We start from the raw sequence: 261,943 nt of genomic DNA on the forward strand, positions 1-261,943 counted from the left end.
ATGGGCATTCAATGTTACCTTTATAAGCATAATTCCTTATGCTTATTCCTTTATACCTTAGCATAATTCCTTTATTCAATGTTACCTTAAGCATAATTCCCACAACCTTTATAAGGCCGTGGGAAGTATGCTTTCCACCAAATTTATCAATCTTTGTATGAAATTATGTAGGTTGGCATAAGTTCTGACACATTTTTTTAGAAAGACAGAAACTTAGATGCTTTAGTTCTTTATCTCACACAAAATAATGTGTCTTGGATTGTCATTCAATTATTAATTAATCAAATTAATTAATCAATCAAATTAATTAATTAATCAAATTACTTAATTAATCAAATTAATCAATCAAATTACTTAATTAATCAAATTAATTAAGCAGATTACTTACTTAATCAAATTAATTAATTAATCAAATTAAATTGATCTAATAAGCTAAATGAATCCCTTTTCTTATTCTAATTTCAAGCTTAAAAATATTTTAACATAATATGACTAGAAAAAAATGGCCCTTTAAAGGGTTAACACAAAAAATTGCGTAAAACGTCAATAATTCGGTAGTGTATATAATAATGAGTATGTCATCTATATGTTTAAACCAATTAGAAAAATTCTGTCTCAACTACTGTACCGATTTCGCCAATTTTTACGTAACATGAAAGATTAGGATTCCAAGATATATCACCAGTTATCAACTGTTCACATCATTCTATATTTTTGAATAAATGTTTAAAAATAACAACAACCCTCCACTCTATATTCCCTATGGGGGGGGGGGAAACTAACAGAATTCCCCAGCTAAAGCCACTGCAGGTTTTCTCGGATTTTCGTTTCATTTTAAAGCTTACGACATTTAGATACGTCAATGGATGTCTGCTTCCTCCACCCACCATTTAAAAAAAACATTTATTTTATTGTACATTTATTATTAAAAAATGTATAGATAATTTTCTTCCCATTTCTAATTTAATTGTGTTTCCCAACCTTAATTGCTGTACGGATTTCGTCAATTTTCATTTCATTTGAAAGCTCATGATATCTAGATACGTCATTAATGGGTATTTGACCCATTGATAATCCTTTCGTCCTCCATTTTTAAGAGATATTGTAAAATAAAACCTTTAACACAGGTTTAACAATTGGACTGATTTTACCAATTAATTTCAGCACTTTGCATACAGAATTAACCAAAAAGAATATTCTATATTTAATGTTCGATTGTAATTTAAATTACCTCTTTTATTTAGTAGGATAAAATATAACAACGAAATATTACTAAATACTAATAATATGGTATGTTATTACTAAATATAATACTAAATACTAATATGATATTACTCAATACTAATAATATGGGGAACGAACAGCTCGTTGCCAAAGGTTACTAATAATAAATTTATAGTTAAAATTAAATGCATATTGAAGTTTAGTAGTTATTATGAGAAACTGATTTTTTTTTGTCAGTTGTTGTTGTGTTGTGACTTATGGCACTTTATGATTTCTCACAGTTATCTGTCAGCGATTTAAGCCGAATGACCGTCTCTTGTTTTCTTCAGTAGCGCCAACTAGGGCCAAGAGTGCGACTTAACTACTTCATTCGTCACATTCGCTTGCACAACCCCTTTTTACAGAGGGGCACATTCACACACCTCACAGATAGAACAACCATGCCTGAACCGAGACTCAAACCCGAGACGCCCAGGTCACGGGGAAGATGCGCTAGCCGGTAAATATTTGAATAAATACATCGAAGGCTAATATTTTTATAATTTCGCATTAATTTGATTTCATATCCAAACCATTAATTTTTTCTGAGACATTGCCTATTCATTATGTGCTTTCATCCATTTCTGTTTTGAAAAAAAAAAAGTAATTCTAAATTCGTATTATTGTTGCTAATCTTGTGAATACTCGGAAACATAAACAAACTTGGAATATTGTTTTCCTATTTATGTTAACAGAACATTAATTGTCAAAATATTGTTGGAGTATTTTTTCTTGACACTCCTTGCAATTATTGACATAAATCTGTTCTTCCTATACCTCGAAAATTATTTTGCCAAAGACCTTTTTTTAAAACAGATATTTTTGAATTAATTCTTTTTAAGACTTTTTTTTTTGAAATTTGTATATTTTTCTATTAATAATGAAGACAAATGTGTATGTGTATGTTGACGCTCTAAAGCCGAGATAGTTTGACCAACAACTATCAAGTTTGGCACAAACATACTTTAGAGGTCGGAAATGTGCATCTTGGAATGAATTTTTTTTGAAATTATATTTAGAATTTTAATTAATTCGAAGTTAAGCTTGAGAATTTTTCAGCAATAATTTCCGAAAATCTTATGACTCAAAAATAAATTTTTACACCATTTCAAAATTTTAATTTTTTTTTTTTATGAATCAAATTTTATAGCCGTTCAGGAAAACCCAATTGGATAGACTTTAAAGTAATTTCTTTCAATTTTTTTTTTTGAAATTCTACAAATTTGGAGTCGAAATTATACACCAAATTTCCCCTTGTAACTCAAAGCGTTTCTGCGTTGTGTATACACAATAGGCAATATGTTTTCCGGGCTCCGTAAGGTATCAAACGTGGGCATGTGTGAAACTCTCGAATTCGAAGATTTTAACAATTAAAATATTAAATTTTGAATCTGTTTATTTCGCGTACAAGAAAGTAAAAATTTAATTTGTTATTCAAGGGATTCATCTTTATTCAATCCATTTGCTATCATAATGGTACTACCATTTATTCATGCAATTTATATATTTATCTCGAAATATCTTTTTAAATGCATCACAAACTTATAAATGAATGATATTTTAATAGTTCCAATGGTCAATGAATTTTATCTTCAGAAAGATTCGAAATGTTTATGTTAGAAAGATTTGAGATTAAAATTAATAATTTGATTTCATTTAGATTGCCATCAAACAGTTTAGCTGGTAAGTTTATCGGTTTAGTTTTAATATGAAGTTTATGATAATATAAAATAATCATGTCATAAAGATTATTAAAAATAGAATAGTCTACACTTAGATTTTATTCAATAACTAGCCGCCTTTATCGACCAGCCGGTTCACCAGTATTATCACTCGCTACAATTTTCAATTAAATATTTTAAGTAACTGGTCTCTTAATAGATTCTCAAACAAAACATTTTTTATCTTCAAATTTTGATAGTCATACCAAACTTATACTGTTGTTTAGATCGTTTCGTTCAATTTACTATATATATTTTGCTAATTTGTTGTCATTTCTGGTAAAACTTCAACTTTAATTTAAAGTGGAAATGATGAAATTGCAATTAATATAAAGATATTTTTTAATAAAACCAAGCGTTTTATTTTATTTATCATCTTTATTGTTATTTATTTATTATTATTATTATTGAATATGAGTATTGCAAACAGAATCGCTCGGTATTTAAGTCTTATGTGAACTACAAAATATTTTTCATAATTTATGTAATATCTCAAACAATAATTCAACAAAAATTTCTCAGATTCAGCATAAAATTCAGTTTTTAGTTTTGCTTTCAAAAGGATTGAAATGAAATCAATAATAATATTTTGTTCCTGGCTATAAATATATTTCAAAAATTATGAAGTCTAAATTTTATGCAGTAAGGTATCATATTCTGAGAAATATTCTGGACACACCAAATTTTAAATAAATGAATGAATGTTTCTATTTTCCACGATCAACTAAGACTTATTTATGAAGTTTTGAATGTTAAAAATTTAGAAAAACTCAACATTTTCATAATCTTAGGCCAATTAATCTTGAGAAACCTGTGCGTTGATTGGTGTATTTTCTTTGAAACGATCGATGGAAAATCTAAAATTATCCTTTTTTTTATTGAATAGTGATATTCACATTTTCATAAATCAGCCAGTTGAAGTGATTGATTTAGTTGATTGGAAATTAACTCTTTTTATTTAAAATATTAGTGTTTCAAGAACATTTTGTTATTCGTGATTTCTACAGCAGAAGCTTTATGCAAAATCAAAAATTCGTTATTTATTAGAGCATTTATTGAATCGAGTTACATAAAATATAATCATTTTCCATTTAGACCATTTTAGCAGATCTGTGTCTTACTAAATATCTGTGTTTACAAATTAGCTGTGTGGCCCTGATTTGAATGGATATCCTGTTCATATTAAACAAAACTTGCCTTAAAATAAAACTGATTTATTGGATTAATAATATAGAGTGTAAAAGATAATAAAATAATTTTTCTTGAATTTATTTTTTAGAAAAAATAAGAAATAATTTCATATTTGTTTCATTTCCTACAGACACGTGCCGAAAATTATATTTTTGCAGATTTCATTTCCAAAAAGATTTAATTTATTTTTAATTGGAGCTTTAATCAACGTGATGGCAACACTTTGAAAAAAGCTAATTTTTTCCCAGGAATGCGAAACGTGCTCGTGCAGCTTAAATTTTATTTTTATTTTATACGAAAAAAATTGTTGAAAAATATAGTTAAAATATTTATTTAAAAATTCATTAAAAATAGAAATTTATTTTTAAGGTTAAAACATTGGTATCATTTAAAAGATACATTTTTTATCTTTAACTTTATGTAAAAATCTTTTTTGTGCGGTAATATTTTCGGAAGTTATAGCAGAAACACGCCAAAATTTCGCTTATTTTTTTAAATAAATAAAATTCTACTCAAAAATTCAAAAAAATAACCCCTAGGTGCACATCCCCGGCCTCCAAGGTATACACGTGCCAAATTTGGTAGCTGTAGGTTGAATGGTCTGGCCTGTAGAGCGCCAACACACACACACACACACACACACACACACACACACACACACACACACACACACACACATTGAGCTTTATTATAAGTATAGATGTTAGTAGAAAACATTACGTGAGATCTATAAAATAACTGAATTACATTATAATACTAATACTTTGCATATGTATATTGCATACTAGTAGAGACACAACACCTATGTTCAAAATCGCTAAAAATAGATTTTTACTTCACTTGCGAAGAAATTCTTTAAATAATTTAAATAGTTCTATTTTATGTTGTTTGACTCGATAATTGCATTGGTGAAAAATTACGCTTAAATTTGTATACAAAAAAACTATAAGGAAAACTCCACCGAAGATTCAAATTCCGAAAAGAAATAAAGAAAATCTTTAAAAAAAATCCCACAAATCAAAAATAGTTTTGAAACAAATGGTGAATACAGGAAAGACGTTAAATCATATTATATCTGCTTAACTAATAGGCGAATTCCCACAATCATCAACTAATTAATACCTTCCCAATACTACTTACTGCACTTCCTTTTATATACTTTAAAGTCAATTTTACCCAATCTATCTGTTTCTATAATTGCTTAAAACTCATTAAACCAATTTTTTTAAGACTTTGAAGGAATAGAGGTTATATGCTTTTCTTACAAATATAACAACCAGTGGAGAAATTTTATGCAGTCCTCTTCCTATTACCATATTAAGAAAAATATTCTTGACACGTAACATTTTAAACAAACAAAAAAATCCTATGTTTTATGATCCAAACTAATTGAATTATAAAGATTTGGATTTCATTTTAGGCTTATCAACTACTTATTAGAATGCATATTCTGCGTTGACTGGCAGATTTTCCTCAAGACGGCCATTGAAATGTTCTAAATTGTCTAAATGGATTATAATCATAATAAATCATTAATTGCAATCTGTTAAACGAACAAAAATGCATAATCAATTAATTTCAAATATTTTTCAAAGAAATTAAGCAAAGGAAAATTATTTTGGATGACTGTACTCTAGTAGCTTTCTAAAAACAATCGCACTTCTAAGAAAAATAAACAAAGATATGATTTTATTTACTTCTAATTAAATAAAAAAATGTGAGTCATAAACAAAATAAGCTATTTTTTTCACAAATCAATAAAAAATATATTTTAACAAAATAAAAATATAAAAACACAAACAAATATGATCAGTTACGATTTCCTGGCGTAGCTACAAATGGAAAAATCTTTCGTATCATTGGGACGAATACCATCATGAGTTTCAAAATAGTCAGTTTTCATCGTTTTGGTTTCCATGTTCGACAGTTGGACTCGCCAACCCACCATTTTCTTATATCGTAATAAGAAGATGGTTTCAAGTCAGTTCTGTGCAATAATGCACATAAATCACATTCTTTTTGACTGCTAAGTACCACAGAATAGTTCTTTTTCCATCGGAAATAACTGCTGTAGAGCTTAAAATCTTTGCCAACACCAGACAAGAAGAATGCCAAATGTTTAGGAGATTTAAAGCTTAAGGCATCTATGTACGAAGCCGGTGGCGCGAACTTGTCGTACTTGGCGCCGCCAAACAGAACAGGTATGATGTTGTATTTCAAAGTTCTAAAGAATTTTTCTGTTATGTAATCTTTGCAGATGGTGTTCTCAAAAGCCAAGAAGAACTTGTACTTGTCGGAGAACTCTTGCAAGCATTTCCCTGTGGATTCGGGTGGACAAATCAAAGTACCACATGTTCCGTAAACATCCACGTCAATGTACTTGCGCAGTTCTTTTACATAAGAATCGCGGCCACCATCTGTAGGACAGTGGCTACTCATCCACACGACAGATTTAGATTTGTTTCTGAATGACCACAGTAAGGTCTGCATGTCGATTTTCCTTGGGTGAGTCTGAAAAAAAAAGAAGAGCTTTAAACCATAATTAGAATAAAACATGGCCATAGTCAAAATACATTAATCCTTAAATGTCTGATTATTTGAAAGAATAATGTAAAATTCCTTTTTTTTTCAATAAATCATGCTAAAAAATGCTTTAAAAATAACATTTCATTATAAATATGATTTACAACTAAGAAAAGTTTTATTTTTTTATTATTTTTTTTTATTACAGCCAGTCACACCGTTACCGATAGAACTAAACCGTATAAACATGATTATTGTGACTGGCTATTACGCTCATTAACTCCAACTTTTTGCATACAAAAACAGTCGCCAACAAAATTTCAAAGAATCTTCAAACTGTTGGTTAAAGGCTAGAAATCTTTTCCATCATTACTTTTAATACTTTTAAACTTGCAGGGTATTGTAATATTGTGTTAAAATTACTATCCATAATGAGTCTGCCTCGAATTTCTTTGCGTTAGACTCATTCTGTTATGCAGTGCTAGACCACATATACATGTACTATCTTGCATCCTTCCCAATCTATAGAAGTATCCACGAAATCTTCCATTTCCTGATATAATTTACACTATCATCGAATGAAATATTCTTTTTATAATTTTAATTTGGTCCACCAATATGACAAATATCTGTATTTTCTCAGTGATTGTATCGAAAAGTAAGCATGATTTTATGTAACTTTTGTCATAAATCCATTTTGTCTTTTTTAATGACAATTAAGTTTGAAACAAATGGCTTTTGTATTAGAAAAGGATAGTTTAAAATTAATGATGACATGAATTCTCCGAAAACGCTATTTAAATATAGAATCCATTTAAATGAACTAGAATTCTATTCAATCTAAAATTAGTATATCAAGGGAAAATAAAAGAAAAAATATTAATTTCTGTGATAAAACGTGACAGCGAAATTTATTTGGATAACAAAAAAATCTATAGTTTCGAGTCCATACACCAAAAAAATGTGCTAGTAACTCGAAAATAATTTCATAAATATAGCTGCACTGAAACTTGAATTCGGAATTTGTCGAATTCGGATGATTTATCAATGATGGATAAGTTTAAACTTATCCTTCTGTTAAAGAAAGCTTGAAGTAAAATTTTTAATAAAAAGGGGGGGGGGATAAATAAAAAAATATTAAAAAAATCATTAAATACATTCCAAAAAATTCTATTTCTAAGTTGAATTTAAACAAAAAAATAATTAACGGTAAATATGAGATATTACAGGCACATGGAAAATTGAAAGATAATTTAGCTATTGACTTACTTTCACAACCATTCCATACTGTACAACAATATCAGAATCTGATCTGTATGTCATAGTCCAATTGAACATATTTCTCATATGTAGCAGTCCAGGAAAATCTGAATAAGGAGGAGATTCTAAACAATAGTATATCCAGCGCTGATGAGGATATCTAACTGGTGGCAAATCAGAAAGCGACATGTCTCTGGCATGGAATATCACTGCATCGCTTTCTTCGAGTTTGGACCTGTCAGTAGTAACCTGACAATTTCGGCAACGGCTGCACTGTTGAAAGCCCTCTTGAGGAAAGTAACCCCAAAAGCCAAAGAAAGGTGTCCAGAGGAGGATAAGTTTAACATCTGTCATACTAGAAGACTGACAGGTGTCAGGGATTGGCGTTGGGGTGGGTCTTTTTTTAACGACACCATATGTGAGCCTTGCTGGACGGTAAGTAGAAGTGGTTGAAGCAGAATTCACATAAATATATTTAGTTTTATCATGGAATGCTGTGTAATGGCGAGAAGCAAGTGGAACTGAACTATTTTTGCTCGTAAGAGAATCAGAATTCTTCGTTCCATTTGTTGATGGAATGATATAACTCGATGTCCAGGACCAGCCTGGAGGCACAATTTTTGCATCTTGTTTTGAGGATGAAAATCGGGGGTTTCTCGATGATTCAGAGGCCACTTTTTCAGTCGTCAAGACATTTGGGACGGTTGAAGTGATTGTAGTCTCACTTTCTAAGTAAAGAGTGAACAATGCGCCAGCTCCAAGAATTGCACACGTAAAGTGCAGGCACACAACCATGCGCCTAGGAAGACGCCTCAAGATCGGAACTTTGTCCATTTTTCTGGAGATGCAGGTAACCCCTGGCCAATGAGGATTTTAATCATCTTTATATTTATTTTTCTTCTGAAAAAGAAAAATAACCAAAATTAAAAATTTTTTTTATTGATCACTGGAAACAATCCAGAAACATTAGAAGTTAAATTAATAATTACTTTTAGAAAATGTTTAACTTCCATATAAAAAAAACAGTTTTATTTATTTCTAGAACAATAAATTTGTCAAAGTATCAACCGAAACTCCTTAAATAATTTTTAAATATTCGGATTGATATGCATCTACGTTCAACTTTCCTAACTCCTGAAATAGAGTCAAGAGTTCGTGGTGACATTTACTTCCGTCTTCCAATTCAGATTCCACTACTATTGGTAATAACATCTCTAGTCACACCTCTCCTAGCGACAAACCTGTACACACAACTAAGTTACTTGTACTCCCTATTCACATACATCTATCTATCTGTACATACAATTCAGCTATTAACAACCTTCAGTCTTTTTTTATTATTAGAGGAAGTAGGAGCTAATTGTAACAATTTTCGGAATAACGTTTATGTTTTAAAAAGTATTCGATATTCCATGATAATAAACATTTATTTTTTAGAGCTTAGTTATTTATTAATTATATGCAACAAAAACATTCAATAATTTGACTAATTTTATCTAAAGAAATATTTTTTCAAAATTAATCGGCTGTTACAACTTGCCCGGTTATGGGGCAAGTTGTAACAACTTACAAGCAAATGATATCAAGTGGTTTACAGTAAAATAAAGAAGAAAAATTTAATCAAACTACATAAACCAAATATTTAAGTTATTAATTAAAAGCTATTTGTGAGTAAAAATGTAATTTATGCTACATTTTTTTTGTATTTTAAAATATAAAAATTGTTTATTTTATGATTTTTTATTCAAAAAAATATATCATTACTCTCAAAATGTGCTAATCATAAAACTGGAATACAATTTGGCTCCATGTTTCTATTGAAGAATGCAATACTAACATTTCCATCCCCGATATAAGAAGAAAATTTTACCGAGTTGATTCAAAAATATTGATCAATTAATTTACAAAATGAATGCTAACAAAGGAAAAGGAAAAAAACATCCACTTGATCCTTGGAATTATAAAAACTGTTCGCAAGAAAAGTCTTTTTTTTTTTAATTTAAAGCACATGGCAGGTAAATAGATCTTTGCAAAATTGAATGAAATATTACTATGACAGAAATACTTCTGCTATATATCATATGATGATTAAGCATATAAAGCAGCTAAACATTATAAACGATATACTAAATACACACACACACACACACACACACACACACACACACACACACACACACACACACACACACACACACACACACACACACACACACACACACACACACACACACACATACACACACAACACACACACATATATATATATATACAATCACATATAATTATTTAGAATATTATTTTTACGAGAAATAAAAGAAAATACTAAAATTGTTATTAGCTAATTTAAAAATAATAAATTTTTTCAGATTCTCAACTTAAAGACATCAATTATATATCACAATTAAACAGACGCTACAAATTTTTAACTTCTAAAATAAAACGACAACCGGAATAAATTAATGCTCGTATGATTAATGTCAAATAAATAGTGAAAACTCAACTGTGGGGTTCTCAAAAGTAAGCTAACGAGAATGTTTTATGATCGATTTTAATAATGAAGAGAATTAAGTATGCGTGTAAGAACTATATCTCTTCCTGAAACTTGTTTGGCCCAAAATTTGGCACCGATCAATAGTTTTGACGTAGGGATCACATACTACATTTCAAACCTCATTAGTAGAATTATTGAGCTATCGCGCTCATAGACGAATAGACAGAGACACACAGACAGATAATAAACCTATGATTGATTTATCAAACATTTGGTACAAATCTCCAGTCTAGGCGATAAAACCCTATGCCATATTTCATCAATATGTTTCATGAGATCATGTTCACATGCATATGGAGGATAGAGATATTTTATTAGGGAAGATTTCATTGAATATTTGACACTGTTTTGGTATAAAGACAACATGTTCAAATGCCCTCTTCGTTTTCATTAAATTTTTGAGTTCGTTTTTCGTTATATCTCATGACAGACAAAATTCGAAAAATGAGTTTATAGGACTGCAAAATGAAAACTAATAAAAATCAAGAAGTAGAAAAATTCATAATTATAATATTTTATATTTTGTTCGAGAGGAAATAACAATAAACAGAGGAATATTTTACGCACCATTTTAAAGCAGAATACAATAAAGCATTTATCATTTGAATTTGATGCTACATGAATCGATACTATCAAATCTAGATGTCACAAAGATCGCCAAATGACATCTTTGTTTTCGTTCCATTTTTGAACTACTATGTCTACAGACAGACAAAAATTCAAAAAATGATTTGTTGGATAGTAGAAGAAAACTAATTAATATCAAGTTGAAAACTAATAATTACAATATTTTATATTTTTTTACGAGAAAATAACATATGGACGATGAGTTGCAGATAATTTAAAGACAGAATACAATAATGCATTTATCATTTCAATTTGACGCTGCATGAATAAATACTGTCACATCTAAATGCCCTATAAATGTGCAAAAGTTATACAAAATTCAAAAATATTAATCAATAAAATTTGATCTCTTACCACCATGCAGCAAAAGCTTGTGCATCATTAAAAGAATACTACAGTAAAAAAACTCTGAAAAGGGCGTAACTCGAGCATCCATACACATGTAAAAGCATCTGTTAATAGCGTGCTGAATAAAATTAATGCAATGAGTCATGTCGTTCTTAGCTGCCACCTGTCATTCATTGTTGATTCAACAATCAAATCAAAAGTATAAACAACTAAAATACATGCCTCGTCATCGTTACAAAATAGCTCTGATATCATCAAAGTGTTTTGTAAATTGATGACAATGGGATATCTTATTGGGAAACTGACACTAAGAAATATCTACAATACAACTAACTCAAATTTTAAACACAGTGAAACAGGTATCAAAACATCAGAGCTCTTATGTAAAGAACGATGCGAAATAAAAAGATTTTCCTATTCATATATTCCTTCTCAAGTGCTAGATAAAAGGAAATGTTTTAATAAACTCTTTTCACAGCAATATGCAAAAAGAGAGGGACAGCTGATTACATGATAATTGATAATCAAAAAATGAAGCTTATTATCAAATTTTGAAATCATTCGAAAGTTATTCATTATGTTGAATGCTAGCACAATGAATTGCAATCTAATTTCTTTCTTACTCCTTGATTTATATTTATATTTTTGAGCACTCATTACTATCGTATCATAATCATCACTAGCATTGATATTCCTAAGAAATTAATAATGTTATAAGTTTAGGTAGATTAAACGTCAAATGATAAGAATTAATTTAATAATACTTTCAGGGGTTGTTTTTGATTAAGCATTTTATTCCATTTTTAATTTCTCGAATACGAAGTATAGAGAAAGTATTATAATCTTAAAAATATTTGAATTCAAAATTTTGAAGAATCTGCACATTTTATACCTCTCTGAGTTCGAAAAACTAGTTTTTTTGGCATTATGCTAGTCCCTCTATTTGTGAATAGTACCTTTTCGAACTAAACAGATGAAATTTGATGCACGGACTTAAGAACTAATTTATAGATTTCTAGCAAACTTTGAAGGAAATCCTATCATAGAAAGTCTATCTGAATGTTTGAATATATGTGAACTCGATAACAGATCAAATTCTGATTGTCGATTCTGATCAAATTTTGAACGAAATGCATCAAAGAGTTGATAGTCTGCCGGTCTATACTTTCGAATGTATTGTAAACACAGTAAATGAAAAACGCAATGGCTTAAAGAAATTCGATATGTCATTGTGTGACTGCAACTGTACTTCCGTGTCAAATTTTGGTTCCAATTGGTCGGTATTCCAAAATACATACTGATGCGGAAGAATCAATAAAAACTCTAGATTTACGCCACATCTGTATTTCTTAAGCATCGTTTGTCAATGATACGCAAGGTTTTCGTGGCCCTCACCCAAACTACAGAATTTTATGCGAGGTTAATTCTATAAATTATTGTAGGATTTGCGATAAAGATTTGGGGATATAACTCCTGCTAGTTATAATATTAGTACAAGGGGTGTTCAAATGAAAACTTTATTCAGAGTATAACCATAGACCTGAGCACAACGATCCCATTGATTAACGAGATGAAGGATTCCTAGTTCCCAGAAATACTGTGGCCGTGACGAGACCCAGTCCTTCACAGCGCCTTTGAGTTCGCCGTCCAAGGTCCGCTACTTGTTGAATTCTTCGAACACAGAAGAACCATTAACTTCGATGTGTACTGTGAGACACTCCGAAGACTACGCAGGTCCATCAAGAACAAAAGACCGTGGCTACTCACGGAGAGTGTGGTTCTGCTTCATGATAGCCCGCGTTCGCACGTCTCCAGGGTCACACATGTGGAACTGGCCAAGTTCAAGTGTGAGCAGCTCGACCATTCGCCCTACAGCCCGGACATGTCGCACTGCGATTTTCATATGTTTGGTCCCCTGAAAAAAAACATCTGAAAGGGAAGTGCTTCAACTCGGAGGGCGAACTCAAGGACGCTGTGAAGGACTGGGCCTCGTCCCGGCCACAGGAATTCTGGGAACAAAGAATTCTTCGGTTCGTTAATCAATGGGATCGTTGTGCTCAGGTCTATGGTGTATAATTTGAATAAAATCTTCATTTATCCCCACAGTGTCGTTTCGTACCTTTTCATTTGAACACCCCTTGTATATTAATTATTTATATATGTATATTCTTTTTAGTAAGTTATGGGTTCATGAAAAATATTAAATATTTTATTGCTTTAACGTTAAATTCTTGGGACATATCTTTCATTGCTAATTAGTAGGCACAGTTTTCACTTTCCACAAGCAGAAACTCGGTGCTATAATTTTTTTGTTTCATTTTGAATTCCGATCTTTTGAGTTTTCTGCCATTATCAAACCCTACTTTCGCACACCCTTGATTGACCAGCGGCATATTATTAGGAATGCGATTACCAAAGGAACCAAATGCGTGTCCTTGGCAAATGGCGAACACCACACGATAACCATTTCATATACATATCTTCATTAGAAGCTGGCTGGGTTGACTAATAATTTGGCGTTGAAAATTATCTAATGTAAACCAATGCCAGTTTGAAAATACCAGTTTACATGAGAGTGGTTAAGAATATGTTAATTACTGAACTATTGGATTGCTCTACGTTGGTTTAATTTTAAATTTATGAGCATGAAAATATTCAGGAGTAGTAAAAGACGCTTTAATTACTGCACTAATGGTATGGACTACGTTGGTTTGATTTAAATAAATGAACATGACAATACTAGAGAGTGGTCAGCAATGAGTTAATTACTGTACAATTGGTATGTATAACATTGGTTTGATTTTAAATTTATAAACATGACAATACTCGGGAGTGGTCAAAATGCGTCAGTTACTGTACTATTGGTATGGAGTACGTTGGTTTGATTTTAAATTTCTGAACACGACAATACGTTCTTCAGAAAAATATTTATCTCTCACCATCTGTTAAGATATTTTGTTAAAAAAATGGAGTTTTAAATCAACAAATTTCGTTGGGTTTCATTAGTACTTCTATAAATGAAGAACATGATTAAAATAAATAAAAAAATATTAATTTATTACATCACTTATTTATTATTTTTTTAATATTTCAAACAACTCTTTTTATGGATAAAAATGCTACGATGAATATGATATGATATCACTTAGCAAACGATATAATCATCTGAATTTTGTAAATTTTAGAAAAGGAAGCAACATCTATATTTTTCGCTGCTAATAATGGATAATTCTCTTTTCTTTGGCCTTTTGAATTAACATGGTTTAACTATTTATATCAGATAGAAAGACTAAAATTTTTCGCACTCAGTTGGAAAAACCCTGCTTTTTCTTCATTGTCCAAAATTTGGAAAATTGAAATCAGCTTATTAAGTGATGATAATTGCATTAAATTATAAGTTAAAAACATTAAAATTAATGTAACTAGAATTCATTAAAAAGAAAGATTATGTTATAAATAAAATAGGTTTCAATTCCTCAATATTTTAATTTAAATAAAAAAATAAATAAAAATAAAATGTATTTTATGAAATGTTTTGATGAATTTCTTTTCATACTTTATCAAGGATTGTCATAATCTTGCAGTGGTTGTACAAAAATAATCAATTAATGAAATCTTACTAATTAACTACTAATATTACAAATTGAAGTCTATTATAATTTCTGGAGAACAAAAAAAAAACGGATAAAAAAGTTTAAATTTAAAATCACAGTTAACTATTCTAAATAAAAAATATTGATTTTCCACAAACGATATCGATATTATTTTTAAAATATAAAAAAACTTATAATTTTTTAAATATGAATAATATTTATTTGGAATGTCTTGTCCATTCAGACTGCTGAACGACGACATTCTCCTAAAATAACTTCACGCTCCCTTAATTTAGCTCCATTAATGCCCTGTTTGGAAGCAACATTATTTTAGCTATTTGGGCTATTTATGGGAACACTATTAGGATTATTTTGGGACGTATTTCGTCATTTATTTCAAAAACCACTTTCCGTTTCCTTTTTACATCCCGAGTTTTTTTTACGTCATGAAAATTCCGGTTGTTAGTATAAAAATAGATACAAAAAAAATTTGTTAATCAATTCTTAAAATAGTAATTTGTGTAAAGTTTTAAGAAGAAAGAAATAAAACAAATTTAAATGGAAGGAAATAAGTAATTATCGCTTCTTGGAAGTTTGAAGGAAGAAAAAAAAATCTCCTACAGGTAAATTTTTAACCTTAAATGATGTGCAATACCTCTTATTGTGCAAGAGAAATGACACACACACACACAAAAAAAGCTATTCGCTTTTTTCTTGAACCATTCACGAGTTGCAAGCACAGAAATTACATTCAATTAAAGATTCACATTTTGTCAATGGTTTTAAATTCTTTTCTTGGCTTTATTTTATTTTTTCACCATTTTTTTTTTAATATTAATTTAAAATAAATACTTCCAGTTTCTTCCATAATGTTAAAATTCTTTAATTTTTCTTTTATCGTGAATCAGTTATTATTATATGATATTATTCTAGGAAAATAAATTTATTTCCAGATTTTTGCTTATGATAGCATTTTTTTTTAACTTAAGAAGACAAAAAGGAAGTTATGCATGAGGAATTCTGATTTTTTTCGCTGAAATCTGTAATTGCATAGAAAAACAATTAAGTTTACTCGCATTACAATGGATTAAATAAAAATCTTTTGCTTAGATACGTGTACGTAATGACATTTTTAAATCTAATTGAAATCTTAATTAATTTCCTAATTTTAATTCAAAATGTTCTTATTTCCGGATCCATTTCCCATTTTTTTTAAAATTTAATTATTTCTAACACACGATTAACAAATAAGTGAGAGTAAATAACACTTACGCATACCTTTCAATGATACCTAAAATTCCCTTGCCTAAATCAATACGCGGGCAAGAAACCCCTATCGAAATCTTATAGTAAAATCACTGAAGGAAAAAATTTCGGTCACTTTCACTCTTATAACGCGATGTAAATTGACACATCTCTTATTGTCTTTTCTCTGTATATAGTATCACTCCCATGGTGAAATAAATCAAAGTTAAAATTTCAAAAGTTTCTCCTTTTCGGTCATGAATCTGGAAAATTATGTTTACATGTATTTCAAGCTTTGAAGAAATTTTTGTAGAATTACTTCTTTTTCAGAAAATGATATATTTCTACAACTAATAAAAGCGATTTGTGAGCATGCGTGTGTGTTTCTGATTTTTGCCGTTCTACAATGCAGACTATTGAATCTGGTGTAACCAAATTTGTTAAAAATTTTAGAGAACAGGAATGAAAACATCGGAATGATTCATTTTATAATTTCAATTATAATTTATATTAATTAAAACCAAAGAGAAATTTCTGCATCTTTTTCTGCAATAATTTATGGAAATTTTATAGTCAAAAATTACTTTTATATAAAATTAAAGAAAATATCTTTCTAATAATTTTTTTAATTTAATTCTTTCTTTAATTTTAAAAAGTTTTTAAAACACTTTAAACAAAATACATTTAATTGTTAAATGAAAATAGAAAAAGTTTCAGCGTTTTATCATATCTTTATAATGTATGATTTTTCTTTCAAAATAATAATACAAAATTTTCTTCGGATTGTATAAGTATTATTTTTTTTGTTATAATAATAATATAAATATTATTTCAATTGTATAAATATTATTTTTTGATAAGATATAAGATATTTTGTCTATAATTTGCCAAAAAAAGTAAAAAATTAGTTTTTGAATTTAATTTCTTTAAATGAAATAAAATGCGTTTCATTTTCATTACTTTAACATTTTTTTAATTCAATTATTTCTTTTCTCCAAGACTTATGATGAGAAAGTATGAAATTTTTGTTAAATAGATTTTTGATTTGTTTTTAAAAGATCTGTTTTGCAATTAGTTTTGGTGATTAACTTTTCAACTGAGATCATAAAAACGCCTTTCAATCTTCTGAAAGGTTTCTTTAGAAATTAAGTTCCTCATTTTTTATTTTATAATTAACTCAAGCATTTTGTAATTAGCTAAAAATGTGTAATTCTATTAACCTAAATGGAAATTATCCATATAATATGTATAAAAAAACAGGCTTCATTAAATCTCAGTGTTTTGGGTAGCCATTCCGTCTAACGATCTTTACTAATATAATGAAAGAATTTTAATCATAAGTTTCATTAAATATAAAAAGAACCTTCAGTACAATTTTTTTATTCGAAAATATCTATTTCAAATATTAATAAATATCCGAGGCTTTTTTTAAAAATATTTCCTCATTTGTAATTAATGTTTAAAGTTTACCAAAAATTAAATTGCAAATATTAAAGTTAATTGATATAACTAAATTAAAACTACTCTAATGATGGGAAAGTTCTTCATCGAAGATGGGTAATATAAAATAAAACAATTAAATGTCAATGTCTTCTGCGTAAAATTTAATTTTACTATCCACAATTCGATTTTCAGTAGGATTTATACAAAAACGAAATTTTTGAAAAACCGATTTTCGAATTCAATATTTCCAAAAAACCAGTTTTAGCCGGTTTTCGAATTTTTGTCAAAAAAAATAGAATAGGAAAAAAAACTTTATTTAATTTATATAAAATAACAAACATAAAAAATATCAATATCAAATTCAATATATATATATATATATATATAAACAAGGATAACATATACATATTACTTACGCAAAATAACGAAAACTCAAACAAAATTTTAAATAATATTTTTATTATTTTCACTAATTTTAATTTCTTCTAAGAAAATAGGATTTTAAAAAACTTTAAATATTCACTGAAAGGTGGTTAAATCTTGTTCATATTTTGGACACTATATTGCCTGAAATTGAAAAGACTCGTTCAATAACTACTGAGCTTGGTTTCATGGCATCAAATAACAAATCTAAGCTTTTTTTTCTTTTATTCGTTGCCTCAAATAATGAAAATTCAGCTTTCAATGTCTTTGGATTTGTCTTTTCCTTCAGGTCTTCAAGAAACTTATGAATTGATTTTTCCATGGCTTCTTATATAAAAAAAAAAAAGCATTATTCTGATGAGTAGTTTCTTCGGTTTGCTCTTCATCAGAATCGGTTTCCACATAAGAATTTGGAAATATTCTAGACACTATCTTTCCAGATAACTTAATAATTTCGGTTTTTGAAGCTAAAGAAAGTACACTAGATTTCTTCGCAGAACAAGAAATGTTTTGTGGATTTTGCAAACATAGCAAAAGAATTGCTACTTCTACTTGCCTTCTTTCTTGAATTCGTTCTTCTAAAGCATATAACAATTTCAAACTTATTTCAGTGTTTAAATTATTTAGTTCATTTAACAGAAATTCAAATATACCTTCATTTGTTAATAAATTGGCATCTCGTTGCCCTAAGCCTTCAGCTGCAACACAAACAGGTCTCATCCGATAAAATTCAATATTTTTTTCGAAGAAGAAGATGAATATCTAGGCTTTCAGGAAAACCGGTTTTCTTAATTTAAAAACCGGTTTTCAAATGGGACAAATTTTCTTTAAAAAACCGGTTTTTTAAAATCAAGTTTGAAAAACCGTCAAACCCTCATTTTTAGCAAGACAAATTGTTTAAGAACGAAAGTTGCAACCAATATAATAAAAAATTTCCAAACTTCTTTTAGTGATATGGCAATCTCTTATGTTGGTAAGTAGAGGTCAAAAAGTGAACAAAGAAATGGAAATTTGTTTTCTACCTTCACAAAAGCCAAAGAAATCTTTCTATTTCCTACACGCGATTGTCGAATGAAAACACTTAAATCCTTTTCGTCCGATTACAGACCACTGTACGAAGGGTTAAAGAAACTGTAAATGTAGAAGTTAGAGCTTTATAAAGAATAATCTAACCTCATAAAAATAGTAAGCATATTTCAATAATGTTAAAAACATTAAATTTTATTAATTAAAATTGTTTTATCTCTTGAAAACTTGATAAAACAAGTTAAACAAACTCTTGAGTTTTATGCTAAATCTTTCGTTTAATACTGCGTTGAATAAATGCATTTTAAAATTAAAGAATTTTTACAATAAGATCAGTTTAAAAAAATTCTATAATAACGAAACGCAAACTTCCTCAGATGTCTGTTTTTATAAAGCAATTTATTTATATATTAGTTCATCATTTGATAACGCTGGAGCAGTTGAATAACACAAAACCCTTTCAGAGCTATAAATACTTTACGTCAACTTCCGCTTCCGAAAACAGTACTTGAAAAAACAAATGATGATTTAATGCTTACACTTTTTCTGTTATAAAATGCATAGCCAGTTTTTAACTTAGGAATGTGAATTGCAAAATATTAAACAATTTAGATTTATTTTGATAAGCTTTTCATTATTATTCATATTTTATTATGTACTGTTAAGAATTTAACAATTTAATTTATGCCTGTATTTCCGCCTAAAATTTCTCATAAATCACATTTTCAAATTTCCGATCTTAATTCTTAAGAATGGGTTTAAAATTTTGAATTTATGAAATTTGATTGATCTTGATTGACTAATTGATTATATTTTGTATTCTTAAAATATTATCTATAAAATTAACTTATAATTCTCATTTATATAATTTTTATCGACTTTCATAGTAAGATTCTTGAGAAAGGATTTCAACTTGGTATATTTCTAATTGAATTTCATTAATTTTAGTCGACTAAATCGATTAAATATTGTATTGAATATTTAATTCACATAGTTCAGTCAGCGTTTTTCTCTCACATAGTTTTTTTTCGAGTTTCATAAAACGTCTCTTGAGAATTTATTTCTAATTTTATGTCGATCTTGTTGCAATTTTAAAAGCTTTACATTTTATATATGTTTCATTTAACATTTTATCCATAACATAGACTTGTTTATTTTTTATTTTAATACACGGATTTAAAATTAATTAAATTATTAATATTTAAATAAGAAAATACATTTTATCCCGAACACACTTTTATTTATATTTTATGCTTAAGACATGGATTTAGAATTATTAATAATTAAATTAGTAAGTACATTTTATGTCTAACATATTTTCGTTTCTTTTTAATACATAGATTTGGATTTAACTTAAAAACTAAGATTTTAAAAGAAAAGAAATGATAATATTTAAAAAATGAATCATGGCACAATGAAGATTTAAAATGCTTGTAAATAAAAAGAATATACTATGTCTTATGTTCACATATTTAATTTTTACTGCCTGAGCAAAAAGAATTAAGATTTCGCAAATCTACGTTAACGAATGTTTTAAACAGTATAAAAATATTTATCTGTATAAATAAAAATAAAACAGTCATTAACATAGAGTTCTGTATAAAAATTAAAATTTGAGAATATATTTCCCTTTAATTTTACTCGCAAACACTATAAAGCATAAAGACTGTTTCCTGATAATTAACTAATTGGATAATTCTTTATTAATCAAAACCTACATTTCTACATATATAAAAGATAATTTTAATTTTAATCCTTTGTAATGAATGGAAATTTTATAGACATTTTAAATAATTTTATTTATTTAAATTCGAATTGCGGGACTCAGTAATTCAATAAATTTCATAGTATTCTTTGCAAATTAGAAATATCATACGGAAAATTTAGCTTTCGGAGATTTAAAAAATTTTTAATATTGTCTGTAATTTTTTGAGAAGTTGTATTATCAAAATTTATTTTTTAATCATATTATCATCTTTAAAAAATTGCAGACAATATGAGAATATTATGCTTTGTAATATATTATTTAAGTATTTTTTCATCATTATATTACATACATTTAAAAAACTGAGAATTATATATGTAAGGTACTATTTTGTTAAGTATTTTTTTTACTCTCTCGCAGATGATGTTTGCAATATTTAATCATCAACTAATTTGATAAAAATATAACTATAACTTTTATTAGGTTTAAAAAATTTCAACTTTTCAATTCAAATTATGAAATATTTAGAAGATTTTAGAGAGAGCGTATAATGATAGTTTAAATAGTTAAATAGTTAGGGCTTTTTTATGAAAGAGATTAGGATGAGAAAGGAAAACATCGAATATATCAGCTAGTCACGACGAGAACTAAACTATTCATCTAAAATATGAGTTTCATGAAAACGATTCTGAAACATAATGTCTATTTATTTTTCTAAAATTTGTTTATCAACAGCTTGAAAAAAAAAAAATTCTTTTTTGAAAAAATAAATATGAAATAATCATTGGAATTAATCTTTGAACGCATCATTGGTATTTATATTCCACAGATATCAAATACTAAAATGCATTTACCAAAAGTTAATACTTTAATTTAGCTAATTTTAATCATTACTTTTGGTTTTCAGGTATGGCAGCAATTTTTAGAAACATTATCTTCAGATAATATTTATAAAGTTTAATTGCCGTTAGCATCAAAAGCGACTAAAAGAATTTTTAAATTAATGGAATTGTTAAAAATTGGACCTTATAGTAAGAATAGAATACTAATCGAACCTCCTCCACCCATTTTCTTGTAAAGTATTCACAAAATCATCATCAAATAAATTTAATAAAAATATTCTTTTAAAACACACTTTTATTAGTGTACTAAAATTCAAAAATTATTTACTCTTACTCATTTTTAACACTTAAGTTTTTTAATGTATATTCATCATTACAAGTTTTATGCAAAGCTAAACTCAAAATTTATATTTATTCAAAAGCATAGGATGCCATTTGTATGGAATCAAATTTTTTTACATTAATCACTTCACTAATAAGTAAGTTCTGAAAATATTAAAATAGTCATATTGTCATCGTTAACATACAAATGAAGAAAATTTCAAAATTCTAGCATATCAGAAAATGATTGCAAAATTTACCACAAAATTACGTGTTTACAAACACAAAACTAGTTAAATAAATTTAAATATAATAATAATAAGTCCAGATTTATCATAAGTGTGATGCTAATAAATAAGATTTTTTAAAAATGCATGTATAATATTGCAGAAATAATTTTCAACGCAACACTAATATTTTTTAAAAATTAAAGTACATATTCAAAAACATCTAATTATAAAAATATGCTTTCAAAAATAATTATATTACTTTGCATTTTATCATAAAATAATATTAAAATTAATTATAATAATAAGGTTTCAAAATCAATATATAAATTTCTTATGTACTAAAAACTTATTGCTGATTTATAGTTATAAAGCGTCAGTATTTTAAAATTATTTTAGGATGAATAAAAACTGAAGATATATCTTTTAGAAAATATTTTCTTTACTTTTAAAAATAAAAAATCTTCTTACCCATTTAAATTTTCCGAACGAAAACTTTTCGTTCTTTTCAAAACTGGCATGCAAGGCATCCGATTTTAGAATGAATATCTTTATTTCATTTAACACAGCTATTCTGAAGATGATTGTAGATTGTTTTTGAATTTGTTCCTGGTCATAAAACTACATTCGGTATTCTAAAGCGATTCTATAAATAACTTAATTTTCAGCATTTAATATCCTTAGTAAAAAAATATCGTTAAAAAGTCTTACAGTATGAATAATATATGACGTAATTATCGTTTTAATTATCCATAAAGATAGATATAATTTATTCGAACTGATTTCGATAAAAATTGTTTGTGGAGAAGATGAATTTTGAAATGTTACGAAGACTTTGAATCCAAAAGTGTAAGAAAACAAACCGTCTTTTTAAAACACAAACTTATTGAAAACGATTTCAGAAAAGTAAGTCGTTGTTTATCAAAACTTCAGAAAAATAATTCACCTTTTTTTAAAAAATAAATTAATTAACCAGTTTAAAATCTTCCTGCGATATCATAATGCATATGTTCTTCTAATCGTGAAAATCGCATGTCGCATAGCAACGCGGAAACAGAAGAAATGTGTTCATATACGAATCTAGGTTGAATTAAAGCGACAAGTCATTCAAAATAACGATTTGATAGTTGCTTAATTGTCACAGAATAATAAATTTTGAATCTTGTCTTCGAAATTAGCCATACTATATTTATAAAAAAATTCTAATTTTGAATTTCCGTGAATATGATAAATATTATGTGTCTCGATACAAATTGTTTGAAATAACAATGTTAAATATTAAAATGTTATTAAACATTCAAAACTGAAGGAATCTAATCTAATAAAATTTTCATTTGATATTATAATACAAATGTTCTTTCTATCGTGAAATTCGTACATGAATACGGAAATAGGAAAATAACAATTTGAATATGATGTTCGTTGCAATCACTACTACTAATAAAAATGAATGTGTATGTGTAAATTAGTTATGTCTGGTCTGGATAAGATACTTACCTAGAGCTATTAAATTTGGCTAATCGAGAATGTGACATTCTTAAAATTTCAATTAGCATTTTAGTAAGATTTCTTGAGAATAAATTTCGTTCAAAATTTACATTATAGAACCTGCAACAACAGGAGAAACCCTAATTCTCTCTTTCTCAAATTTTTATTGCTTCGTGGCCAATTCTGCCAACTACTTTTTTTAACTATAATTTTCTGCCAACTACTAAAGTTTGACTGATTGTCTGAATGCAGTGAAGCCAGATACTTACTGTCCTCATTTGGGAAGGTTGATAACAGCTTATTTCATTTTTCAAACGATTCTTTCACACACAAAGCTAGTACGGCACCAAAAATAAGAACGTGTGCAGTTATAGTTACATTCATTGGTGTGATAATTATTTGAGAAAAGAAAAAGTTGAAACATTCACGAGGTATAAAAGGTACAGAGAAATTTAAAAGTTCAAAGAAATTAAAAATATATTGGCAAATGAACTCAAAGTAAAGATATGCTTCTTACACAGAAAGAATATAAATGGAGCAATAATTTATTTCTCACGAAACTATAAATTATTTATAGCATAATGTATAGTTGAAATCATCAACTGCTTCGGTTGGAATGATAGATTGCATACGAAAAGATAATGGCTTGGAAAATAGATCTAAAATTGACACTGTGCATACACGATTTAAGAGACCATTTGTCTTATGAGAGATTATAGTTTCTCTTAAATTAACCATAGAGATTTTTAGACAGATAAATATAGAGAACCAGATCTATTTACTATTTCTTTATTAACCTTTTGGCAACTAAACATAGGATGAGAAATAAAATTTAATTAAGAAATCATAGTGACATCTGTATACTACAGTCATTAATTTCAACTCGTCTATCGGTTAGTATGTTTTCATCTGTGCTGTGATGACATAACCAACAAACATTAGAAATCGGAATGTTTAATTTTCTAGAATATCCTATAAAATATGCAACGGATTCTGAATGTGAATCGGTAAAGCTCTTTTAGTACACGCAGAGCCGGATTAAGTCTTGCGGGATCCCTAAATGAATGCAATTTTTACCATTTCCAATTTCCAAAACCAGGCACTTACATTCATTTCTATATATAATTCTTCTAAAAACGAAAACAATATCAAACAGAAATAACCCAGGTGACCTACAAAAGAGTACAGTGCCTCGTTTACAAAAATAAGTAAATTTGAAAAGTGCTTTTAAATTAAAGTGATACATAAATTGCAAAGTTCTTTGAACGTAATATAAATTCTCTAACACAAAATTTGTCAGGGCTGTTGCCATCTGAACAAGTAAACAAACTGAAAAATAAAACAGAATAAATTTGGACCATACTGATTTGCAAGAGAATATGAAAGTAGAAAACACTTTTACAGACCTTAAGAATAATGTTCTGAAATTTAAGAGACATTCAGTTCTTTATTTGGATACGATCGAATGTATAGCCCTTGTAAATCAAATGAAAGTGCGACTTTAAATTATCTGTAAATGTCACAAATCACCTCGAGTCTTCATGTGTTCTCAAAAAAGTTATGAAGCCAATAAGTAGTTCCCTATTTTGCTAATTTGATTGTATGGCCCCAAATATAAAAAAAAGTAGAAATTGATTTCATTGTTTAAAGTTGCTTTTGTGTCTGTGTAATTTTTTAAGATCTATAATGACTTTTTTCTGTATTAATATATTTCTGATTTTCTATGAATACATTTAAAATAAAATAAAGAATAAATCAAATTAAAAATCAGCTTATTGAACTAGTTTATCACAATGACTTCATCACACAACCCAAAGAAAATTGCAGAAATTTAATTGCATTTAACCTAATGAGGCGTAAAACTTCCGATTGGTCATATAGGACAAAATTATCATATTGCGTATTTGCTTTTTCATTTTTGCTATAGCAACTCAAAACACAACAAAGGAAACAGAATATAGGAATCGCTTGCGTTTAAAGCATTCAACAATAATTGATCATTATTCGATATTTGTTTTGTTTTCATACGAGTTTATGTTTATGAGCCAACATTGAAGTTAGTTGTGTCACGAAAGGAAGGAAATATTAAGTTAATCGAATAAACAACGATTTATAAAAAACGGAATGGCACAGAATTTTTTTTATTTTTAAGTAGAAATTTTTGTAAGATATAAAGCCATATGGATTACCGATATTGTAATAAGTTAGGAAGACACATATAGTTGCAAAGGGACAATTTCATCAAAACACATTTTAATTTATTATGAAAAAAACTTTAGATTCGATCGTTATCGAAAAAAAATGTATTGTTGAATTATTCAAATATATACGCCACCACCAAACGATCACCAGAATGACTTTCATTTTGAAAACGATAATGTTCAAAGCAAACTAAAAAAAGTCGTTTTCCGATTATAATTTGGACATTAGTCTGAAAGTCGAAGAATATTTTTGTTTTATTTTGCCAGTTTTATTTTTCAAACGATTATTTTCGTTTATATTGCCAGTTTTATTTTTCAAAAATATTCCAATTTATTCGAATTATGTGCATTTCTGAATGAAAAATACAGAATTCAAATTAGTTCTTTCATGATACCGATAAGTTAAAAAGAAGTCTATTTTCGCAATCAAAGCCATAAAGAATGATATTTTGATGAACGGAATAAAAAAAGAATGAAATGATGCTTTTTAAATTCTGGTTTTAATATTTTTATCGAACTCATCAGAAAATGATTATTACACTTCAACGAAGCAACTGTAATAGAAAAAACGTTTTCTAGAAGTTTCAATAACCCATATTATCAGGTGGCAATAAGAAATAGAAAATATGCGAATGTACAGTGGCTCAAAAAATTGAGAGTACACGTTACTTTTACTTGATAAATCCGACTTTCAATATAAATAACACATTACCGGGAAGTGCAAACATGTTTTTATTTGTACACATAACAAATGGTTTAATTTAGAGTAAAAATAAAGAAAAATCGACGAAAAATTTCTGAACTGAAAAATTTCAGAAGCATTTTAAATAAACAAATGCAGAATTTTGTTTCAAAAAATTGAGAATACACCAATGAAATTTTTGTAGTATCTCGCATATAAAGACCGTGTCAGTATTTAGTTGCAAATCTTTTGGCTTTTATAATGGCCTCTAAACGTCGTAGTACCGATTCGACCCATTTTTGGTGGTATCTGAAGACATTTTATCCCATTCTTCTGGCAACACTTCTTTTAATTGGGTTTTGTTTCTAATTTTGGGTTTTTGAATCACTTTTTCAAGTATGGCCCACGAATATTCAATGGCATTGATGTCAAGGTACTATGGTGGTGTGTGTAACTGCTGTTTAAAATGAAAAATGCACCATATTTTGACTTTACGTGCATTCTGTTTGAGGTCGTTGTCCAACTGGAAAATGAAATTTCCATCTAAACCCAAATATTTAGCACTTTCCTTTAGATTGCTGCTAAGTATATCCAAGTAAACCCTATCGTTTATAATGCCAAATATAAAAATTAAATTTCCTACCCCGGATGAAGCCATACAAACTCAAATCATGACGGAGTCACCATCATGTTTAACTGTAGTATGTAATTTTTTTTGGATCCAAAGCAGTATTAGGCTTTCTCCATACAGAACGATGACTGTCAATGCCAAAAATGTTGAGTTTTCTTCCATTACTAAATATAGCTTTCTTCCCAAGGGTTATTGGTCTTCAGTTGATGAGTTTTTGCAAACTTCAAATGCTTTTTCTGAATTTGCAAGCTGATGAACGGTTTCTCTCTAACAATGCGACTTTTATATCCAGCTTGTCTAATGGCATTTCGCACAATTTCAGCACTTACACTTCTATTTATGATTTGAAAAGTTTCTCCAACAAGTTGGATTAACCATATGGTCGCAGCAATCTAAAGGAAAGTGTGAAATGTGGGTTTAGATGCAAATTCCATTTTACAGTAGGACAACGACCTCAAACAGAATGCAAGTAACGTCAAAATATGGTGCATTTTTCATTTTAAACAGCAGTTACACACACCACCATAGTACCTTGACATCAATGCCATTGAATATTCGTGGGCCATAATCGAAAAAGTGATTCAAAAACCCAAAATTAGAAACAAAACCCAATTAAAACAAGTGTTGCCAGAAGAATGGGGTAAAATGTCTTCAGATACCACAAAAAATTGGCCGAATCGGTACCATGATGTTTAGAGGCCATTATAAGAGCCAAAAGACATGCAACTTAATAATGACATTTTGTTTCTATGCGTGATATTGCAAAAATTTCATTGGTGTATTCTCAATTTATTGAGGCAAAATTCTGCGCATGTTTATTTAGAATGCTTCTAAAACTTTTCAATTTAGAAGTTTTTTTGTTGATTTTTCCTTATTTTTGCTCTAAATTAAACCATTTGTTATGTGTAAAAATAAAAACATGTTTGCACTTCCCGGTAATGTGTTATTTATAATGAAAGTCGGATTTATCAAGTAAATATAAGGTATACTCTCAGTTTTTTTGAGCCACTGTAAGTGGGTAACAAATAAAAAATTGTAACTATATATAAAGATTTTTTTAAAAAAAAACCCTTTAACAAAATATGCAAAAAAAAGAAGGGTGGGGGCAAAATTAACAAAATGAATTTATTACCAAAAATATATAACCGTATTTATTTTTCGACATGATCACTACGAACATTTAAGCATTTGTCTTAGCAGTGGATAAGTTTTAAAATTCTCTATTCGAAGAATGTTGATGACAGTGAAGTGAGATGTGCTTTAGTATTCCTTTGAAGTTGTTTACTAGGCTGGAAGTTCTTTGAGTTTTCTTTTAAGAAAAGAATATACAGCAAGAATGTCTAAACATTCACTTCGAAAGTCACAATTTTCACATATTATTTGGTCAGCTCGTTGCCTGGAATTTCAGTACCTTCTGTTTCTTCTGAGCAACTTACATACTCTACAGCATTGGTTACCCAAGCATCAGTAGCGCTTTTTACTGATAACGTAATATCAACAAATAATTGAAGGATAGATGTTTCGTAAGAATATTATCTAGTTAAAACAAATAATTTTAAAGATTATACAAAATTATTTAAGACATTTATTATTGACAAAATATATAACTAAAATAATTGTTTTAAAAAAATCACACACCACGATTTTTTTGATCAAATAAATTAACATTGATTGTTATACAGTGTCTCACAAAAGCGATGGGACACTTGTGCTTTACAAAAGGAAACTGTAATAATATAAATTAAAAAAACATGTACAAATTTTTTGTGAGTGTGTTTCATACTTAAATTTAGTAACAATTATTACATAACATACATTTTGTCAAAATATTAAAATATTAATTTAATAAAAATACAATTGTTTAGAACGGATAAAAAAATAGCTCACATAAGTGATGGGACACCATTAGATATGCAAAAAAATTCGTCTGAAATAAGCAATAAAAATATTTTTGGTGGTTTTATTTTTACTCAAAAGCAATTGGCAATAATTTATAAAATCGTCTGCAGTATTTCTCTCCAGTTTGTTTTGGAATTTTTGTGTTTTTTAGCTCTGTTCAGCCATGAATGCTAAACGAAAAGAAACTTCGCCTGAAATTCGAAAATTAGTTATTAATTTGCATATTGAACGTTTTAAATCTATCAGAAAAACTGCTGAAACAGTTAACTTGAGTCATTCAACAGTTTTCAATATCATTAAACGATATAAAAAGAATCGTATTATTCAGGATAAAAGAAGACCTGGCCGACCATCAAAGCTATCCAATGGAATAAAGTGAATTATCGTTCGAAATATTAAAAAAAATCCAAGGAAGAGTGCTCCTAAAGTTGCTGCTGATTTACCGGCATTATATGGAATAATTGTTAATCCTGAGACTATTAGAAGGGTAATTCGATATGCTGGATATCACGGTAGAGTAGCCAGGAAAAAATTCTTCGTAAGAGAAAAGAATAGAAAACTCAGACTAGTTTCTTAAAATCCAACATAAATAAGAATTCTGATTACTGGAATAAAGTTATATTTGCTGATGAGAGTAAATTTAATATATTTGGTTCTGACGGTAGATTCTTGGTGTGGAGAAAACCCAGGGAAGAATTTCGCAAACAGAACTTGGTGAAAACAGTAAAACATGGTGGAGGAGGAGTTATGGTATGGGGGTATATGTTGTCCGCTGGAGTTGGTAATCTTGTTTTTATTGACAGTATAATGGATGAGTACAAGTATATTGACATTTTAAAGCAAAATTTGAAATCTTCAGCACGAAAATTGAACCTTCATAACGATTTTAAATTCTACCAGGGCAATGACCCCAAGCACACTGCTTTGAACATTAGACTCTGGCTGCTGTATAACTGTCCTGAAATAATAAAAAGCACCACCACAATCTCCAGACTTAAATACCATAGAGAATATTTGGCAAAAATTGGAATCAAGAATTCGCAAACGCACCATTTCTTCAAAACAACAATTAAAATCGGTGCTTCAAGAAGAATGGGGTAAAATCACTCCAGAAATCACAAAAAAATGAGTCGAATCCATCCCAAGAAGATTAAATCATGTTTTAAAAGTGAAAGAAAATCCAACAAAATATTAAAACCTTTTAAAAAGTAAAATTTTTTGGATAAATATTTGATGGAAAAGTAAGTGTCCCATCACTTATGTGAGCCATTTTTTGCTCCGTTCTAAACAATTGTATTTTTATAAAATTAATATTTTAATATTTTGACAAAATGTATGTTATGTAATAATTGTTACTAACTTTAAATATGAAAGACACCCAAAAAATTTTTGTACATGTTTTTTTAACTTATTTTATTACAGTTTCCTTTTGTAAAGCACAAGTGTCCCATCACTTTTGTGAGACACTGTATGTTAATGTTCGTATTTTATACGTTATACATTTTATTTTTGTTTCATTAAATAGTAAGGACTTTTGTTTAAACTACAATTGCTCAGTTTAACATCATAACAAACTCCCATATTCATTTATGTGATGAGGAGCCGCTCCAGAGTTTTTGTATTCATGCTGCAACACTAGATTCTATGGGGTTTTTTTGTTTTGTCTTTTCTCCTAACCACACTAAAAATACTTTCTCTATCCGCATTGCTGTGAGCAAAAATTCGGGAAAAGGGATTTTCAGCACATTTTGTAATTCTTTATATATATATATATATATATATATATATATATATATATATATATATATATATATATATATATATATATATATATATATATATATATATATATATATATATATATATATATATATATATATGTAATGGTATCTCTTAATCTACTTTGAATTCTAATTAATTTTCAAATTTTTTATCTTAATTTAATCAATATTAACTTAAAAGGAATTATGTGACCATATAATATTAATTTAAATAAATATAATAGCATTATGTAAAAATTCAAAGTACTTTTAATTAAACACAATGGCAACGTGCAAAGTTAAAAAATACTAAATGGGATCTATCCAATTCATTTTATTATTGTTAAATAAAAGAAAATCAAAAGAAGAAAAAAAATGCGAACATTTTATTGAATTAAGCATTCACACTAAGTATATTAAGTATATACAATATTACAGTAATAAAATTTTTTTGGAATTTTCCTGATCTTAAATTATAATGCTAAATTCGCAGTGACATTTTACAGTAAATATAAACATTCTCATGAATTTTAAATCGAATTTAAAGTATGTGATTACGTTCAGATGGATTTTTTGAAAAACATTTGAAACTAGTTATATTTTAGAATATTTGCATATTTGTATGATGTATTGATGTATGATGTATTGATGATGTACTGATGTATTTTGAAATCAAAATACATCAGTTTAGTGGCAAATGTTTTTAAAAATTTGAGAAAAAAGACCTGTTTTTGGCTCCAAAGAGGTGTAAAGCAAAAATCTTCTAGTTTAGAGATTTATCAACTGATTTGCTTAAAATGTTGCAGATAGCTTAACAAATATATTATCTAGTTTCTGAACTAAAAAAAAAGGAATGCTGTATTCTAATCCATTCTTTAAATATTTAGGTTCAAAGGATAAATAAAACGAAATGTTCATTTTTTTTTCACGTTGTGAAACACTAAAACAACTAAAAATATTCCTAAATCAATAGATCATTTATTTTCTAATTCAGGAACTGCAGAACCTATTAACAAATTACTATATCAAATTTGCACAAAAATAATATGCATTAGAATTTAATTTATGAGGTTTTTCGTTAGAAAATTTATATCAAAGATTAGAATGTGAGAAAATAGCATCTAAAAATGCAAGATAACATTAAAATGTATGTAAACTCAAATAAAAAAAAAATCAGTGTAACTTCGCCAAAAATTGCACTTGGAAACAAATTCTAACGATTTTATAAAGAAATCGGTTCAAACATTAAAAATATTAAATATTTTTTTTCTCCTAATTTCATAAAAAAAATCGACTTTTTAATATAATAATCTACCTTAAAACCAAATCAAACATGAAAAGTAGAAAAAAAGTCCATATTTTTGATTCAGAAAATTTCTTATACATACGTAGACTGTGATGTCAACATGAGACACAAATGAGGATAGCTGACCCTCTCGGAAATGAAGGCATGCACTTCATCATTTGGTGATAGATAACTTGATACATTTCTAATATACATATCTTTTTAATATACATATCATTTCTAAGTACATATCTTCCATCTTATAAGCAAATAGCATTTCCATTTCACAAGCAGTATTTGTGTTTATATTGTTATCATTACAAAAAAAGCATTTAGCTTTTACTGCTATTGTGTAATTGGAATTATATTTGACAGGCATGAGCGTTACTGATAAGGATTTTTAGATTTCTTTTAGATGTTTAAGCGTGTGAAAATTCATTGATATCCCTAGTTCTTTTACGTTTAGAACAGATTTCAGAATCCACAGTGTATCAATCCCGCCATTTTGAATGAGATTATCTTAATTTACATTTCCACATCTTTATATTTTTTCGAATGTCAAGGAAAGAAATCATTACAGTGGTCAAATTCCGCTTGAAGATTTTAATCTATTCCCCATCCCTTTTGACTTTTTTGCTACTATTTGAAATTTTTAAGTGAAGTATTGTAATGACCAAAATTCTGACTTCAAGATTTCCAAATATCCAAATGAATTGTTAAATTCGTGAAAAATTAAATTTCGGAAGATATTGATCTATTCTGCATATTTTTTTTTTTACTTTCTCGCATCTATCTATCTCTACCAATAATGAAGGTGCGCCTGTCTGTCTACAAGTCTGACCGTTTGATTTACAACTATCAAATTTGGTAAAAGTTACCTTGGAGGGTGGGAATGTACACATCGTGGAGATATTTTTTCAAATTTTAATCAATTAAAAATTAAGGCTGAATTTCGGCGTTTCTCCACAATAATTTTCAAAACTTGAATAAATTTAACACCGCTTCATAATTTAAAGATTTTTTTTTCTTTTTCTTAAATGATTCAGTTTACTAGTAATGTGAAATTTAAAAAAAAAAAAAATTTGGCAATTTTTAAAAAAATATATTTTGCTTAATTTCTATCAAAAGCATGTATTGTTACTTTGAAATTCGAAATGTTTTCATTATTTTATCAAATATTTAATTGCGTGATATTCCTGTATCCTTTAAAGTTAAAAAAAGATTCTATTTAATATTTGTGCAATTTACAAAACAAATAAAAAAATGAAATTACAAAATTGGGGTATTTAGAAAATATATGAACCAGACATTTATGTTTTTAATTGTGCTATAATGTCATGTGAACTGGTTTGCGGTAAAAAGATTCATATACATAATGAATAGACCTTAAGGCAATCAAAATATCACCGCTTTAATGTTAGTCATATTGGCAAAATTATGAACATGAAATGGAATCTGAAATTAAATATAAACAGTATTCTTGATGAATCAACTGGTGGCTTGACGTCACTAGTACTAATACTAATAAAGTCGAATGTGTGTGTGCCTGTCTAAGTTTTGATGTTCTACAAATCAAATTGTTTGACATATAGCTACCAAGTTTGACACATATACACATTGGAGGGTGGGAAAGTACATCTCAGGACGAATACTTTATAATTTTAATTATTTAAAAATAAACCTAATTTTGACGTTTTACCGCGATAAATTTCGAAAATACTATTGCAAAAAAATACATTTACACCGTTCAAAGTTTTTACAAATGTCTTTTATAATGAGGCCAATTTAAAAATCGTATAAACTTTCCCAAAATTTTGCATTTTTTTTTGTTTAATTTTCAAGATATAGTTTATATTACTGCACTGATGTTGAAACTATTTTCATTTTTCATAAATTATCTGATTGCGTTAATTTCGTTAATTTTTTAATGAAATTAATGCAAACAAACAATTTATTAACAAAGTTTTTTTTTAATATCTGAGTAATTTTCGAGAAAGTTACAATTCCATGAAATACATTTTTAATAGGGCATTGATATAATTAAACTTCTCTCTATTAGATTGGTTCATATGTACAATCAACAAAACATATGCAAGGCTATAAAAATGGCACGACTTTAAAATCACCGGCCGACCAGCTGTTTGCGAAAGCGACTAGCCTGATATGTACAGAGGAAGCATTATAATAATCAAAAATTCCACTTCATTATTTTGATCTATTTTCCATTTCTTTTTCTTTTCTTGAATCTATTTGAGATATACAGAAGAAATATTGGAAATATGAAAAATTCTAATTAAACATTTTGATATATATTCCGTTTATTTTCATTTTCTTGTATTGAAGTATATGAAAAAAGTATGTATTTTAATTTTCGAAAATATGACTTTAATATTTGATGAATATCCAAGATTTAATTGACATCACTTTCCAAAAATATTGATAAAATGACACATCAAGACGATGAGTCATTCTAAAATGGAATGTTGTAATCGAATTTTTATTGTCTTCCTGATTAATTAGAGTTCTAAATTTTATGCAAATTCACTACCTGATGCAATAGAATTCTATTCTTTTCCATTAGTGAAATTGCGTTTTAAAAATATCTTTTAATTGAATTTTTGCCATGTATTTTTTCTAGAAGTAAGCTATTTTTAATAAAAGATTTCTTTTTTACAATTAACCGAAATGCGTAGCACTACCTTAGATAACAGAATTAAATTCTAGTAATGAACAAAGGGAAAATGATGTAATAAGTAATAATTCGCGGCACAATATTTAACGCAATTTTAAAGATTTATATATTTATGTAATTTTGTCTTCCGATTGTAATAAAAATAAAATTTGATTTTTTTATAGAATTAAGTCAAACGATAATTTTATAAATTATTAAATATAAAATCTAAAGAAGATGAAAAACAGCAATAAAAAGTTAAAATAGTGAAGAATTAAAAAAAAAAAATTACATTTCTTGTCAGAAACCTTATAGAATGAAAATATCTTAGCTCTAATTCATTTGCAATAACCCTATTTTTTTTAAAACTTACTTTTAATTATAGCAGAAATGAGCGGAAGTGTTTTTCCCGAAATTTTCCTGTGTACTCTCTCTTATAAAAGTGTGACCCTACCTTCTACCTATCCGTAAAAAATTGTGAACATTGAATAATGCCACAGACATTCTGAGACATTTGAATCTCCACGAATTCTGAGATTGTATTTTCAGGTTTTTTGGTTTTGGTTATATTAACGTCCCGTTTGAAGCAACACTAGGGCTATTTTGGGACGGACCTCGTAATTTTGAACTGCGGTCAGATGACGAGGACGGCACCTCAGCTGGCACCCCCCCCCCTCTCCACAACACGCCACACCAGCGGGAGGACGTTTGGTCATGACGGATTTAACGTGCAACAGACCCCCTTACACGACGGTTCCTCGGCGGAATCGGGTCACGAACCCGAAACCCTCCGGTTCCGAAGCCGAGACCTTACCACCAGGCCACTGCGGCCCCGATTGTATTTTCAGAGTCTCGCACATAAGCATCTTTCATAGCATAAAGAAGAGAACGGATATTTGTTATTAAATGTATGTCAATGTTGAACAATAGTTGCAGAAAAGCCTAATAGTTAATGATTTTTGGCGATTAATCGTTGGCATGCAGTTAATATACAAGTAACAGAAAATCGAATATGGATTTTGGGTGTTTTTCCTTTTGCCGATCATCGTGTCTACAAGCATGCACAGTCTGATAAACGGTTAATCTTTAGACAGATATAGTTCGAAAATTGAAAAGGATTTACACATTCTATAGTAAATTTGTTAACCAAATTTTATTTCCTAAAGAAATTATCAGTGGCTAAATTATAAAATTATTTAGCTTAAATGCAAATGCTATATGTCTGTATATGTTTTTTCATAGACAGGATTATAGTCAAGATCTTGAGAAATTTGGTTCTAAACGATACGAATTAACATTATAGATGTTAAACTCGTGTAACAAATTTAAAGGGACGGGATAACCTGGTTGGTAGGACGTTAAGCTCGCATCCATTAGGTTGTGAGTTCGAACCCTGCCAACCAGAGACTCTACGCTCACACGTCTTAAATCGCTAGTAGATAACTGTCAGCGGGCTTGTAAAGTCACAACCAAACTTGATCTGTAGCTTTCTTCATTTTACAGTTATCACGGTCAGTTACAGTTACAGTTCGACAAATGGACAGATGAACTTTCTTAGAATGGATTTCGCTCAAAATTTGATAAAAATCTAAAATTTGGTATTAAGAAAAGCAACAGATTTTATCGCTAAAGCATTTTTATTTCGTTCTCAGACAGATAGAAAGCGTAACACATGGACATAAATAAGTAAAGGTCTAAAACATGAAAATTCGTCAAAATCTCTCTAATTCAAAAATTTTGAACGATTATAATACTTTCTCTTCGTATATTTCACTTATGAGAAAGCAAAAATATATCTAATTTTGTCGCAATGCACGCTTGTATAGATGCAATAATAAAGAGAATAAAGAATACTATTATAAATATTTCAAAAAATTATAAATCCAAAAAAAGAATTGCAGTAAATAAAGTTGGTATTTTTGAAAAATTAATTTTTAAAATTTTAAACTGGCTTCAAAATTTTCGAGGGAAAAGTTCAACTGATTTTTTTTGAAAAGATTATAATGAAATTTTGGAAAACCTTTTCTTAGTGAGCATTTATTCTCTTAATTATCTATTAATTTGGTAGATCTAAATCCTACAGATTGGTCTGTATATAGTTAGGAACTATTTTTGCTTCTTGCATTTCGCTTGATGCAGTTTATTCAAAACCACCAGCCTATAAAAACTAACATGTCAAAGTCCCGCATCATAAATATCAAAAATGTTAAATATAGAATATTCACAAACTTTTTGATAAATAATTTAAAAATATTCCTACCTTGAGTTTTATCTAGTAGTTCATTTAACTATGCTTCAATTAAAGAAACTTGTTGAATCTGAATACATTTCACCCAAACGATATCGAATATAAACGAACTTAGATGCGACAAATGATAGCCTTTAACACGCAAAATCAGCTTTCCGCAATTTTTCAACAAGCTATTCGATAACAAGATGTCGTCATTCTGAAAACCTAAAAATAAGAATTTAGGGTGATATCATAGAAATTTTATTTGAAGAAACGAAATGGAATGATTAGAAATGCTAAAACAGGCGATCTCAATTTTTGTTATAAGACTAAGGTTTCCAGACTAATATGTTTTCTGCAAAAAGGGTGAAAATTACGCAAAAATTGTTCAAAACATTCTTAAGGAAAAACAGTTAGAAGTGGAAGGACCAATTTTGGCGTTTAATTAATTCTTCGTAATAAGAGTTCACTAAGGAGGACTTCCCAAAATTTTAATTAATTAAAAATTATCTGAAATTTCAACTTTTACCCTGAGTAATTTTAGAGCAACTTATCGAACAAAATTCATTTTCCCACCATTTTAAAATTTAAAAAGATATTAATTCTTTTCAATGATGCCAGTTCTTTTTCCGTAAAATTTGTTCTTGAATTTTAAAAAATGTTTCGAAATTAATTTTAAACACCATTCGTAACACTTCTTTTTATTGCTGCAATAAACTTTTTCAAATCAAAATTATTGTTTCATTAGATTTTTCACTTGCGTGTTTCTGCAGATGTTGATAGTATAAAAAAAGAAGTTTGTTTTCCAACATTAATTTCAAAGTAAAATTCCCACCTCAGCTTTAATTATTATGATGTGATAAAACATAAAAATTAAAGGATCAATCGAATTTTTTGGCAATTTTAATATTTTCTCTTCATACAAGAAAAAATGATAATGAAAAATCTTGCATCGACTCCTCGACTTTCCTTTTATTTTCATGAAGGGCGTCGTTTGTAATTTGTGATCAAAATATTGTGCTTGTATTTTACATAAAAAAAAACCCTCGACTAGATTTATTAAAATTGTTTAAATATGTTCATAATAAATTTTCTACTGAAATATTTTCTTCTTTTTATTTCTTAAATTTGAATTTTTTTCTGAAATAGTTCCGGAATATATTACCCAGAGGAAATCATTTTAACACTATTTTAAGATTTAAAAATTTATATTTCTAATGATACTAGTATAACTGACGACTTTATCATAGAGAACTCTAATTTAAAAAACTCATTTTAAACGATGGTTACAATAACTAGAAATAAGTTGAGTGTGTTTAATATTTTCATGTGCTTATATGTTTGAAGAATAGTAATAATGAAAAATTCACATTAGAAATTTAATCATAGTGACTAACTACGTGCATATTTTATAAAAAAAATTATCTAAATATGCCGCCTTTTTTATGAGTTTACAGCACGCTGATGAAACAGGAGAAAGTATTTTGTAAATGCATACCTTGTCCCTTAACGAATTTCAATATTTATCCCATTGCATTTTTGAATTATCGCTATCAAAATACAAAAGGACATACGGATAATTCTAAAAATATCTATTTTGGATGGAGGGAGTTCAGTAACGTTGGAACTTATTAAAATTTTCCAAGTCGAATGTTTTGACTATTAAAATGTTTTCTTTTCGTTTAAGGTAAAGTAAGAACTCATTTGAATGATCATTTTGTGCAAATCAGAATTGAAGTACTGTTCAAATAAAGAAATATCTCATGATTATGTAAACCAATTCAGAATCTTTTTTATTTAAATTTTGCTGCATTAATTTTTACTTTGAAATAAAAATAAGATCATCCATCTATAATAATAATAAATTTGAATGTGTGTGTGTTTTTGCGCTCGACAGCTTACAACTACCAAATTTGGCACATATACATTGAAAGGTTGGATTGTGCCCGTCGGGACGATTTTTTGAAATTTTAATTAATTAAAAATTAAGCTGAATGTAGAATTTTTTTCCACGATAACTTTTCGAAAATCTAACTGCACACGAATAAATTTTACACCGTTTAAAAATTTTTAAAATCGTTTTTTAATGATATCAGTTTAATAATAAACGTGCAAAATTTTGCTGAATTTCGGCAATTTTTACAATATTTTTTCTTGCTGAATTTTCCAACAGTTGATTGCATTGTTGTTCCTGAAGTTAAAACCGTTTTTATTGTTTCATCAACTATATGACAGTGGGATTTTCTACCATTGTTGAAAGTCAAGAAAGAAAGCTTCTGTTTAATATCTATGTAGTTTATGAGGCGTCTAAAAATGAAGTCATAATACTCAAAACTTAGAAGATACGTGAAGTGGATATTTGCGTTCTTAACCGGCCTATGATGTGATGGAATTGTCTGCATTAGAAAGGGTCATGTACACGATACTTAGAATAAGTAAGACAATTAAAATAACTCGGTTCAAATGTCAAATAATTTGACGGAATTATGGGCATTTAGTTATATCGAAACGATTTATCTGAAAATAACCATTTTTGTTGAATCAGCTAGTCGTCTAAGGCGACTAGGTTCTGGAAAATACACAATACTGGATGGGCGAGATAAAGACCTGTGGGAATTGTCTAAGCATTATTAAGTGATAAATGGCACATTTAATAATGCTTAGCATATTAAGTGGTACAATCATGGTAAGTGATAAATAATAGGTTATTAAATGGGTCATTAAACTATGTTATAAACGATGACATAGCTTATTTCATTAGCTTTACGTTTTGAAGCAGCATTAAGGTTAATATGACGACGATACACTAACCAGGTTTCCAAGCGTCGCTACGAAGACATTTGATTCCAGCATGTTCAAATGGCAACTCTTCAGTTGAAACGGGTTTCGAACTTTGAGACTTCCGTTCCGGAAGCGAAGACCTTGACACTAGCCCACCGCGGTCATGGAGATAAGATAAGAAAGCCACATTTTATATTTAAATAATCTTGTTGATCATTTGAACTGCTTCAACAGCAGAGTACGATTTGGTTTCCGTTTTACTGCCGAGACATAAATAATCGATAAACTTGTCTACATGTTATTCTTATCTTATGACGCACATGGATCCTCATTTGTTTACTATTCAATTGCTTATGCAGTAAACATATATGAGTGTTTCATATGGCAGACAGGCAAATGATAAGCAGAGGTTACAACATACTCTCATTATTCGTTGTGATGGATTGTTAACACGGTACAAGTCAAATCTATTTTGGTGTCTTCTCCGTTTAGCACACGATATCCGAATTCTTTGAAATGCCGCAAATCAAAGAGTTATTTGAAGTTGAGATATGACTACAGACATTTAAGTAAATGATTCTGTAATCTGTAGATTAAAATTTATTAAGGGAACATAATTTTATAAAGGTATATTGTGAGTCAACAATGACTAATGCAGCCTGAACGAAAATTATTCAGTCAGTCAGTAATGAACTGATGAGATCTGAATGAAAGTACTTTTTAATTAAAGGTAAAACACCCAAAACTCGCCAAAAGTAGTATCAAAAACAAATTCGTATTGCAATCTTATGAGCGCTCTTAGGAAATTAGGGAAATGATGTCGTGATCTTTAGATTAAAATGTATTAAGGAAACATCAATGAATAACGCTGTCTAAACGAAAATTATTCAGTCAGTCAGTAATGAACTGATGAGATCTGAAAGAAAGTACTTATTAATTAAAGGTAAAACACCCAGAACTCGCCAAAAGTAGTATCAAAAACAAATTCGTATTGCAATCTTATGAGCGCTCTTAGGAAATTAGGGAAATGATGTCGTGATCTTTAGATTAAAATGTATTAAGGAAACATCAATGAATAACGCTGCCTAAACGAAAATTATTCAGCCAGTCAGTAATGAACTGATGAGATCTGAAAGAAAGTACTTTTTAATTAATGGTAAAAGACCCGAAACTCGCCAAATGTAGCACCTAAACCAAATTCGCTTTGAAATTCTACGAACTCGCTTCTATCTAAAGAGAAGAAAACCAGCATCTCTTTACGCTCTTTATGCAAAGTTTACAGGAATAAAATCGTACTTTAGGCAATGAATCGTCAATCCTTCACCGTTAATTAAGTACTTGAATGAAAAGTACAAAATCAATTGTCGTGATAGGCGCAGTTCGACCAGAACAGTGGAGAACTGTGACGAGGACACTGTTAATTACTGAGTTTTGTTAATGAGTTAATTTTAAAATCAGGTCCCCTCTAAATGAAAGTTTATATAGAAGCCAGAAATAAGCTGGCATCTCGTACTGACTATCCACATTTTGTATAAATATCTCAGTCGATTTAATTTCTAAACTCCAGATCATGAGTTCGCTTTTAGATGTTTTCAAGTATGATGTACCGATTTATAAGAATTTAAATTTCCTTGTTTAAAATATTGAAAAAATGATTGATTTTCAGAAAATCAAATTTTGGTGGCATACATTTCAAAATGCAGTAGAAAGAAATCACAGAAGGAAAAGAAGAAAAACTAAAAAGAAACAATCAAAATTATCATTTACGAAAAATATCTTAAATGAATTATTTTATAAGGCATTTGGGTGGTTAACGATATTTTATACTCTTATTCCACTTATACATTAACAATTATTTCATGTTTCCAGTCTGGGATTTAAATAACTAAAAGTATTTGATTCATTTTGAAAGACTAGTTTCTAAAAGCAGTATTAAATACCTAAAAAAAAAAGGGCAATTAAAATGATTAAATTTCCTTTAAATCTTACATAATGAATTATCTTTTACAATTAAAGATACAAAATCACAGAAAAAAAAGTAATTATTAAAAGCATTTACTCTTATTTTCCATTCAGTCTTATAAAAATGAAAAAAAATTATTATTTCGTTCAAAAATAATAATAAAAGTACAGATGAAAATTCAAAATGTTCTATCAATTATTCTGTAGCAGAAGATTATTTCATCACACAAAAACAAACAACTAAACCATAAAATAAATATTAACTTTTTTCTCTATAAATAACATCCCTTTCCCTTTGTGGAAAGTAAGGTTTTATTGACACTGTTACATCTGCGAAACGTAGAATTGTAGGGATTCCCAAATCCAAAAATCGATAAATTGGACGAAACAGAAACAGAACAATCTGATGAATCGCCATTAAAAAAAAGAACAAAGGACCAGGAACTTAAATCTTTTACTGAGGATCATAAGCTGATTTTTTTTACAACCATTATTTTTTTTCCCGCTTGTAAGGACCAGGTGCTGGCATGAACAGCACAAAAGAGATACGGCGATTTCCGAAGCGTATCGTTTCCAATACAGTTCATTATGTTGGTTACGGCAGAATGGAGTTTATTAGTATTTGACAGGTTTCTTTGTGGTAAATAAATATCAAGGAGAAATGTACTACATGTACTTGATTGTTTTACAGTTAACATTTGAGATGGCATATATATGTAGTTACTATTCAAGATTTAAATACAGCTCAGAATTCAATAAATGCTTAAATAATGACCATAATCTGTTCAGTGAGCTGTTTCGAGTTGCTTGTCAATCGAATTGCTCATTATTTGAATTTTTCGTCACTGTTCATTTATTTATAACAGAACTGAAACGTACGTATTCTATTTGTTTTAACAGCTTGGTTATTGTAGACATTAATTCTTCTATTCAAGCATTGCACAATAGAGGATCTTCTTTTAACAAACTGCTCAATTTAATCAACGCATTTTCAATTTCAGGGGAGGGGGGGCATCTCGAAATGAGGATCAGAAGCTTTCGGCACGATAGTTGGTTCTCGCCATCCTGGAGCGTACACGAAAAGGTGGGGATCTGGTCGATGGCGAGACGTGCTTCCTTAGGGAAGGGTTGTACCGTGGCCGGTGATCGTCCTTAGGATTCAACCACAGTTCCCGCCCGTGTTGCTGTTGCGGCGGTCCGGTCATTCAGTTATTTTATCCGTGTGCCTTCGGGCGGATCGGAGAGTCAGTGATATGACTAATTCAAAATATTAGCAATATATTTTGTATTGATTTTATTTTAGTTATTTGGTAAAAAAAAATCTATATGCTTTGTGATGTTCCCTGACAGTAGTTGAGTTCAAAAAACTTTCTCCTACTATCTAAATCTCCATATTTGCCTGACGCATCATTGAATTGATCCAGAATTTTATCCTTTTTTACAAAACGATGTTTGAATTTTCATACTTTTGTCTTTGTTTTTTGACCGTATGCATGACGCAGTATGGCCTTTTCTGGCTCTTGTGCCAATAAAATCAACAATCCAATCGAATCTAACCCCCTCCCCAGTGTTAGACTTTTTGGGGATGAACAAGGGTAGAGGAATGTGGAGAGTGGATGAAAGGAAACGGGGTATAGGAGGACGGGAGATTCTTGGACGCTACCAAGGAAGAAAGCTGTCGAGAATTTTAATGACAATTTATTTAATATATTTGCTGTATAAAAGTAAGTGTTATACAGAGAATATTATTTAAATCAAGATATTGTAAATCAACGACGTGCATAATTCTCGTTCAGTCATTGACTGGGGTTGCTTTAAGCGTCTATATCTCCAAGATGTTACATCTTTTTATTTATTTACTAGTCGCCTTTGGTATCTAGTTGGTTCGCCGGTGATATTGGTTATCTTTGATTTCAGTTATAATGGTTTAAATACAACTTCATGTTAAAGATACATGAAATCTCCAAGCATCCAAGATGTATTTCTCTAGTTGTCTTACATATGCTCCTCTCATTGTATACATGAAAGTTTTTAATGGAGGCAAGTCCAATGACATCATAACGCTATTGAAAATTAATGTGTGGCTCATCAATCTTATGAATCCCATGTTAATGTATCTTCACTTTTTTTTATCCGTCTCGTAAACTACACAGATACTAAGCAAAATCCGGAATTTGTAACTTTCAACAATGGTAGAAAAGGGCGCGACCAAATAGTTAATGGAACTATGAAAACGATTTGATCTTCAAGGCAACAATGTAATCTATTGATGAAAATTTGGCAAAAAATGTCCTTAAACAGCTGCCAAAATCCAGCAAAAATTTGCGCAAGTATTAAATGATATCATTGAATTTATTCTCACCTGCCACTCTAACATGTGAAAACGATTCACTCGTTGGCCGATTTACGTCTTTGTGATACATATGCCATCAGACAACGCAAATGAATTTTGGGATTTGGATATTAAGGGATGAGCAAGAACTAGACACGTAGCTTATTTTCAAACAAGGAGTAATAGTATGTAAGAAGATAAACTATTATAATTTATAATTTTCGTGTGACTGTAATGTCTCGTAAATTAAATCAATCTTCAAAAAAAAAAAAAAAAAAAAAAAGGGGAAAGAAATTACAGCCAGAAAGACGAAACATATATAAGGAAATTACGGAAAAGGATGAAAAATCTTCAACGAAGATATGATCCCCGTCATCTGACCATGGCGAAATTTCATCTCCTATCCAAACTAGCCTTCGTGTTACAAACCCAACTCGACTTTAATCCTTTCAGGAACACAAATAATTTATTATGAAGCTTGGAAATCATATTAGTATGTACCCAAATTCATAAAAACATCAGTATTGGTGCAGTCACTTATTGCGTTTATTAAACCAAAATGCCTTTTTTTCTAATAGATCATCAAAAAACTACCACATGGCAAAGATAAAAGCTCTAAGAAGGTTGTTTTATACAGTTTTGAAAGAATTTTAAATAAATTTAACCAAAAAAAAATTGTAATTAGTATGACCTAAGCCTATATCTTTAATTTATTTCAATTCTTATTACTTATTAAAATCTTAACGTTCGCTAGAATACGAGACATTCACTATATAAAAGTTATAATGAAAAATTTATGTAATTCAGCCGCATTAATATTTTAAAAATAAAGATGCTGTTTAAATCTACAATATTAGCTCTTAATCACGAACACAGGTCATTTTTATACTGCCCATTTTATAGGTTCACTCAAAGCAAGCTCGCGCATTTTACAACCGTAGATGATACTATCGGTAAACTTCATTTTCTTTGTGTACAGCTAACACTGGCATTTTCAACTACTAATCGATTTCAGCACAAGGGAGAAAGTTTAGATAGCGGAAAAGTATCTGATTTCAGTCTTTTAAAAGCGTTTTATATATTTTTTTCTCCCCTATATAAAAAAATGTTCACTGTTTAACTTTTATTTCATATATTGACTTAAATTTAGTGATAGCAAAGAAAATACAAACCAGTAAATCTTGCGGCTTTATTGATTAAATGCAATTTTTGCACTTGGTTAAGGCTTTATTTTTTAAAACTTTAGAGCATTTTCTGGATACATTTATTTTTCCTCTGAGTTTTTATATCCAATAAAAAAAATTGAAAGTGAATATAATTGATCCCAATTCGCCAAGCAGTCAAAAACAAAGAAATTATTTTGCTAATAATTGATCATGTTGATGTGAAAAAGTGTAGATTTAACGAGCAAACATAAATATTTGTTCTAAAGATTAATCAATTAATTATTTCATAAAGTACATCCTATATAATCTGACTAATTTTATAAAATAATATTTTATCAATTTCAAATGAAAATTTGAAGGGTTTCTAAATCGGTTAGTATTCAAAAAGTTTTTGGATATAAATATTTCTATTAAAATATATTGTTACGAAATTTCCAGGTTCGTTTGGATAGTGGATGTGATATGGTGTGGAGAACGCTCAATCAGCAGGCGTCAGAAGAAAAAAAAAACAACGGCGTTTATTTACACGAAGACAGGACAGCACAAAGACGACAACTATGTACAGCAGAGACGAACACAGTAGACGACAGTACCACACTTCAGTAGACAGCAGCACACGAAGCGGATAGACAGAATCCAACAGGAGAGGAGTTCCTGGGAGTTTCGCTCTACCGTCTCTCCAACGGCTGACCTTCTCGCTTTAGCTACCGACTCGCTACTTCACACGACTTCACGTACACCACTTCTTCTTCCTCGCAGCTTCAGAGTGCCCGTCTTTTATAGTTCCGGGAGGCGGGGCTAGAATCTTCCAGTCCAATCAGGACGTCTCTGGGTGTATCTCGGTTCCTACTGGATGGATCGTGAAACTTCTAAAACTTTCCAGTATGATCCTTTTTGTCACCAAAGTCACCAAATTCATCCGCAAGTCGCCAAATGGTCGCCAAGCTCTGAATTCATTGACGCTCAGCACGCACAGGACAAATCGTACATTCTGTCTTTCTTACGATGACACTAGTCGTACTGGGAAGCAAAATTACAGGTTTGTAACAATATATTAATAGCCCTATTGTAAAGCTAAAGTGTGCTGTAAGCAAATTGTTTCACAAATGGAGGTGGGGGGAATGCAATAGAAGAATTCGGTTTCTTTGACTCTGAAAGAAAGGTGGGGAGGGGTGCGTGGGCATTGAGTATGGGAATATAGACGGTTTCCTAATTCTGCATACTAGTTCTTGCCACTCCCTGAACAAGCAAAAATAGTGTGTTAAGTTTCATAAACGCCATCAGCGTTCATAAATATTGCGGATGGCGGGTCACAACTTTTCAAGAATGGAAGGTTTATAATGGTGTCTCCATTGTTCAAATTACGATCGAAGTATTATTATGTACAGCGTATTGCCATTAAGATACATAGGATGGCTCAAAACCGAAACGGGATTATTTCATTATGAATTATCCTTTCGATTTTCTTGTATATTTGCACAATTTTGCTAGTTTTCTATTTTGTTTTCCGTATAGTGAAGAACATGTCCTTTAGTTTTTATCTTTCATCAACTTGCTCTAAAATATTTAAACAAATTTACAAACACTACATTAAAAATTTTATTTTATCTGGCTTGGAAAGTTTTAGATTCATCATGAAGAGATAAAAACAGATAGGCAAACAGAAAACCTATCTATCGTTGGCAAATTTCATCTAAAATATAGTATATCTCTACAATTCTAGAGATAAATCCATATGTCAAATAGCATCTATCTTACTGATAGCTTTTCGAAGTTAACATGCTCATATAAATACAGAACAAAGTGATGAATCCATAATTCAGCACTTTGGCAATTCGACTTCCCCCATTGTACCGGCATATTCAGAAAGTTGAGTAAGAAGTATGAAAATATAAACGTATAACTGTTTGTCGATGTTAGTGGCCTTGGTGCAATTATAAATAACAGGCTGTTGCTCAGATTGTAATTATAAAATTGTGCATGTATCATTTATGTATATACTGTATACTCCCGAGTATCCGACCTAATGTGGCGGAAAGGCAGGCCGGGTAACAAAAAAGCCGGAATGGTCAGAGTTCTATGAATTCATTTCTTTCCCCACCAATACCAGAAGATAAAGTTTTTATATAAAAACACACTGTAATAATACGTATTTTCTCACTTCTTATTGAGTGCTAAGCCTTCCATTTACTACAATGTGAACCCAGCCGTGGCCCGATTAATCATCGAAGCAGTTGTCGATAAAGTGTTGAGTTAAAATAGAAGACTTTGTACTGGTAGTTTATATATATTTACATACTGCACTGCACATTTCAGGAATATATTAGAGAAAAAGTAAGTTAAAGGATATAAACTGTTCATATTTTAACATAAATTCTGTAGTACCCAACTTAAATGCAGGAAACATAAACAAAAACATTAACCAAATTGTAGGGTAATTTTAAAGAAAATTGACTCAAACTGATTTTATTTTTCATTGCTAAATGATTACACAGATATTGAAAGGTAACCCTAATATAAGAATCAAAACTTACAGTTTTTAGGTTTTCGAAAAAATCCAAAATAGATGACTTAATAGACACCGTGCTTTCCTAATTTAATTACGATAAAATAAACGTATAGTACGGAAGCTGGATAGTCGCGAACTGGATACTCAGGAGTTCACTGTATATGAAAATCAATATTTATTTTTATGTCTTTATTATAAATCTACAAGATGAATTATGAGTCTATAAATTATTATGAATCTACAAGAAAGTTAAAACAAAAACCAAGACTATTTTTTATATTTAAAAATCCCAAAACATGGCATTAATTTTGCAATACAGCCTCTAAAATGTTTTTTTTAAGTATGCAATAATCTGAATCATAGTACAATAATAATAACAAAACAAAAATGTCGCAACGAATTGTGGCGTGACATTGAAATACAGGTGGTATCAGCAACGATAAAAATATGTTTTGCAAACGATTTTTTTAAAATATTTTCTTCCCTTCATTTCCTCTGAATATGAATTCAACATGCGTATTGTATACGATTCACGCTTTTCATAATGCGTGTCGAAAACAGCCATTTCCTTTATTGTAATATCTTGACAGCTCCGATGAATCAGAAATAAATGTAGACAGTTGCAACTGTCTATTGTATTTTGAAAATAACATATGTTTGCATTATTTCTAATATTTACCTATTTTCTGTGTTACAAGCTGAAAATTAAAAAAAAGAAGAAGAAATGCAATTGTTTTGGTTATTAGAACAGTATAAAGCGCAAAAACATAAAAATGAGAATTAAAAATCTTTAGGAATAAATGAAAAAAATTTAGATTTGAACAAAGGCAAGTTGTTGAAAACAAGTCTTAAAAATTCTCGGATTCAATTCCAATCGTGTATAAAATGCTTTTAAATTGCATAAAGTAATATTTAGATGTGGGTGTGCTAGGATTCGTGTAATACAAGATTTAATTTTGAGTATAAATTCATGCAAATATTAATAAGTTGAAGGCAAATATTATTAAAAAAGTCGTTTGAAGTATATAATAAAACAAGGAGAGTGATTTTATTTATACAATTTAACATATTCCTTTTATTTTCTCGTATACGGAATTTACAAAGAAAAAGTATTATAAATAACACCAAAAAAATTTAAAACAATTTTTTTTTTTGATGAAATTCCATCTTTTAGACTCCATGAGTTCAAAAAATATATTTTTGACATTACATTTGTTTGACTCTCTGACTATGAACGCTATGGCTCAAAAATGTTTTGTTCTAGATGTATGAAATCTGGAATAGGGTCTTTACACCAAGTTCGTAGATTTCCATTAAATTTTGAATGATATTCATTCAGAAAATGTTTATTTGTTCGGCTGTCCGAGTATAAGCGAACATGATAATTACTAAACGTAAAGGGATATATGAATAATAAGTCGGTATCGTTGCAGATTTAATATCTAAAATGTAGATACTTAACAAATTTTGAATTAAATTCACGAAAGGATTGAGCGACTATCTGTCAGTGCATCTTCATACATGCAAACACGTTAACTCGAACATATAAAGGCTTAAATAAATGAAATTTAGTATATATTTTTGCTACTAAAATTGCTGTTCTGTGTCAAGTTTTGGTTTTAATCGTTGAAAAAAAATGACTTCTAAAATACATTCTTAGTTCTTTTTATACTGCGCTTATGTGTGGACTATAGAAATAAAAATCTGAGTTCTCTGGTTGTTCACACCATTACTCAAGATCCAAATTTTTATGCAGATAAAAAAAATAATACTTTTATTAGGGAATATGTGAGAAAGTTTCGGTCCTTCGGTTCGGTTCCCTCTGGCTAGATCTCTTTATAAGAGGCTGCATCCCTTGAATGCATTCATAGAAACTGGAAAAGGACGCAGAAAACCCTCAAAGATCATATCCAAGTCCGCAAATAGAATCTTCCCCTAAAGCTTTTTCATATAGTGATATAATGTACCGCATTTTGCGTTCGTAGCCTAATGAATAATGCTGAGCAGAACTGTTGCATTAGAAATTTTTATTTTTTCATCTGATAGCTGAGCTCATAAATGAAGGACGGCACATTGAATACTTATAAAACGCAACAATCAATTTTTTTTTTGTTGTGTGTAATCTATCGATCTGCCAGCTGTAGAATCATGATATGGTTTAGGTGATTCTGATTTTCTGGTATTAAGGCTATGGTTAATAAAAACACTTGTACGCGCTTCTCTTAATAATTATTAATAGTCCATTAAATATTTTCTCATAACGCTTTCTATACAGAATCTTGATTCTCTTTTTTCACTAATTTAAAATAATGATTGTATTTCACATTACCAAATGACGTTTTACAAGGAACTGTCTGTCGCTCATAGGAAAATTATTATTGTTATTATTTAAGATGTAATTTACATTTTTCGTTAAAATTTCGTATAATAATGTTTTCTCGCATTCTGTCCGGTGTCATGTTGCGTCACTGATTATATCATGATAATCACATGATGGTTTCGCTCCTAAACTAGGAGACGAGACGGTAAGACGTTCCTATCACATTCATTTACCTTTTTTATGCATTTTTATGTTAGTTAAGTAATATTTTGTCCCTTCATTAACTTATATATCGCTTCTTAATAAATATATGTCAAGTATTAATGCTGGTCGTTGTCTTTCCCCACAATAATGTTCTGTTTAATATTGTTTTCAATGCTTGGATTACTGAATAAACAATCTGCTTTTTAAAATAGATTTTGCTATTGTTTCAATATTTCAGGACGGCAGTCTCAAGCTGCAATGAATCGTGATTGGAAGCGTAGTCGGAGTCGTAGACAAGTAACGAGTCTCCAAGAGGATAGCGAAGCAACGACGGAGTTCTAGCGTTGTGTGGAGCCCAAGCCATTGCCGAACTGAGCTGTGTGCCGAGTCCTATTGTGGAAGCAGCATCGTGTCTTGTGCGTAGCCAGTCGTGTAGTATTGAATCGGCAGTTAGTTACAGCTAAAGCGAGGAGACTGTGAAGAAGTTCAGCCATTTGGAGAGAGCGTATAGCGAAGCTTCGAGGATCCCCTCTCCTGCTGGATTCTGTCTGGCCGCTTTGTGTGCTGTGATCGATTACTACTTGTGGGCTACTGTTTGCTGTATTGCGCTGCTGTGTGCTGTCCTGTGTTCGTCTAGGCTTTAAATATTTGTCGTCTTTGTATTAGTGTCTTCATGTTAAATTAAAGTCGCCGTTGTTTTCTACTAAAGAACTGGTTATTTCTGCATTGACCATCAAATCGTAAAGAATCCTTACGGACGAGGAAGTAAAATCCATAACATTATTTATTGTGAAGTATGTTTTTGAGAGAAGATAACTATTTCTATTTATTGTGAAGTATGTTTTTCAGAGAAGATAATTATTTCTATTTATTGTGAAGTATGTTTATGAGAGAAGATAATTATTTCTATTTATTGTTAAGTATGTTTTTGAGAGAAGATAATTATTTCTATTTATTGTGAAGTATGTTTTTGAGAGAAGATAATTATTTCTATTTATTGTTAAGTATGTTTTTGAGAGAAGATAATTATTTCTATTTATTGTGAAGTATGTTTTTGAGAGAAGATAATTATTTCTATTTATTGTTAAGTATGTTTTTGAGAGAAGATAATTATTTCTATTTATTGTGAAGTATGTTTTTGAGAGAAGATAATTATTTCTATTTATTGTGAAGTATACTTTTGAGAGAAGACAATTATTTCTATTTATTACTGTGAAGTATGATTCTGAGAGAATACAGTTATTTCTATTTATTGCTGAATTTGGGAGAAGCATTGTTTTTAAGAGAAGACAATCATTTCTATTTACTGTGAAGCAGGTTTTTGAGGAAAGAGAATTATTTCTATTAATTGTTAAGTACGTTTTTTAATCAAGAAATCTCATGTAGAAAATTTACTGTAGATTTCAAATTTAAATTAGCGTGGCGGTTCTATTTGTAAAGTGAATGTGATTTAACTCCCATTTCGATGTCATCCGAAAGTAAAATCTTTTAAACAAATCAATAAGCCAGCTGTAATATGGAATTACAGTGACATTACCTTTAAGACTCAGCAACGATATGATTCATCGCTTGAGAATGGAACTTAAGCGTTCTCGATCAATTCTTCCGACTTCAGTGACGAAGACTGATTGCTCAATTGCCACATCCGGTTAAATAAATTCAAGTGACGAGAATCAGCTGCCCGGCAGGTTGTTGTTCATACTGTGACACACTGGCGAGAACAATCGAGTGTTGAGTCGTATGACAAGGCCATTCTCGCGTAAGAAGTCGGAATTGAAAATGATACTTGGTGTTATTGTCGGTAGAAATGCTTAGTCTTCGAAAATTGTGAAATCTTCTATTCTAGAGATTAACCGCCATCGTGTAAACAGAAAATGCGGAGGTCAAAGATGAATACAGATACATTTGTATGAAAAGTTTATTATGATTATGCATAAAAAAAACGAGCAAATAAGATTTTTTAAATGTTTGTTTTCTCATATATTAATGTTTCCCTGACAGGCGTATTATTAAATATTTTTAATTCATTTTTAGAGTTTATGTATCAAGTTAATTATATCTTAAAAACAAAGCTTTTGCACATCTAATAGTTTAACTTTCTAGGATTTTTGATGAAATTTCGCATTACTTTTTAAAACTGATAATTTTTTGTTGATTTTGTGTAATTCTTACAATTGTAATTTGAAGCAGTGACAGTAAACATTTGCAATATAAGAATTTTTTACAGAAAAAAAATTGATATAAAAGTATTTATGGCACAACTAAAATATTTCGATTACTTGTTTTATAAAAGATATTTCATGAAATAGAAGTAAATTCCAACTAAAAACTTTCGTTTCCCGCAAATGCCTTTCAGAAAGGAATCAAACTATTTTAATTGTAGAATTTACAAATTATATGACAAAAATGAAAAGCAACCATACACATTTTTCAATTAATATTTCCTCTAGCAGGTGAATTATTAAATTATTAATTATTTATTCATTTTTGTGGCATATTAATTAATTAAATCTTAGAAAGTATTAGCACTTCTAACATTTGAACTATTTCTGATGAAATTTCACATTACTTTTTTAAAACTGATAATATTTTAGTCGATTTTGCGAACTTTTTATAATTGCAATTTGAAATAATGAAAATAAACATTTTCAGTACCAATTTATCACTGAAAAACGTTGATATTAAAGTAGTTACAGATCAGCTAAAATATTTCAATTACTTGTTTTATTAAAGATATTTCATGTTATAAAAATAAACTCCATATTTGGAATTTTTGCCAAATAGATTTTGAAAGTTTGATTTTCGTCAAATGGATTTCGGAAAAACATAAAACTAGTTTAATTGTAGAATTTATAAATTAGATGGCAAAAATTAAACTTAACCAACACCATGTATTATCAATTAATATCTCATAATATTTTGGTTATTATTAAATCCTGAAATGAAAGGGAAAATAGAAATCCTTGTTTACATATGAACTGTAAATCAAAACAATTGTTAAAATTGTTTCAATTCAGATTATAAAACATTTGTAATTATATCCATCAGAGAAATTTACTAGAGTTGTAATAAGTTATTTTGCTTTAATTAATTTTCAGTTTTTTTTAGATTCTAGCTTATAATTCGTTTTTAAAAATATAATTAAATTTTGAAGTGAATTTTTCTCAAATTTAGTACTTGTGGTACTTCTAGTATAGAAATGAAACTTTATTAAAATTAATCGAATAATTTATAAATTCTGAAAATATTAAAACGGAATATTGTCATGGAGAATACACAAAATTCTAGGGCATCAGAAAGCTTGCCAGAATTTGTTTATATTAAAATGGAATTCATCATTACAAAATTGAAAATGATATGTAACCAAAAACATATCAAGCAAATTCTTATTATAATGTTTGTTAGCACAGTAATCATATCTCCAATTGAAACAGATTTTAAATACTAAGACATAAGTTTGCAGCATTTTTTAAATCTCATTTTCAAATAAATAAAAGCGTATTTTTGATATTTTTTAATTATACATGTCTGTAATAATGATATGGTTACTAAAACGCCATTAAATTAATTAATTAACGTTCTATATGTGCCCAAGGAAAAATTGTCTAGCTTCAAAATAAATAGCTAAAATCTTCAGTAATTTTTTTTTCTAAATTATTTACAGTATAGCCCATATTATGATATGTTATATGACGTCATCAGAAGAAATAATGCCTTAGATCTGCAGGCTAAAAATGCCGTGTCCTATAGTTGCTGAAATTAGGATAGTTTTTCTTTTTATAGCCCTCGCGTTTACAAGGCGATTTTCAAATGACACAAAGATCGTCAATCTACATTAAACATAAGATGCCAAGATTTCGTCATGATTATATTCCCGGGTTTACTTGGCGATTTTTAAATTACGACAAAATCACTAACGCTGAGTTGCCAATCGCGAACCATCAAGTTGGCGAAGATTTTCATTTTTTGGCGATTTATCACGGTTGCCGTAAAAATAAAGTAACAAGATTAATTATTGAAGAAATAATTAAAACTAAGACTTTTACTTAAATTCTTTGTTCAAGCCAAATATTTAAATCAAGTGAAAATAAAACCAACAGCAGATCTTTCCATAAATGCTTTTTGTTTAGTAGAAAATTCAGCATGATTTCCATCACTAATTTTTTTTAAATATTAGCAAGAGATCAGACATAATTTTTAATCTGAAAGTTGTCTCCAGACTTTTCAAATGCTACTTTTCCGATTTATTTGTAAGCCAACGGTACTCTTAACAATATTTTTTAAAAATGGGTAGTATGCACTTAAGAATTCGGCCAAATTTTAGGCAATATTTATTATTTGCCACTATAACCCTTTTAACAATAACCATTACAACTTTGTTATGAGTGGCAGTTTCAAAATGCGAAACTAGAAGACAAAACAGTAAACAAATGATATTTTAGATAAATACTAAATATCATTTGTATATCAAACAGCGCACAAAGCGAGTTCGCAAATTGTACTGACTAAGTCTATGGCAAAGGATACCGACGTGCTCTGATTGGTTTAAGCCTTGGCATATTTTTGGCAATGTTTGGCACTCATAATAGTGTAGTTTTCGCTGATTTGGCTCAAACCTTGCATCTTTCATTAGTTTTATGGAAGATACGAATGAATATCAACACGATCTAATTTTTATTAATATAATTGTTTTCTCTTAATATTACTAGTAATACTACTAATACTAATTAATAATAATTATAATAAATATTATTAATAATACTAGTAATACAAGTAACTAATGTTGTTTATGCACAGAAGTATAAAAACAATATGAAAGCAATTATTCAACATATGATGCAGCAATTAAATAATTCTTAGTTTTCTATGATTTTCGTGCCTTTATTAGATAATTTATGCAGTCATTGAAACTTGTTGCTGAACGTTTGTTACTTCCCCATCAACTACATATGGGGAGATGATTACTTAATCCCCATAAACGTATAAATATGTAAGCTTTAACGGAATATGTGATTTCGTAGCTAATATTTTTAGTTATATCAAAATAATATTAAAAAGAAACACACACAAAAAATATTTTTAATAAATTGTAATTTTTATATTTCCTGAATTTAGGTTTCAGGATTTGATCTTTTCCGCTGTATATCTGTTCCAGATTAATATTCCATGTAAACCGTAAAAAATAGGGGGAGGGGGGGTAAATTCATAAATTTTATTTATTTTTATAAAAATATATTTCGGCATGGCATCTTTTTGGCAAAACATTGCCAAAAAGATGCCAAGGCTTGAACCAATCAGAGCACGTCTGTATCCTTTGTCATAGACTTAGTCTGTACAATTTGTGAACTCGCCAAATTTTAGGCAATATTTATTATTCGCCACTATAACCCCTTTAATTATAACGGTTATTATTTTGTTATGAGTGGCAGTTTCAAAATTGGAAGACTAGAAGACAAAACAGCAAACCGTACAAAATGATAATAAATAAAATAACAAGATATTTTATATCTCAAAAAATGTACAGAATATTATTACCTTCATCACTGCCAAAAATTCCCAGTATATCACTATTTCAAAATATTCGTCTTTCGAGACTGGATGTAAACTCAAAGTTTCCATAAGAAAAGGTATTTTCTTTGTTACTGTACTCATAATCCAGCTACGCCCTTGGCTCTGAATGGGAAAGGGACGTTCCCGTTTTTGGCCATATTTCAAAACACGGACCGTCTTCACGCAATACTCTCATTTGTATGAGAGGAAACGGCCTGGCGTTGGAGAACCTGATCCTTTCTTATCCTTTTTCTCGGATTCAGAAAGTACGTTGAACATGAACGGAAACTCTAATTGGTAGAACTTTTATGACAGTTTTCTCGTAATTTATTAAAATACTCGGCAATAAATAAGGAAAAGATTATAATTATTTGGGAAATGTGCTACTTTCTGTAACTGATTTTCAAATATGGAGTGTAGAATTTATGACATTTTTCATAAAAATATGTCGTCTAAATGTATAAAATGAAGGTCAAGGCTTCCTCTTTTTTTTTTTTAATTTTTATATATTCGAAGTATAGATTGTAGACGTCAAAAGTTCAATCATAAATATATTATTCTCAAAATTCAACAGAGAAAGAGCAGAAGGGCTCTATTAATAATATATCATAATATATGATAATATATCTATTATATATAATAATATATATATATATATATATATATATATATATATATATATATATATATATATATATATATATATATATATATATATATATATATATATATATATATATATATATATGTAATAAATTTTGTTGTGAAGCATGATGCAGTTTGAAGACAATGAAGATACTTTTAATTTCGTGACGTCGTTTTATTCATTTTGAAGAAGCAAGCATATGTACAAGCGACGAGCACACAGGACGACACAGAAAGGAATGAGGGAAGAGCTCTTGGACATTTTATCCCTGGTTATATAACCTATGATTTTGATAGGGAAAATATTTCTTTACAGTGCTAATGTATTATGAGATTTCGATAGGGATTTTCATTACAGGCGCCGAGAAGGTAGGGGAAACACAGGGAGATTTTAAAAAAGAATTTGCATGATCAGCGGTATTTTATCTCTTCACGCGCGGTGTGGAAAGTTAGATTTTAGCTGATTCAACCATTTAACAAAGCTTCTCTTGAATTAATTAAGTAGAGACTGTGGAATTGTTTCACGAAATAAGAGAATATTTTTAGAATGAAGTTACTATGGGCTAAATTAAGATAAAATCTTGAAAATTAATTAAATTGAAATTAGAGTTAAAATATCATTACATATATATATATATAAAAGTAAATGAAATAAAAACTGACAAAAATATACAGAGCTATAGATTTGAAGACACTTTTACAGGTTTTGCCAATTATTTAATTAATTTTTTAATAAATATATTTAAACGTTAGTTCGTGGAGCTTTTACAGAAAACTTATAACTTATAACCGCGGTTGAGAAATATATTTTCAAAATGATAATATCGATAATTTTGTGGGATCGCATCAAGATATGAATTCAATATCCGGCCAACGCCATTGCTCATAAACTTTTACAAATACAGAATAAGACAGACTGAATAGTCTTCATTAATAATTCATTGAAGAAAATAAAAATTGAATGAAGAATAATTCATTGAAGAAAATAAAAATTGAATGAAGAATAATTCATTGAAGAAAATAAAAATTGAATGAAGAATAATTCATTGAAGAAAATAAAAATTGAATGAAGAATAATTCCTTGAAGAAAATAAAAATTGAATGAAGAATAATTCATTGAAGAAAATAAAAATTGAATGAAGAATAATTCATTGAAGAAAAATTTGACAGTACGAAATGAACTGATATTTTTATTGCAAGCAAAAACTGAATACTTCTAAGAGTTAAAGTTTAGATAATTCTAATCACATTTGTTAATTCTAGTTTTTGTGAATCTGGAGTCATCGCCACATAGGATAATTGAGACCAGTTTCATTCCGAAAAGACGTGGAGTGATCAACAAGTTCTCAGTCAATGATGTTTTTTTCGGTTCGAAAACAAGGAGTGATGCAAAGAATATTTCACAAGAGAAGACAATTAAAATAATTCTTGAAATCAGCAGGAATCCCTAAAGCTTTCTCGCATACTCTCTAATAAAGACGTTAAACTAGAAACTGCCTTGCATGGTATTGGCGTACAAGAGTTACGAAATATTAACTTTTGGCGCGAACTTAGCAATTTTACTGAATCTATTGTATGATATTTGGCGATTAATCCCTGCCATGAGATTAATAATAATCGAAAACTGAATTTGTGCTTCAAACACTTTTTTCAAACTGATAGAAACAGAAATTTACCTCAGAACTGCACTTGTAGCGACAAAATTCCACACCAAATTTGATATAGTATTTAAATCATTGTGTTTTTGAGTTATCACGTTTATACGTTTCTGAAAGAACAGACCGACAGATAGTCAAGCCTTCGTTGGATTTTTCTTAAAATTTGATTCTTATCTACACTATAGATATAGATTATCTACACTATCTATATAACTCTCTTCATTTTGTAGTTATAGAGTTAACTTATATCTGAACAGCCGGACAGACAAAGATCCTATAAATGGATATTGACAGAAGTCTACAAATTTGGACCATATACTATGCCATATCTTTGCCACAGACAGATAGACAGACAGGCGGACATTTTCCAAGAATATGTTTTTCGAGCTCAGAAAGGTCTAAAATGCGTAAATTCGTGAAACTCTCGGGTTCGAATTTTTTGACGATTATTATACTTTCTCTGTACTACATATATGAGAAAGTAAAAAGGGAATTATCTCGGAAAATTCAAAACCTTTAATTATATTTTCGAAAATTATCACCGGAAACTATTTTCCGATGAATGACTTCTAATAAAAGAAGACGAATGTATACAAATACACACAAATTTCTCCCGGACACAGCGTAAAAGCAAAAGCAAAAACAAAATCAAATAATAGCTTAAGAGAAAAGCGAAGAAAAACGAATCAAGAGAGCAAAGGCGATCAGCTGCAGCACCCTTGAAGTTATTAAAAAAAAAAAATGTTTCTCCATTTTTAAATCTGTTTGGTTTTTTTCCCTACATCAATAGTCCCATAAAAACGAAAAATGAAAAAAAAAAAAAAAAAAAAAAAAAATGAAAGTAAAGAAAGAAGACAGAAAGTGAATCAATCGGCAGATGTTAAGTGAGGTGGGGCTGCATAAGACCCAAACCTAAAAAGCACAAAACTCGTTTACCATGGAATAACTGAGCAATAATAGAAGACGAAAGGGGCCAGTTCTTCCCACTGAATTCAACGGTGACTAGGCTGGAATGTTCCGAGTACAAACAAGCTTTGTGCACTCCAACTGCATGATATTTTTTTTTTTTTTTTTTTTTTTTGTCTCTTAGGACTTTCAACTATTTTGCAAAAAGAGCGCTGGAATTTTATATATATAACATCATAATTTTTTTTCACCTAATGCATCAGGAATCGAAAAAAGGTTTAGGAACCATAGATAAAGGCGGTTGATGGCTGAAGTAGAGGCCGATGTCCAGGAATTTGTCCCAATTTAAGTAAGACCCGGGAATTGGGAGAGGAATTCTCCTTCAACAGAACTGGGTTCATTGTATTTATGATAACTAATGTCCACAGATGGTATAAGCTTAAGATATAATAATTTGAGAAATTAAAAGAAAGAACGATTAATTAAGATTTTTGATTATGTTGTTACGAAACTACAATTTCACTTCCTCTAGCAGTAAGTCTCCTGATAAAGAAGATATTTTTACAGATACAATAATAGCAGCTGGATCAATATTTTTCTCCCTTGGCGACAAACTTAGTGACCATTTAGCGACGAAATAAGAGACAAAAATGAAGGAAACAGTATACTTGTTAAGATTCGAGATCCACCGTTAGTTCTAGAACATTTGATGCCCTCTATGTCCAGGTCAGATGAGAAGAGACAGTATAACATGTAATATCAAAAAGAAAGGGACATATATATATATATATATATATATATATATATATATATATATATACACACACACATATATATATATATATACATATGTGTGTGTGTGTGTTCTAGATAAACTTTAATAACTTTCTCTAAATATTTCTTTCTTTCCTATTATTTCATATTACTTTTCCTTTTTTTATAAAGAAAAACTTTAATTCTATCTTCTCCTGCAGAATAATGTATGTGAAAAAAAATTGTAAACATAGATATAAACCTGGTACAAAAACCGTCATGATTTTATAGAATTTTTATGAGCCTGTTTTTTCGTAAGTAAAAACAAACGCCATGCGAACTACAGAACTTTAGTCACGTGGTATCTTAAAAATACGCAAACATATCATAAAAACATCAACAGTATTTCTTAACGGAATGATAAAACAAAAATGACATATAAAAATATGTTTACTTTCTTTACAAATATTTAAAGCCAAGTTAAGTACTGTCTTTTACAAAATCAACCTCTCCAAATAACTCAAAGCCGATAATCGAAATTTTCCATTAATAGAGAATAAAATCATCTTTTCAATGACTAAAGTGCCCGGTGACAGACATTCTACGGACGAAAATAAAACTCTCCATTAATTCCCGTTTAACGTTTGTAAAGAACAAGGACAGGTGTCAGTTATGTGGCCTTGGAAACCCGGTGCAATTACAGCAGTCTGGCGTACCTTGAGGTTCTTCTTCAGACAAAGCAGCTGCAGAAACTGCACGCAAATGACTTAACGGGAGCTGTCGAAAGTGCCATTCGCTGTAATTAAAACTTCAGACGTGAAATTGAATGCTCTGTTCTGTGTGACACGTGCTGCTAGGCTTGGCGAGTAGTAGAAGTATCGCTTGCGAAGATGCGTTTTGGGATTGAATAGGTTTCTCTTCCGGTTCCAGAGATGAAAAAAGGCCGCATACGGAAGTTGCACGCTGACACGCACATAAAAGGGAAGACATAAAAAAAAGGAGAGAATGCATGGGTGGGATTTATTGTATTTGGTGCATTAAATGGAATAAAAAAAGGTACATGTTGCGGAATATGATGCAAGGTTTGGAATTAATGCAATTGCACGACATATTTGTACCATAAAAGAAACTCAGAATATCTCATTTTTTTTAAATTTTTTTTTTTGTTTTAATTAAGTTTGCTCAGATTTCATTAAAATCACACAATACTTTTAATTTTTTATTTACAAACTAGTCGAATGACAAGATGTCCATGTAATATGAATAGAATAATTTTTTAATTACAAATATTAATTATAATAACTATACATTTAAATATTTTATAAAATTTAAGCGAATTATAAGCGAATTTTTTCTTTTGATATAATAATTTTTTAATCTTTTTTTTGTTGTTTTTTTTCATTCAAAATTTTTGAAAAAAATTTACTAATAAAAGACTGTTTTAACCCTTATGTTCATTTTGTATAGTATACCATACATACAACTTTATAAAAATATACTACCACTATAAAATAATTTTTAACTAAGTTTTATTAAACACATGACATTTCTAAACGTTTATTTATACTTCAAAAATATTTATTTTTATTTATTTATTTATTTCTAGACGTTTATTTATACTTCAAAAATAAAAATAGTAGTTTATCTGTCATAATTTTAAATCAGTTGTGAAAAATAACCGTCAAGATGCGCCATTTTTTTGATTTTGCAAGATGCACCATTTATTTATTTATTTTTTGATGTTTTTTATAGCGTAAAGAAGCTACCTATATGCATTTTTTTTTTGTTTTTCGTCAAAAAAGCAATCTTGCCACGATAAGGGTTAACAATTTTTGAATTTTATTATTATGTGCTTTATTATTATATTGCACAGCTCATTGTAATAATTACTATAAAATACTATAGCTAATCCTTCTTAAATTCACGTACTAAATTAAAATTAAATAAACGCATTCGATTTATCAATAGTAAATAAAAAAGTATTTATATTCTCTATTGCCACTGGGAGCACACAACTGTAATAAGTTTCAGAAATTTAGCATGCTAGAAAATAAAAATCGATTACAAAATTATTGATAAAATAAACCAACCAATTATATATTGAATTATTAACGAACCATTGAATTATTAACTATTCACGCCCAAGAAACTAATAATGTTTTGATAAAATAATTAGCCAATAAACTTGCCCACGAATATTGTGCAACAGATATTTTTGCAAACAACTAGGCTACCATGTTTTGCAGGCAGAATTTAGGTTCCAACATTTGTGGTCGTTGATGATTGTGGTCATTATGGATTTGATGGTCGCAGGTTTCACTCATCAGTCCAATCCAGATATCTGTAATATACACCAATTAATATAGTCATCATCAAATACCCTTTTCTGTTTATGGTGTAAAGATCTGGAGAAGAAATAACGGATTAGAAGTTCTTTTTTATTTAACTGTGTCTCACCTAAATATGCTTCAAGAATATTTGGTCTGTCTTTGATCAATAGATACTAGTGCAAATTTCAGCTAGGTTGTTAAATAATTAATCATATAACCAGCATGCTTTATTCATCTATTTGGATTTGGGTTTGAGGAATAAAGCCGCCATAATTACAATATATGTGGAAGACCGAATTGATGTCGTTTGTATCTGCCCTATACAAAGCAGATATTAGAGCCTTATATATTCTCGTTCAATTGAAACGCTTTATATTTGTTACCGCAAAGTATTGCCACGTAGATACTTTAGTGTGGACCACATTGGCACACACAAGAAGTAGAGCTAAACCAATTTATTAACTGAACTCTGAACTCAGAGACTGACAAATTCTCTGCTTTTATACTAGCAGGGAAAGTTCCAGAATGCTTTTCTGGAGACAGTAAGAAAAATCCAGAAAACTTGTCTGGTAAACTAAAGAAATGTTCAGAATCTTCTGGAACATGAAATAAAGGAAAACATAAAAAGCAAAGAATTAAATATTTAGACAATCTGTACATCTCATTGTCGCTAGCGAGATTCGAACCTACGATCTCTTGAGCATAAGTCCAGTGCTATGACCATTCGGCCATGGAGAGCCGTCTTCGGACTTTTCAATGCGGCAATATGAAAAGCCAGCATTCTGTAGAATGTCTAGGCATTGTCTAAAATGCCGGATGTTTTTAGTCAAAGTATGAAATATGATAATTATTACATACTTTCCCTATGCATTGTATAAAATACTTATGTATTCTATATAATAAATGCTATTTAGAAAATTATGGTAAAAGGTTCTGATAAGAGTATTATATAAATGAAGAAATTCCTCAAAAATACAAATATTATTTTTAAAAAATAATAAGAGTGCCATTAAAAAATTATTCAAAATACGTAAAGAAAAATAAAAGTGGAACAAAACAAAATTTGTGTCTTTATTATTAAGGGAAACAAAATTTTCATATAAAAATAAGAAAATAAAATTAATCTATTCGTTGCAACATGGTAATTTTGAATAACATTTTGATTTACATTTAATTTCTGGCATTTACACATTTACGTGCCTTATCAAGTGTCATTTGAAATGAATCGGAGGTGTACTTTATACTTTGTCAGAATCTCAGTTGGCATTCTATAGAATGTCTTTGAAATGTATGAAATATGAATCGTTTCATACATTTCCAGCTATTTTTAAACCGGCTATATACAATATCGGGACATTTTATAGAATGCCAGATTTCTTGCTTTGCCTGTAACATATTTACAGCCTAATCCATTCTATTTTCCAAATACCAATTTTAAAGACAATAGCACAATCGGTTTTATTCCTTCTTACGAAACAGGCAATAATTAAAAAAGCGATAAACAAAAATCCTAAATAATTTAGGAATGCAAAATTGCTTACAGAAATAAGGTGGTATGAAATAAATACATCTACGGCTTAACAACTGCCAGAAAAGAGTTTCATTTATTCAGGTTTGCAATTCTCCGCGATAATCTGACGATCAATATTCTTTCTCGGCCGTGTGTGCGTAACTTGACGTATATCATTTTCCGTGTGTGGAACAGGTGTTTTCTCTCGAATTTATCATGAGTATAAATGATCCGTCGAAGCAGTTTATTGTAACGCCTGCTTTCCTAGTCGATTCTGTTCGAAGTGCAGGTGCTACATTTTAATATCAATCTAGCTGTCTAGCTTTGAAAAGCGTAACATGAGGATTATCATTTTTATTTTACATTTCTGATAGAGAGTTCTTTGCAACGTGTCGATTTAGACAAGGAAATTTTAGGTCTCTTTGAAAAGTATATGCGTAAATACTAGGGATTTTTATCCATTTCTTCCTGGTATGGGAACCACGGAATCAGCAGGTTTATTAAGCGCGTGTTAAAAGTAGTCAAATAAAAAGTAGGAATTGGATCAGGAAATATGAGAACATTTTAAAATGAAGTTAACATGAGCTAATTTAAAATAAAAATCAGGAAATTAATCGGAATTTAAATCAGATTTTAAAATATCATTATATATACACACAACGACCATTTTATACACACACAATGGCTCTATTTTATCTTTAATTTTTCAGTGAAATTATCAATGGATTCTGATATATAAATATATATGCAATGACATTTTAAAATCTAATTTAAACTTAGTTAATTTCCAAAGTTTTATCTTAATTCAGTCGATATTAACTTCATTTTAAAATGTTCTCTTATTTCTTGATCCACATTCACCACATTTTATTTAATTATTTATCACACGCATTCTAGAAAACTGACGACTTCAGCATTTTTTCAAGCTCCAAATGAAGGGATAAAAATGCCTAATGCTTACACCATTATTTTAAAGATACTTAAGATTCCCTTTTCTACGTTTACACGTGGCAAAGAAACCCTATCAAAAAATCTCATAGTAAAATCACTATAGGAAAAAATTTCGATCTCTTGTTCTTGTGTCAAGATGTAGGCTGACGCATCTTTTATGATCATTTATTTCTTGCACAAGTTATGGATAGTAATATATTCAAGTTTTGGAAGCAATCATTACAAATATTCAGCATGCAGCCCTTTTATTATACAGAATACATCAAATGAACAATGCAATTCTTGCTAACTTTTATATCATGTCTTCATGTTCGTGCAGGCAATAGCAGCTGTGATGCGAGCTTTCAAATCAATGACACCACAGGATATTGAGGAAGTACATTTGAAACACTGACTAACCGAACAACTAACCCCGGTATTGGATTAGTTGTTCAAGACACAAGGATAAAAGTATTGTTTGTTATTTTGCCCACCACGATATACACGGCGGGTATTTGTAGAGATTGCCATCATGTGTAACGACAGTCTTTGATTTTAAAACCCGTATCACAGCTGCTACTGCAAGGTTCAGCAGATGTCCTTTACAAACTTGATGTATGCCATGTAACTAATGGACTTCATATTGAAAATATGTAATACCGGCATTATAAACTTGAATATCAAACTTTTTAAACTATATGAGATAGCTAATTAAATTGTGACTTTTAAAGCTGATTTCTAAATTGTTACTTCCTTCGGTTCGAAATTATGAGGTTAGTTCTAAAATCTCTCTCATGTTCTTCCAAAGCGAGACGCAAATAAAACTAAAACGCTATAAATACCCTCTAGATCCTATTGTAAAAATGTTCTAAATGATGTAAATAATTATATTTTTTTATTATTTGAATCAATAAATATATCTCTGAAAAAATACACTGATTTTCTCCCAATTATATCTGTTATATTTAGCAAAACCTTTTCGAAATATTAACATGAAAAAAAGCAGAAAGTTTCATTTTTTACGACTGTGATTGAATATGTTGCAAAGCCTTGAATGTTACTATTTAAGGCTATTTTGGATCATTTCAATGAATACCTCGTAGAAGACCCAGCAATGAATAGGCAATCCGCATTAAAGATGACTGCTGTTAAGGTTAAAGAATTAAAGAACGAGTATCCGCTTTGCGACTATCCGGCTTTCGAACTATCCGACCTAGTTTTCTTTCATCGTAATTAAATGAGGAAGGTAAGGCGTCTGTTAAGTCATCTATTAAGAATTTTTTTAAAACCTAAAAATTACAGGTTTTGATTCTTATCTTAGGGTTACCTTTTTACAGTAGTATAATCATATATCAATGAAAAATAAATTTCCCTTAAGAAAAAGGCCTACAATTTACGTTAATGTTTTGGTTATTTTTCTGCATTTAAGTTGGGAATTACAGAATTTATGTTAAAATGAGAACAGTTTATATCCTTTAACTTACTTTTTCTCTGATAAACTCTTGAAATGTGCAGTGCAGTATATAAACATATATAAACTACCAGTAAAGAGCCTTCTGTTTTAACTCGACACGTTACCGGCAACTGCTTCTATGATTCAGCGGGCCGCGGCTGCGTTCGCATTGAGATAAATGGAGGGCTTAGTACTCAATAAGAAATGAGAAAATACGTAATATAACAGTGAGTTTTGATATAAAAACTTTGTCTTCTGGTTGTTGTAGGCAAAGAAATGCATTTATAGAATGCCGGCCTATCCGACTTTTTTGTTACCGGCCTGCCCTTCCGCCGGCTTAGGCCGGATACTCCGGAGTGTATTGTACTATAATACAGTTTTACAATAGTTTAAATAGTAGAATACATTTTCCCCAACCAAACAGCATGGAAGTTCACCATCAAAACTTCTACATTCAATAACCATCTTCTTTCTAAAGTAACAGAAAAAAAAAAGAATCGATCACTTTCAGCTTCTATCTTATCTTAAAATTCTAGTTTAGAAAGCATTTTATTGCCCAATGTTTTTATGTAATTTCTTTCTGTTTTTTATTCCATTACAAATGCATATCGCATACATTCAGGTTCCCTAACTTCACACATCAACTAACGGTGCAATATTTCTTGTTAGTTAATGCATATTTCATGCACTTTTCACAGAAATGTATCGATTTTTTCCCCACTCCTAATGACAGGAATGAATATTTCACAAAAACACCTGGCAGGACGATAAAAAAGGTGAAAAAAATGACAAACTAACGTTAATGAAAAGTATCATCAATAAACTGCACGCAAAAAACAATACTTATATACATGGTGAGAGTACATCGTCTAGCATAGTTTTTTTTTCCTTAATTACTGTAATAAGAGATAAGATTCGAGCTATACTTGCTTGTAAAAAGGAATTATTGCTAGTTTGAGAGAATTCTAGAGATAAAATGTTTTAACTGTAGGAAAAGAATATTTCAATGAGTTCATTTTGCTGACAATAGATGCATGAACGTAATATAATCACTTCAAGGTCACTTGATACGCATTAAATTTGCCAGACGTAGTGCTAGCGAAAGTATTCTCTTCTAGCTTTTTTCTGTATATTTCCACTATATGGCATGCTTCGTGTTTAGATTTAATTAATCAAACAGTGCAGAGAATAAGATACACATTATATACTATAGGGAATGAGGAATCATTTACGCATTATTGTTACAATAGAAAATCAGATACACAATGCTATTAAATAATATAGAGAATCAGGTACGCATTCGCATTATATAATATAAAAAATCAGGTTCCCATTAGTGTTATGTAAGAAAGGGAATAAGATACATTCGCATTATATAATATAGAAAATCAAATTCCTGTTAGTGTCATACATCAAAGAGAATCACGGACGTATTAGCATTATATAGTACAGACAGTCAGGAACGTATTAGAATTACATAGTATAAACAAAATCAAGTCCGCATTAGGGTCATATATTCCAAAAAATCATTAGCATATTAGTGTTTTATAGCAGAGAGAACCAGGCTATATAATATACAAAATAAGATTCCCATTATCATTGTGTAAGAGAGTAAAGTACACATTAGTTGATGTAGTATAGAAAATCAGATTTCCATTATTTTTATACATTAAAAAGAATCAACGACGTATTAGTATTATTATAGTAGAGAGAATAAGATACGCCTTAGAGTTATATGGTATAAAAAAATCAGTTCCGCATTAGCGTCATATGTTTCAGAAAATTATTAATGTATTAGAGTTTTATAGTAGAGATAATCAGGTACGCATTAGTGTTATATAATATAGAAAATCAGGTTTCCATTAGTGTTATGTAAGACAGAGAATAAGCTACGTATTAGTTTGTATAGTATAAAAAAAAACAGATTTTCATTATTGCCATACATCAAAAAGAATCAGGGACGCATTAGAGTTATATAGAATGAAAAAATCAGTTCCGCATTAGTGTCACATATTCCAGGAAATCTTAAATGTATTAGTGTTTTATAGTACAGAGAATAAGGTATTAGTGCTTTATAGTACAGAAAATGGATTTGCATTAATGTTATATGTATATTCCAAAGAATCAGGTGCGCAGTTAGTGTTTTATAGTGCAAAGAATCAGGTCGGATTATAGAGTCATATAGTTCAGAGAATCAGATGCGCAATATGTGGCCTCTTCTTTTTCACCAGCCAAATCTAAAATACCACACAAATTTATACTACGTGTGCCAAAATCACGCACCAAACTTAATTAAATAAGTTGTTGCGCTTTTGAGTTCCCGTTCTCGCATACGAATGGACAAAGAAGGCAAATTTGGTTCAATATTTGGCATTTATCTAGAATTTTAGTGTTAAAAATATAAGCCAAATTTAACCCACTTAACTCGTTTTCTCTGTTACAGACTTAAGCAGCGGTGGCCTGGTGGTAAGATCTCGGCTTCGGAACCGGAGGGTTTCAGGTTCGAGACCCGATTTCGCCGAAGAACCGTCGTGTAAGGGGGTCTGTTGCACGTTAAATCCGTCCTGACCAAACGTCCTCCCGCTGGTGTGGCGTGGAGAGCGGGGTGCTAGCTCAGGTGTCGTTCTCGTCATCTGACCGTGGTTCAAAATGACGAGGTCCGTCCCAAAATAGCCCTAGTGTTGCTTCAAACGGGACGTTAATATAACTGAAACTGTTATCGACTTCACATATAAGCGAGCAAACAGCTAATTAAAATATCAATTAACGGATTTTAAAAAAATTATAAAATTTAATAGTTTTGTGCAAAGACCTCATACCAAATTTTCCTGTTCTACTTTATTTCGTTTTAGATTTATCTTGTTTATAAACAGGTATATTTTCAAGATAATGTATTTTGGAGTTAGTAAAGTCTCGATTTAAAAGTTAGGAGATTCGTCAAAGTCTAGAGGTCGACTATTTCAACTATTTCAATACTTTCTCTTTGAATTCTTCACAAAGAAAAAGAGAGAGAAAAAAAGCAACTTATGTGTATTATGCATGACTGCATAAACTTCATATTTTTAAGAAAAATTCCTTGATATGTGCCCTGGAGTGTGAAATATACTATACTCATTGGTGAAAAAAAATCTGAAATCTGATACCAAAATGAACTGGATATTTAATTTATTATCATTAAACAAATACTTTGAACCAACGAAAAATTTAGAATTTTTTCAACGAATAATTTTTTGATGTACACCAAAATCTAGGTGACATTTTAGTTAATTAAAATAAAATCGCTCTGAGGTCTAAAGTATATTTGTGCCAAATTTGGTGATTCTAAATCAAAGGTCTATACTTTACAGTGTCTTATTAATTACACATACTTTACAAATAATCCACTAATTACTATAATTAACTATAATTTGCTATATTTTGTGCAATAAAACTATAACTATAATTTTCAATATTTTGTGCAATAAATAAAGTTTTTGAAATTACAATACGTTTTTTTCAATAAATATCCACTAATTCCTCTCCTTTTATCTAAATGTGCTGATTTAATGGCAATATATTTTAATTCAAAAAGTATACAATTACATTCCCTCTACAGTATGTTGATTCTGGAAGTAATGTACATAACACGCCTTAAGAGCAGAAGCATAGCGACCTTGTTACTGTTGTTTGTTGAGCGCTAACAGCTCGTGAAGTTCCAGATATACCAGCTCCATCTTTCATCTTTTGATTGTCAGCTTTCAAAGGAGGGAGAAAGATCGCATAACGATCTGTCGAGAAAGTAATAAATAAATCACGGGTCTTGCGCGACCACACCCCGATGCGTGATCACGTGACATCGCAAATGCCATGCCATTTTTTTTTTTTTAATACACCCAAACGGTGAGATCTAAACTTCTATTACTTTACTATGAGGTGAAAATTTCTGTTACTTTTAACTTCATCATAGACGGATTATACAAAAAGAAAACACCTATAGTAATCATTAAAAGAAAATAATCAAACTCCAGATTTATAAGAATCTCCACTGTCTCTCTTTGTCTGTCTATAAAAGCGATAGCTAAGAAACGCTTTTAGGTAAATGGATGAAATTTGGTATGTATTTATACCATATACTTCAGTCTTTATACTAAATTTATGGATTTATATCGAATTTCGAATGAAATACATTCACAGGAAGTTAAGTCTGTTTGGCAACCCGAATACAACAAAACGCGATAACCGTGAAACTTGAACAAATTGATGAATAAAATTCGATACACAAATTTGACATCTGAACTTTAAATCTGTATTACATTTTATGGCAAACTCATCAAGGCATAGACAGTCAATTTTGTTATCACTTACAAACTGTTTGTCTGTTTATATAGAAAGGATAAGTATTTCAGTTTCTCTTGGATAGTTTGTTTAAAAAGCCACTGCCATTTCTCATTTGAATTTCAAAATTTCAACCAGCTTATTGCTCTCGACTTTCTTTTATCCAATATTAAAATCCCTTTACCAAATTTTAATCAATACGTGTCAGACGTCGAACAACAGTCACAGCGATGGATAGAACAGGAGCGTTATTTCGATGTATCTTCCACTTCATGCTCATTAAACTGTTTGAATAACCAGCAGGTTATAGTTGCAGAGGCATGAAGCGGTGCTATGTTTGTCTATACCTTTGCACAGCGGCAATGGGATAGCTAAAAAACGCATCAGATTTAATAAATGAAAATCGGTATACAATTTTAGCACTTAATATTCTGGTTTTCATCAAATTTTTCAACCAAATCTGTGAAAGGATTCATCGTCTGTCGGTTCATATTTTCGCAACTACGTAAGCATCAGAACTTAAAAATATAACGACATCGATAAATGAAATTTGATATGTGATTCTACCATTAAAATTGTAGTCTAGTTTCATCACAATTCGGATTCAATCAGCAGATCAAAAAAAAAAAAAAAAAATTGCAAAACACAAAGCCCTTATGTGCGGAATTTTGAAAATAAAAATCTGAGCACTTGAAGAGTTCACAGTCTTGCTCAATACCTTAATTTTTATGCAGACGGAAGCGAGATAACGACTTTACTAGAGATTACACAAGGTATACATCCGCTGGTACCTTTTACATTTATTAGTAATGAACTTTGAAATATTTGGATAAAATTTACTTACAAGAAGCATGTCTGTATGTACCGACAAATCGGTTTTCATAAAATGACTTCTAATAAATAAAAATGAATGTATATAAAAGCCGATGAGTTTCCGTCAGAGCAACCAGAACCATAAAATAGCTAAAGATAAAAAGCTCAGAAAAATGAATCAAGAAAGAGAAGGTGAACCTTACATTAGAAAAAAAGGCAAAAAACAAACAAACAAACAAAAAAACATTGCGTTGTAGGTTGCAGTATGCCAAGCGTGGTCTGTATCCAGAGCAGCTCAGCCAACAGTGAAAGAGAGGAAATAATATTTAGTTTTCACCTTCAGAGGTTAGTGCAATCACAGATCGCGTATTTTCTACTTCTTGTTTCTTTTTTCTGTTTTTCCAATTTTGTTTTATTACAATTTTTCTCAATTTTCGTCGTTCAACGAACTTTAATGTAGGAACAAATAAAAAATAAATAAAACTTGCTTTAATAGACAAGCTGCACTAGAATTACCCATAATTGTTTGAAATCAAATGAAATTTACTAATTGGAATCACTATTAATTCAGCAAATCTTTATTATAAATCACGATGTATCTTGTGTTTTTGTTTTGTTGCTGTACGGATGAGATGGCTACACCAAGAGCTACAAAATTTGGAAAATATATAATTTGGAAGGTGGGAATGTGCACTTGTTTTAAACGAGTTTTTAAAATTTTAATTTAATAAAAATTAAATAAAATTATGTCGTTCCCTGCGATAACATCAAAAACTAATACACACCAAAATAACTGTCATACCATCTTAAAACTCAAACGATTATTTTTTAATGATTCCATTTTAAATACAATGCTAATTTTGGAAGTTTTTTAAAGGTATATCTTTTTTGGCTTAATTTTTAACTAGATTACATTGTTGTAGTGAAATTTGAATCGTTTTAATTGTTCCATAAAATATTTAATCGCGTGATTTTCTTCCAATTTTGACAGCTAAGAAAGAAGGGTCTATTTAATATTTGTATACAATACATGAAGAATAAGAAAGTGAGTTACAGTAAAAGTAAAATGGTAAATGAACAATAACGGGTTTGATAGAGCTATGGATCATAGGACTCGACTCGATGTTTCATGTACACTGAACAGAACAGGAGAAAGGCTATTAACCTAATATAGCTTTGATTTCTGACATAATTTGTATTTAAAAATATTTTCGTAACTGTATAAGGAATATTGTGCATAAGAAATTTAATTGAAAGTAAACACATCCAGTTTATTATGAGAGAACCAGCTGGTTACCAAAGGCGACTAATTATTAACAAAATTTCTTTCACTAACCTATAAAAATTTTGTTTACAAATTTCTAAATTCATATCGCAAGGTATGAGACTATATTTTAAGTCGTAGACTGCACATAACTGATAACGTTAAATCTGCTATATTTACTTGCAGTTCAGAAGTTGCTGCTGTCATCCATTTGAGATTAAATTAAGTTCAGCAGACCTGATTCAGCAGCAAACACTAGCCCTAATCTAATGTAAGAAATCAAATATAGGAGCGCATTTAAGTTAAAAATTAGCGTTGTAGAATACAATCTGTCAGATAATGAATAAATCGACATCATTTACGGTCAATGCATGTATATAGTTCAATTTTATTAAAGTGATCCTACCTGTCGGAGTAGTTAGAATTGCACATGGTTCAAGGATTTCGCTGATTTGTGCCGGTTTTGATGTAAATGCGTCAGCTATATTACCTTTACTTTCTCGACAACTGTAAAAAAAATTATAACTCGAAATTTTGATGAATCTTCTCATTTCAGACTGAGCCTGAAAACTTATTGTTGGATTTATATCTGTTTATCTCGTTTATAAATAGATAACTCAAAACGCTTTAAAGTAGAAGGAAAAAATTTAGTATCCTGTATTTACGTTAAAGTAACGTTTCTACAACATTTTTAACGAAATTCATTTATAGGAAATTTTCCTGTCTTTTTCCTTGAGTGCAAGTGAGTATGATATCTAGAAAAAGAGAAAAGCCAGATGAATTAACCCATTGCCACTCGGGCTAGAGTGGTCTATTGGTAAGGTCTTGGACTGGGGTTTGAGAGCCACAGGTTTCAGATCTGATTTCATTGAAGATCCGGCTTGAAAGCGGATCAAGGGCTCTTTAAATCTAACATCACGGGCCAAACATTTACCCTCTAGTACGGTACAGAAGTTTAGAGGATAGGCCCTGATCAGATACCATCCTCGTCTTCTAATCCTAATGACGAGATTCCAAATTACGAGACACAATCCGAAATTGCCTTACTTTTTCTTTCAAACGGAACATCAATATTAATAAAATAACTCGTTTGTAATTCTTTAAAAGTAGACACATTTGTTTTCGCTAAAAATTTATCGCATTAAAAAATAATCGAATTTAATTTCTAAAATTTAACCTCTGACTAAATCCGTCTAATTTCTAAGTTCTATAGATTCAGTTATTCCATTTTAACAGTTTTGTCCCGAAATTTAGATTGATTAGAATTATGTTTGAGTATTCATCTTTTAACATAACGCAGTAAAATGGTTGATGAACGATGGAAGTTCACTATCGCAGCTGTTTTGAATCCTATTAACAGGCGTTACGTGCAGGCAATATTGTAATTAATGTTTAGGCTGCAGTGATCAGATGACATCAACAATTAAATAATATCGGTCGGGGAATCATTGTCTCAGTTTGATTCTCTACCCTCATCAACTAAATTCTAGAGTATCTCAGATTAAAGTTAGCAAATTTGTACACAGCAAATTTGTATAAATTTGTAACGCACATTTGTACATAGCAAATTTGTACAAATTTGTAACGCACATTTGTACATAGCAAATTTGTACAAATTTGTAACGCACATTTGTACATAGCAAATTTGTACAAATTTGTAACGCACATTTGTACATAGCAAATTTGTACAAATTTGTAACGCACATTTGTACATAGCAAATTTGTACAAATTTGTAACGCACATTTGTACATAGCAAATTTGTAACGCACATTTGTGCATAGAAAATTTGTAAAGTATTTGTAATTTTATATACATAGGTGAGGTTCATGATTACACATAGAAATGCAGTAACAGAATCGCTGCAGATCGGCGTGTAAAATTTTATATTTAAGAGGAAAAGGAATGGAATAAAATATGAAAAATGAGTTGAATGGACAATGTTTTCAAGGTGAGAAATGTTAAGGGTCGTAAACGGCACAGTTTAATCAGAGAAAAAAAACCCTCTTCATTTGAAATCATATTGATCATAAATAAAACTTTTACAATTTCAAATCAAGTCTTTTACCATTGCTCCAATATTACTTTCTTTTAACTTTAAAGAATATTTTCTTTGGAATTTTCATAAAAATAAATATGAACATTCTTCAATAAAAATAAGATTTTGAATAATCTCTACGTTTCAGACTTCCGTGAGTTAGAAAAAGACCTTTTTGGAAAACGTCTTTCTGTCTGTCTGTGACAAAGATAAATCAGAAACGCTTTGAGCTAGACGGATGAAATTCGGTATATGATCTTTAAACTAAATTTGTAGATTTCAATCACATTTTGACCAAAATCAGAAAAAAGGAAGTCTGTCTGTCCAGCTGTTCGAATATAAGTTAACCCTGATTGCTCCTGAGAGCTAAATGGATAAAATTCGTGTTAAGGATTTAACATCTATAGTATAGACACCTAAAAAAGTGTGTGCCATATATAATAAAGGGTTGACCGTCTGTCAGTTTGTACTTTTAGAAACATGTAAACACGGTAACTCAAAAACGAAATTACTTAAATATATCAAATATGGTATGAATACAAGTGTAGTTTTGGACTAAATATTTGTTTCAATCGATTAGGAAAAATGCATCTCAAACACAAATTTCATTTTTAGATACTATTAACTGCATGCCAGGGAGTATTCGCCTAAAGTCTAATTAGTTTGACACGATAGAGTCATTAAAAATTCTAAATTCAAGCCAAGGTTTTAAACTTAGTAATTATTGACCCCCTTATTAGATAGTATGAGAGAAAGTGTTCGTGAGACCACACACGTTAGTTTAAACTTAGTATATTCAAGCTGATTTTCGCATGTCGACTCTTAGAATAATACATTCTCTATTTGCATGAAGATGTAAACAAAGCAATAAAATAAATGATTTCAGAGGAAATCCGCAACAGCACACACAAATCATATTACAAAGAAAAAAAAATGTCCCTGATTTGTAATGCAACAGGAAAAGACTGACTTGTCCACATACAAACACGTGTTTCATTGCGCATCGGACGAAAGCTTTTAAATTTTGATGAACGCAGAGTTGAAAAAACATGCTGCATTGTTTCGCCAGATGAGATTATTTATCTCAAAGAATGTTTTATTTAAAAATGTTAAGAAGAGAGTGACCAGATTTACTGCATTTTAACACGATTCGCTCTAAATTATCAAAGCTGAACAGAAAAGTGAAAAGCATAGCTGTCCCGGTTATTTTTGTTGCTTTGGAGTTTAAATACCCCCCCCCCCCTCACCAATCCTAAACTCGAAATTAAGCAATATTCAAAACAATTTCGATGTGGAATTAAGATTATTTACCAAAATAGGCTGATAATATAAAATCTTCTATAAAATCTTGAGAAGAAGAATTCAGTAGAAGTTAATTTCTAAAAATTAAATTAAATATCAGTTTCATAAAATTTTTAGTACAAAATTCTTAATTTAGAACAAGAAAATGTTATAATTCAGGATATTTTATTCAAAATTAATAGGAAAAAATCCCACAAAAAGAATAAAAATATATACTGTCTATGGTATATCAGAATAATTTTGTAACAATACCAAAAACACACACACACAATTTTTGGATTATTTTTAAAGCTGTTGTATTTTTCTACAATTTAATAAACAATTTATTTAGTGTAAATAAAGAGATCAAATGTTCTAGACTTGAACCCAGGACGTTTAAGATATCGAAAAGGGAGGGAGAGGGTAAGGAAGAATAGAGTCGGGGAAACAGGTAAAACCAGGACAGCCCAGACTTACTCGGAAACATCTGATGCTTATTTCACAACATACTTCATCAAAGAAAAATAAGCTCTTTTGGAATAAACGATTTAAAAACTAGGGTGCGATTAACTTAATATTTCTATTGTGCCTTTCATTTTAAATCAATGTATTAATAAATCTAAATTTTTCTCAGAATAAGAAATAAATTTTTAAAAATTATAATAAATATAATCAGAGGAGAAGACACTTTTAACAGTTAAATTTGGGAAGACATTTGGATGAAGAATCTTTAAAAAATATTTTTAAAAACAAAATTCAATTTGAAATTTTTTTCTTACATTTATTATTTAAACATAAAATGAAAGACAACTCGAGATGTTTATTTGAAATTTAGAAAACTGATAGATATTTTCTTATTCAAAACCAATAAATACAAATAAAAATACAATATTTTTAAATAATTTTAAATAAATACATATATTTTTTAATAATTTTAAAGCAAAAATAAAATCATAAAAAAATCATCTGAATCATAAAGAACGTGTTAAAATCCTCTACAAAAAAAAATTATTTTCATAACAAAAAACTTATTATTATAATTAATTAATTTCATTAAAAAGTTAAAGCAATAAATAAATAAACTATGAAAAAAACTGACTTACCATTGTTGAAAATGAAGAAATCGCTGAATGTTTATGTTTTGAAAGTCATTGTCAACCACTACCGTCGCTCCACGTGCAAGGGGTGATTCAGTTCCGACTGAAAAGTACAACGGAAAAGCCAGGTAAATTGCTCGAAAAAGCAGTCGCCGAACTCGAACTTTCAATCTGCGTACCCCAAGCGAAACGGTGGCCTTGGACTTCACGGTATGGAAAAAAAGAAGTTATGGCGGTTCTTTTTTTTATTTACATTTCTAGTTTCACCTCCCTGATCTGTATAAATTTAGCGTGGTAGGAACCATAAGTTCGGAAAATCGAAAGTTTCACTTTAAGTTCTCGCCTTTCCAAATGCCCATCCACATTTATAGGAGAATTGCAACCGCATACCGTAAGATGTATATATTTTTTTTTCTGTTTTGAACGCTTCGACAAAAGCGTGGAGCGAAATGTTTAAGCGTTGTTATGGCAACCACAACTAGGGAAGGAACCTGGTGGTCAAGTCGGCAACTTGAGACGGGAAGAAGTGCGCCAATGGAGTGGTTTTTGGCGCGAAATCGGCTGAGTGACAGGGCATTGCGTGAAAACTGATGGGTGAAAACAAATTATTCGGGGTACAATCAGTTATTGAATAATTCGTTATTCAATAATTTCGTTATCGAGTAATTGAATGATAAGGGTAGAATGCAATTATTAAATAATTTAAAGAATATTATATTACCTATATTTGGCGCAAATTTTGAATTTTTCTTACACTCCTTGATTAAAGCACATAGCAATTTATTCAAGTTTTCTATTTTTTATATATATATATATATATAGAGACAACTTTTTTTCCTGATAGATATATAAAGATTCAGTAATTTATTAACTTTAACCTAATTAAAGTTTTACTTTTCAATTTCTTATAAAAACATTTACAGTTAAAATGGTCTTTATTTTTTCACTTATTTGCGCCCCCCCCTCCTAACACTTCCAAAACCTGGACAAAAATTGCTAATTACCTTAATTTTTTTCCAATTAATTGGAGAGGGGTCATTTCTTGCAATAAATTCAAAATCTGAACCGTAGATTTAAAAACAAATTCTAAAATTTCCATTTTTTCTTAGTAATTACTTCTCTATATATTCATCTTACTTATTTAATTATTTTGAAAAATGATTTAATAACTTGAAAATTCTTCTTAAGTTTCACAAGGTTCTTTTCCATTTATACTGCATTGCATTTTTAGAGTGCTAAATCATAATTAATGAAACTAAAATGCAAACTCACTGAAAACAAAAGTTAAGATCTGTAAAACATCTGATCAAGAAATGCATATCTTTATGATATTTAATTTTTGAATGTTTCCAGTGTTTCAAATACTTCAAAATATTTAGATATACTTTGGTCTTGTTTGAATTTCGTATTGAAAGGAATTTGAAATTACTTTTACAGCTTTCATCGTGCTTAAAGAATAGTTTTTGAAAATGTTTGATAAAGTTTCGGTAAATTAGAAGTTTATCAAAAATTAATAAAACTATTTTCACCAATATGAGAAGTCATTTTGATGACACAGTTCTCCTTTTGCTTGAAATGATATGTTTTTCATCAATTATGTTAATTCTTCTAATGAAAATAATGAGTTTTCTTTGAACAATGTTTCTCAAAGTACATTAAACTGCCATTAACGGTACAATGAATTGTTTTTAATGGTAATCAAAATTTTTATATTAAAATTTTTAATGAATGTAAAATGATGGAAAGCACATAATTTTACACATACCTTGCTTAAAATATTTTTGGTGTATATATTTAATTGGCATATGTTTTTAATTCTTATATAGTACAAAATTTAAAAAAAGATGCCAAACTCTTCTTAGTGAGTTTCAAAAAATGTCCATGTTGAAAAACTAAGGACGAATGACGTAAATATTGTTAAAAGTTTGTTTAATGAGTTTCTAATAGACATTACTTATTAACTTTTCCTCCAATTCCTGATATTATCTGTAGATTTTAATATCTTTAAGAATGAATATCATGTTATTCGTTCAGCATCTTATCTGATTCAGAGAAAGGTTTACTTTCTCAAAAAGAATAAACATGGAGTAAAATGTGCCTCTATTTCTCGAAAAAAAAAAAGTAAATGCTGGATAATCGACTAGTTTGTTTATCTTATTTGAATTTTGAATTGAGTAATTTGCTTTGAGTTGAGATTCATTGATTAAAATTTTTGTATGCTTTGCTTTTTCGAAAATAATTAAATATCTGTCGTGCTTGAAACAGAACTGTGATTCAATTTCCTAAAAAATAAAGTAAATTTCTAATTGACCTATTGATTTTTAATCTTTTTATGAAATGCAATTGCGATTAACTTCATGAAAAAAAAAAGAGTAAATACTAAAAAGAAATTCATTGATCTTATTTGAAGCCGAACTCACTTTTTTAAAAAAGAATAATAAATTTTAATGGTTTAATTAATTATTAGTTTTTCTTGAAACTTATTCACTCCTTTAAAAGGATAAGTACAAAAAAATTATTGATTAGTTTCTATATTTGAAACAGAACAGATATTCATAATTTTAAAAAACAGTATGATTACATCTGAAACTCAGTTGTTGAAACGGAAGAATTCATTATTCCATTTCTCATCTAATAAATAGCGAAAAGGTTTTCTGTCTCAAAATTATTCAAAATATTCAAAAGAAAAAGTTGAAGGCAGAAAAAAATCAAATACACAATGTATTTAAACATTTTAAAACGCTTTCGATAAAGAATTTGTTTTTTAAAGCAAACATTTTGGACGAAAAATTTCTGGCAACAGTTTGTTATTTGAAATGAAAAATATCGTCTGCTACTTTTAAACTTATTCTTCTATTAAAATAACGCGTGTAAAGATGCTGTGGATTGAAAGATGTGTTTTTTCATTCTTCAAAGAAAAATATTCCTATTCAATAATTAAAAAATATGGTATTAAAAAATTATAAAGTACTAACTAAGCAATATTGTGAATCGGTAACAGAAAAACCGTCAATCGTTATGCATGGAAAGAAGACTCCAAGTGAGTACTCGAAAAAAAGGTACGTAGTGTTTCAAATGTTTCTAAAGTGAAATTGTTGGTAACAAAATAAAATCTGTCGAAGCAAAAACCAATTGCAAAGTCTGTAAATATATTTGTAACAACAATAAATGAAATAATAAAATGGGATTTACAACTTAAAAAAGCTAAAAACGCAATATTCAACAAATTTGTCGATGCTTGTGGATTAACGCAGAGCAGTTCGTAGAAATTTGTGTGAAAACGATTTAAATTAGATAAATGAAAATACATTGTAATAATTGATGAAGCATAAATTTATCTAAATTATTGCAATAAAAATAGATATATTTACTATCGAAAATGTAGGAGGAAATGTGTACAAACTAGGTTCCATCAAAGAAAGCTGCAGTAGAAGCTGCAGTACTATAAGAAGAGTTTAGGAAAATATTAAAATCTACTCAACTTCCTAACAAGAGAAAGTTTTACGTCCGCTATTTACAGAAGAAATTCTATTTCTTTATCCCAATGACTTTCAAAAAGTGAAACTTTATCCAGACAAAGCTAAAGTCATACTTCGAAAAATACTATTGCATTCCTTAAAAGAATGAGCATTGATTAAGGTATGAAATATTACCCTTAACAAAATATTTTGCAAAGTTCCTTGATTTTTCACCCATAGATTATTGTGCCTTTAGTTGTTGAAGAACTGGTAAAGTGGTAGAATAGTAATGGAAATCAAGAATCCAAGATATTTTACAGAAATCCTATGTACCATGGAAATCATGATTCAGACTTTAAGTCAGAAAAAGGATATCAGGTCAAACAATTAAAAATATTGTATTTTAAATGGTGATTAAACTACCCCAAAATTATTCTAAAAATATGTAAATGCCCTTTGTATTATTATGAGATAAACTTTCAATCAAAATCAATTTTATCTGTGGATTTTAAAAGACAATTTCACCATTAGGGACAATAATAACCATACTTGGGATTTTTGAAATATGCAAGTTTTTCATGGGCCATATTTCTGAAAATCGGGCTGGTCCGAAAAAAATCATGTTTTCTCCTTTCCAGACAAAAGAATAAATAAAATTACATTCAAATCCTTTATGTTCATTCTCTAGTAAAAATGATTCATGAGTAAAAATTTAAAAATAATAAATGTAGTTTTAGATTTATGCATTAACTTCAATGAAAAATATAATATTCTAATCCTGTAAGTTTGATATCAATTCCTTTAAAGCAATCTTATGTCATCAAATCTTGACAACAAAGGCTTTTAGTTTCCTCCAGTCCAATCCAAATCAGAAATGTTACAAGCGTTTTCTAAACTAATTTTCTTTCTAACCGACATATGAAACAGTTCATAATGACTAAGAGGATATATCTTATATCGTCACTTTGATACTAATATCAAAGGCCACACACAGCAAATCATACGAAATTTTCACGTAATAGCTGAAACCATTGCGATATATCGCAAATTATGACAATATAAAACGATCCCATATTACAAGCGTCGATATGAAAGTAGACGCAACTCACATATTCTCTCCTAGTAGCTCCTATATAATCTAAAAAAAAAAGCATTTGTATCAATAAAATGCTCCGCAAATTTGATATACGACATTTTGATATAGCAGTGAAGAAAACACTATAGAGATTTAAAGAATTTAAATAACGTTTAGTGCAAAGATATGATAGCTCCCTAGTTTTACAAGCCATCTTATCTGTAAAATGCGGAAGTTATACCTTCATAAATCCTGTATTTATTTTACAATTTTGAAACAATTCCCATGACAATTATGATTCTACGAAACGTGACTTGCTGTCTCACGGCTATACATTTGTTATTGAATATATATTGACCATTGTTTTTATGATGCTAGTTCCTAGCTTTTAAGAAACAGGCTATATTGTTTCCAAAGATATTATGAAACATAAAAGAAGGAATTTAAAATGATGAAAGGAAAAAAATAAGAGAATTGTTCTTTTCTTTTCTTCCCATGGTTGGATTGACATATCAACTATAAAGGATTCTTTTCAAAAATGAACGTTTAGATCTTGAGTTTCAGAAATTTAGAAAGTCATTCCTTTTATCACCCAATACACCTACACATACGACACCTACCGACAGTTTCAATTCCTTTTCTTATTTCCCTGTCGAAACACTCATTTCGTATAAAGATTGGGCGCTATTGAGAATGTAAATATTTTCCTTGTCTCTGAAAATGGTAAATATTTTCTTATTGGTTTTGGAATAACAGTCATTCCAAAAGTATTCTAAAACAGAAAGGTTCCACATATTTCAGTAAACTTACTTCATGCTAATAAAGATGAGATATCTTGAAATATCAGAATTTGCAATTTTTTTGTAACCTGTTCTTAATGATATTATAAAATTTTAATAGTTATTAGGATTTTATTACTATTAATTAATTAGTTTCAACTAAATTTTGATTCCATACGACTGGCGTCATCTATTAAAAAAATTTGTGAAAAAATTGGGTCGAAGATTTCATATATTTATTATAATGAATTATTAAAGTGTAATAAAACCAAATAGTAAAAATTTTTAAAAATAAAAAGTTTTTAAAAATACTTATTATTTGTAATTAAAATGTAGAAATTATTTTATAACCTAATTTCTTCTGTTTGCAGCCTTGAAATTTGACATACAGATATCTGTAATGTTAATTCAGTGTAAAACACTATTTAAAAAAATTATATAGAAATCCTTTTATTTAATATTTTGTATTTTATGTATTGATCATAATATTTTCTGATAATCTTAGAAAGGAAAAACAAACAGATGCACCATCGAAAAGAACAAACAATTGAATTTTTAAAATGAAATTCGTTTTTAATGTCTAACGCAATTTAGTATATCTTGAGAGATACTTTAAATATAATCAGTTACTTCGAAGAATTTAAAAAGCATGCATTTGTCATTCTAATTTAGTTATAGTTTTCAAATTTTTTTGAGGTAATAATTTGATTATTTCTTCTTAATTTAAAATAGAAATGTTTGAAATATATTTCTTCTTTAAATCAAATGTTTTTCCGAATAATTGGTATATCCTTTTCGTAAATCTACAATGTCTTTTGTGAGAATTAAGGTTCCATGTAAATTATTTTTACACATTTAAAACTATAATAACAAACTTCCTAATGTCTTTGTCTCTCTCTTTTTTAAAATACATGTTTATTTTTAATTGATTATTTTGATTTCTATCGTTTGCAATTTAGGATGTGATATCTTTGTCGTTAACAAAAATAAAAGTGCAAAATAAATATATTATTTTGATTTTGCTTTAATATATAATTTTTAAAAGTTTATGTTACTATATATATATATATTTTTTTAATTCGCTGACATTCATTACTTCACTTGTTAATTTTGATATAAATGTTATGTTTATTTTTGTAACAATCGTTCAACAGTGTTGCAACAGGAAATATTTGTTTTTTTAATACAAAGTAATTTCATTGAATATGAGGAGAACTGGAAACGAACAATGCGATACAACGTAAGTAATTCGATTTTCAAGATGCAGCTGTTTTTGCAGCTCCATGATTTTAGCATATTTATTAGCAGTTTAAAAGCTTTTTTTCCCTAAAATCCCATCGATTTTCTCTATTTGCAATGACGTTTTGTAATTCTTTTCTTATTCAGAGAAATTTAATACTAATAGTTTTAATAAATAATTAATAAAAATTTAATTCAGAGTTTTAGACGAATTGGATCTACATGGAAATACCACATTTTAAATTTTACCCATGTACTATTATCATGTTCATGCATTTGACCACACATCATAGGAAAGACAACAGAAATAATTCTAGAAACGTTGTCTCTTTTTTTCTTGAATGATATAAGCTTAAACGTTGATATCATAAAAGTTCTTGGTTTATTCTAAACAAACACATATGTGAACTTTGAACTTTGTATATACTCTGCACGAATGTAAGGCATATCATTTTGTTAATTATGTAGCACTGAATAAAAAAAATATAAAATCTGCAAATAATTAAATAGTAGATATGAGAAGTAATTCATGTATTTCTGTGCATAAAATGTGAGAAAAACTGCATCATGAAATCTAAAAAATACTAGAAATTAGAAAAAAAAAATAACTTTTTCTCCATTTTGTCTAGATCACCTACAGTTGTGTATTAAATGTTTTGAATATATCTGTAAAGCATAAGAAATTGTAAAGGTAGAAACAACTATTTTATCACTCTGTCAGTAGCTAATAATCGAGTGGTGCTAAGAGCGGGTTATAGTTATCTCAAGTCCAGTCCTAGCGGACGCCATGGAGACAAATCATTAGTAGGCTTATAACATTTTTTAAAACTATGTACAATGAGAATAAAAAACTCTATGCTCCAATCACCATATGCAATACCTAAATCACTAATGATGATTGAGGTCTCATTTACTCAATATATGCCACTGTCTATTGTTATAAGCAATCATAGCTGTACATAGTCTATTTTATGTCGATGTAAAATTCACACAAAATTATGAAAGGAAACATTTTTTTTCTACAGATTGTTTCTTCCAATTAGAATTGGGTATGGGAAATTTTTAAATTATACATTGAAATTATTCTTCAAGTAAAGTAAAAAAAAGGAGAAGTCTTTGCATTTTTATCTTATTTTTAAAGTTATTATTTCTTTTTTTTATTTTAAATAATTTATCAGTTCTATTTTTTGTGCGTGTATATCATATACGAGAGACTAAGTGTAGCAATATCTGAAATTATCTGGACTTGTCACGTTCATTTTCTTCATTAATATAGATTTCGATGAATCAATCAATTATTAATGGTTGATTCTCCCAGAATTTGTGCTACAGCTGAGTGATCAAAGATCATTTTCCATTACTTTGTATTTTGTCTGGGAAGGCACTCCGCAAGTAATCATTCGGGCTAAAGATTTTTGACCTCTCTTCAATTACTTTTACTGTATATTATGATTATATTTCATATAGGGGGGGGATGTCAGAAATTACAAGCTTCAATGTGCTTTTTCATTTGAATGATTTCGGTCGCTATGTTTAGTATATTGGAAATGATATTGTTTTCCGTATGGCCTGGAACACACACATGAATGGATTCATGTTTACAAGATTTCATCTTACTCAAAGTACTTTTTCTTGTTTGCAAAAATGGAATTTTAAATTGGTTTTTCGATTACATTCTATACGATATAGTTTTGAAATGCTGTACTTTTGCATATTCGTAAATTCATTTTATGTTATCTTTATCTTTAATGTAAATAATTTAGTTTTTTATATCTTAATGATATAAAACCAACCTTTGGATCTATTATATTATTAAACAAATTGCTGATTCGTGTATCTAAGTTAAATAAATTCCCTAAACCTAAACAAAACTTATAAAATTCAACTGGCCTTGATAATTCAGAACCACAGCGATGAGTTCTGTACTGCTAACAAAGGCTGCATATCCCATAGAGATGATATATAAATAGAGGGAGCTAGTCGCATGTTTCTTATCGAAACAAATATGCCCAGCATGAGTCACATGACTTAGGGAGAATCTGAGAGTAAGAATACCTTTTTTTGGCGACATCTCGCCAATCTTGACATATTCAAAATCTGTCGCGAATCTTTTGTTTCCCGGCATTGGGTCTGGTCGATTTTCATTTCGTGAAAAATTTATTTATTTATTTTCTGGTTTTGAGATTATCTTCCACTAAGCAAACTGGTTTCGAATTTTTTTTTTCTTTTTCATAATATCAATAGCTGAATTTTTTTTTATTTAAATCATGTTTAGTTTTTTACTTTGTTTTTTTTGCATTAATTAAAAGTGATTATTTTTCTTCTTTAAGTAAACATTTTATTTCTTTTATTTGTCTAAAAAATCTTTTAATTTTACATTACATATTCAAATACTTCTATAATTATCTCAAACAGATAAAAAAAAACTTTTATAAAAAAGATTATAAAAATGATCAAAACCTTTTCTCTTTCTTTTTTTTTATTTTTTAATATTTAAAAAATGCATTCATATTTATAATTATTTTTCTTTCTAAAATTTAAATTTTAATCCAAGAATTAGGAGAATATATATTTATTTTTTCATAAAAAATGAAAAGATATTAATTGAAACTGTTAAATTATTTAAAAATATTTTAGAAAGAAAAAAAATACTAGCCCAGGATCGCATGAACTTTAATATTTTCACGAGCAAACCTTCTAAATGTATAATACTATTATACAAAATCTCATCCCGAACTCAGTTTTAAACCTCGTGCCTTCCCTTTGTTAATATCAGTTTTAAATAATTCGCTTCTGATTTATAATTTTGCCGCCAGTAACATTGCTTCTAACTGCCACAGAAACAAAATTAAATCATTTTTGAAATATTAAATGCAATGCAAAATAATAAAGAAATTCGAAATTTTTACGAAAACGAGGATTTTAGGGTATGTATATACCACAAGTTATTAATAAATATTGACATTCAGATAAAATTTTTATCTGTAAAGACAGCATATCTTTCTTTAATAGTTTCTTATCTTTAGAATATCCACTAGTTTCTTGTTAGATCTTAAATAAAATTTATAAAAACATGGAATTATTACTACTACATTTATAAAATTTTACTATATAAAACTTTCAATACGTTTTAGTTTCACTGTTTCATTCACAATGATGAATTAATATCATTCACGGTATGATACGATTCGAATATTTATGGTAAAAAAGAAACAACATATTAGAAATAATAAGGAAATTTATTTGCATTAAAATAATACACATTTATTAATCGGTCAATAATGTTTATATATACACTTGTATTGGCGATAAAAAAAATCATGCCAAGCTTGCAGCCAAGCGCGTGCAACACGTTCGAGATTAAAATAAAGCGAGTAGCAAAATATAATGCAATTATATAAGTTTAAATGAAACTTAATAATGAGTTAACTAAATTAAATATAATAACTAAACCAAACTATGAAATATTATTCAATTATAACATCAAAATCACTGAGTGATCCAAGTTACAAAATTTTAAACTGCTTTAAAATGGATATAAATAGAATATGCTTATTGCGCATAGCTGTGAAATGATACAGGACTATCCTTAGAAGCTTTTTCTATGCATCCAATTGCACAGCATGAGTTAATCGTGGCTTAAATAAGCTGTAAAATTTAACAGTTAAAAGCGAGAAATAATCTGCCATTGAAATGTAATGGAGAATGGAAAATGCGGTTACAGTGAATGAAAATTCTCTCTCGATGTCACGTGATTTTATCTTGTCCTACACCAAAATAGGGTTGAAGCCCCTCTATAACTATTTCAACTCTATGGTATATCCCGAATATCATCAAAGGTAATGATTATGTACATAATTTCAACCTCCATTCTTATTTATTAACTATTTTTTCTTAACGCTTTTGGTTGTGATTTTTTATTGATTTCGATTTGATTCATTGATTTTTTTAATGTGCAACTGTGTTTGATAGCATTTCTTTGTATTTCTCACACTCTTTCATTTTACGTTTTTTCTTTTGTAATTGCTCTGCTGCCTCCTCTCATTTGCATATTCGTATGCCGATTCCCATGTCGTATACTATTATTTGCTTGTTTTTTATGCACAGCGTCAGAGTGAATGTTTTTACAATTTAGTTACATTATACAAGATTAGCTCTATGTTAACTTTTTAAGTGATTCAGCTAGTTGGATATTACTTTTAAAAAAATAGCTGCATAACACACGAAACCTTCTACTTTCCCTATAAAGGGAAACCATCATTGTGCTCAGGCCTATGGGGTATACTTTGAATAAAATCTTCATTTATACCCTCAGTGTCGTTTCGTACCTTTTCATTTGAACACCCCTTGTATGATTTAATACATTTAATAAAAAATGAAATTACGATGCCGTTATAATCTAAGTGCCGTATCGAATTCGGAAACACTCTCCATGGAACAAATACTGCAATTTAACAAGTCCTTGCAAGCTGGCGTCTGGTATTTAAACTTCTTACTTGCCGTGTAGAAGTTGTGACATGCAAAATACGAGAAAAAGGAGAAGTAATAAATCTGTTAAAGATTTTTTATCTCAAGGACGAAAATTGTCTGTTTTGTGTGGAGAATTAAGTCATCGTTTATGTTAATGGTTGTTTATTTTGTAAGTGTCTGCATTCATCTATACTTATAATAAAGCTCAATGTGTGTGTGTGTGTGTGTGTGTGTGTGTGTGTGTGTGTGTGTGTGTGTGTGTTGGCGCTCTACAGGCCAGACCGTTTGACCTACAGCTATCAAATTTGGTACATGTATACCTTGGAGATCGGGAATGTGCACCTGGGGTTCCTTTTTTCGAATTTTTTATTAGAATTTTAATTATTAATTAAAAACTAACTTTTCCGCCAAAAAAATCTTCCATTTTCTCCACCGCCAAATGACTAAGGCTTCCGTTTTATTTTCTCCCAACAGTAATGAGGCTAGGGTTAATATTTTTCGGTTAAATTATTTCAAACGATTCTGTTTATTTTCTTAATGTTTGATGCATTTAAAATTAAACATTTTTAATTAATCCATGTTTCAGATTCATTCTGAAGTACTTTTGAATTAAAATAACACAGAATAAAGGAAATTAAAAATGTATAATCTGCATAGCGTTACCCCAACTGGCGTAGAAAAAATCACGCATTTGCGTTAACGTAACTGGCGAAGAAAATTCACGCATGCGCACTGTGTTCTGATTGTTGCCATGACAACCGTTATGAACGGACGATTTAAATTATTTTTAGGTTAGTTGCATGCTTTTGTAAGTAAATTGTATTTATGTTAGTTATATATTTTTTGTATATGCTTATAGTTTTAAGTACATCGTTTTTTAAGTAGTTTTTTTAAACCTGTTTTCAATGATTTAAATTATTTTTAGGTTAGTTGCATGCTTTTTTTAATTAAATTGTATTTATGTTAGTTATATATATTTTTTGTATATGCTTATAGTTTTAAGTACATCGTTTTTAAGTAGTTTTTTTAAATCTGTTTTAGACCGATTATTTTAAACGATTCATTTTATTTTCTTAGTGTTTGATGCATTTAAAACGAAACATTGTTAATGAATCGATCTGTTCATGATGAATCTGAGAAAATTTTGTTGACAAATTCTTGAGATATTACATAAATTAAGAAAGATATTCTTTAGTGCCCATAAAGTTTAAACGCTCAATGATCTATTATCAGTAATCATATTATTAAAAAAATGCTTTGTTTCAGTAAAAAATATTATTATATTAATTGAAGATTATTTCTTTCCACTTTAATTTAAAACATAAATTCTACGGGTGCTAACAGAAAATTAGAGAGATACATATTACGTTATGACTGAAGGCCTTTATAATATTATGAGTGAATTATATGACTATCAAAATTTGAAGTTTTAAAATATTTTGCTGAAGAATCTATTAAAGTTGGAATTGCATAAAATATTTAATTATTAAAATTTTAACGAACATTAAGATTGGCGAACCGGCTGGTCGCCAAAGGCGGCTAGTATTTTATAAAGGGCACAATTTTATGTTTCCCACAATTAGCTTAAGAGAGTACCAAACAGTGAACTCCGTGCCGATTTTTGGTGGATGGCCTCAGATCTTGAACATATATCTCCACAATTTGCAAAACTATGATGTGGGGTTAAATTCTACATCAAACCAAATGGTAGCAAATTGACAAATAAATTAATAATAATAGAAGCACAATATGCGAATAAGTAACCTCATGTCGGTGGAAAAAACGTAGAAGTAAAACAACTGTCTTTTCGAGAGGATAACATATAAAAAGAACCAGTTTTTTTTTTTTTTCAAATGAACATATGTCGTGTCACCTGTTGTTCCACCCCGTGGCGTCGCTTGAAGTTATGTTGTCATGCAGTACGTCAGATCCCGCCCATTTAATTAAAAATTAGATGGAAGGGGAAATTGAATTCAATTTGCATAAGCAATAATTTCGAAGTAATTAGTTATCTTTTATGTATTCGGTTTGTTATCATTTGTATAAATACTTATTAAATTTCAAATTATATGCTTCTTTTTTCTTCACGAAAGTTCATCTTTTGGGAAGAACGTATCTTGTTGGTCTCTTTTCGGTGAAATGTGTCCCTATAGAATGGGTTTCTGAAAAAAAGATTGCAATACTTAAAAGTTTGGGAGTTTTGGACTTGGAAATTATAAAATTTATCCTAAAATGTAAATACAATAACTTTATTTATGACTTTCTTTTTAAGTAATAATTTTTTTGAAAGGTCAGTACATATTAAGTGTACAGTTTAAAGTATTGCACTGTAATAAAAAAAGATGTTGGAAAAGTGAATTGTGGTGTAAAAAATGGTATTTTAGATGAATATTCATACTATTTTAAACAATCTGGTCCAACCTTTTACCATATTAGGAGATATTTAATCGGGCAAGGAACAAATTAACATTTTGATATGCATTTCATGTGTTTTTTTACCAAGGTAGCAAAAATTCTTATTTGCCAGTTAAAATCTCCTTAAGGGACAATGCTTTAGATAAAATCATCATTTAAAATAATATAGATTTTTGACGGAAAAGGAAGTATATAGAGGAAGGAAGCTTTAAGGATACTCGCACTTTTCTGACAGTTAGGGTTAGATATGTGAATAAAAGCTTAAGTTGTTTGTTATCTTACCACCCTGTGAGACAAAAGTTTTATAAGGATTGCATTTATTATTGGTGTCTGAAAGTTACACAAACATTGCAACGTAATTCAAATAATCTGTCCTGATTACAAATGACTCACTTCCTTGTCAGTTAGTCAAGTCAGTTTAGCAGAAAGTTTCGAATGCATTTATAATAACTGTTTTATGTGACTTACCTTGGTCACGCTTAAAACATCAGTATATAGTTTATTTTGCTACCATATGAAAAAAAGATGTTCATTGTTACACATAAAAGGGGCTCCAAACCAGATTCTATGACACACCCTTATGAAATCAAAAGAAAAAAGTGGTTTCAGACGATTTTGATAGTAACGTGCAATCCCTGCAGGCGAATCGAAAGCGCATCTATGGCTTCGAACATTTTTCACAGACTATATTGAACAAAAGATTATTGTACTAACGTTTTTCATGGGACCAAGGATGGTCACACAAAGCAATTGTTACATATACAAACAAAAGTTTAAACTTCTTTCTGTGGTGCATTCAAAGGTTTTTTTCCTATTGTTGCTTACTAGGAAATTCTATTAATATGTAATCTCATATGTCATTAAACATGTTAAAGTAAACAAAGTATTTTTATAATACTGTGTTATCATAAGCATGAAAGTAGTTATGGCTTAAAATATAAATGTCTGTAATTCAATAGCTTTCATCCGATTGAAGAAAAACAAATACTGAAAATTTCTTTCTTCACTGCTTTTTTTTTATATATAATTTTTATTCTTTTAGGAGCAATGATTTCTTTCACTTTTGTTTAATTAGGATTTCATTTTGTAAAGATGGTACTTTGTAATCTATTTTTTTTAAGACAATACTTATTGCTTGGTAGTTTCCTGTTGTGCTAGAGGGTTGGAATTTAGTTTATTTGCATCTTCAAAATGACTGTATAATATTTCAAGGTTTTCAAACTATAATTATCGGTTAATCATTTATTTTAGTTGAATTTTGATTCCATAAAAGTGGCATCACCTATTAATGAATTCGAAAGCAAACTCAATTTTAATATTTCATAATACTGCTAAGACTGACCTGTAAATTGAAGAATAAAACGAAGAAATTAATTAAAATAAAATGTTTTTTATGAAAAATATTTTTATTAATTCTTAATTTTATTTTTCTATTTATTTGTATAATTATCATACTTCGTCTCTGAAATGGATAAGCATATTTTCTTCTTACTTATTTTGTTGAACTCTCTTTTAAAACAAAGGTGATTTAAATTGTTCTTTGAGGAAATTAATTTAACTTTTTCTGCTTAACTTCTCAAAAGAATATGTAAGAGAAAGCACGAAGAAAAAAGGTAAATATGAGGTCTGTTAAGAATTTTATCTGGTGATATATATGTAACGATATCTCTTAATCTAATTTAAATTCTAATTAATTTCCTAATTTTTATCTTAATTTAAGTCACATTAACTTCATTCTAAAATGTTCTCTTATTTCCTGATCCAATTCCCACTTTTTTAATTTAATTAATTCTACACGCGGTCTATAAATCAGCTGGTCTTAGCCTTTTCTCACACTTCGAATGAAAAAATAAAAACCCTTAATGCTCACAACATTATTTTAAAGATATCTAAGATTCCCTATCCTAAATCTACATGTGTCCAGGAAATTCCTATCAAAATTTCACAAATCTCATAGTAAAATCACTGAAAGGAAAAATGTCTGTCTCTTCAGCTCTTTTGTCGCCTTGTAGACTGACACATCTTTTTTCTTCATCTTTTATACATAAAATTCAACCTGTTATGGAATAAAGCGACGTTAAAATTTTCAAAAGTTTCTTCTATTCGGCCATGAAACTACAAAAATATGTTTATATATGCATAACAGTAGTAAATAGTAACAAATTTATCTATAATTGTTTATGTATCTACAAAGTACCTTTTGGAAGCAGGTATTCCATTTCTTCTCCGCATCAGACAATAACATAATATTTTATTTTAATTCAATGCTTATAATTTGGGGAAACTTTTCCAATAATTTTCTTTTGTTTGTATATTTCGGACACAAGCGTATGTGTTAATGCAATTCTAAGAAAACAAACAAACAAAAATCTAAATAATAGACATGTGGCTTATTGTAATTTTGTTATAGTTATTAAGAAATATTATCTTAAATATTAAAGCATTTTACATATACAATTTTAATTCGTCATATATTTTTTTAAACAATCCACAATCTATGTATGATTATAAAGCATATAGAAAAACAACAATTAATGATTTGATGAATTATTTTTCATACCAGCATTATTATTTAATATCTTACTTATGAGTGCTACAATTTCCGATGTTTTAAATCCTTTTCTTCCCAAAAAATCAATTCTGTATGTAATTCGAAGATCGATTTCTTTGATCATATGTCAAAAATTAAAATATTCTTTTCTTCACAATTCTTATGAATATTTTTATATTTTTACTGCTTTTTCAATTCTTAAATAATGGATTGAACTTTAAGGATTGAGGATTAGAGCTTTAAATCATGGATTAACCAAGAAATAGGGCAAATTACAGTAAGAGCATGCTCATAAGAAAAAAATGTTTGAAAATATAAGATATGAGTTTAACATTATATTTGACCAAATGCATATTATAGTGCGATGAAGTGGATATAGATGGCGCTATGATGGCAGATAAAACTAAATTTCAGCCGAAAAAATTATAGTGTAAAATAAGTTTAGATACGAATGAAAAAAAGAAGTGAAAGAGGGGAAAAAATGTATTTTTGTATTCAGCTTTTGTTGTTGAAGTTTTTGGAATAAAAAATTCTATTGTCTTTAGATGAATTTTGAAGTATTTTCAGAATACTATACTCTTAATATTCAAATATTGCCTACAAAAATTAATGTTTTTGTTTTGCTGCTTTAAAATATATTGAATATCGGGCAGTTATTTTTATGATATGCAAAAACCATACTTGTGTTATATAAAAAAAATATGTATTGTGAATATAATGAAACTTCACAATATGAATTTCCATTTATTTAAGAATTATTTATTATACATTTAATTCTAACAGTGAGTGATATCTTCTGGAGTTTTACTTCTGGGAAGCATCCGAACGTTCATCTTTTTTTTATTAAGAAGAGCAAGGATAAAATATCATCACATAGTTAACCTTCGTTATCATCTACATTGACATTATTTCACATAGCAGGTCATGTCTATATTGGCGACCACACACACAGCGGAGTGATACGAAAACACCAAAATCAAATAACACATACTGTACAGTTTTAAACACATTAAATACATCATTAGCGACTTTGCATCGTATTGGTGGGAAATCATGATTGATTAACAGAAGTGCTTTCAGCGCAATGATGGATAAGTAAAACTTAGAAGAATATTCAATCTTAGAAGAGTACTCAAGTTTCAAAAGTTTTATTGGAGAAATCAGCCTCGCTTTGTTTGTCTGACAAGAACTGTGCATAATGTGCATCAAATCGATATATTCCATTATAAGCCTAGAATAATTCATTAATATATTTTGAATTGTGGATTTAGATAATAAATTTGACAATAAAAGATAAAAATATGACTGTTTTATATTTTATTAGCGGGAGAAGTTATTTTGTTCGAAATATAAATATTGAACTTTTATCTAAAGTAAGTAGTCTTATTATGAGGTTAAAAAAATTAAGTAACAATATGTTGTGAAAAGTACATGAAAGCAATATGAAATGAAAATAATAATTCTAAACGTGATAGAAAATAAATGTTCTTTGAAAAACAAATCAAAGGCATCTTGTCACTTTTGAAGGACTAAAAGATATTTTTTAATATTCTTTTTATATTAAAATTTCGTACAAAAAGAACAAACTTAAACATACTTGCTAATAAACAAAACATTTTTAAATATATTGCCAAGTTAAAAACTTATTTTAATGATTTTAAAATTATTATTGTTTTTATAAAAACCATATATTTATCATATTACTTAACATAAATCAGTTCAGAATTTTTAAAATCTGTTCTATTTAATATAAATTTAAAGAAAGCGTATACCATCAATTTAATGCGAATATAAATATATAATATAATTATAATTGAAAAACAATTGTTTGAATATATTTAATCAAAGAATTTGATTTTAATTTATTGCTTGACGTTTTTAAGACGAAAAATTATGCATTCTAAGTTTTATGTATTTTCATCATTGCGCTCACATACAATACAGTTAGACAAAATGAACAGGTAGACTGACATACCATATTTACGTACTATATTTTACATTGCACAATATCTATACATGTAACTTAACTTAAAACTGACAAAAAGTGGTCATATGTTTCGACGAATAAAGAAACTAGTTGCAGGTATTTTAATTTAATCTAAAAGGTGCAGCTGGTATCTTTTATGAAATCTGAAGCTTGATTTACTTTTGCATCAAGAAAACAGCTGCGATTCAGAAACAGCTGCATGTGTTTACTCTAACTCGGAGGAATGGAGATTTGTTTTATCAGCCTTGCGCTTAAATTTTTTTAATTTAAATATTTATCGAGAATCTTATATTTCATGAAAGTATCCGTTCCAAATTGTATTTGACAACACATACAAAAATTTTACAGTTTGATTTTTGTATAATATTAAGAATATCTACAATAAGAATTAAGAAAAACTTTAATCGGGATTGAATTTTGACTTTACAATGCTGTGGAATTTAAACAAACAGTGACTATTTTTATTTTGTATATACTATTCTAAAATTTATTTCAATACAATTAGAAGGGGAGTAACGAAATAATAAAGGACATAAAATTATTTCTCGATTTACAGTTATTCAAAAGAAAACGAATGTAAATGTTCCAAAATTTTTTAATATTATGTATTGTTATGCTGATTTTTAAAATAAATAATGAAACACAAATAATAAAAATTTCAGAAATTATTAAATCTTATTGGATAAAATATTAACTATTTTGAGCTATTAGAAAAAAAATCATATAGTGTATAGTTCCACAGCATTTTTTTAACAAAAAAATACATTTTTAATATTCTACTTTTTGCATTTTATTAGTGAGGTTTCGATATTCAGAACATAACATTAAAAAAAATTACTTATTAAGATACATAATTTAAGCATTCTAATTGAGCAACATTTCCAAATTTTTTCAATGAAATAATTTTAGAGAGCATTACAAAATAATTTTAAAGTAACATGAATTAATATTTTGCGATACTTTTCTATAAAAGTTTAAAAACAAAAATACCGACATAGAAAATTTAAAGTAGTAGATAAACATTCGTTTTAATTGTAAATCAGCACGATTAAAACTTTTTACATGAGAAGTTTTTTAACTAAAAATCGTTAAAAAAAAATCGTAAATAAATTATTATGGGAGACGTAGATGAGCAAATACATTACCCGAATTTTTTCAGATTCGGAATCTATCAGGACCATTATACCGAAAAACATATATTAAAATTTAAGTAAAACTCATAGGCAAAACAGACTGGAAGACTTATAAAAGGCTTATCGACAGAGATATGTAAAAGACAAAATATAACACAGAGACACACATCAGTTAAAATTTTGTGAAAAAAACATATAGGGTTTTTAATGCTAGGTATTTTTTTTGGCAAACTCTTTGCTACTGTACAAGTTTGAATTTATTTTTCAAAATTCACATTTTGATCTAGTTAGTAAGGCAAAAATAAATTTTTTTACATACAATTACATAACATATCTAAAGCAAAAATGATTGTTTATTGCCACTATATTCTTTACGTCTATAACCTCTCGTCGTTATGTGCCTACTCTTTTTAACCCGCGCAGAAAGCACCAATTATAATTGTTCTGTAGGTGTAACTACAAGATAAAGAAGGCTTTTAAACAGTAGGAGGGTATCACAATATGTCTATGTCAATAAGGCGTGTAGAATTATTTAACTTTTACTACTAAGAGCTCGATATTTGCGAAAAAGGGCAAGTGGATTGAAATGAATCTGAAGAATTTATAAATAAATTAATAAAGATTTCTTAACATTTTCGCTGCCAGGACTCACATCATGCATTCGAACTTTGCATTTAAGTTATATAGCACCTTCTGTACTATCTGTTATCTATAGCCAGGAAGAGGTAATCTAATTAATTAAGTGAAACACAATAAGAATTTAACGATGACCGTTGCAGCCATTGTGTTAATAATATTAGAAGATATCATGTTTTTTTGTGGTAAATTTAATTATTTTTTGTGATATTCAAAATATGAATCGATTGAATCAAAATTTTAAAAAATTTCAGAGTTTGAACAGCACAAAATGGTGAAGAATTTATATAATATTTTAAAATAAAGCAATGTGGTGTAATTCTAATGTGCAGTACAGTGTAAAATCATTCAATGTCGCGCAGTATTACAAAATATTGCACAAAAATATCAACAATATTATAGTATTTTGAAAATAAGGTTAATTGCACCGTGAAGTATAATATTTTCCATTATTGGGAGTATTTATTATAGCGTATAATATCTGTGATAATGTAAAAGTTTACAAGTCAAAAGAAGGTAAATAAAAGCACACAGTCATAAATTTATGCTCGGTTTGTGTTTTATCAGAGTGTTGTATTTTATTCTAATAACTGAGAAGAACACAATAAAGACCTTTGCAAATTTAGTAAATTCACACCTTATATTTCAATTCATTAATAGCCAAAATTAATATAATAGTTGATTTAAATAATAAGTTTAATTTAATTTGCTGTCATCAGCATCGATGAAAAAAGCTGGAAATGAGAAAAAATAGTAGATGCTGGTTGTAGGGCAATTTTCTGTTTAAAAATTTAAAAAAAATATTGTCATATAGTTGTTATCAAGCATAAATACGAATATGAAATTTAAAAGAATGTTAAATCAAAACTTCATGAATTTTTAAACAAAGCTTCAAAATTTCTGTTACTGAGTTTTTTAAATAAAACTTTAAGAAAATTTTTTTGAAATACAAACCACCAAAAAATTTTAAAGAAATTTTTTTTGAATTTCATATTTAAAGAGTTTCTACAAGGGGTAACCAAATATTAATTATGTGTATGCAAGAAAAATCTTTGATGCAAAATTAATTTAAAGAATAATAAAGTGAAAATGAAAAATGTGCGCCCTTTCAGCAAAAATCGAGCTCCGATTTGTCACATTCATACTGTTCTAATGTATTGGTTTATATAATAGTAGCAAAAAAGGAAAAATTCATATATTAGTTTGGGATATCTTATATAATTATATTTCTGGCTTCATTCGGTATTTTATAAATAGGATAAGTGTACCAATAATCTATACCAAAAATTTCGAAACCAATAAAAAAATTTGAAATTCAATGAAATATTTGATCTAAGTCTACTTAATAAGCTAGAACACTAGTTATTTAAACGGCGCCTGTATCAAATATTTTGTTGAATTCAAAATTTCCATTTTATTGATAATCAAAATTGTTAGTATCAGTTGCTGAATTATTGGTACAGTTAAGCTATTTATTGAAGCATTGCTTTATAAATTCGAAAAAAATCAAAATTAATAGATATAAGTTTTGGAAAAGATTTTTAATTAAAATAACAATTATATTTGATTTGTTTTTATCTATAATGTATGTTTGATAATTGAAGTTGAATGAAATTGAAATTGGTATTAGGAAATCCAAGTTCAAGAAAAGTTAGTTGGCGTTTTATAAAGAAAAGTATTCTTTACTTCATAACAACTGGGGAAAGGTTTTTTTGTTCATCTGGTAATGGTACCACTAATAATAATATTTGGAATTTTTATTTTAATTTAGAATTAAATATTTATCATTTTCTAATTCTTCCTTTTCGTTGACGTAGTAATTGTATCTGGGAAATTGAGCAATTTATTCTTTTTTTAAAAGGCATTATGCATACCTAATAAGAACAGAATTATCAAATGTAGTTTGCACATTAATTTGATATTAAGAATTGGATATTTTGTTTTGATATCATGATACCAAAAATAAAAGTTCCAAATTGAAATTTTTTAGGTTACTGAGATTAAATTTAGATTTAAGTAAGAGGAATGAAACATTTTATATTATAATTTATAATTAGTTTTGAGCATTTGAATTCATGTGTGTGATTGTCAAACCAAATTGTGATATATAAATTACAATAACAGAAACTTTACAAATTTCTAAGCATGTATGTAATCTACTTTTTTAAATTCATTGAAATAAAGCACAATATAATCATAATCAGTCTAGCTATCACCACTGTCGTGGCCTGCTATAAAATTCACATTTAAATCAGATTCAAAATCAGAACAATAATATGCATTAATAATGATAAAAATAGAGATAGACGTACAGACATTTTTTTACTCATAAGGAGTTCATTAATTACTACATACATATGGTCCCAAAATATTTTCGGTAAAATAGCACAAATGCGTTCTAACTTTCATTAATTTATTAAGTTTTCAAGTAGATATATTGCTTTACTTTGAGAACACGTGAATATCTTTTATTCAGTTTTCTGAAATTATAATAATAATATCAAAAATAGTTGCATATTAACAGACCAAATAGTACAAGATATTGCACACTATTTCAAGTAATATCCAATATTGCATAAAATCATACAACATCATACGATATTTTGAATATTTATATTATCTTTCAATGCTACACAATACCACACAAATTATAAGATATCTTAACTAATGATAAATTCGGAAATTACAGTAGAACATTTCATGATAGTATGCTATAATTTGAGTATTATCTAATGTCGTACAATGTTGTAGAATAACATATAATTTAGAATTTCACCGTGAATAATGCTTAATTTTGTAAACTGTATTTGTTCTATTGGAGAACCGCAGAATAATTTCGTAAAGTATAAATCATTTTGATTTCACATTATGTTAATGAAGAAAAGAATACTTTCTATACCAAAGTGACTCTTTCTCTACTTTTTATTAATATAATTTTTTATTTGATGGTCTTTTCTTGTGGCTTCTTTTCTTGCACAGTTTTTTTTGCAGTAGATTACATGCCTTATGAAATATTAGATTGTAATTTTTATTTAAATATGGAAACCAGAAGGTATAAATTTAATGAGAAATATATCTTCTATGATATTCTAAAATTAAGCTTATCAGTAAGTAACTAGACAAATTTAATACAAAATATTCACAGTATTTTTAAAATTAAATAACTAGAAGATGTAAAAAATTCCGGAAAATCACAATTTGGAAAGGGCTACTTAAATATCATTCAATAACAGAAAATAACGGAAAATTTATACAACAAATTTGTTACTTAAAAATCTGTTTTGCGATTTCACTTATGAATATGATATTTTAACCGTAGTTTTTAAACGATTTTAATTGGTGTTCTTTCGGATTGTGTTCTTTTTGTGTTTTATGGAAAACATATAAATTTCTAATTCAGAGAAAACTATCTGTTTCGGTTATATTTAATTGAAATTCTTGTTCGTAAGTTATAGGCTTAAAAGAAAAAAAATACCATTTTATCTTAAAGAAATTTCTGAGATTAAAAAAAAAGATGTTAAAGCAAACGATTTCTCTTTTTTCAGACATTCAATTTTGTTAGATAATTTCGTTTAAGAAGGATATATATTTTGAAAATTTTAAAGAGAAACTTATTGTAAAAATTTATTTTTTGAAAAATCTGCGTATTTTGGGCTTTTTAAAAATTTATATAAATTTTAGCTTTGTCACCAAAAAACCATTTTCAACTTCGAATCGGTGTGTTTATTATTAATGGCCGTGTATTTTGAAAAGATAATTTTTATTCGAGAAGCACTGAATATTTGAAATAGATTTCGGATATGCCAGGGAGACCTTTACTATATTTTTGAAATATTTCAAAATGCTCAGATTTCTTTTGCACGAAAGGCTTTCTTTTTTGTCATCCGTAAAATTGTATTTACAAGTCGTAATTATTAAATATCATAAGGTAACGAAGTTGCGAAGAATCTTGGCGTCTGTATTTTCATTTGAAGTGGAAAATGTAACTGGAAATGGAATCTCGGGTATAAATTGTTCGTTGCACACTGCTTTCAACAATCAAGTGAAAGGAAAAATTGGAATAACAATTTTAAACATTATTAAAAAAAGAAAACTTTTTTTTGTAAAAATAAAATTATTTAAATATTTCTTCCATTTAATAGAAGCTTTTGTTCTATGATAATATTATAATGCTACCTAAAATGCCAAGAATGGTATATTTATATATATGAATGTATTTTAAACAATTCTACCACGAATGTTTTCCTAAATAGTTCTGTTACAATAAATGTGCTCTTGTTTTTTACAATGGTTGTAACGTAATATTCTTCGCCTTCCTGAGGTGGAAAGTTGAAAAAAATCATTCTTTCTTCTTTAGGAAGTGAAACTATCTCAAAAGTAATCATTTACTTTCCTCTTTTTTGAAACAGAGTTCTACTATAGCTAATGCTTCGAAAAAAGTAACCAAGCAAGCTAAATCGTTTGCAAATATAAGTTGCCATTCTTCGAAATTTCCTGTGGTGCAAAAACTGTGCTAGCAGCCAGAGAAAATAAACTTCGCACTTGAAAAAAAAGGGATGCTGCTTCTAAATAATAATCAACGTCCACTGCCACTTTTTTTCTAACATAATACATCTCAGAATCTTGATAATTCGCATTCTATATGATAAAGAATCACATTCATTTTTTATTCCACTCGAACTGCTGCTTTGAAAATATAATTCGTTCTATTTATTTCTAATAGATGGCAGCATGTGGCGCTAAATAACATAACTCGGCTGAAAAACATCGCTATTCTTCTACAGAAGCTGATTGATTCTTTGTTCGCGGTAAATCAGTTCAAAACACAACTGCAACGTAAACTTAAAGGTTTGGGATACATGTTATATACCCTAACACATAAAGCTTTTCATGCAGAATTCTGCGGTACAACGAACTGTAACCATCTTCTACTTGGTTTAATTCTCTTTCTAAGCATTATCCTCGTGTATAATCCATTTATTTTTAGAGGAAATCTCTTTTTTAGATGAGCACGTTATTGTAACATGCATCCAGCAACTAGGCCTTTGTTTGCAATTTTTTGACACCTTCCAAATTACATGGGGGATGTAGGTACTGTTGCTGATGTTTTCTGCATCAGTAACCTAGGAGAAATGAAAGGAGATATTAACAAAGAGAAATTAAATTGGTGGGTATAAACTTGAGATTTTCGGGTATCAAAATGAAAGTTACCTATAATCTGTATACACATCTTATTATTTCCAAAATTCTCTCATTACATAGAACAAAAATACCCCCTACCTTAATAACACTACAATATTATGTAATATTTGCAAAATATTGTTCAATACTGTGACTACCGAAAAATACCAGATATCATATAAACAATAATATACAATATGTAATAATATTCAAAAGGCACTGAAATTTTTTAAAGCAATGATACTCTAAGATTTTGAAAGAAAAATATTTGTCATAGCTTAATAATTCATATAATTTTAGATTTTATTCCAAAAATTTAAGTGGGAACAATTTTTTATTAAAAGTCGAATATTATATAATACTGGGAAAATAATATGGCAAATTCTACATTAAACAACGGTAAATAATATTGTGAAAACATTATTGTAAATTCTACATTTAACAACATTGTTCTATATTTAACCAAAACGTTCTTTTGAATGCCGAGAAATATGAGTAGAAGATCAGATAATTCTTCATTTCAAGCGAAAGAGCTGTCAAAACTCCAGAGGCCACTTCTCCTTTTGATCCTTTTCTATTCTACTATGACCTACCCAAATATTTTAACAGATAAAACAATTTTGTTTAAAAACTTACTAGAAATGTAATTGTATTGATTGATCTAAACAATTCACCTCAGCATCCGGAAGCATTTTCGTTATTTCAAATAATATAATTTATATTATTACATTTAAATAAATATTTTAAACCTCACTTCATTATTTTATCAGAAGTCGTCAAATTGTCTAGTTTTAAGATCCTTTTATATTATGGCAATATTTCTGCCTTTTAAAATTCACAGACATCTCCCACAAAATATGTATCGAATATTGCGTGTGCGTCTACATGCAACATTCCGCAATAATTCGTGGTAATATTGGCCATGTTTGTTTTGTGAGTTTATAAAGATTTAACAATCCTGAGTTTAAAAAAATTTCAGCAGTGAAAATTCAAAAGAAGATTTCATTACAATGTGAACTTTTAAGCCTATGATTTTCCCTACACTTTGATTGACATATTTATAAAGTAATTTATTAAAAGTATAAAATAGTAATAATAAAGTATAAATAGTAATAAACGAAAATGGGCGTTCAGCTAAATATATTAGGAATCAAATGATTCACTGCAAAAAAGATTTGACAAATTGTAATTTGGTTTATAATTTCGAATGATATTAATAAAACTAACAAAACGAGCAATGAAAGCTGAAATTAAATTGGTGTATTATGCTTTACTTATATAATTTAGTTGGCGTTATTGCATTATTCACTGCTGTAAGAAAAGTTTTTGAATAGAAAATTTTATATTTCTGTCTAATAACAGAACTATTTATTTAGACATATAATAAATTTAAAAAAAGTGTTTTTAATTGCAAACATATAGAAGTAGTTATTATTTACACATTGTATATAACATATTGCACTATATGTAATTTTAAAAAGGAAAATAGTGCCATTTTTTTATAATAAAGCGAAAAAATAACCTATGTAACTTATAAACATTTCTAACATTTTCTAAATTAAATAATTTTTTTAATTATATAATATCCCAATCATAAAAAAATTAATAAAATTTTAATTGTATTAAAATACAAACATATTCATTTTTATTAATTCCGATTTTGATATACTATTAAATGTAAGATTATATGTAAGTACTTTCATTTCAATTATATTGGAAAAGAAAAAGGGGAAAATATAACAGTAATTGACATAATATATATAAATTAGAATAAACATAATAAATAAGAATAAAATATGATCAAACAAATTACACAAGACTCAATGTCTGGTTTAAAAAAATGCAGATAATTTTGAGACAAGATTTTTGATCATTGTTTATATATCTGCTTCAGAAAGAAAGGTTTGAATAAATTGCAAAAAAGTATAAATAATATATCTACCTAAGTATATTATTTTTGCATTTCTTATTGGAACTATTTTATTGCATAATTTATGTAGATAATTCTTAAAAATGTAAATTTGGAAATCTGAAATGCAAATCTGGAATGTAAATTTTGGAAACTAATCGTTAAGTATTTTTTATTTCAAATCTTGTATCTCTTTCTCTAATCATCCTCCATTCATCATATCTTCAGTAAATCTAAAGATAATAGAGATATTTGAAACCATTCAACTTACGAATCTCCTTCCTATCTTGAAAGATGTTTTTATTTGAATCCTGTTTAGTTTTAAATTTGTTAGAGTGAACATGTTTTTTAAACGGATATCTTAATGATTCAGATCGTGAAATGAAAATAGACATGGTGAAAAGCATGAAATCTCCCTAAATATAATAATAATATTTAATTGAAAAAATCTTGATTTAATTGTTAAATTCTATGAAAATTTTGGAAAACAAATATTTAAATATATAAAGTTTAAGAAGATAGAAGAAATTGTATTGAAATTGAAAAAAAATAGTGGAGGCAAAGATACGAATGTGACTGGGCATTTTGTCGTATGCATTTCTCAGTACAGAAATTTCTATACAATAATTTTTTTCCAGTGAATTTCATGTTCGATGCACAGAGTTTTGAATAAATATACGGATGATTAGAATTAAAATAGTCCATTCTGAGATACTTATAAAAATATAATATGTCGTTAAAATGCATATTTTAGATGACCTTTATTTCAAGACAAAGTAAATCAGAAAAGCTATAATGTTTTGGAAAATAATAATGATAATAAAAAAACCCGAATAAACAGATTGAAATATAAATTCAATCAAATATAATTATAATAATTCGAAGTCGTGATGCATATTGAATAGAATTTTTATTAATAGGAATGCAATAGGAACTAATAATATTTAATTTAACTCATATTTTTAAAAAATGTGGTTATTTTTATCAGACATTTCTTTTTCGAAAAGCATCCTCTTTTTTTGTGCATCATTGATGTTTTCCCCTTTTCTAAAGGGCACGGAATGCAAATTTGTCGATTTTAAAACAACTAAGTTTTTTCCTTTCCTTACCTGAACAGTAAAGCTTTAATTCTGATGTTCTAAATATTTATTAATTATTTATGTAGTCTAAAGTTCAACTTGATCAAACATCAAGAATTAAATCTGAGAATTTTCAACTGGGCTGCTTGTATTAAAGAAATCAGTATAAACATGTGATTCATTTCATATTGTGTAAGAAAGCCGATGTTACAAATCAGAGAACATAGATAAGTAAATATGTGAGGAAAGCAATTTCTTACAAAATATAAAAATTTCATATGAAGATTTTTAATAAAAATTACCCCATATGTTTGCTATAAAAGGCTCTACCACTCTCTTCATTCGAAGTATTAATTCTATAAGAAAGTATTATCTGTGCTCTAACTTAAACTTGATTATATTTCCTAAGGTCGTAAATGAGATAATCAGTCTTCTTTATTTATTAAATAATTGATCCTTTTTCAAATATAACTTTCAGAAGTGAAACTATTTCAATTTATTTTTTGACCTATTCAATGATTTCAAAATTTTTCATTATTATCATGTCAGAACATGATGTTGTTTTGGTTTGAGGTTTTTGAATCCTCAAAATGAGTAAGCAATAAATTGGCGATTTATCGCTTTTGTGTCATCAATTTTTCGCTTTTAAGGTTATTAGAAAATAATGCAGAAGGTTGTCACATTTGACGATTTATCGCCAACTAAAGTTTCAACTTGATTTCCAAATTATTCATTCGCTGAATTCTTATGTATTGTCTTAATCAATTTAAGTTCATTAACCAGTTTAAACCGGTTTGAAACAATCACAAGACTATCAGATTACGCATGCGTCGATCTTTAGAAAAACGATGCGGTTTTTTTCATCTCAAAATCGGTCGAGCTCCAAAACTTTGTTTGCCAGCTAGAAAAATTGAAAGTCTCGTGATTGTTTCAAATAATGATTTAAAATAATAATGTTCTCACATGATAACTTGAAATTCGCAATCGTAGATTTCGCTTTCTTTGAACTTTCTTCTCTTATTTTTGTAACGTGCTTTCTTTCTGCCTATTTTCAAATAGGTTTGTGAGTCTCTTCAAAATCGCGATTCAAATTTTTATTAATTTCATTCCAAATAAAATGTGTTCTCAAATGTAATGTATTCAACGTTTTGAAGCTGTAAAAATATTCATTATAATTTTTAATTTTTATCTTTTAAAAAATTTTCTTTTACAGGACATACTAATAGTTTGAAAATCCCCAAAAGGATTGGAATCTACTATATTTTAAGCTAAAATGCAGAATTTTTTCTATTTTAAATATCATCCCCTACTTATATTAAAGAGTTTTAGTTTCTCTTCAAAAAATGTCACCCCCCAAAAACATTATATGTAAACATTAAATTAGTGAATGGAAAAATGAATGAAAATAATTAAAGTTATATCCAGATTGAAGTAAGAAATATCCAACAAATATAATCTAACATTCGTGAAGAGTTACATGAAAATCGTGACACAAAGTAAAACAATTTTTAGATATAAGATAGCATAACTTAGAAAGAAAGTATGTAACTTTGGAATAAAATATTTAGCAATATAAATTTGGAATTATAAAGAGATGAAATACAGATTATCATTATCAAGGTAAAATTTAATGACGAATATATTTTAGTATTATGAATATATGCATCTGATAATCCATCATCTGATGCCTGAAATGAATATATTTCAATAAATTCAGCAGAAAGAGTTAACAAAAACACCCCGAAAGGATTCATTTTTTAATATGCAATCAATCAATTTTAATTTTATTACTACTTCTATCTTTTTTGAATTGTGCTTTAAAATACCAAAGTAAAATTATTATAAATAAAAGCGTCTTAAAATTTTGATGGTAGTTAATTTAGATAGTTTGTACACATTTATCTAATAGTTTATCATCTAATCAGACAACTAAGCCGAATATAGCTTTTCATATTTGGTAGATGGAGTTTCCAAAAAATAAGAAAAATCATGTTATATATTTTGGTATGTTATCGCGTATTAATTTTATTTCTCTCACTATTTCTTTTTCTTTTTCATATATTGTACCTTAAAATACCACATTAAACGGATTATAAATTATAAATTGATTATAAAATCTGTATATTTCAGTATGTCTCTTATTTTCTATACAAATTTACTTGGAAGGCGTTTGAAGTGAGCGAAGTAGTGATAAAACAGCCAAATTCAATCACCAGTCTCCAGCTGTATGGTAGAAGATACAGGTAAATAGTACATTCCAAAATGGAGCATATAAATTTAAAAGAGTGTGTCATTTTGTTTTCTACAGAATAATATGAACAAAATAAAATTGGTGATATTTAAATAAAATGTTAAAATCGATTGTATTTGAGAATGAAATGAGACGAGGATTGTCTTTCGTCAAATTTCAGGTATTTAGAGACGAAGCAAGAAAAAAATGTCATTGTTTGTGTTTAAAAACAGGATATCCAGACAGTATACGGATGACGGTAAAATAAAGAAGGTATCTCGTGTAATTGAGACAACGTTCAACAAACAAAATGCATTTATGGATTAAACTAGTGTTACCAATGTGAAGTAGTCATATTAAACCATTGCTTCGGAAGAACAGGCCAAAATGTAATTGAATAAAATGTAATTTGTTGGAGGTCAGAAAATCCCATGTTTCTTGCAGTTATTTATGAATATAATTGTAAAGATATTTCTTCATGATAGAAAAGAATTGATCGTTGAAGATAAACAGCTGCTGACTTTGCAGCAATAACAACAAATTCGAGGCAATTAATACCAAAGAAATTTGTAGATATTAAAGTTTCTATTTGTAGTTTTTGTACTTTTCAAACGCTACCTACGCATTTTCTCAAACGCCATAAATCCTTTGTACTAAAAATTTTTTGAAAATAAACAAATAAATATTACTAGTGTGACCAATGTGAAGTCATCACTTCAAACCATTGCATCGTAAGAACAGATTACAATGTTTAATTAAGTGAAATAAAATGTAAATTTTTGGAGATTTGTAGATGCCATATTTCTTGCCATAATTTATGAATGTAATTATAAACATATTTTTTCATGACAGATGGAAACTGATTGTTGCTGAGAAATAATTGCTGACGTTACAACAATAGCAGCGAATTCATTGCAATCAATATCAAGAAAGACATCTGGAAGTGTTAAGGTTTCTACTTGTTGCATTTTTACTTTTTAAAAATAACTCATACATTTTTGTAACCGCCATCAATTCTTTGTACCGAAATATTGTGGTGAATAGCATATAAGCCAGTTAACAACTACGCTATACGAGCATATGCTTTTGTATCCTGGTTATGTTACTGGACTACTAACCACAAGGTCCCAGGTTCTATCCTCGTGCATCCTAATTGGGTAAAATGTCATGAAAATAAATAAGGAAATATTATTTAGGATAAATAATAATAATAAGCATATTCACACTAAAGCATAATATTGTACAAATAGAAGTGTTTATAGAAATGGAATATTCGTTATAAGAATAAAGCAATGTATTACAAGTGTGTAAAGGTAACTTTAAGGAAGAAAAGGATCAAGTTTCTGAAAACTATATGAAAACAAGTACTGAAATTAGGAAAAGTAATAGTTATTGAATGCAGGAAATAAAACTTGTTTTGAGAGAAGCATAGTTAAAGCACGCAGAAGCGTATACCTTTTTTGGTTCGATGCTTTCAATACGCAGCGTAGTTGGGTGAGACTGGTTTCTCCCCTTGAGCGGGCACGCCATCTCTCCAAGATTTGTACTTGGTGTAGCAATCCGCTGCGTACAGAATGGCGCCCACGAACCCGAAGAACTGCAAAAAGAGAAAGGCGCCAATCAGGATTGCAAACAATAAGAGAAACATAATATCGTTCCTCAAAAACTGTACACTTTTAGGTTGAGTTGTCATAATAACTTTAAGATTTTGGATGATTGGAATGAAAGGTAGAAATAAAATGCAAAAGAAAGAAACGGATAAATTAATTCGTCCTCAGGAGATGAGATTAACATGGACCACAAAAGGAATTATAGCATTCTCTGCAAATAGTGTCGAAAACAATTAATACTTCTCAAGTACAAGAAAACGCTATGATTCCTTTTTACGATTTATATTAATTTGTATGATTGATTAAAATGGACATGAGTAATTAATGCGTCAATCTAATTCTTTCATATTTTGTTTCTATCTTTACTACTGATTTACGATTTATAGCCTCAGAGTTCATTGAATTATAGTATTTTTTGCATGTATTTTAAATTTATTCTTGCCTTTTTTCAGATGTTCTTGGTACTTCTCATTTTCACTTTCTTTAATTTCCGATTTTGTTGTTCAAAATATTTTTACTTGTATTTTTTTTTGTATATTATTTTGCATATATTATTTTTTAGTTTTTAATTAAAAAAAGTGTCTTTAAAGATGTTTTTTTTTAATAAAAATTCCTTAACTCGAGAAATTTTCATTTTAAAGAAGGAAAAAAAAATGTAATAATTAACTACATAATTATTACATTTATCAGTCATATATTTATCGACAAGGTCAAGTCAAGTCATATATTTATCGACAGGATTTCAATAAGAAATATGAGATTATCATATGTCACTAACTTTTTTTAATCTTATAAGCTGGCATTTATGAAGAAGCTAATTAAAAAGGAAATTGAAATTAGTTACACAAAGTGATGAAAAAAAAAATGAAATTCTTTCTAAAATACTGAGAATGCAATGTTTTGTAGAAACTTATTAAATATTTCATTCACAACTCCGCATCTTCGGAATTTCATAAATGTATTTCTATAAAATCAAATCAAAGGAGATTCGATTCTTTAATCAGTAACACGTTAGACTTGATCATTTATCTCGATTGTAATTTTTAACTTTATATTAGCGCTAACATGCACAAAAATGCATTTAATCACATCATGCTTCAGCATAAATTATTGATTGTAAACTTTAATCTTTTGATTAATCAAATTAAAATTCTTAAAAAACTCTTTCTAATTAAGGTACCGACAAAATACGAGCCGACTTTTGTTATAGGTTCTACTGTCTGCCCAAGAGAACCCTTTGAAAGATTTTTCATCATACACGTCGTACCACGAATGTCACAGTTTGTTGATAATATGGTATCTCTCAAATATTATTTCGTTAAAATTAGAAATTTGAATAAAATATGGGAATTTATCAAAATCTTGTATTTGGACATTTTGGTGTCATTTTCTATATCTTCTTCTTTATACGAGAAGAAAAAAATGAATCTTGATCTTAAGCGATGTGCATTTTACCTGAAAATCTAATAATACTCAATTGATGTAATTTTCTTACCCCTGCTGCAGCCCAAGCATCATCTCTGCCACCTTTAACTGCAACCACCAGCGCAGCAATCATATAGAATAACGTCCAAGTGGCACAGTAAAGCAGCTCCTGTAAATGTTAACAAAGAAAATTAATTGGAATATGGAATAATTGAAAATGTTAAATAGCTAAATGTTTTAGAGAACAGGCGTATCAATATCTGTCAAAGTATTTTGAAATAAAACTTGGAATTTGTCTGCAGTAGAAAAATGAAATTTTTCAAATTGAAACATTTGAGATTGGTTTCTTTGGAAATGATTGTATCACTTTTTGTCAGATATTATGATCTTGTTGTTGTCTCGAAACTATTTCAGACATCTTTTTTTCGTCCAAACAAGAATTATATGGACTCTAAAGCCGAAATATATGGCAATGATAGAACTTATTTCCATCCTTATTGACCAACTTTCTGAACTGTTACATGTACAGCATAAGTAGAATCAAATTATTTGAATGATCAATATAGATCTTGATGTCCGTAACATGAAACTCTAGTCTTTTGTTAATAAGTAAACTGCAGCATGTTCATTAGTAATGGACATCTCAAGTTTGATACATTTCTTAAACATTTCCTATCTCCCCAGGACTCCCTCCCTCAAAATCATCATCAATTCGTTGCGCGACTTGGTTAAGTTATAGCTTCACAGAACGTAGATATCTGAAATGTCTCCAATCAAGATCTGATTAGAGGAATTTGGTCTAGCAAGTTGGCATTGGGATGGCTTTCTGATCATCGACGGTTGGCTCACCAGCAACAGCATAGAAGTGAAAATTATGTTGGTTGAGTAGGTTGAAGATCAATGCCTCTACTTACAAAATTTCATTTCACTAATACTTACTGTCATATAATTACAGTAATTTGTGCGCTACTTTTTGACTGATCTCTGTAAAACAAAAACAAAGTAGAATAGACTGAATTGATGGCTGTTAAAAGTTAGTGACTGATGATGTCAAATTTATAAGCAATATAAGTGACAAGAACAATTATTCACGTCATTTTTCAAGCTAAAATGTTAAGAGCAAGCAACGTTTTATGATTCAGTAAATGCGAAAAGTATCTAGTAGTCTTGTAATTAATTCAAAGGAGTACCTAAAAAGGTTACTAGTATAAATATTCTTATAGTAAATATGAAGTGTTTTGTATATTTTTCCCAACATTTTTTGCTTTTTGCAATTATTATTTTTAGTTCTAAATTCTTGTTTAAGTGATGATACTCGTCAAACGGACCACGGCAATTTCATTTTGAAATCATCTATGCAATTTTAATATGTTAACGCATCAGTATGGCGCAGTTAAATTCTATCAATATGTTGGATATGGTATCTAGTATAATGTAAGCCATAGGATTGTGTCATCATATGAACTAATTTCAATATTTAGGATTACCCTAAATAATGAAAATAATTTGAATATTTCATTTTAATGAGACTTCTTTAGGAAAAAATGAAAAAAAAAATAATAAAAATTGAAGAATTTTATAAATTTTCTTTGATCAATGTATTAAATAGCAGAAATTCTGGATGCCAAAATAAAATTATAAATGGGCGAATTAGAATTTCAACCACAATTCAAATATATTTTAATACATTTTTAGTAATTTTTTTTACGATATTCATAGTGGTTTAGCTTCCTTATCATATAGCGTTTCAGCGCCTCATACATTTAGGAAATTATTCCTTTAAAAAATATTATTTTTATTACTTTACCATATATATTTTTTAGTTCTCTAATAAAAGAGCATTTTAAAGTCTGCCTTAGTTTATCTTCTTAAAATTTATATTCTCATAGCTTTATTAAAATACAAAGTTTTAAATGGTATATCTTATAGAATATAGAAAACTATTCATTTTTGTATACTGCATAAATTTTATTTATTTCGCTCTGTATATCAATGATGCATAACTCCAGTAATTTCTTTCTATATTTTCATACTATATAACTTTAGTAATGACATTAGAGGACTACAAACGTTTCATATGTATGAATTATAAATAAATGGCCAACACGATACTTTTCCATTTTTACGACACCAGAGCTGAAGTGACATCAATACACCAATGCTTTGACACCAATACTTAGCTACTGTTAAGGTATATGATTATGTTCGGTTCGAAAGTAGTTTTATTTTTGAATACTTGCATAAAAAGATTGAAAAAATATCTATGAAACTAAAATGTATTCGTTAAGTGACAAAAGAGTTTTAAAAATTGGAAAAAGGGCCGTTTTTTGGCTAGAACGAGATATAAACAAAACTATTTAGTTTGAAAGTTTGTCAAATGATTTGCTTAAAATTTTGCAGGTAGCTTAAGAAATAGATTATCTAGTTTCTGAATTAAAAACTAAGCTGTATTTTTACCCTTTCTTTAAATATTGGGGCTCAACTTATAAATAACATGACATTTTTATTTTTTTTTCACTTTGTGAAGCACGGAAACAACTATAAAATATTTCTAAATGCATAGATTACTTATTCTCTAGCTCAGGAACTGCAGAACGTATTGAGAAATTATTATTATAATAAATTTGAACTCAAAATATGCATTAGATTTAATTTATGGGTTTTTTTTCGTAAGGAAATTTTGTCAAAGATTAGAATTTGAGAAAATATCATCTAAAGACGTAAAGCAGTATTAAAACAGATGTAAATGCAAATATAAAAATCAGAGTAACTTACCAAAAAGTAAAAACAAAATACTAACGGTTTTATAAAAAAAAATCTACTCAAATATTAAGAATAATTGAAAAAATATTGATAATTTCTAAAAAAAATTAAACTTTCTGCACAGTCACCTGCCTTTACTATGTTGCTACAATGTTATAAATAGTTGGTGACAACTGGCACCAATATTTCAGCTTGGAAACGATTTGTAGTGCTAATGGAAATGTAATATAATTTCAGGAAAAGTGTTAATGCGTAACGTTTTGGCGCCATATTTGACTAATGCCTTGATTACTATTTATGCTATGTTGTCACCAATATTTGCTTGGCGGAAATTGGTGCCAATATTTTAGTTTGGCGACGATTTGCGTAGCGCCAATGAAAAAGTACCATTGCCCTTTTTCAATTCCCAATCTTCGTGTATAGAATTACATTTTTTAAGAAATATTTTCTGAAAAATAAAGGCACACCAAGTCATATACTTTATTCCCTGATATCTCTTTGGTTTCTTGATACTTACGACGGCTAGCCAAGGAAAGAACTTTAGCTTCTCAACAATGTGGGTCAGATATAAAACCAGCAAGAGTCCGGTCACGGTGAGACCCGTTGACGCTACAAAGTTGAACCAGTTGCTGTTAGAGCAGTAGCTGCATTTGGAGACCATGATGCAAATCATACCGATGATATTGTTCAGCTAGAGGAAAAAAAATCAGAATGAATACTTTTTATCTGAATGGAAAAAAAATCACAAATGATGTCATTAAATGCTGAGAAAGAAGAATTAATCACTGGCTCTTGATTGCATTATTATGTTCATTGATTACTCCGGATTTAAAAAGAATGAAATTAATCTCCTGATTGCATTAATTTGTTCATCGATTACTCTTGATGTAAAAAGAATGAATACGAAGTTGATTTTTAATATATAGTTTTATTAGTTTATTAAAACGGTATTTTTTATAAAACATTTTTAAAATAAAAATAATTTTAATGAAAAAAAAGAACACAGAAAGAAAACACTTCCTTCATTTTTAAATTTTTTATTTAAAAAGAATATATTTGAAGTTAGTCTCCTGATTGCAGTATTATGTTCATTGATTACTCTTGATATAAAAAGAATGCATTTACGGTTAATTTTAAATATATATTTTTATTAGTTTATTAAAACGAAATTTTTCATAAAAATATTTAAAAAATAATGAAAAAAGAGCACAAAAAGAAAATCCTATGTCCAATTATTTTTCTTGATTTAGAAAGCATATATTTGAAGTTAGTTTCCTGATCGCATTACTACGTACATTGATTACTCTTGGTTTAAAAAGATTGCATTTCAAGTTAATCTTAAATATATATTTTTATTAGTTTATTAAAAAGAATTTTTTTTATAAAACATTTTTAAATGAAAAATAAATTTTATGAAAAAAAAAGAACACAGAAAGAACAAACTACGTCCAATTATTATTCTTGATTTAAGTCTCTTAATTGCATTATTACATTCATTGATTACTCTTAATTTATAAAGAATGCATTGGAAGTTAATTTTAAATATATTTTTTATTAGTTTATTAAAACGGATTTTTTTTTCATAAAATAGTTTTAAAATTTTAAATTAACTAAAATTAATTAAAATATATAAAAGATTTTTTTTAAAATACATTGAAATCACATGATGAATTATTAAATTGATCATGTAATTTATTCTCTTCTCTCCAAAAATATTCTATTAGCTCGAATTTGAAGATATTTGTATATTTTAAAAGCTTTCATTTAATTAGACATTTTTTAATGTTTGTTGAGATAAAATTTTGTAACAAATTTTTTATTAATTTTCTCATACGTCAAAATTTTAAAAATTGATATACTTGCGAATTTTCGACGATTTTCGGAAATTAACTATTAATTCATCTATTAACTTAAAGATTGACATGATTATCAGTTAATCGATTAATAAACTTAAAGTTAATTCCATGGGAGTGCCGCCAACTTGTAATGAATAACATAAAATTGATTTCAAAGATTTATAATGGTTATAACAATAAATTATGCATAGTAAATAAAAAATGGGAAATAAAAAAAAATTTAAAAAATTTTGTGTAATAATAGCAAAGTAATTTTAATTTGCATAGTAAGATTTAAACCAGAGGAAGTGGTCTCCCAAAAATTTTCTCGCATGTTCTCTAATAAACCTCGTCATGCCAGATTATGCCTTAAATGGTATTGCACCCCCCCTCCCCCCATGGGGACCTCGAAATGAAGATGAGATGCTTCCGGCATGGTGATTGGGTCTCGCCACACTAGAAAAGGTGGGGGTCTGGCTCCTTCCATCGATGGAATGTACTTCCTTAGGAAGGGTTGTACCGTGGCCAGTGATGGTCCTTACCACTCAAAACAACAATGTAGTCACAAAATACCATATCAAATTTGATGCATTTAAGTCATAGCGATTGCATGTTTCTGAAAGCACAGACTGACAGATGGTCACCCCCTTGTCATATATGGCCCTATCTTTGACAAGTATCTATACTATAGACGTTATATCTGTGTAACGAATTTCATCTAACTAGCTCTCTTTGTTTTGTTGTTATCGCGTTAAATTACATCCGAACAAACGAACAGACAGTCTTCCTTAGAACTAATTTTGCTCAAAATCTAACATATCTACAAATGTGGCAATAATACTATATACCAAATTTCATACGTCCAGCTCAAAGCGTTTCTGAGTTATCTTTGTCGCAAAGATACGGACATTTTCCAAAAATGTGTTTTTCGAACTCGGGGGGTCAGAAACATGGATACATACTACGCGTACGATAAAGTAAAAAATGTAGCAAATTAAAATATATAAAAATATATTCAAATCAAAAAATTCATCTAATTTTAACGAATTCAAAATACCTCTGATTGTATAATAGCTATTATTATAAAATAGGATGATATTATTATTACTATATTTTAAAGATCCTACATATAAAATTCAATTCTGACACCGAATAAAATCAAAAGTATGGACATATCGATCGTGACGAAGAAAATCGATATACAGATCACAAATCGATTATGATGGACACGGGCTTCAGTCTTTCCGAGATAGCAATATTTGGAGAATATTAGCTGACCCTCATATGCTTATCGGTCATTAGTAACTGTCATTAATACGAGTCTCGGAATTTCTGCCAACTGATCGTATCGTATCTAACGAGCAATATCGATTCGCATTTATCGATGATAGCAGGTGGTTAATCGGAATGCGAAAATGGGCCAAGGCAACGAAATGTCAAAAGTATCGGTTTAAATGTTATGTTCGGAGAAGAATTTAAATACATATTAAATGTTGTACTTAAAACTGGAACGGAAATTTCTTGTCCATTCAATTCTAGTAAACATTTTTTTTTTTTTGTTATTGTTTCTGAGAAGCAAAAATGATCTATTTATTATAAATAAACATCCGATATAAAAATAAATTTATTTAATGAAATAATTACTTGTAATTATTCCAAATGTTTTATAAATTGTATTAGCGAATCTGTTCAACTTTAAGATGATTCATTTTATGAATATGCTTTAAGAAGTTTTTCTTCCTTTTTTTTTTTTTGAAGTAAGTATTTTGATTGGTTAAAAAAAATACTGAAAATTTTATATATTTTTTTTACATGGACACTCAATTATTTTAAATGTTTTACCACAAAAATAAAAATAAAAAATGACTGTATATGATACATTACATTTAAAGTTAGTGCGTCCTAGATGGAATATTTTTAAGCACACAATTAATATTTTAAATTTATATTAATCAATTATATATCTAAAAGAAGGTTTAATTCCTCATAAAACTGGCGATATACCCTACATTGCTCGAGATTAAGGTATCCAACAAGGTTCGAAGACAAATTAAAAAAAAATGATACATAAAATTTTTTTATTGCACCGAATAACTAAAACAGAATTGAAAAGTCACTATTAGAAGAAAAAATACATTTATTTCCTTTAGTTTTTTTAAAAAACTGCTTATTTAATAAAAATTTAGCAAAATTTTCAATGTAAAAAAACATAGTTAAAAATAATGGAAATATTTAGTTTTTTTAATTTCACCTATAGATAGCTCAAATTATATGAAATGTAACAAACCACAATATAAAAATTATTTTAATTAATAAAAATTTTATGAGCATTTGAAGTTGCTATTAATGATTTTTTTCCAAAATTTGCCTATGTTTTGAACTTAAAGAGTCTATAAAACATATCTAAATGATGCTACCTTAAAATTCGCGGTCTACCACATTTTCAAAAGTTTTGGATACATGCTTACCAAATTTCATGAAATTTTATTGAAATGAATTTGAGATATAATGTTTTCTGTGAATCAATCACATTGAAATATTTCCTCTTTAGAAAATGCATTCAGATATTGTACTTATAAATTAGTTCATCCAAATGAACTGGAAATAAATGTAGTTTTCACGTTTTTTTTAACAAAAAAGTCAAAATTGAACAAACTATGGCTGAGTAGGTAGAGAGTTAATATAAACATATCAAATATTGCTTTGGAGAATTTTGCGGTAAAAATAAAATGAATCCCTCATTTTCGGTTAAAAATATCAGTGTTTCCGTTATCATTTTTTTTTTTTGTGAATTATTGAAACTACTGTATCTATAATTCTTTCTCACATATTTTAAAAACATAGTCTGTTTTGGAATCTACAAAATTTGGAATTTATTTTCAGATAAAAAAATAAAATTCAAAATTTTCTGGAAAAATCATCTTTAGAACCTAGTCGATACTTTAAAATATTTTCGTGTTTAAAACTTTTAATGTAAATATTACTTTTATGCAAAATATTGTAACACATAAATTCCTTTTATCGCCTGAAATGTTCTTTAATTAAAACGAGAGTAAATTTCAGCTAATGAATTTTAAAAACAGCAGAGAACTAATTTTCTCGAAATTTCTCATTACTAGAAGACTATATTCTCCTCAATTGCATTATTATTTATTCATTATTTCACAGAAGTCTCGGTAAAGTTAGTAGAAGATTTTACTGGAAGTAATTTTTTGATATAATTAAACAAACTTTAGAACTTTTTTAAAACCAATAAAATACGTTGCCAAAAATATTTAAAAATGAATGTTAAAAAATAAAAGTAGAGTGGTAAAAGTAAAGGCAAGTATCACCGTTGCTTAGCAACGGAATATCAATAATTTTCTTATTTCAAAATCGTCTGCATCTATTCAATTATTTATTAAAGTTTGAAAAAAGTAATAAAGATTGAAGGAAAAATTGCACGAAAATGAAACTGTTATCAATGAGAATGTAAAACTGCGAATTTTGAAATAGTATAAAAATATTTCTTTTATAATAATTTGCTTCAAAGTTACTTCTACTTTTGTTGATATATGATTAATTGAATATTTAATCAACTTTTACTCTTTGAAGAATTTAAAATACTCTTTTTATTGCCATACATATACATATTCGCACCCAAAAAACCCAAATACATAGTCATACTGACTTCTATGTATTTATATTAAGCTTGAAATATGAACATACTATATACTGTTGTAAATAGTTGTTAATAGTGTATAATAGCATAGATTATTATTGATGAGGTTGAATACGACTAATGAGCTGTTAATTGCAGTCAATAACATTACTCTAGATTTTATTTTCATTAAATTCAAGCATAAGTTAGGTTCAAGTGCTATTGTTATTATAAATTCAAGCATACGTTAGGTTCAAGTGTTATCGTTGTTATAAATTCAAGCATAAGTTAAGTTCAAGTGCTATCATGTCTTTAATTTCATTTTCATTAAATTCAAGTTCAAATAAGTTAGATTCAAGTACTATCGTTTTCTTTAATTTCCTTTTCTTTAATATCATGATACACACTCCGGTTTCTAAAAAGTATGAAAATGTTGAAAAACATCAATTTTCATGAATTTTTTGAAATGCCATTATCTGCAAAGTTCAAAATCTTGGAAAAATTTGCTATTTGTATCACTTTTAACTTTAGAGTGGTAACTAGTATGGTAACTAGCCATGTGTGGTTCCGTCAGAAGTGCCAATTAAAGAAGTCAAACACTGAAAATTTTATTTGAATAATAAATACTGAAATAAAATATTAAAACTCGAGGCATTTCATATTCATATGAAGCATTTAATTAGTTTTTTGTATAAATATTGCACTACTTAAAACAATTTAATGTATCATACTTTTATTAGTCCTGATTTATTCATAAGTTGAAAAGGGTTCTCTTTAGAGGCTTTAGATCTCAAAGCAATGTCAACAGCTTATATAGACTAACAAACAAAGAAAGTTCCTTGTAAAAATAAAAGGGCAAAATATCTAACATTACTTTTAAAAACACTGGGTATTTTTTCTGTGTGAAGAAAGGTAATCTAAATGGATGTTTTAAATCTCGAACAAATGGAAATAACCCTTTTAAACAAAAGACAAAAGAAAGTTTTTTGTCAGAAGTAAGATAAATGAAAGCCTCAGATCTCAAACTAATGGAGTATACACAAAAGAATAAAGAAAGCTTCTTGTCAAAATAAAAAGCAAAATATTACTTTTAAAAACCTTAATTTATTTTGTATTACCATCTTTGTTGACAAACTCTTTCGCCAGCAATTTTGATTTTGTTTAATTTCGAATAAATTTTGTATGCATAATTTTATACCTCTAATTCCTCTTAGAAAATATTTTTAGGCATCAAATTCCGACAGAAATTAAAGCCGTGTTCGTTGAAAAGACTAACACTTATTTTGCTCATTATGGATATGAACCAGCATAATAGAGTCAAGCCTCCTGGCAGTAAAATTCATAAAAACGTAATCGTGCGTTTTATCTATCCTGTGACTTTCCGCTACTGTAATATCACTTTCTAGTTCGTTTTATAAAGTACGAACAGATCTCATTTGCAGATATTAAATATAACTTTTTCAATAGCATTGAATAATGGAAGAAAATTGAACTATTAAATATTCAGTGAAACAAAGCAAATTTTTTAAATAAATTACTAAAATTCAATACAACCTCGTACAATTATTAAATAAGTATCAATATAAGGATAATTTTAATTGTAAATTGATGTGAAAATATTTTTGCAACATAATAATTTCATAAATTACACCGGAAAAACACCAATATTTTCTTTAATTTTTAATTAATTAAAATTCTGATTAAAGAATCGCATTAAATTATACATTCTCATTCTTAGCAGAAATATAGAAATAACATCGCAAGGGAAGCTTTAGATCTCGTACTAATAAAAATAATTCATAAATATAAGCAAAGAAATTTCATTATTAAAGTAAAAAGTAAAATATTCAATATTACTTTTAAAAGCTCAAGTTTACTTTGTATATAAAAAAGTGATTTGAATGTGGAAGTTATAGAATTCGAACGAACAGAAATGGCTCATAAATAAACAATAAAATTTCATATTCAAAATAAAAGTATAATATCTATTATTATTTTTAAAAACTCTGGCTTCATTTTAAGTGTCGAAAAAGGATCTCAGTATGAAAGCTTTAGATTTTGGACTAATAAAAAGAGCTTACATCGATAAAACAGCAATCAAAATTCTTTGTGAAGATGAAAAGTAAAATATCTAATATCACTTTTAAAAATATTTCTTTACTTCATATGTGGAAAAGTAATCTCAATGGAAGCTTTAGATCTCTGAATAATAAGGGTACTACTCTCATAGACAAGCAAAAAAAGTTCCTTGTCAAAATGAGAATTAAAATATACAATATTGCTTTTAAAAGCATAGTTCATTCTATGTATAGAAAAATTATCTCAACGTGTGAAGCTTTAGATCTTGTAGTAATAGAAATAATTTATGTAGATAAAAAAATCTCGCATTAAAAATAAAAAAAAGTAAAATATTTTTTTTAAAGCCGTAGTTTATTCGATGTGTAGAAAATATATCTCAATCAAAGCTTTAGATTTCGAGCTAACAAAAATAACACATATGGGCGCATAGGCAAAAAAAGTTTGTAATCAAAATAAATTGTATTATATGTAATATTTAAGCAATGTCGTCAAATGGAGGATCGATTTTTCACAGCATTAAACACCATTTCTGTAGTTACGTGAGAGCATGAACAACAGAAATTATGTTGAATGTATAATGATTGTTTATAAATTATCTTCTAATCTGACAACCGAATTTTTGAATAGAGATACATACATTGGTTATTTATTAAGGGCACTTTTGAGTAATTCCTCATAATTCATAATGCATTTCTTCCATATGATGGTTTAAATTGTAAATTATACCATCAATAAATTCTGGTTTAGTGACAAAAAAAAAAAAAAAAACCAGAGAAAATGGTTTCCCCGAAACTTTCTTGCATACTCTCTAATAATGGTGTTATACCACAGAACATCTGGCATGTTATTAGCGTACAATAGGTGCGAAATACTAAACTTTAGAGTGAATTTACCATTTTTATTGAATTTATCGTGCCAACTTTGGCGAGTTATTTGGCGAATAATCCCTGGTATAACATCAAAAATCAAATTTTTGATTTAGAGGCGTTTTTCCTAACCGATTGAAACACAGATTTTACACAAACTATGCTCACAAAATGCCATATCAAATTCGATATATTTAACTCATTTCGTTTTTTTAGTTATTGGGTTTATATGTTTCTGAAAGTACAGAACGTCAGATGGCCAATCCCTCATTAGATTTGGTTTAAAATTTGTAAACATCTGTAAACTCTACAGATGTTAAATCTGTGTATCGAATTTTATATATATCTCTTTATTCGTTTTGTATTTTGAGTGCTTAATTATATTCTAACAGCCGGACAGACAGACTTCCTTGGAACTTATTTAGCTCATAATTTGACAAAAATCTATAAATTTGGTGTAAAGATCGCATACCAAATTTCATCCTTCCAGTTCAAAACATTTTTGAGTTTCACTAATCTTTCTTCATTCACTTGCTAATCATCGAATTTTAAAAATTGATTACGAATTTTTGAATATACACACAGAATCAGATAAAAAAAATCCTAAAAACCAGGAGCCCTTTATTCTTTTACTCATCTAATTTCTTGGAATTAACCGTATTAAAAAAATCCAATTTCTATTCGTCACAGAGTTAATGATTATGTATTCCACCTTTAATTAATTGCTGAATGAAGTGCTTAATGAGGTTCATTGCTCATTACTGTCACAACATCTTCTTAAGTGTACTCCTGGGTGAACATACTTCATGGATTAAGAATCTCGGGCACACACACAAAAAAGAATCGATAAAAGCTGTTCTTTCACGGTTTAATAAAAGCAATTAATTAAAGTAATACCACCTTTGTTATGGTTGTTGTCGTTAACAAAGTGCTCAAGCGTGGAATGTTTCATTTAAGGAGAGGTTATAGTAATATTTAAGAACAATTCAGATGAAACAAAGAAAAGACGAATAAGGAGACGGGAAGTCAAATAAGTGCATTTATGGATAACTTTGAGGATTTGCAAACTGAAACAATGTATTATTTTGATAAACAAAACGATTAATTGTAGTTAGATAATTTTTGGAATGAATCTCATGGTCGGAATTTACCATTAATAAGGTGTTAAAAGGTATAATAAGAGGACACAATGTATACGTGTTATAGTACGACTATATATGTTATATAAGAGGATATATGTGTTATATAAGGACTGTATGTGTTATAATAAAAGGACATAAGAAGGTTTATAAATGTTATTAATGGTAATAATAAGACACTATAAAGTTGACTAGTAATGAAAATTTAATATAATGAATAATAATAAAAATTTACAAGAAGTCTAATAGGCAAAGGGCGCTTATGAATAACTATCTCAACTTTGCAGAACTATTAAAAGGAAAAAGAACAAATGCAACTTTGTAATTCATTGTATAACAAAATAATCGCTGAAAATTTATATTCAACACAGATTTAATTTTTCAACTATAGTGAGAAAAAAAATCAAATATCGCCATACATGCATATTTGAAGCCTTTCAAAGTTTCATACAGATATGTTGAAAAATTGTGGGATGATTTATTTCACCGCCTCAATATCCTTCTTGTTGCGACATTGAGCAGTTATAACTATGTTGAACTTAAACTCTAAACTGTGCAAACTGTTGATTTTCAATGAACAGCCTAGTTGTACTTTATTTAGTTTTCTTATTATAGCTCAGCAAAATTAGAAAATCCTTTTTAGTATTCGTTCCCTCAACAAAGAATTTTCAAATACCAAATTGACAGATGTCAAAGCCATTTAATAGCTTTACACTTTTCATTTTTGTGCACATGTGCCTTTCTAATAGAGTTGTATCTCATAATATTATAATGCCATTAAAACTTAATGTCTGTGTAATCTTGTATAGTTTTAAATTGTATTTTGCAATAATGTAATTTCATATTTCGATTCCTTTTGTAAACTGTGCAGAGTTTTAGCAGCTTCTTACAATCCTTCCATTTTCTAGTCTTCAACAATGGAAAGAAATAACGCAGTTTAGCATTTGGGGGAACATTGATAATAGTTTCAATTTCCTTGCAATAATTAAATGTATTGTTGAAAATTATTCAAACATTTAAAAAAATTGTTAAGAAATCAAGAAAACGGTGCTCTGCAATTAAATTGGTATAATTAAAAACCAATTTTTTAAATTTTAAATTGGCGTAAGAAAATACTTTTGAGAAATAATATTTTCGAGAGTTATTGTATTAAAACTTAAAATTTCATTTGATGTTTTACCTTTAGTACCATTGGCACCACTACTGGAAAAGTGGTTTGAATGCATACTATAGACTTAAATGTATTACACATGTAATACACTTTTTTATTCAAACAATATCAGCAGCTCTTTATTTACTGAAATTGCAGCTGACATTTTGGTGCTTGATCAAAGTAGTTGCATTCTTTTTTAAGAAACTCAAAAGACGAAAGTGACCAGCAAAGCATTAGAAGCATGTAATAAGTTTTTAATGAGCAATAGATCGTTAATGGTTAATTAATAAAATTTTAAATAATTTCTTCGAGATGTGCATTTCTTGATTTCCAAAATTTGGTAATTCTAGACCAAACGATTTGGCTTGTAAATTGCCACCACATACACGCACGCATACATACTCTTCTTTCTTATTAACATAGATAAGGAGTATAAGAAGGGATTATAAAGCTTATTAAGAAGGGTTCAATGCTGTAAGAATTTTAATTAAGATATAAGATTTTCAATAATATGAATTAACGTTTATAAATAGAATACACTTCATTAGATTTCTCTTGGTGAAATATACAATTATTGCAAGAATTTTTTAAAAAAGAAATGTATATTATGGTTTATTTTTGAAAATGATTGCAAAGGGTTTAAGTAACACAACAAAAATGCTCACATTCGTTTTTCTCCTTCTGAGAATCTCATTAGAACGTGGCTCAAAATTATGTCCCTAAAATAACCCTCTGTATTTACAAATAGGAACTGATTAAATGTAACCTCTTCTATTAAGTGCATCCAAACTTTTGCCTTAATATCATATGAAATTTCTGTTTCTTTTTTTTTAACATTTCATATGAGATTCTCTCTCTTATTTATTCCACATCTCGTATTGTATTCACTTTTTATTTCCATGCTGAAGATTAAGAGATCCAGGTCTGATAATCCGCACCAAATGGATAATATTTAATTTTAAAACTTTGTCTTTATTATTTAATTTTTTAAAGAATTAGCCATCTTTGGCGACCAGCTCATTCATCGGGACGATAAGTTGTCTTCCATTTTCATTATATCTCTGATTAATAGTTTCATGTGGATCAAATAGCTACTGAAATACAAGAGACCGAAAAATTTCGACTTAAAATCGTTAACTTAGTCAGCGGGCTTGTCTACGACAAGTTCCATCAGAAATAACAATACATCTACTCTTTTAATATCTCTTTGATGTCGTGGGACAGATTTCCATTAAAAAAAGTTCATTTACACAATGAGCAAAACAAATGGGAGGTAAACTAGTTTAGTTTAGTTATATTAAAGTCCCGTTTGAAGCAACACTAGGGCTATTTCGGGACGGATCTCGTCATTTTGAACCGTGGTCAGATGAAGAGGACGACACCTGAGCTGGCACCCCCCCTCTCCACACCACGCCACACCAGCGGGAGGACGTTTGGTCAGGACGGATTTAACGTGCAACTGACCCCCTTACACGACGGTTCTTCGGTGGACTCGGGTCTCGAACCTGAAACCCTTCGGTTCCGAAGCCGAGACCTTACCACCAGGCCACCGTGGCCAAATGGGAGGTAAAATCACACCTATTTAATGTCTGAAAATTTTATTGAATGACATACATCAAGTTATATCTAAATGATTAATTGAAATTAAATATAATCAATAATTCCAGCGAACCTGCTGATCACCAAAGGCGACTAGTAATCATATAAAATTAGTAAACATATATCATTAATAAAGTGGAATTTTATTTCCTTAGGTCTGCTAAATAAGATGTACATTGTTTAAATTGTTCAATTTAAAATTACTAAAATTGCAGTATTGAGTTAAGATTTGTCTGTCCTGAGTATATGTATATATTGAGTATAGATAAAATCGTTCTAAATCGAGTACACTTTATTGGTGCTTAGTTCGCTCTTTAATGGATTGTATATGAATTATATCATAGCTTCACAGTAGCCTAAAGGTTTCATAGTAGCCTAAGTTTGAAACATGTCAATTATCAATTTTCCATTGAAATCCTTTTGTTAAAAACTTTTAACGGATGTTTCCTACTGTGGAGCTGAAATAGATAAAAACTGAACGATGTAATCTATATAAAGAGGATTACTATGGGATTACCAATGTTTCCTAAAGATTTCGCATCTAAAATCCATTTATATTTATATCAAAACTGAACGAAGGAAAATCAGCCTCGAAAGAGATACTAAAGTCAGAAATAAAAATTTCGTGCATTTTTTTACTCTATTCTTTTTGAAAAGTATTATTCAGTGTGAAGCCTTTATTTATAGGAAATCTTACTAGCAGAAAAGATGAGTAAATATTGGCAAAAAACATTTAATCAATTTAATTGATCCTGTGCAGATTTTTTTGAATAGCAGCCGCGCATTTGATCACTTTCATTTTTTAATATTTTTCATGTATTATCAATTTCTAGTATTTTATTTCTTACATTTTTTTCACAAATAAATAACTGACTTTATATACTTTTTTCAAAAGTTTTTAATCTAATAAAATTTCACACTAAACTAAACTAAATAAAATTTTAGAAATGCTGCCAGTTTAAAATAATGAACTTATAATAGCTATTTAAATTAATTTGATTTCAAAGTACATTTAACAAATATTTTAACAATTTCATCTCAAATAAAAATTATTCTAAAACTGATATTGAAATTTTTATTTGTTCTATTAATTTTTGGCTGCTTTGAGTTTGAATTTTTGAATTTGAAAGTATAATAAAAGACTATTGTGCTAAATATAATATTTTGAAGAAAGATCGGTATTATATTTTATGCTATTATTTTCCATTTTTTCAAATATGTTTTCTAATAAAGCAAATTATTATTCATATTGTATTTGTATCTTCAATATCATTAATTGAAATAAGAATCCGAATCTGTTCAGATACCCAAAGAGACAAAAGGGGGAACAATTTATATCGATTTATTTTTCTTCCGCAAGAATAATATTTATCGTTGGTAATTGTTACTTAATATCAGGGATGGGTCGTTTCTGATCGAAATCAAACATTGCACCGGAAATCCCGTGACCTGGATGCGATGACGATGAAGCCCTACCCTCTGATCGATATAAGCAAAAGCTCAACAGGAGCATACTAATACTACACCCACGCAGGTATAAAGGCCATTTAATGGGTCAGCAACTTCTGCGCCAGCAGAACTGTGTTCCATCCAATCAATATCAGTAATAGAAGACCAGATTTGATGGATTTCGATGATATAAGCACACCTCGAAATTACCGGAGTGCCACTTTGGAAGCATAATTTTGGTTCTTTGGAGCATTTATCTTCGTTTTGCTAAAGTTAATATGTTAAAAAAACCTTAAATGATTACTTTCGCTGAATTTATTCGGCAAATCACATGGGTGAAGGGAATTACAAACTTTAGTAAAAGTGAATACATTTTGCTGTAGATAAAGAATTTCTGAATGGAAGTTTGAAGCGATGAAAAAAATTCTGATGTAATTGTTTTTGAAAATTTTAAAACCTATTTCTCGCTTTTATTCTGATTTTTATTCAATATATTTCGATTAACAATTAAAATCTGTTTTTTTAAAGTGTGTTATAATTTCTCCCTAAATCTACTAATCTACTAGGAGATGTGCTCTTTTAGAAGGGCTGTTAACCTATTATCACAGATTACGCATATTAATATATTATACACCATTAACTAATTGTTAGTTAGATTTCTTAATTGACAAATAAAATCATAGCATTATTGTCATATATTGAACGGAAATTATAAACTTCAAATAAATATGATAGTAAAAATTATTATATTATAACATTTATCAAGGGGAAAACAACATTAATAATTTAATTAATAATTAATATTCCAATATGCTTTAAATAGGCAATTACTTGTGCTTTACTTAACATTTCAATAAAAACGAAAATTTCTTAAATTCTTATAGTTCACAGATTTTTTTTTTGTTGCTGATTTATACATTTGTCAACATAGCAAATGACATTTTCCAAACAAACTTGTCTGAGACTACTCCTCGGCCGAGCGGTTTTAGATTATACTCTAGCTTACCTACTTCTAAATATGCCCCTGAATTAGAGTAATGGAGAGAATAAGCTATGTGTTTTGAAAAACACGCCTTAGAATTCGTAAAAATTTAACACTGATTTACATCTTGGAAGCAAAAGGAACCGTGGTGGCCTGGTGGTAAGGTCTCGGCTGGTGAACCGCAGGGTTTTAGGTTCGAGACTCCAATCCAAAAAAAGAACCGCCGTGTAAGGATGTCTGCTGCACGATAAATCCGTCAGGGCTAAATGCCCTCCCGTTGGTGTGGTGTTGGAGAGGGGGTGCCAGCTCAGGTGTCCTCGTCATCTGACGGTTCAAAATTACGAGGTCCGTCCCAAAATAGCCCTAGTGTTTCTTTCAACGGGAGGTTGATATAAGTAAACTAAACTAAAACTTGGAAATAAAACGACGTCTTAAAATACATCCAAGCTATACCGTTTTCAGTTTTTCCATTATCATATTCACATTCACAAAATAGGACATTCCGACGAACAACCAATCTTGTAAATTATTTAGTCCAAAATTTGGTGTACAACTCTGAATTCTGAAGGGGAAAAAAAGTGAGAAATCCTCTCTATTGAATTCTTTATATTTTTATTTATAGTATGAAGATGCATCTTTGCTTTAGCTCAAGGAATTCGTCCAAACTTTGGTCAGTATTTACAGTTTTAGTGCAAAGACAGCATATTAAACTTTATCACACAATTATAGTGATAAAACTGATGCAATATTAATCATGAGATCACATACCGAATTTCCTTTATTTAAGTTGTTGCATCATCGCTTATGTATGCATGAGAATGTATAGACCACCAATGTGCCAACCTTTGATAGAAATGGCACAAAATCTGACATTTTTCTGTATTGCAGATAGTGAAAACTGTGCGCTAAATTTTATCTCTTCAACTCGTTGCCTTTTTTAGGAACTGTGTTCACTTTCACTAGAACAGACAATAGATTTTCTGGGATTTTGTCTAAAATTTGATAGAAATCTACAAATTTGGAAAAATTTACCACGAATCCAATTTCATCCGCCTGGCTCAAAACGTTAATCGTTGAACAGACATAATTTCACCCAGCTAGAGTGTTTTTTCAAAACTTTCTCATATATTCTCCAATATAGGTGTTATCTCTCTGCATAAAATTATTGATCTTGAGTAAGGCCACGGATTTTTTGCATGGAATAGGCGAATAATAATTACGAAATATTGAATAGGAATTTCTGCATTGAATAGGCATTTCTCTCCGTTCCGGTTCCACTATACCCCTGGAAATCTTGCACTATATTTTTTAGAACATTACAGTGTATAATAATGCAATTTTGATAAAGATCCTTAGCTCAGAACCATTAATAAAAGATTATAATAAAAAATCACTTGACTTAATTTCGTTGACGTCGTAATGCGAGGTAGCAAATGTTGAGGATAATCTTTTTTTAAAATCTAATATATATAATGCTTAAATATAATCACATTAAGTTTGAATTTAATGGCTAAAAAGATGTTCTGTTGACTTAAGTGCTCCTAAAATGGGATTCAGTGGTATTAAGTTATGAAGATTATATTATAAATATACGGTAAACATTATATAAAATAGAACATTATTTGAATAAAGGACTAAAGGATATTAGAATATTAAAAATGTGAAAATATAAAAAAGACATTTGAAAAAGAGCATAAATACTTTATTTATGCTCAATAATTTATGAGCTTTGAGAGATGAGAATAAGTTATTTTATTTTTCTTACAAAGAAATAAATAAAAAATCTTGATTTAAAATTGAAATTTTAAATTGAATTTTTTGAAAATATTTCATCTTCTTCTAGCCATAAAACTATGTGATTTACAATATGTTTAATCAGCATTAAATAATCTGACATTATGTTTTTATAGAAAATCTGAAGCATTATCGATTAAAATAATCTTAAATCGAAAAATCCATTCTGTAGCTTTAAACATAAATAGGTGATCGATTGTTAAGTGGTAGTTCGTTTCGTAATTTGAAGCTCATCATTGTTAAACGAATCCGTGAAGTCCGAACACAAACACAATGAAAGTTCCTAGAGTCTTAAAATCAATTATTACTTTCTCGTTTACGAAGTATGTAAAAGGAAAATACTATATAAAAGAAAATACTATAGATCTTCTCTTTTCAGACCTCTATGAGTTCAAAAAGCACATTTTTGAAATTTAATCAGGCTGTTTATAAATACGACAGCTCAAAAATGCTTTGAGATAGAGGAGTAAAATTTGGTATGTGGTCTTTACACCGATTTTTGTATAAAGGAACAAATTACTAAAAATCACTACATGAATAAAATTTAGTATACAAGTTTAGCGTCTAAAGTGCTGATAGTTACCAAATTTTGATCCAAATATATCAAGAGTTGACTGTGTATCTATCTGATCTCTTTGCATGTTCTTCAAACTGCACATTTTGACCCCAAAAAAGCAACAACTTGAATAAGTGAAATTTGGTATAGAATTTTAGCATCTATTGCTTAGATTCTTTAAAAAGGTTAATCATATCTTTTAAAGGGTTGGTCTGTTGCCTGTCTATACTTTCACATGCAAGTGCGCGCAATAATTCAATCTTATTTAGTTAAAACAATTTAAATAAATTGAATTTTGTATGTGATGCTATTATTAAGGTTTTAGTTCTGTGCCAAAAGGCGTCCAAAATGCATATTCTGTTTTCTCTTCTATATCATGAACCACAAAATTCTGGTGTCCTGGACTCTGAAAAAAAAAAAGAATAGTCATGGCTTTTATGGCCATGCCCAAATCCTCAATTCATGCGAGAAGAGAGAAAGAAGAAAATACTTATGCCAGATGAGAAAGATACTTTAAAAGAAGAATAATCGAAAAAGATTTAATGAAACAATTCCCGTTGGTTTCCACTTGTGAGCCAGTAGATGCAAGACAATCGCATGCTGGCAGTAAGAAGAACAGGAAACTTGAGTATATACAATGGATTGCCCGATTTGGAGCTGACAGTCTTATCATTCAGTTTCTTTGTAAAACTTTAGAATGTGTATTTTGTTATTATTTTTTGTGGCTACATCAAAAGCAATGTGTGTGTGTGTGTGTGTGTATGTAATCATTAGCTAAATTAAACGATCTCCAGAATGATATTACCAGTACTTTAAACATAATGGCAGTGTAATTTCTGTTTGAGGAATAGGCTAACGCGGAACTGCATACCGTATTATGAAAGGAGAAGTATAGAACTTTTGAAATTATCCGAAAGAAAAATTGAAATGCTTTTATCTAGTACGAGTATTTTTTTGTTGTTGTTGTTTCTTATGGCACTTGCCACGGACAAGCCCGCTGTTACAAAGACAGCGATTAAAGCCGGAAGGGAAGCGTCTCTTGTTTGTATAGTAGCGCCAACTAGGCCAAGAGTACGACTTTGCTACTCACGCATCACTCACTCGCTTGCACAACCCCTTTTTACAGGGGGCGCATTCACACATCTCACAGATAGAACAACGGAAGAACAACCATGCCCAAACCGGGACTCGAACCCAGGAAGACGCGGTAACCCTATATCAGGACGCCGGACCGAGTATTTTTACTTTCTCATATGCGTAGTAGAGACAAGGTATAATAATTATCAAAAACTACGACATTTGACGAACTGCACATTTTGACGAATCCGCAAGTTTGAGACCTTCAGTTCGAAAAACAAAGATTACGGAAAAACGCTTTAAGCTAGACGGCCTATGCACCACATTTGCAGATATTTCTATCAAATTTTGAGTAAAATTTGCTGAGAGGAAGTTCGTCTTTCTAGTTGTTCGAATATAAATTAACACGATAATTACAAAACCAAGAGAGAGCTAGATTGGTAAGATTCAATACACAGATTTAACATCTATAATGCAGACATCTGTCAAATTTTGTGCCAAATCCAATCAGGAGTAAATTGGCTGTCTGTCTGTACTTTCAGAAACATGTAATAATAATTCAAAAACGCAGTGACAAATATATCAAATTTGGTACGGGATTTTGTGACTACAAGTGCAGTTTAGTTTCAAATCTTCGTTTCAATTGGTTGAGAAAAATGATCCAAAAGCACAAATTCGATTTTGGGATACTATTAAGTGCAATCAAGAAAGTAATCGCCAAATAAACTCGCCAAGGATGATACGATGAATTTCAGTAAAGATGCTAAATTCACGCCAAAAGTAAATATTTTGTAACTATTGTACCTCAATCCCAGGAAGGGGTTATCTGGTATAATAAATTCATTAGAGAACATTCGAGAAAGTTTTGGAAAATCACTCCCGATAGTTTTATCCATAGTAATGATATTCTTCAAATTATAATAAATAAAATCTTGATGATTTTCACATAATTATCCAGTAATCAACTCATAGTATAAGGTATTTTGCATAAAAAAGTATTTCCTCTCTTTCTTTTTCCTATCATCCGTCATTTTTATATATCTGACATTTCCCACTTACATCGAATAACAGGCACACTATTGGCTGAAAATAATTTTTATTTTAAATGAAAAAGCCTCAGCATACCTGCCTAGTTCATATTTATCCAATGTTTATAGTACCTCGAATGCTACTTACTATTTCTAACACTTTGATTATACCGGGAGTCGTCCTGACGTAGCTTGAGTCAAAGTGGATTTTGATGGGAATTTTTCCTTCCTGTGGTTGTGTGGGAGCCCCCGGATACTGGCTCTGTTGCATGCCCCCCTGCATGCCTTGCATCGCTTGCATTCCCTGCATGGCCATCTGGGGGTCTGCGGTCAGCGTCACTTGGAAATTCGGTGATGCCATCTTGGTTTGCTAATCTGCAATGGAATTGAAAATACAACGATCAGATTGGATGCAGCGAAGAAATCCAAGACATGAAATGAATAAATGGATAATAATCAAGTATGCTACAATTTGATTATAAAATAACATTCCCTGTCTGAAGATATCTGCAACTAAAACCTCTATTGTTGAATTAATCTTCAGTCTGCATAGTTAATATCCACATAAAGAAATTTGGTTTTGATTCTTACATTAGTCTTAGCTGCAGATATCACCAAGAAGGGAAAGTTATTTCATGGCCACCATGTATATCCAACTAAAAGACAACGAAACGTATGCAGCATCTTTTGAAGGTTACCCAAAACTTCAGATATTTTTGAAGAGAGTTATGCAAATTTTGGCAACCTCTGAAGTATCTACCACATATCCCAGTAGCGATATGATGTATCTATTAAAGCTTTTTTCGTTTAAAATTACCACAAAAATTTATAATATTCTTAGAACATTTTATTACCATGTATTTATTTAATACAGTATTAAAGGAAGAATTATAAATTGATTAAGAAAATCAGTAATTATTAACTTTCTTCGTAATCGACGCAATTAAATTCGATATATTTTTATTTGTTTTCCAAATGAACCAATATTAGTATTATAAAAATGGAATAAAATATAAATTCAATAATAAATCCTAGAAATGAAAATTCGATTCGCTTGAACTATAGTAAGTTAATCCCTAACGTTATTATTAAAATCCTTTTTGAGTAGAAAAGGGGATTGGGAGTTGTACCAGCACTGCGTAATCATTAATGCATTTTTTTGTATTATGAACAGATAAATATCAGTACATATGGATAGACAAAATCATTAGACAATGACAGACATTAGAGATCGACAGAAAAACAATCAAATATAATTTCTAAAAATGATTTTTTTTGGGGAAAAGGAGGTTTTAGGGAAGGTCTGAAACGCAGATTCATTAAAATGTTAGTTCAAAAATAAATTGCAGAAATGATATTGAGTTAATTCGATTCGATAGTTAAGTTAGACATTGAAATTGATAGGCATAATAGATGGAACATCATTAGACATTGATAGATATCATAGATGGAAATGAAAACAATTAACATCATTAGATATTGGTAGACATCATAGATAGAAAGAAAAACAATCAACATCATTAGACATTGATAGACATCATAGATGGAAAGAAAACAATTAATAACATTAGATATTGATAGACATCATAGATGGAAAGAAAAACAATTAACATCATAAGATATTGATAGGCATCATAAATGGAAAGAGAAACAATCAACATCATTAGATATTGATAGACATCATAGATGGAAAGAAAAACAATTAACATCATTAGATATTGATGGACATCATAGATGGAAAGAAAAACAATTAACATCATTAGATATTGATAGACATCATAGATGGAAAGAAAAACAATTAAAATCATTAGATATTGGTAGACATCATAAATGGAAAGAAAAACAATTAACATCATTAGACATTGATAGACATCATAGATGGAAAGAAAAACAATTAATAACATTAGATATTGATAGACATCATAGATGGAAAGAAAAACAATTAACATCATAACATATTGATAGGCATCATAGAGAGAAAAAAACAATTAAAATCATTAGATATTGAGATCATAGATGGGAAAAATAGCAATTGAATATAATTTCTAAAAATGATTTTTTGGGAGGAAGAAAGGGTTCTCGGGGAGGTCTGAGACGTAGCGATTTATAAAAATGTTAATTCAAAAATAAATGGCAGAAATGGTATTGACTTAATTCGATTCGATAGTTAAGTTAGACATTGATATTTATAGATATCATAGATAGAACATCATTAGACATTGATAGACATCATAGATGAAAAAACAATTAAAAATAATTTCTAAAAAGAATATCTTGGGTAAAGGGGATTCTTGGGGAGGACTGAAACGTAGAGATTCATCAAAATCTCCAGACGAACTTTTTTTTAACGATTAGAATTCTTTCTTTATGGATGGAAAAATACGGATGAGAGACTACCAACAAATGGTCATAAAATTTCAACCTAAATGGCGGGTTAATCTATTATTTTAAAGCTAATAAAAATTCAACGAAATTTAGGACCTAGAAAAAAGATCTAATCAATTAAGTAAAAATTCAAAAACTGATATCTTTGAAGAAAAAGGGAGAATACAAATGTTTGTTAATCTTAAATTTGCAATATGAAATATAAAAATCCACCAACAAATGAAAAAATAATCAAAAACAGAAGAGAAGCATTTTAGAGTTTCTCAAGCCTTCGAAGATTACTGAAAGAAATGAATCCCAGCCTCTCAGTGAACACAGAACTAAAGCGAAAAAGATTTCAAGCTGCTTAGAAAAATCTATGAAGCCAAGTCAGTAAGACTTTTTGATAAATGGCTTTGAAGAAACAACTTGAATGGCAGTTGTACGTACTCCCCGAGAAAAAAAAAATGAATAGTTCAAAACATTCTCTTTTTTTAGTTATTTAAAAAGAAGCCTGTCTTAAGGGAAAAAATTTTTCATTCCCAGTTGTAACAAAGTAAATGCTCCAACAATGAATAACTTTTATTTGCCCCAAACTTCTCATTTTCAAGAAACACAAAAGAAAAGGTTAGTTGAGAAAACGAGGTTTCGGAATGACTTCTTTTTCTCTTACCCATATTTTGAATGGATTCACTTATTTTTGGTAAGAAACTTTTTGACAGAAAACGTACTTACTTAAGAACTAATTTTCATTTTCATTTATATTTATTTAAGTACATTTAATCATGTTCATGGCCCATTTTGACGAGTAGTAGAAAGTGAAGACACAAAACAAAAGTTAAGTACAATGGAGACTTACTATCCGATACTCCAAGAGTTGGAAATTTAATAAGGAAATAAAATAACATGACATAACATAGAATCAGTTTGTTCAGTTTATGCCTCCCAATATTTCTTATCTCAACCTACTACCTAGTAATTGGGATTGTCCATCCAAATCTAAGTCTAAGTCATTCATAGTAAAACATTGGGCATCAGTCAGCTATCTTAAAGCTGCTCTGTACAAAATATCACTACACTACATATTGTGATGACTAGGCATGAGAAAGAACCTATCTTAATAGATCCACCCCACTTAGCCTAAATTATTTGATTCCAAAGATGAAGGAAACCAGCTTAACTAAAAGGCCTCCACTGCTACTATGTATATCAGTGATTCTTAAAGCGGTAGGCACCTCCATTTGAAAGCAACAACATAAACAGCATTCTTTCAAGCATTTTGCTGCTTCTACATAGTTGAAAATAAGCACAACTTTTTTGTCTGGAATTATTACATTTCAAGGATACTGGACACCTGTTGATTTGAAACACAACTGCATAACACTTGTGAATATACTGAAAAACTACAGACATTTCTAAACTACTTTGCTTATAAGTTATAATTATTTTTTGTTTGACACTGTGGTGAATATCTTATAAGCCAGTTAACAGCTACGCTGCACGAGCAGTTGCTTTTGTATCGCGGTCATATTACTGGGCTGCGAACCACAAGGTCCCAGGTTCTATCCTCTCTCATCACAATCCGCCACATTGGTGACCTCGGACGATGAACCTTCAACCTTCGAACAGCTGTTGTGGCACCATCTACCCACAGCAAATCAAAGTTGTCAGACTCAATTGACGCAGCAACAGCATCAGCAACTACTCACTCACACATGCTCGCCATAACGCTTGGCGCTAATGAAATGGGTACAGGCGCCTTAGACTCAACAGCTAATAAATACATCACCACTCAACAGCCATATCGTTCGTCTCACCTCCGACCCACTGGAGGGACAGTCTGTGGTGAATAGCTTATAAGCCAGTTAACAGCTACGGTGCGCGAGCAATTGCTTTTGTATCGTGGTCATGTTACTAGACTGCGAACCACAAGGTTCCAGGTTCTATCCTCGCTCATCCCAATCCGCCACAACACTTTTAAAATTCCAATCTTGGGAAACTATTCGACATGACATTTTAACGAACATCTTTTAGAATGAATTAAAAAAATCATTAAAAATATGCTCTATAGTATTCATTACCGTTATGCAATGTTTATTTCTTGATATATTTGAATGAAACTCTAAGTAATATCTGGGTAATCACATAGTTATTATGCTTAGAATCCTCAAATCGAATAAAAAAGGTCGTCGCTATCTGTCTTTAAATTTTTGCTCATATTTTTTATTATTTAATTAATTTTATTTGTTCTTTTTATGAGCGTTTAATATTGGCATTGAAAAGAAAAAGATATGTCGTTTCAAAGATAAATTTAAAAATTGCGTAGAGTTGTACAGATGTTGAATTTTACAAAATCTAGATTATAAACTCTAAATATTAAACATGTACACATATTATACATTATATTTTATATCTTGTCTATTATATATATTTTCTTATCTTAGAACACAATTTTAATTGGAAAGTGGTGGTCAGCTACAAAAACGGTTCATTGTGCGGTATTAAATTAGGACGCCAAGATCAAACGGATAACTATACCCAGGTTGTCTTTTAAATAGATATGTTAAAAATTAATCAATTAAAGGTACATTTAAATATTAAATTGAATATTTATTTTGATTCATTTGATTAGACTATAACATTCATAAAGGCTATTGTTTCATCAATGTTTTACGATTTAATTGGGATTTTATTTGTACTTTTCTAAACAAATGCCTTGAGGAAAAAAAGGAACATTTTTGTTACGGAAAATATTATTTTGGACATGATTAAAGAACAAATAATCGAGATAATTCATTTTTTAAGTGAATTATAAAGATATCTATTACTCTAAATCTTGAAAATAAATAGATTTATTAGGGTGATTGAACTAAATGCCGCTGCCTTGTAAGATATTGAACAGTAAGAGCTTCAAATACGAATGCTTTGCTTTTAATGAGATCGCAACAGATAACATATCGATTATAATGTAATGAACATAACATAACAGTTAAACATACTGATCTAGAAAGAAGTAACCAATTGCCGTCAGCTTTCTTCTAAAAAACTGCCATCGATTTAATTCTTTGGATTGATTTTAATACTTTTTATGATCTGTGATAGGATGAGGCAAGTTTATTGTCTAATAGTTGCATTACTTTAATTTTCACATTGGTATGTATCATATCACAGAAACCATCATTCATGGCACGGTATTTAAATGAAATATATAAATGTATAGATAAAAAAAATCAATATTAAATTAAATGCTTATAATGGTAATTCTGACTTGCAATTTTTTAAAAATTAAAATAACCAATATTTCTTTAAAATAGTATAGTTTTTTTATGATGGCTGACACAAACTTTGATCTTGTGTATTTCACTCGGAATATAATTTCAGTTTGATATGTTTGCTTTAAATACAATTGATACATGATTTGAGATACAGTTTCTATGTACATTACACTAATGTGATGGAAACCGGCCTAATGTGATGGAAAGATTTGCCGGATAACAAAAACGCCGGATAAGTCGGAGTTCCATGAATTCATTTCTTTGCCCATTAATACCAGAAGATAAAGTTTTTTTATACTAAAACTCACTGCCATAATACGCATTTTCTCACTTCTTATTGAGTGCTAAGCCTTCCATTTATCACAATATGAAGCAGCCTCGACCCGGTGAATCATAGTAGGAGTTACTGGTAACACGACGAGTAAAATTAAAAGGCTCTATACTGGTTGTTTATATATGTTATATATTACACAGAACATTTCAAGAATTTATTAGAGAAAAACTAAGTTAAAAGATATAAACTTCACATTTTAACATAAATTCTGTACTGCCCAACTTAAGTGAAAGAAACATAGATAAAACATTAACGTAAATCGTAGGCCTAACTCATAAGAAAATTAGATATTTATGTAAAATAAAATATTTTACACTGATAAGTGATTACATAGATAGGAAAAGGGAACCCTAAGATAAAAATCAAAACTTACAGTTTTTAGGTTTTGAAAAAGTCCTAAATAGATGACTTAATAAACGCCTTTCTTTCCTCATTTAATAAAGAAAAATTAGGCCGGATAGTCGCGAACCGGATACTCGAGAGTGTACTGTATCCGAAATATTTCACATAACTATTGCAACATTCATTAGAAAGTTATTATGTATGCAGAAGCTTCGATCTGGTTTTATTTAACTGAAATCGAACTTTGATTTGTTACAATAGATACTATTTGTAGTACAATTGTACTACAAAAACGCATTCTACTCCAACTTATTCCTATCTGATAATTCATATTTATCATTTGACTGTAAAATAAAAAATATGAATATTTTGTTACTCTATTATACTTATTATGCAGATGATTTTTTTAAATCTTTGCTTAAACTTTGACCTTTTTTATTTTCTTCGTATCCGTCTCAGAATTAATTATATTTGGTTTAAATACAATTACCTCTTGGCTTGATATGTAATTTTCTGTATATCAAATTCTTCCTTGTCAAAACAATACATCATTTCGCATTACTTGCGAGTCAAATATGAAATATGAATGTTTATTTACAGACGACATTTGCTTTTGCTTTTATTACAAACAACGACTCCGTTCCCGAGGCTTTGTTCATCATCATGATAATTAAACATCTGCTCGCAAAACTAAAGCGAAAACCATGTGGTTGGGTTAAACTCGTTCCCACTCTAATAAAATTATCATCCAATTAAACCGGAGTTTAATTAAATTGTTCCATGAAAGGGTTATGGGGGATAATTTGTTATAAATGTGCTTCCGCTTCGATGGCTTAACTTTATTGCAACTGAAGGAAATGAATTATCGCGATCTAAATCTGTGGGTGATGCCACTGCTTGAATCTGTTAGGATGCGATGGGACAGTTAATCTCTACGAATGCGAATGATAATCTATAGTCAAAACTAGAATGTGAAATGAAAAAAAATAATAACTTACCCCCCCTGCTTTGTGAAATTGTGACTTAATTACGCCATCTGAATTCGGGGTTTATGTTGTCACAGATTGATTTAAGCGTGTTCTCTTTCTATATTTAAAATAGTTAGGAAAATCAAACAACCAGCCCACTATCCTCAACTATTGCTCCAATTTCGTCAATTTTTATTTCATATGAGAGTTCATGAGGCCTAAATATATCATCTATGTTCATCTGTGCCTTATGAACTTCCAGTTTTAAGGGATGTACAAAAAAACTTATGCATAGTCCTGGCAGCAAACCTAGAGCGATTACGTGAATTTTATTCAATAATTAATTTCGCCACTTTTTTCAACATACATAATTAATTTAACTTTATTATGAATATAATTTAAAAGAGTATTTAATTTGTTGTGATAATGTGTTGTTCATCAAAGTTGGTTGGTATTATTAAATTATTATTGTTAATATAGTGAGTAAATAGCTGGTCACGTAAAACACCTAGTGTTCTGTTAATATTGCATTTCAACTAGCATTGCAAAAACTAACAATAGGTTTTGTTGAAAAAGTATCTGGAATTTTTTTTATACATGCATCGCCGCATATATGCAACGATTAATAACAACAGATAATATTTGCCAACGGATTCTAAAACCTCCCGAATTCTTGTGCATGCGTTAGGATGTTTAATTTGACTAAATAGTGGTGGAAGGAGGAGATGTTTAGATTTAACAATAAAGTAAAATCCAGAAATGCACACATCCTTCCGCGTCTTGTCCCTTAATGGGGTAGAATCGTCGAAAAATGAATACTGAAAGTAGTTATCTATACTTTCATGCATATGGAATAAGAAAAACGTTTCAATTTTAGTATTAAAATCCCATGATGATTTTATTTATTTAGGCCATTACTTTTTTTGTGTTATTTCGTTTATATATATTCAAAAGTCAGAGCGTCAGACAGCCAACCCCTTGGCGTATATGTTTGATATTCCTCTGCTCTTTGGATGTTAGAATGTAAATCATTTCAACATCCAAAGTAATTAACCAAAAGGGATTACCCAAAGTGATTAACCGAATTTTATCCATATAGCTTTTTACAGAGTGTAGCTACTGTATTCATATGTGGATACATAAACATTCTGTTAAAGAATTCATTCAAAAGTTGAATGAAACCTACAAATTTGGTATGAAGATGACGTAACAAATTTCACCTATCTAGATCAAAGTGTTTTTGAGATATTGTAAACACAGATAAAAAATAAATAGACATGATTCCAAAAACGCATTTTGATGTTTGAAGTTTAGAGATTCATTGAAATCTGCAGACCTAATTTTTTGACAATTACGATAATTTTTATAAATTTCGCATACTACAAAGTAGAAAGCTAATTTAAATGCACACCTCGAATAATTTAAACAAAAATCACCATTAACGAAACGGATGGAAATAAAATAGAAAATAACTCCTTCAAGCTTAAAGAAAGAGCTCATCAATTATGGATTAAAATAAGCAATGGGATTTTGTTCCCAAACGTTGTACTTCCAGCTATTTTCTAAGTTAGAGACATTTAAAAGTCAGAAGCTAACGTTAAAATTATGACCATAATTTCCTCAGGATACAATACATTTTCTTGGGCCCTATTCTCATTGTTATATTTTTCCACCAAAAGATTTACGGCTGGAATCGCATTCTTCCGAGATGGCAACGCTCACCCTCTTGCAGACTCAAAAAATCGATCCATTTCCAACATCTGTCGAGTGCTAAATGGTGCACAGAGCCTTCTTACGGCGGTTCCCGTTAAGAATAACTTATTTCGCCTCTACGTGCATTCGAAACTAATTTGGAAGACGTGGAGGGTTTTCATGAAGACATTCCCGAGCCTAACTGCAACCGCGAACTCCTGGAATCGGACTTTTTAATAAATATTTAAATAGTACTCGAGATGAGTACTAGAAGACGTTAGATAGTTGTTGGTTTGGATCAATTTTTAAGTATTTATGTGGCCAACATAAATACAATGGAAGTAGATAGTATTTGATTATACATTTTTATTCAGTTTTATTTGTTTCGTATTTGTTAAAATAAAATTTTGTAATCAATTTTTTTCTCCTTAATATGCTAAAGCTCTGGAATTTTCTAAAGTCATGCCGATAGAAACATTAATCAATACTAAAGTCTCTACTAATAATAACGGAGAAAGTCTGTGCTTTTTAGAACAGGTCATTTTACCTAGAACTACTAAGTTAGATATATAAATATTTTAAAAAATATAAATATATATTTCGGAATGATTTTTAAAATTTTAATTAATTAAAAATTAAGCAAGATTTCGGCATTTTCTTGGAATAATCCCTGAAAATTGATTTGCAAAAAAAGGATTATTACATCAATTTAAAATAAAAATAGTTGCCTATATAATGATGTCAATTGAAATTCCGAGAAATTTCTTACTGCATTTCGATAATTCCTTAAAATTATTTCTTGGCATACTTTTCAGCATTAGATTTCATTGTTAAAGGAATTGAATAGAATTGTAATCTAAAGACTAAAAAAGAAAATGATTAAGTTATAAAATTTCTCTGATACTAGCACAAGCATATTTTGAAATGCGTTCTTTACTAATATTAACTTTAATTAAATAAATTTAATTAAATTTATACAATACAGTTTAATAATAGCAATATTTAATCAAAAATTATAACACTGATATCAAAGATTTGAAGAGAGTTTTTATTTTTTATTCATATACTAATAAAGGTCACTGATATGAAATTACCAAAAATGCTTTTACTTTTTTAAATTAAAAAAAATTATAAGGAAATTGTCACAATTCATATTTGAGGGGAAAAATTCTAAGAAAATTGAATTTTTAAAATTTAAATATCACAGACAGAAGTAGGCCCAGGAAAGCCATAATTATTTATATGAATGAAACATAAAAAAATGTTGAACTTTCTTCATAGGAATATTCTTTTTTTATCAAAACAAATTCAATAAAATTAAACTGAAAAGAAGAGCTTTGCAGAGTTAGAAATATTATTCTTCGCAGACGAAAGCAATTAAAATTATCCAAACTCATCAACTCATAAAAAAATTGCAAAACTTGCCTAAAGCACTGATAACATTTTAATTAATAACACAGACTCAATTTCATTCTTTTAGGATTCAAATTTCGCTGAATTCATCGATTCATTTTTTTTTATATTCAAATGATATTTATCGTTTGGTATTTTAATAAATTTGATTAGAACTTTAATTCAAATTATATTTTAATGTAAAGATTTTTATGTTATTCTTTTATGGAATTTTTTAATATTAATACATTAATCAGTAGATTAAAATCGTTTCGATGTATAATAAAAGTATATTAAAAATACAATAAGATTATCTTCCCAATACTTTTGGTGATTACAGTTATATCATGATCAAATAACAGATTTAAAATGATTTAATGTTATGTCAGAGGAAATTTTTTAAAAAAAATTGAGATATGAAAAGCGAATTAAAAATTTACTGTATTACAATTAAAAAATAACTAACATTGTTAAATGAAAGTAGTATTTTAACTAATTTGTTTATATTTGCTCATTTCCTTTTTCACTTCAGTTTTTTTAAATCTACCTATTTTAAATCTATCTAATTTTTATCTATTTAAATGAATCGTTTAGCTGTCTTCTTCTTTTAATAAAATATTAAGATAGTGTAATACTGCATAATTTATTCAAAACACTTAATTTCTAATGAAATTGTATTTAAAAATATTTTTTGAAGTTTAAAATTTATGAATATTTAAAATTATATTCATAATTCACATTCATTAGAATAGAAGAAAAGAAATAAAACAATCTTCCATCCCTTTCCGTCAGTTTTTCTGTTTAAACTTTTCTCCAACTACTGAATATATATTTTTATATGTCTGAAAATAAAGTAGAATTGTAATTCATGATAGCACATTCTTCTAACTTATGAAAACTAAGATTTAGGAATTTCTAATAACAATACAAGTGAATGTGTGTATGTTTCTTGTCGCTCTGTAGGAAGATCATTTGACTGACAACTGCCGAATTTGGAACATATTAATCTTAGAGGGTGAGAATGTGCACCTCTGGGCATATATTTTTTGAAAGTATAATTAATTAATTAATAAGTTGAATTTTTGAATTCTTCCATGATAAATTCCGATAATATTATTGTATATAAATGCATTTGTAAAGCTAAGAATAAAGAAGAAGCTAAAGAAGAAGCTTTGTAAGAAGCTAAAGAAGAAAGAATCTTTATAATATCTAAGTAGTTTCTAAGAAGAATAAAATAGAGAAGTTACATAATACCACAAAATTCAGAAGATAGACGAAGTGAACATTTACCTTTTTAATACCGTTATGCTGATTTAGGACGTAGAAAAGTTCATGCGCTCAATAAATAGTATTTGAATGTGGCAATTAAAATTATATGGCTTTCATTTCAGACAATTTGGTGGAACCGTGGGCATAAAATTATATCTGAATAATTTATCTGAAATTAAAATAACTAATGTTCCCCGCAAACCAACGAATTACCTTAGGGGACTAGTATATAATAAATTTCCAATTTGTTAAATATTTCTAATGTTTAATACGTAAATTTCCTGAGTAATGTAGAAATAACATTACAGCTTATTCAGCAGAATTGGAAGTAGAAAATACTTATGTCTCTGTATATTATATACCAGCCACCTTTGGTGATCAATTGGTTTTTGTCGGTATAAAAGAGGATAAAATATTCAATTAAATATTCTGTGCATCTTGGTGTTAATGGCTTTATCAGCAAAATATTTTTAAATTTCAAACTTAATAAACATTTTATTCTGTTTAAGAAGTTTTATGTAGTTATGTTCAATATGTTATATATATATTTCCCTAAAATGCTACTTATAACCTTTATTCCACAAAAACATCAGTTTTTTTGAAAATGGGCGCAATTTTAAAAGAAATTCCTCTCGGCAAGCTACAATGCAATGGTAGATTTTTTTAACATCTTTAGAAAAGAAGGTACTTTTGGGTTCTAGGGACCATAATCGAAGAAGATCTGTAGAAATTTTTGAACAAATCTTGTCATGAGAACGATTCAATAGATAGTCTTCCTATATGAAATTTATCTAATTGTTTTCTCAATGCTTGATTTTAAAAATAAACTTTAAATATAACAAAATTCCAAAAAAATCAGTAGAAACTTTAACTTTATATTGAACCTACTCAATACGCAAAAATAGATAAATTTTTCAATTTAGATAATTAACAATGAGGAAAAATCAGAATGAAGTATCTGTAACAGCAATGACAACAATTTGAGTTTCATTTCAGCAATGAGCATTTTGTTGTAAAATAGATTTAAAATATGTTTTAAAAATTAATTAAAAATAGAAAAAACTACACAGCAAAAAAATTGCATTATTAAAAAAATATTTTTTGGACTTATAGATGATGTAAAAATTGTGTTTTAGTGCTATATTATTTTCGAAAGTTATCGAAGAAAAGTATTAAAAATTTTTTTGGTTTATAATTAATTAAAATTCTAATTAAAATAACTAAAATTCAACTACTCCCAATCTCTAAAATATCACGAGCTAAGTTTTTTAGCTCTAGGGTAAGCGATTTGGCTGCTCTGTAGAATGCCAACATTTTCAAACACACACGTAAGAATTTATTCTTATTTTTAGTAGAGATTTTCTATTAGATAGCAAAATTACACTGACAAAAAAACATGTTTAATTATGTTGAACATGTTATGTATGTTGAGAAAAAAGGCTAAATGTACACAAAAATATCAAATTCGGCAATAAAATTTAGAAACGTATCTAAGACACATTCTTTGATTCTTATGTTTTAAATTAAGATAAATGATATCAAAAAGTTAAATAATTCATATATTTTTCATAAATAATAACTGGCAATGCAAACTTAAAAAGGTTTATATAAATATTTGAAGGTAAAGTGATAAATTTAAATAATAGAATTTTTATCGTTATTTTCACTTTTAAGGAAAGTACAAACTTAATTGAAATTAAAACACCTTATTGAAAATTACTTCAGCGTCTTTATTTTTGTTTAAATTAAAATTATTTTTTTAATTATATTTATTTATTTGGATCAGTTCATTTTATTTATGCATTAAATTTATTTTCTAAAAACTGGTATCATTGCAGAGTTCACTTTAACTCACTATCATTCAGAGTTCACTTTTAGAAGTTAATCACTACTAGTAGTTTAGTAGTTTCTTTCATTTTAATGTGAACTAAAGTAACTAAAAAAATCAAATTAGTTTTATTTTAAATCGTCTAGAGCATAAATTATCTGGTATAAAATGTTAGCTTCAAAAGAAGTAAATCTTCACAAATAATGAAGACGAATGTGTGCGTGTCTGTGGGTTTGTGCTCTATAGACCAAACTGTTTAACTTGGTGATCTCAAATTTTGTCGGCAAACTATTACATACTTTGGATGCGGAAATGTATATTTTGAAGTGATTTTGTTAAAATTTTAATTTATTAAACTTAATTTAATTTTTACATTAACTTGAAATTTAAAAAGAAACATATATTTTTTTCTATTTTACCAATTTTATGCCGAATTATTTTTTTAATCTTTTTTTTAATAACTTTCAAAAAATTATTTAAGCATATTTTGCACAAAATACATTGCTGTTAAAATAAACTCGAATGAATCATTTTCATTGTTGCTACTAATATTTTTTCCTGACTTTTCCCACAGTTGATTATCGAGGTATGAACATTTGATTTATTTTTCCTGCTTGAGTTCAGTTTCAATATGATGTATACTTTTAATAAATAAAAGAAAGAAATAGTGAGAATTTTTAAATGAGAATTTTAGGTGCATATATATATATATATATATATATATATATATATATATATATATGTCCTTTTCCATTATATTTGGATATCTTGCTTTTGTTATATTGTACAATTTTTAATGGATTCCAAAATTGAATCGACGTTGTCAAGTAATCATGAGTTGATTCAATGAAGCAATGCAGGAATTTAAAAAAGAGTTCTTTGATCAATAGATTAAAAACGATAACTCAATTTCGATCACAAAGTAGAAAGAAACAAATTCCGAAGACAAATTGTCTTAAGTAAAACTAATAACTGAAATTTATAAATAAAATCCCGTGTTATATCATACCTTGAAGGGGAAAAAAAACCCTTTCAAATCTTTTTGTCGATAAACTTCCAAGATTTTTCATCATTAAAATACATCAGATACGGATACTTTGCTCAGAAAAATTCCATCACCATTTTTTTCCTCCAGCAATATTCATTTTGAAGCTTTATCCTCTAATAGGAAATAAAGTAGATTTTCCACCTGATTGGATCTCGGTCGGATCTAAACATGGGTCCCAGCTGGCAACGGGAGATCGATTACGATTTAAAATACCTTTTCAGAATTTCTGCATCGATTAGTTTTGAAGGAGATACCTAAACATCTGTTGCAGGGGGAAGAAAAGAATGATAAATAAATAAAAAAGAAAATGCATCTCGATATCTTCCTAGTTTCTGGAATATATTAGATGGGACTAATTTGTTTTAGAGAAAGAAGATAAGTTTGAGGGAGTAATTTATCATCTTTTTAAAGAACTTGTTGAAGAGATCCTGAGTTTGATGTAAATGTTGGAATATGTCTATTTATTAAGCAGTTCCTCGTTCAATATTTTAAAATCATTTGCAAGAATTTGATTGGCAGCATCCAGTACTCACTAACCTTGAAATGTTGGTTTTCTTTATTTTTTAATATAAGTTGCTGAAATCATTATAAAAGATTTTAACAAATATGGGCGAAATAGTAATAAAAATACTTTTGTGAAATAATTCATTGAAAAAAAAAATGACTGCATTATCATTTCTTCTTTTAATCGCTTCAAATCAAGAGTTTTAAAAATTTAAAGTAAATAAATAATTTCACTAAATAAGTATTCAATTTTTCAGTATTATCTGAAAAAACTTAATTTTAATTATAGGAAAATTAATGAAAATAAATTTAATTATATAACCAAATTAGAAATAAATATTAAGTTAAATGCAAAAAAAAGGAACCAAAAAGAAAGAGAAAATGAATCCAGTCTGATGACTTTTTCAAAGGTCATCCTCAGACAGGGATTCAAACCAGCGATTTTTTTCTGTGAGGGGTTTGACTTTCGTCCAAAATATTGACCCCTCGTGACCCGAAAATCGCAAGAAATTGAGATTTTGGAAATAAGAATTAGTATCATAAAATCAAAGACAATAAATTACACAGTAATAATAAAATTTCACAATAAATTACACAATAAAAATAAATTTCATAATGATTGCTTTTTTTGGTTAATAGTTTCTTTAATTATATAAGTAATTACAAAATTTTATTTTTAGCTTTTCTGCATTTGAATATTTGGTTTATTCAATTTTGTGGTTTGGAACATGTTTTTATTTCACCTAATATATGGTGTTGTATATAGGTATAATTTAGTTTTTGTGTCATATTTTTCCCTAGTTACGTTGTTTGCTTTATTAGTTTTATTACCATTTCCACACTATCAAAATTTTTGTAAAATTCCTTTATTTTTTTACCTTGTTTTACTGTTTTTGTAAACATTTGTTACATTCTGTATTATTATATATGTTGTACTTATTATATTTTTGCATATCTTAAAATTTATTTGACTCTGTTAAATTTTAAGCATTTCAAAATTTACTTTTCTTGGCAACCTTTCAGGATCTTTATAACTACTTCAATATTTTAAATTTTATTATTGCATAGTTCCCCCAGTTTTTCATGAATTCTTATTTCCGTTTTACTTCAGGGTGAAATGCTTTTTCCCGAAGGGTCAATTAATGCTTTAAAACCAAAATGTTGAAGTGGCGCTCCTGGGTATCAAGTGAAAGAAAATAAATTAAAAGAATAACTGGTTAAAACGTTCTAGACAAATTTAATGGAATAGAAACTTACAAAAGCACAATAACAAAATTGCATAACGATCTACAAAGCCTGTATAGCTTGGAGCGGTAATTCCTATGAACAATTAATTTGAATACTCCAACATTATTGTTACGAATTTGTAATATTGCTTCCCTGCGCATTTTCTTCTGGTAAGAAAGATAGTTTTACAAAAACAGTAATGGCTGCTGAATGGATGCTGAGTCAATTATCCACAGCCTTGGCAACGAATTTGGCTACTTTGGCGATAAAAAGGTAAACTCCTGAATGTTCGAGAATCTTGGAGATAGATACATTAGAACTTGAGTTTCGACATTTATTATAGAACATTCGATGCCTTGTTATGAGATTAGAGAGACTGGAGGAGGACACACAAAACATAGGAACAAGCAGTTGAGTTGAGCTCAAACAAATAGTTAAAGGAAATTTTTATTGGAGTGGTGATTTCTTGTGAGTTCCCTTTAAGTACTTTAAACTTTTATTGGTATTTGTTGCCGATTTGCTATTTTTGTACTTCTTTTAATTGAAAGCGCTGTCTTTGTGCACGCATCCGCTGTACTTCTGCTACTTTGTATTCGTGTTTTTGAGCATAATAAAACATTATTCCTTACGAGCTTGTTGTCATCTCATCGTACACTTAACAGGTGGATTTTGAATTTCCCATAACAATATGTTGTTGTTTTTTTTATCCTACTTACCATTGCATCTCTCTTAATATGTATAATGTATAATGTTTTTCATGTTGTTATATTTTTATAAATTTGCATTGCATTAAATCTGTGTGTGCGTTTTTTTCTAGTGAATCAATTTCCTTTATTTAATTCACTTAAAAATTATCTGTATCATCATTCGTTGCGTTTGTGGCGCCTTTTTCTACATTAAATTAATATATTTTTGAATGCCTGCCTTGCTCTTAAAGTTTGCAAACACGTTTTCAGGGAATCTTGCACATTATTAAAATAGATCATTATATTATCATGGCAAATCAAGTCTGTCCAGTGAATGTACGATGACAAATGTCCAACTAGTTCACTAAGAATAGCAATGCTTTATTCTATAGGAATACACAATAGTAATACAGCCGGAATTACACAAGAAAAGCAGCTATTAAATCACTAAGTACTCAAATAGAGCTCTAAGTACTCAAGAGCACTATTAAGAGCACTAAGTACTCAAATAGAACTCTAAGTACTCAAGAGCACTATTAAGAGCACTAAGTACTCAAATAGAACTTCATGGAATCTAAGAGAGATTAGCTCAACCGCACGTTTCAGCTCAAACTAACTGATTACTATTAACTACTCTCGGTTTTTTTATAGTTACCCGTGAGGGGTATTGGATGTTCTCGAACAAATGCTGAAATTCGAATTTCGAAGATTTATCGCGAAGATGGTCGAATTTTCTGGGTTTTTCATTTTTGTTGGAAAATTCGCCACCAAGGTTGTCGCCAATGGCCGAGAGACATTGACTCGACATCCATTACTATATTTCTAAAACTAACTTCCTTATCAAGAGGCTCACTGAATAGGAAAGTAATATTAAAAATTCGCAACAATATGCTCAAAACTATTCCATGTATATTAAAGTCGGGATTCTTAAAGTGTATTTTCTGAAACTCGCCAAATTCTAGAGGGTTACATGGAGATCATTTTTAGTACAATGTGTCTTCGTTCATAACGAGTCGAAACAATAATAGAATAAATGTACATGGCATCACAGTCTCATGTCAAATATAATTACAAATATCATCAAACATCTTATTATATATGGACTTATGATATCCTATGGCATCACTTCCGCTAAATATGCATTGGGTTACAAAATTAGAATCAAGTGAATGGGAATTCACTCCTACTGATTTAAGATTCCTTTATGTAACGCGTTGACGAAATGACGTCTTAATTCAGAGTAGGGCAATAGGGTAAAGAAGTAAAACAAGGTATTGTGTTATTTTATTAAATAGCCCACTTTATATCGTTATAGCATTTTATTAAATAGTTAGAGATATTTCTATAATATGAAAATATAGTTAGAGTTTTTACATTCTTACAAAATTTTATTTAGATTTAAACTTCATAGGATAAAATTACACATCAAGTTTTATTCATCTAACTCTCTGTAATTTTTTAGTTATTCGGATAGACAGGCAAAAATGTAGAGAATAGATTTCGTTCAAAATGAGATAAATGCTTGTTTACTCTTAATCGGATATACAGGCAAAAATGTAGAGGATAGATTTCGTCCAAAATGAGATAAATGCTTGTTTACTCTTAATCGGATATACAGGCAAAAATGTAGAAGATAGATTTGGTCCAAAATGAGATAAATGCTTGTTTACTCTTAATCGGATAGACAAGCAAAAATATAGAGGATAGATTTCGTCCAAAATGAGATAAATGCTTGTTTACTCTTAATCGGATATACAGGCAAAAATGTAGAAGATAGATTTGGTCCAAAATGAGATAAATGCTTGTTTACTCTTAATCGGATAGACAAGCAAAAATATAGAGGATAGATTTGGTCCAAAATGAGATAAATGCTTGTTTACTCTTAATCGGATATACAAGCAAAAATATAGAGGATAGATTTGGTCCAAAATTAGATAAATGCTTGTTTACTCTTAATCGGATAGACAGGCAAAAATATAGAGGATAGATTTCGTTCAAAATGAGATAAATGCTTGTTTACTCTTATTCGGATATACAGGCAAAAATGTAGGGGATAGATTTCGTTCAAAATGAGATAAATGCTTGTTTGCTCTTATACGGATAGACAGGCAAAAATGTAGAGGATAGATTCTTCTCCAAAATGAGAGAAATACTTTCAAATTTGTTGTTAAAATTACGCAAAATTTCATCCACTTATCTCAAAATTTCTTTGAATTATCGGGTTCTCTTATGGGTAGACATAATTCCAATAATTCCAATAATCCTGTGTTTGAGGCCCAGGTAGGTCTGAAACATACAGATTCATCAAAAGCCTCAGCATGAAATGTTTTGACAATTTCAATACCATCTCTTTTTATACGTTGCATATGAGAAAGTAAAAAGAATTATCAGCAATAAATAAATGAACGTTTCCTTGATAATCTATTTCAATTAAACGTAGAATATTTTAAGAAAAGCAACAAAAAATTGTAATCAACATTTACTTACCGAAGAATATTTCATCGTGTAGATTTTAGTTGAGGTTATTAACATTTCCAGCAGTAATTAAGGCGTTTTATATCTTGAATTATTTATCAATGTGTCCATAGCTTTCCCTTTATTTTAGCTCTGAACTTTTGGCCAGCATCATTTATCAATTTCCACCACTGGGAAAAGTAGTGGGAAACAAATCCCTCACGTGTAGATTTTCGGATGCAATTATATAGTATTGCGTGCGTACATAGAATTTTCCTTCTTCTTTCAGGAAATAACAGTAGGTGCATATTAAGAATGGCTCAACATTTCTTGAAATTCTTGGGAAGAATAATAAAGGGAGAGAATTCTAATCGAACATTGTCAGCATAAAATCGATTACACCAGAAATATGAGAGAATTCAAATTTAGATTTGCACTTTTGACTAAATTTAGGGAAATGTAGATAGGATAGACATTTTTTTTAATTTCTGCAGTATGACTACAATTTAATAAATCAATGTTCGTGCGGGTTAGACGGAGATAAAAAGGAAAACAGTAGGGTGTGGTTAAGAGAAATTAGAACATTTCAATATTTCATTTTCCTTATTTTTTTCTAATCAGATCATTTAAACTGTTTCCTGTTTCCTAATATTCCTGATTTTATTGATATACCTTATTAAAATTTTAATCTTTAGACTTTTTTGATTTTTTTGTAAATGAAGATGAAATGCTGGCATTCTATAGAATAACTAAGAACTTTTAAAATACTGGGTGTTTTCAGGCAAAGTTTGAAATATGAGAATTATTATACACTTTTCCAAAACATTGTATATAATACCTAGATATTCTATAGAATTGCAAATCTACTTAGTGAAAGTATGGAAAAGTTTTGCCATTATTTAATCTAGTGCAATCAATCGATGATCATCTTTTTTAGTATAAAAACAAAAACAGTGCATAAAATATCATTTCCTTCATCTTTACTAACATAGAAACGAAGGTATGAACTTTTTAAGGCGCATGTGCACTACTTATTTCCTTTAAATCTGTACTATGGGTAGCAGAAATGAAAAGTCTGTTCGGTAAGCATTCCATTATCATGTTAATTCAATCCACTATCGAGTGTAATCTCATCTGTATTTTGAAATAGACTATTTTTTCTTGCATCAAAAATGGATTCATGATATGCCGGTTTAACATTTGACGTCTTATAGAATATCTAGTTAATATTTGAAATGTTTAATTGTTTCATACATTACCAGCCAGTTTTTGGTGTTCTATAAAATGACTAAGCATTCTATAGAATACCAGATTTCATATATTGACGGTAATAGATCAGTTAAATTGTTTTCTGAGTCAGCACTGAAACTGGTAATATTTTATTGCAAGTAACCTTTGTCGACCAGTTTGTATGCCTGATTAATGGTCTCTAAAAGTTGCAATTAAATATTTTATGTAATTTCGTTTTAATGGATGCCTTAAGAGAATATTTTTTAAAATTGAAATTTAATAAATAGATAACGCAGAATATTTAGAAGCTTCATAACTTGAACATTCTGTTGAATATGTTCTGCATTTCCCTAATTTTCTGTCAAAAGCTTTATATATAAACTACAAGGGGTGTTCAAATGAAAAGGTACGAAATGACACTGTGGGTATAAATGAAGACTATTCAAAGTATACACCATAGGCCCGAGTACAACGATCCCATTGATTAACGAGCCATAGAATTCCTTGTTCCCAGAATTCCTGTGACCGTGAAGAGACACAAGACCAGAAACCTTACGTCACAGAAAGTCGTGACGTCTCCTCAAGTGGTGACACGAGTGGGTGTGAATTGGGGGACCGAGGGAAGAATTTCACCTTCATCAAGTTTACTGATAAGAAATGAACTCTCTCCTCCCCACGCCATTTTTTAGCCAGTGGTCATTCTCGTGTTTGAGCAGGCAGTAAGCGTGTTTTATTATTTGCAAGAAAAGTCATTTGGAGTTCGCTAAAAATAAGGAATAGAAATGCCTTTAATCTGTTGTGTTCCAAACTATAATGGAAATTATAGGAACGGCACAAGAGTCAGTGTTTTTTCCCTTTCCTAAAGAGGAAGAACTTAAAAAAAATGGTTAAATACTATGCATCGCGATGGATTTTATCCGATGCAGCATAGTATAGTAAGCTCATTTAATTGTTTTAAAGTAATGCCAAATGTTTCAAAATGAAAAATCCTTTATTCTCACTTTAAAAGCTTAACTGCTCGATAATATCAAGTGCATTATAAAAAGAATTATTTCATAAAGTGCTGTAATGTAAATAATATTATTGTCAATAGTAATTATAATATTTGCCGTACTTATGTTTACATGTTTTATTTACTGTTATATAGTCATTCTATAATTACATTTATATAGTTAAATTTTATTTTATAACATAACGATAAATACCTCAGAATAAGCAAAATAAAAACTCTCCGTACTTATGATTATATATTATTTCATGTTGTATATTTGATACTGTATTTAAATTTATTTAAATTAAACAGGAAAGGAAGTCAATATTTACGAATTATTTCCTCTACTTTAAGTCTGTGAATTACATTTTAGAACAAATGATATTGAAAGATAAACTAGTCTATTGGATTCGAAGTCAGGAAAATTATTAGGTGTCCCTTTTAAATATCCCAGACTATTAACTGGAGCAATTCCATCTCAAATACCAAATTGTGCCTCTTACATGTGATCTTCAACATTTCACAGAGAAAATCCAGAAGTAGAAAAGATGAAATTAGAGCAACAATATAAAGAAAAAGCTCTCCAGGAAAGCATAACAGAAAATAAAAAGAAATATGTATTCTTTATTTATAAGAATTTAGTTTCATATTTACGAAGCCTATATAAAGATAATATTGCAATTGTTTAAAAAAGCGTTTGACATGACAACTTGATGGGTTTCGACGTTTTAATCTGAAAAAAAAATTGATTTATATTCCTGTATTCTTCTATTCTTTTTCTCTATGTAAAAAAGAAGGTTAATGTGAGTGAGATGGTTTCAATTTGGCATACTATAAAATTGAAGAACTGTTTACTATCTGTTAGTAAATCTATCAATATTAAATAATATATTTTCGTATTCTTCCTTCGTTGCTTCAAGGAAAGATTTGAAAAAAATGTTTTGAAATTTTTTTTGAAGGAATTTTTTTTGAAATCCTATTTTGAATTTCAATTAATTAAAAATAAAGTTGTATGTGGGGTTTTTTCCCATATGCAACTTTTTTTTTCCGTGTTAACTATAGAAAATATTCCCACCTCAAAAAGAATATTCTCAGCGTTTTAATATCCAAAAATTATTTTTTCAATGATGCCAATTCAGTTGCTGAAAATTCTTTAATCTGAACTGAATTAAATTGTAATCAGATTTTTAAGTACGTGTCACAAAAATATTTACATTATTGTTGCATTGTTTCATCAGATATTTATACACGTGATTTTTTTTCCATTGCTGAAAGTGAAAGTAAAAAAATGTTTCAATTTTAATATCTGTATAGTTTGCAAGACAAATAAAAAAAATGAAGTTACAATAACGCAAATTTTATAGAAGAACCGCGCATTTACATATTTAATAGCACTATGACGTCATGAGACTGGTCTCCATTAAGAAGTTTCATGTACACAATGAAGAGAGAATGTGTAAGACAATTAAAATAACGCTGTTTTAACACCTGACAATTTAGTGGTATTAAAATATATGAAATTATTTTTAAACGAATGAATTTGAATTAGGTACAGCTAATATCCCCAGCAATACAACTGGCCATGAAAGGCGACTAGTTGATAAATAAAAATAAATACATGATCACAAAATATAGAAGCTTTAATATTGAAAACTACAGAGATATGTCAGATTCTGAAATATCAATAGTTCGTTTTTAATAATTAAAAATATTAAATAGAATCGAAAACAAATTCCAAGAGCAGAATGGTCTATTTAATAGGAGGTAAAAGAAATTAGAATGCTAAAGACATAATTGACACTGCTTAAAATGAATGAAATTTAATTATAAAAGTACTCCATGTTTACTCCATGAATAAAAAAGAAACTGTTTGAAATGTCAAAGATGCATAGTTATTTCTAATATATTCCTAATTAGTCCTTTTCTTACTTGTCAGAATAAACCTGCAAAATAATTAGCCGCTAGGCAAAATTAAAGAACTTGGAAAAAGCTAGTCTGAAAACAGTTTATAAAGGCTTAAAAAGAATGGCTTATTACAGTAAGTGCAATATATATGATTTATAATTTAAAAGTTTTATATTTTAAGACACTCATTAGGCTGGAAATAAAAGAGAAAGAAGAAAAAGAATCTCCAAATCACAGTTGTTCCTTTTTCCCAATCAAACCCCACGTCGGTAGAAAAGACCGCTAATTGAAACAAAAGACCCCGTTACTAAAGATTCTAAACTCCCAAATCTTAGTTTATTAGAAAGCAAATGTTTCGAGGTTTCTCCACTAACTGGAAAGAACAAACTTCTTGAAGAAAAAAAAATGGCGACTTAAAAGAGAATCTTGCTTGTGGAACTTATAAAAAAAAGAGGAGAAAACTTGGGAAAGTATTGACTTTTGTCCTTTTGGCTAATGATTATTTTAATTTCCCATCTCTTTTTCTTCAAATAGGTCAGTTTTCTTTAACTTCAAGCAACACCCATGCAATTGAGACTTCCTGCAGAAGGTTGAAGAGGAAATGGCGGGCAAAAAAAAAAAAAAAAAAAAGTAGAATGAGGAACTTGGCGGGAAAGTTGGCTGATTAGAGACTTGAAAAGAATTATCGATTTCGGGGTTGGTACAAAGTACTTCTTTGGTCTCGAAATCGAGTTCTGTTACAAAGGGTGGTGGGAAGTAGGAAATACAGCAGGGGCAAAAGTGAAGAACTGTGCCACTCTTTCCTCCCTTGTTCTCTTTTTTTCCCTCCCCTTCGAATCCTCACCTTCTGGGAGTCATGAAGTTAGCAATTTAATGGCAATGAGAAGGCAAAACTTCAATGTTTAAACTTTAAATTAACTAGATGAGAAAAGACTCTCTGTTTGTTTAGGTTTGGAAAGATAGTTTTTTCTTGTGCCGAACACAAAATGTTGGATAAACTTGTTTCATGGTACGATTTTGAAATAAATTGGATAAATAAAAATGATTGTTTTTGAGACACATTATTATCTTTTGCGACATTCAAATCGCGTAGAAAATTTGGAAGGTAGGGGGATTTCATAATTTAATTTTTTAAAGAATTTTAAAGGAACATGAAATAAAAAAGTAGGATTTTTATTTCAAAAAATTCTTAACGGATCAATGCGAAGAAATTTATTGTTATTGTTTTCTAATTACTTTGTCAAATGCTTTAGTGACTCTATTCTTACATAAGAAATCAATTTTATGATTGAAATTTCTATTATTAAAATAAAATTATCAGTTTAACGAAAATAAATAGTTTGAAACAATTTTAATCTAAAGGCTTTTATTTTGGTATTATTATGAACTTATAATACAGCTTTTCTGTGTTTTAAGACTTTTGGTAATAAAGATGATTTTATAGAAATAGCAGAAAAAATTTGGCGACGATTTAGCCAAGAATATTCAAGAATCTTGGTAATAGCTCCGTTATGACTTGACTTTCTGTATTTGTTCTGGAGCATTCAATGCCCCATCAAGGAGATAATAAAAATAAAATCGAGCAAATCAATGTAGTACTCCAGTCAAGAGAGTAGTAGTATTTGAGTTGAGCTGAAGCGAGTAGTTCAGCTATGTCTCTCTTTCAAATACTGGTCACCTGAGAGTTCTCTCTATGACTGGCTTTATGTTGCTATGGTTGTTTACTAATGATTTGCTGCTTGTGTGTTACTGTTTATTGCAGCTGCTATGTACACTTTTTCCGCGTTTTCTACAATGAATTTTGTAGAATAAATCGTTTCTACCTGACAATAAGCCTGTCGGAGTTTGAACGATACATGCACTGACCAAAATTTTGAATTTTTCTGTAACAGTATTGCTGAATTAGATACTGAATTTTGTAGATTGTACTACTTAAGATTTGTATTGTCTATAATAAATACTTTATTCCTTTCAATAATTAATTTTTGTAATTGTAAAAAGATGATTTAAGGTGAATTTACCTATTTAAAAAAAAGGTGTTCTTTTCACATTCTTTTAGCAAAATTTTTAATGTTCTTATTTCTTTCAATTTTTTCTTTAATATATATAAAAATCTCTGTAAATACATATAAAAATTTTGCACATGTTTACAAAAATTAGATTCAGTGCGTGAGCAATATTATAAGTATTACCTTAAATATTTAAGACAATTTTTATTGTACATGCTATTTGTCTTGTTAACATATCTTTTGCTCTCTAATACGATGGCTGCAGAGATGGGCAAGTTATTATTGGATAGGAATTTTCACTCAATTCTGACACTTCTTATTCAGTTTACACTAACCGTAATATCTGTTTAACATTTAAATTAAAAGGAAAATGAAAACATTATTACCAATAGATATCGCCAGGATCATTTTTAATATTTCAATCATAAATAGCTAATATTTCGGAGGGAAGTAGTAGATGGTTGAATAGAAGAAGTTTCAGAATAGTCTATTAAAGTTTCATCTACAGTATAAAATTATCGTTTGATATCGTTTTCTTACAACTATTAAGTGTGGTTATCCCCCCCATCGGCTAAAAACTAATTCTTAGAAAAAAATGTAGACTATTTAAAATCTAAGGTTAGCAAGGAAGGCACCAAACTTCCTAATTCTTATTCTGAATTTTTTCCCCTGATAAATAGATTTTTACACCAAGAAATTAAATTATAAAATAATTAAAAATTTATTTATTTAAAATTCAGCTTTTTATGATAATTAATTCTTCTTAAGTAAAAATATAGGAAAATGGGTATCTCTTTCTGTGTGTGCTGGCACTCTGATGGTAAGACCATTTGATCAAGAGCTTCCAAACTAGGCAAATATATATATTGGATTCTGAAAATTTGTACCTCAGAGTGATGTTTTTGAATGCTTGATCAGAATTTTAATTTCTTGAGAATTCTCATTTTTCCACGAAACTTTAAAAAAATACTAAAGTACCAAAACTAAATTTTGGGTTATTTTAAAATTTAAAAAATAATGTCTTTTAAATTATAACAATTTTTTTTGCCGTATAATTATTTTTAAATTTCTAATCAATCTCTTATAAGATATTTTAAGAACACTTTAAAATGATATATTTCATTGTTGAAGTGAAACTCAAATCGTTTTCATTTTTTTTACTAGTATTTTATTCTGACTTTTTTTCTATTCTCGATTATCAAATTATGAAGATTTACCTTATTTCCCCATGTTGAGTAGGTTTCAATATAAGATATGATTTTAATAAAATTTATGGAATATAATGGTAATTACAGTTAAACTTCAGAAGTAAGTACTGATGAGTATTTTATAATGCTTGCTCATTTTTAAATATTTTCATGATATTTTAATTTTAATTTTACATTTTTCTCTCTTATTGTAGCATGCTGAATTGTTTTATTAAATGTTAATTCTTGCTAACGTACAATTTCTGCGCATGCGTCTCCTATTAGATTATAGCTGACTGAATGTAAACTATACTATATTCTAAAAATATTTTTATTCTACTGTTACCATTCGAGCCATCTTAAAGTTGCCGAAACAAAGATTATATATTATTTCAAGAGACTGCAAAGTTCACTAAACTCTGTTACCAAAAGCACTGGTTGAATGCTTTGTTAACCCTTTAAAGGGCCATTTTTTTCTAGTCATATTATGTTAAAATATTTTTAGGCTTAAAATTAGAATAAGAAAAGGGATTCATTTAGCTTATTAGATAAATTTAATTTAATTAATTAATTTGGTTCATTAACAATTAAGTAACAAATCAAGACACATCATTTTGTCTGAGATAAAGAACTGAAGCATCTAAGTTTCTGACTTACTAAAAAAATGTGTCAGAACTTATGCCATACATAATTTCATACAAAGATTGATAAATTTGGTAGGAAGCATACTTCCCACGGCCCTACAAAGGGTTAAGTGATTACAAAACTGTTAAATTACGGGAAAGTTAAATAAGGATGTCATCAACTTATGTGTCACATACTACGAAATGATTAATATTGGAATAATTAAAAAACAATCTTTTAAGTTTTTCATGCTAAAACAAAATTTGTTGTTATAAATTTATAGCATTCACTTTTATAACAAGTTTCAAGATGGGTTATCGAAACCAAATGGACACTACTTAATCATTGATTAATTACCAAGCTGAAACGGTGGAATTATACCATTTTGAAGCCAACATTCACACTGAGGTCGTTAAAATTTAATCTGCGACAATTCTTGCTAGAGATTGCCAAATTTTAGGAATAATTCCTTAGAATTTGGCGAGTTTTATTTGGACTTTTATTGAAGGAAAAGTTTTTAAAAATTCTAATTAGAATGGAGACAGAATTTTCAATTCAAAGCACAAGAGTGAATTTATGAACACGGCTATATGTAAAACTGTCTTTTGCAGATTTAGTTGGTTGTTGGTGTGATTTTTGGCGCATGAATTATGCTTGGCCATGCTGAGCCAAGCAAATGGTAAGAAATTTAGTTGAAAGAAAAAGTAATGGTTATGTTTGTTATAAGATTGTGTCTTCTTGTAAGTTCAACTATTACTAACGGGAAACTATTACGTTGTTCGAAAAGTACTTGTAATTCCATTTTTTCCCAACAGAGGACTTAATTGTATTTTTTCACTGCCAACTTCAAACTTAAGCTGCATAATCATTATATATTTTGATATTTGAAGTAGCAAATTGATAGCAAAGCTTTCTTGTGAAAAAGTTCAATTGATTCTACAAAGTAATTTTTGGTTGGTGCCCTTTCAAATATGGAAAATGAAAAGCAGCATTTTCAGCATATTTTACTTTTTTTTTTACTATCGAAAAGGTAAAAATGCTATTCAAGCAAGAAAAATATTATCCGATGTTTATGGAGAAAATGTATTCTACAAAAATAATTTAGAAGGTAACTCTTTATAAATTTTTTAAGATAAAACCTTTACTTCAAATGAGGAGGTCGAAAATCATCTGGATCAGCTTTTAGCCATTAAAGAACAAAAATGTTATGAGCGAAACCATGCTACTACAAGAAAGATGGCAAAGGTATTGGGATAAAATGGGCAAAATGTAATTCAATAAAATATTTATTCACTATAAGAAAATCGCCTTTTATTTACATAACAAAAATTCCACGGGGCAAGGCATCTCTTAATTGAGGATAAGAACTTTCCGGTATGGTCGTTGGTTCTCGCCACCCTTGTGGGTATGCAAAAAGGTGGGGGTTGGCTACCTCCCATCGATGATGGGACTTACTGCCTCAGGGAAGGGTTGTAACGTGGCCGGTGATGGCCCTTACGACGCTACCACAGTTCCCGCCAGAGTTGCTGTTACGGCGGTCAGGTCATTCAAGTTTTCCGTGTGTCTTCGGGCCGGTTGGAGTAGTCAATCTACGGATCTTTACATAACAAAAACGAAATTACTTTCGGAACAATCTAATATTAAATCATTACACTATAATTTTAATCGGATTTCTTCATTTAAATTATATTATGCAAAAAATTAATTATACTTAATGTTTATTTTATATGGGAAAAATAATTGGTATAAGAAATTTTTTTGTAAAAAAAAATTAATAAAATATTTAAACATTCTTTGGTAAAAAGGCTTTTACTTATTTTCGAAGAGCCGGGATAGTCTGGTTGGTAGGGCGTTGGATTCCCAACTCTGCGGTTGAGAGGTCGAACCTTGTGGGCCAATGACTCCATGTGTGTGTGGTGGCTAGCTCACGTATAAATCTGTCGTGGTCACAAAGTCCTCCATGTCGAGAGCAGTATCACTGGTGGTACTGTATCAGAGGGGATCGTTCTCTGATTCAGGTCTAAATTACGATCTGTGGATGAATGAAGTCCGCCCCGCAAAAAGGGTTGTGGTGCGTGAGTAGCTAAGTCGAACTCTTGACCCTAGATGGCGCTGTTATAAGACAAGAGACGCTCTCTCGGCTAAAAATCGGCGAGTTTGTCTTTGACAAGTGCCATTAAAAACAACAACTTCCTTCCGGGTATTTTTTCAGAAATCAGTTTGCAACATTATTTGCAGCATAAATAAATATTCAAAGGAAAAGCTTTAGATAATTATATTCATAATACTGGAAAAATAAGAGCAATCTTGTTTTAAACTTCACACATGTTATTTTTCAAAAACAAAAAAAGAAATGCATTTTAAAAGCTTCTACTACAAACGATTTTTCCCCCTCTCTCAGCTATTTACAAAATGAGAGATATCAAAAAGGAATGTTTTCATCCAAAAAAGAAAACACGAAAATGAAATATGCAATCACGGATTTTGTATTCTAAAAAACATCCGGTAATACACAACCTTTTAGCTCAAATGGCTAGAAAGTTTTATTTGACAGCTTTGATGGGATGCCAGCGAAAAAAGAAAAAAAATTTCTCAAAATTCGAAAGCGAACAAATCGAGTTATTTTGTTGTATCTAAAAAACTAGTTTACATTTTTATTCGAAATTCAAATTCTGACAGGTTCGCTGAAGGCTATGAATGACTCGCATAAAACTCAAACATAAAAGTCCGTGTTTACATGGGAGCGCGGGAAAAAGTTTGACATTCATAAAAGATACTTCTCATTATTTTTATTCGGAATCAACAGAAGATTCCATTTGTTCGCTTCTTCACGATTTCCAAATATTTCATTTATTTATTTTATTTTATAAGCTCTTGTCAGAGTCACTGCTGATAATTACGGAATATAATGTCTTTTCATGTTTAGCAGAAATTCCATGTTTGTATATTTTGGTTCTCAAAATCACATGCAGTATAAATTTGAAGTGTCTGTTTAAAAATATGGGGAATGAAGGCAAATCATTAAAGTTTGGTTATCGGAATGAGGGTTTGTTGTTTTGTTTTGTTGCAAATAAAATCATCACATTTTTATAAACGGAAACCAACTATTTGTTAAAAATAAATGTATTTAGAAAAATGTTGCTAAAAATGATGGGCTAGTTTAATATATTCAGTTTGTTATTCGTTGTTTGTTCCATTTAATAAATTTTGAAATACTTATCATTTTACAAAGAATTCAATTTTTATGTTATGTTTTTTAAAAATATTTCTAATTTTTTTACGATTGACAAAAAAAAAATATATTCTTACGAAAAAATTTATTCTGTGGCTGTACCGTGAAAAGTTCAACATGATCAGTAATAGAAAACGACCCTTTATTTAAAAAGAAAACAATAAATACAATTAACAAAATACAAATGAAGCGCAGTCTAACAGAGCAAACAGTACTTGCAAAAATCAACAACACATAAGCAGCAAAACGGTAGTAAACAACAGTAGTAACAACACAAAGCGCCTGACTATTGACTACTGAGTAATAACGATTGATTCCTGACTACTGAGTACTGAATCCTTGTTTCTCAGCTTTTTATGGTTTCCATGACAGGGATAAAGGTTTCAAGAAGGATATCGAATCTTTGCTCTGAATTAGGTAGCGTCAAAATTCAAGCTGTTACCAGAACTTTCATTTTTATCACTAGAGTAGCCAAGCTGAGCCAAATTTATCGCCAAGAGGCAGGAATCCTTAATCCGGTATTTATTCAGCCTCCTTCAGATATATTTATGTAAAATGTTTTTCCTTGTCAAGAAAATAACTGCGCAGAGAAATAATCTCACAAGTTCATAGCATTATTTTAAAAAAATTAAATTTCTAGTCTTTTCAATAAATCATTAGAGTATTTACAATTTATCTCTTATTTGAAACTAACCACTTTGAATGATAAACTGGTTAACAGAAATATCAGTTTACATAAAATTTAATTTGAATCATTTATAGTTGAAATCGTTTTAATGGCCTTTCCAAGAAGGTGTTTTTTTAAAGATTTTGACAATGTGCTTCTATTCAGCAAACTCGTACTGTTTAAGAGGCCTTCTACTGTTAGGTCATTGTGATAGACGACTCTAATTTTCTATTCACTTCACTTACAATTTGAAGTTTAGTATCGAAAGAGAAGTGATTAAACTTCAAATAATCCAGCTAAATGTTCGTTGAATCAATGCATGTTCGTAAAAAATATAAGAGTAAAATGAAGAATTATTCAATATTTAAGTCTTGGATATGATACAGAATAGTTTCATATTTACGTAAATTAGAAAATCATTCAATAAAAATTTCTATAACTGAATTTTAAAAATATCAACATATTTCATTGAGAAAAAATAAGAGTTAAGGTAAGTTAAAAAAGAATAATATAAAAAAGTTTGAAGTGTTCGATGCAGAGTATTCAAAAATGTTATTAAAAACATGGATTGCATAGAAATTTATTCAATTTAGAAAAGAGGCCACATTTTTGTAACTTCGTTGAAACGATGGAAGAAAAATCCAGGATGCAATATTAGAAGCAGCAATGAAAACGATTTGGGTTTCAATCACCAAAATGAAAATATTGTTGAAAAATATATTTAAAAATCTATCAAAAGTTAATGAAATCTAGTCTAAAGAATTTACAGCAACTAAATTATTATCTGTTATGTTAATTATAGCAATGTTTTCAACGAAAATATTTCTTTAATTTTAAAACAGCGAAAAAAAAGCATTTTTGTGCAGGAGCATTCTTTGAAGCTTTCGGGAAAATGCCAAAATCGTGCTCCGTTTTTCATAATTAAAATTCGAGTGTTCTCTCTCTGAAGTACAGATTCTCATTCTGTTTATAAATGCGCCAAATGGTTGCTATAACAAGAGGACTGCACGAGTTGGAAAAGTAAATTCAGGCTGAGATTTAACATATACTAAACCGCAATAGCACCAATTTTGAGAAAATAGCCCAAAACAACATTTTGCGTAGCGCATGTGCTAATAATTTACCACCCTTTATAAACAGGGAGCGGTTATCAAGGACAACGTTCTATCCCCCCTCCTCTCTTTTAATTTATTTAAAAAATTTAACTTAAATTAACAGTTTACATGTAGTTTTAATTAATGTCTTTTCCATTTTTTTTATGTAAAAATAAATATCAATTCTCCTAATATTTGAATTATAATTTAATTTTTAAAAGAAAAATAATGATAAGTGCTATCTTTAAAGATTATAAATTCGTTAAATTATTATTTTGATCTTAAAATAATTAAAAGTGATAAAATTCTAGAATAATAATACAACTTTATTTATATTATGCAACTATTAAAATTTATTTAAGCAATTGCTAAACAAATTCTAATTCAACGAATCCATATTTATAGCAGACTAGCCGCCTTTGGCGACCAGCCAGTTCGCCAATCTTAATGTTCGTTAAAATTTTAATAATTAAATATTTTATGCAATTTCTACTTTAATAGCTTCTTCATCAAAATATTTTAAAACTTCAAATTTTGATTATGATATAATTCATTCATAATATTATAAAGGCCTTCAGTCATAACGTAATATGTATCTCTCTCATTTCTTGTCAGCACCCGTAGAATTTATGCTTTAAATTAAAGTGGAAAGAATTTATCTTCAATAATATAATAATATTTTTTACTGAAACAAAGCATTTTTTTATAATCTGATTACTGAAAATAGAGTCACTCAGCGTTTAAACTTTATGGGCACTAAAGAATATCTTTTTAAATTTATGTAATATCTCAAGAGTTGGTCAACAAAATTTTCTTAGATTCATTATGAGCAGATCGATTAATTAACAATGCTTAAATTTAAATGCATCAAACACTAAGAAAATAAAACGAATCGTTTAAAATAAACGGTTGAAAACAGGTTTTAAAAAAACTACTTAAGAAACGATGTACTTAAAACTATAAGCATATACAAAAAATATATAACTAACATAAATACAATTTACTTACAAAAGCATGCAACTAACCCAAAAATAATTTAAATCATCAAACGTTGTCATGGCAACAATCAGAACAGAATGCGCATGCGTGAATTTTCTTCGCCGGTTACGTAACGCAAATACGTGATTTTTTTTCTACGCCAGTTGGGGTAACGCTATGCGGATTAGAAATTTTTAATTTCCTTTATTCTGTTTTATTTTAATTCAAAAGTACTTCAGAATGAATCTGAAAGATTGATTCATTAACAATGTTTAATTTTAAATGCATCAAACATTAAGAAAATAAACAGAACCGATTGAAATAATCCGCCGAAAAATTTTAACCCTAGCCTCATTACTGTTGGGAGAAAAAAAAACTGAAGCCTTTCTCGTTTGGCGATGGAGATAATGGAAGATTTTTTTGGCGGAAAAGTTGGCGGTGGGGAAAATGGATGATTTTTTTGGCGGGAAAGTTAGTTTTTAATTAATAATTAAAATTCTAATTAAAAATTCGAAAAAAGAAACCCCAGGTGCACATTCCCAACCTCCAAGGTATACATGTACCAAATTTGGTAGCTGTATGTCAAACGGTCTGGCCTGTAGAGCGCCAACACACACACACACACACATTGAGCTTTATTATAAGTATAGATATCAATTGAACAGCTGATAATTTATTAAATATATATGTAAAAGTTCCCAATATTAATAATACAGAATGAAAAGTAAGCTATTAAGTTTTTAAATGCTTAGTCAAATGCTTTAAAATCTGAATGATTATTTAAATTCGAACGAAGACTGTAAAAATAAAACTATTTTAAGTGTCTTATATAGCCTTTATATTAAGTAAACGTAATATGGATAAAACATTCAGAAGTAAATGCTTCCTTTCAATAATAATCTTTATTATCTTTTAAAAATTAAATAATATTTCAAACTTTAGGAAAATAAATATTTATTCAAAAAGCAGTGACGTATTAATTAAAACTATCCGTAAATTGTTAATTTAATTTCAATAATTTTGAATTTTTTTTATAAAACGCACCTGTATTCATAATTATTTTCTTTTAAAAGTTGTAATTATTAGAAGAATCAATATTTACTTTTGCATAAAAAACGAAAAACGTATAAATTAAAACCATGTATACACTTTTTTTATTTAATCTGGATTGGTTCGAAAGAAATTAAAGGGGTGAATATGATGGATCTAAGATCCAAATTTGATTTCTCACTTATAAAGTGATTACCTATATAACCAATCCATTGTGCTTCTGACTTAGAGACAAGTATATAAGGTGTGCCAAAAATTTGAAAACTGTTTTCTTGAAGTTAATTGACTATAATAATAGTATTTTAAGGAATGAACATCGTAAATTCATGCTAAAATTATACTAAATCTCATCCTGAACTCATTTTCCCAAACAGTTTCCTTCCTTTATAAGCCACACTGGCTTGTCTGTAGAGAACCATGACAAACACCTTCCTTTGTTATGAGTAGATATTTAAACGCGAAGAAGTCTAATGGTAATAATTATGGCATTTAAATTAAAGTAACGCAAAATTGCATTTAACTTCAAGGCAGGAAAGATCTATCACTGTTCATATGAATTCTTTGTTTGTTTTGCTGTAGAAAAGAACTATCCTTTCTTTGTGGGAAAAGCTTCCTTATAACACTTGAACTTTATTCGATTTTCTATTAATCTTTTTACAGGTGAGAACGTCTGATAGTTCTGACAGTATAGCTGTGAAGGAAAGTTGCTTTTCATCCGTCATTCACCAACAATACCTGTAGTAAAGGGACAATGTTGTGAACAGTACTGTACAGCATATTTGCAGGTGTGGTAAAAAATTGTCTTCGAGTGTTGTCTTTTATCATCTCTAATGAGGTAGGGCGATCACGGTTGACTTATATCAACGATAGATTATCAACTTCATGTAGTGGGTTTCCACGATAGCTCTGGGATTTTTAACACCCCAAATTCTGCTCAATCCCTCGAAGTGTGAAATGGGCTTCATCAGTCCACAGCACGTTAAAGAAAAAATCTACATCTTCTCCTATTATTTGCACTCTTATTTTATTTCTATAAAACTCCATGTCATTTCAAGCATGTTTGTCAATTTTTACCTCTCTATTCCATGAATTACTGAATTTTCATATGTTAACGGACTTTTGAATCCCTCGATATTTCTCAATTTAATGTTTCCTGAAAAAGGAATTTCATTAGAGAACATCTCAAGTTGTGAGTCCTTTCATCATCATGTAGAATGGTATGACATAAAATTAACCATGCTGCCCTATCTGTGCAAAGAACTAAACACTAAACATCCCTATTTATCATCCATTTTTCTAAATTTGGAAAATTTTAGCCCAAAAAATACCTATTTACAGATGGACGCAAATATTTAACATCACCTTATATTCATATATATATATATATATATATATATATATATATATATATATATATATATATATATATATATATATATATCAGTTGGAAAAATAATTTAAATGAAGGGAAAAATTATATTTTATGTTGTTTGAATCATTAAATATATTTTTCAAATGTTATGAAGCCTGACTTTTTATACGGTCCTTTGGTTATATCAGTTATATTTAGTTAAATTATCGACATTCTAAAACATACAATAGAAAATATTTACAAAACAATAGTTAAAATTGATCACTTTAAATCCGTTTGACTTAAGTGGGGATAATATACAAATTTATTTTAAGGAACAATTTGGAAAAGTAATATGCCAGTGCATTATTCAAATTTGCAAATGATCTTTTTAATTTTTTTTTCGAGGACCAGAAATTATTAACAAAATTTGATTAAAATAGTAATTTTCAACTTTTTGTTGGTCAGTCGTTTTGTTTTAATTGGTTTTTGTTTAAAAAGTTAAAAATACTTTACCTACTGATAGAATTGTATAAAAAATTAGATTTCGGAACTTTTTTTCAGAAATATTTTTTTTTATTCAAACAAAATAAGAATATAATGATCCCCATTATTTAAAGCATTTTTCCATATAGAATTATGATATCTATCAAAGCGATTTAGAAATTGATTATTGGGTCACTATAAGAGTGGACACCTTGCATAATATCAAATATGCCTCAGCAATATATAAGAAAAACTTAGCTAAATATAAATTTAAATGATTTATAAAATAAAATAAACAACGCCAATTAAAAAAAATATTTTGCTCACAAATATACATAAATTAATACTTTATGCTCATTGAAATTATTTTTTTTTAAATTTTGATAACATTGTATTGATATTGCTTAAATATGTTTTACATAATTAGCTCTTAATTTCAAATAATAATAATAATTTAACTCATTCATCAAATTATCATACAAATGCATCTAAACAAAATTATAATTTTACTATCATTTTTATTTTAACAGAAATCTTTGAAACTCGTTTGGTTATGTTCTGAATAAATTATGTTCTATTTGCTATCGTTTTGAATAAATTCTAACAAAAAAAAAACCTTTTAAGATACTCATAATGTATTATCTGAGCTTAGTTAAAGCATATCTATAATTACATTTTAGTTTAATTATAATTCTTCAGCATTTTTTTTTTCGAAACAGTTGAAACTTAGAATTAAAAAGAATCTAAATATAATAGCGAACTACTTGCATCTCGCAAACCACGTAATGGAAATTTATAAATCAACTTATTTTTCTCAAATAATTTTATTTCTCTTAATCCTCTGAATTAACTCGAAAGTGCATTTATTTAAATTGAAAATGCGACAAAAAGAATTACAAACTAAGCAATTCGAAATAACCAGACGAGGAAGAATTGTTTTAATTGCATGTTCTTTTTAATTTACCTTTTCCGAATCCTTGTCTGAAAGATAAAGATTATATAAAAGAAGAAATAAAACATAAGAACAGAACGAGAAAAGATTTTAAAGAAAGAAATAAACGCAAGAACAGAACGTGAAAGAATAAATAAAGTAAAACAAAATAAACAAGGAATAAGAACAAACGGAAAAGATATTCTGATACCTCGGTGGAACTTGCAGACGATTCTCTGCGGTGCAGTAAAACTAAATTGACTTTTTCCGAGAAAATTTTTCTTTAATGATAAAAAAAAGAACACATAGAAAAATATATAAGATGGAGTATCTCAAAGTAGAATAAACGAAGTAAGAACAAAATGGCGCAAAAATTCATCAGCTTTTACCAAGGTTGGTTTTTCTTGCGAGATAGAATTAAGAAAAATAAAAATGGCGAAGTAAATATGTTGGGATTCTCACATTTCAGCAACTGCTGTTCTTAACCATTTTCAGCTAATGGTTTTAAAGCACGAATTAGCGAAGAAGATTGGATAATAGGATGCAAGCCCAACGTCTTATTTATCTCGTGATATAAGTTCTTGTTTAAGTGGCATCGGCTAAATTGTTTATTATCTTTTGCTCGATAACTAAGTGGGTTTTCCTTTACGTTAGGCTCCTTTTCCTTTTTATTATCTCGTGCTTAATGTAGTAATTCTAGATTATTATTCCAAGCTGCTGCTCTCTTGTAGAGATGTTATGAGGGTTTATTTGAAATTTGTAAGGCTAAATCAAGATTATAAACTTGTGAGATGTTATAAATGGCAGTAAATGAAACAGAGATAATTTCTATTGCTAAATGAATTGCTGTTAGTAAATAGGTAATCAATTATTGTTAGACCATGAATTAACTATATGTGTGTCTGTGTGTGTGTGATATGTATATGTGTGCGTGAGTATGTGTGTTATATGATATATGTATATTAATAGATGGGGAATAATTTTTGCAAGGAACAAACGATGATAAAAGATGCGTCAGTCTACATCTCGATACAAGAGCAAAAGAGAGCAAAATTCTCCTTTCAGTGATTTTACTATGAGATTTTGATAGATATTTCATTGACACATGTCGATTTAGGAGAGAGAATCGTAGATATCTTTCAAAGAATGTTGTAAGCGTTAGGAACTTTTATCCCTTCCCTCGAAGCTTGTGAAAATACATAAATCATCAGTTTTATAGAACACGTATAGAATTAATAAAATAAAAAAACTGGAATTGTATTAGGAAATAAGAGACATTTTAGAATTAAAATATGGGCTAAATTGAGATAAAAATTAGGAAATTAATTATAATTTAAACTAAATTAAGAGATATTGTTTTCCAAGCGTGCGTGTACGTGTGTGTGGGGGAGAGAGTGCGTTTGCGTGTGAATCAATCAGAATGGATTCATTCAAATATTTCTTATGATTTATTTTACAAATGAAATTGCAACAAGTCATATAATAAGAACAAAAAAGCCAAACATGATAGCAGCTTTTGCAGACCAGCCGGTTTTACTGGGATTATTGATTGCACTTAATTTCAATTAAAAGTTTTATGCATAATTTGATGTTCATAATTCTGTCATCAAAGGAATTGATTTCTTAATGCTGTCAAGTATTATGTCATCATAATGCAGTTTAAAGCGTAAATGTACCTCTATTACATTGCCCACTTAAAATTGCTGATTGTCTTCTATGGTAATATAATATCACTTTTCTATTTCTCATGTAAAAAAAGGGGCTAATTTTTATTTTTTTAACCTTCAGCAATGCATAAAATTCACGTGATTAAATATTTAATGAGCATGCAAAAAAATTTTAATATAAGTTCGATAATGAAATCTATTGTTTAAAATTAGACAAAAAATGTCATTGAAAAATTGAGAAATTTTACTAATTAAATTGTTAACATTAAAAAGACAACTTTTTAAAAACGATGTAAAAATCAGATTTGTACAATAACATTTTCGGGTGTTATCGCACAAAAAAAAAATCTCATTTATTTGCATTTAACTAAAATTTAAAAAAGAATTTCGATAAAATTCATTTTGTTCACATTCTCATCTTTCATGGTATATCTGTGAGAAGTTTGATAGCTTTACATCAAACAATCTGTTCTTTTGAGAGACAGCACACACAAAATAACAGACAGACATTCTTTTATATTGATAGTTGAGATGCAAAGATGTAAATATTTGTAAGCTTTAAGTTTCTTAAAATATTCGTTTTTACTCTGTATATTGTCATTTTAGTTTGGTTGGTTAGTTTGAGGTTTTATGGCACAAGAACCAATGTGAAGGTTATACTGCGTGAAACAAGTTTATTTCTAATTCAAAGTTTAATAAAATCAGTTTCTATAAAAGTGATACAAAAATAAACATTGGTAAAACGATGATAAATTTCAAAAAGTCAATAACGAAGCCATAATAGTGAGTTCAAATTAAGGAATAAAAAAACCTATAGATTTTAAAAAGACATTTAGTTTACAGAGAAGTTATAGATATTTGCAATCTGTGTAATTGCTTTGCATTATTAATTAGATAATCATAATATTATGACTTGTCCGTATATGTGAAAATATCCTAAAACTTCATCAGGCAATATTCAAATTTTACAAAAATTTGCTTTTTTAATATCTACCAAATTGAGCTTGTTTCCAGACATTTAAAGGAAGTTCTTTAACTCCTATTCACATTTAGAATTTTTTGGATATAAAACATATTTTTAAAAATAAATAATTCGCAGTTATGGTATACCAAAAAAATACTGCGTTGTCAAAGGAAAAAAATAATTCATGGAACAAAGTTTTTTTTTTTTTTTTTTTTTTTTTTACTAAATTCCCCTCACGTCTTTCTCAAAAAAAGTCGCCTGTTACCTTTGATCTTCGAATCCTTTAAAAATGCAGTCAATTCCAATTCGGAAAGGAAGATATGTCTTCCAGAATCTAGACAGATACTTCAAGTTACTCTTTTATCTACCTGAAGAATTCTATTATGGCAGCCCTCCGTTTCCTGTTTTGTTTTGTAAGATATCTTTTGTTTAGCGCAACATGCTGTATTTTTCTTATGTATGAATAAAATGGGCAATTGACCATTTTTTCTTTGAAAATTCTCGTCAAAAATAAATAGATTTTTGGATATAAGGTATCTATTTTTTTTAATAAATTTTTAAAATATTTCCAAGTGATAAAGAAAGACATTTTTTTATAACGGATAAAATTTGAAATGTATTTCTGAATAGTTTTATTTTTCCTGATTTTTATCTGCCATTCTAATTATCTTATTAATTGACATTTTATGCATAGCTATGAGAACCCATACGGCATTACCCATACTATGATAAAGGCCAACAAAATCAAAACTACAATAACATAAAACAAAGATAGAACACAATAAAGAAATCATATTTTTTTTTACATTTCTTTATCTTTGTGTTAAAAATATCGTTTTGCAAGTTGCAGACGATAAAATTTATGCTTCAAATCAAGTACATTGTTTTTATTTAGTTTTAGATTTCTTTTCGCCTTTCTAAAGAAAGAGGATGGGAGGTGAGGGAGACATGGCGTCACAATGGAGAATAAGACTATGCGCAGTCATTGTCGAATGGCATATTTGTGAAGCGCCTTTGGCAACAGGCTATCTGTTTTCTCAGTATTCGTCATAAAATTAAGAATACATCTTTTCAATCAATATTAATCAACTGTAGAGATGGAATTGAAGAAATCATTATTTGCAATTTCAAAATAACCTTATTTTCAAATTGAAAACAATGATTTATTATTTTCAACTTGTTTATCAATGATTTGAAAATTACTTTTAATTTGAACAATGGATGTTATCTATGAAGTGATTTAATCTTGTTTAGGGCGATTTGAGGTCACAAGGTATAAGTATTTGAAGGGATCTTGAAAGTGAAATAATTCTAATCATCTGAAAAGAGTTTAAATCATGCAAAATCTCATAATATTTACAATATATCACTAAAGTATGAAATTATGAGGAAAAATAATACTTATTCTACTTTTGATAGAAAAAGATAACGATAACTGTTCCAAAAGTAATTGAATTAAATATGGTAATCTTTTCAAAACTTTCTTTAATTTAATCTGTTTATTAATATTAAAAAATTAGGACCGTTTGTCGTATGTATTTTAATCACGGATAATACCTAGGACTACCTGAGTATCCCTTAGTTCACTGTTCCGATTGTGTTCACGCTCAGTTTGATATGCATAGATTGGAGATGTGGTTATCAGAATGAGGGCGGGCCATGTCATCTGGCCCTCTCAATCTCCCTCTCAGTATAATTTGGCTTTCATAATGCTATGATGAAGTGGGCAAATTGCATGATATACTTATCTGTCCGGAATATTGGTCTGGTTGTGACCTGCGCTGAAACTCGGCTGGAGATGTTAGAGAACTTGAACACATATTATACAAAATTAAGCAGAGTGGTCGCTCTTAAAAACAAACCTTCCGTTGATGAATTTTACTTAATAAATTCACCATATAATTATTTATAAATTTAAAATAAAACTTCTGCATTTTGATGATAAAAATCTGTTCGCAAACCGTATTACTTTTTACTCCCTCATACACATATTGTAATCAATTAACAAATTCGAACTCGAGATTTTGATGAATTTCCCTCTTTTTGACTTCACTGTCTACAAAAACACAATTTTAAAATTATGTCTGTCTGTCCTTTTATCTGTTGAACTGCGAATACAATAACTCAAAAACCTTTTGAACTAAGTAGATGAAATTTAGTATATTGTCTCTAAACCAAATGTGTAGATATCTTTGACGTTTTGATGGGCATCTGTCTAGAGGAATTACGGCTCTTTGGTTATATAGTATAAGTAAACACAATTAATTAGAAACCGTAAAGAGTTAAATCTAGTTCGTGAGCGACATAACAAGTTGTATTTCTATCCATTCTTTAATTATTGCCTTTTGAATGATAAATAACACGAAATTTCCAATTTTTTTTCACATTGTAAAGCACTGAAACAACTATCCTTCAAATCCTTCTAAATTAGCAGATTATTTATTCTCTAGTTCAGGAACTGTAGTATGTATGTCAGGAATGTATTGAGAAATCATTATACCAAATTTGAACAATGAATTCGATTTTTTATGAGATTTTCCCTAAGAAAATTCTATCAAATATTAGAATTTGTGAAAATAGAATCAAAAGATGTAAAATAGCATTAAAACGTATGCAAATGAAAGTATAAAAGTCAGTGTAACCTTCCAAAAAATTAAATTAGAAACAAAATTCTAACGCTTTTATAAAGAAATCTGTTCAAGCATTAAGAATATTAAATAAAAAAATACGTAATTTTGCCAAAAATCGACTTTTCAAAGTAGTCACCTACCTTAAATATTTTATTTGCTTTGAATTTCTTTGCAAGAAGGAAATTTTTTATTCGAAATTATGAAAAATAATATTTTTAAAATATCGCAAAAATTCAAAAAAACTTTGCTAGGATATTAAATTGTTATCATTAAAACACATTTTTGAAATTTTAAATGTTATCAACAATTAATTTTTGTCAATAATATTTCAGCAATGTATGGCGGAAAAGCCTTAGAATTACGTTTGTTATTATTAAATTAGAATTTCAAATAAAACTCAATAAAATAATTTGTAGATGCGCATTTTCTTTTTATAAAACATATCTCTGACGAATTTGATATCTCTATATCTAATTATTTGTTCTGAGAATGCCAACACAGGAACAAATCTTCTTGGTTAAAAAGGTTAATTGCGAACAATGATTACAGTTCGTACTAGTGAAGCCTTAGCATCTGAGAAGTTTTTTTAAAGCATTCTAAAGGAAAATTCAAAACACGTACTTATCAATATTTTTTTCTAACATGATAAATTCTTCTCTAATGCTTTCTTTAGTTACAAAAGTATTCAAGGGATATGAAATTCAACTTTTTCTATCGTTATTGATTTTCTACATCAATTATTTTAAAAATAAGTTTCTTAATTATATACTTCTTAGATCTGTATGACGGTTTCAAATAAGATCTAGTTTTAGTTTTTGGATATTATTCTGAGAAATAGGAACTCAATTTAAAAGCAAATATTTAACAAAAAACATCTTATCATGCATTTGAAATAATTATGATAGGAATCAATAAAAATCTAGGAAGAGGATCCCTTCAATAATGTTCATTATCTTATACCAAATTAACAACTTTCATTTTTAACGAATCTATCACATGATGTACTTAAATATTACTTTTCAAGAATGAATATTAATTACTAGTAGTGATTTAATGCAGCTTGACGTCAAGTATTAAGAAAACAAACAAAAAAAAGCTGATGCCTTCCAATTACTCTAAATTGAAGATATTAAATAGTTTTGATAATTAATATGTGATAATAGGAGAATAGAATATATTTTCATTCAAAAATAGCAAAAATAAATATTACTTTAAGGAAATTGGGAAGGGTTGAAAATAAATTCTGAGACAACAGTTAATAGTTTCTTATCATTTTAAACATATTCTCATCAAATCGATACATTACTGTGATAAGGAACAAAACGCGCATTCCCAATTACTTCATAGTCTCTGGGGTAATTATGAGCGTCGTTGTCACTGGCTAACAAATGAAGTTATTTAGAAAAAAATACATTTTTAATGAATACTCCAAAACATGATTACCCACACGATAAATTATGTTTATTTTTCATCTCATATGTTTACTTTGAATCGAAGAAAATGACAGAACCAATACACATATACACATTCCCAATTATTCCATAGTCTCTGGGGTAATTATGAATGCTGTTGCCACTGGTTAACGAATAAAGTTATTAGGAAAAAAAAGACATTTTTAATAAGTACAACAAAACATAATAATGTAATCCATAATTTATATGTCTATTTTTCATCTCATATGATTATTTTGAATTGAAGAAAATGATATACACGAATTCCCAATTATTTCATATTCTTTGGGGTAATTATGAATACTATTTCCACGGGTTAATGAATAAAGTTATTTGGAAAAAATGCATTTTTAATGAGCTCTCTAAAACATCGTTATACAATCGATAATTTATTCGTCTATTTTTCATCTCATATGATTATTTTGAATCGAAAAAAATGGCAGAAAGAACACACAAACAAGTTCCCAATTACTCCATAGTCTCTGGAGTAATTATGATTGATATTGCCACGATTTAATAAATAAAAGTATTTGGAAAAAACACTTTTAATGAGCTCTCCAAAACACGGTTATGCACTCCACAATTTATACGTTTATTTTTCATGTCATATGATTATTTCGAACATAATAAAATGACATAATCTGTAAAATTCATTTCCGATTACCCTAACCGACCTTACTACATAATTTTTCGTATTGTAAATCCACAATGGAAAACTATTCCGCAAAGATGCCAAATATCCATCCAAAAGATTTTATTCTGCTTCCATCATCATTTTAACTTCAGCTTCAGACGGAATATAGATATTTCCCAAAAGGAAAGCATTTTAAACCCACCAGCGTTAAGGAGAGAGAGAGAGAAAGAGGTAGAAAGTGAGAAAAAAAGCAAACTTTAGTGTCCAATAGAGAGCTTGAGTTGAGTTACAGCTGAGCCCTTTCTCCGGTTGCAATCGATTAACGGAAATCTAGGCCAAGGTCCAGGAAGCTAGCAACTCAACTCAAGTACATCGTTATCTTTTGCTGGAGAGAAGTAATGCTGAAAGAACAACGGAAGAAATGATAGAATTCAGACGTTCTGAGTGATTAAATAGTAACCGAAGAAATTAAGAGATGTAATCCGAGACAACATAAGCAAGGGGAAAGAAATCTTGCCTTATGGAAACATATTTCTTAGGGATACGCTTTTGGAAATTTTCTTCCACTCATTCTTCTGAAAAGGCTTTATTATTCCGATCATTTTAGTAAGGTTATGATTTTTCCATAACATTAGGAAAAATGGCGTTCTTATAAATCTTGCTTAGTTTTAAAGGTTAAAGTAAATTTTAATTTCTTTAAGTGATTACATAATCGTTTGAGATTAAGAAACCAATGGAAGTAGTGTCGTCAAACCTTTTCTCACATACTCTATTAAAGATGTTATCCCAGACAACACCTTGCATTGGCTACACTTTGCAACTACACTTGCATTGGCGTACAATAATTACAAAATATTAATCAGCATTTTTACTGAATCTATCGCGTGATCCTTGGCGAGGTATTTGGCGATGAATCCCTGGCATGCAGTTAGTAGCATCTGAAAATCGAATTTGTGTTCTAGACACGTTTTTCTAAACCGATTGAAACAAAAATTTGACACAAAACTACACTTGCAGTCACAAAATCGCAAACCAAATTTAATATATTTAATTGTGTTTTTGAGTTATTCTATTTATATGTTTTTGAATAGACAGATCGATAGATAGCCAACCGCTAATTGATATTGGTTCACAATTTGATAGGTGTCTAGATTATATAAGTTAATTCTGTGTATCGAATTTTGCCTATTTAATTCTTTTCTTTTTGTAGTTATGATGTTAAATTATAATCGAACAGTAGGAGGAATACATTTCCTCTGAGCGAGTTTTGATCAAAATATGATAAAAATCTACAAATTTGGTATAAAGGCCCTATGCCAATTTTCATCCATTTAGATTTAAAAAAATTTGAATTATCTTTGTCACAGACAGACAGATAAACGGAAATTTTCTAAAAATGTGGACGTTCGTCAAACTCTCGAAGCATGGAGATTCGTCAAAATCTGGAGTTCGAATTTTTCGACGATTGCTATACTTTCTCTAACCTACGTATACGAGAAAGTAACTAGTCGTTGAAGGAAAGAATCAATGGGATGGATTTTTGCTCATGCCCATTGCGTTTCTATTATTTTTGTCAGATTGATCGCAGGTGAATGCGCTGTTCTTTCTGCAACGCTTTCGTTTTCATTTACGAAACTTTCGTTACTTTCTCATAAGAAAGGCATATTTTTTTAAAGATAATTTCATTTCATACATAACTTGATGTCTATGATTCTCTCAACAAAATATTTTTTTAAGCCTCAAATTATGACAGTCATTAAAGCCATGTTATTTCAATAACTTCGCAACTGTTCTGTTTATTTTATGCATGGACCTTTCAAATAGGATTTCGTCCTATGACATATGCAACCATTACAAATTTAAATATCTGGGTATTCTATTTTAAATTGCATGCCATTTTTGCGGCATTGCAGCATCACTTTCTGATATCTTGTATCGTTAAAAAAAAGAAGAAAAAAAATCTAATTTTTTCTATTAAAGGGGAAAATATCATCAATTTGTGCAACAACATCAACAGTTTGTGATACACATCCTCATTTTCCAAATTATATTTATTTTGAATGATAGCTCTAGATGTAATAATCTATCCTACAGAACGCCAGCACACACGCACACACACACCATTACTTCTTTTTCAATTCCTACTATTAGCTCACACTCTCTCTATATATATCTTGTTCGAATTTTCAATCGTTAATAAAATACTTTTTATTCATCCATTTTTGACATACAAGTTCAAACATATTTTTTTTAAAACTTGTAGTGGATGACACGTGATGTTAATACAGTTTTTTTAAAATATTAATTAATTAATTAAACTTATCATGTAATTTCTATTTGGTCACCAAAGTCGCCAAACCCGTCGCAATGTCGCCAAATGGTCGCTAAATTTGTCGTCAAGCTCTATTTTGCCACTTAATATTGTCGCCTGTTTGTTTCTGTCATATGTATATACATATTTATATTAATTGTAATTATCTAATTAAAAGTAACTAAAATAAATTTTTTTGTTGACCTAATCAGGAATCGACTCGACTTTAATTTTTTTTATCTATATTACTTGTTATTAGTATAGGTGGGATGTAGCCGCAAAGCTCACAATGAACTACCGAAGCAGTATTTATCTCTATATTCAGCTCAAAATCTCATCAACAGAATTTCTCACAGGAGCTGGAGGCGCTCCCTTCATATTTCGAGAACAGGCCTGAAGGCCACAAACTCTATTCAACGTACATGGCAGTTCTGACTCGACGATGAGATCCTCAAAATTGGAAGGAGAGAAATTTCTAAACAAATTTCTCGCCATAATTTAATATTGACGAATTTTGCCACTGGAACTAGTTACTTGCTATCGGAGCATGCCACCACAGTTTTATTAAAGATTGTCATTTTTAAGGTACAGTCACATGATGTTGCCATGGTATTCCAAATATCCTAAAAGGGCAGTATGCGACACATAAAATGAAACAAAATTTTATATATATATATATATATATATATATATATATATATATATATATATATATATATATATATATATATTCCAATGACGATGTTTCCTACCATCCAATAACCACTAAAATTACAATATCAAGAATGTTGTCATTTTAATGCTTTCTGAAAAAATTTTACATTATCTAAAGTATTAAAAATATTATACATTCAGTGATGTTGGTTTATATACTATCCTCTTTTTCCTCTGATTATTGTTTTTGAAATAAGTTTTATGTTTATTTAAGGTGCATATAATAATAAATATTAGCAATCTTTTCTAAGACCGTGGAAAATATATTTAGCAACAGTTCCTTCAATATTATATATGTGTAATGCACATTGTGCATGTTATGATGTTTTGCTAGATTTGATTAAAATGATTAGCTCTAAATTTCATAAGCCACAAAAATGTCAATGGACTGTTATTTAAAAATTTTGAATCAGTAATTTATGTAATATTACTAGTAAAAATTAATTTTATCTTTTTTTTATCTTTATAAATTTCTTTTCTTTAATGAAATCCCATTTCTTATTGCATTTTAATGCAATATTATTAAAAATGAAATGTCTCCTTAAATTCTAAATATATTTCACAGGATGAAATTACTATAAATTTGTAAACAAATGCTAAAAGTGTGTGAATCGGTTTCTTAGAATGCAGCAATCTTCACAATGGTATAAATATAATTTGCAGCTATTATTTAGGCTATATTTCCTTAAACATGAATGGCAAAATAAATATTTAAAAATTCTTTTCAGAAAATTATTCTTTTTTTGTGAAGTTCCATTCCACTGTATGTAGAATACTGACCTCTTTGCTAGAAAAGCAACTATTTTCATAAATTTATTTGGTCCAAATTCGTCCATCTTGCTCGTCTGAAATTTTGAGTTTGTACATGCATATGAAAAACAAATAACGCCTAAAATATTTTTTCAAGCTTAAAGAAATCTTATTATGTCCGAATTTATCAAAATATCGAGATGTTTTTATGGATATGGTGGAGTGGTGGTGGTGAAGAACTTTTATAATATTTCTCCTCGGTTTAGATTCATCCAACTAAATGGATCAGAGAGGATATTATTTTCTTCTCAAAACACGGCCCTTTTTCAGCCTACCTCAAAAGGTTCAATCTGTCTGAGAGTGATCAGAGCAGTTGTGGTGGGATTGGCACGGCACTTCGTTATGCTATGGAATGGATCCTCACAATCTTGGCATATGATAAAACCATCATCAAGCCATGAACAAAAATGGCTGAAAAGAGTCACCAGCAACTTCCTCTCCAGGCAAAAATCCATACTATAATTAAATTTATCAGTGAAAATAGAGATCTTTTCTTGCCTCCCTGGCTTTCAATATTAAGTGTCAACACACAAGGACTGAAGTGAGGGGGGGGGGAGCACCACAATGTCTTCACATATATTTGCATTCATAAATATCTTTCAAACAGAAATTTTCTTTGTTATTATTAACCAAATTATTTTTATTAGATTTTTATAACTGCATACTCATCTACTATGTTATGATTACAAGTAAACATAGAATCCATATGTTTTTTTCATACATAATATCTTTCTGTGTATTATTATTTCAGATAATTTTTGTATAATTTTTCAAAGTAGAAAATATTTGTAAGCAGTTTCGTTTTATTATCATTTTTTTATTTGTTTGCAAATTCTGTACATAGTTATTTTTGTTTTTTTCTACTGTAAATATTTTGGTATCTAATAGAATTCTCGTAACATGCCCTTCAAACCGGTCAGAGACCAAAATGGTTACGGATACGTGGATATGAGACGGCGTTCTGTTCTGTATAGTTCATGCACTGAAAAATATAAATATTCCAATACCAGCAAGTAGCAAATTAAATTCGACAAAATAAATACAATTCAGTACTTTTGTACAGACGGGTCAAGTAAAAATTGGTATTTAAATTAAATATCTTTTTTTAACATTTTCTTTCTCAAAAATTAATATTTTCTAAATGTATGAAGACGATATTACAGGATTATCTAAAAAAAACCTATATTTGAAATAAAAGAATCAAAGAAAGAATATTTTCAATTAATAAAAAAAATATAAGAAAGTTGAAAAAAATATTTAAATATATGCAAATAATACAAAAAGGCTTTTATATTCGTTATTTAAAATTCTAGAATTCAGTGGAACAGAAATGGAAATATAGAAAGTTCAATCCCCAGCGATTTAAAGCAATTTTCTACAAATAATATACCTCAACGTTTCTTTAAAAACTTTTTTTTTTGTTGCTTAAATTGGAAAAGTTTGTTAGGAAAGAAGTTAGCTTACAGTTTTCTAAATCGTCTGCAAAGAAGGTTCAACAGCCTCGCATTTTCATGTCTGTCTGGTCTATCATTAGTTTGTTTACAGTTAAAGTATTTTTCAAGCGCTGACATCAAAAGGGCATTAAACTTCCCCTAGTGCCCTGATGTACTAAATAGACGATGCCTAATGCCAGTAGATGTTCTGTGGGGCTTAACTTTGCGGAACCACTGTCACTGTAGTGTTTGCTTTTTAGCGACTATAGTTTTAGGGCAGAAAAACTATTTATCGGATATGCTCTTTGCCTGTGAAAAGGAATAAAGGTTACGTATATTTTTCACCCCAAGTCTATAATTTTATGAATTAAGGAGAAATGCATGCCGTTTCTATATTCACCATCTGCATCAATTCTCTTTTTAACTAATTGTTTAATTTTAAAACTAGAAGATTCTCGAGGCTAGATGTTTGCCTGTAATATTAAAGCTTTCATTTAGTCGAGGCAATCAATTTTGATAAACTAATCTTATCATGAGAAAAAAAATTTTTAGTTTAGATTATACTAATACAATAAACTTTACGCGTTTTAGTTAATTACCAATGTTTACAAATTACAAGTTAATAAACGAAATTACTCTAGTTGTTGAGTGTGGAGGGTTGTACTGTTTTTTTTTGGGGGGGGAGGTATCTTTCTACATTTGGAGGGATAAATGATGACATATTTGGAATATATAAGCTTTCACATGAAATAAAAAGAGGTGATTTATAATGAAATAATTTTTTTCTGCAAAATCTGTCATTTAATCATACTTACAAGACGCACATATTTCAAAAGTACACGATCTGAATTTCGAAACAGTAAACCGAAGAAAATTGTGAAGTAATTTTTTTTATCAAAAGAGTAAATAAATAATAACTTCGCAACAACAAATTTGGAACTAACTTTCTCAAAATAAATGAGTTCCATTATGTGTTAGCCATAGTTGGTTTTCATCCAAATCTCAGAAAGGGAATTCTTTTATTCCAATAACATTTTCTATTTCTTTGACCTTTCGAGCCTGACCTATTTATCCGAAAGGAGTTTGAGATTCTGCTCTGGATCATTTGACACAATGCTACTTTATAATCCCAGGTAATAATTTATAACGTTTCAAGTTTATTTATTTTATTTTTTGATACCATTGTGTTATACTCAAAAATGAAATGTGGTATTTCGTACTGAATATTGGAATTTCTTGTATCATAAAAATGTACATTGTATGATTAGAAATAAAATAAATGGATTTTATAAAATTTTATAATTTATTGCCTTTAGAGACCAGCTGATACAAGAATATTGATTGAATTTAAATTCCATTAAATTTCCTATGCATAACTTTTGCGTACATGATTCTCACAAAAATGTATTTTTTTTTAAAAATTAGATAGGGATAAAAATTATAGCCATGTTTTCTTATTAGCCTTATAATTTCTTTGTTTATTAATGTGCTATTAATTATTATTCTTTGTTTATTTTCTGTATTAATGAACTTTCCTAATGGAGTAAGTAATTCTGTATATATTTATCTTATTTTGTTGTAAATATACATGTACACACACAAACATGCACATGCACATATTGTTTCTCTCTCCCTCTCCCTCGCTCTCTCTTACACATACACACAAACAAACTTCAAATTTTCGATAAACTGCTTTAAAGTCTTACATCGTTGTTTCCATTTTATTATGCATTTTCCTAACTATATTAACTTTTTGATTATAAATTTATATATTTAATTATATGCAATTAATCAATTGCATATAATTAACCTAATTGTATATAATTCAATTGCATCCAATACATCCAATCAACAGCAGTGTTAAAAAATGGGCACACTTTAAAATTTTTCACCATTGCTAGATTCTAAATTCAAACTTTAATAGTAAATACAATAAACTTTTAAATTTTTATTAAAAGCATGCCTTATAATCAAACCTATATAATATAAACAAATAAGCCAAATCTTCCGATTATGATCTTAAACAATGAAAAAACTCCAGGTTACAATATTAATAATAATAATGAAAATTATTTCAGTTTCACTTCAACAATAAAATATATATTTAAAATACGATTAAAAAGCATTAAAATGATATAAACTAGAAAAAAAGTTGATATCATTGAAAGGAAATTTCTTTTAATTTTAAGATGGTTTAAAAATAATTTTTGCTGCAATATTTCAAAAGTTGTGATAAAATAAACGTAAATATTTCGCTTAATTTTTAAATAATTAAAATTTTATAAAAAAACTCCCTTCGAGGTACACATTCTCAGCTTCTAAAATATAATTCAATAGCTTTAAATAAATGGTCTGACCAGTACAGCGCAAAAAAGCACAAATTCGCCATTATTTTCAGTAGAAATATGTTATATTTCAACAAAAATTGGTCTTATATATAAGATAGAAATACGAGAATGGAAGACTCATAAAATTGGTAAACAGTGGAAATACCAAATAGAATTCAGACACTATTTTTCAGTTTCAAGAATCTAATAAATAATAGTTTATTGATGTGGGTATTATTCTGGCACAAGTTCCTCTTATAGGACAGACTACCATTTAAAAATAATATATAATATGCTAAAGAAGAAAAGTAGCCATGGTAATCATCTTAATGATTCTAAAGAGCAGGTGAGAAAATCTTTAGAATGAATGTTTTAATGTGGCGAGTTCGAATTATTTTTATTTTTCTGATTTCCGCACACTTTCCTTTATAGCACAAAATACTTGTCACTTCTCCATTGGAATTCATATATGGCATACATTTTTTTTACAGGTTGATATGAAAAATGGAATCAATTCTTTCTTAAGGAAGGAGAAGAAGATGCACAAAATAAGATCATTTGTTAGCAAATGAAACCTAACATAGTGCAATTACATTTGCCATAAAATTATGTTACTATTATTCGAATTGACTCCATTGTTGGCATCTGCATTTGTCTATAAAGCATGTTTTGCATGTTTTTAATGAACCAAAGAGAACGAGAGTGCTTTTTCTTTATTCAGAAAACAAAACTCATCTAATAAGCTTTTCTACACATTTCCTTAAATTAAAAAAAAGCCTCTTGTCATAGGCTTAGCATGATAATATTTTAAAACTAATCCGTCCACTTTTATTTCGTTTTTAAAATTTTCTCTTAACTACATGGCAACAATAGCGGGAACAATATATATATATATATATATATATATATATATATATATATATATATATATATATATATATATATATATATCACAATGACACGTTTTAATAAATCTAGTCATTAGAAAGATAACAATTATTGTAGGGAAATATATTCAAAAATATTTTACAACTTTATTAAAATTAGAAAGATTGTAGGAAACAAATTTAGCCTACAGTCATCAGTTTATTCTTTCAACTACTATGTATTGTAAAAATAATTTTTTTGCAATAATATGCTCCAAAGGTATTTATGAAAAATATTAAATATTTTTTCAAATTTTTAAATAAAAAAAAATCTAATTAAAATTTAAAACTATTTCTTAGAGAGTATTTATTTTATCAAATTTGATTGCTCTAGATCCAATGATGTGCTATGTAAAGCATTTTGAACAATTTTTTCATTGTACATTTAGCTTGAAGCAATTAAAAAATAGTATGCCAATTTATAAACATTATTACATGGATGAAAAGTACTAGTCAAAATTCAATATTAACTTACCTGATAATTAGGAAAATTGCACTTAATCCTCCGTACGATACGAAAATTGAAACTTTTGTTTACGATTCAATTCATGTTATTACAATTTCCAATGCAAGTTTTGCTGGAGGAAATTTTACGAAAAGAAGGAGGATAATTTTTTCACTGACTAAGATTCAAGTTCTTTTAAAATATGCTAATATCATTATTAACAGACTAAGCACTAATATATTTTTGATTACAACATCACTTTTTCAACTAATAGAAAGCCTACAAGAATGAATAAACTATGAATAGACAGGATTATATACCGACTTATATAGCATACTCAGTTTACATTAAAACACATATTTTATTTAAAATTTAAATTAAAAGGATATTAAATAATGATGAGAAATGTTTTCTCCGTGTTATTGAGATTTGCGTCTTCTGATCGATTAAAGTTTGCTATATATGTTTTGACAAGTTATTGTGGTTTGAAAAAAAAATGAGTATTAACAATAAAATATGTTGTTACCCATGAAACCCACGTCCTTTCAGTATATACTATAGACATAATAAATTTACAGCTTCGTTACACTTTTTATTTCTATTTTATATAGTTAACATATAAATTACGTTACTTGAGATTGTCTTTTCAAGAATCATTTAACATAACAATACTTTCTTTAACATAACATAACAATATTTTCTTTGAAATCTACTTTAATGCACTCCTTGAGTTTGTTGCCATTATCATAACCCAAAACAAATTGGCTAAATAGTTCCTCTGATAACCCAATAGCGATTTGCTCATTAATATTTTGCTTTATTGAGTTTTAGGCCTTCTGCTTTTGAGAGTTGGCATTGTTGGCATCCTTGGCGATGTAAAAGGCTCCATTAAAATACATTTCGACTCATTTTTTTTAATCAATTGCTAAAAATGGCAAAAAAGTGATTATATCAACTTGGCATCAAATATTATATCCAGGACATATTGCAAATATATTCTCATCAATTATCTGCCTTGTGTATACATTTCGCAAAATATTTAATATAACAATGCTACAATAAATTAAATCGCTTGTAGCGAGAGAGGTTGAATTGATGAAGGTTTCGGACTATTTTACTGGCATGATATAGTCGTCGAATTTTTGATCCTGTGTTTGCATATGAAATTGGCTTTTTTAAAAATTGTAGAAACCTAAAATAAAAATCAACGAACAAAGAACGTACAAAAACGGTTCTTACTGTTATTGGCTCAAGTTTAATTAAGGAATTTTTTAAATAAATTATCGCAAGTATTATTAATAATTAAATAGTCAAAATAATAATAAGCATTTTTATTTAAATGGTAATTATTTTTAATTAAAATTTAGTTATAGTAATTAAAAATATTTGATATCTTTTAAACTCTAATAATGTATTATTTGAAATGTGCAAATACAAAAAAAAAAATGATGACTCCAAATAATGTGAACACTGAGGGCATTTATAGGGAAATATAGAGGTTGAATTCTGAAAATGCGAATGCAGAACGCTACGCTACCATTCGTGTAGACACATCCCTGATCAATGACAATTTATTAGAAAATAAACTATTTCGAAAATTTGAAAATAATTATCCCAGAATCGAAATGGCTATTGCATTTTAATATTATGAAAGCAAAATATTCATTAAATGCACTAAGAGAGTACTATTAATATAAAGTTTTATCCCAAAAATATATTTCCAACTTGTGCCCTTCTACTGTATTTTCATTTTTTCCTTTCATTAACGTAAATGAAGGAAGAAAGTGTTTTCCTCAGTTCTAAAACTGACTCGATTGTATGACGTCAAGGTCACACCGTAAACAGATCTTAATTTTCAATGAACCACATCTTCTATCTTTCTAAAAAGCGATTTATGGATTCCAACACATTTGACAATTTTTATATGATCCTGAATTAGAATATTTCTAATACATGACCTCATTATCGTTTTCGCTTAAAGAAACTATCTTTGTTGCCATAATGACGTCATTTTGGTATTAAATCAATCGTCTGCAAATTTTGCACTTGTCTAATACAATACAACCAATTTGGTACCTCTCCAAAATAAGTACCATCGAATCTTAGACCGAAATTGAGATAAATTACTCATTTTGCAATATATTTGTAACAGCATTATTTTTCTTTTAAAGAGTTAAAAACTTATTTAGAAGTTTCGAATAAGATTTCACCATTATTTGAGAATGGTATTAGGCTTATAGTTTCAGACAAAATTAAAAGAATTTAGAGAACTTTGAAATTTTAAAAAGGAAACATTTTTTTAACAGTTGGACAGACTACCATGGTAATTATAATACTTACCTAGTTTTTGAGTAGTCTATTATTATAATAAATATTTTTTTCTTATATGAATTTTTACCACAGCACGCAATAAAATGTAGTTCTTATTATTAAGTATATTGTCATTTTTTTATATTTGTTTTTGTCACATTGGATAGAAAACAAAATGATTTTTTTGTAGTAGTCTCTATTAGTTTATTAACAAAAATTGCAAAGAAATTGACAAAATTTTGATTTCTAAAAAACAAAACAAAAAAAGGAAGAAGAAGAAGAAAGAAAAACTGGTTGTTTTCAATCATCAAGAGCTTTAATTTTGAATTTCGATTGAATATCTGTGAATATAATTGTAGTATAACTCCAAATATTCTAATTTATTGGTTCCAGATCAGGATAATCAAATATCTGATAACCATATAATTAGGAAAAATAGTTATTCCTTAGCAAATAAATAGAACTTACTTAAATTTGTTAAATGAACACAAAATTACTGCTTCAGTTTCGTATTTCAACATAACTATTGAACAAATTATTTTGACGATTAAACCTCTCTTTGGGCCTACCCTTACAGCCAAGCTTGATTCTATCAAAGAACCATCGTAAAAGCGAGTTTTATGCACGCTTAATCCGTTGAAACCAAATGTTCTCTTACCATGATTCGAAGGTTTATAGAAGAATTGTCAAATGTTGTTCTCGATATCTGAACATGGTTCAAAATTACAATGCTGTCAAAAATAGCCCTAGTGTTGTTTTGAAACAGGGCTTAAAGATAACTAGACTGGCATTGCTAGGACATATCTGTCGTTGTCAGTTATTTCGCTGCCCTTTTCATACAGTGTTTTTTTTTTTTTGCATATCTTTTTTTTCCCTTAAAAAAGATCGGATAATTGATAATCTGAAAAAATAAGATTCGTATAGTTGTAATTCAATTATATATCCTTTACTTTTTCCTCCTATGATTTAAAACGACTTATTATAGAATCCTAAAGATATTCTGATTTTTTTTAAACATTAAAATAAATAGGAATGAATCTGATCCAAAGCAAACGATATACAAAGAAAAACTTCATACTATCGAGAGACGAAATAAAAGATTTCGCAATAAACCTAATAAATGATCGTTTAAAAAATATATTAAGAGATTTCCAACCTTTGAAAATCAACTTACTTGCCATTGAAAGCCGCCTATCGAAAAAAGGCTATGTTCTGAATATGAAGTTTGCTTTCTCCCATAAGAATCATGAAGAGGCAAAAACAGTTTTACAGAAGAAAGCGATATTTATTTACGATTATTCATTCTTCCAATAAGGAATCTCATGTAACAGAATGAATATACATACACGGCTAAGTTTTGGAAATGATAATATATATATATACATATATATATATTTAGCTTGTGCTTGATGTATAATATGCATGTTGAAGATTTGCATCTCCTTATCATTGGCATGAAAATATGATAAAGACTAGTTTAATGATAAATTTTGTTAAAACTGTATACTTCCTAATCAGTTAATGTTTTAATTTTAATTAGTGGTTGCCAACAAAAAAAATTTGAACACAAGGAATTTACATTCTTGGTGAAATAATTTTAAGGTTTTAATTAGTTATTACAACATTTATCTTACCGTGAATTTATTAGAATATGAATTTCCTCTTTTGTAATCAGTTATAAAACATTTTAAATTATTACATGAATATTTTTTAATTGTAAATTATAAAGTTTTAGATAAAAATAGCATCGCATTAGATAGCATTCAAATATCAAAACTAATTGATTAAACCGACATACTAAATCATATTCATTGTTACACAAATAAGAAGAGCAAATTAATTTTAATGTAAAATCATTAAAAATTCAAATTTATAAGAAAAGGAAAGGGAAACTCAATAAATATCATTTAACATGGTTCGATAAAATGCTATAGGAGCAATCACCTTTATTAGAAGTTTAAAAATCACTCTTTTTGCACTGTTACCTTATTGTAATTTTCAAGAATTTTCTTTCTTCACAAAAGAAAGAGTTTTCCTTACTTTCTTTTTATACAAAGCGGGAAAATGAATATATACTATCATATTGGTGCTTTGATAGCGTAACAAGAATTAATGGATTTTTTTATCCATATTTTGAAGTGAGTTTATCTTATTTCCTTTAGTCTATTTAAATTAATAAATATCGTCTTTGGACGAATTATTTTCATAAAACCAACCCATCACTCAAAGATATTTTTTTCCAATTAGATCGCAAAAGCATCATTAACCCTTAAATGCATAGGGATGTAGATCTGAATCGTTTATTTAAAATCTCATATCTCTTTATGTAGCAACCTTTGCATAGTGTTTTTTTTTTGTTACTTTAATTTTATAAAAACTATTTTAGCGTTTCCGAATGCATCTAGAATCTGACAGTTTATTTCTTTAACTGTGAGAATTTTCATCGTTGGCGCACTATCTGAGTGCAATTTCATTTTGGTGGGTTTAGAATTACGATTACGATTATTATGAAGAATTACGATTATTTATGAAGAAAGTAATAAAACAGGGACATAGAGGAAAAATTGTTTTCAGATAGAAACAAGGTAACGATAACGAATAATATTTATATTTTTGCATATACTAATACATTTATGCAAGAAAATATAGCTTTTCTGTGATAAAAAAGACATCAATATGCAAAATCGATTTCACATACATTCATTAAACCAAGAGTGTCATCTTATGCTTTGCCGTCTATGGATATACATAAAGGCGGCGTTGGTCACTGATGTTTATTTTCAAACACATTGAGGTATAAAATTCCATTATATAAGGGTCACACAGTGGTCATGTAGCAGATGCAATGTTCTTTTAAGTTTAAATAGTAAAAACAACTGTTTCATGAATTTCATGTTTTGTAATGCAATGAGAGGTATTATTTATGTTTCAAATATTGTATTATATTATTATGCGCAGCTGATTTCTTGAACTCAAAAAGTGACTGTTCATAATAATGTAGAAATTCATCAATACTTTTTTTCGAAAATTAAAAAAAAAAATCTAATGCGGTTTTTTTCGTATACTTCCCATTTTTCGATTGATTTCAAATTTTATATATTAAAAATAAAAATTCATGCTTTTAAAGATTAAAGTGCTGAGGTATATTGGGTTTATGTATTGAAATTACAGAGTTGTGTTTAGGTTATAAAACGGAAAATTGTAATGCACTATAACATATTAATAAACGTTGTAAGTTTTCATGCGATTATTTATTCAGTTTTAGAAAGTTTGTTTCAAATTAGTCAAGTTCTCATTTTAATCTATGGTAATTTAGTCATCGGTTAAAAAACATAAGCCATTTAAAGATTACGTCCATTTCTCATTTCTTTAATTTATCGTCAGTTTATAATAGAAATTTCATTAACTCACTTCAAACACTTCCTTTATACATAAAACAAATTATGTATAAAGAATTGCATAACATTTAACTAAATATTAAAGAATAGAATTAATAAATTGTCGGCAGCAAAGTCTTATTTTTTTATAAATATAAACATCTAAATATGTATTGATACATTAACTTCCTACATACTGTTTAACATTTAAGAGACAAAAAAAATATCCCATTGTTTCGTTAACTGATCTTCAATTTACTATAGATTTCAATAGTAATTTCATATATATTCTTTTCAAAGAAAAAGAGTGATTAAATAATCCCATGGCATTCAATAGCATTCATTAAATAATACATTTTTTCCTGACTGTACAATTATTAATTATAGACAATATGTACTTATATTCTGTACTATATTTAAATAGCCAACAAAAAAATGAAAAGTATGAACAAAAACGGAAAAAAAGCTAAGAAAATAATAATGATACAGGAAATTAGATTTGAAATTTTTTGAAGAAAGTGATTTTTCCCTTTAAATTTCTTTATCAATAGAAAGGGTGAACAATTATTCTATAAACATTCTTTTTAATTGTATTATTTAATTCGCGTATCTTCTTTAGTCGAATAGGAAGATATCACTCGAAACTAAAAGATTTGTTAATATTTTAACGTATTGTTACCCATGTTTTACTTAGTTGAAAGAAATGTAGCAGATAAAAGTTTTTTTATAATAAATATTAGTTTTCAACAATCATTTGATTTGCCCATCATATTGATAACATTAGTTGGTCAATATCAACCAATTATCGTTTGGTTATTTAATATATTTAATTTTTGTTAAGGCTAAATTCAGTAATTGCTACGTAAAACTAAAGAAATAAATAGAAGAATTCGAAATAAAATATGTTTTTTTGAATACATGAGGATTTTAACAAAATTTCCATTCATTAGCTAAAGAAAAATATGCTAAATATCTTGCAACCAATGAAGTTAAAGCTTTAAGCTATCAAATTTATCATTTGAAAATATTAGACAGATTGATTCTCCAAACAATATGGTATAAAATGAGGATTTTTTTTTATTTTGAATAAGAATAATTTTAATTTCAATTGCGGTGAATACACATCATTAATTTAATTATAAAACACACGTACTCATTATAAAGACGAGACAGATGAATAGCATATTAATTCCTGAAGATTTTTTTTGCCTTTTAATTATTGCCTTAACATTGAAATCGTTTGTTATTCTTTCAACATCTCTTATTTGAAATATTTCAAGAACAGTGTGCATTTGATATTTATTTCGAAGTTAAACACATTTTTATGAAGATTGTCACTCAAAATATTTTTTAAACAAAATGAATCTAAAAGATAAAAAAGACATATTCTTAAAATTCTAATTATCGTCGAATTTTCAATATTATTATTCTCCGCGTTCATCTTTAGAACATGAAAACATTTATTTTTTCCTCTGCAAATAACGATTGTTTTCAAAATACAGCATTTATATCTTTAAATAATTTTAAAACAGTATACATCTAATACACAATATCTTCGATTCCATACAACTTCTTTTTTTTAACAGCGCGCGCAATGAAAAAGTTCCGCATGCTTTGTATGAAGCATTGGTACGACTTCTGCGCTTCCCGGCAACGAACGACATGAAATTCTTTAAATTTTTTTAAAAAAAAGAACTTTTAAGCAAAAAAGTATACCCCTTACCTGTTTGTTTCAGGATATCTTGTTAAGACTCCAGTGTGTGATGCAAATCTAAAACTTTGTCCTATAGCAGGAAAGAAAAATGTATCGTAACTGAGAAAGATATGATCTTCCTGCTCGTTCAAGCCGCCATAGCTACCGTCTTCCTCATCATCCAATCCAATATTTGTTATTCTCGCCATCTGTCGGCGGAGAAAGAAACTACTCGATCTGATTTGAATTTTTTCCGCGGATAAGCATTTCATAACTTAAGGATGGGGACGAAAAGAGGGCGTTTATTAGTTACTTCGAACCAGGAAAATATTTTGCTGAATTCCTGGAAAGGAAATCTCCATCTAGGATATGGTAAAAAAAAAAAAGAAGCGTGGAATTCTGAGATGATTCTTAGAATATTAGCGGATGATATTTTTAAATTAATATTACTGGGAAAGTTTACGCTGCCGTCTTATATCACTTATATTCCACGAATTATTATCTGGTTTTGCTGCATTATTTACGTTTTGCGGCAGTGATTTTTCAACTTATTTGTACAAATGCTTTTGTAAAGTTAAATAACACCCACCTACATTTATTTATAAACGTGGGAGGATTTATTTCATGCTAAGTTATTATGAGAATTCTGCTAATCGTTGTACTAAAGCAAATTTCAAAACCGCTAAGAATAAGTATATAATTCTAACCGTAAATTTGTTCTAGATGATTATATCTTATGGAATAATCATTTCGAACATAAGAACAATATCGTATAAAGAATTATAGAATTATAATTAATCTTATAAATTATCTAAGAATAATATTCTTAGAAACGAATATATAATAATAAATAATTATAATTATTTAAAGAATATTATGCACAATAAGAAAGAATTATATCTTTGCGTTAAGAAATGTACTGTTGAATATAATACAATAATGAAATTGTTATACATTCTCCTTGTCGTTTTAATCATAGTAAAATATTCTTCACACATATTTTAAACAAAAAATATTTATCTTCGTCTAAAACTGACCAAATTATGAAATTATGAATATCACCATCTTCGACGATTTTAGTCTACTTGAAATTTTAGTCTACTTACCATTTAAAGGAGGATCCACCAACCAAGCTGAGCTGTGGTGACCTCGGCGTAAGGTCTCGGTTTCGGAACCAGGGGATTTCAGGTTCGAGACCCGATTCCACCAAAGAACCATCATGTAAGCGGGTGTGCTGTTAGCTGTTAGTAAGATAAGCCGGGGACAAACGTCCTCCTGCTGGTGTGGTGCGGAAGTTAGAAGGGTTCAGCTCAGGTGTCGTTCTTGTCATCTGAACTGCTTCAAAATTACGAAGTCCGCCCGAAAATAGACTTAATGTTTTTCTAAAATGGTTGTTAATATAATTGAACTGAACCCACCAGTTAAAGTATGACACTCCCTGAAACTGACAGTTCCTTGGGCTAAAATAATAATACTCAAAGCTTCATAACTCGGTAAATTTTGATAGCAGAAGGTTTTAATTTTCTGTTTAGAAATTTGTTATGCCAAGAATATCTTACTAAATAAGACTGTAATGCAAGACATTCTAACTTGACAATAGAGAAAAAATTACGAAGCATTTCATTCCGTCAGGTAAATCAGTTCAAGTATTATCGTACTGTATTTTGAAATTTCGCTCCCAATCTATCCAAAATTTCTGCTACGACTTTTGGGTATCTTTTTTTGGAGCCGCATATACGTCTGACAATGAATTTTCTTCTCTATGTTAGGTACACCACTTCAGATTATTGACTTAACAAATTGAGCTTCAGAATGGAAGTCCATAGGTGAAATTTCGAGAGTTGCGACCTGTTGTGACATATTTTAGAGCATTTTGATTCGTGATTTGTATGATCCAATTCCGAATTCTGATTAGCATTTCTCATCAGACTTCGATTTTGCTGTAATTAGATACGTCTTCACATTATCAATAAAACTTAAATAAAATAAATTTTTGATTATATTGAATTTTTTAAATACGGTATGGACATTTAAATGATGATTCACAAGATTCAGCGCATACATTCAAGTGAAGATTGCCCGTTGTCGTAAAATGCAGTCCATTTTATTTTTTCTTCTTTGTTACATGCTCTGCCTCAGATCAAACGTTGGTACAGTCCTTCAAAAAATATACATATACTGCTCTATATTTTGAAAAAATATACATATACTGCTCTATATTTTGAAAAAATATACATATACTGCTCTATATTTTGAAAAAATATACATATACTGCTCTATATTTTGAAAAAATATACATATACTGCTCTATATTTTGAAAAAATATAGAGCAGTATATGTATATTTTTTCAAAATATAGAGCAGTATATGTATATACTGCTCTATACTGCTATACTGCTCTTTTGAAAAAATATACATATACTGCTCTATATTTTGAAAAAATATACATACAAAAATATAAAAATATGCAAAAAATATACATATACTGCTCTTTATTCTGGAATTAATTATAACACAATAAAACTGTAAATGTCTTACGCTGTAGCAATATGTTTTCTATAAGTGTAAGAAATATTTCTTCATGTAAGTTGTCGTCACAGTATTTAGATTTACTGAAACTCATTTTTTTTTTCAAATAGCAGCACTCGATTTCGGATACATATTTAAATTCTGGGGAACAAAATAACTTAATGTGTATAGCATTTTATAGTATAGAAAATAAATTGCAGGCAATAGATTGTAAAATATTGGTTGATAAGTTATAAGCAATCGACAATTCGAATTCTAAGTAGAAAACACGATTTCTTGTTTTTTCACTATATCTCAAGGTCAGTCTTTCAATCTTTCAAAATAATTTTTATTATGCAATATACAAGACTAAAGTTATGCATTTTTAAAAACATAAAAATATTTTTTTATACCTTTAATGAATTTTTAAGTTTACAAGTTTAAAAATTTTTTAATACTAATCGAAAGGACAAGATCTTAAACATCGTTGTTCTAAATTTTATCCATTTCCGTAAAATAATTTTGGAGATATTTCAGAACAGTAAGATTTTCGCACTTTTTGGAGATATTTCACTTTTGCAAAAGAATGATCGACAAGAAAAAAAAATGATAAAATAGATCGGGAAATAAAGCATGCATTTTAACGCTACTTTAGAATAAAATATTAATGTTTCTTTTCCAAATAAATTGCTAAGGCGATGAGAAACAATCGATACATGCAACAGATTCTATTTCGATTACATTTCAAGTGCACTTTCGTTTGGAACAAATGGAAATCAATTACAGTAACAGAAATGATTTGTGAGATCTTTAATTATCAAGAAAGCAGGGAGAATTAATAAATCTTTTTAATGAATAAGATTTCTGATAAAAAGGAATTAAAATATTATTAAAAATGACTTAAACTATCGATTTACGGAAACCTGAACATGCAAATTAACAGACTAATTTTATTTATGTTTCAGTTAAGAAGGAATGTTTCAGAAAATAAGCTTCAGACATTTATTTTTCAGCTGCTCCAAAGCCTTATAATTTAAACTTTTATATTAACATTAATTGTTAAATTTATTCAGAAATGTTGATTATTTTGAAAAATGTACCTTGAAGATATATTTATTTGCAATTGACATACAATTCAAAAAATTGACTTTGAGTTCTTACTTAGTTTTGTTTTAGAACTAAAGGAAAAATAATATATATATATATATATATATATATATATATATATATATATATATATAGTTCCTTAAAACTAAATCTGCTGTGGCACTTTTGAAGCCAATAAAACCTTTCTTCTTCTTTTATTGTAAACACAACCATATATATGACTCTTAAAAATAAAAATTTTATGTATTAACATCTTATGAATAATGTGAGCAATGGAGCCAGTGGATAAAGATTTGGGTATTGATAGGTAATAATTCGCGTTCTGAGCTCTTTGTGAAAGATTTAACGCAACTTTCCCTTTCCACTCTTCTTGTAAATTATTTATGAAGATATGGTACTGCAATTTGTCACATAAATGCCAAGTACCTAGAAGCACGAGCTTTGCTCAGCAGTTTTTTTTTTTTTTTTTTTTTTTCTTTTATCCAATGAAATAGGGATTTTTTTTTCGGAGAGCCTACTTAAATACGGATCACATACATACTGATTACATATGAATATTTTTCGATCTTACTTACAGATGAATATGCCATTTAAATGAAAAAAAAAATCATGAATGCACCTTAGTGTAACATGTTATTCAAATTAGTTAACACAATAATTCATTATTGTTACGTATTCGTATTCGAATAATGTCATCTAGCGCCATCTCGCGAAATTTTGAGGTACCAATATGTTATTATCCTATGGCAACAATGCAAGTATTAAAAAATTTACCAGATGGCGCTATGTGACATGGTCAGCATAAAAGCAGATAGAGAAAGGCTCTAATAATTAATTATAATGTGTGTGTGTGTGTGTGTATGTGTGTGTGTGTGTGTAAAACCTTATCTAAATATAAAATTTAATCCAAATCGTTAATGCCGTTTGAGATAATGAAATAAATTTATATTTGTACAATAATTCTTCATTTAAATTTAAAAGACTTTTGACAATAAAAATATGATCATCAGTTAAATATGACTGTTTGGAAGACAGTTTTAAAAAGAATGGAAATGTAAAAGTAATTTTAAACACTTTCCTTTTATATTCTCTGCCATTGAGAGCATTCATAGTAGAAATAGCAGAAATTTCTAGAAATATATAACAATATTTAACAACATTATTAATAAAAAATAATTATTAAAAAAATTTAGTGAAATAAAAATTTATAGCTTAATTTTTTTTTTAAAATGAGAAAAAAATAAATAATGTTTATCTATTCATTTTATTTATTTAAACATATAACATAATTAGTTGAAGGTCTTCAATCCCGTTTTTATATACATTTAATATAATGAATATATTTCTCATAAAAAATGTCCGCACCTTTGAAAAAATTGAAACTGATTGTCTGTAATATTTTCTGGAAATTGTAAACCTTTTCATTGTGTGTAAAATACTATTTGCACTTATTTTTCTGATTTTTTTTTCATATCCTCATCATTATAATCTTCATCACGTAATGCAGTGTCTTCATTAAAGTTTGCCTTTATATCATGCTCAGCAAGAGTTTCAGAAGTTACAAAATCTTCAGCAAATTAGAACAGCACTTATCTTTACAATAATTACCATATCTTTGAGATACTGAAATTTGATGGATTTTGCTGTAATTATTTAAAACAGTAATCTCAAAAAAAGAAAGAAAAGAAAGCAACTGTAGAAAAAATTGCAATAGAGAGATTAAATAGCATGAACATGTCGTTGAACATTACATAGAAAATTTTATTAGTTATAAACTTTTGTTAAATGGAATCTCATTGAATCAAGACTTTACTATAATTACAATTTCAAAACAATCCTTTACTCGTCAGTTTAATAAAGTTGAATTCGTAATTGTTTTATAAAGTTTTTTTTTTTTTTTTAGTGAAGAATATTTTTCATCTGTCTTCAAAGTATGATTAGCGAATTTCAGAGTAGGTTTCGAAAGCAAAAGTGAAGAAACATTCCTCACGACATGACTCATTTAAATATAATGGAAGAATATCTTTTAAAAATTTACATTTTAACTGCGACGATAATTCACAAAAATAGGTTCTTTCGAACAAACATTTATTCAAATCTTTAGTGACTTGATAAAAATTGTTTGTGCACATTCAAGCACTATATTTTGTCCATTACATGGAGTACATATTTCTGTATTAATACTAAAGAAGATGGTTCTCCAAGTTATCTTTCGATGCCATTTTCGAATAAATTTTATATAATGCATCTGTAAATTTATTTCAGATTTACCTTCATTAGAACCAAATGACAAATGCATTTCTTCGCCATTAAGGTGTATGTACACACTTGAAACTTCGCAAATCGTTCAAAATATCGAATATTTTTTAATCTATACTTATATAAAGCTCAATGTGTGTGTGTGTGTGTGTGTGTGTGTGTGTGTGTGTGTGTGTGTGTGTGTGTGTGTGTGTGTGTGTGTGTGTATGTGTGTGTGTGTGTGTGTGTGTGTATGTGTGTGTGTGTGTGTGTGTGTGTGTGTGTGTGTGTGTGTGTGTGCGTGCGTGTGTGTGTGTGTGTGTGCGTGCGTGTGTGTGTGTTTTGGCACTCTACAAATAGCTTTAGATCAGACTTCTTAACAGACAGCTTCAAATTTGGCACATATATAAATTAAAAGGTGAGAATGTCACCTCAGAACAATTTTTCAAAACTTTTATTATAATTTAAATTAATTGAAAATTTAGCTGAATCTGGGCGTTTACCCGCGATAATTTAATGAAATAGCACTGCGCAAAAATAAACTTTATACCATTTTAAAATTTTAAGAAATTGTGTTTTTAATGATATATTGATAATAATAATAGTCGTAATAATTTTTGCAATATTTTGGCAATTTTGAAAAAATGTTTTTCGCTGATTTCCAATATTAGATTATATTATTGCCAAGAAATTCAAACCGTTTTGATTGTTTCGTCAAATACTTAATCGCTTGATTTTCACTCCTTGTTGAAAAGAAGATGGATTCTTTTTATTTTATAAGACAAATAATAAAGCAAAATTATAATATCACGAAATTTAGACGATAAAAAAAAAGCTTTACTTTTTTTTATTATACTACGATGAAAATATGGAATTGTCTCTATTTGAACGATCCATGTACATGATAAAACTGATTTTAATTAAGATAATTAAAATAATGCGGCTTTAATGGCAAATAACTTAGCGGAATCATGATCATGGAGTATAAAAGAAATGTCTTATTTGAAATAAAATAAACCAATATTTCCGATAAACCACGTGATCGTCTGAAACTAACACTAATAATACTGTCAAAAGAGCCTATCTTAATGATGAATGTCTTCGGCTTGATGAACATTCCATTGACCATTCAGTGTCATGTGGCCTTCCTTACACTAAATACCAACATATTCCCATCTCTTCCATCAATCAACCTCTTTCTTCAAAACCTTTAATGAATTGTTCATTGTCCTTGTCTGCTCCTTCTAGATTTAATCTGAACTCTACTATAAAAAGAAAGGAATACCATTACCTTCTAGTATGGTCTAAATGTTCTCTGCCTTAATTTAATCTGATATTTCCCGTAATTCAGTTTAAGGAAGCTTTACAATTGGAATCTTAGATGCGGAACTTGAATATGGAAGCGTCTTTCTTTTTCGAAGCCGAAATTATCTTCTGTATTGCAATAAAATGTTCTATACAGTTATGGCTGGATTAGCTACGATGAAATTATGGATGGATTAAGCTTCATAGAGTTTGGAAAAGCATATTTCTGAAGCCATCCTTGTTCTTTTTCGATAACGGGTTAACGCTATAAGTTATAATTTAACACATACAAGGGGTGTGAAGCCGACGTCCTTCCCTAGGGGTACCGCGTCTTCCCCGTGATCTAGGCATTCCGGGTTCGAGTTCTGGTTCCGGCATGGTTGTTCTCTTCCTTGTGTTCTCTCTGTGAGGTGCGTGAATGAGCCCCCTGTAAAAAAGGGTTGTGCAAGCGAGTGTGTGTGTGCTATCTTCATTTGAGCTAGATGTCAGACTTCTGCCCTCGGGTGCTCAGGGGTCTTTACCCTCAGAAGCTACTGCGCAAAATTTGGCTTAAAATAGTCACAAGACAACAAAAAAGGAGGGGTGTGAAAATTCATGGTAGTTACGTGAGAAGGTGATAAAAATAAATATACAAACACAAATAATCATGCAATGTATACTCAAAATTCATCTAAAACACTAGAAAGAATCTTTCCAAAAATCTTTTATTTTATCATGCGATTATCGTAGCTATGGTAATTTTAATTTGGATTTGAAATAAAATTAATTCAAGTTCATAAATGAGCTATTCAGTTCAAAGAATATTGATTTGGTTTGGTTTTATGGCATAAGGACCAGATTTGGTCATTCTGCGCCAAACATTTGTTAGACATAGTTTTCGTGTTAATTAAAGCCTTTTTAAAAAAGATACAATTAAATCTGATGTAAAATTTGAATACTTTTTAAAAAGACAAAAATATTTGAATGAGGTTTATCATCTAAACTATCATTTAAGTTAAAAACAGTCGCGCCGAATTGAACCTGTCATTGTGTACCAAAATCTTGGCATTCACACAGAATATGCTTAATGATTAAAACATAACTGCATGTATTACAAAGTGGTGCATGATCAGAATGTTTTGTGGTTAAATAGGTGTGGCCTATTCGCTGTCTCGTGATAATTCCATCTTTCTATTTGGTTAAAGTTCTACTTTTGAAACCTTTGACAGATAACTATATTTGAAATAGTTTATTCGTAGTTAACTTTTCCTACATAGAATATTCAATATTGAAATTATGGTGGTAGAGTAAACTAATCTTCCATAACTCTTTTATTCCGAAAGTAAAAACGCAATCCAATTTGGACGAATTATTGTCTCGTCATAAGGAACACCTTTTTTGCACTGTTGCTTTAATAATCGCAATAATTAATTATTGCAGAATTACCTAAGCCAGCCTGATCTGGTTTAAATCACGTATTTGCATCTTTTAGCTTGATTTAACTAGTTTAAAATAATAGCAAGTTTTTCTATGTGAAATTTTTAATAGCGTGCGTTTAAAATTTTAATAATTTCAATTTTTTCTTAATATAATTTTTTTCATATATACTTTTTCTTCCCAATATAAATTCTCCTTAATGTCTATCCTTAATTCCATCATACATATAAAACAATTCTACTCAGATTATTTTATCAATATTAACATCGTAACTGATAAACTGTGAGAATCTGGTCAATACTTTAACATCTAATACTCAAAAAGATATGTTTTCCTTTTGCTTTGTTTCTCTTTAAATAATGTATACTTTCTTTGTAATTCCTTCAACTTTTTGATTTTTCATTAAGTTTTGCTCTTTTGAATTTTTTGGGATGAAAGAAGCCAATTATTTTTCCATGTGCATGTTTATAATTATAAGTTGCTGTCTTTTGCAACCAGCTGTTTTGAAGAAGATTTTGTTTATACTTAATTTTAGTTGAATAACATCAATGTAATTTCATACGCGTGGTTGTCTGATATTAAACCATGTCATTAACTGTCTTATATACGTTCTGTTCATTACTTATATGAATTTTCTTAATGGGGATCTATTCAATGACATCATAGCACTATTAAAAATGCATTTGCCTGGGTCACCTTTCTAATTTTTGTAGCATTTACAAATTCATATTTCATTCGTCTCGGAAATTACAGAGATATTAAACAGAATCTTTCTTCCTTAGGATGAAAATCTCGCAATTCAATATTTGATGAAAATTAGAATTAATTAGAAATCAGAATTAAATATCCATTTATGATTTGATGCTCATGAATTCCTTAACAAAGCATTTTAAGCATAATATGTTAGACATAAAGATGTACCCTTTTAATAGCCTTAAACTTTTTCTGTTTATTGTGTACATGAATCAACTTAACACATTCATCGCTAAGGATTAATTATATCAAAACTCCATGAAAAGACAAATATAAATTCTTTCGGCTATTGGCATTTTTTATACAAAAAAAAATGAAAAAGTAAAGGTATTCTTCAGATATGTATTATAAAGTTCAACCTATCTAAAATGGGACAACAGACAAATTTTAGCCCACAGAAACCTGTAATCGGAAGTATCTGAAAGACGAGATATCTCGTCGATAGCATTGAAAGTGTTAATCGGTCACGGTTCACTACACTGTAATGCTATTAAAAATGCAACTACAAATTCCCTATGTATTAAAGGGCCCGATTAAGCTTTCTAGGCACCTTTAGACAGTGAAAATCTCAATCACCCTTGGCGCCAACATACATTCAACATTAATGTTTTATCAATTTTAATTTAATTTACGAAAGTAGCTTGAAGAAGCAAATTTTGGCAAGTTGAAATAGTAAAACGGTTAATTCCAGATCATTTTCTAAAAAATTATTTTCCATATACCGCATGAAAAATTCACAACTATAATTTAAAAATATTTAAAACAAAAATATTTTTTAAAAATTGACAAAAAAGTTTTTCTTCTTAAGATAATTAAAATAATATTTAATTATAGGATCGGGAATTTTTAAAATTATAAAGCGACATAATTTTTTAGAATTACAAAATAAAATAATATGAAGTTTGCAAATGATAATTAATTAGGAATGTTATTAGAATAATATTCGAAAATTAATCTAAGCATTGCTTGATTTTAATTTAAATAAGTTCAATTGCAAACTTTTATAATTAAATGAAAACACAATATTAAGTAATTTTCAAAATACCTTAAAAAATTCTAGAAGGCTCGAGGCCAAATGCATTAGGAAGGTTCACTTGCTTACTATGCCTAATTAATAATCCGATATTAACTGTGGTATTAACTTTCGTAGCAAAATAATCTCATTTCTTATTCCACATGACAATTTCAAAGATATTAAGAAAATATTTGTTTCTCTGCTTTTAATAATAGAAGGCAATCGCACGATTAAATATTTGGTGAAATCTCTGAATAAAGTTTGAATTTCAGTGGAACAATGAAATGTAATTTACAAATTTATGTACAAAAAAAATTATCAGAATTCAGAAAATATTGCAAAACAATTAAATTAGTATAATTAAAAAGACAAATTTTTAAACTTAAAAATGATTTTAAAGTTATTTTTGAAATAATTGTTATGAGAATTGTAATGAAAAATACCAAACTCCAGCCTAATTTTTAATTAATTAAAATTCTTATCAAAATGTCAAAAAGGTTACATATTTCCACCTTCAAAAGAATAATTATGCAAGATTTTGCTGCTCTAAGTAAAATGGCTTGACCTATAAAATGCCAATATAAACAAAGAGGCACGCATATGCATAGTCTCTTTTATTAGTAATAAAGATAATTTAGTCAGTTTAATTATATTAATATCTCGCTTTTAAACGAGAATATCATTATTTTAGGTTGTATCTCGGTTATTTTGAACTGCGGTTAGATGAAAAGGACGACAGCTGAGCTGGTACCCTCTGTACAAACATCCGCCTCACACCACACAAGCTACAAAACATTTGGTCCCTACGGATTTAGTGTGCGTCAGACCTACTTACACGGCGATTCCTTGGGAGAATCAGGTCTCGAAACCTTCAGTTCCCGGGACTTTAACATTGTGGAGGATTGGGATGCTCGAGAATAGAACCTGGGCCTTGTGGTTCGCAGCCTGTTAACTGGCTTATAAGCTTTCACCACAGCATCAAGCTACCGCAACTCTAAGAGATCTAATGATACCTCCATTTAGGGTATAGTGTGTGTGTGTGTGTGTGTCTGGGCCTTGTGGTTCGCAGCCCAGTAACATTACCACAATACAAAAGCAATTGCTCGTGTAGCGTACCTGTTAACTGGCTTATAAGCTTTCACCACAGCATCAAGCTACCGCAACTCTAAGAGATCTAATGATACCTCCATTTAGGGTATAGTGTGTGTGTGTGTGTGTGTCTGGGCCTTGTGGTTCGCAGCCCAGTAACATTACCACAATACAAAAGCAATTGCTCGTGTAGCGTACCTGTTAACTGGCTTATAAGCTTTCACCACAGCATCAAGCTACCGCAACTCTAAGAGATCTAATGATACCTCCATTTAGGGTATAGTGTGTGTGTGTGTGTGTGTCTGGGCCTTGTGGTTCGCAGCCCAGTAACATTACCACAATACAAAAGCAATTGCTCGTGTAGCGTACCTGTTAACTGGCTTATAAGCTTTCACCACAGCATCAAGCTACCGCAACTCTAAGAGATCTAATGATACCTCCATTTAGGGTATAGTGTGTGTGTGTGTGTGTGTGTGTCTGGGCCTTGTGGTTCGCAGCCCAGTAACATTACCACAATACAAAAGCAATTGCTCGTGTAGCGTACCTGTTAACTGGCTTATAAGCTTTCACCACAGCATCAAGCTACCGCAACTCTAAGAGATCTAATGATACCTCCATTTAGGGTATAGTGTGTGTGTGTGTGTGTGTGTGTCTGGGCCTTGTGGTTCGCAGCCCAGTAACATTACCACAATACAAAAGCAATTGCTCGTGTAGCGTACCTGTTAACTGGCTTATAAGCTTTCACCACAGCATCAAGCTACCGCAACTCTAAGAGATCTAATGATACCTCCATTTAGGGTATAGTGTGTGTGTGTGTGTGTGTCTGGGCCTTGTGGTTCGCAGCCCAGTAACATTACCACAATACAAAAGCAATTGCTCGTGTAGCGTACCTGTTAACTGGCTTATAAGCTTTCACCACAGCATCAAGCTACCGCAACTCTAAGAGATCTAATGATACCTCCATTTAGGGTATAGTGTGTGTGTGTGTGTGTGTCTGGGCCTTGTGGTTCGCAGCCCAGTAACATTACCACAATACAAAAGCAATTGCTCGTGTAGCGTACCTGTTAACTGGCTTATAAGCTTTCACCACAGCATCAAGCTACCGCAACTCTAAGAGATCTAATGATACCTCCATTTAGGGTATAGTGTGTGTGTGTGTGTGTGTCTGGGCCTTGTGGTTCGCAGCCCAGTAACATTACCACAATACAAAAGCAATTGCTCGTGTAGCGTACCTGTTAACTGGCTTATAAGCTTTCACCACAGCATCAAGCTACCGCAACTCTAAGAGATCTAATGATACCTCCATTTAGGGTATAGTGTGTGTGTGTGTGTGTGTGTGTCTGGGCCTTGTGGTTCGCAGCCCAGTAACATTACCACAATACAAAAGCAATTGCTCGTGTAGCGTACCTGTTAACTGGCTTATAAGCTTTCACCACAGCATCAAGCTACCGCAACTCTAAGAGATCTAATGATACCTCCATTTAGGGTATAGTGTGTGTGTGTGTGTGTGTCTGGGCCTTGTGGTTCGCAGCCCAGTAACATTACCACAATACAAAAGCAATTGCTCGTGTAGCGTACCTGTTAACTGGCTTATAAGCTTTCACCACAGCATCAAGCTACCGCAACTCTAAGAGATCTAATGATACCTCCATTTAGGGTATAGTGTGTGTGTGTGTGTGTGTGTGTGTGTGTGTGTGTGTGTGTGTGTGTGTGTGTGTGTGTGTGTGTGTGGTGTGTGTGTGTGTATGTGTGGTGTGTGTGTGTGTGTGTGTGTGTGTGTGTGTGTGTGTGTGTGTGTGTGTGTGTGTGTGTGTGTGTGTGTGTGTGTGTGCTGATATATATGCTTATTTGGAATTAAAATCTCACGTGGATACTGTTTTTCTCTCCCTGATTTTTTACTTTCTCCTATACCAAATACAGAGAAAGTATAGTAAATCATCAAAAAATTATAACTTGGGATTATGACGAATCTCCACGTTTTAGACCTCCCTGAAAAGCATTTTCGAAAAATGTCCGTCTATCTGTCTGTGACAAACATAACATAGAAACGCTTTGAACTAGATGGCTGAAATTTTGTATATGTCTTTAAAGCAAATTTGTAGGTTTTTATCAAATTTTGAGCAAATTCCGTTCGGAGGAAGTCTGTCTGTCCGGCTGTTCGACTCTACGTTAACACGATGACTAGAAAACGAAGAAATAAGATAGGTAAAATTCGGTACACATATTTAACATATATAGTGTAGACATTATCATATTTTGAGCCGAATACAACAATGGATTGACTGCCTGTTCGGTCTGTACTTTCAGAAACATGTAAACGCGATAAATCAAAAACGAAATAACTTAAATACATCAAATTTGGTATGTTATTTTGTGATTACAAGTATAGCTTTGAATCAAATTTTTATTTCAATTGTTTAAGGTGTACGTACACACTAAAAGATTTTTTTTTTTTAATTTTAACTTTAAAAATCCAGTTTTTTCACAGTAGGTCATTAATATATGTTTAAACTCATTTCAGTGAGAAAAAAACCATTTTACACTAATTATTAATTAATTAAATAATATTTAATGAGCTAATTAGCATATTTTTGAAGCATGATATCTTAAATTCTAATTTGTACAGACACACAATTCTAGTTGGAAATGATGCCTAATATTAGTCTTCATGTTGTCTGCCTCAATCAAGTTATAAAAATATATAGTTTTTTTTAACAATTTTTTCGTAAACGATGAATAGAAAAAGCGAGATTTTTTCTGTCATTTTAACTTTTAAATAGCTATTAAAATATATTTCTATAAATATAACTTTGATTGAGGCACAAAACATCCACTTTTTCATACAGATTATTTTGATAAATAAATAATTGTATTTGGTTCATTTCTTGTTGAGTTATAATTGTTTGAATGAAGCAACATAGTGGAAAAATATCATTCTTCATAAAATGAGTTTTAAAAAAACCGTAACTAGAGTTTTTAATGAAAGCATTTCAAGAAAAATAATTATAACTCGAGAAATATTTCGAATATTGACAGCATCTTGTTATCGTTTGAAAGCTAAAGGATCAGAGAACAATATTAAGATAAAAAAAATATTCGATATTTTGTACGATTTTCGAAGTTTTAAGTGTGTACATACACCTTAAGAGAAACAGGTTTAAAACATATATCGGTTTTTGGATACTATTAATCGCATGCTATTAATCGCTAAAAAATTCACCAAGAATTCCATGGTAGATTGATTCAATAAAAATGCTAAATTCGCGCCAAAAATTAACATTTCATAACTAGTGAAGGTTAGTGCCATGCAAGGCCTTTTCTAAGATAACACTTTCATTAGAAAATATGCGATAAAACTTTGGGGTGAGGGGTCTCTCCCCTGGTTTTATTGAAAATATCTTTTTTAATACACTAATAAAATGGTTCTTTAAAAAATCCTCTTTGAATTATTTGACACTAAAAAAAATTGGATACATTCGAACCGCATGTGTATACTTCGGAAAATGCAACACAAACTCCATTCACGGAAAGATAGATGCGATGGGTATTCAAACCAAACAGAAAAAGAAAAATGCGGCCACGACGATGGGAATATTTCCAGGTGATCCGTTCGATTCGGAGAACTTGGGGTGAAACCGCATTTACAGGCGGCGGGAAGTGGGTGGATATTTATGTTGCCTTCGATCTCTTTGTCCCTCCCACATAATAACGATTCCATCCCGAATTGAAGTCTGGACAACCCCGGTTCATGCATAAATGAATGTTGGATTCCAATTCAAAACGACTATTCGTTCGGTCTTCTCTAGTTTGGAGATCTCTAAAGTAAAATGGTTGAAATCGTTTTGCATGGATGCGTTGGCTTTATGGGATTCTTTAACTATTACAAAAGAGAATGACAATGGAAATTATCATTATTATTTTATTTATTTGAATTTTCAGATCGTCATTTTCTCTTTGATGGTTGAAATAAAAAAAATTAAGAAGTTTTAAGCAATTTGTTTAATCGGTAAATTTTATTTTAAAACAGCAGGAGTTGGTCTCCCCAAAACTTTCTCGCACATTCTCTAATAAACTTGTCATGCCAGAGAACGCCTGATATGGCACTGGCATACAATAGTTACGAAATATTCACTTTTGGCTTGAATTTAGCTTTTTTTACTGAATCCATCGTGTCATTCTTGGCGAGTTATTTGGCGATTAATCCCCGGCATGCGGTTAATAGTATGCAAAAATCGAATCTGTGATTTTTGACACGTTTTTCTCAACCGATTGAAACAAAAATTTCACCCAAAAGTGGACTTGTAGTGACAAAATCTCATACCAAATTTGATATATTTAAGTTATTGAGTTTTGGAATCACTACATTACATGTTTCTGAAAGTACAGACCGATTGACACTTAACCCATAGTTAGTTTTGGCTCAAAATTTGACAGACGTTTACACTATAGATATTAAATTAGTGAACCGAATCAATTTAGTTCCTTTCATTTTGTAGTTATCGTATTATATTCTAACAATAAGACTTCCTCTGAACGGATTTTGATCAAAATTCGATAGAAATCTACGAATGTAGTGTAAAGACAGTATACCAAATTTCATCTGTCTAGCTCAAAGCGTTTTTGAGTTATCTTTGCCAAAGAACGAAAGGAAGAAAATTTTCCAAAAAGTGTTTTTCGAACTTTAGAAAGGTCTGAAACGTGGAGATTTGGCAAAATCTCGAGTTTGAATTTTTTGACGATTACTAGACTTTCTCTGTACTACGTATACAAGAAAGTAAAAAAAGCGCCATTGATGATTAGCTGGTTTGTCGAAAATATTTGTTGCTTTTCATTTCATTTAAATAACATTATATTCATAACTCGAGTGCTCTTAATTCTTTCAAGAAAGGAGAAAAATTATCCAATGAAATCGATTTCCATGACATTACAATTAGGGATTGCAATACCGGTATACCGGGATACCGAATACCGGTATTTTGAGCCATTTTACAATTTTGTAATACCGGTATTCACAAGTTTAAATACCGGTTTTTCGGTATTTACTAAAAAATTTTTAAATTGTCTCCACTATATGTTCCGGGATCGCCAACATAGCAAAATAGTATACGTTTTTGTGTTTATGTATCATTAACGGGCGAAATTAATTAGCTAATTAATGGCTTAATTAATTTCTTAAATCTAAATTAGTGAAACATGGATTATCCCTGAAAGAAGATATTGTATCCATAACGACTAATGGAGCAACAGTTATGAAAAAAGTTGGAAAGTTGATTGGTGCAAATCAGCAGTTGTGCTATGCTCATGGAATTCACATAGGAGTAATAGATGTCCAAAAAAATAAAGAACAGAAGAATCCAAATACTGTGGACATAGAAACTTCGGATTCCGGCATTGAAGAGAGTGAGAGTGATATTGACAATGAAGATAATGACAGTATAATTGTTGAAGAAGATATTGCTAATGAGGATGAAATATTAACCCATCAAGAATTGCTTCTTATAATTTATAAAGTTCGAAAAATTGTTAAGATATTTAAACTTTCCCCTACAAAAAATGCCATACTACAAAAATATATACTAACTGAAAATAAAACGGAATATATGTTAATAATAGATTCGAAGACACGTTGGAACAGTTTACTCCTAATGATTTTTGAAATTTAGAATTCCCGATTTTTGAAATTTAGAAATCCAATCCAAAAAGCAATAATCGACTTAAACATGTAAATTAATTTTTCAGATAGTGAATTCGACTTAATATCCAGAACTATATCAGCTCTACTTCCAATAAAACTGACTATAGAGGTATTATGTCGGAGAGATTATAATTTATTAACAGCTAATGCAACAATAAATTTCATCTTGCAGTCATGAAAGAACAGCACACATCACTCTCTGAAGAATTATATATTACATTGCAAAATCGCGCAGAAAAAAGGCATACCGAAATAGAAAATGTCTTATGGTATTTACATAATTATAATGATTTTAAAAATTAAAAAGAAAAAGAAGAAAAGAAAATAATCAATTTAAATCTGATTAAGTTTATAGTAAATTTTCTTAAAATTTTTTACCCACAAACTATCCACATTCAGAAGAATTCGGTTCAGTTATCGAAGATTATGATGAGACTAATGTCGATAGGGAAAAGGATGTGTCTCTTGAACAAAAATTAGAATTAGCGATAAATAAATTTTAAAAAATTCAAAGAAACAAAATACAATACAGAAATCAGCTATATCCAAAATTATCCGACGAGAAATTGATTTATTTGAAGATGAGGGATTTAGAGGTAAATACTTGGAAAAAGTATATCGCGCATTGCTAACAGTATCACTAACTAGCGTAGATGCCGAAAAAGCGTTTTCGACAGCTGGTCATTTTCACACAAAATTACTTTTCAGGCTTAAAGACAGTACAATTGATGCATTATGTTTTTTAAGATCACATTTCAAAAATTTGTAATAGTACCACTGACTGAATAGTGATATTTACACTTTTTTTGTGATTTAAATAAATAAGTTGTTCCTTTACTTTTTTGTGATTCTTTATATACTGTTATAATTTATAAGTTATATATTATTTTTAGTGATATTTACCCTCTCTTATAAAACTGGCAAATAAAACAAAGAAACACCTGTGTTTTCTTTCTTTTTCTGAAATTTCTAATACCGGTATTAAAATCGGTATCCTGGTATTAAGATCTAAAAAATACCGAATACCGGTATTGAAATTTTGGTCCGGTATTGCAATCCCTAAATTTCACTTTCGGATACCTGCTGTAAATTTAGCTGATAATATGAACAGAATTTTTCTTCCTTGGTCTTCAACTATGAAAGAAAACCACGCGAAAGGAAGGAGGAAGAAAATTTGATCATTATTGAGGAAAAAATGAAAATGGTTTGAATCTCATTAAAACAATGAAATTCATAGTTAAAAATAAAGCAAAAGATATGTCAAAAAATGGATAATTTCTAAAATTTTAAAAAGTTTTAAATATCAATTTTATGCAATAAAATTTTTGAAAGTTATTGTGAGATAACAAGAAAATCTTGCATGATTTAAAACTAATTATTTTTTTTTTTTAAATAAGCACTGTGAGGTAAAATCGCACATTTCCATCTTCCAAAACTATATCTGTTCCAAATAAAATCAAATTAAACGATCTGTTCTGAAGCATACCAACACACATTCATCTTCATTCGTCATGTTACACTGAAATACCGAATTCCAGTGCTGTTGGAATTGGAAGATAAAATTTTGCAAAGTTACGACAATTGAATTTTATAAATTTTTGTCAGCTAGCTTTGAAAGCATTAGAAAATTAGCAAAAGAATTATTTCAAGACTTGGAAATTAATTAGCGATGTAAATAATTACTTCCATAGATGAAAATAAATTATTTCCTAATGTCCCATCTAGAATTACTGATATTCACCTAGAATGCATTTTGAAATTAATCACTGTGGACAAAATATTCTTCGAAATAGACAAAAAAAAAAAAAAAAAAAAAAAGCAAAATTTAGACAAATTTTCACGTTTTACCCCAAGTACGAAACACATATATTTGGAATTTAAGTCATGTCTGACTATGGAATCGCTAACTTAAAAAACACACCAAGCTCGACCAGACAGACGAAATTTGGTATGTAGTCTTAGCATCAAATTTGTCGACTTTGAGATAAAATCCGATGGAGAGAAGCGAGTCTATCCCCATGCACGTGAACACATCAACTTAAAAACACAAAGAATTACAAGGATCAAATTTGGTATAACGATGTATCATCAAAACTATTGAAATTTTGGACCAAATCTGACAGAGAGAAAAAATGCAAATGCAAAATGCAAAAAAAAGTGCGGCTGCAAATGTGCGTGCATGTAAATATAGCAACTCAAAAACGCAAGAACTATATAAATAAAATTTATTACTGTTGGTCATGTTGACAAAATTGTAGATGCATTTAAAAGGTTTGATCCAATCAGTTGAAAAGATGGCGTCCAAAATGCATATTGTTTTCATCATTGCATTACGAAGCTCAAAACGCATCTAACTGTGCTACTATACATAGAGGTCAGGTAAGAAAAGGGACTCGATCTTAAAGCTTTCCAAGTCCTTTCCGATTTGCCGCCGCTCTCTGTAAACCACCTCCTCCTATATATGATGGGCCGCGGTGGCCTGGTGGTAAGGTCTCGGCTTCGGAACCGAAGGGTTTCAGGTTCGAGACCCGATTCCACCGAAGAACCGTCGTGTAAGGGGGTCAGTTGCACGTTAAATCCGTCATGACCAAACGTCCTCCCGCTGGTGTGGTGTGGTGTGGAGAGGGGTTGCCAGCTCAGGTGTCGTCCTCGTCATCTGACCGCGGTTCAAAATTACGAGGCCCGTCCCAAAATAGTCCTAGTGTTGCTTCAAACGGGACGTTAATATAACCAAACCAAACCCATATATGATAAAGGAATTTAGAGGAGAGTAGAAAAATAGAATATTTTCACTGGTTTATTATTATTATAGAATCATATATTTTATGAATGATATAGATATATTTTCATTTCATTATAAATAAAAAACTGGCACATAATATTGCCTGGGAAATTACAATGGTGCATTATAATTTCATTTTCAGTAGTAATGAATGAGATATTCTTAGCTTGTGACATATTTTCATTATAAATAAAATTTTCGTGACCTTCAAGAATTTGTCGCCTGTCTTCCTACACTACCGTACATCCACCCCGCCCATATTTAGAGAAGATGTAGGAAAAGAAGATAACAGCTTATCTAAGTATACGAGAAATTAGAAGATAACAATCCTCACTCGTTTATTATTGTTATGGAATGCATGGAATTTTTTTTTCTTATTTTGTAACACATTTTCATCATAAACAAAATCTGGCAAGTGGTTTTGTATGAGGAATCGTTATGGCTGCTTATAATTTCACATTCATTAACAATGAATAGGATATAATTTTTATTATATTAATGAAAGAAAAATCATTTGTATTTTGGGACATTTTCATTATAAATAACATTTCTGTGACCTTCGAATATGTTTGAAAAAAATGTACTAAATTATTTAAATATTCAAGATTTAGAGGATATCATTCCAGCTGGTTCATTATTGCAGAATGGAAGATATTCTATTGAAACATATTCATTTATGAGCATTTTTATACTAACTGAAATTATTCAAATACAAATGTAGAAAAATAATAAAAAAAATAAATAAACAAACCACAAAAGTAATGAAAGATAAATTTTAATAAATAAAAATGAACGCAGAAATGCTTCTTTACACAATGATAAAGTTCAAAAATGCCAGTGAATGTTAAAGACAAAATAACATGCAATATATTAAGAAATTAGTTTTGTTAGGATCTCAAAAAAATATGGACAGAGAATAAACATCCAAGAACAACAGCCATAAGAATAAACAACAAGATTAAATACTCTTGCATTTGAAAGGAATGAACAACACATCTGTATCTTTAAGAAATCTAAACTTAGGAATATATCAGCAATATTTAAGGTATTATTAAATGTGAATGATACAATAATATATTGACAATGGCGTATTTTTTAATCAGAAACGTTCAGTATATATATTATTGGCATACTAAATTATACAACACAAGAATAAATAATTATAGAATACTTAAAGTAATAAATATTCAATATATTCTATTAGGGTCATTCAATACAATAAAAGATATTTCAATACTGATTTTTAGATTTATGAAATATCATAATCTGAATTTGAAATATGAAATATATATATTGAAATCATGTTAGAAACAAAATAACAGTTATGAAAAAATAGATGACAAGAATATATTTTTTAAATTAATAATTGTTGCTAGCTACAAAAAATAAAGCATATAAAAAAAAGATGCATTTTTAATCTATTCGAATGCTATTTAAGATGAAACAACAATATTAAATCTTTCTTCAACAATGAAGCATTAGACTTGTCATGCAATTAAAAATATGAATATATGTTTCAACATGCACAATATTAAATACAAAAAATCATTGCTTTATCCTAATGCATGTATTATGTTTTTTTATACATATCATATGCATAAGACATTAAAAACCACCACTTGTTAAAATCTGAAACTTAATTGAATTTTAATAAATTAAATGTAACCAATATAGAAAGATGAAAAAAGACAGAAAAAATATTTTCAAATAATTATTTGGAATAAATTTTGATTAAAAAACAATGAGTATTTGAATTTACAAAATCTGAAAATTTATTTTCTACTTAGGAATTAATTGTATCAAAATTACTGAATTAATATTTTTAAACACTTATATGCTTTTCTCACAATACCATATTGTTTGAAACCACATCAAAACTATTATCCTCAAAAAGATCTATAATACAGCAAATGCTTTAATTTGCAACACATTTCTTTTATACTAAAATCTTTCATAAGATATTTATTGCTAATAGTATTATCACAGATTTTTGCATGTCTTTCCAGATGCGACCAGATCTGGAAAATTTTTGCTTAGTTTATCAAAATAATTTTGTTTCATACTGCGCAATTCTTAAGTCACACTTGCCAATTCATTAGAACTAGGTTTTTGAGGATATTTCATAAGACAGTTTTTCAAAACCAAGCTTTTAAAAAAACAGCAATGGTTATAATTTGAAACTAAATTGAATTTTAACAGATACAAACAGAATTAAGACAGCACAGTAAAAAAGAAAATATTATTGAATAAAATATTCTCAAATAAATTACAATTTAAAAATCCAAAAAGTTATTTCCCAATTAAAAATGAATTGCAACAATATTACTGAATTAGCATTTTTGAATATCTATCTGTTTTTACTACAATATACAATATCAAACAAAATCAAAAAAATATTGCATAAAAAAGGGTCTATAATTACAATAGTTTTTTTGAATAATGATATCAATAAAGTATTGCTAATGAGTTTATCACAGATTTTTGAGTATCTACCAATTACCTGAATTCAGGCTGTATCACAAAAATACAATTACCTTAAAAACAATTACGAAAATGGTGAGTTTCATATTATTCTAAAACTCTTAATTATAAGAGGTAGATTAAAGCACAAAAATATTTATTTTTAACAGGGGAAAGGCAATTTATTTCATAAAAGCACATATTTGGAACTACAATTCTACATTTTTTTGAGATAATAGATGATAGAAGAAGAAAAAAATACATATTACATTCTATGACTATTTAAGATGACAGGATAGAAAAAGTCAAGAGATACTGATCCAAGTTAAATAGTTCTGTTTATGATCTTACCCATTAAACAGAAAGAAAATAGTCAATACTGCACAGAATATTGTGGAATTCGGGATGAACACCATATTCGGTAAGAATTATAACATGCTTAGAGGAGATTGTATGTGAAGTAAAAGGATAAAATGATTACAGTAATAGTGAAGAATATTTAATTGGCATGTTATAAAATAATTATCAATTAAAAATTTGAATTTTTTTAATTATATCAAATTGTGTTAACTGAAACAATGACTATACTTCAGAAAGTTAAGTTTAATTATTTAAATCATTATAACGCAATTCAAATTTATTTAAACAATTTGTAATTGTTTTAAACAAAATCCCATTATCTGATGAATGAATGCTTAGGAAATCATATCTGAAGCATTCAAACATTCATGGCAAAAGTATAGACATTTCACCATATTTACGAATTAACAGAGAAATGTGTTTTAATGAAATTTATATACTTAAAAAATATTTTCATCATCAGTAACTAATATAATCTGTAAAATAAAAAGTCCCACTTTAAAATGAAAATTGCTTTGATTTCTCCTCTTTCTACAAATGTAAGATGTGCAGACAAGCAAGTATATTATTAGCAATTGGCAGGATACTTTGTAGCTTTCTTTAAAATGCCAAAATGAATAATCACTTACTGAAGCAAATGATAAAAAATACAAAAATAAATAAGAATACAAAATATTTCCCAAAACGAATTAACACAATTTTTCTAAAGCTAAAAACACTTTTTAGTGAAATTACATATAGAACTATTTGCAATATTTAGAACAAAGGCCTCATTAAATATTAACACTACAAAAGTAGCCGAGCAAAAATTTGAGAAATATTATCTACATCTACTCTGACAAAGGGAAGAAATTTAAGTGTTAATGATAAAAAAGATGGTGATAAATTTATTATCTACATCAGTGTACAAAAAATTGTTAGGAAATCTACCAGCAATTTATAAAAGGAGAGGAAACTAATCCAAAAATTTGTTCATAGATTTTTTTTTTCGAAACCATAAAAATAAATTAATAAAATTCTACCTTCTTCAAAGTTAAAAATCCATTTAAGAGTTATTGTTGTTCATTTTCCCAAGGTAAAATTTCATAACTGCTTTATACTTACATTAACAAAATTATATTTTCTTAACAGAATTCTATAAAGAAAAATCAATACAAAAACACAGTAAAAACATTAAATTATTTTATCTAATTTTCAAAATGATATTCAGTTTTGTTACTTATGTAAGATGAGACAATGAAACAAGAGTATTAATTTATTTAAACCAATAAATTAGTCAAATTAATATAGGCAATTATTATGCATAAATCTTTCACAATTATTATCAAAATAAAATTAATACTTTTTTCATTCTGTATTTTAAATTAAAAGTAAACATAAATCAAACAAAAACAAAGTATAACATACATTATGTTATATTCTTGGCAGAATAATGGCAAAAAGAAAACATAATTGCACTATAAACACAGAACTAAGCACAAATAATAAACTGATATCTTCTTACAGACATATGTTAAAAACCCAAAATGCATTTATGCAAATCAAGAAAATGCAAATTAATAATGTAGCAGCTACACTGATGTGTGTTTAGAAATGCTAATGTAGAAGTGAATATACAAATTTGATATAAAGTGTATTTTTATAATTATTACAAAATTACTATTTATTATTCTAAAACCTTTTATTGTGTGCTCCTGAATTTGAATGATATATTTTTTTTCAAAACAAATTAAATATTTATAATTTTAGTGACATTATTTATAATACACAAATTCTGAAATTAAATTTAAACATAAAATTATAAATTTATACAATAATTTCATAAATATATGACAAAAATTTATATTCTTTTTTTTATATCAAAAGTAATATGATAATTAATTTTAAATAATTTTGAATGGGAAGTTAGTTAACTATTTATCAATCAACTATAAGAATATTTCCTTTCAAAAAACAGTCTATTCATTATTTTTTTAAATAAAATATATAAAAAATTCACAATTAGATTTTGAGTTAAAATAAAATTATTCAGATTTAACTATATTGCATGTTTATAACATTCTTTTTTTTTTTTTAAGATAAGGCAGATATAATATTCTTTCATTTATTTTGACAATATTACATATAAAAAAAATAGAAAAGAAATTTAAGTTTATTGCATTTTGAAAATTCCCACAAAATCATTTAATCTCAAGATATATATCAATATATATTAACAACAATATAAATTTAATTAAACTGTAAAAAAGCAAACTCATGATAATATCATTTGCTTAGAGCAGAAATTCATTATTCCACAGTTGACTTTTGATTTTAGACAGGCGAGACCATTGTTGGAGGAAGGATATATGAAACAGAGGGCAAAATTATAGAAATAAAATTATAATAAATAGAACTCTACTGAAGTCCCCAAATTTTTAACAAAGATATTTTTTTGATACAAAGTAATGATTTCTTCTGACATAAATAAGGAGTAATGCATCATTATTCATAATTCTATCATATTGTTTCTTTTTTTTTTTAATAATTCTATCAGTTGGAAATAGCAGTAACAACAGAAGATAGATAATACATTCCAAAATGAGCAGGATGCAATTTCATTTGAGAGCATTAGATGAGTTTACAAATTTATACAAAAATATGCTTCTTTTCTAGCCCGAAAAATAATTATTTCATAATGTAAATTTATTAAAACAAACAAAAAAAAAATCAATAATATTTAGGGGGAGAAAAACATTTTTTCATGCAAAACAATTTTTTAAAAAAATAAAATCCATGACATCAGTTTACATAAGGGAGGTAGGAAATAGAAGAAAAAGGAAGACAGTAAAAAAGTTCCAATTCCTGATTTTACCTATGGTAAACTTTATAACTGCAAGCAAATATTATTTTACTCCATTTATATGCCATTTTATACATTGAATCTTGAAAATAGAATCAAACTAAATAAAACTGAACAAGAAGCAGTTCAAAGTGCTCTTTCGGTATCATTATAGTTTTGCTAACAATAGATTTCTAACAAACAAATTGTGGTTCAAATATGCGATTAATAAATCATTTTTAACTGCATGTTACTCAACTTTCAATAAAGCTAAACTAAAAAAGTTGATAAATAATTTTTAAAAAATAAATGCAAGAGATGTTATAACCTAAAAAGTGAAACTGTCATTGAGTAACAGTCCTCCTCATATATGTAAAACAGAAAAAGACTGAAATCATCATATATAGCACCAATTAAAATATATATGGTACTTAAAAGTACTAGCTGCAAAAAAAAAGATTTTAAGGCCTCACAAAAAATACACTTATGCTACAGAAAATACTTGTTCCACAAAAGCACAACAGATAAAACAAATAAAAGAATATCCTCAAATAAATATCACTTTTAAAATTCCGCAATTAAATATTTCATGCGAGAAATTTTAAAAATAAATTAAAGGATTATGGTGCTTAAAAACTGAAAAATTGATAAAATAAAATTATGCTATTTAATTTTCAAAAAACTGACTTAAATATAACTTTTTTTTCCATTGCCAGTTACCACATCTAAATGCCAATGTACATCAGAGGTCCATACATCTGTTTTCTGAATAAAATAAAAAAAAAGAAAATCTGCAAAAAATCTGTAAAAAATAAGGGAAAGTCCCAAAATGTCAGTAATTAAATTTCAATAGCACTTTCGAAACTAGAGTTTTTCTACTGAGAAACAAGTTTTCAGTGATATATTTTTAGAGTCCAAAGAGTCTCAGAGGTGCAGTATGCCTCTTCCTCCCAGTTAGCTAATAGTTTAATTAAATATTTTTATGTATTTAACGAAACTGTATAAACTGTTTTTTGATTACATGTAGCGAGCATGCATTCAATGCAGACACTGAACATTTAATGACATTATTTTACATGAAAATGTTCTATTTACTATAATAAACTTTTAACATTTGGTTTAAATCTGAGTGTCAAGTGTAGTTTCATTCTTAATGAAGCAAATTAATCATGAGAATTCCACAGAGTCAACTACCGATTCTCTGAGTTATGAAATTTCAGTGTTGAGTTCTGAAATTGTTATGAAAATCATTTATCATATGCATATTCTCAATTCTTTCAGTTATTATTTATAAGCCTCAGTTATTATGAGTTTAAAAAAAATTATACATAGTTGCAGATAATAAATGTACAAAATTGAAACAATAGAGAAACAAAGCTCAAATCTGCTCTTGTTAAAGCCTAGTTCAATTATTTATTGTTGCATTTCAAAATGTCAAATTTAAGAAAAAAAATTTTAAATTCAAAAATGCCATCTTTTTTTGCAATTTTTTTTCTTACTCTTTAAATCATGCTTTTTTTTTCTATAATTTCCTACTAAGTAATAGTTTTAGCACATTTAAATGCTCTTACATTATCGAAACGGGGGGGGGGGGAAGACAATTTGAAATTTTTAAGGGAAAAAAAATGGTTTGATATATATTTTCCAAATATCTATTAAAAGAATCATGAAAAGTACCGAAACTATTCAGCTTATAAGGAGATACATAATAAATAGTAGCTTAATTCTGTAAAAACCAATAATATATAAAAAATTTTTTTAAAAAAATAGTCAATGAGTTTCTGCTATAAGATGATATATTCAATACAGTATTTTTTAAACACTATGTCATAATTTCAAACATTCAAATCAAATAATGTCAAATAAATCATAAATATCAATATAAATATCAATCACATAATATTAAATCTAATCATACATTGCTCAAAATTATTTAAAGAGAAATACAGATATAAATATAAATTAGATTTTAAAAATATTTGAAAATTTAAAAGTACCATTAAAATAAAAATTCTGAAATTCATTAATTTATATAAAATACTGACAGAATAAATATAACATCTTTAAAAAAGTATACTATTATGAGCCATTGCAAAAATATCAATATATTTTTAATAACCAAGTTTGTAACATAAAATTATATAAAAAATTATCATACATTTTTAAAAAGTTGACTAGAATTATATGCATACTCATAAACACCAATTTTCCCTTCTTTTCCATTTCTTTATAAATATCCATTTTCAATGGCAATTAAAAATATTTGAACATAAAACATTATCAATAATTATACATAATTTATATTTGAAAATATACATTTCATTATCTACCATCTCATAAAATGAATGTATACTTTTTAATAATTACCATTAAGGAAATAATATTTGAAGAAGTTTGAGGTTTGAAAGTTTAGGCAGATTATAATTTTCATCACAATTAACTTGCAAAAAATGCATCTACCAAAGGCACAGTTTGAATAATATCACTAGTTTTTAGAATAGCCACATCATATGTATGAATGAAAAGATACTGAGATTCTTAACACTACAGTTTTCTAGATACACATGCTTTTATTTCTAAATAGAGTTAATGCTCAGCACCAATTGTAATGATAAAAGACATCAAATCAATCTTAATATATGGTTAATAAAGTATTGCATTGAGTGTTTCATGGGAACAAAATAACATTTCACATGTATTCATAGACAACTTTTAGAAAAAATATGCTTTTTTTAAGATCAAGAGAAAATTTGCATAATTTAAGTGTAACATACTGTTGAGCACCAATTGATATTGATCAATGTCCACTTATCAATATTAACACATAATGAAAATATATTGAACTGTATGCTTAATACAGAAAATCACAAGAATTCGTTCTATGGCAACTTTCAGAAAAATATGCTTTTTTTTTTCACAACTCAGAGAAAAGTTGTATACTTTATGTATAGCATATCGTTGTGCATTCAAGCAGTGAATAATTACAAAAATTTACAATATACATGTATACATATATATATTTATATAAGTACAAAACATACAAGCAGAGCTGAAATATTTATTGCAACTTAAATTTATCATCTATTTTGTGACTTATTATAAATTTTATTCACATTAAAATCTAAAATTAACCACTGAAATACTAAACAGATTTTTATTATAAAATTCATTATAATAAAAAGCAAGTATGTCTTTATATCAGATAATACAGAAAAAAAAAGCCATTACATACACAATTTAATGAAAAAAAATTATTACAAATGTAATCAGATCACAAATAAAAATATACACAATAAATAAACATTTTAAAAGCACTGCACAGTGGGCCATAAAAGTAAAGATGGTAAGATTCAAAACTTTTGCACATAAATTATAACAGATTTTTCTATACTATATAAAAAATAAATATTTCAACTTTGCTTGCAAAACAAATTGTACAGAAAAAACACACTGATAACTTTTCAAAAGATCCCCTACATTTCAATATATGTCAGGAAATAGTAAAACTCTTTTCAAGTATAAAAACACATTACTAACTGTTTCAACAATTAAAAACAAGAATATCACCTGCAAATTCAGATCAAATTTTTGTCCGGTATAACTTCAAGATCATCCCTACATCGAGGCACATACAATGTGCAGCAGGCATGCTCCCAAATGTCTTGGGGATAATTGTCACCAACTGTCCATACTCCTGTTTCCATGTTATAACACTCCACAACACCACTGGCACGGTCAAAAGTTGTAGCACTGTGAAAACCACCAACAATATATAGCCACTTACCAATAACAACAATTCCAGCATGATAGCGAGGAGTAGGAACCCGAGTTATCACAGTCCACGTGTCTCTAGTGATGCTATAACAATCTATAGAATCAACTAACACCCTGGATCCTGTAGTCTCATCTTCATACCAGCCACCACAAACATAGATTTTGTCACCACAACAAACCATAGAATGATCTGCTCTTGGTGTAATCATAGGTGCCCGAATTTCCCAATGGTCAGTTTCAGTATTGAGTCTCCATAAAGCATTCAGCACTAAGTCCTCATCTAAACCACCAGATATATAAAAGAAGTTCCTCCAGGATGTACCAGCATGTTGAGCTATTGATCCAGGAAAAGGTGCAACTGGTGTCCAAACATCTGTCAAAGGATCATACTTTTCACATGGAGCAGGACCATCCAAGGCATCAAAATCCCCAGATTCTCCTACACCCCCAACAGCTAACAGGTGATTGTTAACAACTCCCAAAGAGAAACGACATCTCTCTTTCTGCATTGGGGCCATTGTTGACCAAGAGTTTGTTAAAGGATTATAACGAAAACCAAAAGGATGAACGTTCTCCTGAAGACTTTGATTAAAGCATCCACCAACAATGTACAATTCATTATTGAGAACTGCTGTCCCAAAGTTACATTGTTCTACATGAGGTATAGATGTCAAGTATCTCCACTTACCAATACTTGAGAGGTAATATGCAATATCATTCGTCACACCACTGATACCAAAACCTCCAACTTTCAAAATAGCAAGTTCCATTCCTCTGGAATTGATAAGAGACATGCCACGTTGCTCTTGCCATGCTGAATGGCTAGGCATATGCCATAGACGGCTCCATAAATTGCTACTTGAACAAAGGCACTTCAGGACAGGCGATTCAAAAAAGTTACCCAAATCTACTGAAGATATTTCACTAAAATGAATATATCTCAACAACTGGTGAACATATTTAAACCTTTCATGAGGTTGGTGTTCAATCCATTTTAGCACAACATTTAAAACTTCCGTTTCGGAGCAATCAACTGGATAGTCACACTTAAGAATGTATTCCAGTTGGAATGGAGACAGCCTTAAAAATTCTGATTTTTCCGCAAACTTCCTAAGATTTCCGCATATGAAGAGGTATACCTCTTTCAGTAATTTGTGTAATGAATATATTTCTGCTATTGTAGCAACATCAACACAGTTTTCTAAATCCAGTTGCTCCTTTAAATATGAAGAACAAGCTTCAACAACTGCTATTAATTGCACATGATTTGCAGCAGACAGAACATCTTGAATATTAGCTAAACTCAAGCCTAATTTGGAGGTATAAGCATACTCAAGCAGATAGCGCATTCCATCAGCAGTCACACCATTTAAACAGATTTCACTTTGCTGACTTTCTTTCATAGCATCAGTAAACATTGCACGGAAATAATCACTACACGATGCAAGAACAACTCGATGTGCTTGGAAAGCTTGTCCTCCAGCAATGAGGGTTATGTCAAGCAACAACCCTTTACTTCGTAATGTATTGAGTCCACTTAATAGAGTTCCCATGTGAGATGGAGACTCAAATTGGACAGCTCTTGAACTAAGAGTAGGATGGCTTCTTCTATTTTCTCGCATTCTTGTTTGGATTAATAATCACGCCCTAAAACTGGAGGAGGGAAAAAAATTTATAATTTCAACAATGAAAAAAAAATTAATCAACAATATCCTTCTACAATTTAATATTGTTTATAAATTATCACTTCAAAAATAAGATATTTAAAACATTTTTAGAAATAATATATTTAAAAACAAATACTCAGCAACAAGCAAAAATAATAATAAATAGAACAATTGTAGGATATATATAGTTTGTTTTTTTTTTCATTTAAATTGACACCAAATATGGATATAAAATATTGATTGTATGCCACTCCTGTCTAATTTTTATTTATAAATAATTCAGTACATATCTTCCTTTTTATTATAAAAAATTCTATTGATTAAAAATCAAATTTCTTATACAGATTATATGATAGCAAAAATGCTACTTCAAAAAAAATTTTAAAAAATAATAATAAATAAATAATCTGGATACTGTTTGGTTTTAACAGTGGACAAAAAGTGCCAAAATTTTTTTTGCCAAATTATAAAAATATACTCAAGTGCATTATTATTTATTATAAAAAGTTTTGAACATGTGAATCATATGCTATATAGTTTGACGACTGAAATCACCAAAATGGCGAAATTTTTTCTTGGCACTTTTTAGTTGCAGTTATAATTGACAAAAACCATGTTCTGTTGTATTCAGGTGAAATAAAATTAAAAAAAAAAAAGTGTTGCATGACTTTTAAAGCGTTTTAGTGGTGTACTACATTATAGGAATTCATCATGGTGACATATAAAGAGGACTTAATTTCACATTTTGTTGAGGAGATAACCAGCTTTGCAACTCATTTTAAGATTTGACTAGTTTTGCAACAATCTGAACTCTAAATAATTATGCAGGGTTCCCATGTTTTTTTTCTAGAAAACTTTATGAATTTCTTTAAAGACTACTGTTTTAATTTTTAAGGCAATTTGGGATATAAAGATTTAATCGGCTATTAACAATTAATTTTAGAAGTTAATAACATAAAAAAAAATAGCTGAACATGAAATTTCCATCAAAATTAGAATAACATTTTGAGTTTGCCTTTATAAATTATTAAATAAAACAAAACAAAATATGAAATTCTAAAATAATATATATACAATTTGATATTTCAAAAATTTATTGATTATAAATAATGTTTTAAAAGAATGAACATTAACCATGTTTCCATCACAATTGTACTCTTTATAACAACATGAAAAGCATAAAAATTGCAACCTTTTTTCGGGAAATCAAAAGTTTTTTATTTGAATATACAGAAATGAACTAGGTACATAAAACATCGTTACAAAGGTGAGAGAAATTAATGTTCTTTTATTTCTTTAAAACATCATTTTTTTTTCTGAATATTTTCTTATTCTGATTTTTCCCCCCTTTTGCTGAACAACCAAAACTATCTGATTGACAGATAATTTGTTTTTATATCATTTGTCAACTTAGGCTTTTCTCTAATTTTTCAGAACATTTTTTAGTTCCTCAAGTGCACTTTGTAAGAATTTTTTTATCGAATTTCTTTAACCATTTGATATATTTTGATCTGCAAGGTAAGTTAAATATTGTAACCAAACATTAAAAACCTTATATCTAAAGATTGATCTTTTCCAGGCTCATATAAAACTTTGTCTTTTTTTGTGTGTGAGTGGATTTTGTTCCTAACCATCTCATCTTTAAATTGTTGATTGTAAAACATTTCTGTAGAAAATCAATGAGGCATCACTTTTCCAATTCAGAAGAACTCCAATTCGAAAGAATTTAATAATATTTGGACATTGCAAAAATTTTATGATTAAGCCTCAAAGCCTATTGGTCAGAACATGTTTTCCATACTTCACAACTAATATTCACTTAAATTCTTTACATATAGAAATAGACGATCTTTCCATAAATATGTCAAGAAGAAATTCCATATATTTATCTCAGTGTAAACTACAAAAATGGGGGAGAAAAAAAAATGCAACTCATTACAGGAGCCACAGTATCAATTTTGTGTTCAAGTTTGTATTCAAGAAAGTTTCAAAAGCTGACATTGGGATATTTGGCAGATTTTAAGATAGGATGCTATTAATCTGCATCAAAGAATTAAGATTAATAGAATGACTTGATTTTTCAAGTTCGTTTTTAAGCTTTTAAAGGACTGGTCTTTACAAATTTTCATGTTCTTAAGAACTAAATGGCATCAGTGAATTAAAATTTTTGAAAACATACATTTGATAAAAGAATGGATATGTCTATTTTTGCAAAATGCATTTTTTTTTTTTTTCATCTCTTATTTTTGAAGCTTAGCAAAGGCCTTTATTAAAAGTTAAACATTCTGAAAATTACAGAAAAATGCAAAGAAAATGAAAATGCTTTAACAAGTCCTAGTTTTCATAAATAATGGAAACAAATTCATGAAGTTAAAAAAAAAGCAAGCAGAATGAAAAAAAAAAAAAGTTGAAACAATTTTTTAAAGTATTTTTTAAAACCAGTACAAGATAATACATCATATTGCTGCAAAATTTTACAAAACTCTTCAATTAGAGAATCTTACTGAAATGTTTTGAAATTTTTAAAATTAAAACAAGAAAAGCATATATATATATATATACATATATAATCAAAACATTAATATTGGTAAAATAATATGGCTCAATAATTCAAAGAAGAGAAAATATCATGTTGAATTTCCTTATTATAAAAATCATTGTTATAAATATTGTCCAAAATTAATTTTCCAAAAATTGCTAAAACTAAAGAAAAGAAATGCATTCATTCAAATAAAATTGGTATCCTTAAGAGGCTATTTTTTTTTTTTTATGGTGTAAAAATAATCTTTGTACGATAATATTTTAAAGTTATAGCAAAAACAAATAAAATTATTATTTTTTTAATTAAACTTCAAATTAAAATTTTGAAAAATCTGTTCTTATTGTGCCTTTAATGCCCATATTTCATGCTCTTATCTTCAATAAATTTGCTCAATAAAAAAAAAAAAAAAATCAATAAAAAAAATCCTTATAAGATGATAAAATCTGAACCCAGAAGAATAAGTTTTGATAAACATTATTTTTTTTAAGAGATTGCTCCAAAATGACATATTAAAGAGAATGCTAATCAAAAGTCTAACTTACTAGAAAGAGTTTATAGTGTTTTCAGAGTTCACTATGTTCATATATCTCTTCACCTATGTTCGATATATCTCTTTGACATACCGAATTCATCCTACTGTTTTCTTATTTTTTTGTTGGTTGGATCATCTACAAACTCTTCTTACACTTACTAGGTATAACGAAAGTAAATTCTTCAATATCTAAAACACTAGAAATTGAAATTTGAACTTTTTTCAAGACGCAACAAGTATGGCACAATATGTATTTTTTACTGTCTTTTCCGGATAATTTTTTCAATAAATGGCAATGCTTATTGTTGAATAAAAGGAGTGGGTGAAGAAAAGGTCTCATTAGGTGTTATCTTAACATGTTTTGGCATTCCTGGATCTATTTCCCCCTGAATTTCTTCCTTAAATTCTTCCCTTTTGGAGGTTTCCAACCTTGATACATCCGATAAATATGCTTTTATGACTATGATTTCGAATTATTGTATTCAACATGTGAGGAAGGAAATCAAAACAAAAAGCTTTCTTTGTACTTTTGGAGAAAATTTAGCACTTTTTAAGAACTTTTGTTCAAAATTAACCACTATTAAGGTGCTTAAAAGAGTATTTTAAATTAAAGCATTTTTCATGATGCTACGCATTCTGATATAAACAGTATAGAAAATAAAAGTCTTATTCAAATATTATAACACTGTTGGTTTACACATGAATGGTGATTTTACACATGTATTTTGGAACAGCCTTCGAATGGCTGATATCTAATTCTCCATTTTACTGTTTAATTCAAGATTTTAACAATCAAAATATACTTACAATTTTCAATCCATCTTCTTCTTGGTAATGATCTTCAGTTTGCTGAAATTAAAAACAAATTATATGTAATCAAAGTGGCATTATATATATGAAAAATAACAAATAAACAAAAAAAAATTCATAATTTTATCATGCTATTCATTTCCCAGATAAAATAAAATGCTTCATTAATTATTTACCTCATCTATAGTTATATAATTCTAATAAATAAAATTTAATTAACAATATACACATTTTCATAGCAGTAGAAAAATTTACAATTATCCTAAATATTTCTTCAAACCATGAAATTATCTTAAAGCATTACTTAATTTTTTAAAGGTTTCTTAGAATAATTTTTTAATTCAATAAATATAAAAAAAGTCTTATTTCTTAGCACATAATATGAAAATTTCTTATACATAATGAATCTTTAAATTAAAAAAATGGTACGGTATTCAACTCGCATATTTAAGAAATGAATTTCTTTAAAAATATCAGCGGAATTACTTGCACAATTCAATTTTCTTTATGTACAGCAATATCAATTGACAATATTGTCTCTTTCGCATATTAAATTCAAATTCTAATGTTTTTTATGAATTTTCTAATAAAATGCTAGCAATAAAAATAATAAATAAGTATATGCAGGCAATCATTCATAGCTTCTCATATGATTGCTTTTAAGAAAAATAATTTAGTCACAATGGTTACAAAATGGATTTGGAAAGAATAAATAGAAAGCCTAAATACCACACTAAAAATTTTGTAAACTTGTTTTTCGAATTAAATTACAGCCATTAAAGAATTTTTATTAAACTAATATAATGATGTTTAAGAGTAAAAATAATATTCGCATATATATTATTAATATATTTCTTATTATAAGAAAGCAACATGTAATTAAGTTTTGGTTAGCATAGTTCATTTCAGTTTATTATTATTTCAATCTCTAAAACCGAACAGAATCTTTTTTCATTTACGTTATTCATTACACATTCAATACTAAAACAAAATTAATACAACGAAATCTGCGAGCAAAAATAAGACATTAAAAATATCCGATATTAAATTCAAGTAATAATGTCATTAAATTAAATAAATGCGATATTTTAAAAGAAATTACTTTTTTTTAAGGTTTAAAAATTGCTATGGAATGACATATAAATAAAGACATAAAAATAAACAAACATAAAGTAAAAATCTTATGTTTTTAAATGAATACATCACATTACAAAATTCTAAAAATTCATCACATTTATAGTTGTGATTTTTTTATAAAATTTATTTTTAACAAAGAAAATTAAAAACTGAAAAATTACTGAAATAAATAATACGTGAAATCCATCTTTTCCGTTCCTCCCTTAAGCAATCCAAATTTATCTCAAAACGTAAACAAAAATAGTCAGCCATTTTGAGTTGAGAGACACAGTGAATTGATTCAGTTCAATTCAGTTCAACATAAGTCTATATTAAAAATAATAAAACAATCATAAATGACATATTTACAATGCTAAGTTTTTATTTGCTATTGGCCCGATTTCGAAACAAAATTATAAAAAACTTCGAGGTAGAATTTTATTGCAGTTTCAACCCAAGATTTTTTTTTTTTTTCTAGGTAGCATTTTTTGACTTAACTACTATGCCATAACTTTTGTGATTATGATGGGTTTCAAATGAATCAAACAGATAGAGATGCATAATCCACGATTTTTTGAATAACAAATAATTTTGCTATTGTTATTCTAAATATTTGTTCCAAATATCTGTTATTTCAATCATATTATTAATCAAAAATTATTACTTAAATATAAAATTTATTAATTGTAATTAATACTTAATTTACTAATTTCCGTAACGTGTGATTGAATTAATTTATCTATTTCAGCTTACTTCTTAAATTTGATTTTTTTTTCAAAAATATTTATTCAATTTCTTATTGGAGTAAGTCATTTTCTGAAAATTTTAAATTAAATACATATGTCATTTCTTTAAAATGTTTACTTTAGTTCTATATTCTACCAATAGATGGCGCCAGAAGTAAACAGATATATGCAAAGTCATGTCACAAGCAATAAAAAATGATTTGTATGGAATAGTGCATCATCAAATGCGAATATCGGAAGGTCAAGGTCACTCTCATGAAGTGGAGCGTCGACTTCACACGTTCCAGTGAAATCACCGCTCCGATAAATTTCAGTGATAGGCAATTCAATGATATGATAATTCCAAGAATAACCGGTCCGTTCACTTTTTAACCCATTCACATATTCCTCTTTTCTGTTTCGTTCGAGAGCTTCCATTGGACAGATAGGCTTCTTCTGAATGGATTTCCTTCGATATTTGATGGAAATCTACACACTTGATATAAAAATCACATATCAAATTTTATCGGATTAGTTCAAAGCGTTCTGAATCATCATGTTTCCAGCAAATTCCAAAAAATGCGCTTTTTGTAGAAAAGAAGGTCTCTTTGCCTTTGGAAACTTTGGAAATTCGTGAAAATCTCTAGGGCGGGTTTCTTGACGATTACAGTGCATTTCTCATTGGATATTCCGTTTAAGAGAAAGCAAAAATCTAATATGATTTCGAACATCTTTCTCAATGTTGCAGATTTGTCTCTTGGTCTTAAGAGTTGCCAGGCCTTGGTCTAGACTATGGAAAATGTATAATTCTATACAAATTTTGAAACTGTTAAAACTATCTTTTAACATTTTAGTATGAAATAGTAATATAATGCTCATAAGGAATGTGGTTTATAAACATCTAAGCATCTAGTCCTCTTGTCGAATTACCTTACCAGTTGTTACATTGGTTTAAGGTGTTGACTTAATGATTTAAAACAGTCCTCTAATTTGCACTCGCATAGATTACTGGATAAAGGGGAGAGGGGGTAGGCGAAAGTTGAAAGGTGCTTCGTATTTAAATAAAATGTAATTAATTTGAAAGAAAAATTTTAATTAAAAATTGTAGGTATTAAAAAGACCTGTACCATGAATTATAAAACTTAATGATAATTTAATTATATAAAAATGAATTTTTTTTTAAAAAAATGCTAATTTGTTAAAGATTTTTTTAGTTTCTGTTTTAAAACAAAACTTTGGAACTCTATTTAAACACTGGTTATATACGAAAGAAAACGTAAAAATTTCAGATCAATACCTGACTTATTTTTTTGAAAAATGTGACATTGTTGAAATCAATAGAGTCGGCAAGAAATTCGTATGAGTATAATGTTTTTGGTCAATTAAAATTCGTAGAACGAAAAATAATCTTACTCTAAAAGTGCAGTTTTTCTATTTCAAACGGTGCCATAATAATTGATTTTCAAATTAAAATTTAAAAAAAAATCCTTGACAAATATATTTGAAAAAAGAAAAAAAAATCTTACTTTCCAGAAGCTGAATCTGAAAAAATTATGAAATAATATTGTTTTCTAGTATAAAGGCAAATCAAATCATTATTTGATCATTCTCTTCTAAGTAACACGCATTTAATTGGAATTCCAAAAATTTTGTATTAATTAAAAAATTTGAAAAATATTTTTCTTTTGCATTTTTCAAAAAAAAAAAAAAGATTTTTAATCTAATTAAATTATCAATCATAACGTTTAACGGTTCATTTTACAGGTCTTTATAATACTTGCAACTTTTTAATTTAAATCTTCTTTCCTTATATTAATAACTATCTGTTCAAACGGGGAAAAACAATGTTTTAAATTTTAATCCGTCATCCCTTTATCTTGTAACATGTTTTGGTGCATACTTAGAGGCTTCTTTTGGATAGAAAACTTATAACTTCGGTTATTAAATTTGCTGTCATGCATTTTTTTTCTATGTCATAGTATAATTTGGCTGACTACAGCAGTCAAATAAAGACTTAATTACTCTGATAGAAAACGTGAAAGTTATTTCTACTGTCTTGTTTTCCAGAATCCTTTATTTTTGAAATAACATCGTCGGAATACCAACAAATTCTTCTAATTTTTCCCTACTTCCATAACCTCCAAATAAATAAATAAATATCCAGAAATTGGTTTTTCAGAAAATCTTGCCATGAAAAATATTGCTTTCTATTTATACAACTCCATAACAGGCATGCAAATGCATTTTTCATTTCCTTCATTTGTTTTCTGGCAACTTTATACCAATTTTGTTGCTGAAAAGTTTAAAAATAAATTTAATATTTTTTTAAGTTTTAGTTCTAATCTAAAAGCATATTAATCTAATTCTGATGAGTCATTTTAAAAATTTCGTTTTGATTTTAATTACTGATTCTCTTGATTGTTTTAATGTAATTGTGCCAATGCTCTTAATATTGTTGAATAAATAACTGATTATGATTTTATAAATAAGTAATATTTAGCTAAATTTCTTTTGTTTATTATTGATTGACCTCCCATTTTTATATTCTAATATACGAGAAATACATAGAAAAAGTATGAAATTGTCAAAAAAATTCGACCTCGATATTTTGTCGAATCGCCGCGCCTGAGACATTGAGAGTTTTGATAGATTTTTGGAAATTTATCTGTATGTAACTGAAGCATGATAACTCAAAAGCGCTTTGAACTAGACGGATGAAATTTGTTATGTGATCGTTACACTGAATTTGTAGATTTTATTCGAATTTTCAACAAATTCCATTTAGAGAAAGTTTGTGTGAAGAAGATCGTCCACGTTTAAAAACGAACTGAAGTGAACGGACTGTTCACGAGCCTGCTTGCTCTTGTTCCATCAATGTAAAATATGTTTCGTAATTGATTGTATATAAGCTTTGTACATAGCTGTGTTTTGTGTGTGAATTGATAAAAATATGTTGCGTCTAAATCAAATAAATGTTTTAAAATGAAAGTGACTGTATTTGCTGATATATTTTATCATCTTTTGAGTAATTCACCAAATTAAAGAAGAAATCGGATAGATTTAAAGGTCCTGATATATCGAAACATTTCTGAAACGAAAGCAGTTGTAACAGTTTGTCTGTCTGGTCGTAAAAGTGAACGTGATCACCATAAAATCTAAGGCGTATTTATTGTGTTAACTTATATTCTGACAACTGGATTTAATGGAATTATAGAAATCTACAAGTTTCGAGTCTAGCTCAAAGTGTTTTTGTGTTAATTGGGTTCTCAGACTTACAGAGAAACAAATATAATTCTGGACTCAGGTGTGAAATGTGTGGATATTCATTAAAATCTCAAGTTCGAATATTTTTTTAGGTTATTATACTTTCTTTTCGTATATCTTGTATACGAGGAAAAAAAATTATAAAATGTGGTTTATTTGAACTCATTAAAAATAATTGTAATCAAATTATTAAATAATTTTTTTGAAAATTGTGATTATAAACCAAGGTTAGATTGTCTTTCTTGAAAACTGTTTCTTTCGTTAAACCATTAAGTTAACATGAGAGAAAATATTCACTCTAGATTTGTATTGTGGACTGCAATGATAAATACATATAAACATTGCTGTATTAGACGTTTCTTATGATGAATATACTTTGCTATCTCAAAAAAAAAAAAAAAAAAAAAAAATCCGTTCAATATACTTTGTAATTTTTTGCAGTTTTTATAGGTATTATTTTTCTCTAAATGTTCTGTCAAATATATAGGCTGGTTGAATGAAATATTAGTACTGCCAATATCAACGTTTATTATTAGCAAATATTCAATAATACGTTCTATTTCTTCATATTCAGGAACTCAGTTGAGAGGCGGTGCATCGACTTTGAAATTTAAGATGAAAATGGGAAATAAGGAATACAGGATTAAACAGTACTATATGGTGACGGAGAAAACATATAACATAACATAATATATAAACACGGAGTATACAGTGTCTTTTCAAAAGAACTATTCATCTCCAGGATTTTACTTGATGTCACGTGAGTCGCATGTAATTCATACCTATTTGCTAATTAGTTCTCTTAACAGAGTGTAAGTTAAGAGGTAGCAAAGAAGGAGTCATGAATCATCTAATTATATAAATAGTTTGAATGAAAGTATTGTCACATAAGCAAACATATTAGGGTTTACTTAGAATGCCATTGAGCGATCTAGCTATCAGCGAAAAGTAGAGAGAAAAATTTTAAAACGAACGGGAGTAATATCTCCGAAATTGCCTCTCATATTTCCTAATAAAGATGTAATCTTTCCTCATTCCTGCTTACAAATTGGAGACCTTGGGCAAGACCGTAAAAGTCGTGAGTGCTCAGATTTTTATTTCCGCAGTCCCACCAATAATCGTTTAGTGCTATGGAAGTATAGTGAAGAAATCCTAGTATGTACTTTAAAAGCATTTTCTTTCGACTGACTGAAACCAAAAACGAATACTAAAACTATAATTTTAATAGCAAAGTCACATGATAAATTTCGTCTATTTAAATCATTGCATCATTGAGGTCGTATTGTTATACATAGAATATACAGATCAACAACCGATCAACAAATGTAATTCAAAATTTGATGCTAATTTCTACTTTAGATGATAAAGCTGCGTGCCAAATTTTCTGCATATTGCAGTCAACTTTTTTAGTTATTTTGCATACTTTCGCTTAGACAGTAAGACAGATAAACTTTCTCTGGATGGATATGGCTCAAAATTTGATAGAAATCTGCAAATATGGTGTTAAATGCAAAATACAAAATTTCTTCTGTCTACCACAAAGTATTTTGAACAATCGCATTCGCAGACAAATAAATAGGTTTCTAAAAATATATATTTCGAATTTAGAAATGTTTGGAACTTGAAAATTCGTCAAAATCCCGCGATCGAAACTCCTTTTTTTTTTTTTTTTTTTTTTTCCCCTTCTTTAGCGATTGTAATAATTTATACATTTTGGAGATAAAGAAAAAGAAGTAAAGATCTGTTTAATTATTAGAAATTTAGTAAGAATTAACTGCTAGAAAAAACCCAAGAAATGTGTTCTTGATGCCATATAAATCAAACTTTGCTTGTCAACGAATAATTCGAAAAGTTATTCATTCAAAAATTTTAAGAATATCTTTAACCGTGGAATAATCCTATTCTAGAAATACTCAAAAAAATTTTTTAAAGAATAAAACAAAGCTGTAATTCTTGAAATAATCTGTCATCCTGTTTTTCTGGGAAAATGCTATGATTCATTCATGAAATAATCTGTCATCCTGTTTTTCTGGGAAAATGCTATGATTCATTCATGAAATAATCTGTCATCCTGTTTTTCTGGGAAAATGCTATGATTCATTCATGAAATAATCTGTCATCCTGTTTTTCTGGGAAAATGCTATGATTCATTCATGAAATAATCTGTCATCCTGTTTTTCTGGGAAAATGCTATGATTCATTCATGAAATAATCTGTCATCCTGTTTTTCTGGGAAAATGCTATGATTCATTCATGAAATAATCTGTCATCCTGTTTTTCTGGGAAAATGCTATGATTCATTCATGAAATAATCTGTCATCCTGTTTTTCTGGGAAAATGCTATGATTCATTCATGAAATAATCTGTCATCCTGTTTTTCTGGGAAAATGCTATGATTCATTCATGAAATAATCTGTCATCCTGTTTTTCTGGGAAAATGCTATGATTCATTCATGAAATAATCTGTCATCCTGTTTTTCTGGGAAAATGCTATGATTCATTCATGAAATAATCTGTCATCCTGTTTTTCTGGGAAAATGCTATGATTCATTCATGAAATAATCTGTCATCCTGTTTTTCTGGGAAAATGCTATGATTCATTCATGAAATAATCTGTCATCCTGTTTTTCTGGGAAAATGCTATGATTCATTCATGAAATAATCTGTCATCCTGTTTTTCTGGGAAAATGCTATGATTCATTCATGAAATAATCTGTCATCCTGTTTTTCTGGGAAAATGCTATGATTCATTCATGAAATAATCTGTCATCCTGTTTTTCTGGGAAAATGCTATGATTCATTCATGAAATAATCTGTCATCCTGTTTTTCTGGGAAAATGCTATGATTCATTCATGAAATAATCTGTCATCCTGTTTTTCTGGGAAAATGCTATGATTCATTCATGAAATAATCTGTCATCCTGTTTTTCTGGGAAAATGCTATGATTCATTCATGAAATAATCTGTCATCCTGTTTTTCTGGGAAAATGCTATGATTCATTCATGAAATAATCTGTCATCCTGTTTTTCTGGGAAAATGCTATGATTCATTCATGAAATAATCTGTCATCCTGTTTTTCTGGGAAAATGCTATGATTCATTCATGAAATAATCTGTCATCCTGTTTTTCTGGGAAAATGCTATGATTCATTCATGAAATAATCTGTCATCCTGTTTTTCTGGGAAAATGCTATGATTCATTCATGAAATAATCTGTCATCCTGTTTTTCTGGGAAAATGCTATGATTCATTCATGAAATAATCTGTCATCCTGTTTTTCTGGGAAAATGCTATGATTCATTCATGAAATAATCTGTCATCCTGTTTTTCTGGGAAAATGCTATGATTCATTCATGAAATAATCTGTCATCCTGTTTTTCTGGGAAAATGCTATGATTCATTCATGAAATAATCTGTCATCCTGTTTTTCTGGGAAAATGCTATGATTCATTCATGAAATAATCTGTCATCCTGTTTTTCTGGGAAAATGCTATGATTCATTCATGAAATAATCTGTCATCCTGTTTTTCTGGGAAAATGCTATGATTCATTCATGAAATAATCTGTCATCCTGTTTTTCTGGGAAAATGCTATGATTCATTCATGAAATAATCTGTCATCCTGTTTTTCTGGGAAAATGCTATGATTCATTATGTTTTAGAATATCATTCATGCCCGATTAATTTTCCCAAGAGAAAAAAAGCAAGATTTAAGCCTGGTTAAACCAAACATATTTAACAATTAAGCTTATAACTGTAAATGCGTTTGGTAAGATTTACAAAAAACCTGATTCAGAAGCATTAGCTTATAGAAACAAATTAGGCAAGTAGAAATTAAGAAACTGAACAGACAATTGCAATATAAAAGATTTATATTAACTATCTTGTGTTTATCATATGTTAGTATCATATTAACTAGAATGTTTGTGAAATTTAATTAATAACAACAAGGAATAGTACTTATAAAAGGTATTGCGCAAGCAAAATAACTAAGAATATAAATATCACTATTCCTATAGAAAGGTAAAACAATCTACATATTTAAAACAATAACGAAAACTAAAGAACCGTTCACTTAGCCCCAATTACTTTCATATGAAGCAAAAAATTTGCTTCATATGAAATCTTATGATCTCTAGATATATTGTAAATGCAGTCACCTCTTCTACAGCACTTTTAGTTTTGAAAGAAATTAAAAAATAAAAGCTATCTCACTGTACATTCTAAATGGGTAAACTTAGTGACAGAACTCCCCCGTACAACACAGCACCAATTAAGAGAATCGTATTTCCTATGAAAGCTAATTACTTCAGATATGTAATCAAAGGACGCCTGGCCTTTACTACCCTCTATATTCAAAGGAAATTTTAAAAAAAATATTTCCACTGTATATTTCCTAGGGTAAAACTTCGACAGAATTCCCACTCTCAAAAATTATATGATTTCGAAAAATTTGAATTCATATAAATGCTCAAAAGCCTAATTACATCTTCAATGGTTGTGTAATTCCTTCTTTCCTATTTCGAGGCATATCGCAAAGTAAAACTTTGACATTGCCCTACTAATTGGACTGATTTCGCCGATTTTCTTCCTCAACTTGACAATTCTGCCTATTTGAGGGCCCAATTAATCTATCAGAATACTCTATAATTATTTTACAGATATTGTTTAAAGTAATTTATTTATTTTTACCTATATTATTGTACTTATAATTTGATAAGATATATTTCATCAAAGAGATGACTGACATAATTAAATTAATTCATTTTAATATCAGACGTCTTCTGCAGCCATATTAATGATATCATTATAATCATATCGACTCATTTTGATGAAATATACCTCATCAAAAAAAGGAGGTTTAATTTTAAATCATGATTGTATGGCCCATGGAACATTCTGAGTGATTAATTTTTCTTGCAAAGTGATGAAATTAATTACGACGAAAATTAGCGAAATCGGTTTAATTGTTGATGTGTAGGTTCGACCACAATTTCCTTTTGAAACATGAGTATTTCTCAAAAATGAACGCGGAATCTGTCAAAAACTTTTAATGACGTATCTTGGGATCAGTACCTTTCAAAAACTGGCGAAATCGTGAATTGTAGATGCTTTATTGCGACTTTGAAACTATTTCAAGCTCTAGAGAGAATCCCTGAAGTAGTTATTTTAAGATTTTTCTTTAAAATGGAAGACCGTTGAAAGCAAAGGACAGTTGATGACGTTTCTAGATGTCATTAACTTTCAGTTAAAATAAAAATGCGTGAAAATACTACAGCGGTTGTGACTAGGAGACATTTTTTTTTTGTGTGTGTTTTTGGCTTTATTATTATTATTATACTGATTTGGTTGGTTTCTTTGGTTTACAACTGATTCTTTGATGGTATGACAGATGTGAATACATATCCTGCAGAATCACCTTTCGTAACTGACGTCATAGAAATCGTCCCGTGATTATGCTTAAACCAGTGAGAGTAGTTTCTGTAAATAAATAAATGCGTTTCTTGATTACACAATAATTTATACGATAGTGAAGATTGTGGTCTGGGTGAAATGACTTGAAGACACATGTTGTCTTTTCTGGGGTTTATTGGTAACATCAACAACTAAAGGCGCATGAAAACGCCTTAGTGTAGAAAGCCTAGAGAACTACACATAAAACTCTCTCGGAAAGAGCCGGGATCCGAGAGCCGAGATAACACTCCCCCTAGTACAGGAGTCCAGTTCGCTTTTGCTAGAAAAAAATATATATACTAAACAACAACAGGGAGACCACGTGACACATAATTGACAGCTAGTTCCGCCCAGGGAGATCACGTGGTTAACTGAATTCTCAACAGTTTCCTAGAAACTTTCTCGTATACTTTCTCTAAAAGCTTTATTCTCCTCTTTACACCCCGCTTAAATTTATAAGGCCATGAAAAATCATTGCGCGCAGTGAAGAAAACGATATAAATTTTCGACGCTATTTTTTCTGAACAAATATTTAATATAGAACTACAATCTTAGTACAAGATCACGTACCAAATTTCTTTTATTAAAAACAGTGCATTTTTGTGTTAATCCGTTAATATGCTTTCAAAAGTATAGATCGTAAGACAATCTGACTTTTGATGTATTTGATTTAAAATATGACACGGATCCACTTTTTAGATAAATCTGTGTACGAAATTTAAATCGCCTACTCTTAGTTTTCGTATACTCTGAGAGCCAGACAAACAAATGCCATGTGAATAGATTTCTATCAAAATTTGATAAAGATCTATAGATTTGGTGTTAAGACTATATTCTGAACAACCGTCTAATTCAAAGTGTTTTTGAGTATCATACTTATATTCGTCAAAATCTCGAGTTCCAATTTTTTAAGCAATTACGAAACTTTTTTCTCTTCACATACACCGTATGCGAGGAAAAAAAGATGAAGTTTGACTTGTATTTCAGGATTTGACTTAGCTATTAAACTGTTAACTACTAAAATCTTCTTTTTTACTTTCTCGAATACGAAGTACGGGGGAAGTATTGATATCTTCAAAAAAGGCGAACTCGAGATTTTGGCTAATCACCAAGTTTCAGATCTCCTTGAGTTCAAAAATCGTTCATTTTTAGCATTGTCTGTCAATCTGTCTTCCTGTTTGTGAATACGATAACTTTAAAACGTTTTAAGCAGGGCTGCTAAAATTTGGTAAATGGTACTGCAAAAAAATTTGTAGATTTTCCATCAAACTTTGAAGGAAATACATTGTGGAGGTTTGATATGAGCGAGGATAGAACCTGGGATCTTATGGTTCGCAGCCCAGTAACATGACCAAGATACAAAAGCAACTGCTCGGGTAGCGTAGCTGTTAACTGACTTATAAGCGTTCACCACAGACTCTCCCTCCAGTGAGTCGGAGGTGAGATTGTTGATTTTAATGTGCCTGTACCCATTTGAGTAGCGCCAAGCATTACGGCGAGCGTGTGTGGGTGAGTGGTTGCTGGTGCGCCAATTGAGTCTGATGACATTGGTTGCGGGTAGATGTATAAAGATTGAAGGTTCATCGTCCGAGGTCACCAATGTAGCGAATTGAGATGAGCGAGGATAGAACCTGGGACCTTGTTGCTCGCAGCCCAGTAACATGACCACAATACAAAAGCAATTGATCGAGTAGCGTAGCTGTTAACTGACTTATAAGCTTTCACCACAACATTTACAAGAAGTCTGTCTGTCTGGCTGTTCGCGTACACGTGAACTCGAAAACTACAAAATGCAAAGAGCCCAGTAAATAAAATTTAAGACATTGATTTAGCATCGAAAAGAAAGATTCGTTCGAATTTTGAAGCAAATCTGTGGGCCTGTGCTTCCGCGTGCATGCAAATGTGATAATTCATAAATGCAATGGCTTAAATCAATGAAATTAGGTATGTTGTCTTGTGACTACAACTGTAGCTCCGTGTCAATTTTTGTTTTCATTCGGTTGGTATTCAAAATACATATTCTTGCGATAGATTTAGTAAAAATGATGAATTGACACCAAAGATCTTTATTTCATAACTATCGTTCATCTATGTCATGTAAGGCATTCGCTGCCTTACCATAGGTCCATAATTTTTTGCAGAAGAAGGGATAAATAAGACTTGTATTGGAGAAAGTTTAAGTAAGCGAGAAAGTTTCGGAGAGACTACTCCTGCTGGTTCTTCGACCTTTAATATCTTGGAACAGGATTACCAAATGTATATTGAAGCGACCTTGTATGAGAACCTTCTGTATTCATATACGAAAACATTAATTTTAGAATTTAAGATTAATTTATTTAAAAAAAATAACTAAATAATTGACGTTTCAGCGAAATTTCTCTTAGCAAACGCAATTATTAATTATACCAGATTATTTACATTCATTTTTTTGTTCCGGCGGAAACAATTAAATCCAACAACAGCAACAACAAAATGTACAAATGAAAAAATCTCTTCTGCTTGACTGCACGGACACAGCAAAATGTTCGCCAACGTCATCCATTCTTGTGGTTTCACAGACATCTCCACATGGTTTCGTTACAACATACCGAAATCAACCAATATTTGCTTCAAGGGCGTTTGCAGCTTTAAGATTACTCACCTCACTATTGCTATTTCCTGTCCATTGTAATTGAATGATTAAGATCTCTTTTTTTTATTTCTCAATGGTCATAAATTTTTGAAAGGCAACCTTTGAAAATAATCAACACACGGCGTGTTTCTGTACGGTCTTTGATATCCAGGATATTCATGACAAAATACCGATTTAATTTTGCAAATCGCTTCGGATTTACATACAAGTGTAAAATATATTTCGGCTTCTCTTGTGTTACGGAACTATTATGACATTTATTTGAAACTGTTACTATCTTTGTCTGCCTTTGCCTATTATTTAACTATTATAATTTTTGTCATGATAATATTTATTGGTTGGATAGCATCTGTAAAATGCAAAAATCGTTCAAAATGAAAAACACGCCATTCAAATATTTTACGGATAGTTATTTCTTGGGTAACTCAAATTAAGAAACGATTTTTAAAATTTAATTGGACTTTTAATTACAAACTACTAGAAATATCAAATATTTTTCGTCATAGAATATTATCGCATTAAAATCATTTTGGCGACTAGCTGATTTGTCAGGTTCAATAATTGTTAAAATTTTCAATTATATATTTTATGTAGGTTTGTCTTGATGGCTTCCTCAACAAAGTATTATGTAACTTTAACTATTGATATAAATGTAACCGGTACTAAATTAGTTACTTACAAGTTTTGTACATTGTGCCATGCATATCCATGGGGATATAATTTTCTATCATCTCATCTAAAATTTGAATCTTAATTTGGAACTTAAGTGATTAAACTTCAATTAACATAAACACTTTTTTTTCTAAATATTTAAAACTTACATTAACATTAATTTTTTTCATCATTGCTTACTTGTGAGATTGAACCTTAATTGTAAACATAATTTTTTTTTAATAATTAAAAACATACTTTATACATCGTTCTGTTCATTGTGTTCTTTCTATTCATTGTGAAATCTGTCACCCTCATTTTCTACCATCTCACTTAAAATGTGCACTTTAATTTCAAAAATGTTGTTGTTTAAACATCAACTAGTACAAAATCTCTTTCGACAAATTAAGGATTTTGAATTAAAATATAAGAACAGAAAATGGAATCGTTCAGGGTTGAAATCTTACATCAGAGATTATTTTTCCACATTATTTTTTATAATTTGTGTAATAACTCAGAAAATTGTTTAATAAAATTTCTCTAATTCTACAAAAAAAAAGTGCATTAAAATAAGAAAGCAATTATGAAGTGATAAGAAAGATAATATATTTTTATATATCGAGTTATACTACATTAGAGTGTAACATTTTTAAAAATACGCGTACATTAACAAAATGTAATCACAACTTACATATGAAGTTAATTCACTACACTAAACTTCAAAAAGTGTAATAAAAGCTATCTTTAGCCGACTTCCTGGCCTAGGGGTACCGTGATCTGAGCTTCCCGCGTTTGAGTCGTGGTTCGGGCAAGGGTTTTTTTTTTTATACTGTGTTCTATCTGTGAAATGTGTGAAAGAGCCTCCCCCCCCCTTTTAAAAGGGGCTGTGCAAGCGAGTGTGTGAGTAGCATCTGTATATGAGCTAGAAGTCAGACTTCTGCCCTCGGGTGCTCAGGGGCCTTTATTTTCAGAAGCTAATGCACAAACTCGGCTTAAATCGCTGACTATCAGCGAGCGTGTCTATGGCAAGTGTCATAAGTAACAAAAACAACAAAAGCATACTTTAAACAGAAATTTTCTCATTGTGGGAAAATAAACCATAACTTTATGTCTTCATTATCAATAAAGGAAAAACACTGAGATGAAATATTAGTAGAAAAATGAAAACAGTTTGAGTTTCAGTTCAGTAATGAAATACGTATATTGTAGTAAAATATGCTTAAAATGTTTTTAAAAAGCTGTCTCTAGATGAAAGCGTTTTTGAGTTGTCTTTGTCACAGACAGATAGACGAACCTTTTCCAAAAATGTCTTTTTCGAACTCAGGATGGTCTAAAACATGGAGATTCGTCAAAATCTTGAGTCTGAATTTTTTTTCGATTCCCATACTTCCTCTATTGAGTATACGAGTCAAGTAAAATTATGACAGTCGACAAAAGCTTCAATGAAGGATGAGGATGAATCAACTCATTTTATTTCACCATGTGATCGAAAAGTTGATTTTTGAATTATTCTTTCTCTGACCATAACTCGAAAATACAACGAATTAGACGTATGAAATTTAGATACGATTTTATCCCTAGAATTGCGAATGAGTGTCAAGTTTTGAAAGTTTAATTGCTGTATTGCAAATGATGTTTGTTTGTTTGATGTCTGTTGTTTTTTTGTTTCATTTAGAATTCTGATTCAATAGATATCAAAGCTGATAAATTAATTATTAAAATTTATTACTTACTACATTTTTTTACGTCTACCTCTTTCCATATACCGTGTTTAATAGTCCAGATCTGATCAACCATTACTGATAGCAGCTACATGCTTTTTACTTAACTGGTTGTTGAAAATATCTCGGGGGGGAAAATGCAAAATGGATTCACTTACTAACTCCTGAATGGGAGGATATCCATCTTTGAATTTTCTTGATCAAACGGATTTTGTCTTAAAATTAGAATATCAGTACTCATTGTAACGTTCAAGTTGAAATGCACTCGGTCTCTTCAGAATACTGTTGGAATATTAAGAAAAATACACAGATTGAAACACAGAGGAAACATCTCAAATATTTTCCAACATAGAGGGGCCCATAGTTAATTCGCATATGCTCGCCAAGGCACATTCAATATGATAGTTTATTCAAAAACATATCTGAAGTATATATAATTAGATGAAGAATGTTGTTACTTAATAAGGAATCTATCTACAATATATCATTATAAAAGGAATATTATAAATTTGGTAGAATATAAAGACTCGTTTTCTTACGGATATAGCCGTAAATCTGCCAACTGACACATCGTTGAAAAACTCTCGTTCGTCACCTGTTATTACACTTGTAGACGCCGAGAGTTTCCAGCAAAATGTCTGTAAAATGAACGCATCAAGGAGCTGGAGAATCTGGGGATAAGTCTGGCATGAGCATGCACTGCAGCCCCGTTATGACGGCCTATTGCCTTTACGAATATGATCGTAAAACTGCCATCTGACCCATTGTAGGACCACCCCTGCCTGCGGACGTTGATCGTGAGTTTCCCGCAAATTGTCGGTAAAACAAAAGACATCAAAGAACAACGGAAAACTCCAAGAGAGGGGAAAGAGAGGGAAACGTGCCTGTCTCAAATTGCGCACGGACCGTCGGAACTGGAGTTAATGTGTCTCTTCGAAACACACACACACGCGCGCAAGCACGCATACATGCTGAGTTTTAGAAAAGAGTTAGTTATATTTTTTGAGATAAGTATAGATTTTTAAATTTAGATTTTAAAATAATTTTTTTTTTCTTGACAAAATTGTATAATGGTATTGCGCATTGCTAATTTTTTGTTTTGTTTTGAGTGTTATGAAAAGTACTGAATGCGGAATGATTTCACACACGTACAGAATTTCGGAAAAAATGGAAGCAATAATTTGATCAACGACATCAAATTATTTTCTAATAATGGAGACGCATTATTTGACTCATTTATCAAAGTTTGTTGAATATCACGAAGTAAAATGACAGTCAAACTGATTTATCAATGTTTATTCTAAAATTGCTAGTAAACTCATCTAATATCAATTTTCGCACCAATTTTCAAACGTTTGGGGTTCCAATATTATAGGATTTTGCATGCTTTCTAGAAAACTACCCGTTTTTTTAAGCTTCAAACTATAGCTTACAGGACATCTTAAATTCTTAAAACTAAAATAACGCTCCAAGCGTTTTAGAATTCCATTGGCTTGTTTATTCTTTCAACTTAACAGCGTATCTTACAAACATGGCCAGATTCCAGAAGGTTTATAATTGATCATCAGCTATTATACAAAAAATAAATGAAATAATATTAACAAAATATGTTTATCAATGAGAAAAATCGTTTGCTTTTACTTTTTAATAATATTTTAACAAAATAAAAATGGTAGCAGTTATAAAATGTGTGAAAAGGAATCGTCTGCTAAATGTCTATTAACAAATTTAGATTATGATATTTACCGAACAATAGAAAGTTGATATGAATGTGAGACGATCTTATGAGCTTGAATTCAAAGAAAATAGTTATAAACTTTACTGATGATATTTTCGGTATGATTAATTATCGATTTTGGAAAAAAATAAAAATAAATCTTTATATTTTAAATAGAATTTCGTCTTTACGAGGAAAGCTTTCCCGAAAAAAAAATCTTATTAAACCGTATTTCTTTTTAATAGTGTAATTTCCTTGTATAGAGGATCAAAATATTATTTAAAATAATTTCCAATAAGCGTTCAATCGACTCTGACATAAAACATGATTATTTATGTGGTGAAATTTTAAAACTCATTTTGAAACTCTTGTGTTTCTCTTTTTTCCACTATTCAATACAATATTAATTCATTTTCTAAGCTTTAAATTTAGGTTTAAATATTTTGAAAACACTGATATTCTTAAAGAATAATGAGAGAGAAATTTTAACAAATTTGTGAGTCATAAGCACCTTAATACAACTAAGAATTTGAGTGCCCATGGCTCAATGAAAATAATTATCTAATAAAATAGTTAAAGAGAAAAATAATCGCTTGTTCTCGGACGCAATTTTAAATTTTTTACCAATCGTCACTGTGCGAATATTTTTGTTTTTGTTTATGTGAAACTAGAAATTGTTATGTGAGACTAAATGAATTGTTTTCTAGTGAACAATAACACAGATCTATTTATCTTTGCTTAACTAAAGAAATTGTAGTAGAAAATTCAATTCTTTTGAACATTGGAAGAGTGCTTAAGAAATTAAAAAAAAAATATTTTCATTTGTATATTTTAGATGTAAATGAATAGAAGCATTAAAAGCTTTGTTTCCTTGCAGTGGGGTCCTCTTTATTCATAGCGTTCACGAATATCCAAATCAAAATTAATTATTAAAATCGGATTGAAATAAATAATGATGCATTAACAGAAAGAAATCAGACATGAGAAAGGATTGGAAGGGGAAAAATAACTAAACTTCATAAAATAAAGAATTTTGTCAAACATAGAAATAAAATATGTGCGATTAAATGAACAATAACATGAATAAATTTATTCAAAAGAAATAGAGTCAAGAATGATAATATAGTCAAGAATGATAATAGTCAAGAAGAATTAATAGAGTCAAGAATGATAATATTCGTCCACAAAAACGCTGAAATTCTCATTTATTAGGCTATGCCAAGCCAAATGCAAAATAAAAATTACGCTGAAAGAAAATATTAGCAGAATTCAGCTCGTTTACCTTTGCTGCAATCCAGCATAAAAAAATGCAAATAAAATGCTAAGTTTGCGATACCATAAGTACATAATGGTCAAGAACACTTTAGTTAAAGTCCTTATTAAAATCTGATTGAAACAAATAGTGATCTACTAACAGAAAAAAAATGCATTGCCATTTACAAAATTAAAAAAATGAATGCTGAATAGAAGAAAAAGAATAATATAAATTATCATAAGCCCGTCTGGATTTGCTGGCATTAATTTTTCGCACATAAAAAAATGGATGCTAAAAGAGAATTACGGAAATCTGTAGACAATTCTTATATAAAGGGAACACGAAATCGATGGCTGTAGTTACAAGCTATATGTAATCAAAATTTTACTTTTGGAGGATTTAAAATTATAAGTAAATAGATTTTATGGTTCAAAATTAAAATTAAATCAGTATAGTAAATTTCCAAGCCCTTATGGATCATTGGTGCCTGTGGGCCTCAGCCCCGTATTGTTAACTGGTAATACGGCCATGAATATTGATCCATAATAATACAATGAGATTTTTTTTCTTAACCTGCCAAGTTCGTAATTTTCCTTTCCAAAGTGTCTATATTACAATTTTTTCAACAATCCTCAGATTAAAGAAATTTCAGATTCTAAAGATTCTATATCATATATGAAAAGAAAAACGATGTCATTTCTCAGAATTGAATGTTATCGTGAGAAATTAAAAGTGTCTGCTAAAAGATTTTCAGTTAAAATAATTATAAGTGAATAAAATTATCAGAATTTGTTTTATTAAAAATCAGGAAGATGAATTAATTTTTTCGGACCGCTATGATTGAAAAAATATTGTAAAACTACAAATTAAAACGAGTAAAACGTAATGGAAATAAAAAAATTAAATACATTCTTTAATTGAGAAAATTTATTCCTAAAGGAAATAAAATTTCTTTCTGAAGAATATATCAAAAGAATGGATATAATTACCAGCAGTCTCATCAGGTGGCGCTGCTTCCTTCGTTCTGACATGCTGTCGGGAACTCTGAGATTGAAAAAAAGCTAAGGCAGGTGAAAAGGTTGTATTTCATCGAATTATAAACTAATGTAAATTATATTATTATTTTGTTTGACTAATAGAATCTTTTTTTTGTTGCCATAACAGCAACAGTTATATTTATAGTTACATATATAGGTTATATTTATAGCTTTCGACAACTATTTTTGTGGGAAGCGTTTAACATTTATTTTTAACTAAATGTTTAAATTCCATTGTTATTTGTAAAAGCGTTGAACTAGCATTTATTGAGCACTTGAGTGTTTATTTTTAACTCAAATACATGTTTTATTTCCAATGCTGTTTATAGAAAGAACATAAACATTTTTTTTCCGCTGAAAAAATCTAGCTGATTTTTTTTGGAGAAGGTAAAACTAAGAAAGATTGGTCTTCGGAAGATATGGTTCTATATCTCGAAATAAAAGTTATAAAATGTAAATACGATATTGTACGCATTTTCAGACGCCAACAATGCCATTGTTCGAAAATGAAAACCTTTTATTATATCTTAGCTGTCATTCCTATCATATGTCTCTATAAAGAGATATAAATACTTTATGAAATGTATTAAAAAATATATAAATTAAGTATACGCCGAAATATTAACAGAAAGAGAATAATAATTTACAATGCAAATTTTTGTTTACATATTAAATTAAAGTTCATGATAAGCCTGTATTAATAACTAATAATATGCTTTGCAAATAACAATGTTTATTTCCAGTAATTCATCAGAAATCAGGATTATGAAGTCTACTAACAATTCTATTTTCATAAAATACTTTCCACTACTATTCATTAAAACTTTCGGTATTGTATAACGCATGGATAACTTCCCCCCTCCACACTTTTTCTCTCCATTTTTTATAATTTCTAACGACTGGCATTTTTTTTTATGAGTTTTAAACTATTTGCATTTTATCAAACAACCTGAACGATTTATTTCCCATACCTAGCAATTATTTTTCATTCAGTCATTCACAAATTACTTTTACATGAAAATCAGCATTTCTTGTATTATTTTTCCATTAATTTATGGATGCCATTTTGCTGTAACATTAACCAATGACTTGAAATGACAAACATGAAATTCAGCTTCTGAAAATTATAAAATTATAAAATAATGTTTCATTTTACCCTTATTCTTACGGATTCACTATTAATTTTCGAATTCGTTAGAAAAATATATAATTCCTGTTATATCTAAATATTAAAGATATTTGGAATACTTGACGTTTAGAATGTTGCATTAATTAATTTATAAATAGTCATTTTATTTAAAAAAATTTCATATAAATACCTTATTTGAAATAATTAAATATATACAGAAATAATTTTTTAAGAATCATCTCTAGATCCATAAACTACTTTTAAAGACATCGAAAAAATTTTCTGTCATGACAACGATAACGGAAAAATGTCTGGACTAGGCAATATTTTCTTTACAACTTTGAGTTATTATTGCTCTTCACAATTTATTTTTACGTTTATCGTATATCATTTCAAAATATTATTGCTTGTGACAAGGTCAGTAGAGAAATAAATGGCACAGTTTTCTTGCCCTTTTCGGATGCTGTAAACCGCACTGGAGAATCGTAATCGATTGTTATGAGTTGCACTTTCTGTTCGATGCCTGTCGGTTTTCCGCTACGATTTAGGCTTGAATGCAGATCGTAAAGTTAACCGGATATTTCAAGTTCCAAACATACATTCAAGGCTTTTCATTTTTTCGGTTTTTTTTATTGGTTCGATAAATATTTGTCACTTTCAAAGTATTTCGATCTAGTTAATTGGGTTTTTTTTTCAATAGTCTGAAGACGACGATTTCATACGTAGAAGAATGCGATTGTTTCACATGAAAACATCTCAATTCTAATCTTCCTAGAATATATATTTAAATTGAAATCTTAATAATGTTATTGTTTAAAAAGATTTTCAAGATCTAGGTTTTTCTTTTACGTGGGATTTTGTTGTAATGTGAAAAGGAAAAAAAAAATCAATCCTCATTTTTGTTGAGTTTTAGACCTCACTTAAATTGCAAAACTATTTTTGGAATTATGTTTATGTGCATGTGAACACAGTAATTCCAAAATGTTGAATTTAGATAAATGAAATTTGGTGTTCTGGCTATGTTCTATAAATGTCTGCATGAGGTTAAAACTATGTTTGGCAGAAAGCTTTTTATATAAAGTTTTCCATTCGCTTTAGAAAAACTAATGTATGCATTATTTATAGCATTTGTTTGCATGTTTCTTTACATAATCAAAGAATATATATTTTTTTACTTTCACTCTAACGAAGTACTTAAAGAGAAAATATTGTAATCGTTAAAAAAAATTCTTGCTTCAGAGGTTGGCGATTTAGATTTCAACATTGTTCAAAAAATGTTTTTGGAATTATATCTGTCGGCCTGTTTGTGAATCGCTTGGAGCTAGGTGGGTGAAATTTTGGTACGCGGATTTTATACCAGAGTCTTATATTTCTTTCACCTTTTGAATAAAAAAATATTTACAGGAAGTTGAGTTAGATAGATACAATTTGGTTCCCAGATGTATCTATCTAACGCATAGATCCTAATGAATCATGAATCTAACCAAAGAGGGGGGGGGCTATCAGTCTGTACTTTCGCATTGATATAAATACGTTAACTCAAAAATGCAACAGTTATATGAGATTTGAAACACAATTGTAGCTCTAATGAATAGATTTTCATAAGATTTTGTACCAAATTTTTCTAAGGGTTGACATTTTTGCGCTGTATACTCTATACCACATATCTCTAAAAGCAAGTAGCCTTAAACGCAACATTTTCAATAATAGAAATTTGATATGTGATCTTTTTCTAATTATGGTAATGTCGTGTTAAATCTTGTTTTCACTCGGTCGAAAATAAATGTATTCAAAATGACCGTTTGATCATTTTTATTATACTACGAAGCATTCATGAATCTGTATAAGATCCGAGTTGGAATTGCACCTTTATTAGAGAGTATGCGGGGAGAGTATTCTCACTGGTTATTTATTGTATTTATTCAAATATTCTTTTTCATGTTTTACAAGGAAAATATTGATTATATTTTATTTGTGCGCAAGTTGCGTATTCAGAATTAAAAATAAGTATTTAAAGAATAATATTAATTAAGATACCATTACCATATTGATGAAGCTGACACCAATAAAGAACTTTTTTTGAGCTTTATACTGACGCAAAAAAGTTTTATTTGCATATATTCAGATCGATTCAAAAGAAATTTTTGAATACTTCTAAATCTGAACAGATTTGCATCAAATTCTGAAATCAAAACCAGTTAGAGTGGTCTCCACAAAACTTTCTCACCTACTCTAATAAAGATGTTATTCCAGAGAACGCCTTGCCCAGTATTGGCGTACAATAGTAACAAAGTATTAAGCTTTGGCATGAATTTAGCAGTTTTACTGAATCTATCATGTCATCCTTGGAGAGTGTTTTGGCAATGAATCCCTGGCATACGGTTAATAGCGTCTGAAAATCGAATATGTATTTTAGAAACGTTTTTCCCATTTGATACAAAGTTTGATTTGAAAGCTTATACTCACATAATCCCATACCAAATTTCACCTTTTTTATTCATTGTGTTTTTAAATTATCGCGTTTATATGTTTCTGAAAGTATAGCTACATAGCTGATCAACCCCTTATTGGATTTGGCTCAAAATTGGATGGGTGTCTTCATTATAGATGTTAAATATGTTACCGAATTTTATCCATCTAGCTCTCTTCGTTTTGTTGTTATCATGTTAACTTATATTCGAACAATATGACACACACACTTCCTTTAAACGTATTTGGCACAAAAGTTATTAGAAACCTATAAATTTGGCATAAAAGACCGTATACCAAATTTCATTTGTTTAGCTCAAGGCGCTTTTGAGTTATCTTTGTTGCAGACAAACAGACAGACTGACATTTTCCAAAAATATTCTTTTTGAACTCAAGAAAATCTAAAACGTAGAGATTCGTCAAAGTCTTGAGTTTTTTGGACGAATACAATATTTTCTCTACATTACTTGTATGAGAAAGTAAAAACAGAAGCAATGAATCTAAAAAATAATTTCCAGATTTTTTAGGGAATTATTGTCGATAGAAACTAGAAAAATAAGTCCCTCAATACATAAGGACAATCATTTTTTAGTACATACTGTAAGTAGCTAAAATATACAATAAATTACACAAAAAAGGACAAAAGAAAAATATTCTCAATTTATTTAATTCCGGAAAAAAATGTTTTCGCGCAGATGTAAGAAATAGGTATCTGAAATGGGCGTGTCTTCTTGTTGCGTAAATGATTGTGGCCTTGTGTACATAGTGGTCTTGAATCAGGATTATTAACACTGACCTCTAATTCAGATTGACGACTATCAGGAATTTATGTAATGAGTATTTGTAGTCATATTTTTTTGGCGTTTGTCATTTTGTTCAGAGTTTTCCCAGCTGTTTATTAAAGAATATGAAATATTGAAGATAATTTAAATATTTACAAAAAGAGAGTTATTTGGTTCAAAATTTGATACAAATACGCATCTTAGATATAACACTTGTTTACCTAGTTTTATTTATCCAGTTCTCTACGGGGGCCGCGGGGGCCTGGTGGTAAGGTCTCGGCTTCGGAATCGGATGGTTTCAGGTTCGAGACCCGATTCCACCAAAGAACCGTCGTGTAAGGGGGTCTGTTGCACGTTAAATCCGTCATGACCAAACGTCCTCCCGCTGATGTGATGTGATGTGGAGAGGGGGGTGCCAGCTCAGGTGTCGTCCTCGTCATCTGACCGAATTAAATTTACGAGGTCCGAATTAAATTTACGACCTAAAGTTACGAGGTCCGTCCCAAAATAGCCCTAGTGTTGCTTTAAAACGGAACGTTAAAGTGATTAAACCAAACCAAAACAGTTCTCTATGTTTTGAAGGGACTTTTGTAGCTTTGAAGCTCACTTGCCTTCGGAGACAAGATAGACAAACATCCTATGAATACATTAGGTTCAAAATTTGTTAGCAATCTGCAAATGTGATGTAAAGATTTCATACCAAATTTCATCTATCTCAAAAATTTTTGAGTTGTAGCCTTCACAGATAGATAGACATAATTCCAAAAATGTGTTTTTCGGACTCGAAGAGATCCGAAATTTTGTGATTCGTCAGAATCTCGAGACGAATGTTTCTAAGATCATATTTTTTGTTTTTGTACTTTGTATACTTAAAAAAGCAAAAGGCGGGAATTGTGAACCCGAGACTTTCTTACATATTCCTTAATAAAGATGTTATGCTACTCCACACACATATCTCGAGTGCAAATATGGAGGACGTTGAATTAGACCGTAAAATACCCAAATTTTTATTCACAGAGTCCCATATATGAGCGTTTTGGACCTCGTAGTATAGAGAAGAAAACCATGTATGTATTTTGGACAAGTATTCTTAATCGATGGAAACCAAAATTTTATACAGAGTTATAATTTCTCTAAGAAGGTTATATTCCAAATTACATTCTTAAAAGTTATTGCATTTTTAAATTATAGCGTTTATATACCTATATAAATTATAGCGTTTATATTTTAAATTATAGCGTTTATATACCTATATAAATTATAGCGTTTATATTTTAAATTATAGCGTTTATATACCTATATAAATTATAGCGTTTATATACCTATATAAATTATAGCGTTTATATTTTAAATTATAGCGTTTATATACCTATATAAATTATAGCGTTTATATTTTAAATTATAGCGTTTATATACCTATATAAATTATAGCGTTTATATTTTAAATTATAGCGTTTATATACCTATATAAATTATAGCGTTTATATACCTATATAAATTATAGCGTTTATATACCTATATAAATTATAGCGTTTATATACCTATATAAATTATAGCGTTTATATTTTAAATTATAGCGTTTATATACATATATAAATTATAGCGTTTATATTTTAAATTATAGCATTTATATACCTATATAAATTATAGCGTTTATATTTTAAATTATAGCTTTTATATATTTAAATTATAGCGTTTATAGCGTTTTATACATTAGAATGTACAAACCTACATCCTGTCAACTCATGAAAGAGTTAGTATTGTGTTTGATAAATATATATACATTAAATGCTTCAACTGCTTAACAAATTTTATTTATCTATGGCATCTCGTTTTTGAGTTACCCCTGCTTGCATGCATGCAGAATAACAGACAATAAGTCTTTTGACGAATTTAAAATTTGATACAAATCTGTACTTTAGATGAGAAATCTGTTTGCGAAATTTCATTCATCTAGCTTCTTAAAATTTGTAGACATTGTATGCTCAGGCAGCTGGCCAGAAATTTCCTGTGAAAATATGTCGTTAAAAGGATCATAGCACTCTACGAATTTGGTATGAAGACGATCAAATTTCATCCGCCTAGTTCAAACCATTTTTTGAATTGGTGTATTCACAGACCGATAGACCTAATGCCAAAAATATGTTTTTCTAATTCAGGAAGATCTAATTTAAGATTCATCAAAATCTAGAATTCGAATTTTTTGACGATTACAATTCTATTTTTTCTTCTTCTTCTTCTTTTGTGTATATATATATATATATATATATATATATATATATATATATATATATATATATATATATATATATATATATATATATATATATATATATATATATATATATATATATATATTAATAGATATTCCTATCTTCCATTTTCGAAACTCTTTTTTTTTTTTTTTTGCTCTTTATTATTATATCAATAAATATGCTCATTATTCTTTAATTCTTTCATTAATTCATTCATTAAATATGTTCATTATGCTGACGTCCTGCCGTAGGAGTAGCGAGTCTTCCACGTGATCTGAGCGTCCTGGGTTCGAGTCGCGGTTTGGAGCATGGTCGTTCTATCTGTGAGATGTGCCCTCCTGTAAAAAGGGGTTGTGCAAACGAATGAGTGTTGCGTGAGTAGCAAAGTCGTAATCTTGGCCCTAGTTGGCGCTACTAAAAAAAACAAGAGACGCTTAAGCACCGGTTTAAAATCGGTGTCTTCGTAACAGCGGGCTTGTAAATGGCGAGAGCTATAAGAAAAAACAACAACGTATGCTCATTATTGTTTAATTATTTCATTATACATTCGTTCATATCATTAAATATGCTCATTATTATTTAATTCTTTTATTAATTCATTGAATATGCTCATTACTTTTTAATTCGCTAATTAATTGATAAAATATGCTCATTATTTTTTAATTCTCTCAATTACTGATAAAATATGCTCATTATTCTTTCATTCACTTACCCTAAAAGAATGCGAATTCATTTTTTTATGTATATAAGCAAAATGAGCATAGGTTTACTATTACACATATATTCAAACAATATTAAAACAGAATTTTAATTTTTAAAATTTCATTTCAATTTAAATCTTCAAAAATTGATGCAACTAGAGCAAATTAATAATTAACCACGGAATAGGGCATCATGGCAAACGGGAACAATCCGCAAAATGCCAGTAAAGGGTACAAATGATCACAAGAATGTTTAAGCTTGGCTTTTACGATTATAATTAGATAAGCTCAGTTACAAGTTTTTCGTTTGCATTATAAAAAAAAAAAAATCGGCCACTTCTTATTTTGTTTTTGAGAGTGTTTATGTGCTCCTTTTTTCTTAACGATCGAACATTTTTAACGGCATTTTTCCGATTAATAAATACGGTTAGTTGATTTACATAATATTACCTAATTGGTAAGAAATAAATACATTTTACGATTAATTTTTTAAATTTTTCTTTAGATTTTTTATATCAACCTTTGGAACACCAAAAACGTATTGCATTTTAAAAAGGAATCATCAATCACCATTCACGATGATTCCTTGCAATCAAAAACTTCCGCCCTCAAATCTGAAGCGAATCACTTTTTATTTTCCGTCTAAAAATTCCTCAGAATGTCGGCATGCCAGAAGTAACTTTTTCAGTGACCTCTTGGCTGAGAACTCAGCAACCGAGTTTTGCAACAATTACCCCTTAAGTCATCTCACAACCTCATCAATCAGGATTTTTGTCAGCAGCGAACTCATCTTTCGAGTCTTAACTCTAGACCGATATCAATGCTTCTGAACCATTCCCTCATCAACGCTTAGCGTTATTGGCATTTAAAGTGTCTACTTTATATCAATATGAACAGTTCTTGAAGCTTAATGAAGTGGATGATTTCTATGAAGAAGAAATTATAGAATTGTTAAATGCAATTGCGAATTTGGACATTTTGCAGCCCTAGGCAGTGAAAATTAAGAAGCAAGCTCTTCTTTTAATAAACTGAACAATTTAGTTTCCCATTTCAACTCTTATTTTAGTATATATTAAAAATTTATTTTAGGTAAATCATTTTTATTTTATTAACTTAGTGAAACTGTATTCGTTTTTATTAATCTATCATATTTAAAGTCAGTCCGTCATCCACGTCTCCACTCAATGTTGCTAGAGTGGATAGATGCTTATAAATATTCTAATAACCAAGTGAATATAATGATAAGGTCTTAATATTATTCAAATATTTTATAATTCAACGATTTTTTATGCCAACTTAATTTACTTTTCTCAGTAAGAAAACAAAGTTTTTAATCGACTTTGTGGTCTCTTTTCAGCTTAGTGGCCTTAGGCCGATGTTTAGTCTCCTAATCTTAACCCTTTCTAGGGCCGTGGGAAGTATGCTTCCCACCAAATTTATCAATCTTTGTATGAAATGATGTAGGTTGGCATAAGTTCTGACACATTTTTTTAGTAAGTCAGAAACTTAGATGCTTCAGTTCTTTATCTCAGACAAAATGATGTGTCTTGATTTGTTACTTAATTATTAATTAACCAAATGAATTAATTAATCAAATTAAATTTATCTAATGAGCTAAATGAATCCCTTTTATTATTCTAATCTCAAGCCTAAAAATATTTTAACATAATATGACTAGAAAAAAATGGCCCTTTAAAGGGTTAGATATGCCATTATGAGTTACTTTTAGCTCAATTTGGTTTCAATATCATAGATATAAAAAAAGATTTATTTTAAATTTAAAAGTAATGTTAAGCAAAAAAGGCAAATAAATAAATAAAAAATACAGAACTATTTTTAACATAGTCAGAAGACTGATAAAAAAAAAGTTTCTCTAGTAATTCAATAAGCCAACCGCAAAAAATTTCACAAAAGAATTTTAAAATATGAAAAAAAAAAAAAAAGAAACCTATGAATAAGATCTAAAATTTAAAGGGGAAAAAAATAAAAAAAAGACTATGGATAAGATTTTAAAATTTCAATGATATTTGATTTTTCATTGAATACATTTGAATATAAGGCCATTGTAAGTTAAATAAAGGCCTTTAGGCAGCTACCTATTTAATAAACCGTGTCGATTTAAAGTGTGAGTGTCGATGCTTTGAAGAGTTTCAAATTCCAAATAAGGTCGCTGCGAAAAATCATATAATTTCAAAAATTTTATTTTTATTTTTAATTCTATGTTATGTAGTTCAATATGAAGAATAGATGGTGTAAAATAAGAAATAACTGATTGAAAACTATTTTTAAAATGATTACTTAGATAAATTTGCATAGATTTGATTTCTATTTAATTCTATTACTTTATCTGGATTTATTGCGAAAGTGGAAGAAAATCTGATTAAGCTGCTTTGGAATGATTTGCTAAAACTAAAATTTCGCAGCAGGGAGTCAATAGAATTACGGCTCTCGAATAATCCATTTTTAATTGCTCAATTCAGAGAATTTTCATTCCATTAGTTGCTTCTTATTTGTGTAAGTCATATCTTGACTCTCCGACCCGCCCGAAAGTACACGGAAAAAGAAAACTGAATGACCGGATCGCTGCAACAGCAACATTGGCGGGAACTGTGATCAGTCCAAAGGGCCATCACCGGTCACTGCACAATCCTTCCCGAAGGAAGTACGTCCCATCATCGATGGGAGGACCCACTCCTACCTGTTTGTGTACCCTCCAGGGTGGAGAGAACCAACCACCATGCCGGAAGCATCTCATTCTCATTTCAAGGTGCTCCCCAGGGAGGATTCTTATTTGTGTAAAGACGCATTTTCAGCAAGTGCTGTTAAAAAATGAAAGTATCACTCAGTAATCAAAAAAAGGAAATAAAGATAAATTCAATTCCACAATTTGAGAGTCTTGAGATGGACAGTTTCATTTAACATACTTATAATATATATATATCTTGTCTGAGATAAATAATAAAGTTGAAACCTTTTAGGAACAAAACATTCAGTTTAAAAATATGTCTTTTGCTTTGAAATAACAATATATTTTTACATTCATTTTTAACAATAAAAAAACAGAACCAGTACTTCAGACTAAAAATAAACAGTATTTAATTTTTTTAAAAATGTTTTATATATTACGAGAGCTAGCAATATCTCAGAAAGAACTACGATTTTTTCAAACTAATTATTAAACGTACTTAAGTTTTATACAGATAATGTTAAACTTATGTTTTAGACGTTATTTGGGAATTAATTTTAATACCGGGATTGAATATCGTAAGACTTTTTTAGTTTAATAAGATAAAACACGCTCCTTATATATGTAATTATACATTTAAAAAAAAAAAAATTTTTTTTTAAATAACACAGCGCTAAAATTATTTAAAATTACGGTGAAAATGGTCTTATGTAAAGATATATTAGAATCTTTTTCACTCTATTTACAAACTACGTAAAGAAAGACTCGATTTTCGGAAATTTCTTTGTCATGCAGTTTGCTATATATATTGAAGGAAAATGAAAAACCCATTTTATTTATTGCATTTTTTACAATCTTGTTGTCTAATTATTCAATGAAAATATTTTTTAATAATTGAACAAACATAATTAATTCATTTAAGAGTAAATGAATTAATTATGTTTGTTTAATTATACTTTTTTATTAATTATAATTTAAAAATAAGAGTTATTGACATACACATTTGTTTTCTAATAATAAATTCTTCCTTATTATACGGATAATCTTGTTGTAACAAAGCAAAAAGATCTACAAAGATATCTTGTAAAAGTATTATTTTTTAATTTATGGAATAAAAGTAGCATTGAATTATAAAATTCTATATTATTGAAGACGCATTTTATGGAAATGCTATGAAATTTCCGATGAAAATGATTAAAAATTTTATACACTTTTGTTTGAATTGATTAGTGTTATTTTTGTAAGAAGGGCATTTTGTAATCAATTTTCTACTTGCTTATTGATATGTCAGAATTTTTAATTTTAGGAAAATGTGGAGTATCTTTAATAGTTAAATGTTTTATTTTATTCAGAGCATGATTTACGATTCATCGGTTAATTAATCAAATTTTGAATGCGTGCCAGCGGTGTCATCTAGTAGAAAATATTAGAAAAATGTATTTTAGTTTTTCATAATACTTATAACAGCAACATATATATTAATATATTATGTCTCATGTGACGCACTTGTACGCAAAGATAGCATTCTTTAAGTGGCCACGTCGCACGCATGTGTGCGATGGACATTTCCATATTGAAAGCCTTGTCGCATTGTACTGAACGACACTATAGTGTATTTTATATGAGTGTGTTTCTATAAGTGTAAACTCAGTTTTCACAGATATTATAATATTTGAGTTCACTTATATGTGAGCGCCATCAAAATACGTTGAAAGCTGATAAAAAGTAAACAATTTAATCTAATCATACGTCACAAAATGTATTTGATGTCAAATGAACGCGAATTATTAAAAGTTCATGTTGTGACTCTCTGAGAAATATTACACGCTTGACAGTAGAGCACATTTTGTTAATGATTAAAAAGTGAAATGAAATAAAAACAACAAACAAATCTTCACTAATAAATGTGCATGTTTAAAAACTTTTTTAAAGAAATTTAGGAAACCAAATATATATATATATATAATTTTTTTAATAGACAAATCAATCAAAAGTTCCATGATATGACTTGTGTTTAGTTATAATTTATTTCATGTAATTCTTAGAGTATAAATACAGGGTGTTCCACAAGGTATGCAGCGTCTGATATTTACAGATTCGGATAGAACACATCAAGACGAGTATTTTGATGTATAACACATGAGATCTCAGAATATTGCATCATAGTCTAATTAAGGTGTGAAGCTTGAACTTGAATGAAAACTTCAAGAAATAAGGGAGGGGGGGGAGGGAAACAAGAGAATATCAATGTGTTTCGAGAACTTTCAATACAACAGATTTTCTAAATATCTTTTATTCAAACAAATGACCTGACGATGTTCGCAATTGTTTTCTGCGAAACATCTCTTCCAATTTCCTTAACTTCGGCTTCATTTACTGCTCTCAAGTCGTCCAATGTTGAGGGCTGTGTAAGATACACTGTATCTCTCAGACGTCCCCATAAAAGAAAGTCACACGGGTTAAAATCCGGAGAGTAAGGTGGCCATTCTATACCATTGCCTGTTTTCGTAATGAAATTCAATTGATCAATCTATGGTTTAAATATTCCGAATTGCCAAATGTTTTAACCACAGCCACTGATGATTGCAATTCAAGTAATTCACTATGAAAACACGATGCTCAATCGAATATTTGCTCATTTCAGAACCCCAACGATTACGTACAATAATTTCTTAGCGAAAGAGAACGCATGACTCATTCTTATCAAACCTGTTTTCTAGTCATATATACTGATGCGGGAATTTGCATATTCACTTGCAGACGCGCTTTTCCTGTCATTGGTTGCCACAAATTTGCATAGTCACCTAGGGAAGCTTCCATGTTGTGCAATCGTCGGAATTTGGAATACAGACTGTCGGATTCGCAATGAACGTTCTTCGTGTAATTTGACTATGAGGCTATAATCGAGGACCTCACATGTTATACATCAAAATACTCATCTTGATGTGTTCTATCCGAACCTGTAAAAATTAGACGCTGCATACCTTGTGGGATACCCTGTATATGCAACTAGAAAACAGAAACAATAAAAAAATGTGAGTGTATTGTTTCAATTATTTTTCTTTTCGTTTTGCAAGTCATGAATAGGGTAAATATTGTTATAGTCAAAACCTCCATTCTCTAGAACTTGATAAATGTCAATTTTTAGGCTACCCAATTCCGAAAAAAAATTCTATTATCTTAAACGAGCAATTCTTGTATATATATAAATTTATTTCGTTACTTCGGAATATTTGTATATATATTATTTATTTGTATATATATTATTTATTTAGTGTATTTCGGAATTTCTATCAAGTTGGATCAAATTTTATATTTAAATAAGGCTTTCTTTTTATCTATTAGGTATCTTTTTTTTTACAAAAACGCGATTTTGCACACAAATTTTACATAACTAAATATTGACCTTTGGTTATACTTGATCTACAAATTCGTATCAGAAATGGAGAAGTGATTAGGGCTTCGGAACCCAATGCATTTTTTTTTTCATGTTCGATCCCGAGGTTTGCAATTTGATTAGATTTCGTTTATAACTTTAAAGGAGCCATGGGATAGGATTTTATTTACAATTTTACAAAAAAAAAATCTAGGGATGTTTTGTTTCCCATGTACTATGGCTTGCATTAAATGGCTTTATGTTCAATTTATATTGGAAACTCAACAATTAAAGGAAATTTGTTTCACCACATTATATAAATTTATAATAAAACTGAACAAATTATTTTTTTAACACAATCGGTAAAGTTGTGCACTCAAAATCTATCGCTCTTTAGCTGAATTATTCATTTCCAAATTATCGTATAAATTACTGATTTAATCAAATTGAATATTCACACGACAAGGGATTTTTCGCTAAGAATTAAAACGACCATTTTTTAAAGATTGTAATTAAATCTCTTGTGCTCAATTTCAAATTCAAATGAGTATTATACAGTTTCAAAAAGAAGTTACTGCTCGTTTCAAAACCTATGTCTATCCCTTTTAAACGATTTTACTTCGCAGAAGGGTGTTCTACTATGAGAGAAAAAAAGAGCCTTTTTTCTAGATGATTTCATTAGGCTAATTTTTCTTTTAGCTGCTTTTTCTGATATTGATTTTTTATATCACACTAATTTGTTTTAATTTGAGATGCGTAATGCTTGTATATATTAATTAGAAAATAATAAATATCTCCTCCACTACTTTTCATTTCACCCATTTTGGTAAAAATTAGTCATCTGGCGCATGCACAAAAGCTCTGTGAGTGTCCGACATTTAAAAAGAGAAACTACTTGCCACATTTACAGACTTTGGAAACGATCAATTTAATAATTGTTTTTTTTAAACCCTACTGTAAAATAAGAACTTTTTCGCTTACATTTCTGTAATTCTAGTGATAAAACTATAATTCAAATTTCAGTTATAAAGTTCATTTCATTTTTGAGCTATTGGTTCTCATCACTTGGTTGGACAGACATGGGGGCTTAATTTTCTTTGACTTTGTCTTTTGCTAGATATATTATTTGCTGCCAAGATTGCGTATCCATTTCTTTCTTCACGCTTACTATGTCTTTGAT

The 261,943-nt window shown here is 29.0% G+C and overlaps 3 protein-coding genes and 1 long non-coding RNA gene across 15 annotated transcripts; 1 reads left to right on the top strand and 3 right to left on the bottom strand.

Moving 5' to 3' along the window:
- Window positions 1-5,847: 5,847 nt before the first annotated feature.
- LOC129971364 (alpha-(1,3)-fucosyltransferase C-like) lies at window positions 5,848-77,437 on the bottom strand. Of its 4 annotated transcripts, none has more exons than XM_056085060.1 (3): window positions 76,980-77,437; window positions 7,968-8,858; window positions 5,848-6,686 (listed from the first exon to the last, which is right to left on the bottom strand). In XM_056085060.1, the coding sequence occupies exons 2-3, from the start codon at window positions 8,790-8,792 to the stop codon at window positions 6,075-6,077; spliced, it is 1,437 nt and encodes a 478-aa protein (XP_055941035.1). In that variant the 5' UTR covers window positions 8,793-8,858; window positions 76,980-77,437; the 3' UTR covers window positions 5,848-6,074. The 4 variants fall into 4 exon arrangements, with proteins under 4 accessions (XP_055941035.1, XP_055941038.1, XP_055941037.1 ...); XM_056085063.1 differs by lacking the exon at window positions 76,980-77,437 and adding an exon at window positions 55,969-56,112; XM_056085062.1 differs by lacking the exon at window positions 76,980-77,437 and adding an exon at window positions 37,190-37,211.
- LOC129971367 (uncharacterized) lies at window positions 77,298-110,394 on the top strand. 3 transcript variants are annotated; one of them, XR_008784792.1, is made up of 4 exons: window positions 77,298-77,364; window positions 107,016-107,128; window positions 107,968-108,066; window positions 110,232-110,394. It is a non-coding gene; the product is annotated as an uncharacterized LOC129971367 (long non-coding RNA). The 3 variants fall into 3 exon arrangements; XR_008784791.1 differs by lacking the exon at window positions 77,298-77,364 and adding an exon at window positions 82,188-82,229; XR_008784794.1 differs by lacking the exons at window positions 77,298-77,364; window positions 107,968-108,066 and adding an exon at window positions 82,188-82,229.
- Window positions 92,130-193,088, bottom strand: LOC129971365 (MARVEL domain-containing protein 1-like). Of its 6 annotated transcripts, none has more exons than XM_056085069.1 (6): window positions 192,951-193,088; window positions 132,259-132,485; window positions 113,431-113,604; window positions 110,221-110,319; window positions 108,571-108,712; window positions 92,130-92,465 (listed from the first exon to the last, which is right to left on the bottom strand). In XM_056085069.1, the coding sequence occupies exons 2-5, from the start codon at window positions 132,469-132,471 to the stop codon at window positions 108,590-108,592; spliced, it is 609 nt and encodes a 202-aa protein (XP_055941044.1). In that variant the 5' UTR covers window positions 132,472-132,485; window positions 192,951-193,088; the 3' UTR covers window positions 92,130-92,465; window positions 108,571-108,589. The 6 variants fall into 6 exon arrangements, with proteins under 6 accessions (XP_055941044.1, XP_055941043.1, XP_055941039.1 ...); XM_056085068.1 differs by lacking the exon at window positions 92,130-92,465 and adding an exon at window positions 93,685-99,196; XM_056085064.1 differs by lacking the exon at window positions 92,130-92,465 and adding an exon at window positions 101,567-101,839.
- Window positions 193,089-220,525: 27,437 nt separating this feature from the next.
- On the bottom strand, window positions 220,526-229,189 carry LOC129973038 (kelch-like protein 26). Of its 2 annotated transcripts, none has more exons than XM_056087395.1 (3): window positions 229,108-229,189; window positions 227,792-227,833; window positions 220,526-223,896 (listed from the first exon to the last, which is right to left on the bottom strand). In XM_056087395.1, exon 3 carries the CDS (start codon window positions 223,863-223,865, stop codon window positions 222,045-222,047), a length of 1,821 nt encoding a protein of 606 aa, XP_055943370.1. In that variant the 5' UTR covers window positions 223,866-223,896; window positions 227,792-227,833; window positions 229,108-229,189; the 3' UTR covers window positions 220,526-222,044. The 2 variants fall into 2 exon arrangements, with proteins under 2 accessions (XP_055943370.1, XP_055943369.1); XM_056087394.1 differs by having other exon boundaries at window positions 229,093-229,183.
- Window positions 229,190-261,943: the final 32,754 nt, after the last annotated feature.

The sequence above is a fragment of the Argiope bruennichi genome, chromosome 6 (assembly GCF_947563725.1).
Source record: "Argiope bruennichi chromosome 6, qqArgBrue1.1, whole genome shotgun sequence".
NCBI classification, from domain to species: Eukaryota; Metazoa; Arthropoda; class Arachnida; order Araneae; family Araneidae; genus Argiope; species Argiope bruennichi.

What these genes read in the sequence shown, in the direction of transcription:
- LOC129971364 (XM_056085060.1), bottom strand. Translation starts at nt 8,792, where the DNA reads ATGGACAAAGTTCCGATCTTGAGGCGTCTTCCTAGGCGCATGGTTGTG. An exon ending in AGTATGGAATGGTTGTGAAA is followed by an intron (nt 6,687 to 7,967) that starts GTAAGTCAATAG and finishes TTTTTTTTTCAG; the next exon opens with ACTCACCCAAGGAAAATCGA.
- LOC129971365 (XM_056085069.1), bottom strand. Translation starts at nt 132,471, where the DNA reads ATGGCATCACCGAATTTCCAAGTGACGCTGACCGCAGACCCCCAGATG. An exon ending in TAATCAAAGTGTTAGAAATA is followed by an intron (nt 113,605 to 132,258) that starts GTAAGTAGCATT and finishes TTTTTCCTCTAG; the next exon opens with CTGAACAATATCATCGGTAT. An exon ending in TCTTTCCTTGGCTAGCCGTC is followed by an intron (nt 110,320 to 113,430) that starts GTAAGTATCAAG and finishes TAACATTTACAG; the next exon opens with GAGCTGCTTTACTGTGCCAC.
- LOC129973038 (XM_056087395.1), bottom strand. Translation starts at nt 223,865, where the DNA reads ATGCGAGAAAATAGAAGAAGCCATCCTACTCTTAGTTCAAGAGCTGTC.